Source organism: Sylvia atricapilla, chromosome 3 (genome assembly GCF_009819655.1).
Source record: "Sylvia atricapilla isolate bSylAtr1 chromosome 3, bSylAtr1.pri, whole genome shotgun sequence".
Lineage (NCBI taxonomy): Eukaryota > Metazoa > Chordata > Aves > Passeriformes > Sylviidae > Sylvia > Sylvia atricapilla.
In genome coordinates this window covers 9,014,370-9,302,727 of record NC_089142.1, presented here as the reverse complement: position 1 = coordinate 9,302,727, position 288,358 = coordinate 9,014,370, and the positions used below count along the sequence as shown (strand labels likewise).

The following is a 288,358-nucleotide window of genomic DNA, read 5'->3' as shown; positions in this document are numbered from 1 at the left end:
TCTTTTTTGCAAAAAATTTGCTAATAACTTGTCTCCGTCACATGTTTTGATCTAGTACTAACACTCCCCAAATCCAAGTTTACTGTTCTTTGTCAGTTTTAGAGACACTGACTCACATTTGAGTCAAAGCTCTCTCAGTTTACCCTGACCTTGTGTAAAACCTGGGGTCTAACCTCCACTGGAATTTCCTGTTATTTCCCTGGTGGGGTCTGACTGATGGAGGGATCTGCACCTTAGAGGCGCTTTCCTGGCAGACTTTTCTTGCCATGTTTTTCCCATCTACATCCCTGTGCTTTCAGGCTCATTGTGCTTTGTGACTGATACAACCTCCTACAGACACTGGTGGTTCACTTAATTCAAAATCAAAGGTTCAAACCAGAAGTGTTGCTTTCCAGAGGGGCCTGTCTCACCCCACTGTCTGAAGCTGCTTGGAATGGTACACTCACACTTATGTGTGTGTACCTCTGAGGTGCCTGGTACAAAGAAACCTGCATCTTAGCATGTGCATTTCTAGAAAGAGTTAACAAAATGGAGCTAATATTCAGAAGAAATTTTAAAAATTACTTTGTAGACCTGGAAAAATATGTTAAAAGATTTAAAGTGATCAGTTTGATTTATGAAGAAAAAGAAGATTTAGTGGTGACTCAAGTTACAGTCAATAAAAAGGCTGCAATGTCAAACAGCTTTTTAAATCTAATGGAGAAGGACATGACAAGAAACGGTGGCTGGAAGCTGAAGCCAGACAAATTCAAGTGCAGTCTCATAAACTGTAACTCCCATAAAGCACTGTGCAACCAAGGGGAAATGAAGTTTAATGATGATCTTGACTCAAAGCAGATCATTGCTGGGAGGTGACAGCTGTGTCACCACCTGCAACAAATTTTTAAGCATTGGGACTATCTGGATGTTGTGATGAGACTCACATGGCTGATGTGTGATCTGAGCAACCACAGTTGAAACCTGGGATCCTTGTGCCATTTGAGGAGTTCTGGGAAGTCTGAGATATTCAAACAGGACTGACCAGACATGCCACAAGATCTACAGAAGACCCTTTTGTAGTTGAAGCTAGAAACTAGAATGGATACATCAATGAATCTGCAAGGATGCTGGACTATGGCCAGGAGGATGGCTGAGCCTAGTCCCAGTTGCCCAGAATCCTCTTACAGACAGTGGAGAGCTTTAAGTAGGCTACTCAGAAATGGGGTTCTGAAATAAATCTGATGAACCATGCCACGAAAACAGCTATTTGTCTCTGTGCACTGAGAGCACAGAGAGAAAATGAGAGCAGGGAATTTGGCCATGGTAATGATATCTTGCTGTAGGCATCTAAAGCTGTGAGACGAATACAGCACTCAGTGATTAAATGAAATGCTCTGAAACTATAGCAATGTTTTGAGATATGTTGGATTCTAAATTGCAATATTTAAACTTTTAAATCTGAATTTTGGATAGTAGCAAACAACAAACATCCAGAAATTCAATGTTTTACCTTAGGCCAAACTAAAAAAAGTAAGATAGAGTATGTTATTCCAGTGCTCTTAATGAAAAAAAAAAACCCAAAACATTCACCCATTGAAATCAGAAATTCTCTTTTCTCTTCCAGAAACATCCCAGGCCAACTTGTGAAGTTTGATGAATATATAACTACTGATGTGATATGTATTGCTACTGCCCAGAAATCCCTTTGCTTGAATACAGAATCCCAACAGTTTGATGACAACCCCATGCCATGTGTATGTTTTTGTTGTGCAATGTCCAAGCATAAGATTGAATGTTGCTCAGTAATACACAATGAAGCAATCAGGGAAGAAAAGGAGAGGAAGAAATAACCAAACCCACAGTAAGGGAAAGATCAGAAGATGGTTTGCTCCAGTGGCTTTTGACATCCAGTTGCTGCTGTACCTAAGGCAACATAAATTTTTCCAAGCCCTCTGCTTGGGCTCTCCAGCTGGAATAGACCATTGTCCCATTTGGATGACTGCACTTTCCACCACCCCTGCACAAGATTAGGTGTGTAGTCCAGGTCTGAATTGTGAAGGAAAGTGCAGGGAAGTGGCAAAAACAAATGCTGTGACCAGGATTGGCAGAGGTGTGGGACACTGAAGCTAGCTGCGTGCAGAGGAGCAGCACTTTGCCCAGTGCACACCCAGTGTTGCTGGAGAGGCACGTGGTACCACACCCTGCAAACACAGAGCTGCCACTGAGCAGAGGCACACAGAGCTCAGGATTATTTTTAGAGACATAAAATTAATAGTCTTCTTTCCTGAGTCATTGGAAAAACATTGTTTGGGATAGTTCCTGCTAGGAAATGCACACCACCTTTAAAGGTGTGTTTACCTACTCAACACCTTTAAATGTTTGTTTACCTGCTGTACATATGGGTTGGACTTCGGAGGGAAGACATATTCAAAGAAAAGGCAATCTCTCAATCAATCACAAGCAGGACTTTTAGGATAAGCAGATTATCACATTAAATTGTTCAACAAGTGCTGGAATCACATGCCAAGATGTCCCTATAGTCCCTAAAGGAAAGTGAGCCATGGTCTGTGCCATGCCATGGCATCTCTTCTTGAAGAAGTGGTTCTTAAGGTGTCAGCAAAGCCTGTCATTGTTTTAGCAGGTGTTGCCTGCAACTCCCCTCACTGGCTTCTCCTAAACTGACTATTTAAAAAAATCTTGTCTGCAGCAATATTTTAGTGCAATTCATTGTAACTCCAGGAGTACCTCTGGAAATTGAAATGGCTCCCATTTAGCAAAAGATGCTTTCCTGGTCCTGGCCTCACAGGGGATAGAGGGACAGTCAGAGGTGACTCAAGACACACCCTCAGGGTGATACAGTGTGGACTTTAGTCCTTGGAGCACACAGCCTCGGTCTCCAAGAGCTTCTGCACATGCTGTTCTCGAGCTGAGCTCTGCCAGCTCTTCATGGAGGCAGTACAGCTCTTGGATTTGATTGCTGAGTGCTCAGGGTGCTTGAGAAATTTTGTGACATCCATGTCTTGAGCGAGCCAAGCACATGGATGTGTAACTCCTGCCTTAACCCCAGGGGCCTGGGGCTTCATGAAATCTCTCATACTTTGGGGCTAAAGTAGGACTTACACATTCATCTGCTTAACTCCATCATGAACAGAGCACTGGGCCCGCTCCCACATAAATGCTGCAGAAACTCAGAAGCTAGAACACAAGGCACTGGTGGGGCTTAGATGTCCTAGGGCAAGGCAGCACTGCAGGCTGAAGTTCTGGATATAAAAATTCCCCACTTTTGGGGAAGTTTGGGTTGCATCTGCCCTTCTTAGGGTCAGTGCACTGCAGAGTGTCCTTCAGCTCATGCTACAACACGTCATCATGCCAAAGTCCTCACATGAGCCCTGTGGCCAAGTCCTTTGCCCTGTGATGATGGGAAGGTTGATGGCTGGATCCTGTCCAGATAAGGATGGAGATCCTGGATGGGGCACATGCTGAAGCACGGGGAAGAGCAACATCTCTCACTGGCTCTCATCCAGACTTTCAAAGCAGCAGAGCCAAGGGAATCATGTGAAACCTAAGCACAGTCAGCACTTCAAGGGCTTCAGCACTTAAATCGTTGGCAGTCACTGTTTAAAGTAAAAACTTAATTGACCTTTCTGATACCTACCTGATGCACTCCACTAAAGTTTTTTTTCTGTTTGTTTGGTTTTTTTGTTTTTGTTTTTGTTGGTGTTGTGTTTTTGTGGTTTGTTGTTGTTGTTGTTTGTGGGCTACATTACCTTCTTAGGTAAAAAATTTAGGAAGAAAATGTCCATTATCACAGTTGAATGAAATCGCAATTACTGGATAGTCAGACAGCATGGAGCCTGTACTTTTTATGCAATTAATTCTCTCCTGGCTTAATAAATTTATTACACTAGTGTAGTCAAGACTGAAGTTGAAGAAGCACAATTTTGAGGGTTCCTTTGTTCTGAAATACATAAGCATTGAGATCTTTAAAAGGAAATTTTGCTTACTCTGAGACCTTGACTGCTGCATTATTGCAATAAGGCATTTACAAATACGTGGATTTTTGGCAAGATTTTTTTTCTTTGCATACGCTTTACAAAATTGGACTGATTTTTTTAATGTAAATGAAATTACCAGATTTTTTGTATCCTAAAATCCTTTGAAAACAAAAAGGAATTCTGCTTTGCTATGCTCCTGTGTGTCAGAAGAGCAGGACTTTTGCAGGTGTTCACCACTTCTTAAAGGAATGCAGAAGACACTTGTATCTGTTGGAGAAACCTGCTCCCCTTTTTCCATACAGGCTGACATGGCAAGAGGTTCAGAGGAGATAGCAGGAGGTTTAGGTGGGAATTGCCCAAATCCCAAAAACTTAGTCAACATTAAGTTACAGTCTTTATCAAAGCATGGCAGGCAATTCTAACCTTCCTTCCCCAGGCTCAGGTTCCTCATTCCCATCAGGCTTCCTGTGGCATTTTAAGGCTCATGCAGTTTTCAGGAAACAGATCTGATCTCAGGGGAAAAGAAAAAATTGTCTTCTGGTGGATCTGTTCCCTGGACTGAGTTGGTGCACATTTTTTTACTTTTATATTCCACTGACACGAGCCATCTTCTTCTGATGGCATTAGTCAATGCTGCATGGGCTTCTCTTCATTAGGCAGTGCTAGTAAATGATTGCTCCTTTTGCTCTGAGTCTCTTAGGAGTACCAAGGCAGAGAGGCAGAGTGACTTTTCAGAGCCTGTAAGGACCAGTTCGTGTTTCTCAGCCTGGTGCTGGGTATGAAAACATGGCTTACTCCTAAGGAATATGAAAGGACTTTGCAGAGCAAGCTGTTTAGAATCCTCCTTGTCCACGCAGCCACAGACTAATGCAATTTCTGCAAAAATGATAAAAGCCTCCTAAATCCTGGCTTCCCATGGCTTAGGCACAATCCCAGATGCCTCAGTGCCCATTTTAATTTGTTAGCTCTGAACAGCTAACGAGCAAGGTGAGGGCTGTGCCAGCAGTGACAGCCAGCAGGTCCTCACAGCCACCGTGTTTGTGACCCACATGCTGAGGGTATTTATTCACACCTGCTGCCCTGGTGAGTGTGCAGGACGTGTGCTGCTTCCTGAGGGTCGTGACAACTCTGAACAGCATCATCCCGCAGACACCTCGTGCTTCAAGGACCGATCCCCAAATGGAGCATTGCCATTTATCAGGACTTAGCTGAGGTCTAATATGCATTTTAGTCACTGCACTTGAGGAAGGATAAGCTGGAAAAGCTTCAGAGGGGAGCAGCATGAATGATTTAAGGTCCAGAAAATAAGATTTGTGGATTCAAAGGACGTGGGGAACATCAGTCTGGGCGACAGGTGACTCCCAGGAAAAGATAAATAAAGATAAATGTTTGAAACAAGGTAAAAATGTCCTAAGAAAGGATATTTCTGTGCCTGGAAAAGGGTCAGGAATCATGGATTTCAACTATGGCAAAAAGACTTCAGTTAGAAATTATGAGAAACTTTCTCAATAAAATATTGAAGCATGGAGCTGGATGCCCAAGGGAAGCTCTGAAATCTTCACACCAGTCTTTTTTTTTTTTTTTTTTTTTTTTAAGGACAGATTAGAGAAGCACCTACAACCATTAGTTTCAGTACTGTCAAACTTGTCTTGGAGCAAGAGATCTGCATGGTGACCTCAGATTCTCTTTCAGGCTGGTTTTCTCTGATGATATTAACCTGTGAAACTTTGTCACAGAAAGTAGTTTCTCTGCAACAAGTGAGATGCAGCTACGTGCTATTTCTGGATGTGCTGTGGCAGCTTTGCAGCTGAGCATGGCTGTACTGCAGAGCTGCTCAAAGCAGGAGTACAGAGCCCAGGGACACAGCCCAGGAATGCCAAACTGAAATGTGAATGAGAGACTAATTAATGGTGCAGCTCTTGAGAGGGGTGTCCTGCAATTCTGCAAATAGTCAAGACCTCAATCAAAGATCTGAAAGGGACTGGTATTGATTTCTCTAGAGAATCAGGTTAGGTGTGAGTTGTGCTTTCCCCCTGAAACTCAAAGCTATTGCAGACTCCCAAAAGACCATAAACTGTCTGCCTTGACGATTTATTTCTGTACAGAGGAGACTTGCTCCTTTACAAGCCAGTGCTACAGGAGTTTGGAATTCTAAAGCCAAATGTATCATTTGCAAAAGGGTTCCTCTTATTCGGATGCCACAGAAATGCATACTCTTTGTTGAGATCCTGCATGTCATTTGCCATCTCTAGAGCAATAGATCCTGCCTAGGTAGTTGGAAAAGAGCATGTCAGGAGTTTCTTCATTATAAATACATTATGACCTGATATAAATCCTGGACAAGCCAAGCTCACAGCAGATGTAACATAATACAAACAATGAAAAGTTTTCTAGTTCCACAGAGGAAGTGGAGCTGTCTCTTCTATTCATATGTGGGGATATATATCTCTACAGGTATACAGAGAAAATGAGAGTCGTTGCTGGTAATACCTTTTCCAATTGTGAAGCAGTCACAAGCATGGCAGCCAGTCTGAAAGTGTGCTTCTTGCATGTGATGTGTCTGTACAAGGAAAGCTGGAATCAGCAGAAGACCTGACAGGAGAGCGAGGTTCTGAAGGAGGGATGCAGACACAGAGCAGGAGGTGGGAGAAGAGTTTGTGCTGTACCCATGTGACTCACATGAACTCCAAGCACAGGATCCATCACGGGACGTGCAGCCCATGGGTAATTTACTTCAGCATCTCAAAGCATCCTGAGGCTGTGAGGAGCAGAAGCCAAGCATGCTGTGGCTGTGTGGGCATTTTGGCACAAAAACCCTACTGACTGCATATAGATCATTTTAGTTTGGGATCATCCCAGTGCAAACATGGTCTGGGTTTATATGTACATTTTTCAAGGGGCACTAACATGGCCAGAAAAAAGGGACATATCACAACCCTCGACTCTCAAAGTCTCACCAGCTGCTTTCCCTCTGTGCTCAGGGATGCACTGCCAGCCTCCCTGCATTCCCATCCTGAGAGCCACAGCTAATCCTACACATACAGCTGCTGCTACAGGCTCCATGTTTCAACCAGCCCTTGATTCTCAGTGCAGCTAGAAAGAAGCCTTGAGTGAGCCTGGGTATTTTGGGGCACCTCTGTGAATCAAAGGTAATAAATCTTTCTTTTACATCATCTGTCATGCTGCTTGAGTTAAAGTTAGTAATTGGTATGAGCATTTGCCACAAAGAGTTCCTACTAAGAGAACTACCCAACCCCTGTGGCACTATCAGCAAATAATATTCACTAATATTTCTCTGGTTTTGAGACAGTAAGAAAATATGTGATCTAGCAAAAAGCTGTGGAAAGAAAGACCATATTTCTGACCAGCCAAGGCTTACATCATCATCTCCAGGAATTTCTTCTCTGCAGGGAACACAGAGCAGCCCTTCTCTAGAAGGTCAACAGGGTTACTTAAACTTGGGTCATTTTACACAGCTGGGCAAATGAATCCTGAGAAACCAAGGTGGCAGAAGTCTCTGTCAGAGAGACTGGAAAGGATGAGAGACCAGGATGACTGTCTGGAGCTACAAATCACTGCTAATAGACTGTTCCCAGTTTAAATAGCTGGTCTGATGGTATCTTTTCCAACAAAGACATCTGCAGCCTTCATCACCCATCACTTTTTCTGGGATGGAAGCATGAACCTGACCAAGAGGCTACCCAAACCCAGTGCCTCTTCTATTTGCTCCACACATTGGAGAATAACACTGGGAAAGTCTTGGGAACCATTTCTGGACTGCAGCATGCCACAGGAGCTGCTCCAGTTAGCCAAGGTGACCCCAGAGTGAAGGATGCTGAGCAGAGAGTGGTGCTGTGGGAGAACTGTGCCCACTGTGGGAGCAGGGTCTGGTTGCACATTCCTCAGCCCTGAGTCACACAGGACTGCCTGCTGACCCCTAACCCCACTCCAGCTCCAGGCACAATTTTCCTGCCTCAATTCTGAGGGAGAGAGTGTCTTCTCAAAGAGGAGTGATGAAAAGCAATCACTGAATTGTATAAAATACTGCCCCTCTGGGCCCACACTGTGCCAGGAGGGCTCAGTTGGAGATGGCTCACAAAGGGGCTTTTCTCCTTTTACTCCTGGCCTGAGGGGGTGGAGGGGAACCCAAAAAGCTTGTTAATTTTGCAAAATATGTGAATGGCATGATGCAGCAATGGCACAGATCTGCAAGCATGCAAATGAGAGGTTTCAATCTTTGTAGTTTAGCAGAGGTTAATGAATGATCAATAGATGATCATTAGCCAGATGTTCTGTTAGCTGGTGTTTTGGTGTTTGCTACAAGCCCAGAAACCCTCATTAAAACGTTCCAAGCCAAAGCTTCTATAGGTAGAAACTGAAGCACAATGTTGACAGTAGCTCCACACCAGCTCAATCCATGTCTGATGTGATCATGACTTGCTGGTTGCAGACACAGAGTGCACAGAAACAGTAGTTTCTAGTCTCAACAAGGTGGCAGAGCAAAGGCCAAAACTCAAGTTCTGTCTGCAAATCCTGCTGATTTTTTCTATCTTCCACCTAAGTTTAGTGTTGTGACCTCCCCTGCAAAGTGGAAGCCATCAGAAGGGGCTGGTCTAAACAGTTGTGTACATTGAGCTGTGTGGGATTTGCCTGACATTCAGCAGACAGAGCTGCACTTCCCAGGGATGCTAGAGGGTTTGGAGCTCTTGGAGCCTTCTCCCACCACCCCAGTAGTCACAGCAGATGCTACAGCACAGCAACACTAAAGGTCAGGAGGGGAGGGGTGCATTTCATCTATATCTTGATGCCTGCTTCATCCGGACTAGGAACTATAAAATCCCTCTCTGGTTATTACATAGAAAAAGACACTTCTGGAATTTGGTTCATTTTCAAAAAGAAGTATAAAATGAGAGAAAATAATTTCTCTCCCATATCCCTGTCCCTGACCCCCATGAGCAGAACAGACTCACGGAACCTTCCTGTATTTTCCTAGCTCTCATCTGAAGAACTCCTTGTGTTGGCTATTTTCCTTTAAAACAAATAATAATAATAATAATAGTAATAAAATCTGTATTCTTGCTTAAACAAATATTAAATGAAGTAAAAAGAGCTGAAAATTACCAGGTTTGCTGCCCTGCTGCAGGTACATGAGTAGTTAGTCTTGTGTAAAAGGAGCAGATGTTGCTTTTTTCCAAATGGCTCTGCCTGCGCTTAGGGTGCAAATATAACATTGTGCAGTGATGGTGACAGGGAGGTGATACCAGTGGGTCTGTACATGTGCATGGCAGTTAAATACCTGCTTAAATGTTCCAGCAGCCTGCAATCCCAACGGACAGGTGAATGAATTGGAGTAGAAGAGAAGAAAACATAGATTGTGTTTTTCCAAAGAAGGGGAGCTTTAGGCTTCATCCTTCCCTTACCAGCCTAAAAGGATATAATTGTCTTAGAAGACAAGCAAACCATATTCCAGATGTCCAGACTATTTGAAAAAGGATGTTTATTAATGACCTGTGAACTGAAGATAAACAGGCAGCACAAAAATAACCCCTGAGATACAATGGTGGACTTAACCTCTGCATGCCGGAGGTCTGGGTAGCCTGGGGAGGGAGCAGAGAGGGCTGCACAGGCTGTGGAGATGGCTTCAGGCACAGCTCAGAGCTTCTACTTACAGGTAGTAACAAATTGCAGAGGATGAATACAGATCTGCTGGAGAAGTGTTTTCTCCTATTGTCTGCTTACATGATCAATTATAACAAGAGAAAGTCCTGGCCTCATCGCTCATGTCAAAAAGAGCAGCCAATCCATCTTCCTGTAGCGAACACTGCTTGAGAACAAAGGGAGGTTTTACCAGTCCTTCCTTTTGGATACACATAATTTATAAACCTACAGCAATATTTTTCCCAGAACAACATCCATGCAAAAGCAACAACCAGGATAAAAGAAATCCTCTTTACTTAGCTTTGCATCCCCCCCACCTAGCACATAAAAACTGCCTGCTCAAGGACAATAATGTATGTTCTGAGCAGGGTGAGATCCATCTTCCCCCTTCTGCACATGAATATTCCCATAGGGAAAGACCAAGAGACTCAGATTCCTCTTCTGAACTACATTACATGCCCTGAAACTCAGTGAATCTGAGCTCTGTGATAACTTTAGAGGAGAGATACTCATGTCAAGGACACGCTGCTAAATGGCCTTCCCGTCAGCCCAAATTAAGCAGTGTCAGCTCTAGCTGATTGCACTTATCACAGGCCTGTGCAGGAAAAGCTCTGCTCCCTCCATCCACCTGCCCTTTGGGGTGGATTTACCCCACCTGTTTAATGGCTCATTTGGTACCCAGTGTGAAGGGATAGAGCAGTAAATTGCCGGTATTTAAAAAATTGCTTCTGCCTTAAGAAAGTTTATGTAAATAAATACATAAACTTGCCTATAATCTATAAACCAAATAATTAAATAGAAAATTAATAATATATAATTTTAAAATTAAAACAATTATGTGTATAAATAATGCTTAAAGAAACTCACAACCACAAAGATGTGGGTTTATATTAGCTGGGGATGAAGCTTACAGTTGGCTCCTTTCACTGAGATATGCCTGGCTTTAGTAAAAGTCTGTGCTACTCTGGACTATGTGCAAGGCCCTGTGATGGATGCAGGCTCAAGACTGGAGGCTCTCCAACTCCTCTTCTATCACTTTCGAGGAGCTCCCATCCTATCCAAGCTACTCCCTGTATCTCTCTTATCCCAGACCATTTCTCCTTTCAGCCTCAATCTCAACAGCTCAGGTCCTCATTTGTTCTGTTTTTGTACACTGGCTTCTGACAATGCCCCTGCCCTATCCATTATTCACACTCAGCAACTGATATTTTGGATTTTTCGATCAAGGCTGGAAGACTTCTTGCTTGACCTTGCCTAAGCCATTGAATTTCTTTGTATCAACTTATAAGCTGCAAAACTGGGCCATATTTCCTGTGTCAAACTGTGTATCATCTACTGAGGCTTCAGGGGAGGTCTTTAAATCTCGCTGGTATGTAACTTCAGAATTGAGTTTCCAAATATTGTGGAAGACTTGAGTCAAAGCTCTTTTGAGACTATGTGATTTCTTACTACATATAGATGTACAAAGCTTTGAGGTATGTCTAAATTTTGTGAACCTTGGTCTTAGGTGAGACCTATGCTAAGCACTGATAATGTTTGTGCAAACTAGGAATCCCACGAAGATGTGTCAAAACATTCACTCTGCCCACCCACAAGGAGCTTCTCTGGCCTATTCCCAGGCTCTTCTGGTAGAAAATGGTTCATATGACCTCTATGTTCCAGCCACAATGAGACCAAGATTTAAGACTTTTCAATATATAGAAGAAAACAAAGGTCAGGTAAAAATAAACTGATGAAAATGCCTGCTACATGGCAAAGTTCAATGGAATGACCCACTTGGGAAAACTGCATATTTGACCTCTTCAAAAAGATATGAAAAATACTTCCCTGACTCATCACCTATTTGCCTCATTTACCTGCTGTGTGCAGTCTTCCCAGACTAACCGGAGTCAGCTGGAATTCGGCTGCCTTTGCAAAGCTGGTGCTGACAACTAACCTAATAACTCATCATTTCTGCCAGTGCCTTTATCTTCTAACTCATCATTTCTACCAGTGCCTTTATCTCATCCAGGAAAAACAATTTCACATGTGGCTGTAGTAAGGGCCTGTTGATTTAGGATTTCCCCAGGCTGTTTGTGCACTGCCGACTGATGGTCCCCTCAGCAAACATGCCACAGTGTCTGCAGTCTGTGTGCTGTTTACCCAGCCCTCTTCTAGGGCGGTCCCCAGAGGAAGCACCAGGCATTATCATCAGTTGACACTAGTTAACTCTTCAACTTAATGCATTCCCACAAGAGATATTGCAAACACACGTATATCAGCTGCCATTAAGCTGGAAAATAACTCGGGCCTCCATTACAAGCCGTGTCCAGTTGTATTCATGCTTTACTGCAGTTCTTACCTTGAGGTCAAAAGTTGAAATAAAAACTTCTTGTTAGTACTGTATTTATAATGTTCTTATTGGCAATGAACTGAGCTGGCTGGAACATTGAACTAATCCTTGTATTCACTGAGTAGAAACTTCAAAATATTGACAAAGTGCTGCTATTTAATCTCCAGGAATGCTTTTTGTTCTAAACCAGAGGCGTCTAAGACTTTACAAATGATACCAAGAGGCCTCAAGTTTATCACAGTATCCTGATGTTTGGAAGAGGGAAGATCTAAAATGGAACTGCTTGAGAATTTTTCAACTCCCATTTTTCAACCACTGCACATCAGGTTTTTGAAATTGAAGTTTTTAATAGAAGGATATTAGTCCTGGTGAAATACAGAGTTGTAGCCTCATGGTTGCCTTAGTGTTTGTCACTCCTGGATGAATACACTGCTCACTCAGAAAATTAGAGATTGGCTTCAGACCTCTGCTTCTGTTATTCAGAGCAAAGATTACTCTGGAAATGCCATGGTTCATGCAAGTGTTCCATTAACTATTGTTATGGGCTATTTTGATCTGCCTTTTTCTTTTAAAATCTCAAAAAAATATCACAAAACTGGAAATTATCCTTTTCTCCATACACCTGCATTCCAAATGAACCTCAGATGAGAGAACAGATTCCCTCTTTCTATCTGAGGTGTCACTCAAGAACAAGTTCCCATTGCCCTGTGAGGTGGCTCAGCAGGCTCCTCTCAGAGGGCTGTCTCCTGCCTGGGAGTGCTGAAGAGGATGGCTGAAGAGGAAGGCCTAAATACTGAATCATCAGAGGAGCAGTCTGGAGTGAGTCCATCCTGTCAGCAGGGAAACAATGTGCTTGGTTTTTCAGTGGCTACCAACATCACTCCCCACTCCAAGCCACCAAGCAGTCAAGTGAGAGTTACCATTTCCTTATTGTCAGAACTTGGGTGAGGTAGCACTGCATGGAAGAGGTCAAGCCACCATCATCTCCTCCAGCTTCACCAGCAACACATTTCTGATGGGATACACTATCCTAATACTACTGTGGCAAAAACAGTGTTTTGTGGGATCCTGATCAAGGGCTGAGGTGTCAAGAGGGGGTAGTGCTGGGACAAATCTTGTTGTGCCATTTCTAAGAAATACTCAAGAACCTGGCTGAGAGCCCAAGCTCAGTGGTAAGAGAGAAGCCGCAGATCCATGACCACTCTGTCCCTGCCTTTGCTGAAAATTCAAATTTTCAGCCAGAGAAATTCAAATTTGGGGATTTTAAGTTCCTTATGGGCTTCCATTTTCCCCTCTTGTACTGAGTGTTTTGTGGAACCAAGTATTGTTGTTTTGAGGAGCCTGTAAATCTGCCACTGGGGAGCTGGTTGTCCTTGGAAACAGATTGCAATCTCAACATGTTTCCAAATGAACAAGAAATATCTGGAAATTGAACTGAATTTGTGGGACAGAAAGAAAAGCCATCAACCCTGTGCTTTAAAGCTGCCAGGGAAGATTCAGTTTCATGAGGAGGTTAACAAAATAAACCCCAAAAAACCAGCCAAGAACACTTTCAACATCCCCAAAAGAAGATGAGCTTCTTTGTAATTCAGTCCTTCCAGGATGCTTATATATGTGCAAAGTGAGAGGGTCCCTGGCATGACAGTAGCAATGCATTTTGTTTGGCAAAATACCATTTTCAGAGTATTTCAGCTCATAAGTGATTGTTTTCCCTGCAGGCAGCTTTGAGCCTTGATATAGCAACCCCCAGCACACAGGAAATAAGACCACCTTTCCTCTGAGCAGATTAGCAGCAGTTAGGAAGGAAACACAATGATCTGGTTGAACAAATTCTTTCAGCTCATGGCTGGTTTCTGAAACCTAAACAGTCTTTTGGAAGGGGAGCACAGCAAGGCTGGTTGTGTTTACACTCCAGATTTGAATATACTGACATACTGCCAGGTTTGGAGCTGTGTATCAGGCGAAGGTCAGTGAAAACTCAAACTCCTTCTGACAGGTTATTTTGTGCTTAAATAAATTCAGATAAACTGTACAATGAGTTTATCTGTAGCTTTCAAAAGACTGACGTGCACCATAGCAAGGCTGCAGGCTGTCAGCCAGCTGGTGTAGGCAGTGGCCAGCATGGCCCTGGACACAGCTGGCTTATTGGGGTACAAGTACCTGGAATGAGTATCTTTCCCAAAGAGAGGAAGCCTCATAATAATGAAAAATGCTGGAATACTGATATTATTTATACTTGTAACATAAGATGTGCTAGTGCTGCCAAGTTATGTCCCAAGTAGCCCAAATATGAGTGTATTTTCTCAGATGGTTTTCTGTCAGTGGCTGGTGGAGGCTGCAGAGAAAACAGTGTTCTACTCAGCCTCTGCTGACGATGATCAGACCCGTTCAGCCCCAGCATCCTGTGCCTGCTCCTTCTGACTTCCAACACACTCTGCCTTTTTCAAAGCCCATGCACAGATCTTGGCTGCACAGCTCGGTTGTTTTCCTGGTTTTAGTTAAAAAAATGGTAGGACTTGATATATCAAACCTGCTCCCTGATAGCATTGTGCATTTTCAATAGCACTAAATTGGCATGTGTTCAGTTTAGAGTTGTTTATGTTTTGGCCAACAACCAGAGCCCCTCTCCCCCCAAAACAGACATGCAAGGAGCACAAGTTTACAAGAAATTCATTAAATATGGTTATGCATTATCAGTTTTATTAATTGAGATGACTACTCCAGTGTAGCAAATTACAACATTAATTATTCATCCTTTAATAGCCCTCCTCCCTGCTTTTTCCATTTTAACCTATTTCTTTCTTTGTTTCCTCAACTGCTTCAAGACCAGCAACATAATCTTCTCCCTGTTTTGCAATCCTTTGTAATTACAGTTTGGCCAGTGTGACCTCATGAAAATCCTTTCACTGTGAGCAAAAGGAATCAGGGTTGAATATTAGGAGAAAATTGTCATTTACTTGTGTCTTGAGAAAGACACTCATCAGAATATAGGCAAATATCAAAACTTATTTATCAGAACCGAACTTCTATTTAAGGGAAGCAATTATAAGGGAAGCATAGGAGTAAAGTGGAGAAAAATCTTGCAGGGATCACACAGCATTTGTCTCAGTAGAAGACAGTGAGTTGTGTCAATGATGTTCAGCTTGCTCGCCTTTAATTTCTCCTCATTGATTTATCAGAATTCATTTATACTGCCATTAATCAGGAATAAGCTGCTGCCCTACAATTGTATGGCAGGATGATTATTTCTTCTGGGAATCAAAGACTGCATCTGCCTGTGCTGCAGGATAGTCTTTGGTAAAATACCTGGGAAGCTGGGCTGGAAGACAAGGTGCAGTGTCCAGCTGCATTAAATCTGCATTTTGAGTCATAGAATCACAGAACTGCTAAGTTTGGAAAAGGTCTCTAAGATCATCAAGTCCAACCATTAGCCTAGCATCACCATGTTCACCAAACAATACCCCCAAGTGCCACATACACACAAATACATCCACCCACACACACACACAGAGACCCACACTCCTTTTGAACAATTTCAGGGATGATTTCACCCTTTTCCTGGACAGCCTGTTCCAAGGCTCAACCATTCCTTCACTGATTAAATTTTTCCTAATATCTAATCCAAACTTCCTCTGGTGCAACTTGAGTCTGTTTCCCCCCATCCTGTCAAAACTTGTGTCTGTGGTTGGGACACAAGTTTTCCCATGTGGAGAGGGAGGCTGAGGTAGGAAATCAGCCCACACACCTCCTTGGACATTGCTGCCTCCTGGGGAGTATGTCCCACTCTTCTGCAAATGCCAGCATTGGCAAAGCAACTGCATTCCTCAAACCCACCTGCTTTTCCAGGTACTGGCAGAGGTAGTTGCAATGAAAGCTGTCTCTCTTTGGAGGACATACTTTGGTGTGGATGGGTGTAGTGTGGATTTTCTCCATCCCATGTAGTTCTCACCTGGTTAAGCCAGGTTAAGGCATGTGTCACTCAACACCAGGAAATGAGATGGGGAAGGGAGGGCCCAGCCTTCTGGGAACAGTGTGACAACATTCAATCTTTTCCTCTGACTGACTCAGAAAAATATCCCAAAGTTCACTGTGGGATTGAAGAGCTTTGACCAGACAGTCCTGGTCTTACCCGTGAGCAATCAGGTTTGCTCAAAGGCAACCAGCCTTCCAGAGGGGAAAACAGACATCTGCTGGCACTCAGATCTGACATCCACATCCACAGGCATTTTCCACTAGGACAAAGAAATTATTCCAGAACAGTTCTAACAATCAGGGCTTTCTATACATGTTGACATTTTGTACCAGTGGAGTCAAAAACTGAGAGGGAATGTCCTTCTGAAGGTGAGATATAAGACAGGATAACCCAAACACCAGGCCCCATCATGAGGTTTTTATTGACACAGCACTGTCTGTTTACGTCAAGTATGTTTCAGTTCACAGTGCTAATAACAAATTACATTTATGTTTAAAACCATACCAGTATGTAATTACTCCGTCATCCCTTGTGGATAAGTTCTCCCCATGACTTTTTATGAGTCATCCATAAATACTAAATGATCTAACCAAGTTACCACCATGTTGTAAACTTGGTCACATGGAACTGTTGATGAGGGACATCTATAAATCTTAATTATGCCATTGATTCTTGCTGAAATATTAACTTGAAGCTGGCTATAGGGTACTCCAGCCACTTGAAATCAAATGAAATTATAAAATGTCCTGTACTTTAAAGATGTGCAGCATGTACTTTTCAAGTAGTGATCTACAGGGAAAACTTTTCATTGCCTGCTATAAAGATAACCTCTTGTATTAGGATTTAATGTGAAAGTTATAAAAATCAGAGCCAAAAAGGATCTATTAATTCACCTCCTGATTCTCTGCCAGCTTAAGTTTGTTCCAAAAAAATGTATTATTGAGTGTCATTGGTATAGCAAAGCTTTCAAAAGGGCCAGCTAATGGGAATTCCGTAACTCTCTTTGGATGTTGTCCCCCAGGCTAATAGACCTTGGCTTTGGAAAAAGCAGCTCTGACATTTAATCTGCAGTTTCTCTTTTTCAGCTTCACCTCACTGCTTCCAGCTGTACCTGCTTGAATCAGCTTGAATTTTGGCTCTCCAACCCTGGTGTTACACAACCTCTAACACAGAGCCTTTCTACTGTTCTCTGAACAGCCTGGATGCTTGGATCAGTTTTTCAAAGTAGGCTCAAGGATCCAGACACAGCTGTAAAAAGAAAACCAGGAACAGACCAGAAGATCCAGGCATATAAATTTCACTTATTTTTGTGGGACTCATGTACTTGCTGACCAAAATTTTCTTTGAAAACCTCACCTGTCTGGTTCTTTCTGTCATGCCAGAGTGGATATCTGTTCCAGCCTCCAACCTGATTTTCCTAAGGCTCTTAAGTTTTAATAGTATCTAGATATTTCTTTAACATCACTCCCAATGAAATGACTAGGCCAACTTCCACATCACTGAATTTTGACTCCTAATGTATTATGCAGTGGCCATAAGTACTTGTATGCACAGAAATATATGTGCATACAAATCCATACAGTTACTGGCACAAACCCATGGGGTTGATCTTATCTGCATCTACAAGCATGCTAAATTTATTTGGACTAATATTTTAGGGGGCTGGGGTCTGTTCAGTTCCACAAAAGGATTTTTTTCATCTGCAGAGTGCAGCAGACATTTAGCAGGCTGTAAGGCCAACAACACTGAAGTGGTGATATATCTGCCTGGTTTGCTTATGACAAATGCCCACAAAGCCAGACTGGCCATTGCTCCTGGAAGCAGATCATCTTTGCTTCTTTTGTTATTATTCCCCTTTAATATCAGTCTCTCCTCATCTGATTTGGAAGAACCATGGCTCTTCCTTCCCGCTAGTGAAGGAAACACCTTGGTTGGAGGAACCCACATGATGATGAGCAGTACTCAGATGCTGACTCAAGTCTCACCTTGTCCAGATGAAAGAGCCTTGTTTTTCAGCACTCAAGACTCAAATATTTTGGAAAGCAGCAGAATAGTCATCAAGAGCAAACAAATCTCTAACACATGGAAATTTTTTTAATGGCTCATGGGTTTACCTCTATGCATCCAAACAGTAATACATTAAATTGCAGATTAGTGTTCCTCTACCAACCGTGAGAGGAGTCATGTGGAGTGAAGTAACCTCCAGAGGCAGTTCAAAGCAGCCTGAACTCAGAGATGAACTTAGTCATCTGAACAGAAGTAATTTATGAGGTAGTAAAAACAAGGTCATAAGCTGTCATTTCTACTTTCTCTTTCGTAAGACCATCTGAGTTTGGTCACTGAGGAACTTAGCACATCCCAGGCAGCTGAACAGGCAGGCAGCTGTGGCTCAGAGGTGATACACACGAGATCCATAGAGGTAAGAGCCACAGTGAGCAACAAGGCAAAATATGGAATTCGGTGCTCCTGAAGATTTATTGGGTGTGATATGTCAATGAAATGCAGTTATAATAATGTTGCCATTGACAATAACAGCACATCCCTGTTGTTGGGATATTCAAATGCTTCAGTAAAACATCATAGGTCTAATTCTGATCTGTTTAGACTTGTATTTTTGAGTTCACCTCAAGGCCTTGATATTGCACCTGCAATGATTTCCAGCAAGCAGAGAAGATGCACTGCAAACATGAGCTGTTTGAATAAGCCCTCAGCAGGTCCAATTTTAATGACTTATTCATGAAAATAAATTGGCAGATGACAGGCCACCGTCTCTGGAAGAGAAAGGTTACAGCTTTAATTAAACTTTTAATTGGCATGGCCATCTCCTCCCACCCAGAGCAGACACCGAATAAACATAGAATGTCACTGCATCCTTCTTATGAACAGATATGGAGCCATTTCAGAAAATCAATGGCAATGATTAAGAGAGCTTTCATCCCTTGCTCCTACCTACATTTTGCTTTCCACACCAAATGCATCGACTAAATGTCTCCTCCCAGAAGGTTATGTGTACAGGCTTTCAGCAGACAGCACCAGCAAAATTTCTTGTTAGAGGCAGGCAATATTGCTCAAATTCCTAGCAAGCATCTTCCTTATCTTTTGCAGTAAAAGTCCTGTGGGGTCTGGGCACTGTGTGAGCCTGGCAAGAGATATGCTGTCCTCAGAGATCTTCTGGCCCCTAGGACAGACTAAAAGTGGTCAGGGATGAAGAAGTGATGCGAATTTTTCCTGCATGGGGAGCCAGGTGGTAGAAAAGGGCATATGGCTCCTGGTTGAGGACAGAAGCCCCATCTAAGAGTCTCCTTTCATTATCCTGTAAGCAGAAAACTCCCTCCTCTGAGAGGTCAGGCCAGCTGCTGTACCATCCCACAGCTCAGCTAATTCAGGAGGTCTTTGCTGTGGTGTCTGAAATGCAGCTGTAAGAACACCACATCCAAACGTGTAGAATTCTTGAGAACTGATGTGCTTGTTGGGCCAGCCTTACCCATCTACTCTGCAGCTCTGGTGATGTTCAGGTCTGGGCTTGAGTCTCAATGTGATACAAAGCAGATGGAGCTCAGTGACAAGCCTGGCTCCCAGATAATCACACTGCTACAGAGCAACCTTCTTGAAGAGATGTTTCCTGTTTTGCTTAAAATCAGCAGCCAATCCAGATTAGGAGCTTTTACCATAAGCAACAGTATTTTGTACATATTGCAATATTACTCAAAGTTTTAAAATATATCTTAAAACTTTTATTTATTCATCAAAGTTTGATAGATAATTTACCACACAAAGGCTTAGGGAGAAGCATCACAAGAAGTACTGGTGAAATATGCTCTAGCAGCTCCAGCAAGGATCAGAACAGGCCTGTATCGTTTTTCCTTACATGAGTTTGATTCTATATCAAGGTCAATTTAAACAAACCTGCACCTCCTCTCCTCATAGCTCCAGTGAACACAGATTGCTGTAGTCGAATCTATACAAGCAAGGCTCAGAGCCTGCTCAGCTAGTGACAACCCAGCCTATTACTGCCAGTTTATACATGCCAGCTGAGCTGTGGTGGCTGTGCTGCTGCTGGCCAGATTTACCCTTCCAGACCATCTCTGGAGCAGAGAGTGCTGGAGTACCTTTCAGCCCATCAGCTGAGAAGTAAAGTGACCAATCTTAGACCTCAATAAAAGAGGTTTACACTGTGTTGCATATGAAGATTCTGTAGATGAGTGCCTGAGCTTCCCTGGCATCAGCTGATGGATGGTAATTCATTGAGTGTCTGCAGCTCAGCTATGTATCCAAGCACTGAGGTGTTGAATATATGGATGTAGGAGAAGGGAATACAGGTGACCTAAATCCTGATAATAACAGCTCTCTTAATTTCCCAATACAGCCTCACTCCTGATGAGTCACAGCTATATCCAATAAAGATAAGTGTGATAAAAGGGAGTGGGTTAGCTAGTGAGAATGATCATGAAGGAGGAGGAACCTTGAGGAAGAGGGAAGAAGAGAGTAATGAAGAAGAAGGATGCTGAGGAGAGAGAATCACTGTTGGGTCTGCAGTTAGAGCCTGCTGTTGGAACCTGCAGTCACAGTCTAGCTAGGTAAAAGCCTGCAGTCAGAGTCTGCAAACTAATACATGCAGTCATAGTTTAGAGGAAATAATCAGCAGTCAGAGGCTTCAAGGGAAACCTACAGTAGGAGCTTGCTGCAGCCAGAGTCAGTAAACAGTTGGATTAAGGATGGCTGAGCTGTAAAGAGGAATAAACCAGGGCCCCTTTCATGCTGTGAGAAACAAGAAGTCTGTGTCTCAACTCATTTCTGCCCTCTAACAAGAGGGCTGCCGCAGCATATGTATATATATATATATACACACACATATATTTATATATGATGTAAATATAAGTGTGTGGAAGTATCTATCACAAAGTCACAGAGGAGCTGAGGTTGAAAAGGATATCTGGAGATCATCTAGTCCAAACTCCTGCTCAAATCAAGGTCAGCTCCAGCAGGTGATTCAGGGTCATCTCCAGAGAGGTTTAGAGTGTCTCCTAAGGCTGAGGCTCCACAGCTTCTCTGGGCATTGAACTGTGGTGGCAAAGCATAAAAGCAAGGGTTTTAATGCAAACTTCATGGCCTCTGCAATCCATTCTACTGCTGTGGATGGCCAGAACAATGTATCGCCTGTCTTCTGTCCTCCAGTGAAGGGGGCAACTTCTGTGGTATAGATATACTGCTGAAGAAATCTGCACATATATGAACATACATGCAAGTTCTCACCTCTAGAGATATCAAAGTATTTAGGAGTCTTTATGCTTTTGAAATCCATCATGCCTAAAAGACCTTCATAATTGTGGAGCCTATTTGTAAGGCTTCAATCTTTGTAGCCTAAATGTCTTGTGTTCTTAAAACCATTTTTCCTTATAGTGGCCCAGGATATAGAAAAAAGAATTTAAACTATTTGTCCCTGTCAGAGACACATCAGTGGCAAGGACAGCAACTTGCTTCATCTGAGTCCCAGACCTGAAACCTTGGTTTGTCTTCCCTTGGTTCATCTACTCCAGTAGCAATGTTACAAATTGGCATCTTTAGAGAGAGGGAAGTTGGAACATGTACAGAGCTTCAAACTGCAAGTATTAGAAATGGATTCAAGCTGTTGGATCTAAATAACCCTGGATCTTTAAGCAAACTTTGCAGCTGATGCCTAAGAAGTGGGAAGGATTTGTAAATTGTGTCTCAGGAGACATCTCAGAGCTACTGATTCTCTTACTGGAGGATTTGAATAGTGCTGCTGATTTTGTCATCAGGTCATGACTAAGTAACAGATAAAAACTAAACTATGCAAAGTTATGACTATTGCATGTGGGGGCTGAATGACTTGGCCGAAAGGCAAGTGTCCGAAGGAGCGCTGAAACAGAGCAGCTGCTGTATTGCTGCCTTTCCTCCTCCTCCTCATTCACCTCCTCCTCCTCTTGCTGCCTCTGCAACAGTTGGAGCTTTTCAACTGCTCCCCAAATCCCTGAGAAGCTGTGAGAGCACAGGAGGTACTGTGAGACAAAATATTTCAGTTTTTCTGCCTTTTGACATGCAGAGGCCCTTCTCCAAGTTCTCTCACATGGATATGTATTTTGCATCCATCTGCAGGCTTTGTGTGCTGCATATAAATGGAATCATAGAATCACATAATAGTTTGGGTTGAAAGGGACCTTTTAACCCTTCTGCAATGAGCAGGGACATGTTGTTTTGTGGAAATACTGAGGGTGGGCCCTGTGCCTGTGGGCTACATTAGAGAGGATATACCCATGATGTATCCATAGAGGCTGGATGACAGTCTGATTGTGCTGGACAAAGTGTAAATGTTCAGACAAGGTTTGGGGACAGCGGAGCTCTGAGGGTTAGGGATTTGAACTGCTCTGCAACAGAGACTTTCTGTCTAGCAAATTTAGGGCTCCCATCACAGATTTCCTTTTCTTAATTAATTTTTCACAACTGCTTCCAAACAGCCCAGAAACCTTCCAGGACCTGCAGTTGAAAAGCCCTGGTTTAATAAACAAAATACTACTAACAGTTGAGACAAGCAAGCATGGAAAAGCAGAAAGAAGTAAATTGGCTCTGTAGAGTTATTAGCCAGAGCAATTACCACAATTTCTTTCCTTCTAAACCATCCTCAGGCTGCAGTTCATACACGTGCTGTGGAACCCTTTATTTTAATTTACTTTTTTCTTTTTCCATGCTTTAATTTCTAACAATGTGTGTGAGGCCAAGTCTCTCAGGAAGCCACATGCTTACACAGCAATCCAGGGAAAAGCACAGCAATTGGCACTTGTTTCCTTGAGCAGCTGGGCCTCATCTGATGTGCACAGGGCTGTGGTCAGTGTGGTCAATAGAAGAGCTCAGTGGAGGGTGGGAACTATTAGGCTAAGCATCACTTCTGGTGGTCATTATTGCCAGACTTTCCTCTGAATTATTTAAGAAGGGAAGAACCTAGACTGGGGGTCCTTGTGGGTCAGTGAGGCCAGTCTGCTGTCCCAAGCCACCGCGTCACACATATCCCCAGATGGGCAGCCATCACCTCCTAAACCAAGATTCACTCCTGCCTCCAGTGCTCTTCCTGTTCCTCCTGTTGTATCTGAAATACTCTCCTCCAGTGATTAGAACTACTTTTAATTTCAAGTCTAAAGTTACCTGCAGCTAGCTGATACTCATTTGTACTGGTGCCAACAGTGGCTTTAGCTTACATGGTTTTTCTCATCCTCTGGTGTCTATCTGCTTGATGTATTAATAGACAGCACAAGTTAATTGCTTCTTGGTTTTTTGTTTTGTCAGACTAAACTGGCCAAACTCACTCAATTTCTTCTCACTGGATAAGTTTGCTGTCCCCCCCAATATTTCTTCCTTGCACGCCATCCATTTGGGATGACTCTGGGCTGGAGGAGGCCATGAGAAACCTTTTTTTTTTTTTCCCCCTTTCAGAAAATATTGTTAAAGAGCAAAAGGATGCTGATGCAAGCTGTGACTGTATTTGCTGTCTGGTTCACATTTTGTGTTTTATCAGCACACTCTACAGTAAAACACTTTAATTTCTTAGGCCACATTTATAGCAAGCCAGTGCAGTGAGGCAGGGCCTGATGGCGTGGCATGGCTCACATCCATGACTCTCTTAATCTCCAAACCAGAGTGACCTCATCCCTACAGCCCCTTGGAAGCTGTCCCTGGCCGGTGCTAATCCCCAAACCATGCCTGGGCATTGTCTAGCAGGGAATTGCTCAGCCCCGTCAAACAGTGCCAGGAAGCACATAAACATTTATCCTTGCTGATGATCACGGGGCAGTTCATAAACCTGCCCTGGCTCAGTTTAATTAATTAGTGTAGAGGGAGCCTTAGTGCATGCCAGGGACTTTGAACTCTTCACTCCTGGTCTGCTGATACAGCTCTCAAATGCAGTGTTTTTCCTTTCTGCTATTCCCAATTCACCGATGCCTCCCAACTGTGTATTGTCTGCAAATATCATTAGCTCTTTCTTATTTTTTGTTCCAGAAGAGAACTATCTAAAACTGGCTCCAAGTATTTTCACCCATTATGTCCCCCTGGTCCTATCATTTTCCTTTCAGAAGAACCTGGTTTGTTTGTTCTTGGCTGTTTCCTGACAGACCTTCAGCTCAAATACCAGTCCCCATTTCTTCCAACACAAACAATAATTTCCCATGTGGCTCTTTTATCAGAAGTGTTGCTGAAGTCCAGACAGATTAGATCTAAAGCATTTCCCTTGTCTAAAAAAGCCCATGGAGAACTTTGTTTGCTCTTTTTTGTTGTTGTTGTTTTCTTATCAAGTTAGTCTGACTCAAGTGACCTTGGTAAATCCTGGATTTATTTTTATTATATTGTGCCTTCAGGTGTTCCTTCAAAATTAGTTTGCATGTTATCCAAACAACATATCTATCCCTTTTTCTCTGAATTCATGTAAATTCAGTCCCTAAGTAGTCTGTGTCACTTAGATATCACAGCCTCAGGAGGTCTCAAGTTCTCCCTGCTGTGTAAGCACCCTCAAGAAATGGGGCTGTTTTAAGATGATGGGCAGGAAAGAAACTCAGGTCTAGAGCTACCTCAGTGTAGTGTGGGAACACCCAGCCTCACTTGTGCCAAGCTAAATAATCCAGCCGAGGCAGAAAAAAATCACTTGCATACTAATCCCCTTCATAATTAGCATTTAGGCCAACGCCCCCTTGTTTCTCCATGGGGGTTTTGCAGCACATCCTGAGTCCCCAGCTCCGTGCCTGCCCTGCTGACCAGTCTGTCCATGCTTCACTGCCCCAGTCCTCACACACCTGAGTTTGCAAAGACAGATATACAAGCACCTTCAGGGCCAACACTGACACTGCATAGCACAAGGCCCATTTGATGTGAATTTTCTGGAACACTTATCTCAGAATACAATTTGGTCAGGACCTCTGGCCCCTTTTAAGGGATTTTTAAGGGATGCCCGGTGGCCATGACAAGTGCTGCAAGTGCTCCTGCTGCATTTATTTCAAGTCTCTTTTACTCGGGTTATACCTTTTTCCTGGCAAACCTGTCCCTCAGTCAGTACCTTTCCACAGCCTCCTCTATGTATATAAATATACATATATAAAAATAAAGTATATAAATGTATGTGCATGTTTATCTACGCATATAAAATCAACATATTTCAAACAATTCCCTGTCTCCTTTTTTGCCCAATCTAATGCACACAGAACAATAATGCAGGAGAGTCCCAGCAGCTGCAGACAAGCTTCTTCCCCAGTCTCCATCAGGCTCTGATCCAAAAGTCTGCTGGTCTTAATCTGGGACAAAGGAGCTCTTTCCCTATTTAGCTGGAGGGTAGCTATGGCAACATGGCACAAAGACATCTCAATAGCTGGCTAAGGCCAGACCAGCCCCCTGTCTAGCAGACAGACACTGCTTGCTGGCACTTTAATTCTGCCTTTTTTTTTTTTTTTTTTTTTTTTTTTTCTTGACAAAGGAAATGTTTATTACCAAAAACTGGGCCCCTGGCTCAGAATGTCCAGTATCTGAAAGTGAAAGCAAGCACTGAAACTCCTTCGACAAATGGGACATTTCAGGGGATGTCCATGAATAGGTCTTGTAGTGGGTAATGAAAGAAGCAGTGGAGAGGGAGGAGAGGAAACGAATGAGCAGAGACTGCAGCAGCTAAAGGGAAGCTCGATGCAGGAGACGGGAAAGGGTGCTCTGATTTATGACTTGTCTGTCTGGGAAAGTTGGACTGATAGAGCTTTCCTTTTTGTCTCAAATGTGCTGCCTTGTGGCCACACACAAATTGTCTCGCATCCTTTTGTCCCGCCTTTCAATGGAAATGCTGCGTTCTTTTCGTGCAAAGGCTGTTTCCCTCCTTTGTGTTGTCAAGACAAGCATGCAGCCAAAGCAAATCACTCTGTGTGTACCCACCATCCTGCCCATGTGGCCATCACTGGCCTTGGAGCTTACCAGAGGCATGTTTGGAAAAGCTTTGGGGGAAAATGGCCTATAAACACCTCATATTTAGCAGCGTACACAAAAATCTTTTGGGGAGCACCAGCAAAGCCACAAAGGAGCTGCACTTCCACATCCCCACATAAAACTCCACTCTTGCACTAACCCCCCATGACATTTTAATTTTTTCTCCTATTTCTAACTTCTGTATTTGGGGCATGACCCTGGCAAAATTAGACATTGTTTCAGCCTCTAGGCAGCGGCAGCTCAGAGTTCACTAGAGCCCTCTCTGCTCTTGCCATTGCTCTGCCCAGAGTGATCCCAAACACACGAGTCCTGAAGACCCAAGGCAAAGGGCAGTGCAGATGCCTAAGCATCACTTTCTTTCTCCTTCTAGCCACTGGCAGCGTTCCTCCCTCCAAAATCCTGCTGTGTCCTGGACTGCAAAGCTGCCCAGGTGCCACAGGTGGGCCTGGCTGTGCAGTGTGGGGACACAGCCATGGTACACGGGCCCTGTGGCCCTGAGCTCACCCAGCACGTACCTCAAGCAATGCCACGCATTTATTAGGGAAAGCTTGGGGAATCTCCCGCTCCATCCTGCCCCTCGGTGTTTCCAGCAGTGGCAGAGCCGGGAGGTGCTGTCCCTTTGACCACTCCACCACCCAGGCAGGCTCATTTCTGCAGCATTCGTGCCGGCTGACGGCTTCAGGGCTGTGGTGTCACTGCTGGCACAGGCAGGCGCATTTATCACCTATCAGGTTCCTTAAAAGCGCCACGGAGGCCGCAGAGCCACCAGCCCCAGCTCAGGGCCATTTGTGTGGCACTCCCGGCCCTGTCACCTCGCGGTGACAAATACCAGTCACAGCAGTCGCTGCGCTGCCAGCGGGGCCTGGGCGCTCCCAGCTCCGCCGGCTCCCGCCGCCACACGCCTTAATCCGGGCGCTGAGCGGGGCTGTGCCGGCCTCACCGACAGCGCCCGGCCCAGCCACAGGCTGGAGGCAGCAGGCGGGGAGTCCAGGAGCTGCCTCATGGCCCTCTGTGCCCTGCCGAGGCAGGCAGCGCCACATGGCTTCCAGCCTTTGCTGGCTTTGTCACTGACACGTCCAGGGCGTGCAGAACCCTCTCTGCTCACTCGCAGGGCAACTGGAGGCACTCAGAGGGTGGCTGTCACCTCACAAGACCACCAATTTAACTCAGCCTCGTGCGGGTGTGGAGGTGATCCACGGCTTGCTCCGGAACAAAAGTGCAGGAGGCTCAAAAAAACATGAACATGATGTTAGCAAACAGCTCATGTTTTGTGTTTGCTGCTGAGGAAGGCTGATGTAGCAGCAAGCTGTTTGCAAGGCAATGATCAGTCTTCACTCAAAAATATGCTAATATATTAGACTGGGTAGTTTATATTTCATCTGTGCTCCTCTGTATTTCCATAAGTAACCTCCCTCCTGCTACTGAGTCTTACAGACTTCAGTCTTACCTGAAGCAAGGAATCAATTCAACTCATTTAAAGGGGAGAGTTGACTGCTGCCAAAAGTCTAACGCTTTTTTAGTTCCTCTTGGAAAGCAGCACAGTTTTTGGGACCAGTGGGGATGTTTGTGTATACATCCATGAGATGGATGTATACACAATACACTTTGGGTACCCTCCTACTTCTCACACTTGCTGTGGTGCTCTCTTTAATTACTAGTTCTTTGGGCCTGCCTTCTGCTCTGCCTCAATAGCTCAGCACCATCTTCTGCAGTAGACTCACACTCCAGCTTTCACCACAGTCTGCCTGAACCATTTTGGAGTGCTCATGCCATTGCAAGCTACTTATTTGCTTTTCTGGATGAGAGTCCTGAGCAGTCTGCTGTGCTCTAGAGCTGGGGTGAAGGGAAGCAGAGGAAAGGGAGAAGGACGCTCAAGACCTGGGCGCCAGCATTGACATCATCTCTCCTGGCTCCTCAAATTGCTGCTTTGCCCAAGGCACATTCCTGTCTGCCATACAGGTCAGGATAATTTTTCCTGGACAGCATCAATATACCTGCTATAATTTTTCTCTTCCTGTAGGACAAGGACCCACCTTTTCTGAGACCTTTGCCCAGCAGCTTCAGCCAAATTTGATGCAGAGGCGCTGAAGGTGCTAACTTTCAACAAATTCCATGACTGCAAACCAGCAGAAGAGAGAGAGAGAGAAACCCTCTGGAGAGGGAGAATCCATGGCTGTTTCAGGTTGCAGGCATACCAGAAGGCAGGCTGGGGTCTGGGACACAGACACCCACAGAATAGGTGTGTATGTGTCCCTCCTGCCATCCAGCAGGGTCCTACGGCCATGCTAGGTGGAGTAGGATATGTGTCATCACTCCAGGGTCTGGTCCCTGGGAATGCCAGGAGGGATGTCCACAAGGATTGTCCCAGGTGCCCATGGAGATGGCAGAGAGACACTGACATGCTGCTTTTTGAGTGATGAGATGTGTTTCCCCCCTACTCCTGGCAGATAGGGAGGCATCCAGCAGCCTGGAATGCCTCAGCTGAGCCCCCTGGGGTGACCAGGAACAGCAGACACTCGCATTTTTTAGCTTTATACATCAGACACCCAAGGAAATGACATCATATGACTTTGTCCAGGCAGGGTGGAGGCTGGATTTCGCCCCCACAGCACTGCTGGTGAAGAAGCACTGCTCACTGGGAAAGGGAAGCTGGAAGCTGCAGCTTACTCCCAGTTTGGGCATGTCTTGAGTGCAGACCTTTTCCCTTCCCATGGCCTGAAGCAGGGAAGACTGCTCTTATCTAAAGGTCAGCAAGGAGACAGCTGACAAATGCCTCTGTCTTCAGCAGTCACTGTGCACATCACACAGATGCTGAAATAATCTGCCTGGGGGTCTGCTGGGGGGGGTTGGAGGGATTCTGATTAGTTCTAGAATAAGATGCATTACCTTGTGCTAAATGCTGTGCTAAAGGCTGTGTTACAGTCTTTTTTTTTCTGCTGGTTAGATGAAAGGGGAGGGGAGAAGGAGGTCTGGAAGTTGTAGCCCCAAATAACTTAATAGTCATGATCTGTACTTTGAAGCAAGATAATAAAAGATGTCTTTTTATGCTATTCATTTCAGGAGCCTTTGCTCTTCAGCCAGGATTTTTCTCCCCGATGGGAACGGCGTGATGGAAAAAGTTTTAAAACTTTCAGAAATCCCATCTGAGCCTTTTACTTTGTTCTTTACCTCTGAGGTTTATGTAGGACTTCTATGGCCTTATGCATCAGACAGGACAATAAACATCAAGAAACTTCAGGTCACACATGGACCAAATTGCCAACTGAAGCTCAGCTGATCTCTCATAAGTACCAGATGCTGCACCAGAGCAGTTTAAACAACACAGAGCTCTGGAAAGCTATGGAGAATTCATCTCTTAGGCTCTGCCTGACTCCTGGAGGTGCTAAAACCCAGTAGAGATGACCAAATTAGCATCCAACAACAGGCCTTGATGATGGGTTGTTCGTCACTGCTGCCACATGCTGCAACATCTGATTTTGAGTTCTGGAAGAGATTTAAGGAGCTTACACATACATGTGAGAGCTGAGCCTTAAACTGGGGTTTTGAAATAGTATGCATGCCCAAGAGACACCAAAATGAGGCATTGCCAGGAATTATCTTTGAGGTATCAAAGATGGGCAGCGTGATCATGAGGCAAATGTCAGCTACAGCATCAGCTCCCAGCACCCTGAGGCAGCCAGGGAGGGCAGGGTCACATGAGCAGGTTTGGGTATCAGGTGGACTGAACCCAGCTAAGCTGATGTATCCAGGCACTACATGAAGAAGTTCTGATTCTTCAGAAAATTTGTGGTAAAATCCTGAGTTGCCTGTGCAATGCAGGAACCTCCACAGACAGGCAGCAGCTGTGGAGATGTCTGCAGAGCTAGAGGTCAAAGCTAAGCTAGGTCTGAAATGCCAAATCTGGACTTCTACACATTTTTTCATGGTTTTCCTCTATTTCTCTAGTCAGTTGGAGGTTAATGCAGAGCATCTTAGCTCTCTTCCAGACATATCACTATAATAAGCTGTTCAATTTTTAATGAAGCCAAGAGACTGCTTTTCTAAAGACCTTCTGAAATCAATAGAGCTCTTTACAGTGATGCTACTTTACAATAGTAGGTCAATAAGGAAGGAAAATGCAAAGCCTTTGGGGGCAAGGCTAACTTCCTACCTGAAATGATGAATTTTATGTGACAAAGTTCAGTTAGACACATGAATGATTTGAGGATGTATCACCACCACGTCACTTGTTCTTTAGAGTTATAAAATTGGTTGTTGGCAACAATTAATTAGTCAGAGGTCAGAGATGGTTTAGTATTTTAGAATTTTAGTAAAATATCATTACTGGTCTGAATTTCTTACAGCACTTTCTATACCAGTAGTGTGTTTTATTATTATTACTCTGCATAAAAGAAAAACGCAATTGGCAAATAGGAATACTAGGTTACCTTTAGGTAACCTCTTTTTAAACCTGGCCATCTATATTCAGACTTGTCATGTCAGAATAACTGATCATCTGGAAAAAAAAAAAGTGGAACTGTGTGTTAAATCCACATTAGTAATAAATCTCTTTGTTGATCAGTTCAGAAATGCTTTGATTAAAAAGTCGACAACTAAACTAATCTGGATCAAATTTGGGAATTTATATTAAACTCTTATTATATGTGTCTTTTTCTTTGACTTCAATGAGATTGAAAGAAATGCCCAGGGTTTTTCCCAAATTTGGAAATTTCCTAAGCTGAAGTCTGCTAGGAGCAAAATGAAAAAGCAGAGAAGAGAAGCATATTCCTGCCAACATTTGTACATCTCTGCTAGAAGTGATTTACTGGTGTTCCTTACACCTTTAATAGGGAGAGGTAGGAGCTGCTGAGCAAGGGTGCAGGAAGCCTGGATCTGCCTTCTTGTAGCAACCAGCCTCCCTTCTGAAGCCCTTCCCAACATTCTGCAAACTTTGGGATTTTCTCCACTGCTGCTATTGAACAGTCTTGGCAGCTGCTGGTGCCTTTGAGTCATCTGTGTTTACTTGGTCTGCCCCCGGTGTGGGGGGACGTGTGACCTTGGAAAAAAAACATGTGCTGGACTTCTGTCCATCCCACCCCCGCTTCCCTTTGCACCCTTGGGCGGATGTTGTCTGCACTTAATGCCTTGTCAATACCAAGAGGCTCAAAGCCTTCACAAGCTATTTTAAGATTTATCTTACAGACTTCCTGATTTTCCTGTGTTTCTCTCTCTAAATATCCTACCACCATTTTAGGTAAAAGTCTGTCCTTCTGAGCTTTGAAAACAATGGCTCAATATCTCTGTTTCATTTTTTATTACATTTTTTTTTTCAGTTTATGCTTTCCCCTATATCATTTCTTCAAGGAAAAATCACTTCTCCTAGTGACATTATTCATAATTTTCCATATATTTTTGGTTAATCCTGCTATCCAGGGACACTGTGTCCTATTTTGTAATTTTTCTTCTTCTGCATTTTGTAACTTTGTTGAAGTTTTATTCCCCTTTCACTGTGCTCCAAAGTTTTTAGGTGAGAATAGGTGTCGCACATTTATGGGTCACCCTGGAAACTGAAATGACAAGACATTAGAAGTTGAATTGAAGGATAACATTGGATTTGGGTGCTTTGGATTTTAACCCAGTTCTGGCAGAGTGGGATCGATAGCCAGGAGCAAATCACACAATAAATCCATCTAGTTTCAACTGTCTTTGAAATGGGAAAAATTTTTCCCAGTCTCTTATAGCAGCTCATTTCAAACATAACACCTTGGTCAGTCTTGGGTGAAGGGCACTGGAGAGGTCTCAGATAAAATTGTAGCTGGGCCCAGGTAAAACACTGTGCAGGGAAGAGACAATGAGACAGGAAATTCTCTCCTAATATAGCTCATGGACACCAGTGTGGCAGATACACCATAAGTGCTCACAGGGGAAATAATATGAAGAACAAAAGGAAAGTAAAAATGAAACTTCTGCAGCACATTTGTTTTACACCAAAATTGTCAGGTCATTGCTTAGTGACATTAATATGGGATTTCCTTACTTTAACACGAAATCCAGTTTCAATGCCAAAATAGCTGACAATTCAGCTGGTATCTGTTTCCACACTGAACTTCAAAAAAAGCAACATTTTCTTTACAAAGATCCTTGGGGTGTTTTGTTTTGTTTTGTTTTGTTGGTTTTTTTGGGTTTGGTTTGGTTTTGGGGGATTTGGGGGGGGGGTTGGTTTGGTTTCCTTTGTTTTTGTTTTTGTTTTATTTTTTCACTGAGCTTGAGATGAGGTTCCTGGAGATAAAATACTCTGTGGATGTGCAGCCACATCTGAGACAGGGATTAAGCATTGCAAGCCTTCTTACAGCACTATAGTAGGGCATAAAGATAAAGGATTCTATATCCAGGAGAAGTCACATTTATCTTGAAGTGACAAGTAAGAGTGAGAACAATGTTCTTTATTTTATCCCTCCTCATCTCCTTTGCAAAATACTTTCAGTGGCCAACTGGGCTATGTCTTGGAAAACCATATTAGAGGTTAATTAGTGATGGATTTCTAACAATGGTGTAGAAGATATGCACAAGAGAGAAAGATCTGGCCGTTCAATTGAATTATTATATTTCCATAGGTTTTCAGACTGACTACTTTATGCTTTGGATTAAATTATTATAATTTATGTGCTTTACAAGTAGCAATCTTCTCTGAGAGATTACTTTCTCTTGACCCATCTCCATATAGAATTATTTCCATGGTAACAGTTTGAGTGATTTGAGAAACAAAATTATGAACTTCCATTACTATTGGGTTAAAAACCCAAGTATTTTAAAACAAAAATACAGCAGATTTGCACTTTTTAAATTATGAAGAGTAGCATCTGAAGGAGTTACAGTTATATAAGAGGAAATTGAAATTTGATCTTTCATTATTTCTTTGCAACAAAACTGTTATCTTCCAAACAGGGTTATAAACTGTTATCATTAGAGCAAATAAATCTAATGTTTATCTGGATTTGAATGTACCTTTGAAAGTATGGGGCTTAAAACAGCCATTATTTCTCCTGAGTCAGCAGACTGATAAATCAATGTATAACTGTTTAATATTTTCTAGGAATTTCCTCAGTGCTGAAATGTTTAAATCAGTTAAATGTTTTAAATGTAAGGCATAAATTAGAGAAATTAGATAAGCCATCAGAGGCAGACGACTATCAGCCAAGAGTCAGTGAGGGATCAGCTGAAGCACTCCTTGAAACATTAACAATCATCTTTGAGTGCAAAATGAGGGTGGGAGATCCCAACAGGCCAGAGAAGAACAAACAACAGAAGGAAAAGGAGAAGGTTGTGGCTGGAGAGAAGCCAGACCAGTCAGACTTGCTTTGGTACCTAGCAGGATTCTGTGAATTATTTACAACTTTATAAGCACCAGCAGGATAAAATGCAAATATAACAGCAGTAGATTTTTTGGGAACAAGTCACATGAGTCCAGCCTGACTCCTTTCTTTGTCAGGATAACAGGTCCTGAGAACAGGGTAATAGGAGCTGCTATGTTGTATCATGACTTCAGAAATGCTTTTGTCCTGGCAAGATGATGTTCTTACATACAATCCAGGAGAATATGAAAGACATTAAATCATAACAAGGTGGCTGCTTGGCATATGGCACAACAAATAAAACCAAATCTCACCCCAAACATCCCCAAGCACAAGTCTTTATTAGATAGAAAATGAAATGTGAAATAAAAGGGAAATTAATTAAATAAAATGGAAAATGCATTTTGAGTTGTATTGGTAAGAGTATCACAATCTGTAGTTTTGCTCTGCTCTTTGTTGATGAATCTTGGGTTCATGCACAAAGTCCAGTTTAAGATAACTTGACTACTGTCCAGAATAGGCAGCTGTGGGAGAGGTTTAAGAAATACGAGTCAGGAGGACTGGCAGACAATTTCCTCTGGAAAAGAGAGGAGTCAGAGGAGAGGAGCATGCAGCAGTCTCTGAATGTGGGATGAAGGATAGCAAGAGACTTTTTCTGTCTGTCTGGTAGCACTTGGCAAAATATATTTGATGGAACTGCCATAAACAATATTTGTATGTGTGTAGGGAAGTATTTTTCCTGTAAAGTGCTGAAGCTGTGGATTGAGAGTCCTGGAGAGTTCCTGAACATCTTGTACCGGGGATCATACACTCCAGGTTAGATGAGCCTTCACCAGAGAGGGTCTAAATATGTTTGTCCCTGCCTTGGAACTGGCTAAGAAGAGGTAAGTGCTGTTACTGTCACTTGTGTTAGATGGTGCCTCCATGGGAGGTCACCATAGGAAGATGCAGCTGATGTTCTCCCTTTCTGTTTGAAAGTTCTCTTCAAGCCCAATGGAAGAATTCTTTTCCAGCACTCAAATATCAGCAAAAGAGATCTGGAAGCAGGAGATGCACCTGGAGCATGTTTTAAATCCCAGGTTCACAGTCCTGCCCTGGTGAAATCCTCTTGATGCAAACTCCCTGACTTCACTATGGAAGAGCCCCTTACAGCTCAGTTCCTACACCCACAGGACATTGTCTATCCTGGGCACCAGCCAGACTCATACCTCAGAAAGGCAGAAAAGACCCTTTTGATTTACAGGGCTGTCATTACCTACCTGCTTTGGGTATATATTTATGTACCTGCTTACTTTGCTGAACAGAGCCCAAAAGAAGAGTAGTACCAGGGACAAATTTGCCTGAAGGCTTCACGAGGCACTTGCAAGATTTACCAGGAGTTTCATTACCAAAAAACAACTCCTTCACTTAGGCAGACTGTAAGACTAATCTGATCCCATCAATAAAAGACCAGTTCAGATATCAAGAATCCTGTATCATGGAAGCTGAAAATGCTTCGTCTTAGGCATTTTTACACATGCCCTGTGCCCCCTGGCAGAGCAACTGCGGGGAGAGCAGGCTTTCCTGCTGAAAGGTAATCAAGGCTTATGCCAAGGGCTGTGCTGGCAGCATGCACGCTGTGTAATCCCTGACATTAAGCGACAGAAAACAGAACTTCCTGCACAGCCCACTTAATCCAGATAGATGAAATTCATTTTGGATGGTTTCTCTTTCTCAAATCATAATGGATAAAGGAAGAAGCATTTTATCAGGCTGTGTTGAACATCACTTTCTTCTACAAGTTTTAGTAACAGATGCTGCCACATTCACAATTGATCTTTTCTTCTTCTCCTTCTTGTAATATGTTTCTTCCCCTTTTTTGTGAATTTTCAGGCTTGTCTAGGGACTCTTTTTAAATTTTAATCCTCTAATCTCAGTGTGATAAAGTCTCTCTTAAGAGGCAGCATTAGAAGTGCTCTTAAAAGTTGCTTGGAATGCACACAGGCTTTCAGAAGAAAAAAAACTCATGCTTGTGTCTTCTTGATAATTTAGATCATGTTCTTTGTGCAAGGAGGCTTTAGCCAGGATAGCTAAAAGTGAATCAGGGAAGCTTATTCTAAGCACTGCTAAATTTTCCTGTCTTGTGGTAATAGGAAACTAAATATTTTTTGGGGAAAATGTTGGCTATGGGGAAGAAATAGATCAGATTGGTTTTAAGAAGACCTTGTGTTCATACATTATTTTGCACTTTTCAGGGTGCAGAAAATCCATTAATAGTTTAATTTGCCTTGCCAGCAGGATGAACTTCTTGTCCCATCAAATTTTGGTACTGGTTGAGTTCAACCAAAGCTCAATGGCTTTGAAAACACTAAAAAATCTTCTCCAGGGACTGCTGTCCTGCCTGCTGCCTGCTCTGGGTCAGCATGTTCTACTCCTTCCCACAGGGAGTCATCAGGGACAATGCTCTCTGCCAGCATCTTGGGGAACAGGACACCTCCCACTCCGGGCTGCTCAAACACGTAACTTCATACCCAGCTGTCTTCCTGCCTAAGGAGACTAAGTATGCTAAAAAGGCTTCTGGGAAGCAATGGGTGCATGTCACTGGGACACACAGGCACTGGGATGGTTGCTGTTGGGGGTCCAGGCATTGCTCACAGACCAGAGGTGTCAGTGGGCTTTGGTGCCAGGGCCAGGCACTTCCCATCTGGCAGGGCACTTGCCACCCCAGCCTGCCACTGGGGATTGATCATTTCATGAAAAGCCCATTTTCATTAAATAAAAAGAGCCTACTTCATTTCAGGCTTATTTTTTGACTCTCGATGATGGTTTTACTTCCATTTGATTAATATCACAGCACAAAGCCTTGGATCTAGTTTTGATAAATGAACATTTTCACTGGTCAGAAAACCAAGTTCCAGGTGAAGCAGCCTATCCTGAGCCTGCAACTGAAGGACCAGAGTGAAAACCAGAGAACATCTATCTCTCCAGTCCCTTCTGCAGTACTTTTAAAAATAAACTAGTTGCAGGCATCAGGTACCACTGCAAATAAGCAGGCATGTGTTACTCTCTAATATTAGCCTCTGGGCCATTAGTGGGACTTGCTCCTGCCCAGGGTTGCAGTGCAAAGGCAGGTGAGAGCCCAGTGCTCTCCCTGTTCCAGCCATCCCGTGTTCCTGTCCCTGTAAGCACAGATGCCTTGGGGAGACTGTAAATCACAACTGCTCTTAGCACTGGAGCAGGAAGACCCCTGCATCTCTGCTCCATCCACACTTGGCAAATTTGTCCAGTTCCTACTCTCCTTTTGTTCTCTCTTACTACAAGGCTTGGCCATTTTAAGGGCCAAAGGATCTACAGGTCCTTAAATACCTCTGACTGAGGTACTTTTAGGCTTTAAAGTTCAGTGGTGATCCTTACCTCCTCCTCATGTCTGAGTTTTGTCCTGTTGAGATATGAGGGAGAGTTTGTCCTTCCTTCAGTTTTGGTCATCACATGCTCATTTTTGAGGATAACAGTCTCTTAAACAACATAGACACTTATGTTTCAATTTCACAGGGAAGCTTAGTTTTTGTGCTTAGTTTTTGTGCAACACCTGAAGACTGAAGGCAGAAGAGGTCTACAATCAATTCATCAATTTGGAAATGCCTTTACCCATCTTCCCTTTGTTTGCAATACTTAGTTAGGCATATTAATAAGTGAATAGAAATCAAACAGTTCTCAGACAGGCTGGGCCATTAGTTCAATAAGAATAAAGTATTTCATTACAAATAGCTCAGTAAGATGTTCTCAAAGAGAACACTTCACACTGATTTAGAAGAAAATATTGGCAAGAAACCACTATCCATGCCAATTGCAAACCAAAACAAATCAGAGTTTGCAGAGATACTGCTATAATCACTAACTGAAAGGACTACTGTTCTGCAAATCTTGAGGCAGGAGCAGTGTTGCTGTTATGGGATCCAGTCCAGTTCCACCACCACAAGTCCCACTCCCAGCATGCTCTTGTGAGCAAAGGGAGCACGGGGCTTCTTCTTGGCATGAGAAGTGTCACACCTTCCTTCTGTGCCTCCCTGAGCCCAGAAAATAAAATACTCATCTTCATGGGCAATTTAGCAGGGTGAGAGGCAGCTCTGCCATCTGCATTCATTAGCACTGTGGATAGTGCACCCCATTCTGGGGACAAACACGTTCCTGTGTGCCACATTTTTGGAGGATGCTTTGAGTTGAGAGGCCTTTTCCATAAATAGTCATGGCCAATTCAGCCCTGCCAGACCATTTCTGGTAAATGGGACACTGGGTTTCACATATTCTGAGGGAGTAACTGGAGCGTCACATGGGAAAATGCCAGGCACCCGTGTGTCTTTGTGCCACTTGTGTTGGCTTCAGCAGCGTCTATCTGGATTTAAATGGGAGCCTTTCAAAGCCAGAATTTAAATGGAGCATTTATGGCTGCTTTGTCCTGGAATAGTAAATGTCAGGAACTGTAGGTCCATTGCAGCAGCCTAGCTCGGCTGACAGGTCTTTTTGTGCAACCTAGATTTATGTGACCTTGTGTCCTGAGATCGTCTATCGGTAGCAAATATTTGTGTGTCCCCTGGGACATGGCAAGGCAAGACTGCAATGACTCTGTGCAGCCAGAGGTGGCAGCTGGCTCTTGGAGAGCTCTGACAGTTGTGAGCTTGGTCACTGATTTTGCTTCTATGCTGTACGAAACCACCTGTTGTGAGAGACACAAAGCTGCCGGAAGCACATCCCTGTGCAGTAATTAAATAGGTAAGAAAGGCTGTCCTCTTGGGACACATTCCATTTTTGCCTGAGGGTAAACTGCAAACTGCCTTACCAGAAGAGACATCCCTGTTGTTGGCCAGTCCATCCTTATCCCCATGGATCACACAGGGACAGCACAACCTCCTACTAAGGTGACAGGGAAAGGCTCTTACCCCTCAGCCCTGACAATGCCAGTGTATTCTCATTTTCCTCCCCTCCAACCTCCGTGGGTTGAAGACCTCCATCACCCACAAGCCTCCCAAGTCCCCCAGCCTTAAAACCCCATGGGAGTCGTGGGGAGGTTTTTCACCTGAAATAACCTCCTACTGTTGAGGGTTAGAGCATTCCTGCATACAGAAGTGGTGGGGGCAAGTTCTGTAGAGTAGGGGACAAAGGAAGTAGAGAAAATAGGATTTTTCCCCAAGTGAAAGCTCTGACTACTCTCACGCAGAGAATGAATATCAGCTCGGCTTGTCTGTTCCTGAGCACAGACTCTGCACAGTAATGAATGCTGCTGACAGCTACACATTTGTGTCAGGCATGTATGTGTGTGTGGCTGCTGCTGAGGCCTTGGATGCAGGGGGACATGGAGCAGTGTCAGCAGCAGGTATTAAGTTTCACCTCCAAAAGTTGTCTGGGTCCCACAACTGTTTATTTTATGAATTTAAGCCCAAAACTCAGTGTAAACTACACTTTAGTTGACATTAATTAGATTTATTTATTTATTTATGACATTTTGCTTATGCCACTTCCCAAAGATCTCACTTTTCCAAACTGGAAATTATATTTTCAGATATTAAAACACCTGTTGATATGCCTTCCCTTGGTGTAAATTACCTGTGAAATGAGGTTATTTAACTGGTGTAGAATAATGCTGGCTGTGTGCTTACATCTCAGGAGACAAGAAGTCTGCAACAGCAAGGATAACAGTAGTTTTTTCATCAGGTGTTGGCACTTCTGAAAATGGTTGGCAGTGTTTGCTCAGAAATTGGGAAGGGATCAAACGATCCAGAACTAATCTAATTTGCATGGATATTTTACCTTAAATGCCACCTTGAATAAAACTACAATTCTGCAGAAGTTTTTAGGAAGGTAGATAAGACTGAGAAAATGAAGGCAAACAGAAAATAATACATATCTTAAGAAGGTTGAATTATCCTCTGAGAGTTCTGGTCTCTAGTTGTGGATTCTACAGAGAACTTGGCAGTACTCAGGTAACCAGCTGTGCCTGTATACTTTTTAGCAGCCAGTGTGTCAGGACTGCTGCTTTCTGAGCACGAGTGGCAATCGCTCCTCACTCTCGTGAATCCAACATCTGATGGTGATGTGCTGACATCGAGGCTGTCCCTTAGTGTGATGTTAATAAGGCTTGGCTTAACAAGTCCCTCCTGAAAGTTCAAACAGTTCAAGAAGAGGAAATGAGACCCATTTGAAGGCAGATAACATATTTAAAAAGTCACAGCAACAGCAGAAACTTACAGGAGGTGAAAAGGAAACAAAATGGAGGATAAAGCATGTTGAAGTAGAGGGTAAATCAAGGTGAAGGCAGTCAAACTGCAGTCTGCCTGATGAAAAGGGAATTCAGTGCCTCTTAGAAAAAAAAGGATTAGAGAAGAGTTAATCCTCTCACTGCTTTTTGGGTTACAAAATAAGGTCTTATTTGCTTTCAGGTAGTAATGGGACTTGGCTGTATTCCTGAGGAGAAACAGAAGGGATGGAGCAGAAAAGAGGGAATATTGCAGCTTTACTGAGCCTCTTAGGGCTACCAGGCATGAAGGTGACTGCAAATGCATGTCTGCTGCATATCTGCTTCACATTGTCTTCAGAGAGGTGATGCCTCAGTCCTGCAGGATGTGGTGTTTCAAAAAGGGCTGTGTGACCAAACTGCTCCTTCAGCTCCTGAGCTCGGCTCCATGCAGCTCTTCTGCAAATGCTGGGGAAGCCCAGTCCCCTCCCTGGCCTCAGCAATTCCCTGAGTGGGGTCTGATGATGCAGAGAGGGAGGAAGGTTTCAGCCCCCTTCTTCTCTGCAGATTCTCCATCCAGACTGGCTGTCAAGTAAAGGTAATGATGAAGAGATCATGAGAGAGCTTTGACATCCCTCAAGCACTGCTGGTGAGTCCAGCCACAGCACGCAGCAGTACTTGGTGGTACCAGAATCTCTCATACACCTCATTTTCTTTTTGTGGGGAGGAGTAGGAGGAGTAAGGTGTTCAGTATCATCAGAATTACCAGTATTAGTCCTCACTGCTGTGGGTGCAGGAATGCAGGAGGAGAATAGCAGCTAAGACCTGTGGAGGTGGGCGGAGAGACAGCAATAATCAAAGAATCATAGAACAGCTTGGGCTGGAAGGGGCCTTAAAGACCATCCAGTTCCAGCCCCCATGTCATGGACAGGGACACCTTCCAGCAGACCAGGTTGCTCAGAGCTCCATCCAGCCTGGCCTTGGACACTTGGCAGGGGCTGTGTCCTCACAGCTGCTCCTTTGATGGCCAGCAGAGGTTCTTGCTGAAGCAGGATGCTCTGCCCTGGAATGTGGTCAAGGAACTTGAATAATGCCCTGTTTGCAAGGCAAGTGGTGGACTGGGGGAGGGAGGTGAGGGGAAGTGAGAGGGGAGCTCTTACTCCTACTACTTTTGGTTTTCAGTTACAGCTAAACCTAGTCTGACTCATTCTGATAATGAGGTAAAAATGTGGCAGATATGGTAAGGCATCCTTATCTAAAAATGCTAATTTGACACAGCTAACCTGAAGACACATGGCTGACAATCAGTCACTCTGGAGGCACAACAGAGCAGGGCTCGAATGACTCCACTGCTCTATCACATCTTCCAAATCCCACTTGGAAGAGAAAGGAGCAGGCAGAACCTCGGGAGGGTGTGGGGGGAGCTCCGGGCAGCACAGGACCTGCATCACCTCTTTCCAAAAGGGGAAATAGGCTGTGTTTGTAGTAAAAAAGTTCAGTCTCGCTTTCAAACAGGCAGGTTCTTCTAATATATTCCCCCTTGGAGTTTGTGGAGATTACTCCCCTGGGTTTTGGGGATGGCCACCAAGGATAGCTTCTCGAGGTTAAGAGAAAGAAGCTTGCCCAAGAGTGTTGATATTGGTGAGTTACATCAATCTCTATTTAAAAATTGTTCCTTTTTGCTAGCTTTTATATAATTGCTTTAGCGTAGTACACTGCATTATATTGTACAGTACCAGGAGTTTTAGCATTCATATTGTGTAGTAAATTATTTTGATTAAGATCTTTTGCCTAATCATTTGTCATAATAAATAACAAATTTTACATTAATATAGCTGATCTGCCATATTTCAGTTCTGCTGGAAAACTTGCTTAAAACGTTGACAAACTCTGAGGCTGAGATTGAATCCAGCCACTCCTAAGTTTCTCCCTGAGAAGGAGTTTAGAAGGCAGGGGAGTCCTCTCTGTGCCTCTTTGCTCTGCAGCAGTTTGTTCTTCAATAAACTTTGTCTGAAGCTCATAGTCCAGCTATAATAATTTGGCGTAGTCTTGCCAGGATGGTAAATAACTGAGAAACAGACAAAAGGTTTAATAGGATATTTATGGAGGCAGCGTATACACGGTGATGCTGACTACCCCTGGCCAGCGGACAACTGGTATGAGTGGGAAAAGATACAAGAGAAATTAGATAAAAAATGGGGATCACAGAAGGACAAAAAAGGAAAAGGTATTACCTGTCATGCACTGAGATTATGCTTAAAGGCTGCATGGCAATGGAGAAAACAAATGCTAAAAGAAACTAATGATCTTAGAGAAGAAATAGAAGAAAGAAAACTTGTAGAACTTTCTCTAAAGTATCAAAATGACCGATTGAAAAAACAGTTAAAAGAATCTAAAGGAAAAGACAGAAAACTTGGAACGATAATTATAATTTATATTATTAAAACTAACAAATCCTATTGTTGTTAAAATTTACAGGAACTGATAGTTTCACCTGAGAATGAGTGTAGTGATAATTGGGAAAGCCCTGATGAAAATACTAATGAAGATTTTTCCCACAATGGGATTCCTCTGGAAAAATTAAACCCCCACCTGTCAGAGAGGAAGGGATTCCAGAGTTAAAAAGGAGTCCCATAACTAAACCCAAAGTTGTCTGAAGGATCTCAAGGAACTCAAAGGAGGAGCAGTGCCAGAGCTACTCCATGGGATCTCCTGCAATGGATAAATGTACAGACAAAATACAAAAGAAAACCAGGGGAGTGAGAAACAGAGTACTGATGGAGAGTGAGTCTCTCTGGGGGAGATGGAATTTTGCTGGATGGGTTTGAGAGCTCTGGGTTCTGGGGTACAAGAGTTCCAGAAAAAAACCTGGGACCAGAGGCTGCCAATGAACCTCATTTAATAACCAGCAGGGTTGCATATTGGGCAGGAAGAATAGATATTCCAGACAGAGGAGAGCCAGTTTTCATACCCATAAGGTCAGTTGATGAAATGTTTCCCGCTGTTGCAAAGGCAGCTGTGCCTGCAGGCAATGCACAGACGAGCACACGCAGACATTCCAATCTCCGCAGAGGTGGACTCCGGGTTATTAAGACCCCTGTTAAAAGGAGCCCAAACAATATTGAAAATGTACTTAGTGAAGTGACGAGATGGAATCAGAAAGGATGTAATGCATCATGAAGATTTAAAAGAGCCACAAGCCCCAAGGAGAGTTATCCCTACGTGGGCAGATCTCTTACTTGACATGGTGAACTATGCAAGAGAAGTGGGCTCAAAAAATCATTCTGGAGAGCAAACTCGGGCTACTGAAGGAACCCCAAAGTCTGGAATGCGGGGACCTCCTGAAAGAGGGGTAAGAACTTTTAAACAGAAACCATCCGGAAGTAAAGAAAAAGCAAAGCCTCCTGCTTGCTGGTGAGACCAGCAAAATGAGCTTTGGAGGACTGCAGTGACTTTGGGAATTCCCATGTCTCCCCAAGGGGACAGCCCAACGCAGGAGAGCGGATTTAGTCAAGGCGATACAGAGCAAGAGGGAAACGGATACCAAAAGCCTCCACAGGAAAAACACACCCACAACCCTTTTGAAACACAAAAGGAAAACCTCTAAGAGCTGGGTGAACTTTGGGCATTAACACTCTGGACATTAATTTCTTCCAATGGTCCAATAAGAGTGGTCCCGGTATCTACTTACCAGTAGCACCTAGAAAAAAAACTTTAAATTTTAATTGACATAGGAGGTCAGCTATCTCTGATCATCCCCAGAGATGCTAAAAAAATTGAACTTGAGTTTTAAAAGAAAGAATATAGCTATGAAGAAGAGGATTCAATGAACAAATTGCTATATGTTATGCTGCCGAAGTCTGTTTATGGTTATCTGAGGAAAAACAAATGACCTCACAAACATTTGCAATTGCAGATCATGAAGAAAACATTTTAGGATATGATACCCTTAAAGGAAAAGTTTAGCAATTGCTCAATGGGAATGTCTGGTCACAAAAATTCCATATAGTAAACTTTCTGGAAAAAAAAAAGAAAAATTAATCTATTAAAATTTTTCCAGTTTTACCTCCTTCTGCTGTGACTAATACCAAGCAGTACTCTATTCCTCCTGCAGCCAAAGAAAGTGTAAATGAATTAATTAAGAATTTAGAACAAAAGGGTAATATATTTAGGACACATTCCCCATAAAATAATTCTGCTTGGCTGGTAGGAGAACCAGATGGGAGCTGGCGCTTAACAACTGATCAACAACTTAATGCTAACAGGGAAACACTCACTGCAGCTGTCCCAAATACTGCAAATCTCACTGCTGCCCTGCAAGCAGCTGCACATAAATGGATGGCAGTTTTTAATATAAAAGACGTGTTCTTCATGGTTCCAGCTCAGGAAGAAGACAAACCCAAATTTGCATTCACTTGGGAGGGAACACAATACAACTTTAATTGCCTGCCCCAAGGGTATAAGTATCCACCTACCATAGCACACAATGCTTTAGCTGAACTCCTTCAACAAATGAAAATCCTAGAAGGCTTACAAATCTATCAGTACACAAATGATGTGTTGATAGAAGGTGAAGAAGATGCAGTAAGAGCAACAGCACAGATTATATGGAATAAACGAAACAATAAGGGAATAGAAGTGCCCCTACTAAATAATGAAGCCCTTCTAAAGAGGTGAAATTCCCTGCAACCTGGTGGGTTACTGGTCAGGCTGCAATCCCATATGTAACATTTACAAAATTGGATGCTATACCAAATCCTACTACTAAAAAGGAACTTCAAAAGATCATGGGTACTTTAGGATACTGGAGAAATGTTTCTGGATTTTTTCTAATAGAAAGACCATTGCACACATTAATGAGGAAAAAACAGACCTGGGAGTGACTTGATAATCATAAACAGGTTTTGCAAACACTGATAAAAGAGTTAAAAACACATTGAGTACTAGGTCCTGTTCATCTCAGTGATCCTATAGTAGTTAAATGGGGTTTTGCTGGACATGGGACTTATTGTAATATGTTCCAGAAAAGTCCACGTGGGCCCGAACAACCATTAAGGTTGATTTCCACAGCATTGAAGGATACTGATAAGAGACATTGATTGGGAAAAGGGATTATTATCTCTTACCTGAGCTCTTAAACAAGTAGAAAAACTCAACAGCATCAACCTGTGCAAGTTCAAAGATCTTTTAACCTGTCAGTCAGTATTAAGAAGAACAGTGCTTCACCAGATGGGATTGCACAAAGACCAAGAGTACACAAATGGTTTGTGTGTCTCAGGACTCAAGGATCAGATGGATATAACTGAAGGGGCAACAAAACAAAATGCAAAATTACATATAAATAAATATATGTCAATAAATGTGACCCCAAATATACTAGTTTTGCAACAGCCATATAGACCTAGTCCAGTACTTGATGTTCCTGCCTCTACATCAGACTTTGAAGTTAAAGATGTCTGGTTTGTTGTGTCAGCCAAACACATTGATGGTAAATAGAAATACAGAGCAGTTGCTTTTAACATTCAGACAGGAATGGAAGTAGTAGAAGAAAGAATGGGAAGTGCACAGGTGAGAATGTTAAAAGCTATGTTGCTGGCAGTAAGAGAGAAAGCAAAGACAGTATTGTTGATTCTTTTGCAATCTGGGCTGGTGCCAGTGGCTGTGTCAATAGAAAACATTAGTTTGGCAAGTAGGTGGAAAAGAGGTGTGGTAGAAGGAAGATTGGAAATGATTATTTGTACAGGCTCAAACCCAACCAATCCACATAGGATGGATCAAAGCTCATGCCAGTGGTCAGGCCTTCCAGGACAACCTTAAGTTGTTACAACCCATCAAGGTCAAACTACTTCAACTGGAATTGTACCTATGGCTGTAATGGACACTCAAGGACCGTTAGCCTGGGTAGCTACAGACTCTAATGGCCACCAACACAGAACCAGTTCATGGATAACTTAGTTCCACATTCTGAACTAAGGAAATTAACCTACCCCATCGGCACAGTTGCCAGTATATATATACTGTTTTATTTTACAGATCAATGGCTGCTCCTGGTCATCATCCTAATGGTAACACCTGGAACACTACAATGGATGTAATATCTTTCAAACAGCTTCGAGGCTGCTGAAGTGTGGACTTGCAAACACACCAGATCTCATGGGCCAATATGTACCTGCCTACAAGGATCCTTCTACAACTTGAAAGTGGTGTTGTCATTCATCAGCACCTATGGGAATTAATGTTACCCTGGTTAAAAACTGTTGGAACATCCTCATCTACACAAACTGTGATACAACTGGAAAACGATAATTGAAAAAATTTATCTTGATGTAGAAAAATACACTGTTGTCCTAGAGAGAGTGAAAAGGGATAGAGAATGTCACTGTATGATGACTTGTTTGGATGATCCTCAGCCACAATGGACATTCTGAATTTATTTTTACACCCTGTTATTATAACATTATTATTATTCCAAGTCTGATTTCTGTAAGTAATCATTTTATATATATTTTATAAGTAACTGTGGTACCTAATTCAACAAATGAGGATACCAACGATTCCAGAAGTATATAAATTAAAATAATAAGTATTTCTTGCCAGAATCAATAGCTAATGTTATAGTATGATCCATTTAATGTTATTAACTAAACTCTGACTGGTTTTTTAAATAATTTTGTATGTAAAAGTATAAAGTATTTTTATAATATAGCTAACACTATTTTAAACTAAGTTAGGATAAAAGAGTAAAACCTAGGAAATAAATGTATCTCAACATATTTAACAATAATGTACATATAGGCAGTGGACACTTTTATAGCATGGAGGCAAGACATACCTGCATTACCACTTCATGAGGTAAAGATGACTAACTGCAGTCGTGGGGTGGAGTGTAGCAGGATGCTCTGCCCTGGAATATGGTCAAGCAACATGAACAATGCCCTATTAGCAAGGCTGCCAGAGGTGGACTGTGAGGGAGCTGCTTTGGTGTTGAATTATGCTAAAACCACTCTGACTCACCCTGATGCTGAAGTAAAAATGTGGCAGATATGGTAAAGTATCTTTATCTAAAAATGCCAACCTGGCACAGATGACCTGTAATATGACTGGCAGTTAATCACTTTATACTATAAAAGTCCGTCCCATTTGGAAACAAGGAGGTTCTTCTAATGTAATCCTCCTTCGAGTGTGTGGAGATTCCTCCCTCGGGTTTTGAGGATGCCCAGCAAGGATTTTCCTCAAGGTTAAGAGAAAGAGACCTCTCTGTGAGTGTTGATATTGGTGAGTTACATCAATCTCTACTTATTTTTTATGTAGTTTCTTATTGTCAGCTTTAATATAATTCCTTTAATATGGTCCATATATTATACTATACACTACTAGTACTTTCAGCTTTTATACTGTGTAGTAAATAATCCCAGTTAAGATCTTTTTTCTAATCATTTTTCATAATAAATAATTCATTTTATGCAAATATATCTGATTGGATATCTTTCAGTGGGGGGGAGGGGAAGTTATTTAAACTCTTGACAAACTGAGAGGCTGAGATTGGATGCAGCTGACCCCAGACTCCTCTCTGAGAAGGAGTTAAGAAGGCAGGAGGCAGGGGAGTTGTCTCTGCACCTCATGGCTCAGCATGGTATTGTGGTGAGAGCAGCACAGTCCCCCCAAACTGGCTATAGGTGGGTATCAAGATGGGCCTTTTGGGTGGCCTGGGTTCAGGATTTTCCCATTCTACCACACCAAATATCACCTCCAGCTCACAGCTGACTCTGGGCTGTAATATGGGCACAGGATGAGGAGCCAGAGGACAGCTGTGCATTTGTTCAAATTGCAGTGTGGATTCTGGTGCTGAGTAGCATCTAGCATTTAAATTGTTGGTCTCAGTATTTCAGAAAGAGTTCATTGTTGTGCTTCTTCCTTTTCCTAATTTAGGTGGCTGAAGGGTGCTAAAGAGCAGCTCACTGGTGTCCCCCCCTGTCCAGCTTCCTTAGCTTTTGAGCTTCAGGCACTGGGATGGGTGCAAGATCTATCAATCACCACAGTGCTGCAGAAAACAATGGAGATCTCAGCACAGCAGGAGCCAAAGATACCTGAAAAACAATTGCTCCTTGTTCCAACATGCAGGCTTCATCCATGCAAGGAGTCAGACCAGCCAAGAAGAGAGTTTTGATAAAGGGACAGGATCTGCGTTAATCTTTATCTGATTGTGAGAGTTCCTGCTTTCTTACAAACTCAAATTCAGCTTTAATTAAATTGCTCGCCTTCTTCCACAGAAATAAGTACACTGATACACAGCAAGGGATTTGAGTTTGAGCTGACTGGCCATGGTGGCTTGGGTAAGAGGTGGAGAGGCCTGTGATGACAAACAGCCTTTGCATGCAGGATGAAAACCTGGGAAATGCTGGTGAGCCACAATGGCCAAAATTATGTGTAAAACCACAGGTTCCATCCTGCCGTCAGTCCTCTTGGCTTCCACAGAAATACTTCACTACTGGTGGGCACCAAGTCTTGTGGGAATTCACTGCTCTTCTTCCAGCTCTGAAGCTGGGTTGATAAGAGATTACCTTCACTAGAGAAAATACCTCAGTATGCGACTGTTCCACCACCATGGGCTAAGAGTGGAGACACCATAACCTCCCTGGGCAACTTGTGTCCATGCTCAGTCAACCTCACAGTAAAAAATTGTTTCCTAATATTCAGAGGGAACCTCCTGTATTTCAGTTTGTCCCCATTGCCTCTCGTGCTGTCACTGGAAACCACTAAAAAGAGCCTGGCTCTAACTTCTTTGCATCCTCCCTTCAGGTATTTATGTGCATTGATCAAATTACCTTTGAGCCTTCTCTCCACACTGAAAAGTCCCAGCCCTTCCTCCCAGGAGAGATTCTCCAACCCTTAATCTTTTTCAAGACTCTTTTTCCAGAGTCTTTTGAGTATGTCCATGTCTCTCTTGTACTGGAAAGCCCACAACTGGACCCAACACTCCAGCTGTGACCTCACAAGTGCTGAGTAGAGTGGAAGGAGCTTCACCTGCTGGCAATTCTTTGTCCAGTGCAGCCCATGGTGCCATTTTCCTTTTTTGCCACAAAGGCACACTCCTGGCTCATGTTCAGCTTGGTGTCCAGCAGGACCCCTAGATCCTTTTCTGACAAGGTGCTTCCCAATGGGATGGCCCCCAGCATGTTCTGCTGCATGGGGCTGTCCCTCCTCCTTCAGTCCTTCACACTTGCCCTTGCTGAGCTTCATGAGGCTACTGTTGGTCCATTTCTCCCACCTGTTGAGGTCTCTGGATGGCAGTGTGGCCCTGTGGTGTCAGCCTCTCCTCACAGTTTGGTATCATCTGCAGACTGGCTAAGGGTACATGCTTCCTCCTCATCCAGACCATCAATGAAGGTGTCAAACAGGACTGGACCCAGTATAGACCCTATACTCCCAGTCACTGGCTTCCATCTAACTTTGTTACCACCCTCTGGGCCCAGCCATTCAGCCAGTTTTCAATCCCCCTTACTGTCTGCTCAACTCACCCACACATCAACAGCTTGTCTATGGGCATCTAATGTAAGACAGTGCTGAAGTACTTGGAAACATCCAGGTAGAAACTTTCCACTCCTCACATGTCCAGGCCAGTAATTTCTTCTTCATAGGAGTTTGTAAAATTGGTCAAGCATGGCTTCCCCTCACTGAAACTGTACCCACTGCTCCTGGTGGCTTTCCTGTCATGTATGTACCTGGAAATGATTTCCAGGGATAAAGTTGAGGCTCTCCACCTTGTAGTTCTTTGTGTTATCCTTATTGTCCTTCCTAAAGATAGGAGCAACATTTATTTCCTCCAGGCTTTGGGCACTTACTCCTCTTATTTTATGGGAAAACGTGTCAGTCCTTAAAAGACCTGGTAAAGCAGCATCTTCACTGAAAAGACTGCATGTGAGAGACTTTTCCTGGCCTGGCTGTGCTGGCAAATACTTCAGAGATAAAGAGTGCCTAGGAAACCAGAGGATTATTTTTGATGCTAACCTGTGTTTCAACTCCTTCCATGGATTCACAAATAACATCTGGCATGCCTCTGCTTAGGTGATCTTGTGGGCTATAACAAATTTGTGAGTGCAAAGACAGGAAAAAAGAAGTTCAAGTCCCTGTGGGCATCTCTTCCTAACAATGCACTCCTGACATGACATGGAGCTTGCGGCACTCTGCATGGCTGATCTGTGCTCAAGAGTCCCAGCTCTGCAGTGAACTGTGCAAACCATTCCCTAAATGGCAGAGGAAATGCCTCAATACTAATCTGTATGGTAAAGGAAGTAAGAACAGCATCAACACAAAGATAATTAGGGAAAGATATCCAATAGAGATGCAAATTAACCTTCCTCCACAAAGCCCTTTATAAATCCTGGGATTTTGTGCACTTATTACTTCTATTAAATGTGACATATTTAAAGCTTCCCTTTGCCAAAAGTGCTCTTTCACTCTTTCTCTCTGACCTCACTTAGCTAGTTCATGAAGAAAAAATTAAAGGGGAGATAAATATGATTTATTAAACACTTGGGACCACTGGAAAAAATGCCATGTATAAAACCTTCATGAAACACAAAGTATTAAACATTTTATTTTGCTGAACGTTTTGAACTATTAATTACCAGTAACATTCCAAAGTTCAGTGTTTCTCTACCAGCCATTCCCTTGCTTGCTAGCCAACTTAACCAGCTCCCTCCTCAGCACCCCTGCAGCTTCTCTTGTTTCTTCTTTGCATCCAAGCTTGTAGCAACCACTGATCTAGGTGGGAAAAAAACCCACTAAATGTACCTTGGCTCTAGGTTACAGCTCAACAAAAAAAAGGCTTTTCTTTTTAAATTGGACAAGGTGTTTGCCTAATGTGGAAAGTCCCTGGCAGGTCAGCACACAGCCAGTGCAGATTTTTTGGTGTACAACACCAAGATGTAAGCTGAGGCTCTGGGTGGAGGTCATCTGGGGCTGGGTCAGCCTACTGGGAAACAGGTATTGCAAAATCAAAATGATGGGCTGAGTCCACAGCAGCTGATTTCTGACTGACTTCAAACAGGGGTGCAACCTCTCCCCTTCTGCCCCTCTGTGGCTTTTTTTCATTTCCAAAAGTTGTTATTTGCTGCTGCAGGGCACCTGGGTTTCAGCAGGAACATCTTGTCCTTATTCACAGCTGGGGTTGGCTGAAGATTTTGGTGGTGGAGATCTCTGGGGAGGCAGTGGCACCACATGGTGCACGTCCAACAGGTGCACAGCAATCCCACGTGCCACCCCATGTGTCAAACAGCTCTGATGGCTGCAGGCCAACATCCTCAGCAGGTGTGGAATTACTGACACAGCTGAATGGCAAGAGACCTTGGTGATCACTGGCCAGCACAAGGCTCCAGCTCTTGGTGTATCCACGGCAGGACACGGAGCTTGGCTGGATCCAGCACTGCTGTATGTAACTGGAGACAACATCCTAAAATAGCCAGGGGCAATCATGGAAAGCGTATTCTACACAGAAGACAGTCAGACACGTTTCCTCCCACGTGCAGTGGGAGTAGTGCTGGCTGTCTGGACCAACATTTCAGCCTTCAGGAGGCATGAGGCAATCTGGTACAGCTGTATCCTCTTTCACTGTGAGCTGCATGATGTCACACCCAACCTCTGCTGCCAGATTCTCACATCACACTTGGGCACTTGCAGCTGCTGAGGAGATGTGTGATAACCTGCCAATCTGCAGTCATGTGTTAGAGTGTCTTAATGAGTGCAGATTGGGAGCAACTCCATAAAAGTTCATTACACTGGTGGAAAAAATGGGCAGTGAGCCTTCTGTGCACTTATCAGTGAGGCTGGACCTATTAGTCATGATTTACTCAAAACAGTTCAGAGAAAAACAAATGCCTGGTTGGCACTATTGAAGTAACTGATTCAAGTTAACATTTATGGTAAATAGTCTGTGTAATGGGAAACAGCTCTTTCCTTCTGAGCTCACATGCTCACTAAAGAGTTTACTATGTTCTGCATGTCCTCACCAGTCATCTTTTGTTATGTTAAGAATGTACTGATTTTATTAACATCCTTTGTGAAGTTAAGGTTACTTTGGGAATTAATTTATTTCAAAAGCATCCTCCTTTAGGCTGAATATGTTCAAAAACTCACATTGCATAGCAAGAAAACAGGGAGTTCTGAGAACAGCCATGCTCTTTGCTCATGTTGAGACTTCCAGCAAATGCCCCAGCAAAGCTGCAGTCCCCAAGATTGGCTCAGACCTTTGGGGAAAGTCATTCTTCACCAGCCTGGGGTGCCAGGCACCAGAAGGACTTTTCTGTGATGCTGTTATGGTCCTTTTTGGTAGATCCCTTGGGGTGGATTATGAATGACTGGTATTTGCATATCTATATTTTAGGTTTATTTTAGAACAATTCTGTTACAATGGAAAGGAGATGTGTTGCCATTTTTGTATTCTCTATAGAAATATAACAGTACAAAAGTATAAAAGCATCACTTAAGAAAATATTTAAGGAAAAGTAAGAGAAAAAAGGAGAAGAATAGACAGTGGAGAGGAAGGCTATCATCCGTGGATCCAGCAATGAGACTTGATGCAAAGCGATGGTTGCAGTCTTGAGAGGTGGATCTGCTTCTTATCAGCCTTTTCTCTTATCTGGCTCAAAAATCAGGGAGTTGGAGGTTGGTTTGTCGTGGTCATCCTCCAGAGGTGGGTGTGGACCCCCCTTCATCTGGGCTGTGCTTGTGCAGATCAGAGGTTTCAGCACCACACACCCAGCAGGTCTCCTCCCCTTTAGCTGGGGATGCAAACCTGGGCTCAGCAAAGCACACCCTGCTGCTTTTGGAAATGGTCAGTTTGAGTCATTAACCCTTAACATTTTAGTATCTCACAGATGCCAAGGTGGTTGATGGTCCCTGGAACAGATATCTGGCCCTGATAGTGTCCCCTGGTCTGAGGGCCACTCCACTCCAACAGCAGTGTGATCTCTTTGTGCCAACTGGTCTCAGTGCTGGGGGTCCTGCAGGGAATAGGTACCAGTAGGGTAGTCAGGTGCTTTTTAATAAACACCTGAGCATGTCCTGGGCCAGCAGAGAAAGGATGTGAGTAGTCTGTGGCAGGAAGACATTAGGCAGCACTGCTGGGGGCTGAGAAGGATCATTCCTCTCATGGCAGGAGGTGCCTTTCACACCATGTCTGAGCCTTACAGTGCTGTGTCACGTTTCCTCGACTGAGGCTTAGATTTCACCATCCCAGGTGGGAGTTCTGGGGAATGTAGTGTTGGGATGATGTTCCCCAGGAGAGGGCAACCAGACCTGCTGAAGAACATGGCCATGAAAAAGGGGCAGCAAGCAGGAGTCACAGGAGGGATCTTGAAGGAGAAAACATTTGTTAGGTGGTGATTATGTGGTGTCACCCTCTGTGGCAGCATCTCTGCTGGGGCACCCACTGCCATGGTCCCCAGGACACAGCAGCACTGACATTTGCTGTCCCAGGGATATGCTGATGCACCCTGGCTGTTCAGTGCTCCCCAGCTCTGGGCTGATGTGTGGTTCAGTCATGGAGCTGAGGGTTTTGTTAGCATCAGGAGAGACCACATTCATCTCAGCCTGACCTTTTCTCTTTTAAATCCTGGCAGTGGAGGAGTTACTCCGTTTAGGAACTAAATTGGCAGAGTGCAGCAAAGGTTTTTGCAAGGTTTCATTATCAACAGAAATTTCAGCTTATTGAAGCAATTTCTTGAGTCTTTTAACCTAACTAAACCCAGCAGTTTTATCCTGAAGAGCAGGGAAACATTTGGAAACCTATTAGACTCTCTACTGTTAGCTGTTCCTGTGGGAAAATGGAAGTTGGCTATGGGAGCAAATGAACAATAGTAATACCCGGCAAGTCACTCCTTGCCATTTTTACTGTACAACAGTACAGATCACACAAGTATTGTGTCAGCACCTGAACTCTAGTGCTCCTCCAGCTCCTTCTAATGAGAAATATCTCAACACTCCCAAACACTTCAATTAAATTAAATGCCAGTCCTTCCTACACAACATGAAGGCAATGCCAAATAATCACTTGGGGTCCATAAGCCCCAGGGTAGTAATCCCTTTAAGATCAAAATATCTGTGAAAATTTTTGTTTAAACCAGGCACAAGGTTCAAGTTCCCTTGATGCTTCTGCTCCCATTTGCTGAATTTATTTCACTGGGGTGTCAGAGAGGCAGTAGTCAAGTATTGATGTGGCAGCTCACATGTTGAACTTGAGAGGGCAAGAAGGTTCTGCTGCCCACAGCCCAGCCCTGCCCAGCCCAGCACCACATGGGCACAGGAGCAGCTCCTTATTGCTGGTCAGTGGACAAGCTGTCTTTAAAACATGTCTGGGGAGAATGTGTCCAGGGCTGGGGTTTATGCTCCAGGTCAGCATGAAGCAGCTGCTGGGTGAAATGTGGACAGCTGTGCCTCCCTTAGGGAAGACAGACCTGTGTCTCCCTCTTAATGGGTAGATGCTCTAAGTGTCCACCCCAACACTTCTGTAGCTCTCCCAGGGTTAACATTTATGAAGTAATTTTTAAAGGCTCCCTGTGAAAATGTACTTTTGTCACAAGGCCAGCACCTGGCAGAGAGGGACAGACCTCTGCTCCACAGGAGATGAAGCTTCATGGCTTGAGAGGAGCCAAGTCCCCACTCTCTCTCCATTTTCCCCCATGTACCCACTGCCAGTGCTTGCTTTGGCTGGCTCTTGTGTTAACAAATGACCCCGAGCACACGTGCAGAAACAGGGCCAAAATAATGCTCATGGCACATTCCAGCTGATGAGTCCCAGCCTGGAATAGCCTCCCAACAGCTGGCTGTCTCCTCCACTTACAGCCCAGGGACACCCAGCATGACCTTGGGAGGAAGGGTCTTGGCAGGATCCTTTTCCCCTAGGTTTAGATGCTCCCAGCCTGCAGCTGAGCAAGCTGGCCATGGTCCTTTGGAGAGGAGATCAGGCACTTCTAGAGGGTATGTCACCTCACCCTGGGTTAGATGAAGGTCAGATGAGGCAGCCTGGAAACACCACTTCTTTCATAGACTATAAAAGCGTTCTCAGCTGCCAGCTCTGGGATGGGATACACCGTCCTTGAGGTTTGGTTCCTCTGCCTAAGCACAGATATCTAATATCTGCTTGACCTGCACCTGCTGGCCCCCAGATCTTTCTTGTCCCCATATCCAGGCTGATTACCACATGCCACAGCCCCTCCAGAGCAGGGACCAAGAGTGCTGCAGGTGGCCAAGAGTTGTGCAGGTCTTGTTCAGCATCATCCTGCACTGGGCTATTGGAGGAGAGATGTGCCCACTGACAAGCTGCAGATGGGTGCTGCCAGGGGCGGCCACATTAAAAAATGTACTGGCAGTCTATACAGTGGGTTTCTTTCCTATTTATTTATTTACTTCATTTTATTTATTTCATCATACACACAAATTTCAGAAGATGTAGGTTTTGTCTGCTTCTAATTGTTAAACCAAAAGGAACAATTCTGACATCCAAGTGATTCCTATGCTGATTCCCAAACCATCCTTTCAAGCTTTGAGACCATAAAGCCTTCTCACTCATGGTTTTAAGAAAAAAATATAAGAAGTAGAAGAACTTTTTACAACTACTTCATATGAATACTCATTAGCTGCTTGAGTTGAAGCACTCTTAATATCTCAATTCTTAATATCTCAACTGGAGCCAAATAATGGGGCATGTGAAATGTTATCCTGAACAGTTAACACCTGGCAAAGTTTAAGGAAATAAAAACAGGAAAGAAAAACATAAAGTAAATGGCTAGATGTATTCATCTGCATCAGGAATCACTTGCCATTAATACTAATAAGGACCACGTTCATATTGGTTTAGCCAGGTGCCAAATGGGATTATTGTCTCATTTGTGGCATGTAATCAATAGGGAAATAATAGCAGGAGGCCTCCAGTGATTAGAAACAACTCAGATCCCAGGAAACGACGCTTCTGTTCCTCCTGCAAGGCCTCATTTGTCGCTCTGCCAGCCGGCCCCGTGTCCCTCCCACACAAGGTGCGCTGACGGCACAAACGCCACTCGCCACCAGTGACCCGAAAGCTGCCGGGCTCAGCCTCTGACTTTCGCTTCTGGAGAAGTGCTCCGTCACCGTGGCCCGGCTGGTTAGTCAGCGTTCCCTGGCGCTCCGGGCACTCGCTCCCGCCCGTGTTTCCCAGAAGGAAGGCTGCGGTCACCGCCGGGCTGCCGGGGGCAGCGTTGCCTCGCTCGGCTGGGGCCGGTTCATTTCGGGCACGGCCGCGCCTGGGACACTGCCAAAGCCCAGAAAAGGGCCGAGCACGCATCTGTACACAATTCCTACTGTCTCAGGGTTCTTACTAGTGCTTTATCCTGGGGAAAACCACATAGGCAGCTTTAATGTCTGTGCCTCTCAAGGCGTCTCTGGGTTTTGCTGTCATAAGCTGACTGAGTTCAAAAAAGAGTTTCTCTAAAAAGTTTTGTCTTCCGGTGTTCTGACACCGATCCAGTAAAAGTTTTATTGTTCTTGATTCTGAGCAGGCTGTGGTGACTGAACAGTGACTGGTTCAGTGACTGGAGACTGATAGGGGAAAGAAGTGTTTTTAAATGGAATTTAAAGTTTGGACTTGTTTTTCTGACATAATAAAGAAAACACTTAAGCTTTTCCTCTTTCATTTCTAAAGGTCAGTCATTTCCTTCTTATATTTTATTAGGAAAAAATAGGAGGAAACCCAGATTCTCACACCCTTAGTGCCGGGAAAATTCATTTGCAATCCTAACAAACATTATTTTTCTCACAAATATTCTTACATATTTTAAAATGAAATAGAAAATCAGCTGGAAAAGAAATTAAAACCTGCAATACCAAAACAAATAGTTTTCCCTCCTTTCATCCGTTACAATGTGACCAATTCAATGTCTGACCAGTAGATAAAGCCTATTCCCGAATTTCTAACAAAATAGAGAAAAGGCACATTTTTTTTTCAGAGGGTGAATATTTCAGGTCATCCTTATGTACATCACAGAAATGTGAAAATAAATCAGAAAATCCCTTAACCCACAGGACTGTTTGCTTTATATTTTTAGTTTAGCCTTGAGATTCATGGCCAAGATATGAAACCAGACAAATCTTTTGCTGGCTCTGCTACAGAGTCCTTTAACTGTGGGAAGGTTAATGAGCCTCTCTGATTTTTCCATGTTCTTATATGTACTATATACATGCATATTTTCAGACAGAGAGGAACACAGGGTCTATAAATTACTCCGGAGTCTTAAATCCCAGTCTCTACCGAAGTGTTGAAAATAACTGAGTTGTTTTCATGAAAGCGCTGTTATTAAAATAACCACAGGAAAAGGAAAGGGGGTAGCAGGTCTCTGACTGCTACGGTGGATACGTAGTCACACGGGTGGATACTCCAACCCCAGGGCAGGGACACGGGGCTGTCACCTTCCCCAGCACCCTTTGAAGTGTCACTACCATCAGCAGAGTGTTCCCAGCAAGGTGAGACAGCAGACAGCAGTGGTACCTGTCATCTCCCAGGATCTCTTATTGGATTCTAATGCTGCCCTGCGTGGATCTCTGGTAGAATTACATGGAATTCATTATTCAAACATGGCTCTAGGGAAACTTTTCTTTTTTCCACTAAAATCCCAATTTTTTTCTTTCTCCTCTTATCCTCTGGCTGAACAAAAGAAACCCCGTGATTTTCTTTTACAAAAATCTGCCGGTCAAGTGTAAAAAAAGAAAAAATAAGAAAAAATGAAAATAAAGAAACAGCAATAGAAATGACAAAAAAAAAAAAAAAAAAAAAAAAAAAAAAAAAAAAAAGCTGTGGTAAATGAAGACATTACAGATTTCACCTGCAGTAATTTAGGGGCGGGGCCACTGCAGGTCAGTACCTCGAAGGGGAAGGCAGTCAATCTGGTAATTACTGCATTAAATGGAAATGGGTTAGCTCATAGGTACTCTACAAACCCCAGTCGTCCTGCACACACTTGAAAATTTTGGAAAACTGGAGCTGGCACCTCAGGAACTGCAGCACTATTTAGAACACGCTTTGCTTGTCAGCCTCAGCTGAAAAACCTCTGGGCAGAGCACAGCGAGCCCCTGCCAGCCCATTCAGCCTGTGCCAGGCCAGCCTGGGAATGGGAGAAAGCAACAGCATCTCATAGTGACCCCCAGTGACCAGTTTTTAACCTAGACCTGGGATTGAGTCTCCTGTCTTGTTGCTTAAGGAAATTTTTATTTCTTCTTTCCCGGGTGCACTGCCCGCTCACCCAGGAGGGCAGACATGCAGGCCTTTTGCCTTTCTGAGCTGCAGGGACTTCTGATCCTCCCTTTTCCATTTCTCCAGCAAACAAGAATCAAGGCAGTGCCAGAATCATGCATTATCTTCCCAGCTGAAAATGGAGAGAAACAGGATTCCTAGAAGAAGAAACAGGGATTTTATAGCAAGTAGGTTATCTACTAGAGAGCAGAAGATGTGGGAGTTTGTTTTCTCTCATGACATCCCTGCACAATACAATTTTTTCCTTTAGTTGAGCCAATGTTTGCTTAATGCAAAACTCACAAACAGGCTGGACAGCAGAGACAGATGAACAGAGACCAAGCTGTTACAGAAGGGGACAAGGCTGGGTGTTGTGAAACCCACTCCAGCACCTGCAGACCATGGAACACCTGAACCTCCCTATGACTTTGCCTCTTCCCCCCTCAGTACAATCCCTGCTGCAGAGGTGGAATGGAACTGGCTGAGTGCAGGTGGACTTGGGGCTCAGTTTGCCCCCAAACATGAGCTGATGACACCAGCAAGTGCAGCAGCACAACGGAAGCAGATCTGCTGAGTGAAACAGCTGGTGGTGGGTGCCCACTGCACACATCTGGGGAAGGTTATTTCTACTTCTGGGTGGATCCTCTGGACCCAAGTGAGTGGTTTGCTGCCATGGCAGCTCTGTGATGGGAAGCAGGGTATGGTTAGGTGAGCCAGCCAGATGTACTATGAAAATGCTCCCTTGAGCTAAACTAAACCACTGATGAAGACAGCCTCAGTTTTCTTTTATCATTACCCATGAAAAAGATGAATTTTCCACACAATTCCATGTAAATTAGTTTTGTTTGTTGGTTATTGGGGTTTTTAGGTAGGCATTGCAGCTATAATTAGAATGTGGTTTTGAACATAAAATATTCCTTTTGGGGACTGTACATGAGATTAAATAAGCTATGAAAGGCTGAGACAGGGGAAGGCATAAACAGGAAAACAAATCATAGTAGCCTGCAGATTTGATTGCTTAAGATGGGAGAGAAACACTAGGTAGTTTTGATTCTCAGCATTCAATGTAAATAAGTGATTTTTTTTCACAGTAAGAACTTGTTAACATACCCAGACATTACCAAATGGACTGTTTCATTAAGCTCTTCTGAAGTACAATCAGTATCATTAAATCATTATTGCCACAGAAATAATCTGAGAAGTTTGTGATCATTAGACAAAAATATCAGGATGGACTTAAAAAGCAGATAGATTAGCAGAGAAGAAAAATGTTCAGTAAATACCCTAGGAATTTTATTATTTTGTTTTATGTTCATTGAAAAACCAATGAGTGCCTCTCACCAGAGAATCACTAAATTAATTGCTGATTCCAGCCCTACAGCTGTGATATTTCAGGGGAATTGAATGGCTCTGGAGCTCTGTGTATAAATCAGGCAGATGCCTTCTTTCATTCTGCCCTGTCTCTCCTGTTTCTCAGTGGTGCCCTCCAAGCCTATCAGGCTTGTCAGTAGTGTCACATCCTATTCCTTTACCTCCTCTCTCCAGCATCAGCACAACCAGGCTTCCACTGATCTGCACATGGTTTTGACAGCTTAGATTGAGAGCATGACCCTCACAGAAGTCACAGGAAGCAAACTTTTGATGACATTAGTGGTACAGAAACGTTGCCTTTGGTAGAAAATAGCTAAATTGCATTCTGAGAGTATTTAATGAGTTCAAGGAGAGACTGGTGTGCATTTCTTACACCAAAACCTAATCAAATGGTAAGTTTTTGTACACTGTTAGGATTTCTGAGTGACTGAAGGACCACAGGGAAGATGCCACACTGACCGTAATGCTTCCCCCTGGCTTTAACAGCTCCACACTTCCAATTTAATACTGTGATTCCTTGGTACTTGATAATAACAATATACCCGAGGGTAAGAAAACATGGTAGCTGTTAATGCAGCAGGGGCCAGTGGGCTGTGAGTTCTTTTTGTGTTTGCTGATGACATCAGACTCTGAGGTTCCTGAGCACCTCACTGGAAAAGATCATAATGTAACATCAGGTGCTCTGTTTAGTGGGTATTCCACTGCTATTTGATGGTGGTGTGGTGATGCCCATTTATTGCCAGGTTACACTGGCAAACCTCCTGTATCTGACATCCTAAGCAAACTGAAATATATACTAACCTTCCCATCCAGGATTGAATCATAGAAGAGTCTGGTTAGAGGGGACCTTAAAGATCATCCAGTTCCAGCCCCCCTGCCATGGGCAGGGACACCTTTCACTAGACCAGGTTGCTCAGGGCTCCATCCAAGTGTTGGTCTTGGACACTTCCAGGGACATCCACAGCTTCTCTGGGGAACCTGTTCCAGTGTCTGAGCACCACTACAGTAAATAATATCTTCCTAATATCTAATCTAACACTACCTCAACTTTTGAAGCTACTTGCCTTGTCCTGTCGCTACAGTTCCTGAAGAAGATTCCTGCTCCATCTTCCCTGCAGCCCCCTTTAGATATTGGAAGGCTGCTAAGAGGCCCCAACCCAACCTTCTCTTCTCTGGGCTGAACAGCCCCAGCTCTCTCAGCCTGTCTTCACAGGGCAGGTGCTCCAGTCCCCTCACCAACTTCATGGCATCCTCTGGACTTGCCCTTATATCAGGGCACCAGAACTGTGTTGTATTCCAGGTGGGGAATCCTCACTGGAGCAGAGGATCTGGATTTGGAAGAGCATTCAAGAACCACTGAAATCTTCCACTGATACCATCTGGACTTTTACTGCTCACTAAATGTCAAAAGTGGCTTTTGAAAATGTATATACTGCAAATCAGAATTTCCACTGACTCCAGGAATTTCTCCTAAGTAAATAGGAGAACCTGCTTTGTTGTTTTAAGGCCAGTGGAGGGATCTTATGGAGGATGCTGGGAAGCAGGGTGATAAAGCACTGAGTATGTTCTGTTCTCTCAGTCACCAAATCCTCCCTGAGTGACTCATTCCATGTGAGTTTTGCATTAGCCCAGAGTACTATTCCTTACAACAACCAAAAGCAAATCACTCTAGGGAAGTATGACAATATTTGGCTGTTGAGTATTCTCCTTGTTTCCAGTAACTTGTAGCTCAAGGACTTTCCAAGCCCTGAGTGGCATAACCATCAACTGATTTCTCTTCCATGAATCTAACTGGTGTCTCCTTGACCCGATATAAATTTTAAGCATCCATAACATCTTGGTATGAATAAAACTTAGTCTCTAAATATCCAGAACTAATCAATCGTCTAAGCAGCTTTATTGACTTCTGAACTCTCACAGCAGCACTTAATTTGACAATTAATTTAATTTACCACCTTCCCATGTGAGTATCTTTTCTCAAACTAGTGCACAAGATTTTCCCATCACTTGAATTCTTCATTAGGTTCAACACATGACATGAAATAACAATATGCAGGAGGGTTTAAAGGAAGATGAGTGATATGGTGAAGGCTGAAAAAAAATGGATCAGGAGGGTTTAAAGATGAATTAAGGAAGAAATGGGCACAATACAGAAAGCGAGTGACTTAATTTACTCCAGTTGTTGATGTTGTGATGAAAAGTGTGAATATAGATACAAAAATATAGATAAAACTTCACAGTAAAAGCCTTCTCTCTTCTTGACCCACACATGTTTAAACTGTCACAATGTGTGATCACTTCAGTTGAGATGAAATGTGGTTGATGCATACACACAAAAAGATTCAAGAATCCTTGATGAATTTGTGACAGTCCCATTTTTAAGTGAAACATCAGTGCTTTCTGTTCCTCAGTATTAAATCTAACAACCTCAGGGATTGCTCCTTTACAGTAGGCAATGCCTTAGTGGCCCATGAGCATGCTGGATTTTCATGACTTGTATTCTGCTGTAGCCAGCTCAGCTTCTTTTCAGAAGCTGACATCTGGGCAAAAATTAGCAGAAGTATCAGTTTCAAGTAATATATTGTTTTACAACTCAACCCAAATTATCACTGACAGAACTAGACCTTAGGTGCTACATGGGAATCAGCTTTCCTAAAAATTCACCAACTGAGCAGATGACCCACAACTCATCTGTGAAATACTCAGCTTGGTGAAATAATTTGTTTAACTGTGACCAAATAATGAAGTATACAGTGTTAGTTGTCAATTAGTGCTGTACCACAGAGCAAGCAGAAGGTTATGCAATACAAGAAGCTGCTTATAAGGCAATAAGGATACCTATTATGAATTCTAACTAACCTCCCCATCTTTTTTAAGGATTTAAATATAACTCTTCCTTGTCAAATCTCTTGATGAACTCTATTACTGATGTTGGAAGGTGATGACTGTCAGCCAAAAACTACATTAGAGTCCATAATTGAATTTCAAGAGTTGTCAAGAGCAGGCTAATCAAATAGCTGCTACTAGAAATAAAATACGAAAGAAAGAAAAAAAAAAAAAAAAAAAGAAAGTTCTCTTCTGGCAGGATGCAAAGTATGTTGTATAGTTTCCCTATGTCATTTCTAATAGTATGTTCAATTTTTTCTGGGCTACCTTTGTCTGACATTCTGCTCTTGTGTAATAATGATTCATTATATGTAATGTATTCAATGACTGTAACTCACCTCTTAGTGCCCAAAAATATGACTGCAGTTAGACATTTGCATTGTAAAACAAAAGCATAACACCAGGGTTTATGAAGAATCCTTTTGTATTAGTTTCTTGACAGGAGATTTCTTTTTCTGAAGTAAAATACTGACCTCAAAATAATCTTAAAAATCTAGCACAGGAAACAATTAACAGCTCTTCCTTCCCTGTGCTTAGGTAATTTGACAATTTTAGGGACAGCTGGGGGGCAAAATATTCCTTGGCCATTTAAGGAGGGTGAAGAACTGCACTCACTCCACTACTGATCATTAAATCCATGGCCTGCAGTTTTGAAGTTTTAGCAGTGTTCAGGCTGTGTGATGGGCTGTGGTCCAAAAATACAGAAATGCAAGCAGTGTCCCCAAACAGGGCTGAGTAAAATGGAGATGATGCTCTCTGAGCCCTCAGTTAAATATAGTGGTTAGGGTTAGGGAGTGCAACAGGAAGACTGCTCTGAATTAATTTTTCCTGCCTGCTATTCCCTGCATGTTCTTGGGCAAGGCATTTATTTTCTCCTCACTGCTTTTATTCACCTTTTTATTCCTATAATTGCACCAGGACACTGAGGGGACAGACAGGATGAGGTAGTACCTTTGGTTCTGCTTTTAGCTGCTCTCAAAGGAAATATGAGCACAGCTACATTTCTGGTTTCATAGTTATTTACACTTTAACACCATATAGCACTCCTCCTCAGCTAGATGGAATTGATTCTTTGCTGCTACTGTACAACCTAGAGAACAACAGCAAGAACAAGAACACCTGGGGGTTAGCAAAATGTTTTATTACAGCAAAACATAACATTATATTTTATCTGTCCCATCAAAGCAAAATACCTTTATAGTATTTCCCACTGACTTAAAAAGGAAATGCTAATAGAAATAATTTCATTATTAAAAATATATAATGCTTTCTATTTATTTTGTTCTATATTAGAAAGGCAAATAGTGAGATGATGATATGGCTTAAATATATTAAAATTTTCCCTCTAGGGAGCTTGTCTTCATCTCTAGCTAGGCCACACATGGAATGAATTCAGGAATCTCTCCATGACAGCAGGTATCAACCCACATTAGGTGTAAATTTGGTATCTTCAACCAGAGTGTCTGAGTTTGGCAAGAGGAGGGAAAGTCTTGGATACCTATTCTACAACGTTTTTCTTTTCCTGCCTATTAAAATTTCTTCAGTGTATTTTCTCCCTGTTTTTTCCCTCTAGATAATGCAAAGTTTGTCTTCCCTTATTTTAACCACTGCATGGTAAAGAACAGACCACCATCTTATCACACAAACTCCATCTAGCTTAGTGGCTAGTTCCAAACTCCACGGCTGGTTCTTGAAAATTCTGGGAGAAGTGAAGGAATAAGAGAGAAAGAGTGACTCCAGAGAGCAATTCAGACTTCCTCCATTGATACACCTGCACTGAATGGAGAAACTGATACACCTGCACCTGACCTCCTGAAGAAATCTCTCTCTCCACTAACTACAGTGGAAGCCCAGCAAGACTTGGCTGGAAAAAAATTAGCTCTTGTGAAAGTGGAGTTCACAGGAGTCCTACACATCCAAATCTCCTAAGCACTGCAGCAACCTCCATCTGTGTCTGGAGAGTGTTCTTAGCCACCCTCAGTCCTCTGCTATTCTTCCCAGGAATCAGAAATGTATAGTGTGGTCTTTGCAGGCCTGAAGTTCTCTTACAAGTTGGCATTTGTGCAGTAATTAAGGCAGCAGATTGTCAGGCTTAGCTGGGATTTCAGTGTTCCACAGAAAGACAGAGGAACTGTTAACTATGTTTAGCAGTTCCTGTTAAAAAATACCAAAATACCAGTCAGGGAGGAAAGGGCAGATACAAAAAACACACTGGGTAAAAGGAAAATGGCCTTTCCACTGAGCTGAAAAACACTAAGGATGACAAGAACAGCATCCTCTCCTGCTTCAGACCATTTGTTGGACATTATTCACAGTTGCCATGTGTACAACATCCTCACCATTTTCAATTACTTGCCAAAACTGTATGATGTTGATACTAAAATAGCAGTAGACAATCTGTAGTGCTAAATCCTTGTCCACATTTCCAGCAAAACCCTGAAAATCTAAGGCAACATTACATCACAGCTGCACTGTTTAAAAAACCTCACAGGGAGGTTCTGCTGCTCAAACTTGTTGCTCTCTGTATCCTGGTACATAAATGAGCATTGTGACAGCAGAAACACCTGGTCAATTCTTTTCACTTGAGCTCACTGTGAGGTGGGGCCAAGAAGGCACCATCAGGTTTTAAAAATACATACGTTCAAAAAAGACTGGTATCCTGGTTGTTGATAGATTCATTTTCCTGGATATACTGGAGAATGTCCACTTCAGTCATTGTCTGAATCCTGTTCTCCTTTTGCTTTTCCACTGAAGGCGAATTAGTGCTTCTGGGGGAAACTGCTGGTTTCTGAGGCAGAGGTGGTTTTGGTGGGACCTTAGGTTTTGGTTTGGAGGTAACCTCTAAGAGTTTCTCAAAATCATCTTCAACTCTGGAATGAAAAGAAAACATCAGTAACATCCTGGGAAATTTCTGAATTGCTTTTTGTTTAGTAAGAAAATGCCATCTTTCAAAACAAAATTTCCTGCAGGAAAGGACCTACTCTGATAAATTTCTCTCTCCATAGAACTTTCCATAAGAACCATCTTTTTTATAATGTGGCCTTTCAGTTCTCACAAGTTAACTCATACAAGTTAATTTTACAGCATGTTTTCAAATGTCTCAATTAAAGGCCAAAACCACCAAACTTTATTTTAGTTTGGGAAACAAATGTTTTTGATTTGTGACAGGATGCTTTGCTTCCCCATAAATTTTCATGGGAAAGCAAAATTATCCACATTTAACTCTGTTTTCTCTTCATCCCTATCACCCAAACCTGAGACTGAGCATCCCCATGCTCAATCATGAGAAACTGTAAACACTAATGGATTTAAAAATTTTGTGTTCATATTTGGTTCCAGGACACTGGAGAAGTTTTTCAGTCTGTGACCATATACAACAACTCTTTTTGGTGATAATTTGCTTCTGATTCCTACTGAAATAACCCAGAACACCTCGAACAGTTCAGGGTATATTCTACCTGCATTATTGACCTTATCAGATACGCAGCAGACTGTGTGCCCCCAACTCTGTTCCCACATGAGCTGTTAAAAGATTTTAAGAGAGCCCTTATCAGAGGTTATCTTGTGACTCCAAGAGCTGTGTGCCTTTGGAAAGTCAAAATACAGAGTAACTAAAGAGAAGGATGTTTTCCAGCGGCTCTACTCACTAGAACAGGGTATGGTAGTGGAGTCTGAGGAAGATACCTTTTTAGTTTCTTCTCCATTACCCGTAGGTAGGCAGTCCCTGGAGCATGAATCAATCATTTCATGTCATGTATTTTTTGGTTCTTCCTCTCATTTGCCTTTTGTAGTTAGAGTAATGGGATCATTGAATACCCTGAGCTGGAAGGGTCCCATCAGGATCATCAAGTCCAACTCCTGGTCCTGCACAGGACATCCCAAGTGTCACACCACGTGCCTGAGAGCATTGTCCAAATGCTCCTTGAGCTCTGTCAGGCTGGTGCTGTGACGACTGCCCTGGGGAGCTGTTCCAGTGCCCAAACACCCTCTGGGTGAAAAATCTTTTCCTAATATCCAGCTTATATCCTCCTCAATACGAGGAAATGAGGCATCTTGTGGGGTTACCCAGACCACTGTGAAACCCCTGGGATAATTTCTGTTTCCTAGATGTGACAGTGATTCCTCCCTTTCTCTCTTAGTTCACCAGTTGCCTTAGGAGAGGTACTGTAAATGCCTCTACCACACAGCAGTACAACTGGTGGGGCTTTCTGCAGTAAAAAGTAAAGCTGAGCTTTTCCATAATTTGGGAAGCAACTGATAAGGCATCTGTCCAGGACGACCAAGAATATGATCAAAGAACCAACATCTCTGAGACATTCCTCCATCCCCAGTGAATATTAAAATGTTAATCTAAATGTTAAAACCACAGGTATTTTAAAGAGCTACAGCCTCCTCAAGCTAAGGATCCCACTACTACTAAGATAAACTGCATGATTTCAAGGGTTTCTTTTTTGTGTTCACCCTTATTAAAACCTGTGAGTACAACAGTACTGCCCAGGCTGATACAAACTACACCCACCATGAACTGGCCATGAAGTCAATAAGGATTAGCCTAAATTTTCTGATGTAGAGACAGTTGGAACTCTTTAAGGTAAAACCATTCCTGAAGTCAGACAGATCTTCCTGTGACTCCCAAATGGAAACTAAAAAGAATCACTTTTAACCAAGGCTACTCTTGTGAAATCAATGGCATGAACATTGATATCTAAAACTAGGGGACACCTGAACCAACTGATGGACAGAGCCATTCACTGCCTCAGAGTTCTGCACCTTGAACTCTACCTGTGGTATTCCAACAGGCAGAGCATCAACTTTTATCCTCAAAGTAAATCTGAAGATTATATTCCCTAATTTAGATAACATTTCTGACGTCTTTTATTTTCCATGATTCCTTGTGCGTGACATATCCTACTTAACTTACAAAACACACTCAGTGTATTTCTGAATTCCTAGTCTACAAAGAAATTTATTTAATTTAAGTCCAGGCCTTTCATTTGTTGTAAACTCTGATATCCAAGAGGTATCACACCTGTGATCACATTGCCAAGACATGTTCTTGTTCTCTTTGCTGGGTAATAAACAAAACTTGTTAGGGCTGGTATTTCTGAAGCCTCCCTTCTCGGCACAAACAAAGAGTGAATGAATCAGTGTCCATGCCATAAAGTTTTAGTCTTAAATAACAGGAAACATAATAAGCAGAGGAACAATACACAAAATACATGGAGATCATATGGAGGAAGCAGGATTTTGAACTAGGTGCACTACCCAGAAAAGGCCAGCAGTAAATACAGCTTACTAAACTGGTATGATGGTACAACTTCCTCAGTTCTCTGCTCCAGCTTCTGTGCTAATCACAGCAACAAAACCACTCATCACAACCAAAAAAATACCCCCAAAAGATCCAGTCCAGTAGGCTGTGGGAGTCTTTAGGGGGTGGAGATTTGTTGTTCTGTTCTTAAGCCAAAGAATCTGCAGAAGTCTAGAAGCTGATGATGTAATTTCCTTTTTCTGTCCTGGATTTTTTCAAGACCTTGGTTAGACAGAAGCTTCAAAGAGAGAACAGAGCAGATAATATGTGGTCTTTGTCTCAAAACCTGCTTTTCAGTGCTACAGTGCTAGGCAAGCTGTTTGATCCACTGCCGTTTGATCATGTGAGACACAACTGTCTTTGCAAAACTAAAGAGGTAAAATGCAAAACGCCTCAGGCAGAGATAGAAACAAGGACTTCTATTTCTTGAAAGCAAATGAATTGTTACAGTGTGTAACTACCACCATATTTAACTCCAGGCTAGGAGGAGGAAGAAAAAATCAAGCAACTATTCTGAAACAAGATTAAAGGAAGAACCTTCCTACCCCATCTTTTTACAGACAATAAGGCACAGAATCCATGTAATTAATCATTCTTTAATTAGTCTCTTTCTTTTTCTGTAAAAGAAAAGCAGCTCCACAATGTTTAAAATTCCTGCCATATTGTTGTGCTGATTCACAGACTCTATTGGTGGAAATTTTCTCTGACAGACAGAGCAATCAAGGCCCTTACTGAAGAAAGGCTGTCACAAAGCCCTTCATGACTGCTGGCATGTGGACTTCCAGACAGTAAACGAGTTCTGACTCAGAGACAGATGCAGCTGCCACAAGAGCATCAACATTTTAAATGCCATTTCTCTGGTCTTTATCCCTTCGATCTGGATCAGATCTTTGGGACAGGAAGACTGTCTGCATGTACAACATGATGGGAACAGTGACCTCAGCTTGCTGGGAATACTTTAATGAGGAGAATTTGTAATGAAAGCAAGAGAAAAAGACTCCCATAATTTGCTGAAGTATCCAAAAGGCTCATGCTTAAAGCTCAGTTGTGCAACTAACTGCAGTTCTTGCAGAACAGACTTTCATCCTTTGCTATCTTAGTATCTTCATTTTGTCTGGTGTTAATTCCAAGTACGAGAGATACCTTAGTGAACCCTTGGGGAATGCTGTAACATCACATCTATAACCTGGGAAAAGAGTTGTGCCCAAAAATGGGCACAAGACTTCAAAGTATCTGTTACCCATCACATCTGCTATGGTCAGGAGGGACAGTGTGATGTCCGGCAAGGCCAAGGGGAGGATTCCTGGAGTTAACCCCAGGAATGCCAAGCACTGGGGGCCATGAAGGAAGTCTCTCTTCGCCTGTTTCAGCTTTCCTCTGCATTCCATTACAGGTAAATTCACAGCAGTATTTTAAACAGGGCCAGGAAATATGTCTGGACACTGGAATGTGACAGTCTGTATCATTTAAATGCTACAAGAACCACTGGCATGGCTTTGGTCTGGGACAGATTAGCCCTCCTCCAAAAAACAGCCCAAGTCGTAGCTGGTGTGGGACAGGGACCATTCCCTGGAGGCAACTGCACACAGGCCCCTTGTTCTTCAGCTGCAGAGTCCAACAGCAGGGATGCAGCCCAGGGTGCTGCCTGGCCAAGTGCCAGGGAACAGGCTCATTAGTGCAGGTAAGTGCCACAAGAAGCCCTCTGAGGAAATCAGCCTGCTGGTTACATCGCCCACCTAGGAAATGAAAAAAGTCAATTTTCCAAGCTGAAAAAGCTGAGACCTCTCTCTCCTGCCTCTCTAGGAAGTTCCCCAGTCACCAGCCAAAGGCACAGCTGGGGCAGGGGAGAGCAGGCAGCCTCTGCCCCTTGGGCTGACGATGTCTGTCAAAAATGCAAACAACTTGGGGCAAGATGGTTGAAATCTGGTGGGTCTCAAGCCCAGCAAAAGCATTTCTTGCTACTAGGACTCCACATCACCTCTGTACATTATTTTACACAACTTGTTTATGTTCCTAGAGGTGGGGCAAGGATTAATGTTTCTGGTCTAGCAAAAAAGTTTTGTTTTGTTGGCAAGTTTACTTTATAACTTTTCTAATGCCTGTAAGTAGCACCCTGATACATCGTAAGAATTAAATAAATAAATTCTTGAAAACTGTCACAGAAGAATTTGTTTTTCTATAACCTACTGCAGTCAAATCAAAGATCTTTCCCCACAGTTCAGTCATAGCAAGCAAGAGAAACTGCCCTGGAGAGGTCAGGAAATTCCTGACTCAATTATCGCAAATTTCTCTTCCACCTGTATGTTGCCCGAATAACTCTCTCCCCAAAGGATCTACATCCAAACTCTCAGGAGATTCTCAAAGCTTTTTTTTTTCCAACTATAGTGCTGTTCTCATGCTCTTAGGACAGTGAGCATTGCTGCTGGAGATGCTGCTCCACATGACTCCTGGATAGGTTGAAGACGTGTTACCCTCTGAATTCAGCATCTGCTAATGCCTGCTGAAAGAAGAATACACAAACTTTTTCTGCTTCAAGGGTGGTAAGAGTTCCTTGACAAACCTGAAGCTGACAAACCTGCTCAATAAACTCCATGTACTGAATGGTGTCTGGGGTGCAGTTTCACAAATAGCCTCAGCCTAAAAAAGTATAATGCTCCTGGAAAGGGTTATCAGTGTAATCCTAAAAAGGAACACACCAGATCTGCCATCACAGGGCAGTAGAACTGGGATCCTGCTGGTGACACGTTTTTTCAGCACTGGAAAAAGACAAATGTGCTAACAGCTGCTTCCTTCCATCTCAGCTCCCTGTTCATTATCAAAGGTGAAGCTAATTAAATCTCTCCTAAAAGGCTGCTCAGACAGCTGTGATAATTTTTTCAGGCTAGGATGTGTAATTATTTATGTAATTCTGTGGGCACACAGAGCTGCTGCAACATTCACAGGATCAATTCCAGCATTGGTTTTCCACAAAAACCTGATCACACCAGGCAGGCATGATTGAGATTAATTAGGCAGAAGAGTGCATGCCTGCAGGGCTATGGTTTCATTGGCATCATGGAGACATGGTGGGATGGGTCCTGGGACTGGAGTGTTGAAATGGAAGGATACAGGCTCTTTAGTAAGGGGACAGGCAGGGGATGTAAGGAGGGACTGTCACTCTATGCCAATGACCAGCTGGAGGGCACAGAGCTCAGCCATGAGCCTCAGGTGAGAAGCCATCCAAGAACTCAAGGGTCAGGATTAAAGGGAAGGCAAGGACAAGTGACATTATAGTGGAGGTCTGCTACAAGCCACCTGACCAGGAAGAGTGAAAGGATAAGGCACTCTACAAACAGGAGCAGCTTCACATTCACAAACCTTGGTCCTCACAGAGGACTTCGACCACCCCAGTATCTGCTGGAAGGACAGCCAGCAGGGCTAAAGCAATCCAGGAGGTCCCTCGAATGCGTGGAGGCCAATTCACTTCTCCAAGTAACAAAGGAGCCAACAGGGAGAGATGCTGTGCAGGACCTTGTTCTCACTAGCAAGGGGGGACTGGTGGGCAGCTGGGCTGCAGTGACCATGAAATGGTGGAGTTTGAGTCTCTCATGGCAGTGAAGCGGGTGCTCAGCAAACCCAGTACCCTGGATTTCAGGAGAGCAGACTGGCCTCTTCAGGAATGTGCTTTGTAGAGTCCCATGGAATAGAGCCCATGAAATCTCCCATTGCACTTCCAATGCAACTGGCTCTTCACAATGCTCTGCATTTATTAATGTAAAGTTGGTGATTCTATTTAAAACAGTAATTCTCATTTCATATGAGCAAGTATCCACAGAGAGCACAGTCTTCAGTTTGCAATGAGAACGTTTATCAGATTCTCTTCTCCCTCATGTTGTGACAAGCACAGCCCACGCACATTTTGCAGACTCATTTGTCTCCTTAACAGCCTCTCTCTGCCTTAAGAGTTACAGCCACTGCTGAAGATTCACTGCTGTGCTGACACTGCTGTGGTGCTACTGCTGCTACAACCACTCAGTTACAATAAAGATCACAAAGGATTTGGTTGCTCCTGTGTTCTGCTCTGAACATTATCTCCTTCCCATTCTCCTTAAGGAAGAAGGTTCTGCCCTCCTCTGCCTCAGGCAGCTCTCTTCTAACTCTGCCCATGATTCACAGTGAGTCAGACATTTCTCAGATCTACCACACACATGTGAGCAGATCCTGAGGTACATGTGAATGTTCACTACACCAGTGAAGAGCTTCCACATCTGCATTATTCAGCTACTCCATTGGAGTGCAGTGAACACATCCAGGTTTCTGTATGTGTTTCTGTGCAGGTCTGTCTGCACACAGACCTGCTGGTGCATCATATCTCAGGACAGTCCTAGATCTTAACAAAATGTGTCCAGGCAAACTTTTGGTATAAACAACTATGCCGAAGAGACCGAGATGTTTCCATTTCCATTTCTAATAGTATATCCAGCTCTAGCCTGCTAAAGAAATGGGTTGTCACAGCTCCTCCTCTCATCTGAGTGCTGGGGAGAGATTTCTTCAGTCCTTTTGGTGAAGGAGAGTAATCGTCAAAACATACAGGGCAAAGGCAAGACTTATTCTTAGGCCTCAACATGAGCTCAAGCTCTCATGCCAGGGAGATTGCAGACTTCAGCTTATGCTGAACATTTTCTCACCACAAAGGGTCACTGCCTGGAAAAGAGACTGTGGTACTGCCCTGCAAGAACATTCAACACCAGTTTGGTGGGAATGGAAGGCGGGAGAGGATTCCAGTGCGCCTCTACATTTATGGGACCTGACTGTTCTGCTGAGGCTTCCAGCTGAACAGGAAACAAAGTGCACTTTGCCCTGCCACTGGAGAAAGGTCAGATATGGGATTTCAGGTGACTGCAGTGAATTTGCATAGAGGGAAGGTGAAGTGTTGCATTAGGTTAAAACAGCACTGCCACTCCTCCTCCCCTCTTGGACAGCAGCTTCTCCTTTACCCTCAGCTTCCTTGCCTTGAGTTCACCAGCCCTCTACAATGTGCAGGTTAACACCATGAACTGGGTTTACCAGGAGAATTTCAGAGTGTTAGGCACCTGAACAGATCAACAGATCCTGACCTATCTGCCTACAGCTCTTCCACAGCCATGAGTTGCCTCTGGATTCCCAAAGCAACTTTCCCACTGGACCATTTGGCAAGATTTTCTGCTCCATTACATGAATTCATTTCCAACTGGATCTGGATGACTTATCAACTATTGGAAGCATTGAGACAAATCAGGAATAAAGGAAAACTACTGGAATTTAAAAGAGATAAAATCTTTTCCCATGGGCTCCCATAACCATCTGGCTATGCTGCTGTTGTTGATAATCCCAAACTAGTCTGAAAGCATGGTCTATTGGTCTCAGAGCAGACCTCAGAGACCTTTCCCTAAACATATATAATCCAAAAGACATTAATACGACAGATGGAGAAGTTCTCTCCAGTGGATAAAATTGCAAGGACTGCACTGGGACAGGCCCTTCTCCTCTAGTTATATGAACAGGATCAAATACTGGACGCTGAGATCACTAGCAGACTAGAAAATATTGCAAGCACACGTGTGTTTGCTCCCAGTATACCACAGCATGAAATCAGGTCATGTCCTGCATGAAAAGCTTCTATAAATATCAGGTGGGCTGTCAGGGTGTAATGCAAGATGGCACCCAGCCCAATTTCATCTTTCTTTAAAGTCAGGTATTACTGCTAAGATAGCCAGCACTTTTCCATGTGTAGAAAGCAACAGCTGCAAAATTACCTGATTCAAGAGAGGTTTGAAACCACACACAGAGTCTCTCTCCTGGGTTTAGTACTGGCTGTGGAAATCATACATCCTAAGAGGAACTGGTTGACGCAAATTAGCACTGGAAGCAGGCTGGCCTCATCATTCAGATGCCAGCTTGAGACCCGGAAGGAATGAATTTGACTCATTACTGCAGCAGATTCCCTGTGTCTCTCCAAGCATTGGCTGTTCCCTGCTTGATCTCTTGAGGATTATCAGTGCAGGCAAACCAGCCCTGTGAGAAAGACGTCAGGGATAAATGCATTATGTGCTGATGTGTTCCAGGGCTACACTATCAAGGGAGAAGTGATATATTATACCCTCTGCAACTCTGAGCTTCAGCCCTCCTTCCCACTAGATTAAAAATTAAATGCAGAGTGATAAAGAGTCCTTTACAGCTGTGGAGGTATGCACAGGATCTCTCCTGGAAATATGCATGGAACTCTGTGAGCCATCAGCATGGAAATCATTTTCCTGTGGCAAGAGCTCCTGATTTCAGGTCCCTGAAGCTAACTGCTCTTTATCTCTAGGTTTTTTTCTCCACTTTTTTCCCTACAGTGGAGGTCAGGTTCCTTGTGGATTGTTTGCAGAAAGCAAAAGTGTCATGTTAGAAAATAAGAACAAGATAGCACACCTTGGGCCTTCAACACCCTTCCTTTGAAGTCACAGAATAATTCCTTGCACCTCACCTTTCCTAAAGGGTCTTCCTAATTTCCTATTTAATGTGTTTCATGTCCAAGCTCCATAACACACATCTTACATTTTACTTGTCAATACAAGTATTGATTCACAGTTTGTGTTCTGACTATTCAAGCTTTGTCCCCAAATTCATCTTTTTCAAGATCTAAGTAACATCTCAGACCACCTTCATCCCTCATTCCAAAGACAGATTTCAGATGATGAGTACCTGAGCAGTTCCTCAGTGTCCTCCTCAGGATCCCTGCTCAGCACATACTTGCTGTGCTCACAGGCAGCTGGCAGCAGCAGTGAGTCACCCAGCTTCACCACCCCACCGAGGTCTGGGTCTTCAAATAACTTCAGATCTAGAAAGGGGAATCAGAAGCTGCTGTATTTAAATCATGATAACACAATAAATCATGTAACACAATGCCTGCACTAACACTAATTAGTAAATCCAGCTAGTTTAGTTGAAAAAACAGATAATATAGACAAGTCTTGGTTTTTTCCAAAGATTTCCAGTCCATAAAGTGCAGTGATACTCTGCACTCTAAGGACTTGGTAAATCTGCTTTTTCCTTGCACTCAAAGTAGGTCACATTACTCTTGTTAGTGTGGCCTGAATGACTGTGGGACATCCAGCTCCCACAGAACTCAATATCCCAGTTCAAAATGTTTACAGAGAACAGCTGTGGGAGCTACACTTTCATTTGTTCTTTCTGAATGATTCTAGATGATTCTGCTAAGTTGAAGATTTGCCTTAACATTTCCAAGTCATTATTTAGCCTGTATACTATGCATCACTAGAATTTAAAGGCTCAGTTATACATATGCTTTAGACAAAACAATCTGTGTATATACAAATATTGAACAGATTTACTCTCTTTCATCTTTCTTCTGGGACTGATTGATAAGAAATCTTTTCCTGGGCCAAAGAGTCCTTCATTTGGATCCACCTCCTCTTCAAAAATGGTTAATTTGGGCTTCTCTTCCTTGGCAGGAGGAGCAGGTGCCTTCTTTGCTTTTTTAGTTCTAAAAGGTAAGAGAAAAGAAAGTTAGCTGCAACTCTTCATTTAACAAGCAAGATTTATGGCTAGAAAGTCTCATAAGCTGAAAATGGTGGGAGGCTAGGAAAGGTTTAGACAAAGGTACACAGGCATCTGTTAATTGCTGGCAGGAATGAGATACTGAGCTGGAGGGACTGTTGGTCTGGCATTCCCTAGCTGGACCCATGTTTTGTATTCTTAATATCTGTCAAGGACCCCAGTGGCAAAAGCAGAGCTAACAATGCTGTACTGTGCAAAGTACTACTCAGAAACATTTAAGCAGTTTTACTCCTCCCACACATAAAGCTTAAAAGAAGAAAGATCAGTTCCAGCAACACTGAGACAGACAGAAAAGGATGGCTTGAAATACAAAGTGCAAGGTTATCCACTGCACTGATCCCTTTGGCTCCATTTCCTTGCCAGTTCCTCTTCTTAAAGGTATAAGATATTAATATAATATAATATAATATAATATAATATAATATAATATAATATAATATAATATAATATGATATGATATATGATACAATATATATAATATAGTATATATAATATACTATATATAATATATATAAAGGTATTAGATAATTTCCTCATTTGCACACAGCTTAAACAAAGGGAGTTGACTCCCAAGAGCAGAGTGAAAAGCACCTGCCTCTTGCTGTCATACCCAGGATTCACATTCCACCAGCTGAAGCTAAAGGCAGCTTTCACAACAAGGCACCTTGAGGTATAAGGCAAACCAGATGGCACAGAAAAGAAAACTTACAGGATAAAAACCTTTGAGTGAAAAGTCCAATTCAAACTAGGCTGAAAGAGAAGCATTCCCTAGGACAGCATGCCCTTCCAAAATAATTGCCATATTTCAGAGATCTTTAATCTCAGCAGTCCTGGACCAGCAATTTCCAAGGTAGCCCCCTGAGTGCCTCTTCCAATGGAAGATCTGATGCTCTCCTCTGCAGAGAGCAGGTCAGGTTTCAGCCTAGAGCAAACTCAATTATCAGCACTTAACATGCCATAGTCATCAAAAACTAAGAACAAGGTCAAAAGATTAGACACACATTCCAACTACATTAAAGAGTCTTGTAAGATCCTCTTCCAATTACAGCTGCACACAAAAGCCGAGTTCAGTTACTTCCAGTTATTTTCACAAGTTTATTATCAACAAACTGGAACTCATGCATGGTATTACCTTGCTACCACCACGTTGTGGTAAATGCAGCCAAAGAGCAAGCCCCATGCAGAACTTAAATATTGTTTTATTTGGAAATATACTCTATTTCAAACTCTAAAGGTATCTGCAGGTGTCAGCAACTACTATTACGACAAACCCCTTAATTTTAAAGCAGAAGAAACGTTAATTAATTTCTCTTTTTTTGCATTCATATTCATTAGGGATACTTGAGTAACTTCTGAATTTGAGCTATTTTTGAAAGCGCAGCTCCAAGGAACTGCTTCCAACTGAAGGATTTGTAGAAGCATTCCAAAAGGAAGCATTCCCAAACCTGTCAAAATCTGAAGTTATAATATGTATAGGCAGCTTTCCCCAGGATATCTACACAAACTCAAATTCATTGCTTTATTAACTGTAGTAAGGGATCTATCACTCAAATGAGGCCAAGTATTAAACGAAAGGGTGAAACAAATAACAACAAAACCAGAAGAACAGTAGGACCTAGTCCTTCAGAGCTGACAAAATGATTAAAAAATTACTAAACACAAATTAATCTGATCTACTAGGGAAGAAGCAATCTTCATTTGCATAATTAACACCTCACTCAGTATTCTTTGAGAGGTGAATGACAATATAGGCGAGGATTTGCCAACCTACAGAATGCCTAAAGTCTTTGACAAGACCCTTTGTCCATTTAGAGAATTACAACAGCTGTCTTGATGCATAAGGGCCCATCATGGCAGAGGTAATTATATACAGAGCCAGTACACTGTCAAGCAACAGGTACCCACCTCAGTGAAGTTAGCAAGGACTTTACTCTTAGCTCATGTATTTGCAGTAAACAATACTAGAATGGTAGGAAACACCGATGAAAGGAAGAGAATCGTAAAAAGTGTCATAAGAATAGCATATAAAACAGAAATAATGGAACTGAAAGGTCCTGGTAACAACCTTCTGTGTAGTCTGGCCACCAAACCAGCCCAGTGACATGGGGTCACTTTCTGTTTGGCCAGGGGACTCCACTGGCAGCTACTGGCACGGGGCCAGACTCACTTGGTTTGACTGGTACCCGTAGCAACACGAGGAAGTTGTTTTTATACCTTCAAGTTGTTTCCCCTCACTACCCTTCTAAGGAAGCCACTGTTGGACTGCCAAGTAATTCCAGTATATCCATACAGGGACAGTGTTGAGATCAGTCCCTAAGTGGGAAACAGGATTCCCACAGTTCTGTATTTAGCTGTGCCAGTCCAGACTGCAGTGCTGAGCAGAGGGGGGGTGTGAGAAGTTTCAGAGACTGTCTGAAGTTCTGCAGCTGGCCTGAGTGTGCATCTGCCTGCCCACCCATCCCCTCTCTGTATATTGGTGCTACCTCCCCATAAGCAGGGCCCAGGGACTCTGCTGGAGCTGAGCTGATTGTGCAGCCCCAAGCTGGCAGGAACGCAGAGGAGAAGCTGCAAGGACAGCTAATTCGATGATCATGATGTACGAGGGGGCAGTAAACTCGTGTAGGAACGTAAAGTCTTTGGGGAAGACAGCAATGAAGGAACATTAAGTCTTCCAAAGTATTACTGTACTCAAACCCTGCACTTCATTAGCACCTTCTTCATACATCATGCTCACAATCTTGGCATCTGGCATTTTGAAACTACCAGCATCCAGCTGGCAGAAGATGACCCGTGTTATTGCTATTTCCCCATCTATGAAACAAGTGAACTTTTGGAACATCACTCTAGTGACTTTTAAAAACTTTAACAAAAACCAAACCAGCCCTAAAGATGAACGTATCGTTTGCTCAGCAGAAACTATTTACCCAGCTGAGCCTACTGACATATACACAGGAAGCACCGTGACAACTCAAATAACGCTCCTGTCTCCTGCTCTGACTAAAAAGGAGCTTCCTAAGTGACTGTACATAAAGACTGGCCCCATGTTAACTGACATGGAGACCAAAACTGGATGATCAAAATTAAGAATATATGAACCCACCTAGTCAGGCTGCTGGAACACTCAAAAGTCCAGCTGAGCCTCCTGCCTCTCACATGATCCTCAAATCATGCACGAAAATGTCAACAAAACCCTGTATGTGGACACTTTCAAACCTCATTCACTTTGTGAGAACAATTCTCCTGTTACTGTTCACTGATGCAATGTAGGTCACTCATCTGGCAGCCTCCAGGTCTCACTGGCACAGCAGCGATGCACAAGAGCTTTCTGGTCAGCTGTGGAAAACAGCAATGAGGACTAAGATACTCCAAAGTCAGATTTCCAGACCTGTGTGTGATAGCTGTCGGAACACTGGAACTACAGATCCAATGCTAGGTGACACTGGTTTAAATCAGAGGGTGTCTACTGTGCTTTATACAGAGAAGAGTCCTTGTCCTATGTTCACTGCTGGGTTAAAAGTGAGTGTTTTTATGAAGAGCATGTGTAACCTCTGCACACAAGCAGAAGTTTTCAGGTGTTATTCTGCAAATATGACCATCTCTTTTTTTATACAAATAAGATTATGCTTCAGAAAATAAGTGTTACAGTAATATTAAAAAAATACTTATCCAGAATATACATACTCAACTACTAGGAATCCATGGACTTTTACAAGGGAAGAGCTCACTAATATAAATGGACATCCCAACTCCCACAAATCTAAGTTCAGGCTTGAACAAAACAGCTATAGCTAGAATAGCAGCATTATCAGCACATCTTCTTGAAAACCACATCTGAAAAACAAAGATCCTATACACCAGTTTGTGCAGAAAACAAAATGTCATCTGCTGCTTTCTTTTCACTCAACAGTGCCCATTTTCCAGAGCTGCCTGATAATAACAGACATGACAAAAGGGCTCATTCTCAGTCCCTCTGGCCAAGGGATGGCCAATGGAAATTCAAAGCCCATCAGCTCACACAGCCTCATTCCTAAGCATTAAGCCACCATGACAAGTTCTGGCTGCAGTGATACTTTACCTCACACAGCAATCTTTTTTTTTTTTTCTTGTAGACATCATGCTATTTTCCAGTATTTTAAATGGCTTTGGCATGTCCCAAAGTAAGATAATGTGTGGAATGATAGAATAAATCTCCAATTAGAAATCATTTGAGACAAGAGTATTCAGTTGCGAAGTTTGTCTGCTGCAGTTCTGAGATTAGGTCAGCCTTGGATTATTGTTCCAGCAGAGCAACAGATGGAAAGAAAGCCTGAAGGAACACATTTTCACGAGTTCAGCTCCCATCCAGGGACCTGCTTTTGTGGAGAGATTTTTCTGAAGGGTACAGAACTCAAGAGTACCTGTTCTTCCTAAACAAAGGCAAGCTGTTTATAATCTGTCCTCAAGTTTTCTGATCATATCTTTTTCTAATGTAATTTGAAAGCAGATGAGAACACCACAGATGGACAACTTTTGTTTAGTACACAGATCATTAGCAATAATCATAATGCAGAAACATTTCCCAAAATATTTTCAACTAAATAACTAATAAAACACTCAAGCACTCATAAGCCTGGCAAGCGAACTAGGGTTACAGATTGCAAAGAAGGAAAATTACCATAAAGGAAATCTCTTTACAATTTTTCCTCTGATTTTCTAGACTAAACCAGAGTTAAGACTTGCTGAAACAAGTTAAGGACAACAAAAGACAAGTTTCAAAACATAATCATGACTAACTTAAACCAGAGTGGTCCAGAGCAAGAGAAGTATAATAAAGTTGTCAATAATGATGTAAGAAGCCAAAAATATTTACTAGTATTTTGGGTTTCATCTGTAAAGCAGCAAAATGGTACTTTTGGGGGCTCTGACAATAGTGAATTTTTTCTCATCCTAATACTCATGTTAATGATGAACATTTTCAGATATGCAGTACCAGGTAACATGCACTAAGCTGTTTTGGAAAAATATTGGCCAGGCATTTTCTGCACCCTGGATGTAACTACTCAACACATTTTAGAACTCCAGGGAGGTTACAGAGGGCTAAAAATAAAGCTATTTTAGAAATCAGAAAAGTTAAAAAAGTAGAACACAAGCATGGGCCAGTGAGCATTACTTTGACACTCAGTAGAATTATAGATAGGCAGATTATCAGATATAATCAGTCAGTAACTAAAAGAGCATTCATTACTAAAATCGGGCCAGAATCATGCCATTTTCTTTTCATGAATCTACAGCCTTGATTAATAATGGTATCTTACCCAAGGTGTGAACATAGCAATCCTGAAAATTCCCATCATTTCCTTCTAAAGCAGTGCAGGACAATGGGAGTTTCTCCCCTCCAGGTCCTGCAGGCAGTGATCTCACTGCACCATTGCAGGAACCTGCTTCCCTGTGGAGATCCTGAGCCATCCCTGCTTTAACTTGGACACTCAGATGCCTCAAGCAACAGGGGATAAAACCACAACACTCTTTTGGTAGGACATGGAGATGAGAATATTATGTCTATCTTTGAATTAGTACAAGAGCTACAAGGCAATCATCATGCAGCAACAGGGCTTGATGCGTACATCTTTTATCAGCCTTTAATTCTCTTTCTTTATTTGTATGTATGGCAGGAGTTGATTTTGTGAAAAACAAGGTTCACTTTCTGTGTAAACTTTAAGAAAAAGGTTTAACAGAAAATAAGACAATTAAGAGATAGAAAAAAAGCGAAGTACGGCTGGTCAGGTGACTTGGCACTCAGCCAAGTCCACAACCTGCTATTTCAGAGACTTTCTTTAAATACCCTTTCTATTGTATCAATCTGTTGAATATTCATATTTTTCCATAAACTAGTTTCCATATTCCAGGGACTGTTTTGCATGGCCCCTCCTTGGGTCTGCCTTTTTAGAGCTTGTGTGTTTTTTGGCTGTGTCTTCATTATCACCTCCAGCTTGGGCCTTGGTCCGTGCTTTCTTCAGATGGGAGATGCTGATAGTTGGTGTATCAATAGCAGAGTCTTCTTCACATGTTCACTGGATGTTATCCCGGCCAAAGAGACAGTTTAAGCATACTATATCACTACTACCACTATGCCTAATTTTCTTTACTAACAGCAGAAATAAAAACTTATATCCTTACCACAAAGTTATTAATCATATAGCACACATCTTGCGAGAAGCCAACTTTATAATATACACTTATAACAACTTCAAATTGATAAAAGGAGAGAAACATTGATTTTTGCTCTGCTTCCCTCTTCTGATGCACCTTTTATTTTCCGTATGTCCAGCCTTTATAATTTCTGCCCAATTCCATCCTTTTTCCCTTTTCCATCCCTCTTCATTTTCCCAATTTTCTGGCCACTATTAGACATTATCTTGCTCCACCTCCAGAATCTGCAGTGCTGCCTTCCCCTCCAGAATGACAATAAGACTTCCTTGTCATCTTAAACTCCCTTTTTCACATCATGCACCTCTTTCTCTCCACACCTCTGTTTCAGACTCTTTTTTTTCTGCTTTAATCCTAGCGATTGTTATCATTGGTCAAATTACGCTTTTGAAAAAGACCACAGGCAGTAACTGAAGGAGAAACAGGAAACTTCACTGGGAAAGTGGGAAACTGCAGATGAGAAAAGGGAAAAAAAAAAAAAAAAAAAAAAAAAAAAGGATAAAAGGTAACAGTAGGCAAAACAAGACCACAAAGGGGAGAAGTTGAAGCTGATCACAAATGATAACTAGCTGTAACTGTAGCCCCTAAAAATAAATGTTTACTAGTCAGTTTTCAATAAAAAGCAAAATTCCCGTCAAATTTTATATAAATACAAAGTCTTTCTGAAGAAACAAAGCTTTATCAGGAAATAAAATGTGGGAGATCAGTTTGGGCTTAAAAATTCTGCAAGACATTATCACTTGTTTTATTTCTTTTAAAGTAAAATTCAAGCTAAAGGAGTTACTTTCAGGAATAGTTACATTTCAGGAATTACTTCTCAGGAAACTTTATTTTAACCCTATAAAAATTACACTCTAAGAAAAAAATCCATTCTCTTACATTAATTAATGATTGCTACAGGTCTGTAGCTCCCAAACTAACAAATTCGTGAGTAACTACTCTGTTGCATGCCTATAAAATGATGTCCATATGCACTATGACTCAGAAATAAAATGTGCCACAAGAATTTAAAATTGACCACTGTAATGAAATCAACCTGTCAACACTGTCCCTTTATGAGATGTTCTTCACAAAACATCCTGAGAAGCTTCACAATCCAAGTCACCCAGGCTGAAACAGTGTGTAAACATGTTTTCTGCCACACTCTCAACAGATTTGGGAGCAAACACTCAAAAAGAAGGCCTCACAAAGAGGGAATTAAAGGTACTAAAAGTATGCAATGTCATGCTGAGAATTCTTACAAGTAGCAACTAAAAGTGACAAATGCAAACAGCAACCATTTTGGAGAAGTGATTGGTGTCTTCAACACTGAAATAGTGAAACCTGCTCCCCTCCTAACATCAAAATACAAGCTTCTTGTTAGATCTATTTTCTGAAAAAGCACTGAACATGTGAATAGCTGATTCCTCATTTTCAGACGTGCTGGGCACTCACATCTCATGGAACAGTAAAGTCACAAAATGGTTTGAGTTGGAAGGGACATTAACATCACCTATTCCAACTCTCCTGATATGTACAGGGACACCTTGGCACTAGGTTGCTCAGAGCCCCATCCAACCTGGCCTTGCACACTTTCAGGTGGGGCATCCACAGCTTCTCTGGGCCAGTGTCTCACCACCTTTATTGTACTTATACCTCATCTAAACCTACCCTTTTTCAGCTTAACACTACAAGTTTTAAAGTGTCATCTCACTACAGGCCTTGGCAAAGTCTAATCAGCAACTGTTTGGTGCCTCCTTCCAGTGACAGGTAGGCTGTTTGTAACTGCTACCTCTACTTAATAAAGCTTTAATTTTGGGTTATTTAATCTTTACTTCCTCACAGCAAATTGCTGTCCAGTCCCCTGCACTCACACTGTGCTCCTCAGGAGGAGATAATTTCCACTTTTCTGCTGCCTCACCTCAATTCCCTCCTCACCACATCCTAAACAGAAGGGGTACAAGAGCCCAGACTGCAGACACAACCCTAAATTCTCCCTGTCTGTGAACAGAAAAGCTTCAAGTAAGATAAAGGATGTTTGCATAAGAAACGTCTGGCTTCTCTAATCCTTGATGCTCCATATAAAACTCAGTCTGAAGGGTACCTTTCCTTTTCTTTGCCTGGCACCTGCACAGGCCAACCTACAGAAAACCTCTAGCAACCTGCACATGATGTTCCAGTCTAAAATTCTGTCTGACATGCCTGTCACACCTCATCTAAAGGGCTTACAAAAAGCTCGAGGGGGGCCAGTTACCAAGGCAGTGAGCAGATTCCAGCAGTAGCCAAGCAGGATTTGCATCAACTCGAGGAAGGATGATGGGGCTAAGCCTGCCCCACTGCCTTCCCTCCCCCACATCTTGCTGTTCACAGAGGTCACTTTTTCCTCTTGGCTGTGCCATGGGTAAAACAAACCTCTCACCACAACTCAGAGACAGCTCCACAGGAGCTGCAAGACAGAAGGACACAGTGAGACATTGTCAGAGCTAAACGACACTGCTGTTGCAGATACGGTGCCGTGCTCTGGCTGCTGCCTCTCCTGCTAATGACATCAAAACATCTTCCATAAAAACAGAACACTGCTTTCCTGCCTACAGGTTTCTTGTGGTTCTTTTTTTAATGGAGGTAAGATAAAATTGCTCTGGGTGAAATATTCCCTAGGCCATGGATATACCTAGTGTATGAAGCAATTCCACTGTGATGTTGCAGACACTGCTGGAGGTCAGACTGTAGGAACAGTCACACCAGGGAGCACCCCAGACACAATCACTCCCTCCTAAGCAAAATACTGAGGCTCTGCAGTGGTGGCGGCCTAGGGGCTGCTTTCTGCTGTAAGCAGAAAAACAGCTGATGAAATTCTGCATTTCTTAAATTGGATTCCTATTTAAGATTTTCTTGCTAACTAGCTTGATTTCTCAGCAGAGAAGCTTTTGCAAGGTCAGTAATTCCAGGGGCTGGGCACTGAGCTCAGTGTGTCCACAGCTGGCTGTCAGGCTGGAGGGGGCTCCAGTGGGGAAGCACCACAAACCCCTTGGGGAGCACAGCAGGGTGTGCACTGAATCACTTGGAACTTGCTAAGTGCCAGCACGCCACAACACGTGAGTGAAGGAAGAAGAAATGAGTAGTCTTCACAAGTGCTCTGGCTTATGCACATGATCCAACTCAGTTGCGGGTGTTATTTGGCAGCCATGACCGTATTCCAAAATCTTAACAAAATTCACTTCCCTCCTACTGGCAAAAAATCTCTGAGCTCAGCCCAGCCAGAGGGACACTTGCTATTCCCACAGCACTCTTCAGAGCTGGCAGATAGATCATCTCAGGCCTCCAGCTAGCATCTCACATGCCCAGAGGATTACACAAAAAACACGAGCCTGTAGATCCACACAATTGACTCCTTGCAGACCCCAATCCTTGCTCCTGCTCAGCCACCTGATGATCTGCTCCTGCCTGCCAGCCCCCTGAGATGGCTGCACTGAACACTGAAGATTCCTGTGCTGAAAGGGTGCAGCAGGGAAAATGGATCAGGGAAGATAGACTGTGGGTAGAAATACTGGTAAAACATCTCAGGCTCTCATACCCCAGAGGACATGAGATCTCAGGCTTGTGTGGGGAGAAAAAGCAACAGAGAGCCCCAACAGCCAAGGAGAGTTCTTTCCACGCTTAAATACTGGTCACTCACAGTGTGAGTATGAGCCAGGTTTAGCTACTGGTCACTCACTCGTGAGCTAACTCGATCCTTTGGGTCAGTTTGCTGACTCACAAATCCTAAATTCATTGAAAGAACATTAAAGGTCAACACTGTGAAGGATATTGTAGCATCTAGTAAGTTGGAGATGAGAGAAATTACCTGAGGTATGGTAAAGGAGGATCTTTGGTTGAATACAAAGAAGAAACACAAATTGTAACACTGATCTATGTCATTAAGAGGGACGACTGGAAAAATGCTGAAATTATGCTGATGAAAGCAGGGGAGTAGCAATTACAAGTAACTGCACAATATTTTGAGCTTTTACTCCCTCGTGTTACAGTGGCTATGGCAGTGTTGGAGGAAGAATGATCATTACAGACAGAAACCATAGACCCAGGGCACTTCAGGATTTGGGTCCACAAGCAGAATGCTATAGCAGACCTTTCACATGCTACACAGCCAAGACAGAGAACAAACACCACAGAGTCAGTGTGGTTATAAATGTACAGTACATCAGATATGGTCAAAATGCTGATTCACAGGGCTGAATTTTTCCTGAGAATCTACTGCAGAGCTTTCCCTGAAGCCCCTGGTGGGGCAGCTGTGCCCCTGCAGCTCATGGAGGGCCAGGGGGGAGCAGAGATCCACCTGCAGCCTGTGGTGGATCCCAACCCGGATCAGAGGGATGCCCTGTGAGGACCCCACACTGGAGCAGGCTCCTGGCAGGACCTGTGGACAGAGGAGCCCATGCTGGAGCAGGTTTGCTGGCAGGACTTGTGACACCAAGGGAGAAGGACGTGAGGAGTCCTCTCCCCAAGGAGAAGGAACAGAAGTGACGACAAGTGATGAAGTGACCCCAGCTCCCATGCCCTGCCCCCTGCACTGCTGGTGGGGAGGTAAAGAAAATCAGGAGCAAAGCTGAGTTCAGGAAGAAGGGAAGGGTGAGGGGAAGGCATTTTATAATTCAATTTTATTTCTCATTATCCTACTCTGACTTCACCGGTAATAAATTCAGTTCATTTCTCCAAGTGGAGCCTGCTTTGCCTATGACAGTCACTGGTGAACGATCTCTCCCTGTCCTTATCTCAACTCATGTGTCATAATTTCTCTCCCATGAACAGCTGAGGAGGGCAGTGGCAGAGTGGCTTTGGAAAGATTTTGACACTGAATTCCACAGCAGAGGTGCCATGAGCACAGGAGGCAGAACACACACCTACCCTGCTGAACAAGAGGGCTGGTGCAGGACTGTATCCGTATTTTACAACACTTGGCCTTGGTCTTCCCTTGCTCTCTGGGGCATCCTGGAATCAACGTTTATTCTGCATCTGTTTTTAAGTTCAAAGTGCTTGAAATGACACGAAGGTTGTGCTAGAGCTCTGCAAAGCCACAGCCTGAACTGATGCTAGTGACTGGCTTCGGGCACAGAACACAGGCTCATGGGGGTGTTTGAAGGAGCAAAGGCTGGTGTGACACTGCCAGAGGACTGTACAGAGAGGGAACCTTGGTGTCCATGTCACCTTCTAGACAGAGTCCTTGTGAGGGGTCCTGGGTGCCAGCCCCTTCCAGGAAGAAGTGATAAGCAGAGAGCAGAAAGGAGACTGCTGTCCTTTGCCATGTTGTCCATGTGGCTGTAGGGCTTAAGGACACCTCGGCATCCTTCATCACATCCACCAGCAGCACACAATGGCACCATGACCCTCCTGTAAGCAATGGTGCTGTGCTGCCAACAGCTGGAAAAGGACTGTCAGACCAAGGAAGTTCCTCCATGAGAATAAGGGATAACAGGCTGGGTAACATCTCCAGCACCACTTCCCAAGGGCAACTAAACCAATGCTTACAACAAAACACAATGTTTGGATAGCCCCAAAACACCTCACAACCTCTCAGAATTCACTCTCTCTGCACCTCTGCATGTCAGGGCATGCCAGCACTGTTCCTTTACAGATCAGGAGTGAAATGTGCTCTTGAAAACCAGAAGTGAGCTATCTGCTGCATAAACAGGATATCTTTGAAATGAAGACTTGAAATTATCCTGAGTCTTTGGTGCACAGTTCTAGACCATGTGTTTCCCCTTCCTGTTCCAGCATCCTGCATTGTGTGGCACTGCCCACATCTCCTGGCAGCATCACTGAACAAATAAAAACAACTCCAGTGAGGTCAGGGTTTGGTGTAACAGCCTCTGAGGGATGAAGTGAGGGTTAACACTCAGGAGTCTCTTGAGAATACATTTGTTTTCCATATTACAGGAACAACTGCAGCCATGGCTCTGTCACTCATACCCAAGAGGACAGGAAGACAGATGATTCAGGAATAAGTTTCCAGCACAAGACCGTTACACACAACAACAGCCTTTGCTGGCAGATAACCCACCACAGAGATGAAAAATGAGATGTCTGTTGCAGATGAGTCCAGATAATGTAGTAAGTTCTCATTAGCCATGCAGGAGCAGGGCGGGGCTTTCCTCTGGTGAGCAGATGGTGATTAAAAGAGGGCTCTAGGGAGCAACGCAAACAGGAGCAGGCAAAGGGCATGCCACAGCAGTTCAAGCAGGGAGGGTTGCAGGTTTCCTCCTGCTCGTGGGGTTTTTAGTTTCTTGTTTGTTGTGTTTTTGTTGGTTGCTTGGTTTTGGGCTTTTTGCTAGTAACGGTTTTTACATGATCAAAACCTGCAGTTAGTAAAAGTGTGTGTAGCCAAATAGAGCCCTCCAAAAAGGATGTGTCTGTCCAGGCCCCTTCCTGTGCTGAGTATTTGAGCTTATCAGTGGTACCAGGGAGTGTTGCAGAAGAAGCCCGCCTGTGCTGTGAACAGGTAAATGATCTCCTTTCACTTGTGGCTGAGCTTAGGGAGGAAGTAGAAAGACAAAGGAGTATTTAGGGAAAGTGAAGGGGAAATAGATTGGTGGAGTTCAGCCCTTCCATCCTTGATGGAGGTCCACCAGGAGTCAGAGGACTCCCATGCCTCCCACTGCCAGAAGGATATCTGGTGGATGAGGGGGAGTGGAAATGGGTCCCTACTCAGGGTGGGAATAAAAATTCCCCCTGAACCCCACAACCTGCCCAAGTGCCACTTCAGAATAGGTATGAGGCCCTGGATCTAGAGGGTCAGCCAGATGACTCAGAAGAAAATTATCTGCCCAGTGAGCATCCCAATTACCTGCTTCATCTGTCAGATGGATCACCACCTCTGACATTAAAAAGAAAAGAAAGGTAGTCATAGTGGGTGACTCCCTTCTGAAGGGAACAGAGGGCCCCAGATGTTGCCCAGACCAATCTCACAGGGAGGTCCGCTGCCTCCCTGGGGCCCAGGTATGGAATATCACCAGGGGACTCCCTGGGCTGATTATTACCCACTGCTGATACTCCAGGTTGGCAGTGATGAAATTGAAAAGAGGGTGTTGGGGTAATTAAATGGGATTTTAGGGCAAGTGGTTGATAGGGCAGGGGCACAGGTAGTTTTTTGCTCAGTCCTTTTGGTGGCAGAGAAAAACAATGAAAGGAGTTAGGAATGCCCACATTATCAACAAGTGGCTCAAGTGCTGGTGTCATCAGCAGAATTTTGGGTTCTTTGATCATGGGGCAACTTTTATAGCACCTGACCTGCTGAAACTGGATGAGTTCCATCTCTCTGTTAAGGGTAGAAGGATTTTAGCTCATGAACTGGTGGAACTCACGAAGAGGGCTTTAAACTAGGTTTGAAGGGGGAAGGGGATGCAGCTGGGCTGTCTGGAAACAGGCCCAAGGGTGGTAAGCCTGAGTTAGGGGTGAAATCAGTAGCCCAGCTGAGGTGCATGTACACCAGTGCATGCAGCATGGGTAACAAACAAGAGGAGCTGGAGGCCGTGGTACAGCAGCAAAGCTGTGATGGAGCTGCCATCACAGAAACATTGTGGAATGACTCACATAGCTGGAGCACTTGGAGCACTGCACTCAATGGCTACAAGCTCTTCTGAAGAGACAGGAAAGGGATAAGAGGTGGAGGGATGGCCCTTCATACTAGGGAGGCTTTTGATGCCATGGGTATTGAAACTAATGACAATGAAGTTGAATGTGTATGGGTAAGAATTAAGGGGAAGGCCAACAAGGCTGACATCTGTTATTGTCTACCCAACCAGGAGGAAGAGGTGGACAACTTACTCTATAAGCAGCTGGAGAATGCTTTAGGATCATCAGCCCTTGTTCTTGTAGGTAACTTTAACCTACCAGACATCTGCTGGGAACTTAATACAGCAGAAAAGAGGCAGTCCAGGAAGTTTTTAGAGTGTGTGGAGGGCAACTTTTTGTCACAGCTGGTGAGTGAGCCCACCAGGAGAGGGACTTTGTTAGACGTGTTGTTTGCAAATAGAGATGGGCTCATGGGAGATGTGGTGGTTGGAGACCACTTGGGGCACAGTGATAATGAAATTACAGAGTTCTTGATATTTGGTGAAATCAGGAGGAACATCAATAAGCCTCTTACAGTGGACTTCTGGAGGGCAGACTTTTGCCTATTTAGGAGACTTATTCAGAGGGTTGCTAGGGAAGCAGCCCTCAAAAACAAAGGAGTCCAGGAAAAGTAGGTGTGCTTCAAAACACAGACCTTGAGGGCACAGGAACAGACTGTCCTTGTGTGCTGAAAGATGAGTTGATGAGGCGAACGTCCAGTCTGGATGGGTAACGAGGTTTTGAAAGAATTTAGGAATAGGAAGAGAATGTATCATCTTTGGAAGGAGGGTCAGGTCTCTCAGGAAGTATTTAAGGGGGTTGCTAAGGTATGTAGGAAAAAAATAGGGAAGGCCAAAGCTCAGTTCGAACTTAATTTGGCAACTTTTGCAAAGGATAATAAAAAACGCTTTTACACATAGCTTAATGACAAAGGGAAGGGTAAGACCAACATTTGTTCTCTGTTGAATGTGGGAGGGAACTTAGTAACTGCAGATGAGGAGAAGGTTAACGCCTTCTTTGCCTCAGTCTTTAGTGGGAAGATGGCTTGTCCTCAGGACAAGTGCCCTCCTGGGTTAGTAGAGGGTGTCAGGGAGCAGAATGGTCCCTGTTATCCAGGAGGAAGCAGTCAGAGAACTGCTGAGCCACTTGGATGTTCATAAATCTATAGGACCAGATGGGATCCATCCCAGGGTGATGAGGGAGCTGGCAGATGAGCTTGTGAAGCTGCTGTCCAACAGCCCTGGTTCACTGGTGAGGTTCCAGATGACTGGAAGCTAGCCAATGTGACACCCATCCACAAAATGGGTGGGAAGGAGGATCCTGGTAACTACAGGCCAATCAGCCTGACCTCAGTACTCAGTAAGGTTATGGAACAGTTTATATTGAGTGTCACCATGCAGCACTTACAGGATGGCCAGGGTATCAGGCCCAGCCAGCAGGGGTTTAGGAGGGGTAGATCGTATTTGACCCGTCTCCTTTTATGACCAGGTGACCCTCCTGGTAGATGTGGGAAAGGCTGTGTATGTTGTCTATTTGGATGTCAGCAAGGCCTTTGACACTGCCTCCCACAGCACACTCCTGGAAAAGCTGGCAGCCTGGGACTTGCACAGGAGCACTCTTTGCTGGGTTAGGAACTGGCTGGATGGCTGGGCCCAGAGAGTGGTGGTGAACAGTGCTGCATCCAGCTGGGGCCAGGCACTAGTGGTGTTCCTCAGAGGTCTGTGCTGGGCCAGTTCTGTTAAATATTTTTACTGATGACATGGGTCTTTCATTAGTAAATTTGCAGATGACACTAAGCTGGGAGCATGTGTTGATCTGTTGGAAGGTAGGAGGGCTCTGCAGAGAGACCTGAAATGGTTGGATGGATATGTGGTGTCTAACAAGATGAACTTTAATAAGTCCAAGTGCTGAGTCCTCCCTTTTGGCCACAATAACCCCCTGCAATGTTATAGGCTGGGGACAGTGTGGCTGGACAGTGCCCAGGAGGAAAGGGACCTCAGGGTACTGGTGACAGCAGCTGAACATGAGCCAGCAGTGTGCCCAGGTGGCCGAGAAGGCCAATGCCATCCTGGCCTGGATCAGGAATGGTGTGGCCAGCAGGAGCAGGGAGGTCATTCTTCCCCTGTACTGGGCACTGGTGAGGCCACACCTCGAGTGCTGTGTCCAGCTCTGCCCCCTCAATTCAGGAAGGACGTTGAGACACTTGAACACATCCAGAGGAGGCAACGAGGCTGGTGAGGGGCTTGGAACACAAACCCTGTGAGGAATGACTGAGGGAGCTGGAGTTGTTTAGCCTGGAGAAAAGGAGACTCAAAGGTGACCTTATCACTCACTACAGCTTCTTGAAAGTTGGTTGTAGATAGCTGGGGGGTGGTCTCTTTCTCCAGGCAGCAACTGACAGAACAAGAGGACACATTCTTAAACTGCAGAAAGGGAAACAGATGTTGGATATTAGGAAAAAGTTTTTTATTGAAAGAGTGATTAAGTACTGTAATTGTCTGCCCAGGGAGGTGGTTGAGTCACCATCCCTGGATGTGTTTAAGGAAAGGCTGGATGTGGCACTTGACCCCATGGTTTAGTTTAGGTGTTAGGGCATGGGTTGGACTGGACGATCTCGAAGGTCTCTTACAAACCTAGTGATTCTGTAAGATGGTTTTGAGCACATGACACTGTTTTGTGTTTAATGCCATCAAGTATGCCTCAAATGTTATTACAGACTAAAAGCAATCAAGCAAGGAAGAGAGAACCTTAGAAGTCTTTCATTCAAGACACTGCAATCCATTTGAGCATCGTGACAAATAAAGAGCAGTTATTACAGAAAATTATGGTTCAGAGAACAGAACTCAGAAAATAACCTGTACTAGTGAAAATCAAAATCAAGACATTTTCCAAGCCACGTGATACACCACAGCTCACGTCCACAGGGCTGAATTCTGAACACCCAAAAGAGGCAGGCTGCACCTATCCAGCTCAGGCTAGTTCCTGAGCTGTGCCAGCACCCAACAGAGTGCCAGCTGAGCGGAGCCAGCAGCCAGACCCATCCTTGCTGCAAAAAGTCCCTGGGGATTTATGGCCAGGAGCATCCTCAGGTGCCTCACTGCTGCCTGCATCTCCTCACAGAGCCCAAACAGCTCCAATCCTGACTCCTTAAAAATGCACATTCCTCAGGCTGCCCACAGGGCAACAAAAGGCCAACAACAGCAAATAAATGTGGTGAGTGCATGGCCTGGGATAATGGTGCACAGTAACTGCCTTGTGAGGTTTTAGCATGCTCCTGGAGCATGAATTTGGCCCAGGCTAATTTTTGCTTTCCCAAATGATGCCTGGACAAAGTTTAGGGATCAGTACAAGCTTAGGGCCCTTCCTGTTTTGGATATGGCCAGCTTGCTCTGGGGAGTGGAAGGACTTAGCTGCTGGACAGAAGCTACTTTATTTGAGTTGGCAAAAGCAATACTACAGCTCCTGCTTTTATTTACTAGTTTAGCAACACTAAAACCACCTACCACAGCTGTGTATTTCACTGTCATAATAAATCTTATTCCCTCTATGATTTGGACATGACTGGGCATATCAGGCAATATGGAAAGAAAGGGTTTGACTCTTACCCAAAATGCACAAAAGGTAATGGAAAGCATTTCTTTTGCTTCAATGACAATGGTCATTAACAACTACCTGAATGGCACATTTCTGTCCAAAGGGAAACTTTTCTGCAGGCAGAACTATAAAATCAGTTTTATTCCTTTTACTAAAGGGATAATGGAGAAATCTAACTTTTAAGTACTGTGATATGACCCAAGAAATTCAAGTGCAGAATGAAGAGCTGCTGAGTCCCAAATGCATCTGTCCCTAGGGCTATTCCTTTTTAATTGACACTTCAGATGATTCCAAACCCGGTCAAATGCTGCAAGGGGCAGCAGTAAAAGATGTGATCCCCAGGTGTGTTAATTAGTACCAGCCTATAGTTATATAGCTAAGTCATGCATTTCTGGCAAAGTTTTACAGATTGCTTTCAAAAATGGCTTTCATTTGGAAAAAATGGAAAAAGCTGATTCTTTGATCCTTTGAAACAAAGACAGAAATGTCTGCAGCAGGTCCATGGGGAAAATGGAACAATGGTTTCATTAAGTGTGCTGAATTAGGAACCTGACAGCATCAGATGAAAGGAAAAACAAGTCTCCCATCTCGACTTAAACTGAGCACACATTCACCCCACAGACAGTTTCTTCAGTGAACAGTAAAGCAGTAGGGCAGCTCTGAATCCATCTCTCATTAGCAGTCTGTCTCATCTATGAGCAGTTCCCTGCATCTGTTGATTAAAGATTTCCCCTGCCTTGGTGAAAGGAGCAGGCTCATCGATGAGGTAATGCTTTTTTTATTCTAATTAAGGACCTGAGTCATCCTATTATTGTAAAGTCCATGAAACAAAACATGTTTAAATCTGCCCAATTACATCATGTTCAATCCTCTTCCAAAGGAGAAGTTAAAATAAAAAAAAATTCAAACAATACAAAACAAAACAAACCACCAACCACTTTTGATTCTGTGTAGTCATGAATTTCTCCTGTAGCCTCTCTAAAGGATTTCCTGCCTCCTACTCCTCTTTCTCAGTTAAGTAAGGACTTGCTGGATACGCCTGCAGAGCAGCTCACAGCACCTCCTGCACACCTTCAGTGCTGCCTAGCTCTGCTACATATGTCTGCACGTCCTGCCAAACAGGAGGGGAAACCAAAAGCCAAGAGTTCACTCAGAGGACTGTTGGAATTACTTGAAAGCTGGTGCCAGCTAGTGGCAATGGCATTTCATTCCAGTTCCCTGGTATTACTTGGCTCTACAGTTCTTCTGTATACAGAAAAATGCATGTTAAGTTTTTTTCCTTTGGTACATTGTAAACAATGAACAAGGTCTGTTAAAAATCCTGTGAAATCTTTCTTAAAAGGAGACAATCCACTTTAGTCTGGTCAAATTCCAAGCTGGGTATTTGCATTTATATGGGTGCAATTCTCTCTGCATTTCCAGTTGAATTAAGTGTTTTTCATTTATGGTGCTGCAATGAAGTGTTGCATGAAGCAATTAGGTCCTTGCTGCATTTTACCCCAGGTGAAGATACACTTGTGTTCTGCTTGGAAACACCACTGGATGGTACACACAGCTGTAACAGTACACAGACTAGAGAGCTATTTTCAGCCCTTTGGGCTTAGGATGACGGCATAAACACAAATCAACTATTTATAAAACCCATTAAAGTATATTCAGTGTTCTAATCAGAAAGAAAATGAAGCACATTAAAATAATTACTTAAACTCTTTCCCAAAGGATCCTCATATTCCAGCTGTGGATGTACTGGAATCACTCAAGCCAGTCATGACAGAAATTCACCACTGAACTTTAAGCCAGGCAATTGCTTAAAAACCTGGGGAAATAATGACTGCATAATCCCATGGGATCAAAAATCCAACACTAGACAGGGAAATATGAATGCAGATAAGGACAATGCTGGCACAGGGGGAACTCTCACAAGTTTTCCTTAGGTCAGGGAAATTACTATTTCCAAAATAAAAGAAAACACAGAGCAGCCAATTTTAGAGCTGTGACTTGTGTATCCACTCCAAACCTCTCTGACAGTGTGAGTGCCCTAGCTCTGATCCCAAGGTACAGTTCTTTCTGACTGCCAGGCGCAGACACAGCAGCAACCACCTGTGCAATACACTCTCCTGAAGGAGTGCTTATGGATAGAACGTGTGTCAACTCCAAGTCCAGGCGTACCCAATTGTGCTCAGTTTTCCTGAGCACAATTCCATTCAGTCTGCCCTCCCAAAGAAAAGGGAGAGAAGAGGGCCAAGTCCTTCACACATCCAACTCGATTTCCCTGGCTGGGAAGAGCAGCTAGGAAAGGGTCTCAGTTCCACCACCTGGAGCCACACAAGCCTTGGCAGAATTATCTCAAGAGAACAGGTTTCTACCACTCAGAAGACATAACACTGAATGAATATGGATGATTTTGTGAGATCCAGTAGCTAAACGTGTTTCCATTTTCCATTGTTTTCTTTCAATCACCCTCGACTTCCCATTTTTGGGGGCACAGCAAGATTTTTAGTAAGGAAATACACTGGAAGCCATTCTCAGGAGATGGGATTGGTGGCAAAAAAGAAAGGAAAGCCCTCTGCATGGGAAACACCACTCACAAAGCACCTATAAAAACAAAAATCCTCAGGAGACAAACTGGAGGGACTGAATTCTTGCAAGGAGAGCATCCCTGCCAACCTGCTTTACTCCCTAGGCACTCAGTTAAAGCAATTCCAAGGAGGGGCTACAAGGTTGCCCCTAAAAAAGGTTGAGACCAGATAATTTATAAAAAGTGAGGCAGGCTTATCCCCTAACTGGGAAGGTAATACAGAATTTTTGCTCCCTTTTCTTCCCCTTTGGTGGAGAAGAACACTATATCAGACTACTATATTTGGTTCTCAGAAAAAATTCATCTGTCAGTGAAAGACCAACGGGGTTGTTTACTGGGACACTGCAAGTTGTCAATCTGACAGCAGCTGGACTGGAATTGTGACAAATACTTGTGTCACTTGGCAAAGTGATGGTCAAACATGCCTTGCAACCTAAGCTTGTGACTCAACAACTGACAGAAAATAAAGATTTGCCTGTTTAAATCTCTGAAGGCTTCACAGCTGTGAGCACAGATACTCACACTGCTAGGAAAACAAAGCTCTATCTTCTCATTCATTGTTTTGACTATCCGTATTTTGTTAAAGAAAAAATAACCTGTATCTTCGCTCCTCTTTGATGTTTTGACACCTTCACTCTCTTCAGCTGACTGGGACACACAAGTTGTTTTTATGCTGTGTATAAATCCTACTGGATTCAGAGGGGAAGGCAAACACGTACCTGGCTGGACCAAAAGGCAGCTGTGAATTTGTGAGTGGCTGAGGAGCAGGATGCCTGAGGAGTGGCAGGAATACAACCCTGCCAGCCAAGGACCAGAAGGCACAGCAGCTGAATACACATTTTGACAAGTTTGCTCCAGACCATCTGTCCAGCAGAGAGCAGCTGTGCTAGGACACCATTCCAGACTGCAGAAATGTTCTTCCATGGAGGGAAAAATCCATAAGCAAGTACTCTACCCTCACCTACTACAGCTCTGGGCATTCCATCAGTAAAAGCTCTTGGGAAGATGCAAGATGCAGGATTTCCCTTAAGCTGATTTCTGCCTCTTCATCAGAGACTCTCACTGCCCAAGGTTTCTCACTCTCAGCTGCCCACGGCTTCTGGCAGAGGAAGGAAGATCAAATGTTGCCACTCATTTCTTCCCCAAAGACAAAAGGCTGAGGCCATTCTAGGCTCTTCTGCCACAACAGGGAAGAGGAAAGGAAAGGGAGCACTGTGATCAACAACTCCGGAGTCAAGCTCTAGCCTGACTGCCACTAAGGGGCTGGGAAACACGAAGGTGTAGCATGCAACCCAGAAACAACTGGTGACTTGTGTGCCAACCCACCTCCTCCTGCAGCCTGCCTGGCTCTGCAGGCTCTGTCAAGGCCAGGGCTGGCTCCTGGCTGCTCATTTCCTGCCAATCTGCTGCTCCAAGCCATCACCTACTTCATCTGCAGCCAGGAAAAGCACCGAGTGCCTTAATAATCTCCTTACCAACTAAACCCAGCAACAGCAAACCTCTAGCACTGGAGGTTCTTGAGCTTGACCCCAGCAATAACCAGCTACAAAGATTTAAAAAACCTCTGCCAGAAGGTGCCCAAAACATCAGCCCTCACCAGCCCCATCCCTTCCTAACTATTGTCAGGACTTAGCTGTATCTGTGTTTAAACAACAGATGAAAGCTTCCACCTACCCATGTCTGTGTTCCTCAGGAGAGGCACAAATTTGGATGAAGAGAAGCCACAAGGGGAAATCCTCTGGAACAGAGGCACAGAGTCAAGAAAGAAACTCTCCAGGACCCACTAGGAGATAGAAGAACTTTTGCCTAGGGAATACTCACCTTTGTGCTGTTTGCCAGGAATAGCCTATGCTTGGGGGAATATATGCTGTCACTGAAAGATTTAAGGAGGCAAAGGAGAAAGGACAGAAGGGAGGAACCCTGTGTGGAGGAGAAGCTCCCACAAGGGCTGCAGAGAGCTGAGGAAAACAGGAAAAAAAAGCACAGGAAAAGGTGCGTTCTCCCAAAGTGGTGAACGAATATTACCTCAGAAGGTAACTGCAGATGAAGGAAATGCATGCACTGAAACAGCTGCTGCACATTTTAACCCATGAGGCAGCCACACTCCTTTTGCAGAATTGCTGCTGCTTTGTTCAGAGGAGCTGGTTCACAGTCATTTTAATCAGCTGCTCTCTGAGGTTTTTTAGAATGAACCAAATACAAGTACTAAATTCAGTTGTTGTGGAGGAGTGGAGGAGAGGGATGCTGAAGCTCTTGGCTTCAACACATAAACAGTAAAATTCACTATTTCACACACAGAGGAAGAAGACAAAACCCAATTCAGTTACTGTGATGTGTTTTTTAACTTGCTGTAAGATGAAGATCTGGAAATGTGAACTTGATCTTGCTTAGATTAAGCAAAAACATCCCAAACTAAATGCCTGAATTCTCTACAGAAAGCCAAGCCCTAGGGTAGCTTGAGGGCAGAGTGGAGCAAAGATGGTAGCAGGCAGAAAGCTCTGTGGTAGAGGAACATGGGGCCATGCTGGTTTTTTGAGTAATTCCTTCACAGCCTGGGCCTGAGCACAGGAGCTCGATTCAAAAACTCAAGGCGTTAGAACAGTCCCTGGTACTCCCCTGGCATGGGACAACCTGCCTTCTCTTAAACCATCCCAATCACAGCCCAGGAGGCAGCCCAGGCCAGCAGCCACTTGCTGTGGGCACTCTGGACACAGCCCAGCTCACTGGGAAGACACCAGAATGTCATGGTACAGCCGTGGCACAGCTGAGTGCTCTGCCAAGGGGCCCTGGCACAGCCCAGCTGCCTGAGCACAGCTGCTGCCCTGGATCCCTGCTGCACACAGCTCCCCTCACCCCATGACAACCTCCCCTCAAAACACCTCACGCCTTCTTCCATTGCAAAATTTTCAACAGTACCATCAAGTTGAGGTGAATAGCTCATCCACCCTGTGTTTCTCTTCCATGCCTTGTCCTTCAGAGATTAGGCTCTTCAAGATCCATGCTCTTTCACTCCTAAAGGCATGCCAGTTGGAGAGCTCCCTGCAACTGAGACTAGCCACACAATACTGTTTTGCAATTTATGAGGAAAATTCTTTAAAACATTTAAAACACTGTTAAAAGATACTGCACCTTTAAAAACTCAGATACCAAAGCACCATGGTAGCCTACTAAGGATTTAAAAGTATGTATCTGCAAATGTTGAGCTCTATAGACTTAAGAAGAGTGATAAAGAGTGGAGGCAAAGCTAAGTCAATATACCTAATATTGTCCCTACAATAAGGAGTTAAATGTGTATCTGATTTCCTGCATATGATTTATAAGAGAATTCAAACATTTTAACAAAGGACTATTATAATGATTGTGCCTTAAGAGAAAAAAAATGAAAAAAACCCCAAAACTAAGAGATGCTAACTTAAAAAAAAAACAACGCTATGAGAGCCTTACAAGTCACTGTACACCTAAAGAGCTAGAAAACGTGAAATAGAGCTAAAAGTGTGCCACAAAAGTGTGTATACTGTGCTACAAAAGTGAGTATACTGGAATTTGTTACCTTATGCACAGCTGATATCAAAGGATCATCTTAGTCTGTATTAAGAGTGATTTTTCTTACAGGACCTGTATATTCTGTCCAAAACTGAAAATATTTCTACAAAATCTTTTCCTTTATCCAGGAAAACCTGCAGAGTTATTGGTGACAACACACAGGAATACCAATACTCCAAACTCCTGAGAAAAGCAGAGGATGAAGAGAAGAAAACATATTTCAATGAATTTCAACACTGCATTCCACAAATAGAAGTTAATTTTGAGCACCTTTTATTCTAGGAAGAACCAGGCTCCTGGGGGGAAAATAATAAAAAGGAGGAGGGGTGTTAAAAGATGAAAACTTAATCACAAATATGTATTGTTTTTGACATGCTCCTGATTTAGACAGCAAAACCCCAAGTCTTTCTGTTGTTAAGAATCCCAGAATCACCCTGCCAACACAGAGACAAAGCTTTGAGGCATAAGAACCATACAACAGGGAAACATCAAGTTTGGAGATCACCATTAATACCCACAAAAGATGAAGAGCTGAACTGGCAAGTGAGTTTGTCCACCTGACATCAAACAGCAACTCAGACACAGCCCTGACAGCAAGGCAGAGAATCTGCACCACTGGGATGTCTCTTCCAGGCAAAAGGAACCAGGCCATCATGAGCTTCCACCTGGATGATCACCAGCAATACAAAACCAGAAAAAAAAGGCCCTAGTTTAACATTTTACCCCTAAGGCCAGATATTTGACTGGATATTGGGTGGTTCAGCAGCACAGCAGTAGTGCTGGGCCAAATCCAATTCACAGCCTTCTGGCCCAGGAGGAGAAGTTGTTACCAAATGAAGCGTGCTGACAGCATATGGAGGCCTGTGCTACTGGAGCAGTTTCATCCTCATCCAGAAAGCAAAAAACCTGTAAGATTATGCCAAACACATGATTCAATTTAGGCTGGAGCTCTGCTGCTCTGGCCACCACTATTGCACAAAATGGACTGGCTCATTTCAGCGCTGACTGTACAGCTTTCCAAAGGTTTTTCAGAGAGGAAAGGAGCATGGTGGGGTTTTTTTCCCCTTTTTAACCTGAATTTACTAGTCACTAGAGGGAAATTTACTACTAAACACATTTATCTATCTGCTTCACCTCCTGTTTATCCATTCCCATGCCAAAGTAACTTCAAGCACATGTAAAGCACTAAAGCTGTGGGGCTTCAGCTCCCTCCTCAAAGCATGCATGCACCAAGCATTTTAACAGGCATAGAAGACACCCTAAAATGTTCCCCAAGAGCTGTCCATCCCCTGACCACTAAGCTCCTGCCTTTGGCCTCTCACCTAGATACCTTACTAGATGGCACAGAGCTGGGATACAGTGCTGATGTCCAATCTGATCTCCATTGATGTGAGCTGAAAATAACTTCCATGGAAGCAGGATGAGTTATAGGAGAAGAGACAATGAAAAATCCAACTCGAAATTCTTGTTTCTGCTTTTATGTTTCTGCCCCAACACTGTAAATATGAGAGTCACAAAAAATAATAAAGAGATATGGAGATTTATTTTATAGATAGGCAGCCACTCCTTTAGAGTGAAAAACATCTGACTGCATAACATGCATCCTGCAGCTCTGTCCCAGTGAAGACCATACTTCTTATATAAATGAAGTTATTTTGACTCAGTAAGAATTCTGTACTTGGAAGGAATGGAAGCAATAAACTAAATAGGATTAAACACCAGATCTTGTCATCCTTCAGTGCATTAGAAGACCAAAATAATCAAGATTTTCAAATGCTATGTCAAGCCGTGCAGAGGAGAAAAGCAAATTTCTTGCTTGTTTTGGCACAGCAAGTTCTTTACAGCTTCTATTTGTTGTAAGTTGGAAAATATAACATTGCATTTGCTAGCTCAACAGATCATTTTCCTACCCAAAAGAGGACAGCTGCTTTTGTAAACATACAAACTAAGGACCATTTTGTGGGAAGTATTGCTTTATCTAACTTCTCATTGTAAATAGTTATTTAAATTTTTAAACTCTCCTTAAACAAAAGAATAATTTTGATGCTGAGTAATTCAGCACACTTTGTCAAAAGATTAATAGTTAATGTTTTCTGGTGATCCTTTTCTGGTGAATCTTTTCTGATTTAAAGGATTCAATACTTCAAGTAAAAAGGAAAATATCTGGGCAGCCACAATTACACGTGACTATAATAGCAGGAGGAAAGTCCAAATAGTGCGTCCAGTATTAATCATGTCATTTGACCAAGCTTAGTGTAGGAGCCTGCAGCTTAGAGCCCAGAGTGAATGATCCCCTGGAAATGATTTAATGCCATTGTGAATTACCAAGAGAGGGGTCTGGCTTGTTACTCTCAGTTACTGCCTATTGCTATCCAGAAGCATTTTGAAAGCACAGTCTAGATCCAAGACAACATTCAGTAGTGGCTGGTGACTCCAGGTGCCTGAAACCATCCAGTTGGTTTGGTCAGTGTTTACTGAAGAACAGCTTCTTTACTTGGACATCTAACACCTGAGACACCCTAAAAAGTAGTTGATACTCAAGATTCCAGCCACAGAAAAAATAAATCTGCCTCCAAACTTTAGTAGTTAGAAATCGGTTTGGAATTCAGTGAGAAATTCCATCTTGAAGTGAAGAAAGTAACTGAAAATTACTGGACAGGTAAACAAACCCAGATACTAATATCAGGAAGCTGTGATCCAACTACTGTTTCTCAAGCTGTTACTGCTTATGCCTTAGTGGGATTTAGCATGTGACACCTTCAGACAAAGGAAAAAGGAAAGAAAAGCCACAAGTGAGCTCAAAGGCAGTCCCAGACACTGTAATCAGTGTCCTGTGTGCTCCAGAAGGCACATCCACTGGATGCTGGAGGGTTGATGCTTTGCGGTAGAACCCTGCAGTGCCCAGCAAAGCACCTACTGTAGCTGGGACTGTTGCCAAGGCATTCATGATGTCTCTGTCACTTTGATGTCCTGACAAATGCACTGAAAAGGCACTATAAAATCTCTTCCCTCTATCAAAGCACCTCATTCATGAACTGCAGAGGCTCCTCCTTCCCTATGAAATTTAGCTGTGTGGAGACAGTGACACACAACAGCCTTATTCAGAAAGGCTAAAATCTAAACACCTATTTTACAGGATTTTAGCCATACCTGATTATACCAAGAGGGTCTAAAATTTCCTCTTCTTCCTCATCTCCCTCTTCTTTTTTCTCCCCTTTTTTGACATTTTCCACTGATAAAAGCTGTGAGATTAAGTCAGGTGTCTTCTCCTCTTTGAAAAAATCCAATGCCTCATTTTCTTCGTCTTCTTTCTCCCTGTCATCAGGCACGTTTTTACCCTTCAAATCAATGGCACTGGAAGATTTTGCTCCTGCGAAACACAGTAATGGAGGCAAAATTGAGTATATGAGATAACAACTACAGTTTTTTTGTACCCTGCACTTGTCCCTGAGACAGTTTTGTTTGAGGAATGAAGGACATGATCAGCTTTTGTGAAACTCTTTCAAAACACTCCCACTGTTCCCTTTATTCACTATGTGTCATTATGTGTCTGATCTGTTTACTGATTTGAAGCAGTTAAGTAGAGAAAGATAGAGGAAATGAACTTTATCTGAGACACAGCAGCACATGTCAAATCTGCTTATTTATGTTCCTTCTGCAGTCAACAGAAAGAATAAAATTTCCACATGGTGATTCATCCCATCCAAACGAAGTCATGTGAGAAGTTTCTCTTTGAAGTGCCTATTTCTCTTCTACAGAGAGACTGTAAATACTCTGCTTAGATGTAGGTAGCTAACCTTCACATAGCTAGTAAAGATAAAATCCTCATTTTGATACTATTTAATTAACTTGGGCTAAAATTAGAGCATTGGACAGCATGTTTCTACAGCAGCTCTTCAGTTTACACTGAAAAATAAAGCCTGAAGTTCTAACACCTTTCAGTATGCAAGATGCATCCAGCTCAGGAAATTCAGCCAACTGAAACATAAAACTAAGCCTTCTCCCCATACCTGTAACATGCAAAGGCCAGCAGAATGGGGAGAAAATGGTTCCTTGTTGTCGAGTTTCTGGATGTCCAGGGAAGCAATTTAAAATAATGAAACCAGCTAAAAAAAAGGCTACTGAAAACTGTGATGGATAAAATTCATGGTTACACCATTTTTACTATTGAAGTAACATGGCATGAGAGAATCTTCTCACCCAGATTTTCATGTCTGCATTTGCCAAGTCAGGGTAAGGCTTACATTATTCTAAGGCAACTTTTGATTTCACATTACTTGCACCCAATCTGCCCACGGAATGCAGTCCAGCCTAGTTTAGCTGCATCATGGCTAGGTTAACCAGCCTGCAAAGATCAAGCAACCTGAATTCTGAATTCTCTGTGCAAGGAGTCTGCTTTCAAGAGAACACTTTTGTTGGGGAAAAAAAAAAACCCAAACAAAACCCTTACTATCTGGATCTTGCCACACATTAAGCAGCTTTTCCCGCTTTGACTTTAGGAAGCTGCCAATTTCACAGAAGGAATCTGGCCACACTTGACACTTGTGCAAAATGGGTTGTTTACACTTGCTAGCTTCTTGCAACTTCACTTACTTAAAAGTAACCCTCCATTAAGAATCCTGCACAGCACCAAGGTGGAGTATTCCCTGCTTAGCAGCCCTCAGCTAAACTAAAAGCAGAGAGCTCCTATGTTCCACTCACTCAATAACTCCCTCCTATGCCCAAGGGACATAAGAATAGAACTATACCAATCACTAGACAAGACAACGAGAGCTGGACATAAAGCTAAGGAAAACCAAGAAAAAAAAAAAAAAAGTAGCCAGAGAATGTGTTTAATAAGGAATCTGTCTTCAATTTAAATATTTCTCAAAGTCAATAATTTGCAGTAAAACCAGATAAAACATGGAAGAGTTACTCACTAATACCCTGCTCTGTCCCTTTAGGGTCCATCTCCTCACTGACAACATATAACTATTTAGCCTTCTAAACTTACATGTTCAGAAGCATAGCAGGAAATCAGAGACAGGATAGCACAGTGCTTGCTTTGAAGGTACCTATCAACATCTCTGAATGAGGCATGTGTCCACTGAGAGGAGGGAAAAACCCTACCAAACATAACTGTGCAGCACTGTGAATGCACATGAAGATATTTTCTGTGGCAGCCTTTATTCTGGCACTCTCGAGTTTTTGGCTACCCGAGTCAAGAACTTAACACTCCCATAAAGCACATTCATGAGAGAGGGGACACTCACATATTTTAGTTACCTAAAAATTCCAGTAACTCAGGACTCGTTGCTAGATCCTCATTTTTGGAGATGAATTTCATTATATCATTGAACATAGCTCTTCGTTCAGAGATGTCAGATTCCCCCACGAAGAGAACTTTTCTGGGCAGGAGCGGAAGAGAAACCTGTGGGTATCGTGCTGTCAGTCTCTGGTACAGCTCTTCAATCTCACTGTACTTCTTGGAAACCTGCAATGAAAATGTGCTGCCTGGGTTAATTTCTTTACAGGAGAGACAGGAGCAGCAAAGCAGCAGTTTAAGTGCTGTGAAACATTAACTGTGGTAGTGGAAAACTATATATTAGGAAGGAGCTTTACACACGGCCTAGCAAAAGCCTGTCATGTACCCGGTGAATCCTGAAGCATTGTTGCTGGTCTTCTAATTCTGTTATTAAAATCCACTGTTTAATGGAATTAAAGTTCATTGCCAGAATCCATTTGTCTGACTCATCAGCTAATGAAATACTGGGAAGGTCACTATTCCAGATACTTTTCTGAAGGCAGGAATCCTTGTCCACTCAAAGTCATGCCCAGTCCTGAGAGACAGCAGGGAAAAAAAGCCCTGCCTGGTACGTATATGGTGAAGAAAGCTACCTATGTCTTTGCATCACTGTCCCATTCCTCACTCCTGGTGGCTTCAATGCCTTTTGGCTGCTTAGGCCTAAAAAACTGCTACGTTTTTCTGCCCTGAAGAGCTCATGACACAAAAACCTAAGGGCAAAGACCTCAGCTGACCCCTGACTATTCAGTTCATCCATGAGAAAATAAAAATCAACAACTTGGCCATGGCCTAAAAGGTTCTCATACAGGGAGAAGATGCCAACAGTGAATGGAGTCATTCCTTCTGTGGACAAAGACAGGAAGCCTGAGGAGAAATAAGGCTCAAGATATTACAAGGAAAGCAATAGCTATGGGAATGTTGGTTTAAAAAGGTGTGGCTTCTATGCCACATTAAGTATTGAATTCAGTACCTTAAACCAATATACAAAACCCACACGCAAACAAAACAACACTTCTAAGTGACATTACAGATGCAAAAAGGGCGACTTCCCTGCTCTGTGGTGTTATACAGATAATATATTTGTCAAGGCCTTCCATGGACCTATAAACTACCAAACTCTTTCAATCAATACAAAGATTAAAAAAAACCCAAAAACTAGTGCTAGTGGAGTGCATAGGACACATATACTCTCTTACGGTCAAGCACTCATCCTCCTGTAACATGTGTTGCTGAACTCTAAAGGCGTGAATTAACACTGCAGTATGTGCAGTAGTGCATACACTGAGATGGATATAAAAGATGGAGAAGCTCAAGCACATCTTGAAATGGAGTAATGCAGAGTTTTCCCACCAACACAGCGACAAAGAAAGTCAATCTAACAAAAAGCACAGAAGTGAAATGAGTTATAGATCAATGCAGAATCCCTACATTGCATCTGTACAAGCAAACTAAACAGCATCAGGCGTATTCTCAGTCACTGGAACCTGAGAGCATCTACTAGAAACCTAATTTACAGTGTCTACTGGAACCTGACAATGTCTGGCATAGTTCCTACTCTCTGGGCAGCTGTCATGCCCCCAGGTAACTTTTCAGCCCAAGATCTGGCCTGGTGGAAAATCCTCTCAGCAGCCAGTTTGGGCACGGATGCACATTGCAGATGGTAAGGAAGCTGAATCCTGCACATGCAGCCAGAGCTGCCCTCCAGGCCAGGGAACTGCCCTGCAGGCCCTGACAATAACAGGCACACCTCAACCAGTTCACTGATTCAGACGCTGGCACAAAGAGCAATAACCACCTCAGCTTTCACGCTTCCCTGCCTTTCGCAGTAATTACCAAGCTAGCCAGATGATTTTGAAAAGCATTTGCATTTCAGCTGCACAGTGTTCACTGTGGGCTCAGTGTCCAGGCACTAAAGGCAAGCAGCTTTGTAACAAAGATTTGAAACACAACACCCAACCTGAGTCGACAGAGGAGTGAAAACCAAGAATTTCAGACTTGTAAAAGCAACAAAGGTTAAGTGTGAGTAACACTGTGCTCCACATGCGGGATCTGAAATGCCAACCAATTCAGCAACCAAGCACTGAAGTGAGGGCAATAGAGATGCTCCAGAACATCATAATCTTCCCTCTGAAAGACACTCCAAAAAGAGAAGGGAAAACAATTCCAGAGCTTATGAACTGCTGTACATTTTCATTTCACTAGGTCCCAGTGGCACTCCAAACAGAGTATGATGCCTGAGCCGCCCCCCAAAAATACTATATAAGCACAAATGTAAGGGCAAGTAAGGAATTCACTGGTGATCTTTCAAAAGAATAAATATCACTACCCTCCATCCAGGAAAAAAAATTAAGTCTGATTTGCGAAAAACATTTAGCATCTAATTAATTTCAATAACTACCAAATTAATTTCTAAAAGCACTACAAGACAGCAGCCAATCAAGATTATGCCAAAACAGTTTTTTTAAAATACCCTAACACTGAACTGAGATACACAAACTTATTTTTTTCCCCACTTAATTTTCATTCCTCTTCTATCAAAGTCTGTAAATTATTCATAAATCTCAATTTATGTCTAATTACACCACCGAACCTAAAGCAAACGCACACCCTCGCATCCCGTCGCTAATTGCGCCTTTGTGGATCTGCGTGGGCTTTGAACAACAACGCCGGGGAGGCACACGCGACACGGAATACCAAGTGCGACGGCACAGGCTCCAAAGCATACTAATGTGCTTCCCAGAGCCGGCCAACATCCAGCAGTGCCGGGATGCCCTCTGCTGGAGCTCCGGCCACAACCATTCCCCGCTGCCTGAGCCCAGTGTGGCCCTGCCAGCCGGGGCTCCTCACACACCGTGCACCCCTCTGCAGCCACGACACCCTGCCTCAGCTCCGCTGCCGCCTTTACCCTGGGCTTGGTGCTGGCAATGCAGGGCAAGGCCGGCGGAGCCCAACAGCCCCACACTGGTGCACTGAGAATCAACAAATGGCCTGCGTTGGAAGGGACCTTAAAGATCATCCAGTTCTATGGGCAAGGACAATTTCCACTAGACTTGGTTGCTCAGAGCACCCTCCCACCTGGCCTTGAACAATTCCAGGGATGGGACAGCCACAGCTTCTCTGGGCAACCTGTTTCAGTGCCTCAGCACCCTCACAGGCAAGAATTTTTTCCTTACATCTAATCTAAACCTTCTCTTCTTCAGCTTAAGGTCATTCCCCCATGTCATTTCCAGGTGCTTGTAACCAGTCCCTCTCCTGCTTTTTTTACAGCCCCTTTAGGTCACCCTGGAGCCTGCTCCAGGCTCTCTCAGTGTCCCCACAGGAAAGCTGTCCCAGTTCTGTGACCACTTTTGTACCCTTCCTCTGGATCTGTTCTAACAGGTCCATGTCTTCCCTGTACTTGGGACCCCAGAGCTGGATGCAGCAGCACAGAGGTTTTACAGAAGTGCCAGACAGGTTCCACGGAGTGCATTTTTACAAGTCAAATCCCAGACATGACCCAGAGCATTCTCACACCTTTCCAGTCAGAGAGCACTGTTCTGCCACGATTTTGGACCCTTTCAATTTGACATCTTCTGTCAATTTTCCAGGAGAAAGGTATATCAGCATGAAACAAAATTAAATCTTGCCTTTCCTGGTTATCCCTTACAGACCCTTGAAAACTGCTGATGAATCCTATGGCCAAAATGTCAGGGTAAAAAATAAGCACTGCTCTAAACCGCACTTTATCAATCCTATTAAGTAAACAAAGTTCCATTTGATTAATATTCAAATATTTTTCTTCTGCTGCCTGTAATTCCTCCAGGTCTTGATCCTGCAGTTATCCTCTCTCCCTCCATGCCTCTAACTGAACCCTGTGAACACTGTGGAGCTAAACCCCCACCACCTGTAAGTAAGCCTGAGCGCACACGCTTCAAGGAGTTCTGTCAAGTCACAATATCAAAGCCTCAATCTGCTTCACTTCAAAAGAGTTAATCATGCAAATACAGCAAAGCATGTGCACATTTGCCAGGTCAAGACCTTATTTGCCTGTAACAATTAACATCCAACGCAAAACTTAAAAGACAGACAGGGATGGGTTGAATGTCTTTTTTTTTTTTTTTTTTCCCACTGGGAACAAATAAATAAGTTGAATGTGATCAAGTATAGCTAGAAGGTTAAGAAAACCAACATGAAGTTCAAAGTGAAAGTCTGAAGTTTGCTGCTAATCCCTCAAATCTCATGCATGTGCCTTGCCCCCCTCTTCCCAAGGACCTCAGGCATGAAAGCACACACCGGAATGGCTGTAGGATACGAGCCTGCGACTCACAGTTGTGTGCTGAATTTGATCCCACTCAGTATTAATGCTATTTAATGCCTCCTTTCCCTTTAAAGCTCCTTTTACTGCCCCATTTCTGACCTTAAACTTGTCTTTATATATGCTTTATATCTATGCAAGTATTTCAACAAAATGGAGATCTTATGGAGATCTCCGAGCCCCTTTGCCTGCCAGGGCACACTAACAAAAGCACACTTGATTTTACAGTACTTCATGAAAACCAGGGCTACTGTGACTTTCCTCTTATAAAGCCCACTTCTTAACATTGTCCAAAAAGAGAGATCCAGCATCTCTGTCCTTTAAAACAACCACTAGCCTTAGGCACAGGAATCAAAAGCACTTCTTGGCCCAGGCAGCACAACCCAAGTTTTCACTTGGAAACTCTCAATTCAAGCCATACCAGAATTGATGTTGCTTGGTGACCCCGTGGGTAAGCATTATGGTAGATTTTAATTACATGACCACATGCTGTTCTCTTCATCTGTTTTGCCCAGCAGAAGAGCAAGAACTCTAATATTTCTTTTTAATCAACATGAATCCTTAGTGGCTCCTGAACCTACTGCTACACTGAGCATGAATATTTTCTCCCTCTCTCACGTAACAGAATCCATAAGGTGAAGGAATTTATCTTCACATACCTGTATGGTCAGAAAAAAGCAACTCCAATGCACAGATTTTTAAGCCCCCCCAAAAAAACCCCAAAAATACCCCACCAACCAACATATGCAAAAAGACAATGATGAAAACATAAATGAATACACGCCCACGTATTCATACACTCCCTCATTTTAAGAGAGGAAGACAGTTCTATAGTAAATGCCTCCCTAAATTGTGCTATGCCTGTAAAACATCAGTAGTTATTTGCTCAGCTTTGAAAAAGAAAAAACTTGACTAACAAGTAACTTGTACAGAAGAATCAAGCTGGATGCACATACAAAGAGAAAGCACTAAAGGCTGGGTGGATTTTTAATAAGGCTGGAAAGGGAGAAGTTAATTGCTAAAAAAGCTAAGGCGTGGTAAGAAGAAATGCCTTTAAGAAAAGCAAAGCCTTTTCTTTTTGCCACAGAAAATGGCAAATCTACAGGCATTAATTAAATATCACCTTAGTAGCAGTACCAAAGAGAAAATCAATTTCCCTTTTTTGATAGTACAAAATCCTGACCTTTGAAAGAAATGCAACTGACTTTTCCTTTAATTACCAAATATAACCTGAAGGTTATGCAGTTCTACAACCCATTTGCTCTATTTTACAATTAGCATTTCTTTAAATTAAAAAAAATCCCTCCAGCTTCTAAGAATTTACACCTGAATGTCATCACAGAAGTGAATTTCTTCTTCTGTTAATGATTCACAAACATTTATTTAGGGGTGCCATGATGCTGATTTTGCAAAGTCCTATTAAGGCTAGGGAATAGGGCACTCCAGATTGTTTAGACCCACAATAAAGGCTTCACAGGTGAGATCTGAAATCTCTTTTTGACGTTCATCTGGGTTTTGTCATATGGCCTTAACACATCTCTCAGTCTTGACAGGATGAGAGGACAGAGCCTCAAGCTGTACCAGGAGAGGTTCAGGTTGGGCATCAGAAGGAATTTCTCCATATAAATGGTCCTTAAACACTGGAATGGACTATCCAGGGAGGTGGCGGAGTTACCATCCCTGGAGGCGTTCCAAGAAACGTCTGGACATGGCACTTGGTGCTCTAGCATAGCTGACACGGTGATGATCTGTCAAAAGCTGGGTCAATGATCCTAAAGGCTGTTTCCCAGCCAAATGATCCTGTGATTCGATCCTGGAGACAGCTACCTCAGAGTCCTCTTCTGCCCTGCCCATCATCCTTTTCCAGGGAAAAGAGGAGCCACTGGTCCCCGCGGCCTGGCGCTCCCGGCGCTCGCTGCGGCTGCCGCGGTGCGGGCCCCAGGCTCCGAGCCTCAGGACAGCGACGGGGCGAGGAGCAGCCACAGAACACGGACCTGGCTCCCGGCTGGCCACAACACACACAGGCCAAAAATCGGTATCCAGAGACAAGGCAAGTCCTACCTTCTCTAAACTACGTGTCACCTCAGCGCTATGACACTGGCTGCCTCCTCCAATTCGGCAGTTTCAACAAAAGCAAAAAATCTTCCATTCTGTTCCAGAACAGGCACACAGTAGTTTCTTATTCCTCCTTCCTATGTCTCATCTCACTCTGCTTTGTGATACAAATCTGATGTGTTCGATCCGCTGCCCACTGCAGCCTTGTTCCTCCCTGCCGCTCCTCGGGCTCCTCTCACACTGCACCTGCCAACCCTCTGGGGAAGGTCACAGCTCTCGTTTGTGCTGCTCCAGCATCCAGAACAGGGCACTGCACACACACTCGGGGGCAACCCGCCGTCCCTGGCAGCCAGCAGGTTAAGCCATCTGCCTACACGCATGAGGTGTCTCAGCTCCCATGACAGTCATTGGTACAATGACATTTTGGTGAAATGCGACTGAAGCTCAACTCACGTGAACACAGGCAGACGGTGGCACCTTGGATGCTGCATTGTATTCTCCTTGCTGTTTAGGGCAGTGCCAATGCCTCTATGTCCTCTGTCACACCTGCCAGCCCTGTGCACACACCTATGGTAACTCAGGGTTTCTCAAATGGTACCAGACTTTTATGTTATGCAAAGTGGGTTCCCCCACCCCGCAGATGCTCAGCTACATCCTTTTCAACAGCAATGAATCAATGGGAATAGGAGTTTAGAAACCCAAATGCAGACATCTAATTATAGAGAGCAGACTCTTCTGCCCAGAAAAAGGCATCCTATGCCATCTGAGATGCTTTGGGCTATCTAAGGGGCTTATATGCAGCAGGCTAACACCACACAAGATCTATAGGAAACCCATACTGAAGGCCAGGTAGAAAATCCCAGGAACACCTTCGAGTGCACACAGTAATTTGTGTGCAACTCTACTGACCCTCAAGCATTTCAGCCAGGAGTTGAAGCCCCCCTCTGCAGCTGTCTAAAAGTAGATACTTTCCCTTTACAGTCAAAGAAGAGAGACATTTCTAGAGGATGAGTCACATCATTCCCCTTCTCCCCACTGACCATACAAGCACGGACAGACTCAGATTAAAATATCCAACTTACAGAGAGATAAGTTACGACAGGTGAATCCCTCTGTTCCTTCCAGTAATACACACAGACAAGACTCATCGGAACAAATCGATGGAAAGCATCCATCCTCAACCTCCCAGCTCATGGTTTTAAATTACTCTCACACAACAAACTATATAATATATCATATTTAGTCAGCTGAAAAAAATGTAACTGATGAGATAAATGCTACTCTCGTCAGGCTCCACCAGTTTTCTTCTTCACGAAGAATGAAATGTCAGGAGGCCTCACCAGAGGAGAAATCAGGAAGGTTCACTTCACCTGAGAAGAGCAACTGAGTGCTGAAAATCCTCCCAGAGAGACATGAGAACAGACAACTCTAGCAAGCAGAGGGGCTGCAGTACATAGCCTGTCTCTCCTCTTTATAGACAAGCTGATTTTATCAACTTATTCTTAAATGATGCAAAATGAAGCTAAATGATGACAGCTCAGTCTTAACACCTCAGGTGTCATCAGTTTTCTTCCACAGAGCTGTGTGGAAATATTACATAATATAAGCAGGCATTGATGCATGAAAAAAAGCAACTGCACATCCCGTTCTCTTACCTGCCCATGTCTGGCCTTCCCTGTCCTGAAAGAAACTTTAATGTGATTGTGCAATTCACAGGCTCAAGGAACAGGTGTAAATCAGTACTGAATAACAAGCTCCGAAATACTCATTTTTAGCCAAGGGCAGTTCCTCAGGTGACATTATGGAACAGCCACATGACACTGGCACACAAAAGGAAACACTGCAGGAGAACAAGCAGTCAGGGATGAGGAGGGAGAACAGAACAGACTCCTAATGCCAGCATTGCTGCTTTTACCATAGTTATATATAGCACAAAATGTGGAATAAATGCAGGCAATCTCATTTGTTGTAAAGTCTTTCTTTTCAACACTGACAGATGTTTATCTGCAAATCAGATTATTCAAATAGGCTTTTATCAACTATCTTCTATGAAGTGTGAGTTATGATACAGGTCATGGTCTACCAGGTAACCATATATTCACATCACTCTGACATTACAGTCATTGCCAAAAAATCTGAAAGAGCAGATGTTCACAGCATGCAACAGGGCATGTCCCTTTATGGTCAATGGACAGAGAAATGCACTTCTTGGGAGTGGTTCAGCAGGCAGCTGGAGATCAAATAGAAAATCTCAAATGTACCTTTTCCCATCAACTTGACAGAGAGTCCCAGGGGCAACAGCTTAAGTGCACATGGCATAGGTGAGATCACCTGTTTTAAGTTATGTGCTGCATTTTCAAACCTTTACTCTGCAGGTATAATGAAAAAGACAATCCAACTAAATAATGTTCTATATGGACGCTTCCTTGTAAACCTCTCTTACTAAGGATTTTAAAATCTGTATCTAGGTAATAGACCCATTCAAATAAGCTCCTATATATTTATTTCATGTTTCTGTACAAAATCTAGTACTGATACATATATTGGAGAAACTAATTTGTAGCAGAACTTACAGAAAGCTTAATTAGTTTCTACTTGTTGATCCATAATGAAAATTGCCTTAAAAGCAACAACAGTCATTGTCAATTCTGGCTCCTGGAATAAAAAGTTCAATTACTATGTGGATAATGGAATAGGAATGGCAGAAATGGTAGACTGTGTTGTCCTACCAAGGACCTTGACCTGGAGTGGCTGTGATTGATGATAAGGCATCTGCTACATCGTGACAGAAATAACCAAAGCTGATTAAGAAAGCGATCACTATCACAGGTCTGATTAAATATTTACCATAAATTGAACCACATCTTCAGGCTTGTGCTTTGCTGATTTGAAGGCAGCCAGTCGAGTAACGACGACAATGTGATACTCGACATGGCCAGACATCATCTTCCCATGGATCTCCTGGTATTCCGGCACTGACAAATCCAGCCCCGTGTGCGCATTCTGAATTTGCCTAGGGAAGAAAATACACAGAGTTCAGGCGCTGCCACAAAGACTTTTAACTGTCCCTCTCCCAGTTACAAGCCCAAGAAAATCAATGCAAAGGCTCTCACTGGAGCAAGACATCAGACAGACGCTGCCCTCAACACTTCCTACTCTGCAGTAAGACAAATCTGGAATTTTCCTTTTTCCTATATTCCATCCCAAAGCACCTGCCATAAGCCACTGCAGGCAACATGCCAGGAACACAGCATTTCTGTGAAGAGATGCTGTGTTCCTGCATTCATTCTGAACAGGACTTCACTCACAGGAACTAAAAGTGCTCTAAACCCAGCATGGCAGGTGAGAAGATCCCATGATCTCTCATCAGGTTTATTTTGAGACAAAGGTCTGTTCATAGTGACTCATGCCAAGCCCTATCCACCTCTCCTTTACCTAACAACATTCCCAGGAATGACAGAGACAATAGCTGAAAGGTGCCATAAAAGAAAGAAAGGAGGAGCTCCCTGGAGCACAGGAACAACTTGAGGTTTGTGAAGAGCCAAACAGAGAACTGGATTAAAGCCAAAATACAAAGGGAGCTGCTGGAGCAGACTGATGGGCCAATTGCAGTTTCCATTTGTGAAGGCCCTTGAGGAAAATTAGACAAACATCAGGATTGAGCAAGTTAAAGGACATGATCCCGCAGAGCTGCCTTCTGGTTTTGACTGTCTGATGCACAGTCTTGTTACCAAACAGCCTAACAGGCACACTAGCCAAAATATCTTGGCTTTACCATTGTAAATCCTACTGGAAACAGAACTACCTAACCATTCATACCCATTTAAAGTAGTCAACCACAGCATTAACTTCTGAGAGTTGCCAGCAGTCATAAGCACCCATGGCTCCTCTTGGAGGAAAATGCCAACAGGGGAGCTACTGCTGCAGTTTATTCGATGTATTTTTTTTCTTCCTGACCACTTCAGATGCACAGAACTGCGGTGCCACCTTCCCCCTGGATTGCCACCTGAAAATATTTATGACATTTTTGCAAGAGGAACGCTGGATCATATTAGAGTGTGCACACATCAGGAGTAAGACCAAGCAGTCACTGTTGGAGCATTGAACAGTATACTTAATGGAATAAACAGTCTGTTTCAATAGCCTGAAAAACAAAACTGATCAATGATCCTTTCCTCAGAGTTACCCTATGCCAAGCCACAGAAGACTCGCTGTCACTGGAAACAAATATTCTGGCAGAATCAGAAGTTTATCACCCAGAGGACTGAATACCCTCTGAACACATCTCTGAGTACATCCTTCCTATGTGTGAGTGAATGTTTTTTAGAGAAATCAGACGGGACCTTTAAAAGAAAACCAAACTAGGACCATTAAACATTGCTTCTGCCTTTTTAAACTTCAACCACAAGGATCAAGTTCCATCTTCCCTGGATTTCCTGCAGACTGCGGAATTCTTGCCTCTTCAAAAAGTTTATATTCATTAACACAGGTGCCCTTTCACCTGTGGATACACAATGTGTAGAACTTAATATACACTTTCAAGAGGCTTACACAATCTAGTTTCAAACAAAGATTCCTCTCATCGTGTCAAAATTTGACCAGTTCTTATGTAACTTGAGCTTCCCCAAGATGGCAACCTCCGAATCTCTAATTCAAAGCCTGAAAAAAAGCGTTTTAAAGAGAGAATCTTGAGACTTCTTAATAGGATAACAAAAAACAAGGACACAACAGACTCAGTTTTGTACCCAATCCTCTTTGCAAGCCATGTTTAAAGCACTAGGGCTTTAACAACATCTCTACCATCTCCAGTGTTTTGATGAAACTATTTTATCTGTTCTGATTCTCTTCTCATATCCTGCCAGTCAAGGACTCCACTTTACACATCCAGACAAAATTCTGTTCTCAGTTACACGTGGCTGGCTCCGAAACAGAACCAGTAGTGCCTGTGTGTGAATACAGAGGTGCCTGGCTTTCTCACAGCAGCCTCTGGGATCTGCAAGTAACAACCATCATCTGGAACTCTGCCTCCTTCAGTGGCAGCCAAAATGCTGACTCTAAGGGCACTTGCCAGTAAAATCAGCTGGATCTGGAGTTTTTTAGAACATACCTGCAGCAGAGGATATGCTCTTATAAGAGACTTAAGAGATCACAATAGCTCTAAGTACTGTTAAGATCACCAAAGGACTTTGCCCACTATGGCAGACAGCATAAAAAAGCAACTCCTCATCTGCAACCACCGACGCCTCCACCCCAAATGTGCCCCCGTGAATTCCCGGAAATATGGACAGTAAATTACGCCACCTGATGGGGACTTGAGATAAGATAAAGGTGGTACTATTGTCCAAGTTATCTCAAGCCTAAGGAGAGGTAAACAAGGCTGAGCAAGAAGAGTGTAACACTGCAAGGAGCCCATGGAGAAGGTGAGCACAGCAACTGTGCTGAAGGTCAGCTCTGACTGGAGGAGACCAGAGTCCACTGACTCAAAAGAAGAGATACACTGAGCACAGGACATTCACACTCACATGTAGGCCTCAGGGTATTTATCCCTTCTGGGGCATAACAATTACACACACATGAGAGGCAGCTGTGATGTCTTAGAAGGTATCATAAACCATCAAAGACACTCAGAGCACCCTCATATTTATTTCTGGGGCCTTCCATCAGAGGATTGCACGCGACTCACAGTGTAGCAAAAGACTGCAAAACTCTCCCCTGCAGGGAAGATGCTTGGGCATGCCCACATATACCTGAATGTACACTAACCCATTAAACTGTTTTGTGGGACCCTTACCACCAAAAAGGGTAAAGAAGTACCAACAGAACACTGCTGGATCTACAATGTTAGTAATTATCTTTCTACTTAATTGTTCTCTCTCTGCCTTCCCCCACCCTCTTTTCTATCTTTGTCTCTCTCTCACACATTTTACTAAATAAACTCTGCATTATTGACTTTGGCATATGATCTCATTTGCACGTTAATTTGGGTAGAAGCATCTCTCTCTAATAACCACAATAATCAGATCTTAACAGCTCTCCAGATGTGCAGTCACTCAGAAGTTGTGACTGCAGCTATGGCAGCAAAAAGTTCTGTCGCTTGTACTCAGGAATGATTTACTGAGCCAGGGAAGTGCGTGAGTTACCAGCCCTTGAAAGGATGTGTAGATGTGGCATCTGGGAACGGGTTTAGTGGTGGATGTGGCGGTGCTGGGTTAATGCTTGGACTTGATGATCTTAAATGTCTTTTCCATCTCAAATGAGTCTGTGATTCTACTTCTGTGAACACAGAGTATAAATGACTAATTAACCTGCTTTTCACCTCTAATATGAATAAAAAAGTAATGACCAGTGAATCATCCTCAAGTGGCCTTTAGCTGAGAACACCAACCATGTACAGATGTTCTGAGTTGACACAATGACAATTTCACTGTTAAGAGCTGCTGCATTAGAGAGTTCTGGAAGTGTCAGGAAGTTATTAAGTACCTTATCTATACTCAGGAATTTTCTTTTAAAGTTGTTCCAAGCCTGTGCTAAAATGTCATGGAAAATGATTAGAGGGAGGGGGAATAGCTACGTTTTTGTTTGTTTGCTTTAGGCCTTATGATCACTTACATTATCATCTCCTACAGGAAAACCAGCCCTATTATCTCTTCCATAGAAACAGAATTTCTTTTTAAATATAAAACTGATTCCAAACAAACAGAAATCAGGAGGGAGGCTGAGACAGACAGAGCGTACCCTAGTTCTTGTAATGCCTTCAAAACAAGCAGCCTTAGTGTTTTAATTAATTAAATACTGTATTGTTATTGAAACAGAACCAGCACCTTCAAGTCCCAAGACAGAATATAGTTTCACTGCATTTTGCACATAAAACACTATTATTTTTACACCTGTAGCTGAAAAAAAAAAAAAAAAGGGCAGCAAAAGGAGAAAACTGGTTTTTTAACTTGGACACACAGGTTTACTTTTTCTACTCTTTACTTGAATCTAGTTTATCCCCAGTTTACACTTCTGTCTACAAAACAGACAGTTCATCCGAGACCTGGGCACATGGTTAGGCTTCCTAACAGGAATCACTTCCCCCAATTACAAGGAGACCATTCACACCAGCAACACTGGTGTGAATCAGATCATTGCACAATCAGATCATGCAGGATTGGCCCAGAACAGAGGAAGTGCAGATTATAAAGGTCAGCTGAACTGACCAGCTTCCACAGTTCACGGAAGCTGGTTTTCACTCCTGGTTTTTTTATTTGCATATAGTAATTAATTTGTATTTTAATTAATCTGCTTTCTGTGCTGAAGGCCAACATGGGGGGTGGGTTATAGCCACCTCCAGAAAGCAAGTAAAATAAGAGATGCAAGTGTTGTGATCACAGAAACACTTATTCCAGCATCTGTGTGGCCAGGAGAGCAGTCTGTTCTTCCTGCCCTAATAAAGTCAGCCCTGCCAGCAGCACCCAACCCCATCAACCTCTCTCCACAGGGGACCAAACTGTGACATCCCTGGTCATAACAAAAGGAGAAAAAAATTATACAACTAGTTTTATTTATTAAGTGAAGGCAAAGTACTCATCAAATAATTTATTTCTCTGTATAGTCTAACTACAAGTATACAGATTTTACAGGCTCCCCAGAGAAGTGATCACAGCACCAAACCTGACAGGGTTGAAGAAATATTTGGACAATGCTCTCAGGCACATGGTGTGATCCTTGGGATGTTCTTAGCAGGGCCAAGAGTTGGACTCAATGATCCAACTCAGCATTTTCTATGATTCCATGATTTATATTACCACACCAGCTAGGAATCCTATTCCCGAAATGAGCATGTGGAAAAAAGAAGTGGAAAAGGTCACAACAATACAGCTATTTCACCTCAGAAGACAGAAAATACGTTCACTTGCTAAAGTCTTAATCCCACATGTACATATACATCAAATTTTATCACTAAAAGCATTCCAGTTTCAGTGGGACAATTTATAAGTGTGTCTTTTTCAGCCTAAAACCTGTAAAATTAATCAAGGTGTTCGGATTTTCATTTCCAAGGCTAAACTTGGGAAAAAAACAAAAATCGGTCCTACAAAACATGTTAGCTGTATCAGATGCATTTGAACATTTGAAGGTTCAAAGCTACTGCTTCGAGCAAAGTCCAGCCCTGATACAGCAAAATATTTAAGGATTAAAATAATGGCTTTGAAGTTAAAGTGACCGAATTAGTCATAATTTATGCCCTAGGAGGTAAGGACCTTGCTGAATCAACACTCCTGCCTCTCTTGTCTCTTCTGATAGGAAACTGCTTTCATGTGGTCTCAAATATCCCGTGGGAATTAAAAAGAGAGAGAGAGAGAGAGAAAGCTCTATCAATTTCCTATAAAAGACTACCATAAGCATTTTCTTCTTGAGGCGTTTCTCATGAGCATTCCTTTACCACATCTAGGAAAAAATCGGGAAATCGGGTATAAAAATTCAATGCAACGGAAGCCAGAAACCTCTACACCACTTCACAGCTTCGAGACGGTGAGAAAGCGGAATGAACTCTTTTTGCCCACCCCTGGGCTTCCAGCCAGAGTGGGCACGAGGAGGAGCACCGGGATGCAGGGCACGGCAGCGGGAATGGGCACCGGCCCAAGCACTGGGGACACCGCGCCTCTACGAGGCCGCTGCACACCCCAGGATAAATCCTGATTCCTGCCCACCCACCTCCAAACACCGGCAAGGAAAAGACGTCCCTGGAGGGGGACAGCGCACGCCGCTCCGGAGTGGACGGCAAACGAGTTATGACGAGAAGGCACAGGACGGGCCAGGGATGTGCCCGCGCTGAGAAATGCAGGAGAACTGGAGAACATCTGAAGTGCCCCGGGGCGAACCTACGCAGAATCACCCTGCTTCCCCTCAGCCTCCGCCGCCCCGCGCTCCTTCCTTTCCTTTCCTTTCCCTTCCCTTCTCCCGTTCCCCCGCTCCCTCGCCCGCGCTGCCGAGGCCGATGGGGCGCGGGGCCGCCGCACAGCCCCGTGGCCGGTACCTGCTGGTGACCAGCACGGCGGGCGCCGCGCCGCGCTGCTCCATGGCCGCGGGAGGAGGTCCCGCCTCTCTTCCCGGGGCTGGAGCGGCCGCCCTGCCGGATGTCAGGCGGCGGCGGCTCCGGTACAAAACGAGCGGGGAGAAGAAAAGGTCCGACGCGGGGAGGAAAAGAAGAGCGCGGCTCGTAGTCGGCAGGATTCGAACCTGCGCGGGGAGACCCCAATGGATTTCTAGTCCATCGCCTTAACCACTCGGCCACGACTACACCGACGAGCGGGAGTGCCGCCGTGTGAACCCCATTAACTCATCCGTGCGCCTCCTCTTCCTCCCGGGACCGAAACTTCCCTCGGGCCTCGGTGCATCCCTGGGCGCTTCTCTTCCTCCTCACGGGAAACAGACTGCACGTATCTCCCTGCCCCGAAACAATGAGCACGGCGCTGCTTACCCAACCCCATCCCGAGACAGCGCCAGCCGGGTGCAAGGCACGGCCACCCCCGCAGCCCTGGCCACAAACCTCGGAGCGGCTGCGTGTCCCGAAGTTTATTTTGGGAAAGAAGAGGGAAGCAGCTGGTCCCGCGGCCGGGCTGGCAGCCCTGTTTGTTTGCAGGCTGCTGGGCGTACCCGCGGCTTCGCTGGGCTGCAGGGCTCCTGCAGGAGAGTGCTTGGGGAAAAAGCTTCGCCCCGGGCACAGCTTTGTGGAATCACGGAATTACAGAGTCGTTAAGGTTGGTAAAGGCTTCTGAGATCATGGGATCCAATCGTTTACCCTTCCACCATGGTCACCACTATACCCTAACTCTAGGTTGCTACATCCACATGTTTTTTTGAACGCTTCCCAGAGACAGCAATTCCACAATTTCCCTGAGCAGCCTGTCCGAATGCCTGACCACCCCTTCAGAGAAGATTTTTTTCCGATTCCATAATATCCAATTTAAAGCTCTTTAGATGCAACTCGAGGCTGTCTTCATTTGTCAGTTGTTACTTGGGAGAAGAGACCAACCCCCACCTGGCTGCGCCCTCCTTTCAGGTGATTGTAGAGTCATAAGGTTCCCTCCTGACACTCCTCCAGATTAAACACCAGCAGCTCCCTCAGCTGCTCCTCATCACATTTGTCCTCCAGACCCTTCTCACCAGCTCTGTTGTCCTTCTCTGGACAGACAGAAACCACAGGTGATGCCAGGGAATATTTTAAAAGTGATAAAAGCAGATGCTGACACAGCATCAATGCAGCCGGCCTCCAAACAGGCTCAGCATCTCAAGTGGGTATGAAGCAGTATCCCCAGAGAGAAGCAGCCCTTGAAAGAGGGCCTACTGAGTGGATTAAGACCTTCCTAGAAAGGAACAGCTGGAGGAGTTTGGGATATAATGGAAATGTCAAAATCGAGAGAGATCCAAAGTGGCAGACACAGAACAGTCTTTTGATGTTTGTCATGAAACAAGAAATCTGGAACATGAAGCTCAAGAGTTCAAACAAAAAAAAAAAAAAAAGGAGACTTCATAGGTGGGGTTCCTTCCTAAACCCCCATTGTTTTCTAACATTGCCACTACAAACCTTTAGTTAAGCAGAGTGTAAACACCACCACCCAGTTGCAGCCTTTCTGGCACAGGAGTTGCAGGTTCCAGAAGTGCTGAAAGCCACCATAAAGTGCTTTTGGAATATGAATCATTTTCGTGTGGCCTCTGAAGGGTTAAAGAGCCCTGGGGTGGAGTTCCTGAAAGCATCTAATGAATAGTTTATGGCTAAACAAATTGCTTCTCTAATGGCATTTTTTATCGCCATTTGACTTCCTGGATAATGCAATTTATTCAGATAGCAACAAGGAGTAAGCAGATGGCAGTTCTCTGTCTGAAACAGCAAAAATAGAGCAGGACATGAGCCATGAGTCCCCACTGAAGCTTGTCGTGCTCACTGAGCAGTGTCCTTCCAGATGTTGCCAAGTGCCTGTTGAATGTGCTTCAAAAGCTCAGGATTTTCTCCCCAAACAGAAGTGTCTGCTTGCCCCTCTTTGTCCTGGAGAGGCTGTGTGTGCTATGTGCACTCATGAAGAAGTCCAAGCACTGCCTGTTCATCTGGTTTCCAAAAATGTTTTATCCTATATGCCATTTTTATAACTCCACAGCCCCTATAATCCTAATATATGAATAAAACAAGTGCCTCAGTGGTGCTAACCTCTGAAGTTGTGGAAATAACCAGCTGATTTTCCCATGAGGTTAGGGCAGGGTCTGTGTTCAGATGGTGACTGTGAAGAGTGAACTTCTTCATAAAAGGTGAACACAAATCAAACCTGTCAGGAGAAAACTAATATGCCAGTAGAGCTGTCTGCAGGAGTTAAGCCTCATCTTACCTCTTTGAGAAGCAACCTCCCAGAATACTTGAAGTTTGATTCCCATGTTACTTTGGATGCCACACAGAAAATTTCTTCCACTGAACCAATTTTTTGACTCAGTTATCCACTGGAAACCTTCAGGGTTCTCCCTATGGGAGAATGTGTAAAGAATCTGAGAACCAATACCAGTAACAGTCATCACATGTAAACTTACATTTTCCTACCTACTGCTTGGGTTACTCTTAGCTGTTCCTCTTTCTTTCATGGTCTCCTTTGCCTCAATGAAATTGCCTATGAGCAGAGGAAAGACAAATAAACTCTGAAGTTCCAGGACTATTTTCTTTGGGATTTATGGCTTTTTTCCCTGCCTCTTAACTCTGCAGTACTGACTGGTATGGTACATTGCTTGACTTATTTTTATCTGTTCTTTTTTTGGGGTTCTCCTTCTGTACCCTCAACAAACTGAATCAGCGTATTCATGCAGTCTGTATTTACTAGTCCAATTTATGCATAGCCTCTGTAGTAAAACTACTTATTAATTTGCATAGAATAACTGCCTAAATGCAAGCACTTGTTCTTTTACTGGAGGTATGTGTGGTACTGTACTAGACCCTTTGTGGTTTCTGCATAAATGAGGCAAGGCCAAAGATGACTGCTCCAAATGGGAGAAGATATTTGAAGAAAAGGGGGTCAGTCTGATTTCAGTCAAAAGCCTCTAGAAAGTGAAGGAAAACAATGAGTGGGAGACAAGTAATTAAGCTCAATAGGATGTTGAAGGAGTTTTATTTGTGTTCAGGATGTCTGAACATTGCAAAGTGTCTATGTAAGAGGAGCACATGCTGAAAAATCGTATCATCCAGGAAGGCTAAGATAATAACCCTCCCAACAGAGAGGTAATGCAGAAGCCAGGTTTAAAACAAAGAGTTTATGGAGAGATAAATAAAACCACTTTAACAAGAGGTGTAGCTGTTTCACGAGTCAAGTGGCTCTTTCTGGTTTTACTGCCACCATCATAAAAATCTTTTAGCTGTCATTTCACAGAAAAAAAGGAAAATTAGTTATTATTAGAATTCAAAACTCAGATGCCTTCTATAAGCAAACCCCAATTGCAATAAAAATGTCATGATTTTGGGACACCTTTTGACATTTGGGTTCTGTAGTATGGTTCTGCTGATCTGGGAGTACCTACTACATAACTACATAAATATTTTATGGCCTGTGTCCTAAGATGACTTCCTTAACCTTGTTTTTTACACTGACATAATCTAAGTTTCTACCTATTTACCCAGTGACTTATCACTTTGTGCTAATGTCCTGGGATGACTGTATGGTCCAGTATCCCCATAGTCTGTTGTTTTGTTTTGTTTTGTTGTCAGAAATGGATCCAGGGACCTTGGACAGCTGTGAAACAATATTTTCTCTCAGAGCTACTGTGTCTAGCACTGGCAGGACTGTCAGAGCAGAGGGCTCCAGGAGACTCAGCAACAGCTGGTAAATGAGTTGATATAATTTTTCCCCACTTCTTTCTTCCTTTCCATGACCAATGTTTCTACTCTCCGTCCTCAGTACCTCTCTGCTCTTCTAACCACTGACTGCATACAGGAGCAGGAATTGCAGGTGTTTTCCTCAACACAAGGAAGAGCACTGAAAAATAGTGTAAAGGGGTTGAGGTGGCTCTTGTGCTCCTGAGTCAGCTCTTACCAGGTGAGGTGGGCATCCCCTGCCACCCTGCACTGCTCTCTCATCAAACCTCTGCCCTGAAGTGTCACAGATCAGGGGGACCCGGCTTTGAGCCTCCCTCCCAAATCCTGCTCCCAGACACTCGGCACAGGCCCATGGTGTGTGGGCATTACAGGCTCAATGCCTCAGACACTGAGCTGAGAGTGACTCAGGCTCAGGTACAGGTCGTCAGTTTTGTTCGCTTCTGGATCTGTTTTCTGTCCACTAGAGAGCACTCAAATACCACCTATAGACGCAGAGTGGGCACTGGTGCTGGCTGCAATCCCCAGCTATGTCTTATCGTGCTGGTTTGAATGAGGTGGAGTTAATTTTCTTCATAGTATCTGGTAAACCATGACACACCCATTGGGAGCTCACTCCCCAGCTTGTCTGGCACCATTCACTCACACACACAATCCCACCAACTCCAGTGTAACCCTCAGCTCGTGCTCAAAACCTGACTCTGGGACCAGTTACACTGGGATTTTCTACAGAGTTGAAGTCAGTCAGTGATGCATTTGCAGTTAGGAGTGATGTTTGTATTTACTTTTGATACACAGTCTGCTCCCAATAGCTAACTTTCACTTACTTGTAGCCCAGAGGGTTTTTCTCAGCCACCTGCCTCAGCATGGATGTAGGGTACTGAGTGGTATGAAAAAAGGAGAAGAATCCACCACATGTGCTTGAGGACCACTCACCAGCCATCTCCAGCAGGCCCTGAGGTCCCACAAAGGGTTAAAGCAAGGAAGAAAAACCTCTCGGAGCCTGTTAAAATATTGAGTGATTTGTGGCTGTGGTCTGTTCGATGCAGACTGGAGCCCTACAGTTTAATCCCTCTGTCCTTCACAGGGGCACGGGGAGATGAGGGGTCTCCATCAGGGTCAAGGTGTGACCCCATGAACTCATCCCAGGGTCGTGTCTGTCTCTTGTACACTGAGCAGGGACCAGCTCTTGCAGCACTGCATCCCTGCCTGGGTGTGATTCTTGGCAGCTCATGGATTTGCTTTTCATCTCCCCCAAAGCAGCAGGAGAACAACAGTGAGTTTATAAGCCCAGAGGAAATTGTCCACCAAGTTTTGAGTCCCTGGCAGAGGACTATAGCTGTAATCATGGCAGGATGAGGGGAAATCAGAGCCCTGCTTAGGGTATAGTAAATAAAATGTGGGAGGAAAAAGCAAGGGCAGAGGAACATATTAAAAAAAAAATCAGCTATGGAAACACAGTTTAAAAGCTGAGCATGGAACTATTTTTCAGCCTTGATTTGAGAGAAGTACAATATAATTTCATTACTGAAAATGGCTGCACTAAGATTCCAGTCAGATGATCACTCACTTATCACTCCTAACACTGTTTGTTTTCAGATGACAATTACAAAACCCAGATGTGAACCACTAGGAGATTTTATATTAGGACTGGGCTTCTCAGTGAGTTTCAAAGGTAGCCAAAATGGTAGATTTTAAGTTCACTTTTGTTATATGATGTGGTAAGGTTGTTGATAGCCTGTCATGGCAGTCTTTTAATCTACACACCTCCTAAAATCAGTATAAATTTATTCTGGAGAGAAGGGAGCAGAGTTATAGAGCTGTTATTCATTATGCCTCGTGCTTTTCCTCCCTGCTTTAAACATTTAACCTGTAATACGATGAGCCACATGTCATGAATAATCTAGTAGAAACCATAGATAATCCCTGCTGAAAGATAAGCCTGGCTCTTGACCTGCTGCAGCCCTGGAATTAAAATTCCACCTCTCTTAAGTTTGGGTGTCCTAGGTGAATCATGGATAAGTTTCATGGTAGCCAGTGAGGAAGAAAATACGAAATTTTCTGGTTTGCCTCAGTTTAATAAAACCAAACCCTAAAATACAGAAAACTGTATATATTATTCAAAAACCACATCTACACTAGATAGATACAGTAATTTATTTCCCCCCCAAAGTAACCATGGGTTGTGGGTAGTTGAGTCTTTACATAGCAGCAATGGAAAGTATTTCCTCAGTCCAGGAAAAGTGAACAGTCAATAACTGCACAAGTTTCCACCTGAATATGTTGTCAAGTTTTTCAAGTCCATCTTCACCACAAACCTGATCAAAGCCGGTGCCCCAAGGATTTTACCATCACATCCCTCACTCCCACCAAAGAAGCTCTAGAGGTGTTTATGTTTGTGCTAAGTTATTTAGTTGGAGATGATCAAGAGCCCAAGGCCTGCTTGGCTTGGTGCTGGCTCCTGGTTGCTCATTACCTGTGTGAAAGTGTAGAAGTGGCTCCCTTTATGCAGATTCCTGACTGTAAATGTAAAGGCTGAGAGTGATGAAGACCAAGGCTTCTCTGCTGAAATACCCACCAGAGTACAGTGTGAACCATCCAGGTTAGAGCTGGCCAGGTTTTGTTCCTGAATTTCCTTTTAAAATTAGGAAACCTTTCAGGGTCATTGTTGGAACAATTCCTCCATTTTACGAGTGTTTCTGGACCTGACTGAAATTCTCCCAGAAGGAAAAAATTCAACTTTTGGAATTAGCAAGAGAAAGAGAAAGGGCTGGGAGATGAACGGGTATATGTTATTCTTCAGCACCTCTTCCTAAAAAAGCGTGTGCAATTGCTCTGTCTGTGGCTGCTCCCCACTGAAAAACACTGCAGTAACCTAATGACCCATTTTAACCAAACACAACATAGGAGGAAATGGCTGGACAACTTTCAGCTCCTCCAACCATTGTAAAAACCTGGCAGCTCAATAGGTGAGAGGCCAGGATTTGTGTCTCTCTAAGGTATAAACTGAGGTATAAAGTCAGCAGATACCTGTTTGATTTGGCTCACCAGTCGCTTCTCATATACCTCCAGTGTGTGATGGAAATAAAAGGCAAGTACTATGCAGGTTTTTTGGTCAACTGAGTCACATTGGTTCTGCTGCACTCTTTTCAATCCAAGATAACAAATTTGGCAGATGCCATGAGAGCCATTTCAATGGCTAAACCTTTTCTAGGTGACAGCAAGCCAAGATAGAGTGACCCAGTTGTCCAATGAGATCTGCAAGATGCCTCTGTCTCATGGCACAATCAATACAACCCGTCTCATCAACCAGTCATTCATGCACAGATACACAACTGTGGTAGAAAGGTGAACATCTTACCAGGTCATTGCTGTTTCTCTCAGGAGCTGAGTTAACTCACAAATTATTATTTTCTTTTTTTTTTTCTTACAATAAGCATTTTAAGTCAGTTGCTCTGACTCTTACCTAGAAAGTAGCTAACAGATTCTGAGTTTCACCAGGTCATGGGTAAATACATGTTTTTTAATGAAGATATTTGTGGCTGCAATTGTGACGGTGTTATGAAGCAGTAACTACTTGCCTATCCAGTGTTGCACAGTGAGATTATTCTTGCTTTAAATTAGATTTTCACCTGCTCAACATCTTGCTCTGTGCTGATTTGGTAGACTGGCTTTGTAGTCAATGAACAAAAGGAAAAATTCCAAAGAGTCCAAAGAATGGCACAGCTGATGTGTGTGTAACAAATCTCATGTTGTAGATCAAGTGAAACGAATCTACCCTAAATACTTCTTTATCATGCTTTTCCAAATAGTGAATACCAAAGTGGCATTATATGGGTGTTGGAGATTTTAGAGAAGTGAGTGATTGTGCTTCAGAAAAAGAGAGGAAAAAACATCCCCAGAGAGAGATGTAGCCATTGATGATGCAGTGGTGTAACAAACATTTTGGATATTTTTCTCATGAGTCAAGTTTTCAGCTTTCTGTAGTGCAAGAAGCAACCACCACCTGGTGAGAGAAACAATCAGCCTGAGGAGAACAGAAATTAAGCCTCCTTAGGAGACCACATTGTTCAAGCTGGTCCTACAACCAGCTGCATCCATTCCTGGTTCATATGACTGGAGCCTAAGCTGGAATCAGTCACTTGGGTATTCAAAGCTACAATTACAAAGCCAGAATGGTAATTGCTACCCAAGTGTTACACATTCAGGGGAAGTGGTCTGGGCAGTAAAAGGGGTAATGCAGAAATTGAGGAAAAGCTGGTTGCATGGAAGGTGCTCTTCTTTCCTGACACTCCACCAGGAACATCCATTCCAATCCTGTGTAGGGTTGTAAATACAACTTTAGTATTTCCTTAAGTCTTCTCCCAAGCTTTCCATAAGAGCAGTCAGGGACCTGTTGCAAGAGAGAGGGAAAAACTGAGATGGGAAGGAGTGTGGCAGTCCCAGCCAGCATAGACTGAGGTCCCTTTCCAAGGCAGTGTTCTTCATTGCTCTTACACATTGCTGCGCCAGCTTCTCAGCGCCCCACCAAATACTGAAGGCCCAGAGCTTTCTTCCAACAAGAAAAGTCACCGTTTCTTGGCTAGCTAAGGTTCATCACAGCTATACTGGAATAAGCTTTTGAAGGAATGAAGGCAAGGCCACAGACAATTCTGATAATGACCTAGGCTTTCTTCACACAAAACCATCAGGTACCCTGACCTGATCTCCAAGGCCTCCAATGTTTCATTTGCCCAGGTAAATTAAATAGTCCTGTGGGCACACAGTTTGTGATAATTGGGAATGGGGCTGCAGCCCAGCCTCATCCCTGATGGGCTACAACTGTGTTAGGACACGTGAGCAGTACTGAAGGCAAAGAAACATGGAGTGCTGATCAATCACAGGAGGGCAGAGGGCACACAGGTGTAATGCATGTAAGGTGAAGGGTATAAAAGGTTGTACTGAAGACTAGAATGCTTTGGTGTTAGTTATACCTTCTGTATCATAGTGCCAGGGAGGCAGGTCAGCATTGTCACAGAGTTAAAAGGGCTTTTTGGACTCATACCCTGATGGAGAGTTCTTGGGGCAGTTCAGTCATTAACACAGGCTGGGGACTTTTCTCAGCTGACAGCTTGTACATGACTGTGAGTCTTGGAGATGATGGGAGTTTATCCATGTGGACATGGGCTGATCCACAGCACCTGACCTTGGTACCAATGAGTGTTCCTACAAACACTTAATTTACATGTATAGATGTAGCCCAAATGGCTACTTCTACTTGCACAATTATGTTTACCTGAAGAGCTCATGAGTCTTTATATTTACAACCTGTCTTATAAATATTGTACCCACAAGCCATTACCATACAGAGGAAAAAGCTGTGGAGAAGATTCAGATCTGGGTTCATTTGCAGTTTCCACACTGCTAATTCATGAAGGCCCAGGACAACCTTTAACTGTCCCAGTGCCTTAGTCTCTTGTAAAAACTGTCAGCCGAGACTGAATCTGCATGCAGGGTGAGGCCCTACAGAAAGGACAGAGGCAGACTTTAGCACCTCTTTGTGCCAAGTGCGAAGTGCTGCTTAGCAAATCAGTAGCTTCCCTCCCAACAATCATTTCATTTCATTTCATTTCATTTCATTTCATTTCATACAGGACCCGGTCATATTAAGGCATTTTGAGCTGCACTTTTCTTCCAGACACAGATGGAGCCCAAAATGGCACATTTTGGCTAACTAACCTAGTGAGATCAATGTGTAAAACACAGAAATAGGCAGAGCTCCCTGTACACTGTTGAAACAACCCACACATAGTGCTGTGTTCTTCAAGGATTTCTTCAGTATCAGGAAGTCCCATCTTATTTTTTTCCTACTAAATTCTGATGATCTTCTCATAAGCTCATGTGCATAGATGCTAAAATAGGTACCTGGGGTTTCTCTGCAGGACACTCAGGACACCCCTGTAGACTCACAGAATCTTAGGTTGGAAAAGGTCTATGGACATCCTGCTGGTCAGTGAGGCAGAAGGTTAGAAGGCCCCCTCTTTTCAGAGGCAGCAGATGGAGATCTGGATGCCTCAGGTAGCACCATATATTCACATTAAGGAATCTAGTATTGTCTTAGGTGCCTGAACCTGTACGTAAGTGTGCTGGTGTGTAAGAACAGACTAGGCAAAGTGTATAGGTGGGCAAGGCAAAGCAAGCATGTTGCCTGCATTACATATAAATCATAGAATCATAAAAAGGCCTGGGTTGGAAGGGACTTTAAATATCATCTTGTTCTGCCCCCCCCCCCCCTCCTGTCATGGGCAGGCACATTTTCCACTAGATCGGGTTGCTCAGGGCCCCATCCAACCTGACCTTGTACACTTCCAGGGATAGGACATCCACAGTTTCTCTGGGCAACCTGTGGCTGTGCCTCATCACCCTCAGAATAAAGAATTTCTTCCTATCATCCAGTCTGAATGATTCCTCTTTAACACTACTCCCCCTTGTCCCGTTGCTGTCTACTGGTATAAAAAATTGCTCTGTTTCTTTTCTGTAAGCCCCCTTTTTTAAGTACTGTAAGACTGCAGTGAAGTCTCCCTGGAGCCTTCTCTTCTCCAGCCTGAACAGCCCCAGCCTTCTCAGCCTGTCTCCATAGGAGAGGCGCTCCACCCCTGGGATCATCTTTGTGTCTTACTATAAATAACAGGTCCATGCCTTTCTTGTTGAGGCAGAAACAGATGCTACCCAAATACTGATGTGAGTACAGCCCACAGCAGCTTGTCTGCAAGGAGCTGAGGTAGGCAGATGTGAACACGCACCACTATGATGTGTTAGGAAATCAAGGTCGTTCCTAATAGGGCACTTGACATCCTACACTGATGTGTGTCAGTGGCTCCATCCATGCAGCTGTCCCTGTCCAGAGGCATGCCTTTATATTTAGTAAGAGAACTAAATAAATGTGCAGGGGCTGCAGGATGTAATACATTGCATATATCTTCTTTTATTGCATTTTCCAATGGAAAAGTATATAGGCAGAAAGCTTGTTTTAAGTTACTCCTCAAAACTTTGCAAAGACCCTTCCTTAAGCAAGATGTGATTTGCTCTTTGTATTAACTCGATGTCTTTTTGAGACAGTCTCAAATCTGAAATAAGATGGAACTTCACCTGATACACCCGTAGTAAAAACTTTAACACCTGATCCTGAAACTCACACTCAAGTCTGTCTAATGCACAGTACAAAAAAAAAAAAAAAAAAAAAAAAAAAAAAAAAAAGGATGTGCCCACAAAGTGTGTTCCCATTTGCAGCCAGTTTTCCATCTCCCTCCTTTTTACACAGGACACACGTGTACTGAGTTGCTTTACGTCTATTTCACAGCCTACACGGAGAGAAACCAGAGTGGGTGCCGACCAAACTGCAAGTACCTTCCACATTCCGTCATTCCATCTGAAAACACCTTACACGGAGCCTCAGTGCTATAAATCCCTTCTCCAGGAGATGGTGCTCCTGCCCCGGGAGAGCCCTTCCCAGGGCTCGCACGCTCCCAGATGATGCTCGGTCCCACCGCAGCCGCCCGGTCCCTCTGCTGAGCTGGGACGGGGTGACTCTGTGGGATGGGGTTTTTCCAAGCTTCTCATGCTGCTCAGCAGCTGAAGGACAAAGAGCCCCACGGTATGATTTTTTGTTTACAAAGCAAAAAGTTAGAAAAGACAAGATGGAAAAGGAAGGCAGAAATTGTGGAGTTTAAATACAGAACTGGGTAGGAGACCAGAAGGTACCAGAGTAAGAATTACTTTGTGAACTGCTCAGTTTGCCCCATGGTGTGTGCTGGTTTCTGTGGGACCTTTCAGGTGAGGGTCATCTCTCCTGTGGGCCCAAGGCCCCCACATCTGTCACGGAAGGATAATGCTGCCCTGGCAGGGGCAGTTTTTGATGGAAGTGATACAGACCATGCAAAGCTGCAATCAAACACAATCTTGCACCACATCTTTTCCCCCCCACACACCCACCTTCCTCCATTCCTTCTCCTCCTCACAGCCCAGCACAGCAGCAGGCTCAGAGGAGTGAAGGGAGGAGTGCTGGGCTAGAGCTGAGGGGTGGCAGGTCTTCTCTGGCCACCTGCACACCTTAGCTAACCCCCAGGGCTTGTTGGTGTGCCCAGAATAACTGTCCAGGAAACCAAATTTACTGGAATTTAGTTCCATTTGTCAGGTCTGTGGCAGAAAATAGAAGCATGGGGTTAGAGCACTTAAGTGAATGAGAGAGAAAAGGTAACAACAATACCAAAGGATGGGAAGATAAAGAGGAAAAAAAAACCCCAAAAAACCCAAACACCTTCCTTCCATGTTCATAGTGGTGAACAGCTGCGTTCAGAAAGTTACGAATGAGATAGCTGGAGTTATTACCAAAATAATATACTAGAATTATTACCAAAAACTGGAGTTGCTGGTAAGATTTTGCATTATGATGGAAAGCAAAGGACTTGGTTTATGTATGGAGAAATTCTGTCTCCAGTGGCAGAGAAGTGCGCCTGACACAACAGTCATGAGCAGCATTGGCTGGGAAGGGATAGGGAGAGGGCAGAGAATGAATCTCCTAGGAGTAGTTGGGAATGGGAAAGATCAGGTGAGGTACTCTGTTCCTTTTCTGGTATTCCCTTGGGTATCTGCTGGCAAATACTCTCCCAGCCAGATCTCCCTGTTTCCTCCCTGATGCCCCCAAATCTGAGGAGCCTTCACAAAGGGCCTGGGAGCTGGGGGACAAGAAGTTGGGGAGGAACATAGTGATGTGGGAAACTGATGAGAGAAAAAAAGACTTGAGTGGACATCAAAGGATTTAGTACATGAGAATAAGGAATCATGGAACAGAGCTTAAGGAGAGTTGTAGGACAGTGCTTCCCTTTGTAACATCTCGCATGTTCATCCAGGGGTGGGGAAGAGACAGCTGATGGCTTTCTTGACCTCTGTGACAGCTGTCTCAGCTGGGCTCTGTGTTAATGCTGTAGGAACTGCTTTCTGGATGTATTGCTCTCCCTCCAGGAACTAGTAATGGGAAGAAGGTGGTTAGTTAGGCTGAAAAGGACCCCAGAATGAAGGGAAGTAAATCCCAGCCCTTCCAACTAGACACTGGCCTAGGTTACCACCATGAGGACACCTGGGGTGAGTCATCACCAAGATCCAGCATCTGTGCTTGGTGCATTGACAAATTACTTGCTGACTCTGCACTTTTCAAAAAGCAGAGTCAGCTTTTAATTTTTTTTTTTAAACTGACTGAACACTCAGTTGTGTTTTGACTCACTATTTTCAGGTGGCTTATGCCAAACCCTGTGGAGCAGATGCTGAACAGGACAATTTTCCCTGAGGGGATACTGGAAAGCCTTTTTCAAGACACTTTTTTGTTTCCAGAAGGATTGAACTCTGCGCAAAAAGCATTTCCTGTCCCCTAGCTAGAGCACAGTGCTCAAATAGAAAGTGATGCTTTCACAAGGACAGCTTGAGGCAGTCAGACTGGGCTGACATCAGGTCTCTGGGCCTGAAGCAAAGCAGCCTACAGGGTCCTTGAATCCATCTGATGTTTCATGCATGGGGTCTGTACCTTGATTTGTCTTATCTTCCCTGGCTATCCCTGTGCAATCAGAAAGAATTCAGCTTGGCTTCAGTTTAAGTAAGTTTTGGAAGGAGTTGCTGGAAGATTTGGAAAGAAAATGATGCTGTTGCTTAGCTACTTGCTGAGCTGGCCCTGCTGTCACTTGTAGCCATCTCACTAGAAGACATTTGTTAAGTGAAGCCCCAAGAGGCTTCTTGTGTGGTCACTACATGAAAACACACTCTTCCAAGTAGCCACTGGCATTAATAGTCTGATCACTGAACTTGCTCAAGACTTGAAAAACTGCTGGAGCCCCACTGGCTCAGCTGACAGAAACAGCTGCAAACACCCTCAGTTTTGAAGCATGGAGGGAGTTTGTCACTGCAGCTTATTTCTATTCCATCAGAAAGGGCTGATGACAGAAACGGTGAGGTGGAGGTGCAGAGCTCTGGGAATGTGGCTGAAACACGAGGCATATGGTTATTCCTTGAGGATTTCCCTTCTGCCTCAGTTTCCTACTTTGAGAAGTGGTCTTCCATTCATGGTGGGGTTCTAGTAAATCAATTTCATTCCTGTGTTTAAGAGCATCAGTAGGGCAGCCCATCTGCCAGACTGGGATCTTGCCCACAGCTGTACAAGAGGAGATAGCTACGGTAGGGTGATTCACCATGACCAGGACTCAACTCCTGTGGGTGGAAATGGTTCAGTGCTCCACACACAAAGGTCCCAAACTGCCATGGACAACGCAGGAGGGCAAGCCTGACAGTGCTGGGCACAAAAATAGGGAGCTCAGGAAGGGGGACTGCAACAGAGGGGACAAGCCCATGTGTCAGCCAGGCAGGAATGATTCCTTCCTGATCCTGAAGCAATCACTATCCAAAAAATGCTCCGAGTAAGCAAACTGGCTTAGTGAGAAGACTGTCCCCTTCTTTCCAGAAACCTGACCAGAAGGGTGTATCGGTAAAGGAAGGGAGAGACTCTAGTGGGACATGGTGCACGCTGTTTCAGGAGTCAGGATCCCTCCTGGGCATACAGCCATTGGCTTTGTGTTACTTGGGACTCGTTCTTAGGGAAAAATTAGAGGCAAATGTGTCCCTTTATCTTCATCTTAGGTTTTGGCACGTGTCCGATTTAATACTCAGTGAAGAGAGTGTCAGGACAGTCTCAAAACTGTGTTTTTCATCCCATAATAGAGATACCCAGAGGATTTTTAAGTGTAAGAGCAAAGAGAGATGGAGCAGGGCTGGAGCCAGGATCACCACGTTGGTTGAGGGGCCCCATGGGCAGGAGCACATGGCTGTGCCCACAGCAGAGGGGAGTGCCCTCAGGAGGAACTAGTCTATTTTCTGGTGAAGCTGAATGGACATAAAATCTCCCTCAGTTATGTGGGTGTTTTTTTCTGTATAAACTTGCTAATTGAGTTGTAAAATAAAACTGCAGCCTTTCCTCTCCAATTTCTGCTGCTGCAGCAGCGTGCTAATTTGGGTTTGGAAGGGGGCTGGTAGAAGGTGGCTTTTTGCCAGCATGAAATTATACACAAAAGTTTTGCAGTGGGAGAGAAGGGAACCCATCCCCAGCACAGGGAAGGACTGGGGGCAGGAGCTGCTGTGCTGCTGCACAGGGCTCGGGAGGCTTGGGAAGGTCCTGCAGCTGGGCTGGGCTGGGCTGATGGAAATTCAAGAAAGCCCAAAAGGGTTTAAATGAGGCTGCAATGGAGAACAGATGGGAAAGTCAGTGCTTGTGCATCTCGATAAACGCTGTGTGGTTGAGAGGATGAGCTGTGGGATTTCACATCTACCCTCTGACTTGGCTGGGTGGGATTTGCTGCTTGGGTTGGTGTACCTGTGTGTGTGTGCGTGTTCATGTGCCTTCTGGTGTGGGCATGTGTGCCTGGTGCTCACAGGTGTGTGTCCTGTCACTGGGGTTGTGGGGGGGTGTGTGTGCCTGTGTCTGGGTCTCCATACAGACAGTGAGCACAGGGATCTGGCTTTTGTTCCCCAGCAGCATAAGGCTCTGTCATGGGGACAGCTGCACACAGGGACAAGGATGGTGTGGTGTAAATTGTTGCACAGGAACCCATTGCTCAGCTCTGCCAGCTCACAGCAGGCAAGGATTTGGCCCTGGTGCCCACAGCTGAGGAGAGGACTGGTCTGTGGGCAAAAAAAGTTGTAGGGGAGGAACAAACAGAAGGCACAGCTGTCTGTTGCATCAATGTAACTTTAATTTTTGAAAGATACACATCAAAAATGCAGTGACAGTGATAGTTCCAGTCCCAGGGAATTTGGTGAAGCTTGGGGTTCCACATGTGTGGCAGGTGTGAACCCCAGCCTGCAGGAGGATGTACAGACTCGGGGGTCCGAGGCTAGGCCCACACTCATCGTTTTTGAACCTTTCACTGTTTCCCATAAAACTGATTGTGTGAAATTATTTCAGGCAGGATGCTCCAGAAACCACTGCAAGAAGCCCAGAGGTTTATGGATAGACTTGTCTGCCCATTCAACAGTCCTTCCCACCCCATCATCCTTCCATCTTTTTGCTGGCCCTTTTGATCCCTTCCTTGGCCAGTGCTAGGAAAGGGAGTGCTGCCATACACTGCAGTGGGAGCATCAGGAGCACAGCTGGGAGCCTGGGGCTGCCCTTTGAGGTGGGATTGAGCGGGACAGGACCAGACAGTGCCCTGAGCACTGAGCCCTGTTGCCATGTTCTGGTTCTGGGAGGGCTCCCCAGTGGAGTCTCAGCACCCTGGCCAGGGGGAGTGAGGCCTCAGGGCTGGGAGGTCCTGTCAGATGGTTTTTAAAAATGACCTTTAGTATCTGAACAGTGTCAACCTGGATTGAATAAGGAAATGGCAGAAGAATAACAATTAATGAAGCCTTCCTCTGCCAGCCCTTCCTCTGCCTCCTGCCTCAGTCAGATTAAGCTCCTGAGGGTCACTAACTGCTGGGGGATGGTGTGTGCAAGGCCCTGTGTGAGCACACTGAGTGTGCAAATGCCATGCAAGCCATGCCAACTCCATGTACAGGCTGTGCAAGCTTTATGTAAAGTCTGTGCAAAGTCTGCAAATGCTGTGCAAGGTGTGGAAATGGCTTCAGGCCTGGCCATCCAGCACTGCATGGGACAGGAATTTCTCGGGACAGGGTTTTCTTGGGATGGAGTCCTGGGAGCGGCATCCATGTCTCTGCGCAGTGTGTGTACATACCGAGCAAAGCCGCTGGTTGGCATTAGAAACCCGCTCGCGATACTGTGACAAGACACCTGTAAAATTACAGCAGAAACAAATCCAAGAGGCTGCAGTGACAAATGCTCATGAGAAGCAATTGTTTCGGGGGGGGGGGGGGGGGGGAGAATGAAAAAAAAAAAAGCCGTATTTGTTTTGGCGAAACACCTACATTCCTTCAAATAAATCATCGCAGCGCTTGTTTTTGTATTTGCGGAGAAATCGCAACAGACATAACCAGGGACTTAAGAGACTTGAAATAACATCCTAGTAAATACCCCACTTTGTTATTTTAATCGAGACCCAAGGAAACATCTGAATTTTACCAAGGAAACCCTCCGTGCGAGGGAAAACATCAGCCCGCAGCCCGGCTGGGTCTTTGTTTTGCTCCGGTGTCGGACTCCCGAGGTGGAATTACCGGGGCCGATGGAGGCTCGGGGCAGCCCGGGGCATCTCGGAGCGCTGCGGGGGGAGCCCGGGGCCGCCCCATAGCGGGATTGCTCCGGCTGCCCCGGCTGCTCCCGGCCCGGCCCTGCCGCCACCATCACCCCGCAGGCCAGTGTCGGGGAAAAGGGGTCTGCCCAAAACATGGGGTGTCGGTTCCTCCGGTCGAAACAGCGCCGGGACTGCCCCATCTCCAGTGTGGGACGGAGACCCCCGGCCCGGCACGGCGGGCATCGGTGACCCGCTCCAATACGGGGTGAAGTTTCCCGGTACAGTCTTCGGTGGGGGGTTCCCCGCTCTGAAATATGACCCCTGCAAACAGAGATGGCGATGCCCCCCCAACCTCCCGCCATTCCGAACTGGGGTCGCCTTCCAAATTCAAACACCATTCCGCCCCACAGGCTGGGGTGACGCCTTGGCACGGGGCTGTGGGACGCAGCTCCCCCCGTCAAATGCCGGGTGCGGGTGTCCCCAGCGGGTGGGGGCCCTTGAGGGATCTCTCACCTGCCGAGAGACCCAGGGCGGGACCCGAGGGAGGTCCGAGGGTCCCTCACCTGGCGGCCGAGGCGGGGCGAGGTCCGAAGTGGGTCAGGGGGCTCTCCCAGGCGGGACGATGCCCGAGGGGAGATCCGGGGGTCTCTCTCCCCTGCCGGGACAGGCGGGCGGAGCCCGAGGGCGGCCCGGGGCTCTCTCACCTGCCGGGGCGGGCGCGGGCGGCGCTCGGGCGGGGAGGGGCGGGCGGCCGGCAGGGGGCGCCCCCGGGCGGCGGGCGGCGGTGGCCGCGGCGGTGGCGGCGGCGGCGGCGGCGGGCGAAGACGATGTTCAAAAGCGGGCGGGGAGCGGCGGCGGCAGCAGCTCCGCGCCGAGCCCCGGGCCGCCGCCATGCGCCTCCGCGCCGCCGCCGCCATGCGCCTCCGCGCCGCCGCCGCCGCCCTCTGCCTCTGCCTGCTGGGCGCCTGCCGCCTCCGCCGCGGGCTGGAGGCCGCCGCCGTGCGCGGCCCGTCAGCGGCCGCTCCCCAGCGACCCTCGGCAGCCGCGCCTTCCTCCGCCTCCTCCTCCTCCGCCGCCGCCGCCTCCCCCTTCTCCTCCCCGCCGCGGAGGGACGGGGCTCTCCGCAACGGCACGGTGGTGCCGCATCATTACATGGTGGCCCTGTACCAGCGCCTGGCCGCCCGGCGCGCCCCCGGCCGCCGCGCCGACACCGTGACGGGCTTCGCGGAGCGGGCGCGCAGCGGTGAGTGCGGGACGCGCGTCCCCCGATCCGCGCAGCGCCCGCGGCTGGGCAAGGGAGCGCGCACCGACCGCCCCGCCGGGACCCCGCCGTCGGCCGGGAGAGAAGTCGATGCTTGGGCTTCGGAAGGGGCTTGGGGATAGGATGGGGCTTGGGGATGGAGACGGTGTTGTGCATGGGCGCGGGGATCGGGCTCCTGTGTGGATGTGAGCGTGGACACGCGGGGTTGTGCATCACTCTGAGCGTGAGTTTGGGCACACGGAGAGGACGCTCGTCTCTTGGTCCGAGCACGGGGCTGTGCCTGGGGTAGGATTATGCGTTGGTTTCCATACAGGGTGATTGCGGGGGATGGAGCTTCACGGGATAGGGGCTGCCCTTCCCGGTTGTTTAACGGGAATGAAGCCGTGCGCGAATCTGAGCATGGGAATGGGAGCGAGGACAGGGCTGGGAGTGGGGCTGTACGTGAGCCTACGGTCAGGAGGGTGGCGATGGGGACAGCTCAAGGTTTGAGCCTGGCATTGGTGAAGGGCTTTGCCGACGGAGATGAGCGCGGCGCTGAGCGGGCTCTAGGGTGGCGATGGGGTTGCACACGCAGTCGGTATCAAGGATGACGCTTGGGGATGCGGTTCGGGACGGGGTGCGAGGTGCAGCCGGCCAGGACGGGGTGAGCGGCGGTGCTGGCGGCTCTCGGGACCTCCCGCCACCTGATGCGGGGCCGGGGTGTGCGGCGCAGTTTGAGAGCAGCTTCTCCCCGTCCTGCCAGAGCCTTTGCAGCCCGAAAAACTCCGCGGGGCACCGCGACGGGCCGGGCCAGGGAGGGAGCGCAGCCACGGTGCCCCGGGGGGTGCTCGGCCCCGGGCGGCCGCAGCGCTCCGGAGCGGCTCCCGCTAACGCCGCCGGCTGAGCTCGGTCCCCTTTGCCCCCTTCGCCCTCTTTTGCCCTCTTCATACCCGCGAATCTAATAAAAAAATTAATAATCAAATGCATATATGCATCTAACGGTATACTTTTAACAAATACATGTATATATGTACTTCGCGCCCTGCCGGCCAAGTTTGCTCGGCTGAGGGAAAAACTAATACATTCCCGATCGAATAAAATGAAAACGCAAAGTGAAAAGCAGCGCCAGTCGCACCCTGTGCCTGTCACCGGCTGCCTCGTGGTGGGAGAGCCCCCCCAAGCCCATTCCCACACCCAGAAGGGGCCGTATCCTGCCGGCAGCCTTTGCGGGAGGAGGTTTACTGGAACGTGATGGAGAAACGTCGGGGGAGCGAGGCGGTACCGGGGGAAGGATGCTCCGGTGGGAGGGTGGGCAGTGTTCGGCTTGTGAGAGCTGGGCGAAAACTGCACACAGGTCCTGGGAAGTTTCAGCGCAAAACGAAACCAGATGAACTCTTCAAAGGGATCTCCTTATCTGCTCTTCTCTGCTTCTCATAGGAATTTTAGATCTGCTTTTCAAATAGTAATTTTAATAACTATAATGGATAATAATACTACTATTAATGATAATAATAATAGCAGCAGCAAATGACAGGGGGAAGAAGTCTCCCCCGCGGCGGGCGGTGCAGGCTGCACCCAGCGGGGGCGGGGGTGTCGGGCAGGGCTCGGCCGGCAGCGGGTCGGGGCGCTCCGGGCACGGTAGAGATGTTTGCAGCATGCCCAGGTCAGGTTTCTCGTTAACGAGGGAGAAAACAAAAAACAACCCTCCCAGAACTTAATTCATCTCTTCTTCCCAGCTCCGCCTCCTTTGGTGTGTCTTTTTCAATTCACATTGACTATATTTATTCAGAAACTGCACAAGTCCGTGTCACGTCTTTGGATCCACGAAAAAATAGTGATAAACTAGGCTCACTTTCAGCCACTGTGTGTGCCTCTATCAGACCTGTGTGCCTGTGCCTACCTGCGAGGGGCAAATGGAATTTTTAACAACGTGTATATGTGTGATGCTTGGGGCAGAAGAAATCGGTGACAACGTGCTGATTTGGGTTGATGATGTACTGCACTGGTTCAGATGTGGCTTCTGTCCCAAAACAGAATAGTGATGCATCTGATGTCACTGGAACACCTGGGAGGAGGCAGAGAAGCCTCCTCAAGGTGTGGAGAACAGTGCTGATGAGAAGCCACTTGTTTGAATGGATTCCTCCCTCCCTCTGCACCTTCTCCCATTTGTTTTTGATGTCCCCAGCCAGAGCGACCCTCCCGGATGCAGGACACACAGACTGTGTCCCGCTGGGATGCTCAGGGAGCCCTGCTGCACAGCGAGATCTCCCACATTAGCTCTGTGTCCCTTGCTCTCCCTAATGAGAGCTTGGCTTTGGCTTGCTGATATTTAATTTTCTCTCTCTCTCTCTCTCTCTTTTTTTTTTTTTTCTTTTTTTTCTTTTTTTTTCCTGTCTTATCTCTTCCAGATGCCTCCCCATCCGCCTTGGAGCAGCGGTACCTCTTTGACATCTCCAGCCTGCCTGAGGCAGAGGAGGTGACGGGGGCAGAGCTGCGGATCCTGCGCTCCCTCCCTGAAAACCGGAGCTTGGCGCTGTCCCCCGAGGGCACCTTCCACCACCTCCTCCTCGCCACCTGCCCCGGCCGGGACGGCGAGGAGCCCCGGCTGCTGGACTCCAGGGCCGCGGACATTTTGGACACGGGCTCCTCCAGATGGGAGGTGTTTGATGTCTGGGAGGCCTTGCGAGATCAGAGGGAGAGCTCGCTCTCGGGAAAGCTGCTGTGCTTCCTGCTGAGGATCGTGTCGGATCGGTCGCGGCAGCTCCTGCCGCCCCGGCAGCTGGGCTTCGGCAAACCGCGGCCGCAGCCCCACGAGCGAGCGCTGCTCGTGGCCTTCTCCCGCACCCACAGGAAGGAGAACCTCTTCAAGGAGATCCGGGATAAGATCAAGGCCCTGGGCAGCCCCCCGTTCCTGGAGCCCCCCGATCCCGGCCAGGAGGCGTATCCCAAGCGGAGGAAGAGGAGGACCACCATCGCCGCCCGCTCCGGGGGCAGAGGCCACGGGAAGAAGGCGAAGACTCGCTGCAGCAGGAAGCCCCTGCACGTGAACTTCAAGGAGCTGGGCTGGGACGACTGGATAATCGCCCCCCTGGATTACGAGGCTTATCACTGCGAGGGGGTCTGCGACTTCCCCCTGCGCTCCCACCTGGAGCCCACCAACCACGCCATTATCCAGACCCTGATGAACTCCATGGACCCGGAGTCCACCCCCCCGAGCTGCTGCGTGCCCTCCAAGCTCAGCCCCATCAGCATCCTCTACATAGACTCTGGGAACAATGTGGTTTACAAACAGTACGAGGACATGGTTGTGGAGACCTGTGGCTGCAGGTAGCAATTTCTGCAGCTCTCCCTATCCCTCCTGGCCTTGCTCAGCAACCCTGCCCATTTTATATATATATATATATATATATAAATATATATATATACATTTTGGTGTGTGCCTTTCCAAAAGCCAAGCTCAGAGAAGGAGTCCCCTGTCTTCCCTGGGCCAACCTGGCCACGAGCCCAAGAGGGATGGGGGATGCCCCTCTGAGGCTGCCACTATCTCTGTGCCTTGCCTGTTCCCCCCTGCCACATAGCTTGGCAGAGCCCCAAGGGAGTGTCTCCTCAACCTCTGAGCTCTGCTTGATACGCTTGGTTTGCCCAAGTGGAGCTCACAACTTCTTTCCCAAAGGTTTTGGAAAATGTCTAGCCAAAATTGTCGTGGTCAGAATGATGACCTGGGGTGGGAGGAGGTGGAATGGTGTCTGTGGCAGAGGGATTGGGTCAGCATCACCCTCTGGCTGTGGCAGTGGGGTGGAGGTGAGGTAAGAATGCTCTTTTCTTTGAGTTAAAGGAGTTTTTCTGGCAGTCTCCAAATTGCTGCACTGGGTTTCCTGGTGGAAAAAATAAGGGATCCCTGGGGGAGGGCAGGGAGTGGAGAATCTGTGGCTGGCGTGGGTTGTAATCACTGGGTCCAGGCCTGTTTGCAGTAGGGAGAGGTTTGTGAGTCTGCTGGCAGAGACAGGAAAGAGGGAGAACCAGAGGCTAAAAGAGTCAGGTCTGAAGCAGAGCTTGTGCTCTTAAAAAGATGGGAGTGGCCCTGGAGGCCTTAGCTGGAGATGCCTCCACTCCACGTGGTTGGGAGCGCTGGCCCTGGGGTCTGTGTCCTGCAGGAGGTACTGGTTGGTGAGTCCCCTCCCTTTCCTGCACAAAACTGTTTCCAAGGCGTACTGGGAACCCGGCATCGGGCCCACAAGTCACACAGCCATCCTGAGTGTGTCTGGAGAGAAACAAAGGTCCCAAGCTCCCTAGGGAAGAGCCATTTCACTCGAGTTCTTCTCTTTCCAAATAATCTCTATAAAAACAGTAAGCTCCACCCTTATCTTCCTTTGGCATCGATTTCCCAGAGAGCTGTCTCTCCCTGGAGTGCTGGCTGTTCCCTGCTCCATGAAGGGAGCTGGATTCTCCAGGAACAGACCTTTCCCATGCAGAGGGCTGAGTGCTACCCTCAGGGACTGCTATATGAAGTGGGGTGCTTTGATGTGTTCTGAAAGGGCTGCAGCGTTTTAGTAATTCAGGAGCTGAGTATAAATTACACCTTTAAATCAGAAAAACTCTTCATCCATGCCAGGGTGTGCTTTGGATACTGGGAGGCATTTCTGCTGCACCTCAATGGCTTTTGGTCCCAAACTTTGGCTTCTTGGGTGAGTTGGCTTAGACCAGGGATGTATTTGCACAGATTTTGTGTTTGATGGTTTGTTACTTTTCTTGTGGGAAGGGTGTTGGTGTGCAGGCACCAGTGCTTATTAGCGATGGTAGTTTGCTTTTGGAGGAGATAAATCCCTGCTGGGAAACATGGGATTTTTCCTACATAAATCCAGTTGTCCTCCATGGCAGGGGTGTTCTGCTGGGAGGGCTGAGCCTGGCCAGGGCAGAGAGAGGGTTGCCTCAAAGAGCTCTACTGAGACCCAAATGATCTCAAAGATCAGAAGAGCTTTGGTGAGGTTCAACAGCCCCTTCCCCCTTTGGTGAGGTTCAACAGCCCCTTCCCCCCAAGTGCATCAGTAGGAAGTAAATGTGTCCATTGAAAACTGACAAATCCACTGGGATAACACTCCCTGCCTCCCTCCATCCTCAGGCTGTGGCAGGTGGCAGCTCAGAGGAGCAATTGTGGTGCCCATAAGTCTCATGTACTCCCTTGACAGCTGCAGACCTCCTCTGGCTTTACATTCCTGCATCCGAGAAGAAAACCCATCTCCCTACCTCAGCATGAATTAGCATGTATTTATATGCTAATGATGTACCTGTCTCCAGGGGGATGCTCAGACATGGAGGTCAGGGAGCAGGATCAGGTCCATGCCACGGGTTTTCTCCCTGTCAGCCTTTGGAGAGGCTGAGGTTCCTGAGTGGGTGAGGAGGGGTCAGCACGAGGCTTTATGGATTTCCTCTGCCCTTTGGCTTTAGCACAGCTGCTGGGGGAAGGAGGTTGGCGCAGCAGTGCTGGAGCTGCCAGATTCCACATCAGTTATAAAGTTACCAAGCTTTGGAAGTACCTAATTTTTCAATTGCCTTTGCTTGTTTGATAGTTTTTCTCACTGCTGAGAAAATTTTTTAAAATGTTTTTGTTTCTTTTACCCCCTTCCCTTCCTCCAAATATTTGTGGTGAAGGTTCATGGGCAGTATAAATCCAAGCCAGATATATGTAGCTCCTGGCAGCCCCTGCTGGCTGGTGGCTCCTGTGAGCCTCCACCAAAAAGGTGTCCTGATACTTGCTTCTGTAGTACTGTATCCAAGGGGTGGTGATGCCAGTGACTCCCAGTTCCTGTGTTTTTTTTCAGCCAGAGTTGCAGGGAACAGACAGATGTCACCTGCCCCAGTCTGGAGGTGGCTGGTGGAGAGGAGGATGTCAGGCTGTGTCTTGCAATGCTTCACCCCAGCCCCAGTTCTGGGGCAGTGCCCACTGCTGGGGCTTCTGTCCTGACCTCCATGGTGGCTTTGCTGGTGCTGGGGACAAAAGCAGTGGTTCAGTTGCTGCAGTTCCATGGCCTGGATCACTATGATAAACAGGAGGGGAAGATTTGGGGGGAGTGCAGAGGCTGCTGCTGGCAGTGATGCTGTCCTTGGTTTCACCCATTTGGAAACCCGACCTGGCTCTCCCAGCTGTGGGTATCCCTGAACAGGGATGTTTGGTGGGGGAGCAAACCTCATCCCCCGAGAGGAGCCCAGCAGTGCTGGGGCCTGTGCCAAGTGCCAGCTGTTCCTTTCTTGGGCAGACAACCTCTGGAGGACAAACGGAGGGCAAAGGATGGAGCTGGATCCTCTTTCTGCTTCTCTAAGGAGTCAGGGGAGGCAGCTCCCTGCCTGGGGCTGCTCCAGGGGGATGTGTGTGAGCAGGGCAAGGCTGGAGGAGAGTGGAACTGGGGGGTTGGTGGGTAACTGTGCAGGGCTTGGCTGTCACATTGCTTGTTGCTCCCAGAGGAGTATTTCCAGAGCAAAAGCCACCACTGCTCCATTTATGAATCCCTGCATGACAACTGCAAGGGCTGCCCCTCCATCCCCAGGCAGATTTGGAGATTGCACCAAACAGTGGGATTAGTCTTGGGTAAAAGCCATCAGAGCCATTTAGAGGTTTAGATTAAATATTTGGGGAAAAAAGTCACAGAAAGAGTTGTAAAGCTCTGCCCAGGGAAGTGTAGAGTCACCATCCCTGGAAGTGTTCAAAAACCATGTGGGTATATGTGGCTGCAGGATGGTGGTAGCCCAGCCCAGCCCCCACCCCTGGAGCTGCTCCTCTGCAGAGCATCACCCTCTAATGCCAAAGGAAAGGCCCAAAAAAAAAGTATTCCTGATCAGTTGCCTCTTGCCTGAGCTGAATTTTAGGCACATGTAAACTTTATAAATATGAGACTAGAGGCTGAATATAGACAAATATTAATTCAGCAGTCTCAGAGTGATTTTAATGGATAATTATAGGTTCTCAATCTGCAGTATTTATACAACCTTTCCAGTTAAAAAAAAACCCGAACAGTTTCCATGCAGTGCATATTCTCCTGGAGGATTTGTTTGACCTTCAGCACCATTTTTATCTGCAGGATATAATTACAGTGAAACTAGAAATATTAAGCATTTGAAAAGGACTGAGTATCCATGCTTAACTGGCTCCCTCCTCTCTGACATGGGAATGTAATTACACAGGAGTAGGGAAACTTGCAGAATGATCTTATTTGACTTAGAAGCACTGGGGCTGGGATTTGGGGAAGCTTGCCCAGCTGAGACAGGGACTGACTGGTGTGTGTGCCCTGTCTGGGGGTTCTTTGAGCTTGTGCTCAAGCCACTGTCTTCAGGAACAGTCAGAAGCAAAATTACTGTATGCCCTGTTTAACCCTGGTCACCAGGGGTGCTTCTGGCCTAAAAATACTTCCCGAGAATCACAGATTTTATTTTTGTAAAGGAATAATTGCTTTTTAATTCTTTTAAAATAGAGGGCTTGTCTAACCATGTGCCCCCCCTCCCCTTTTTATTTTTGATTTTACATCATGCTTAAATCCAGTGATAGGAGGGAAATCAGTGTCCTCTGGCAGAGAGAAGGATTCATAGGGAAAAGGGCTTGATGTAGCTTCAACCTGACTGCATTGATCCCAGTGGCCTCACTTCTGATCAGCACTGGCAGATGGGGCCACATCCTCTTTGCCTGTTGGCTGATGGTTGGCATACCCATGAGGAAAAGGCTGCAAAGGCACCAGTTCTGATTAAAAGCAAACCCCAGGCCTTGACCCTTCTCGAGTTTGAGTGCCAGCAGCTCCTGTGCGTGTGTTTGCACCCTGTGGGTTTTAACCCAGTCCTTGACTGTGCAGCTCTCACTGGGTAGCACTGCTGTGATTTATCCACCACACTCCCCTTGCAAAACAAACAGCTCCTTTTACAGTTTCAAGCCTGTACCCCATGTGCAGGAAAGTGGTATTTAGGGACGGTCATCTGTGGTGGCCCCCACAGAACAGCAGACACACACACCCCCCACTGTTGACAGGGAAGAGACAAGAGAGGCTGGGACATCACTTAGGACCCCCTGGGAATGCAGGTCCCAAGGGCTCCATCTGGGCAAATGGAGCAGGGCACCTCAGGTGCTGAGGGGATGCCGTGGCTTTGCTCTCCAGCCTTAACAGGAGTTTTGCTCTGATTGTATCAGCAGCAGGGTTTGTTGTTACATCAAAACCCACAGGACCCATGTTAACGTGGCAGATACATCATAAATACCAGCCCGGCTCATACTTGTGTTGGACTAAAACTGGTGGGAAATGTCATGGTTTCCTGCTGAGCATGGAGTGAGCTCTGAAATCCAAGTGCCTTCTCTTTTGTCTGTGCTGGGGCAGCAGGGCCACGTGCCAGGGAGAAAAAAAAACCTCTGTGGAGCGATGGCAGTGAGAGCCTGGGTATTGCACAGAGGCTGTCGCCTCAAATGGGGCTGCGGGCCACTGTGCTTGACAGATAATCAGAACAAAGGGCCATCTCATGGACCTTGGGCAGTTCCGTCACCTCACTTGCTGTGTCCCCTGTCCTGGGTGCAGCTGGAGTTGTGGGGTGAGTTTTTCTCTCTTCACATCATGCTCTGGGTGGGTGAGTGGATGGGAAACTCTGTGTGGGAAAAACCAGACTTTGAGAGCAGTGTCATTCTTAAGTCCTCATGATCTCATCCAGCAGATCATGTGTGTCCCACTGACCTCAGAGCAGCTCCCTTGGCACCAGGGATCCCTTTGTGTGGGGAATGGAGATGCAGAGTGTAGCAATGTCCCCACTGTGGGAGCGTGTCCTCCATGAAAACCCAATGAGCAAAGGAGTTGGGAGTACCTGTTCTGTGGGTGGGGTGTTGCTGATGGCTGGGAGCCTATGACTGTGTGAGGGGAAGAGTTTCTTTCCTATCCTTGAATTAATGACTGGTAAAAGAGAAAGATGTTCCACCTTCAATTTTGTCATAAGCTGGTTTGTGTCTTCCAAGATAAAACCAGCTGCATTCAGTCCTTCTAAGCTCTTTGTTCCTAGAACAATGTGTTGTGAGGTACATAGAGATGCAAAGATATCTCTGAAAATCCCTTATGTTCATCAGCCAGTGATCTGGGCCTTCAGGAAATGACAAAAATTCGGAATTCATGCTGGTGTAACCCACTGACCAAGAAGCCCACCATATTAAAGGATGTTTTGCATCTTTGCACCTCAAGACACAAATAGCCCTGTGTCTGCTTTTCACTTTTACTGGCTGCAGTACTCGAACAACCCATGAATTTTCCATGTTGGAGAGGAGCCTGATATAGGTGGTGGTGGGAAGGAGCACTGGCAGGCTGATGGATGCACCATGCTTGGCTCTTGCTCAGTGGATGGACGAGGGTAGGAAGCTTGGGCAGCAGAGCGTTTGCATGGAACTGGTACTGAAAAATCTTAAACCAAAGCATGATCCATTCCATCCATTCCATGGCTGAAACCACAACTCCACACATTCTCAATGGTTTTTCAGCAGGTTTTACTTTCCATTTTTCTGTCATCACCACTTAATAGTTCAGTCCTACATTTTGTGAGCTCATTTTTCTGCTTTGATACTTGTGCTCATGCTTTGCGTTTTCAGGACGGGGAGTGGGGAGACTTGCTGTGGTGTTTGGTGGGGGAAGGAGGGTGAGGAAGGAAAGGAAGGCTGAGACTCAACAGCAGGAGGACGTGGTGCAGTCTCTGCCTTTGGACAGGGGACAGAGAGGGGACAGGTCAGGCAGGGTTGAAGCTGGTAGGAGGAGGGGAGCTGCTCACAATGGGTCACACACTCAAGTGCCTTTCTGATGGAAGGTGGAAGTGTTTGGGTCTTCCCTCCCCTTCTCTTGGCCACAATGTCAACCTGTGCTGGTGCCTCCCTGGTCTCCATTATCAGAGCAGTGAGACCCAGAGGCTGGGCCAAGCCCAGTCTCCCTGGGAGCTGTGGCATTGATCCCAGTTTTTGGGGAGATGGTAGCATTCCCTGTGGTGTTTCACTCATTTCCTCCATCCTGCCTTGGTGAAGAGAAGGGAGGAGAGGGAACAGTAGGGAATAAACAGGAGGCAAAGTTTAGGGCTGCTTTACACCAAAGCTGGTCATCCCAGGGAGCTGTGTGCCAGGAACTGCTGAGCACCAAGGGGCTCACAGGAGCTCAGCCAGCAGCAGCAGTGTGAAGAAGCATCCACAGACCAGAAAAAAGGAATGGTTACACAGACAGGTCCTTGAAGGTGCCAGAGTTAAGTGGGGAGGTAGGAAGTGATCAACTGGGATGGGGCATTTTGTAGCAGCTCATCCTCTCCTTGCCCAGGGAGGGGGGTGATCATCCTGCCTGCATCCATCCCACCTGCTGAGAATGATTCATCTTTTAAGGAAAGGTCTGAATTCTTGAGGTGCTGAAGGTCCAGAGCTCCCACATGCTTCAGCTGAAGCCACGTTTGTGCAGTGCTTTTGCAAATGGAGCTCTCACAGCCTGAGGAGTGGTCAGGGGCTGTGCCCACCTGGAGCCACCAGCTCTGTCTTGCTCTGCAGCTCCCACTGCAAAAGGTGGTGGAGATGCTGCTCAAAGGAAATGGACACTTGTCTGTGCAGCACAGACCTGCTGTGCTCCTGGTGTGCCCTGTCTCAGATGAAGCAGGGAGCAATGTTCATCCAGTTTGCTCAGTCCCTTTGTATCCCATCACTGTGTGCTCTGTTTCTGGAGCGAAGTCAACACTTTCTGGAGTTCCTTTGACAAAACGAGCCTCTCTGCTGGTCAGTCATGGTTTTATTTATATGTTCTTTTCTTTGATTAGGAAGGAAAATATAAAAAAAATGAAAAAGTTTCCAATAGCTGTATTTCTAGTAGCTATGACTTTTGAAGCAATACTCATATCCCTGTGTGTGCCTCTGAACTATCCATGTATTTGTTCAGCTTTTTCAGGTCTGGGTGTGTGAAATATCTCTAAAGAAGATAGCTCTGTACGTGATGGTGTAAATGCATTGTTTGTATGTGTCTAAAGTTTAAATAGATTGTACATATGGGATTGTAAATGAACTGTAAACAGCAATCTATATTTTCTTGAATATATTATATAGCAGTATATATTTGTTAAATAAATATTCTTGTATACTCTTCAATAATCTTTTTAATATTTTGTACAGATAAGTTTATTAAATATTTTATTGATAAATAGACCTCTGCAAAATTTTCTTTTGATGACTTGTGCCGGTGTCCTAAAACCAGATGTCAAGAGCAGCCTTTTTAAACCACCTTGATTCCCTGGGCTACCTAAGGTGTTAAACCAAAAATGAAACACCCATTCATTTTAAACTGCCTTCCAGGGCAGCCACAGGTATTTTCCAATAAATAAAGTCACAGAACAGTGAGTGTTTGTGATGGATTTATCATCAAAATGTATATCCTTTTTCCTCCCTGTGTTTCTGAGTAGTGCTCACCTGCCATGGTGAGTAGCTGCCCAGCTCCAGCCAGCCAAACGGGATTCCCTCCATTGACTCCATCAGCCTGGACAAGAGACGGCTCCATGGAGACCTCATTGTGGACTTCAGTGCTTAAAGAGGGGCTTATAAAAAAAGAGGGAGAGCAACTTTTTACACAGGCAGATAGTGATAGGACAAAGGGGAATGGTTTTAAACTAAAAGAGGAGAGATCTTGATTGTATATTAGGAGGAAATTCTTTCCTGCCAGGGTGGTGAGGCACTGGAACAGGTTGCCCAGAGAAGCTGTGGATGCCCCATCCCTGGAAGTGTTCAAGGACAGACTGGACTGAGAGAGAGGTGCTTTAGCAGGTGCTCCTGCAATGGACATCACCCAAGTGCCTTGGAGACAGAGAGTGAAGGTAATAAGGATTGTGACTCTCTCCTACATCCCTAAGCACACAGTACTGTGAACATGCAGGTCTGGATTAAGGCACATTTGGAGGCATTGGAGAAGTCCTCAAATCATCAGGTATGTGTTTTAGAGATAGAAAAGCAAACTCAGCTTTCAAGACCCAGAAAAAATGTGGAGAACTGAAGTGGAGCAAGGCATGGGAATTTCTATTCCCAGTGCACGCTGAGCAACAGACCAAGGAGGACCCATCCTTTGGTCAGTATTCTGTATCGCCACAGCCCATGTTGTGGTGACACTGGTGGAGGGGATCTTTTGGTAAAGGTTCTCTGGAGAGGGAGGCAAGATGGCATTTTGCCCCTTGCCCTCTGGCCCACTCTGAGCAGTTTTACAGGAATGTGCTGTTGTAACAAGCAATTTTCAACAGAATATTGAAGGATGAGAGCAAACGGTTATTCACAGGCATCACAAGACATCTTCATGAAAGCAGTGGGAGCGGTGGGTTTGTGTTCAATGGACATGGGGTTTTACTGTGCAGCTCTGCAGACTGCTCACATGATTGACAACATTAACCAGTCAGTTTATGACTGAAGAGAAATCAAAGGCACAGCAAGGACAGAGGAGATGTCCAAGGTCACACATGAATACAACAGAAGAAAATGCAAAGCATTGATAAAACAGGACATGATCTGAATTTGGGCTGGACCTCTCTGGATGCATAAAATCCCACAGGTTTTATTTCTTGTGGGTGAAAATACAAGTTCTTTCCTATAAGCACTAAGGAGCTGCAGTACCCCCTGCACAGTAAGAGCATGATAGCACTTCAAAACATTTATGTTCTGTAAATGGTATTCCTGTGTCCTACAACTTAGATTGGAACAGCTGAATACATATCAAATTTTAAGGGTGCCTGTTAGGGAAGAGGAGTAGATGAGTCTTGGCACTGGGAAAGCCTGTTTTTCCTAATTCTAAGTTATCTCATCTCATGGATTCCTCTAAATGTACAAAGCACAGTACTTCAGAGTCTGGGGGCTTTGCTGATGTTCACAAAGAGGGAAAGCAGGAAGCCTCCCCCACCATTTCCTCCTTCAGTGTGAATTGCTTCTAACAGGATGGAAAAGTTTCTGGGTGTATGACTGGCAAGCCCTGCAGTCAGGTACAGTCAGTCAGATATTTTTAAAAACACCCTGTATTTTATTAGCTGCTGCAAACGACTTTCCACAACACAGCTATTCTTCCTGCAAGCACATTCCTGCAACAGGCAAAACCGAGGCTGTTGACTATCAGCTCAAGCACTCTGAAAGTTTTTAATTAAATCCCTCCCTGCCTGTCCCATCAGAGCACGAATGTTAGCCTGTTCCATAACTTCTGCGTGATGCTACTGAGAGCAGCGATCGCTCCTGGCAGCTTCTTGTGCTGTTACTGCTGGACCTGCTGCTTGTGCTTAACCCCCATCAGCTGTTCCAGAAATGTAGGCTGTTTTAATAGTTCCTGGTCACAAATGCTCTCTGCATTCTTATTTTGTAAATGTGCCAGCAAAGAGAACATTTGCCTGCAAGTGAAGAGCCTCAGAAACTTACTGTAGTTGGGAGTCTGAGTCTGACCTGTGACACAGAGTAAAACAAGTCTCTTGGGTCTAGTGAGTTTATCCAAACCCAGTAATAGTCTGAGTGACTTTAAAATGATAACACTGAGCATCTTGTTTAAACTCTTTGCTGGCAATTAGCTAGACCAAAGAAAGGGATGGGGGTGGGTGGATGCACATATAAATCCATTTTCTGTAAAATAAATACATAAATTACCTCAGCTGCAGAGAAGAGATTATCTGCTGTGGCTCATGTATGCAGTCTGTCTCCGTGAGTCAAGAATCTGGTGTTTAGCTTGGAGTCCAACTCCAAATTCTTCACCATAAACACTGGGCAAGCACTCATCCAGCTTCCTGAAGGGACGAACCTCACTGATCCACACACTCTATAGCTCATTCAGAGCAGCTAACATGGAGCTGGAGGCAGCAAGGGGAAACTGATTGATTATTTTGGAGGGGCTCTGGATAAAAATGCTTAAGCGAGTCAGGTGCCTACCACCCACGGATTTTCTGTGCACTTGGCAGATGTCTGCACTGCATGTGAAATTTGGGGTTTGGCAAGTATTTTTGTAAATTTTGTATGCATGAAGTAATAAAGGAGCTGACCTAGGACTAAACAAGTTACCAAAACAAAGAATCAAGTTACATTTTTCCATAAATTTCTTTATTTTTGTTATTGGAGTTGTGTACTTTTAATAAAAGGTATTGATCTAGCAAATCACTTGCACATGAGTCAAAGTCACTGCACTAGCAGGGTTACTCCTGTGGTGAGAATCAAGCACAGATGTGAATGACAGTGAGTAGGTGCTACAGCTTACAGTCAATATATTTGTGACAGGTTTTCCAAGAATTCTTGAATAGTGTAAAATAGGCAAAACCACACTGTGTTTTCAAGGTAAATTGGCACATTTGGACCACGAGCACTTTTGACACTCTTTGCCTGGGGTGACAATGAACACCACGGGCTTCCGAGGAGCTGGATTCTCATTGTGTGGGATCTGCTCCTCTCAGGAAATACAGCTTGTGGGAACTAGGCCCATGTGTTTTAGCAATGAATAGAGTAGCAAATTTTCAGATCTTAGCCTTACAGTAACAGCTTCTAGGAGGAAGGTAGCAATTGAATCAATGTTTTTGATAATACTAGAGAAAATTCTTTTAAGAAAATTGTAAGGCATTCTTCTGCAGTAGATCTGGTCACCACTGACCAGACCTAATCTCAGTTTAGGTCTTAATGCAGTTAGGATTCAGTATAATGGATTAATTGTATAAAAGGCATACACAAGTCAAGTACAAGTATTGCTAAATTAATTCCTCATACAAAGTATACACATAATGCACTGTAAACAACTGCTTCTCATAGGTGCTTCAGTTTCCAGGCTGTAGTAGTTGCTTGTCATCTTTGGTTAATGCAAGATTCCGTCTGGTCCCAGGAGATCCACTAAAAAAACTGAACTCCCACAAACTGAGTCTGTCGATTCCCCTCCACATACTTCGAAGAACAAATGTTTTGTTCAACCAGATCAATGTGCAAACCAAAACAACCAAGTGAACTGTAGATTTTATGCTGAGGACATACAAACAGGTGCACATGTAGATATATATGTGTACACTAATATATCTCCAGGTATGTGCACATCCTCCCTGGCTCTGCCCCAGAGAGCACCTCAGCCAGCAGATGAGGGAGCACCTGGCACAAGGCCACCCAACTGGGATGATGCCAACACCCAGCGGCTATCACACAGACACATACAACTATGGATTTCCACAGTGAGCACAAGGATTGTTTTGATCATGACCTGTAGAAAGATGGAAAGTCCTGTGACTCTCCAATGAGCAGAATTGGTTGCATGGGCATAGTCCCCTCACTTTGAACATGTCTGGTTCCTCCCCATGCTGCTGAAACTGTGTTCCCAACATTCCTGCTCCACTCATCAGTACCATTTCATTACGTGGCAGTGTAATTGGAAAATCCACTGGCTACTCTCAAAAGCTAAACCAGTTTCTGATACAGAGAAGGTCACTTAAATCCAGTGTCAGTCTGCAGGTTTGAAAATTAGTCAAAAATAATCAGGAACTGAACTCTATTACAAGTTGTTCTAAATATTAGTGAAAGGTTCAAGGGGGGTTTAGAGAGCAGTGGAAGGGATGTGTATAATCATGTAAGAAAACTAAGCAATTAATTGATCTTTCTGCATCACAGAGAACATTCTCCAATACCATTCCCACGCGTATCAAAACTGGTAATAAATCATGTAAGTTAGATACTCAATGCATCATCTAAATTCATCTGTTTGCAAGGGCAGGACCTCTCCTGACTATACTCTGTAGTGTTTTGCTTATTTATAAATGTCTTTATGAACTCCACAGGGAGACTATTTCACAGGTTCATGGCTAGAAAGCTTTTTCTGATTACACTTGGCTCTGTTCCCCTTACTTGCATATTTTCATTTCTAGCTATTCACTGTAACTTCTTTTGTTATCACAACTGGTAGGATGCTTTTTTTCTATTTTTCCCCATCTGTAAAGGAAAGGGTTCACCAAATGTGAGGAACAGGGAACTTGTCAGCACCATGCAGGGGTCTGATTCTCAACACTAATGTTCATGCCATGTCATGGGTGCAGCCGTGGCCCAGTAACAGATGTTTTCTGATGGTGAACTTACCTAATTTGTGGCTTGGCTAAAAATTTCATACTTCAGTCCTCAGAGCAAAGAACTGAAATTTAGACATGCATCAGAACTGGTTTAATTCTTTAAAGTTGCTGAGCAAGCACTGTTCTCATGGACTCCATTAGAAGAGCCAGGCCACCTAGAAGTTGTAATACATGGGTTCTGCAATCCATTTTAACTTTTAAATATTGGCATTTTTGACCAGTTTACTTTCCCTTCTCTACAGTCATTTGAAAAATGAAACACTTGGCCACTTGTTCCAGGGAAGAGATCCTTATGTATTCCCTTGCTGTGCAGCCACAGATACCTTACAGCATTTCCAATACCCTGTGGAGTCCTGGCAGTGCCCCAAACCCATGGTGAGATTTGGAGAAACTGCACACCTGATATACTCATCTTCCCTGAACTCATCCTGAGCTCAGCCTGACCACCAACCCCCTCTGACCCAGAGGAGACAAGGTCAGGGCTGTCCAGGGCCTTGGGCTGTTCTGGCTGCCATGCACCTGGCTTTCAGGGACGGGTGAGACATGAGGAGAGGGCCAGGCCTTTCACAGCGTACCAGGATCCATTGCCAGGACCCACATCCCCACACTTCTCCAGCAGAGAGTGGGGTGGTAGTAGCTCAGATACAGATGTATCAGCATTGTCTAGAGCAGCAGCAGACAATAAATATTCCACCCTTTGCCAAGTCTTCCAGAGTCCTGAAGACTCAGGATGAAACTACATAAGCACTGAGTCAATAAAACTATACTTTGGACCAGCCAGTCTCTCTTTAACTTTCTCTAAAACATCTCAGTAGAAAACAAGCCATAATCTATAGTAAACAGAAAAAAATAAGACAGACTCTCTCACAAAAAAAAAAAAAAAAAAAAAGAAAAAAAAAAAAAAAGAAAAAGTACACGTTCACGAAATAATTACATCATTTTCTTGTTGATGACTGAATTAGTGTTTATAATTTGGTCAGATCGTCCTGCAGCCAGTCTGTGATCATGGCAGCCATCTCCTTGCTGGCATCCAGCACGAAGGCGTGGCGGAGCCCCTTCTCACAGAGCCGGATGTCCCCGTCTGGAAAATCCATTTTGATCTCATCGTAGTAGTGCTGTGGACACCAGCTGTCTCCAGTTCCATAGTAAAAAATCAGCTGCAAAGAAAAGCATATCAAATAATCAGTGTGGAAAGTTATTGATGGAGCAACAAATAAAATTGTTTGGAAATAAGTAATGCATCAGATCCTGAGATATACCGTGAGGAATAGCAGACTGGTACTTCTTGGTTGTTTCCAGGTCTGCAGGTATGATGAAGACAGTTAAATGCTCTGCAACTCAGTTTCCTCATCTGTAAAACTGTGAAACATAATAAAGGCTTAACTCTAAAATCAGAAATCTGCTGATGAAAGCCTGGCTGACTTAGTAAATTTCTTATTATGGCTCAGAACATTGAGTTGTCCATGGAGTCCACCCCCAAGTGCCCAGCCCCTGTGTTTTCCACAACTGTTAGTACCTTTCTGTGTTAGCTTTCCAACTATTTCAAAAAGTAATGACCAGGCATATCTTCACCTATATCAGGTTGCTCAAACTCCATCCAACCTGACTTAAATGTTTTCAGAGATGGGGTATCCACCACCTCTCTGGGCAACCTGTGCCTGTGTCTCACCACCCTCATTGTAAAAACACTTCCTCCTTATAGCTAGTCTGAATTTCTCCTCTTTCAGTTTAAAACTACTGTCCCTTGTCCTATTCCAAGAGGCCTTGCTAAAAATTTTGTCTTTTTTTTCTTACAGGCCCCCTTTAGGTACTGGAAGGTGCTCTAAGGTCTCCTTGAAGCCTTCCCTTTTCCAGGCTGAACTGTCCCAACTCTCTATCTTATCCTTGTGAAGTGCTGCCTGTGTGGAGTGCACACACCTCCCAGAGACCAACAAACCACTTTCTTCTGGGTTGTAGCATGGAACTGAAATTCTGCAGAAGTCCATTTTGTTTTGATCTTGCCCAAATAACCTTGGGCAATGACATATATGAAGCAGGTGCCACCTGCTCTAGACCCCACCTAAACATGAAAGTCATAAATTCTAGGAAAATACCATATTCAGGGAAGTGTCTTCTCTCTCTGTTAGAAGCACCGAATCTCACGTTTCCCCAAGTCATAATTTCTCCCCATTTTCATCTCGACTTTGCATGCTGTAGCTATGCTTTTCAATTTCTATAAAGTATATGAGGGGAAAGTAGTTTTCTGGGATAGAAAACCCATGGATTTCAGACTGTACAAGAACAAGATTAATGAGAAGCCCTCTTCATACTAAAATGTTTCAATGCAGGTACCAGAAGGATGCTGATTGCTCAACACATCACACACAGCTTGGCCCAATTCCATTATTCGCATTTGTTTCATATTTCATTTCTGTACTTCAGTGAATAATTGAGGAATGCTAACATAAATTGGAGACAAGAAGTTTTCCTTTCATCACAAATATCTTCAATTCCATCATTTTTGTAGCCATGTGGAATAGAAATAAATAGACCCACTGGGGCAGAGGTGGGCTAAGAGCCCAGACTACATTTCACAAAACTACTACGAAGTTTTGTCTAACTCACTTTTCTCCTGCTGAAGTTTGCCCAAATCTTGTACATTATTGACAATTGATTGTATCCAAAATATAGTATCTCAGTTGCACAGACACCAACGCTAGTTATACTTCTACTTATGTGCAAAACATAGAACATAAACCATCCCATGTTAACAAACATTATTGGTTTCCTTTGTCACTCACTACTTGCGAAAACAAGGTGAGTTGTTTGCTCTAGCAGAAAAATTTCTTTTGATCTTGCCTTCAATTCATCAATCACAAGATGTCACACTAGCAAAAGTTCTTCAGAAAAGCCAATGTAAAATGTCCAGATGGATTCAGGCCTTTTGGAAGCAAAACATCTGACCAAATTATGTTTAACCTGGGCTCTGTTACCAACAGATACAGAAATAAAGATCATGAAACTGAGGGGAAAAGAAAAAGCAATGGAGCAGCTCTAGTTTAACGAGTAGTCCTTGAAATGGTGAGATTTGAAAGTCAAGTCAGAGACTCATTGCATGATCACTTAGAAAAAGATGAAAAGCCATTTACACTTACAAAGTTGGATACTTGGCTTAGTCTGCATGGACTGTGAAATGGGCTGTTCTCCAGGTAGGGTTGTAAACTGGAGAACTCACAGATTTGAAACTGCCTAAATAGAAGATTTATGTGCATTCTTAGCTTGCTCCTGGTATATTTGCATTACAGTTTAATCTTTCACTGCATGATCCAAAGGACCCTTGGTTCACTCAATCCACTGACAGGATGACATTCAGCTGATGAGCTGCTCTTTGATAGTATTTTTCATTTCAAATTCTGTGTGCGGTCTGAGGATTTATTTACTACATATTTCATGGTTTACAGACTGGATTTATTTTCTTTATGCTCTGAATTCCTCTGGCATGCACTGCTACAGGATTCACATGCTCACATTTATTGATTTAGTTTTGCAACACCTTAGTGGTAGTTTTTATCTTCATTTTGCAGGTGGGGAGCACAGGAATTAATGTCAAACTACATTTATTAATTTGAAAGCATGTAGAGTGAAACACCTCGAGCTGCTTTTCTAGCATGTGTAGCATTACACAGTATTGACTATATTCGAAGGGCAGCAGTCCTGGACTGCACTTGCAGGTGTTCTGTAACACTGTTTATCTATAATATACATTTATATACATTAAGGTATTAAGTGAGAGATGCAGAAAAATGAGAACAAACTGTGGCTATGAAAAATATTGGTGACTTCACCAATAGCCATTCTCTTTAAACTTTACGTGCCTTTACCATGAACTTATTCACTTGTATTTCCATAGGCATTTTACCCCTTCTGCCACAGCTGAGGTAGGGGTTCTGTATCCTGCTGTCTCCTTCATTACACAGCTCTTTTGGTTAATGAAAGAATAAAAAGGAAAAGGGATGTTTTAATGAAAGATCAGCACTGAATACTTACACAAAAGGTGTCTGAATTGAGGTCAGTGCTCCCCAGCTGTGAAATGTTTGGTAATGCAATTGGTTTTAGCAGAACCTGTGTGTACAGTCTGCTGGGCTTTGAGGAGGTAAACCAAACCCCAGGTAATTCACATGTAGCACCTCTAAGTACTGCCAACAGTGTCAACACCTCTAGATTTGCTGCTTTAGGCCTCTGTTCCTTAAGGTCATGGTGTAAGTGAAAGAAGCAGCACTGTCAGCTTCTGGCTGGAGGAACATGGGACCTTTCTGCTGGTGTCACACTGGAGGCATCCAGCACAGAAATTAATGATTTAGTTTGAAAATCTATGGTGTGTTTTTGAAGCAAATGTCCAATTTGTCCATATTTTCCATACTTTGGTTACCACACTTTGGACCACATGGAGTCCTTCCAACTGAAACTAAAGCAAAGATGCTCTTCAGGATCACGCTTAAAAAGGTGCAGTCACCAATGGACATATAGTCCATGGGACAATGGTTGGCCAAAGTAATAACCCTCTCAAAGTAATAACGTACCTCCACTGGGAACACCAGGTCCTCACCACTTACTATCCATCTCTACAAATACCCTTCTATTGCTCTGCTTCTGTTCTTAAGGTAAACATAGTAAATGGCATCTGCTGAGAACAGGAACAATAAGATTTTGGAAATTTAGGTTCTATTCCAAGCAGGAAAGTGCCAAACTTTTACCAACTACTGGTCTTGTTGTCCAGTTATTTGTCCACTCTTTACAGGTATGACTTTTGTCTTGTCCCTTTCTGGTCTCATGACTGCCCTACACCCGCTTTGGTTCTTTATTTCAGTTCTATTCTCCGTATCTCATTATTTCCAATTCCTACTACTTCTGCTTCTTGTTCTAGACCCATGTTCTTGCCCTGCAAAGTCTAAATTTTAGTCTCCTGAGTCCTCCATCTCATTTTGAGTCCCAAATCCAACCCTAGTTGTTTTTTCTAGAGCCTCTACTCCCAGCACTGTTCCTCAAACATCTCTCAGAGTATCGGTTGTGCCTGTCACCAGGGCTGGGTTTGGTTCAGCATAAAAACATCTATGTACAGGGCATTGTATTGTGGTGTTTACATGTGTACCAGGCACCCCAATTTCCATCACACATTCAGGAAACATGGCCTTGCTTGGGTAGCTCCAATCCACCACTTCATAGACCACCAGAAGCCATCCTTTGGCCAAACAAACACAGCCTTTGGTTCTTCCTGTCTCCTCCTCCTCCTCTCTGTTTACTGCTCCCTCACTAGTTCCCTCTTTACTAGCTCAGCATGTGTCTCCTCTACACTGGAAAGAGAAGCTTCCCTCTCCAAGCTAGGAATTGCTACCATGAGAAAACAACACATTTTCCCCTGAGCTGTATTTGTAGACATTGTAGAATCCTTTGGATTGAAATAAAACCAGTCAAGGTAGGGCAGACACTTGTGCCATGTATGCAACTAAATAAGGTTTGGGTCTGTTATAATCAACTAGGAACAGTTTTCAAACAGAAGATTTGGGAAGCTTGATTTGATGCTGCAGTTATCTTGTCTGCTTATTTCATGTGCTGGTGTGTGCATTCTGCCCATCTGCCCAAGCCTGCACATCCAGAACTTTAACAGACATGTTTTTTAAATGCAGAATTGTTTTCAAAATGCTGCCTTACTACTGGATTATGAGAAACAGCAAGAATGCAAATCAAGGTGTAAATTTTCAGTGGTCCAGATGTTAGTATAGGGCCTAGGAAACCTGTCAGCTACATGATTGCCATTTGTGAAACTGAGGATCTCCTTTTGAATGACAAAATGTATCTGCTCTATGCCTGTGTCACACACAGACATGAAATATACAGACTTTAAAATGTTACCCTCTTTCCTAATACATTTAAACAGCATAATTTTAGATATATTTAAAGAAAAGTTTCCAGAATCCACCTTCCCAACTTAATTTTAACATCGGGAGCTTTGCTATTGCAGCAGGCAGGCAGGAATAATTAACAAACCATGTGTAACCAGAGGCACATGGGATCTCCATTAATGTAGGGAACACTGGCATGCACTGTATGGCCTGCATGGATCTGTAAAGTGCGTATTTTCCTGTGGATGGTGGATGGCTGTAAAGACATCCTGAGTCAGCACAACCACTGCACCAGCAATGGAAAGCTGCTGCCAATCTAAGCAGAAATGATGAGTCAGGCTCCTAAAATAATTACACTATCTTAAAAATAAACAGATTTGCAAAACAATAAATAGGAAGTTCTTTCTGGTTTTGCCGTGGGGTTGAATTTTCCAATATTTGCATTTTTTTAACTTTTCTGCCATGAGGGTAAGAGGATTATCTTTTATTCTTTTGCAATATTGAATGGTGAGACTTCCAGGTATTCCTGACTAAGAAGGGAAATAGCAGCTACTGCTGGACATGACAAAGACTTTATGATTCCTGATGCAATATCCTGCTTGCCATGAGTGACTAAAATATGTCCTTCTTCAGGATCTGCAGTTGAGGGCACAGCGAAGGGGACAAGGGCTGTCTTTGCCAGCCATTTCCATGCTGCATTTGAAATAGTTATGCAATTTCTAAACTTCAAATAGCTTTAAAATAACAGCAGTATTCTTAGATGATGATTTACCATTAAATGGCTCAGAAGTATTTTCAGCCTTAGCTTCTGTAAAATAAAACATAAGTCCAAATAGGGCTCTGTCAGCTCATACCCTGTAATATGGTATGTGTACTCTGACACTGCACAATGATGGCAGCTGCTAAGTAAACATCAAAAGAATCTGAGATTTGTATCAACAGGATGTTTACATTTTAAAGAGTTTCTAAGAAAATAATAAAGATTTCCTGCAGTTGACTCCACTGGCACTTGTTACAGTATATATGACAGTTCACAGAAGTACAAGTTGCTGAGAGATTTCTTTTCTGCCTCTTCTGTAACTGTCATAAACCAGCACTGAAAAACAAATAAAAGAAGTTAAAATATATTAATTGAATCTTTTCTATCTCTCTGGAATTCGGTACATATTATAATATCTTTAGGATCCTATTAAATGGGCAGGCATCATTCCAGCTGATGGCCAAGAGAGAAGGACTGATCTCTGTGGTGAACTCTATAAAGGAGTAGCACATGTGCAATACCAGGAGTGCACCAGTGTCCTTTCTGAAATCCTTGTCTCTGATACAGTCATATTTTATCAGCCTTACTATCACATGCATTCACTGGCTGCCCCAGCAGCTTCTCTCTGGGTGGCATCTCTTGACAGTAACCAGCCAGCAGTTTTATTTGTTCTTGGATGAAAACTAGTTTAAAAGGCATTATCCCAGAATTAATTTTACTTTCAACCAAGGTTTATAGAAATTGACTTAGCTTCTCTGGAATTACTGAAGTGTCTCCACCTTTCCCTGCCAAAAGAATAGGATAAACGACATGGGAAAAGACTACTTTGGGACATACTTTTTAAAAATTTGCTTCAGATGTATTTTGGCTTCTGGGAATTCAAAGAGTTGGCACTGCCCTAGGAAGCCCTAAATGCTTTGGGATATGGTTCTCTGAGATACCATCTCTTTCCCTCGTGATCCTGCCGTGGTTGAGATCAGCCAGTTTGATGGTAAGGTCCTGGGAACTTGCTTCTCAGCTTATTTTACCAGAACTGGGTTTTCTCAGCCTTCCAAGGGCAGTGTGAAACCAAGTGTTTCCAGTTGGACTGTTTTGAGAAGAGGCAGTTTACAATCTGGGGTCCACGATGCTCTTTTTAAATACCAACCAGGAGGACTTGTAGTGAAGGTGTAATGGGTAGTTCAAATGCTTGTGGTGAGTTTATTTAACATAATGGTGGCCAGTGTTGTTAAACCAGCATAAATAAGAAACAAAACCAGCTTCCCTGTCTGGAAGGGAGGAGGAGAAACATTTTTCTATCAGAAAAATTAGGATGCAATCCCTTAGATAGGGCCTGATGTAGTGGCTACTTTGCATGTGATTCCAGGTGCGTGAGTTCTCTCCCCAGTGTCAAGTACGGTGATCTACACAATTTTCATGCCTTTATCAGTGTTGAGACTTGGTAAATCAACAAAGGGAAAGAGCTTCTGTTTAACTCTGCTACAGTTTATTATCTGCTACCAGCTGCTCTGCACAAAGAACCATGGGATCAAGACAGACCACTTTTATTTCCACTTTCTCACAGATAATGATGGGTCAAACTCAATTAAAACTGTGCTTTTAAAAAGGATGCTCAAGATTTATCAACAAAACAGGGTGCTTAACATATTTATATTATCTATGTTACTTTTAAAGACTTAAAAGCATTTTGAGGGAATATATTTAGATGTGTCAGGAACATGAGTATTTCAGAAGTCAAATCTGTATAAACACCAAAATAAAAACAAACAGACCTGAGACCACTATTTAAGCAATACTACTACTGGGACAGATTCTTTCAACTGTATTTACAACAAACAGTTTTTCCTTCTGAGTATCAGCTTGACACTGTCTACATTCAGTGGGACTTTATGTAAGGTAAACCAAGTCAAGTCAAATCTCTCTTGCAACAGCAGGATTAGCATCTGGCTGTAAAAGGCAGTGTTTCCCAGTGGTGTGCACAGTAAGAGGTAAGAAATAAAGGGGTAATAAGGGGTTGATGGTAACTTTTAAATATTCTTCAGAAGGTTGGGGAAATATTGCTGTCTTTGCTCATTGTGTGCAGCACACACCCTATACCCACCCTAAAAATTTTGGAAATTCTTGTCATCACTTCTTTACTAGAATACCACACAGCATAAATGATGGTAACAGGCGCTCAGTTGCAGAATAAATGAAACATCACAGGTACATTGTATATTGTGGTACATTGACTTTAAAAAGCTCACTGGGATCCTTTTCCACCAAGGAGAGAAGCTGCTGATCCCTGATTAGGCATTCTGGGCACTTCAAAGAGAAGGTTGTTCTTATGGTTAAATGACACAGGCACCAAAATCCCTAAGCACATGTGCAACTTCCCTGGCTTCAATTCTGCACCTCCAGGGAGGGCAGGCCAAAAAGGATGTGAGACCAGCCAAAAAAAGAGGTGTTCTTGGCTAGAGAGAACACTTTGCACCTATTCAGAAAGAGTGTTTGGAAGGTTTTTCACAGATGTAGTCAAGCACCTCACTCAGGCTGTGGGCAGGCAAGTAATTGTAGCATTTTTTAAGCACGTATCTTCAGATCATGCTCTTGTCACTGGGAATAATTACTAACCCCCATGGATGTCTACAGGGACTCAACCAAAAACACTGGGTAACGTAAAAACAGCTGCCTCAGGGGTCAAAATAGTTCTTGGTTGCTTAGCTTTAAAAAATTTCTCTAGCAAGGGCAATTTTGCAAAAGAAAAGCCTAGTACTTCTCTGTGCAAAGATTCATTCTTCAGCCTTTTCTAAACCTCTGCATGTCACTGTTTAGTTGATACTCTTGGAGAACACAGTATCTATGGTACCACTGGTGTGATATAAACTTGCACTGCTTTAAATTCTAAATACACCATTGGAATAAGCATGAAGTAGTAAATATAGACTTCATTAATTCAATTTTTTCAAAACTGCAATTTTCCCCCACTTAACCACCTATACATGGGTGGTTATAAGCCACCTGAAATAAAAACTTCTACAGTTTGAGTGAAAATAGGTTAATAAGTCGATACATTTCCAGTTTAAAGCTTTCTTCTCAGACAAAAGGTCGGTTTTTTATCATCTTTGTATATCTGCTTCAGATGCTTCCTGTCTTTTTCCTTATGCAATCAAGGCAACTGCTACACCAGACCACTGGCAAAAAACTCAAGGAACATATAAATGTTTTTGGTTTAACATGCCAACCAAAAGAATTCTGATTTGCAGTTGGAGGAGATGGTTTATGATCTAGAAATTATGAACCACTACAAAAGCTCACTGATGCAAGAAATCCTGAAGCCTGTGGAAGGTCTTCAATAGATTTAAAAGGGCTTTGGAGAAGATCCTACATTTCAAAATATGACTATTGTGTATTACACATGGACTAATGAATCAGATATATCTCTCAATAAATACAAAATCTGAGGGGTGATTATTTTAAGAGAATTCCCTCTGTAAGCACCCTAGTTTTACCCTTTCATGCAACTATCTTCTTGATTTACATAAGGTTATATTTATTGTAACAGGTTGATAGACTTAGAAAAAGAGTCAATAAGGCTAAGTCTTAAAAGATAACAATGAACAAGGCATGAGGCAAAGTTAAAAAACTAAGTGCTGTAGAGAATCTCTGTAAGGAAATATCATTGTCCATTCCAGGCACGCTAGTGAATGCCCAACACATCCATTTTCCTGTGCCTTTTAATTTTTTTTTTAATTCTGTTTGTGAAAGCTCCATGATGCTCAGTGCTGATCCATCTTTTAGGAACGTGGAATTACACCCACTTCCTTTTGTGCAGGAATTACAATAAACTTCCTCTAGCTCAGCAGTATCTTTGCCTCCAGCTTCTGTTAGGAAAGGGAGTTGGTGTTATTACAGTGAAAGAACATAGGTAGCTCAGCTGCTTTAGACATGATCAGCTAATAATTAACCTCCAGAGCTGAGGAAATCTTTTATCAGTATCCCTTACCTTATTTGTTTGGATTTTCTGGTTTATCACAACCCCCCCATGTCACTGCAATATGAAGCTCAAATTCCTGTACATCCATGTACTGCTTGATCCGGACAAATAGTTTTACACAATATTTCAAAGGCTCTATCATATATTACTTTGTCAGAAGACAGTTCTCCATCCTCTTCATACAGTTTCACTGCAATTTAATGTGCACAACTCCTGACTTAAAAGTGAAAAAAACCTCACTTAATTATCCAAACAATATTCCAGCTCCCATTCTTTCAACATAAATCCAAGCAATTAACTTTGTTAGAATAAGAATCTGCAGTCTGGTGATAAAATTTCTCCTGGTCCCTGGCTAGTATCAATTATAGTTAAACCTGGACATGGAAAGATTGGAATAATTTTGTGTCTCTTCTTTCAGATCACAGAATGCAAATAAGATCCAGAAATAACTTTTCTATTCCACAGCAGCTGGCAAAGCCAGGTGTTAAGATTGGCTTTTACCATATGATCACAGCGACTACTAAACAGTATAAATTTTTTCAGCTTGCCAGTTCTATAGCAACTTGCACTATAGTTCCTGTTTTTATAAACTTCCAACCTTTATAAGTTAAGTCCATTTTTATTGTCAATACTCTTCAAATTTAACATGATGCCAACTGAAGATTTTTCCCTTAGTTCTTACATTCCCAGAAATTACTAGATGAAAAAAGAGAAGTATTTAGCTTCACTTTTAGACCTGCTTTTTCTTCAGTTTGCTAACTGTTATAAGCTTGCTTAAGCTTTTTGTTTTCTTGAGTATGTTTGCCACACACGTATGAGGACATAGAAGAATCAATAAAAGAAAGTTAACACAGTTTTAAAACAGCTCCTGCCTGCCAAGGCCATGCTTAGATTGACAGAGTAAACAAAAGCACAGATGGAGCAGGCTAGGACACCTGCAAACTCTTACTGTTGGCTATGGGCCTTCATTCAGTACAAGAAATCAGAATTTTTGTAATGTGAAGCATCTGATAGACCACCTGAAGTCCCTGGATCAGCAGCTGATTGTCACTACCATTGTCCCACCCAATGAAGCATTTTTGCTTAACTTCAAGCATGTGCGCTTGTGATTAGTATTTCTACAAGTACCTGGAGTTCTCTGCTCCTGCACTCTTCACTTTGTACCCTGCAGTCCCACCCTTCAGGGCACTGGCAGCCCTCACCAGCCTTGCCTGGCCCCCAGCCCACACTCCCTGTACAGGGCTTCAGGGTCTGCAGCTCTGTCCTTCTGCAGTCTCAGCCTCCCAAGCTACACTTTGGAGTGACTCCAGCCCTGGCCCCGTGTCCCAGACCAACATGATATCTACACTGAACACAGCCTGACACCTGGATGGCTCCCACCTTGCAGCTTCCCTTCCACCATGTCTTTGGCAATCCCTCCTGGATAGCCTTTGGACCCACGTTGTAGCCTTGTCTCCATTCCTGTCTCTGCCCCTGTCTCCTTTTGCTCCTGACTAGGTTTTCTGGAGGGAGGGATTTCTGGAGGGATGTATTTCATAGCTTTGCCTTGTCTGGGACAGTCAATAGACCCTGGTCCTGTGCTCTGCTCAGGTGCTATGGGATTGCATCCTGCTTGGAGAGGGCGCTGCCTGTGTGGGGTCAGCCTGGCTCAGGGTTCAGGGAACAGGCACTGAGTTCCCTGACACTCAGAGGGGTAATTCAGTCAATAAAATCAACCATTTTCCTTGAATTCACTGGGAATTTGATCAACCCATGGAATGTTTTGTTTAAGACAATGGGAGTATTTGCAGTCTGCGAGATGAGCCTTTCAGGCTCTTCACTGAGTTTCCCGACAAAGTGCAGAACTTTGAGGGCTGTGCAACAAAACTGAGAAAGCCCAGGCATGCCAGGTACAGTGCAGGGTTCTCTGATAATAATGTCTGCTACTTCAGCTACTTCAAAATATGAACATGCCTTTCAAAGTGCTGAGATAGCAAATGGGCTAAATAAAAAAATAAGTCTATTTTCAGCCGCAAAAAGAAAGACTGTTTTACGAAATGAACTTTATATCCTTTCTATTTAAAAGGCTCAGAGTAATTTTAGAGTGATCTAGGACCTCTGTCCTAGAAAACTCCATTCTCTAAGGAAAATCTCTTTCAGTGCAGTGCTAGAATCGTTCTTCCAGAAAAAAAACCCAGGGATGATACAAAAAAAATGGAGAAAAGGAAGGGGACACAGTAGAGTATGTTATACTGATTACCTACTCACACAGAGGCTATCTCAGTAGAAGTTTATTAAATGTGACAGTTTTCTGGCTCATAAGCCATCTGGAATTGTCTGACCATGGTCATACTATTAAATTATCTGAGCCTCCAAAACATGGTGACCACATGGTGACCACATCAGAACTCCAATTAGAACAGTTCCTGGCCTATGCCAACCCCTGAACTGTGACTGGGAAAATCCAGCTGGTCCAGATAAGGACTTTACAGAATGTCTTTCAACAATAAGTCCATACAGACAAGAAAGCTCACTGTTAGGTCTCTGAAATTAATTAATTCATCTGTAGAGCAGTAGCTCCAGCCTTTTAGGAACTTCTCTTACACTACAGTCCAATGGCTGAAACAGTGGAGACATAATTTTGCATGAAGCCATGGAAGACTGAGCCTGCAGAATCCCATGACAATAACTGAAACCCCACAGCCCAGAGACTAGATATTCTTCTTGACCTGTTCAGCAGCAAAGTCAGAGGATTCAGTCCATCAGTCCCTCATATCCTGGCTGGCCACCTGCCTGTGTGATCAGAACCCAGGTAACTACAGACCCCACTGGGAACCGCACTTCATGCCCAGTCAGAACACAGACTGCTTCTCCTCCAGCAAGGAAAACAAACCAGATGGGTTGGTACATCTGATAGCGATGAATGCTACATCTGCAAAGGTGTGGATCAACACATTTTAAGGATCAGTGACCCCTTTAATGGCTTATCCAAATTTAATGGAATGACACACATAAAAAAGCAGAATCAAGCCTGCTGAAATTTTGGTTTTGCACAAATACAACTAGGTGTAACATGTCATGCATGTGGGCTTCCTTTGAAAACTGAGGATTAAACAGTTACCTTCTTTAAATTTTGCTTTATGGTTGTACTGTCTCTCTCCACCACCTTAATCATTTCTTGGCTTGCCATGTACAAGATGTTGGCTGCAGAAAAAAAAAAAAGGCAATAATGTAAAAACATAGCAAAACTGTTAGAAAAAACAATACAGACACAACTCTGCAGAAAAGCAAAGCAACTACAGCAGTCATCATCTTGACAATCACATGGAAAAGAATGCCACTGACAGAAAGAGCAGAGTTCATCTCACTGAATGATTAAAAAGGCATACAGATTGAATTACCTCCTGTTAATTAATTCCATAATTAATAGAAAGGAAAAGGATCTTTGGATCGTTACTCTATTCATCTATCCTACAGACTTCTAGATCAGCCCATGGTGATGACTCTCTCTCTCTCTCTTCACCAGAGAAAGAACTCTAATAACTAGTTTTCACTACATGCTTTTAGAAAGGTAAAGTCAGTATGAAAATGCCCTATGGATGGTTCTCAAGACTGGGCTTTACATAAAAAACATATTTTACAAGGCATTATTAATCAGTAGATGATTAAATTATTGACATCTCAATATGCAAGTCCTTCAAACATTCAACACAACAAATAATAAAAACAATGGCAACTACAAATATGTGGCTGTCCTCCATAAAATTGATAGTACCTGCCCAGTCAGAACTGGATGGACCCCAAATGTCTAAGCCCTAGCTTTCTGAAAAGTAAAGTATTAAAAATAGCTTAGTGCAATTTTTTTTGAGTTGATCTTCAAGATACTGTCTCAGAGACGTAAATGATTGAGTCTAAAAGATTGATTTGGACACCTAATTAATTTTATGAAGTCTTGAGTTCTGGCATGTCCCTTGTATGTTAGACAGCAATGGGAACTAAGCACTTCTGGAAAGTGGGTTGGTTTGTCTGGATGCCTAAGTATTCACCAATTTAAACATTCTGACACAGAAGGATCACAATGTGTTCACTGAGGCTGACTTCTCATATAACAGAACCTACAGAAGCTCAATGTACAGTCCAAAACCTGGCTTTGAACAAGCACTGTGGATTGTGAATTCTGCTGCTAAAACAAACCTTATGTATTCAACTGCAGAATCAGGAGTTTATGTTTCCAGAATATGAGAGGATCTTCAAAGGATGTTTTAATAAGGACTATCCATTTCTGTCATCATCATGCTGTAGTGACGAAACATGAAGCTAGGCAAAGAATTAGCACTTCTTTTATCTTTTTTGGACCAGTTAGCTTAATGCGCTAACAAAATGGCCAAGCCTCTCCTGACCTCTAACCACAGAGACATTCATATACTTGGGAATAAATGATAATATTCTACTTTCTCACCAGTTTGTAAAACCCATGTGGCTAAATTATCCAAAAGGATTTCAATTTCGAGGTCTCAGAATGACTGAAAGTATTTTAAGATACTAAATCCTCTCCTGAAAAACAGGAGAAAATGGAAAGGTTCTGACAATTTTTAAAATCTGAACCAATGAAGTTTTGTGCACAAGTAGTTAATGACAGTGTTGGATCTAATAGTGCTTTGAGACAGGAGTAAAAGATTCTCACACTCTGGGACAGGGGAGGAAATGGCAATAACACAGGTTTTTGGTGGTGACCAAAACATGGAATTGGCTGAATTCCAGCAGTGCTCTAAAGAAACAGAATGCCACCAGAGAGATAAGTGATGGCATTGGAGAACAAATGTTAATAGACAAAGCCAGTGCTCTCAAATTAAAAAAAAAACCAACAAAACCAAAAAGCAACCTAGAAAGTAATATCTACTTCTAAGCCAGTCAAAGCAGATGCAATTCAGTTATAGGCCTGCTGAGCTCTGCCTTCTTCAATTAAACATTGAATGCAGCTCGTGCAAGTTCTTCCTTTCATTGACAAGATGAAAGGGTTGTCATACACAATCCAATGAATTTGGTGGTCCCACTCTACTCTGTTGGGAAAAGGGGTCTCCGTGCAGTTTCATGTCTAGCAACCTAGTCATCCAATCCCTGTGGTGCAGCTGGCAAAAGTCTGTGCACCTACTACATTGTTGAGTTCATATCCTGACACTGGTTGCTATCTTCTCAATTCAGCTCCAAACTGATGAATAACACACCTTGTTTTTAGAAGGACACACATCTTTGAATGCATCTTCAAAAGTCATCCATGAAAAACTTAAATAAGAGATAGGAAAGACAACTTGAATAAGTCCAGAGGAGAGTTACTAAATTGACCACAGGCCTGGAGCACCTCTCCTGTGAAGATGGGCAGAGAGAGTTGGGGCTGTTCAGCCTGGATGAGAGAAGAATCTGGGGAAGCTTTATAGAACTTTCCACTATCCAAAGGGGCTTCAACAGAGATGGGGAAAGAATTCTCACAAGGGCATGGAGTGACAGGACAATGGGGAATGGCCTTAAGCTCAAAAAGGGCAGGTTTAGATTGAGTATTAGGGAGAAATAAATTCTTTACTGTGAGAGTGGTGAGGCCCTGGCACAGGTTGCTCAGAGAAGCTGTGGTTGCCTCATCCCTGGAAGTGTTCAAGGCCAGGTTGGATGGGGCTTTGAACACCAAGTCTAGTGAAAGGTGTCCCTACCCATGGCAGGGGAGTTAGAACTGGATGATCTTTAAGGTCCTTTCCAATCCAAACTGTTCTGAGTCCATAATGAGGAATTCCATGGGTATGTAATTAATTTCTGATTGAGTTCTATTTCTAATGTGGTATCTCTATGACTTTAGTCTTCCGAACAATGACCTATAACTGAAGCTGTTTGCCAAAAGCCCTGCTCTGTGTCAGAAGGCAGGATGTGGAGAGCAGCCCTTGGTATTCTAAGTGCTGGTGCTTCAGGTGACCAAGGTGACCACTAAGGTATTTAGAAGAGTTCACAAAGCACCAAGTGCAAGAGCCTGGATTTGGCAGCCTATCTGTGGCAACAGAACTTGTACCAAACACCCTATATGAGATCTCAGTATGTCAAGACTTCTACTTTCCAGCCCAGAATGCAGTTCTTGTTAGCAGGCCACAGCAGATAGCACAAGGGCAGCCAGAGTTACCTTTCAGTACCTGCAGTGGATGGAGGCCAGGGATGACAATTCCAGCGGCCCTCAGTGCAGAACCTGACAGATTCAACACTACTGGGACTCAGCAGGAAGCTTTCCACCTCCAGTTCAGGCACACAGTGGGAACAGTGAGCACTGTCCTGTTCCCCATCTCCCATCTTTCTGGTTCCTCTGCCCTACCTCCTGTTGTCAGTGCAGTCTGCTCATACTTCTGGGTGGCTTGTGTGGTTTTTTCAGTAAATAAAAGGAATTGAAGTGGAATTCACACATGTAGTAAACTGAGATCAGTCACAGAGATACTAAAAGTAAAACGGTAAGACAGCAAAGGCCATAAGGGCACTACTTCAAAAGGAAATGTCTCTGCAGGCTTGGGTACTGGGCAAGAAAGGGAACCAGGAAGGCAGGATTAAGCTAAACCGGATGAACAGCAAGGTTCAAGAGTCTGTTTCAACCAAACAGGAATCCTTCAAATTTTGGAAACATGATCCTAGGGAAACCAATAAACAGGAACTTAAACTTCAGCAGGCGTTAAGTAAGAGGAAATTGCAAAGAGCAGAAGTAGGTTTCCAAGAACAAACATTAAAGGATTTAAAAATAAACAATAAAATATTCCTTAGGTATATCAGAAACAAGAGGCCTACAACAGAATTTGCACAGGCTAAGGGAGCAGCTAAAGAAGATAATGATGCTGATTAGAAGATAAATTACTTTCCTTTATGGCATCCAACTTTCTTGTTCAATACATTTAGGAGGTTTCTGCCCTCCATATTCTTTTTCTGGCAATAACAATTTCTCTTTGAATAGTCAGATATCAAGACGTAGCAAGAGAGGAGAGAGAACACAGAATACATCAGGGGTAGAAGGTGTATTCAAGGTTTTGAAAGAACTCTAAATAGAGAACTGCTCAGTTAATAACAATATTGCTAAACAAGAATCCCCTATAGGAGTTGAAAACACTATCTAATTGCTACTGATTTTACAAAGGAAAATAGGACTTTACTGATTTAAAATTCTTCAGTATGCATAACTAGATCACAAAAATTACAGATCTTTTAAAAACTCTCTCACTTATGACACAACAAACTTTGGCTGGAATTAAATATCTGTAAAATGAAAGGCTGTAATATGATAAGGAGTTTTGGAGCAAATAAAAAAGAACAGGCTTAGATAATATGGTCTTCATAACAATAAAGAAGGTCTAGAACCAACACAATTAAAAAATAATAAATTTATAATAGAAAATTAAATAATTAACACTGAAATAATGAAATTTGAAATGTTATTTTAAAATCTCTAAATAATCACTGAACACGTGGCAAATTGATCATTTCTGCTACGGATTAACTCACTTCTCAGCATGACTCTATTTTCAGTGATAAAACCTGTAGACCTTAATCTGAATTTAATTCCTAAATTGAGATGGAATGAATCCTGGCCTAAGATTCTAGTCTAGCTCGATATTAAAACAAATGGGTACCTTATTTCTTAATGATCTGGTAAATGGATAAGTACTTTATTGACATGATGTTAGTCAGTTTGAGGAACAGGTAGCAAGAATGTGAGAGATCCAATGAGAAGAGTGAAAACAATCAATGCACTAAGGAAGTTCAAATTAAAGAAATCAAGATATGTGCAGAAAAAAAACCCAGTCTTTTTTTCCATTACAAGCTTATACATCAATGCAAAGAATGTAAGCAGAATCCGGAGATCCCCAAGATGACTGGGGTTCACTATCTGCATTAACTCAGAAGTCCAATCAGACCATATACCAAGTTCTGTAAATAGCACGGAGGATGATACAGAATTCTGCATTACCACTACAGAAATCACACCATGTGACCACACCTGAAGAACCATATATTCTCTATGTTGACAGCCACAACCCCTGAGGGACACTGCAAAACTGAGAATGGCAGGGAAAACAATCTAAGAAGTACAATTCAAGATCTGTTGCCATTTGTGATAGTTCATGACACACTGGTTTTCCCTCTCTTAGAACGTAATACATTTAAATACAAAACAATAAAAGGAAATACTTTATAATGTCATATGCAATTAATTATGAATCTTGCTGCCACAGGAAACTGATCACACACATATTTGACGCATTCACTTTAAGTGTGTTGCCCTGAAATCCTCTAATTGTAAACACAGTTAATACAATTAATTTTAGGGCAAATCTCTACAAAGACCAGACACCTTATACCAGCATCAGCCTCACCTTTTAGGTACCATTCTCTATGTATGCTACTATTCTTTCTTGGTTTCCTGTGGATATGTCCAGTGGCTCATCTCTCTCTTGAATTTTACTGATGCAGAATTTCAGCTCATGCCAGTGTATCCTCCTGAAGAGCTGCACCACTTTCAGCCCTTGTACCTCTTCATATGTATGAGAATCATACCTCATTTTACAACACATTAACCCACATGAATTTGTGAGCCACAATATTCCCATGATATTTTCTTGTGGAACTATTCCTTAACCAGTAATTTACCATCCTTGTAAAAAATTTATGTACAGAACAACTTGGCTCTTTAAGGAATGACAGCATTCTCCTCTCCTTGCCCTCAGCATTTCTCTTAGCTTGTGAAGGTCACTTTGATCCTGTCCCTCTCCAGCACATCTGCAGCATATTCTAGCACAGTGCTTTCTGTAACTCATCAAACACACACTGTATTCTGCTGGTGACACCCCTGACAGGTACTGAATACTAAAGGAATCAAGATAAGACTGTTACAAAACCCTATTAGATACATCTTTACATCTTTCCAGTTTCAAAAATCTTCCTGAATCCCATTTTCCAGGCAGTCATACATCTGTATAGTAGGTGCTTTCAGGTATGTCGTATTTCCCAGACTTTGTTAGAAGAACATAATGGGAGACATGGTAAACATTTTTATTAAGGTCAAAATATCCTTAATCTACTGCTTCCCTCTAATCCACATTACTGTACTATGTTAAATGTCTGTGGAAAGCTATATTTAAAGATATACCATTATAAAGCAAGAACAGTAACCTTCTCTCTTGCTGCTATGGAATTTCAATCTGGGCTTCTTCAGAAAAGCTATTTTTCTCAAAAGCTAAGTCACAAGTTCAGGGAGAAATCTCTCTGCTATTTCCTAATGCTATACTATGCTAACCTTGGCATTTTTTGAATATTTAGTTCTTTCCCTTTCAAAAAACTTGTTTTGTTTCCTTATTTCACGAATACCAAGCGGCTTTTTCTAAGGAAATAACTCAGAACTTACTTCTTTTGTGTCCAATTAGAAAGCCATTTCAAAAGGCTCTCAAGGATTGTTACTTTGAGCTTTGCAGCAGCTCTGAAAATCAGGTTGTGAACTGGGCACAACCAGAAGCTGACATTTAAAAAATGAATGGCCTCTGAAATCTTTCACTAGGTTTGAAGAGGAAGGTTGTCCTGTGAGATCACCTTCTCAGTGTTTGCCACCTGGTGTTACAGTCTCTGGAAAGATTTCCAACCTGTGCCAATGCATGCCTTAGCAGGAAATTTCTCCCAGAGAAATCAGAGACTTCCAGAATCATTAAGAGTCTTGGAAAAAATATTTATTGGGTTTTATTGTCATGATTTCAAGTAGAATATAAGATGCAATCTAGAGCCCACATGTTGAACTTCCTGTGTGAAGCTGCTTCACCCAAATCTGCAGAACCAGTCACTGCACAAAATAAAGCACAGCCAGCAACCTGCAGGACTGTGGCTCAAAATGCAAATGTAGGAAATGCACATAATGGGCTGTATGGAAGCTCTGCTGGAGCTGTGACCTCAGTGTCCATGCTGGATTAGGGTGAGTCTGTAGCTTCAATCTCTTTGTCATCCACCACCATCTCACTACTCACTGAAGAGAGAAGTATCCAGGGTTCAGTAAAGGTAAAAGAAGACTGAAATTAGTGTTCTGAAAAATCATTACATGTGAAAGATAAGAATGTGAGACAAAAGGTCAAATGGCCTGAAATTTTTCTGAACTATCACTGAAATCCCCTAAGACCCTGTGCAAATTACAAAATCTCTACGTCTCAGTTTTCTCACTTTAAAAACATGCTTCAGGCTGCTATGACAATGAAGTGTGTTTTGTAGACTGTCTTAAAAATACTTGCAAGTGAAAAACATTGTGTAAAAATGTCTATTAATTAGTCCTTCAAAAATTTATTTCTTTATGAATAATGAAATTTACAGAGCCAAATTTATCATGTTCCCTTAGAACTGCCCACCACTGCCTTGAATGTTGCATTTTACAGTGATCAAGTAACAAAATCTTCACAGCTATCCGATGAAGAAAACCTCAAAACCAGAGCCAAGGGTTAGTCTGAAAGTACCCAAAGGCAAGAGAAAACTATGTTTGCTGAACTTTAAATCTTTCTCTGAAGTGGCTCAGTGAAGCCAACACAAGAGGCCTGGAGGACCTAATAAGGCAACCCACACACTTCTGCATATGATGTGCTGTCTCTGCTTTCAGCGGGAATATTTGAAGAGACACTGTTAAATATTTGAAGGATAAGAACTGTCCTGTAGTTTGAAACTGGTGTGTCTTCCATCAGTCCCCAACTGGTATTTAGTTCAACTGAAATAACCTGATCCTGCCATAAAATGAAGTATAATGAGAAGCTGTGCACTTGTAGAGCTTCCTCCCAAAAGCAAGCCAGTTCTACCCTGCTGAAGGAGGGACTTCCCCAGTGGTAAACCATGAGAACATTCAGTGTCTGAAGAACCCCACCATGGCACAGCTATGATGGGATGTGGAAATGATGAACACCATTTACATCTTTTGGTAACTTGGATATTCAGACCCTGAAATGAGGAGAGGGTTCTCATGGAAATGAGTGTAAGTGCTCCACAGCTCCAGTCACAGACACACACACTGCCTTGAAAGCTCTTTACTGGGCAAGGGTGGTTTGCAGCATCAAGGCTGGAGTGAAATCCTAAATCCTGTCTCACAGGGATGTGACTTATGAAGCCATCTCTCTACCCACGGAGGGTACATAAACTGCAGTTCTCTCCTGAAAAGACTTCAGAAGAAAGGAAAAAATATTTTCTTATCCTTTGCTGGAAGGCAAAGTCCAGTGCCCCTGCACTCTCAATTCCTACCTAGGAGACAAGCTCCTAACAATTTGGCTTTGAACCAGCTGAGGATTTCTAGAAGAACATATAGAAGCTCTTTAGCCCTTCCTGTAAACATATTTTCGCTTATTCAGTATATTGATCTGTTTAACAGTCTAAAACAAATTTGGGTTTGTTTCTTAGTTTTCATGGTATAATCCCATTCCTTCCAATCTGTATATGCAAATCTACTTTTTCATGCATCTACTGATGCATGATGAGTCAGCCTGAGTCACTGGGATAATCCAAAGCACGGGAAGTGAATCTTGTAACATTAATTTTTCTGGTATTATGGCCTTTGTAAATATTCCTTCATGTGGGTTTTATTTATCACAAAACAAGCAAAAAAAGTGGTTGCAAACCTACAGAAATTGGCTAAAGTACCTGGTGCAAGCTGTAGAACTCCAAAGTGTTTTTATTATTTTCTATTCCATCTGATATACCTTGTAATTCATAACCAGGTCACCAAGATTTAATAACAAAAAAAGCTAGTGTTAATTAACTATCAAAAACAATTAGGCCTTAGAGCTTAAAAGTGAAGCCAAGTTTAAACAGACGAATACCATGTTTATTCTGTTATTAACACATAAATACCTTCTTAAAATGCTGTGACTTTTTATATGCAGATCTTTTATATACACAGAATACCTTGAAAATGGAAGCTCTTTATTTATTCCCAGTTCAGGCTTATGAAATTTACTGCCAACTTAGCTTCTCCCCATGATCCTGCCAGTGACCTTTTTCCTGCCCTGGAAGGATCATTCCCTCTCCATGGATTAAAGGTGATTAAGGATCAGTGTCACTTCAGTCTCATACATTTGCTAAGCAAAGACGACAAACTGCGCCAAAATGTGTTTGATTTATTTGTGGGAGTTTTGTGATAGAGGAACCCTGATTGGACTCAAATCAAGGATCCAGAAAAGAATAGAGTGCTTTATATCACTGGTAGCTCTTTAACTCAAAGTGTCACAGCAAGGACTTAATATCCTTTAGCTAAATTATTAGTTTTCAGGAACAATAATGACTGAAATCAATCAATCTTTTCAGTGCTTTGGGTTATTTAATCACCAATTCAAGCAGCCAGATGTTAGATGAATACCTGTATCTACTGAGCTAAACTACAAACATTGATACAGCCACAATGTAGCCAAGCAAACAATGTGTGAAATAGAAAACTTTCTGATTTTTAAGAAATGCCTGCCTAGCACTATTATTATTATTTTCTAAAGATTTTGTAACTATATTCTAAACCAATTCTTGTCCATTGACTGAGTATCAAGAGATCTATGCTAGAACTTGGGAAGCTGTGCAAATTTCATGAAAGAAACACATTTCTAACTCAGGACAGATAAACTTTATACTTGATTCTTGAAGCAATACAGAGATTTCCTGTACTTGGACTGAAATATGTGTTTTTCCTCAAGTCTTTAAAATTCTTTCTTGATTATTGAATATTCAAAGATTTGCCTCCTTATTTGCAAGAAAAATATTAGGTTAGGGCTAAATTAATCAAAAATTCACACTAAAAACTGAGGGGTCACACCAATTTGTTCAAAATGATTTGGAACTCTGTCTTTATGGAAAGAACTCTTGAAAAAATTGCTTACACATGGTGCATATATGCATAAAATATAAAAGGTTATGTATTTCTGACTTAATCCTGATAAACTTTCTGAGATATACATGGCCTTGATTAATTTAAGAATAGCTCTGTGTTGGAGTGCTGTTACTAGAGCTCATTCTGTGTGGTTTGCTCTGTAGTCTGTGAATTAATTACATAAAAATGATACTGTGTTCTTTGCTGGGCTAAGGAAATGAATTTACTGTGATAGAAAGAATAGACAGTAAGAGATGCCATACAAATGTAACAAGGGACAATAACAAAGAAAAAAACCCTTTTCAACTTCATTGGCTAATGATTTTCAGGAAATCATCCAAATAGTTCCTTTTCCAACAAAAATGAGTGGTTGTGAAGATAGCCCCAATCTAGACAATTTAATTGATGCACACACACATTCTTTAATAGCTTGTTCATCAGACAAACATAAGACTACAAAGGGTTACCTGAGCTCACTTCATTTCCCCACTGCTGCTGGCTTTAGATTATATTGACTCTGTCAACAAGATTGTGGCTGTAGGCATGAATTTATTAAGTCCTACACATCAAAATATTGTTCTATTTTATAAATTAGTAGGAGCTATGCTCTGGAATGGATACAGGAAGAAACACAAAGCCAAATTTTTACTTCAAGGTCTAGATAGTACAGTTTCAGCAGCATTACCCTTGGAAGAACACATTGTAAGAGTTTCTAGAGTGGACAGTTTCAGAGGAACCGTTATTGCTTTTGCAGGTACAAATATAGGCTATATCTCCACCACTGCATGAAATGGAGCCAGGAACTATTCTGAGGCCCTGCGGCAAAGTGAAACAGAATGGCTTGTTTCCACAAAATTAGATTCTTCCCCTACCCAAACTGTTTATGGCAACGATGCATGGCAGTGCTAACAGAACTGAGCTGGAATACCAGGAGAATGCTAATTGGAGAAGGCTAAAACCATACCAAAATTCATTAATAATATAGCAGTATGGATTATCATACTTCAGTGCTACCATGAGTCCTATACTCAGCTGATTTCTAGAGGTAACTATCTATCTTTGCAGGTCCTTTCGTAACATTTTTGTATCCTATATTCACTCTGCAGAATGCAGATTCATTTGGACATTCAATCACACCACATTTTATGAACTTTCAGACTTGCTTTTAACTAATGTCTGACATTAGGCATGTTTTACCTGCATTTGGGTTTTCTCAATCATTCTATGTTGCATCTGTTCACCTGTTTTGCTTGGTTCGTCTATGGTAAACTGTCCCTCATTAAGGGTTCTGAAATTCTCAATGCTAATCTTGTATGTTTAATCAGCATGTATGACATTACAGGGCTGCAAGGGATCACCACTGGTCTCTTTCTCAAGGTGAATCAATAATACTATGTTATTTTCAGCAGATACTTATGCATCCTCTCATTAGGAAGCACACCGGATGAAAGTTCTATTATCTTCATAGGAAATCCCATCTAGAATTGTGCTCATATTGGTTAACTAAAATTTAATCTGGATCACTTTTGTTGCCATGTACTCCATTATATATTATCTCATCTACCATGGACATGTAAGTTAAATTAGTGACTGCCCTTTACTTGAAAACTCTTTCTATGTTCTTTAGTTGTCTCCTGTTCAGTCCAAACAACTTTATACCTTTCTTAGGATTCACCTGATTAAATGTGGGTATCTAAAGCTTAGTTTTTCTTTCTTCACAGTCAGAGGAAAGTACATGGTTCATCTCATCCTTAAGTACTGACCTAGATAGATTAGACAAGTATTACCTATTTCTCCACTGACTATGGCAGGATTTTAAGGGGATTAGTGAATGAATAGAGCTTTATTTTGTAAACAAGTGAAATATTTCTGTTCTAGCACAGGTGTTACCCTTTTGTGAAAATATACAGCCAATCTGCCTCTTGCTTTCAAATGCTTTGTTTCAAACTGCCATATATTCTCTGCCAATTGCTTTCTCTGCTCTATTATATATATTTTATATATTTATATACATGTATATAGTAATGCACTGTGAGAAGAAGCTGAACAGTCTATGTTGTGGATTCCCTCCTCTATGACCATCAAGTACATTACATACTGCACTTTGCATAACACCAAATTTTCTTGGAAGTACCTTAAATCCATCTGTCATGCTCTGGTGGACATAATATTCAACAGGTCTCCTGTCTTTAAAATGCAAAGACAAGCCCATCCATCCATCTCCTTTCTCCTTCCTTTTCTTTCCCAAGAGTGTTAGGTCCCTTCATATCAATATTTCAGCTCTGTCAGCTCTCTCACCTGTGTCTGTTAAGACAATTAACTAATAATTTTGATGTTTTTTAAAGGTTTGCAATGCTATTTTATTTTTCATACTTTAGAAATTTGCATGATCTGCACATCACCTGCCACATCTACCATCTTCCAGTAGTCCTTTTGTCCCTTATGATTTTCTTTCTCCACCATAATTTCAGATCATTTATGAGCACAAATTTGCTCACAGTGATACAGAGGGTTTTTTTACCTTTTCCCTTGAGTTTATCATCAAGCCTCTTTTACTAAATGTTTCAATGTTAATCACCTTTTTATGGCTAAGGAAGCCAAAACTCCCATGACACTGGTCTGATTGAAAGTGCTCCAACCTCTGTGCATACTTGAAAATATTCTTTCGAGGAAGCAGAGTAGTTTTAATAGCAAAGTCTTATGCCCTGTGAAAAACAAGCAACCTCATTACCCTGTCATTAGTCTCTCACTCTCTACAGTTTGTTTCCATACATCTTTCTTTCCCATATTGACACTGCATCTTCCCAGGACACTTCTGATGCTCTGCCTTACAAAACTATCATTTACTGTCAAATTTTTTCACAGAATGAATCTGCTATTTCACCATTTGCCATTTAATTTCTATTACTGCTGTTACTTCAGACTCTTGTTTGTGTTGGCTAAGGACCACAGCAGAGACTGGGGACATCTTTTGTCAGGTACTGATATAGAAAAGCCTGAAGTGATGCAGACAGATTTATTTTGTCACACAAGAGACTTCCACAAAATCTCCAAATTCTAAGTCTCTTTCTTCCAGAACATTTCAGCAATGTCTCCCTTAGCAAACCTGCCTCACAGCAGGGTAATTTCACAATAATGTGTCATCACAAAATGCTTCAGAAATATTTTTAAGTATGCAAAATCACATTGAATTCCCTCTCCTGGCCTCTGTAAAGGTAAACTGGACAATATAAAATTAAATTGATAATTTGCCAGTAATTGTAGCCAAAGGAAGGAGTCCTGAGTGCCTGTTTGGATCTCTTTTTTTTTTGCATCTAAGAAAGAGTTATACTGCATGGGAGTGCTAAAGGTTCCAGTCAAGTTGGCTTCAGTGTCTCAGAGGCTACTTAGGCTATCAGCAAAAATACCATTTCTGCTCCACAGATTTTACAGTTTATTTCTAGGTGCATTACTGCTGAACATCAAGTAGCAGATATGCACACAGAGTTTTGCTTTTCCTTCTGAGGGACTACAAACAGAGGGTACAAGAATAAAATAATTTGACTTCAATGGGATGATTATTGCCAAAGACTCTCCTATGAAGATAAGCTGAGAGAGTTGGGACTGTTCAGACTGGAGAAGAAAAGGCTCTGGGAGACCTTATGTCACCTTCCAATACCTAAAGGGGCTGAGAGGGACCTATACAAGGGCATGGAGTGGTAGGAGAAGATGGAATAGCTTTAAATCTAGAGACATCAAGTTTAAATTAGGTATTAGGAACAAATTCTTTACTGTGAGGGTGGTGCCACACTGGAACAAGTTGCCCAGGGAAGCTGTGGGTGCCCCATTCTTGGAATGGTTCAAGGACAGGTTGGATGGAGCTTTGAGCAGCCTTTTCTCATGGAAGGTGTCCCTGCCCATGGCAGGGGGTTTAGAACTGGATCATCTTTAAGGCCCTTTCCAAAACAAACCATTCTGTGAATCTGTGATTTTCATGCGCTGCAATCCAATTCTTTGAAAAGTCCTCTAAAGTCTAAAGCAAAGCTGCTTAAATTGCAAGGCAAAGAATAAATGCTGCATTTGTACCAAAATGACCTGCAAAAATTGACTGAATTTTTCAAAGTAAGTTTACCTCAAGAAATACACTACTATCTGATCACATTTTTCTCCTGGTAAGTTGCCTGTCTTACTGTAAGGTTCTTCAGTGAAGTGTAACATTAGTTTCGTTTCCAGTTTATCCATTGCTCTTGAGGAAGCAATCTCTCGTCATTCCTCTGAAGGAGTCAGAAAACAGTGGTAAGAACTAATAATACCAAACAGCACTGTAATTTCCTATGGGGAAAACATATTTTCTACCGGTAATTATTGCCAACAGCAATCTTGGAAATATCGTATAACTTATTGTTTAAAACATCAAACAGAAGGAACTGCTTTGTATCAAGGATGACTAATGCAGGAACATGTGCTTCCACACAAGCACAGACACATTAGATAAAATGCTGATGTTTAGAGGTTTACAAGATATAAACATTGACTTTGGGGTCTGCTTAAGTTTACACTTTAATTTAGAATGCAAACATAGCAGTTAATGTCTAACCATGATGGACACGAATAGGCAGAAACAGATGCAATTGTTACAGATGGGCTTCTCCAATCTGCTTGGTACTACAGTTGCAGGAAGATCAGAACTATACAAGAAAATCAGTCAGCTGTGCTTGAGAAAGCAGAGTAGAGGCTAAAGGCAAAAATAAAAAGTTATCCAATAATTATACCCAGGTGCTTTACAAACAATAGATGCTTTGTTGGGTAGTGTGAAAAACACTCATTTAGTCTGTGTGATGAAGCATGTGCAGATGAAGTGGTGTGTGTGATGGAAAACTGAAATCTTCACGGGCTTAATCCTGCCCGAAGTTACTTTGGAACAACTCCCACCATCTTCAAATGACAGAACTGTCCCTTAGGTAGAAAAATTCATCTCCAGCTTAAGCTCTTATATACCATGGCAGATAACTGTGATGCTGGGATTTCTGCCAGAGTCTGGTCATGGAAAGTGTCTGCTCTTACCCTGCTGGAGGGGCACAGAATGGTCTGCTGTAGGTGGTGCTCAGTCCATAGGGAATGGCCAGGATGGACACTGCCTGCAGCAATTCAGCATCTCCACCCTGTGGTTCCTGCCTGAGCTCTATGGGATTACCCTGCTAGGCTAAACAGGGGTCTAGCCTTTGAGTAGCTACATGGAGGTAAGTTTAAATGCCCTTCTGGACCAGGACCTGGCGCTGATTCTTTCTTGAGGAAGCCTCATGAAATTCTACATCTGGACCACTCATCCTTTGAAAAAGGTGAACCTTCTTTCAACTAGAGTGTCTCTGATTCATAAGATGGACTTTATATCACTTTATACTTCATAAACATAATCCACTACTTTTAAAGCTCATTTTAAATAGACCTGACCTTTGCACTAAGCAGCAAGCAATCACTTATGGCACTGGGTTTGCTTAACAAAAGTCAGCATTTCCTTCCCAGATCCATGAAGATTCTGTAGGAACCTTCTCCTTGTCAATGCCATCACATTAAAGAATTATTGAACACTGGTGGACATCTTCATGAAAAGGAGCAGCAGCAAAGTGGATATTGTTTTAGCTGATCATAGGAATTACATACAAACCAGTGTCCCCTTCAGTCACACGGAACAACAGGTACTGCATTAATTACCAGCTTTGTAAATGTTATTTTCAAAAAAACCCCATATTCCAAGACACAAACGTCTAGCATTTATCCATGGGTATGGATTTATCATGTGCATAAGTGCTTTGCTGGTACTGAATGATGAAGGAGTTCAATGAATCAAGCTAAATTTCTAACCACTAAACAAAAGTTATGACAGGGCCAGGAGTTCTAGTTCAGATATTCCCTGGGGGAATTTAAGCAGACACCTCTGATTCAAAAGGCATGAGCCTACTGCAGAAGGGAGTCCTTCCCCTGAATTCAGGGGGATTTGTATTGCCCAGGAAAAATGAAGTGCCAGTTTGCAGATGACTGTCTGGCATAGTTTAACACAAAGCAACTGTAGCTGGTAGCACTTGACTGGCACATACTTATTTTCAAAATCCTTTCTGCTTTGTTGATGTTACCTCTTCCTTTTTCATGCCATTTGCAACACATCATTAGACTCACTGCAAATTTGTGGGCGTAAATCATGTCCCTGGGGATGAAACCTCACCAGGGGTGAATAAACAGTCTCCCCTTCCCCAACCAAATCCCAACTGTGCCTCACATTTCATGGAAATGATCAGCAGTTCCACTATCAAAACATTCACGCCTTATGAGTAATATTTATGATGGGAGTTTTTTATGTTGGGTTTTCCCCCCAAGAAGAAAAAGAGGAATAATTAACAGAAATAGACCAAATGAGAAATTTCCACATTATTACCATTATTTTCATAAGGCTTTCACAGGAAAGGAAAAGCTTTTGCAAGTAATAAAAGTCCTCATTAAACATCTTTCTTTCTTTTGGAAATGGGGTAAATTATGAAGCAGATTGACTTCAACAAATAAATAGGACTATAAATACATAAAAGTCACTGCCTTCCTTCAGTAATTTAATATGAGCATCCTACTCTGAAGTAAGGAAAAGTTTATTCACTCACAGAAAGAATAGAGCAGATGTGAGGTTTTTCCATCAGCTTAAGTGCTGCCTTGGTTAAGGTGAGTTGTCCGACTACATTAAACAAACATTTTAGTCAGGCATCACACAGGAAAATAAACAGTAGCAAAGGAAACATGAAAATATTAAAGACTGTTATTCTTTGGCCCCTTTTCCTGCAAAGCAGGTGATAAAATATTACTGTGTTTCCACAGGTAAGGAAACACGCTCTTAAACACTTTGCAGAAATACATATTACGATCATCACTTAAAATGTCAGAAGTGGACAGGACTCAACTGTGACAGCACACAGGAGGCTGCTGAGAAAAGCTGCAGCACCGGAGGATTTCACATGCTGGGCCAGGCTGCTGAGCTACCTAAAGCAGCCTTCTGGCAGAGCAAGTTCAGAGAGGCAAAAAATACCTTGGAGGAGACAGCTGTGGAGTTACCTGATTTCAGGACAGACTTCTCCTGAAGCCTTAGTGAGAGGGAGAGGCTATCTGCTGTATAATTTTTGACCTCTTTCTGTCCCATTGAGCATCAAAGAATGCACATAGGAAGAGAGGAGACCTGCTGAGCTCCAGTGTTTCTGCCCACCTGTGATATACTGCACTACGTTGCACAGATGTAATGTGCTTTAGTTTATGCAGATGGAATTTATGTACCATATCAGTAATTTCTGTTCACCATGAAATTTTGTCTGGCTATCCATCATGTCTGAAAATCTATGCATATTTAAATATAAAATATCCTTGAAATGGTTTCTGCATTCTGTAGCCAGAAGTTACCTAAACGTACATTCATCAGAATAAACAAAGTAATCACTTTTTACTACCAAGGCTTGGATTTCCATCAGCCTGGAAAACCAACTTGAAAATGTTCTGGTCTGGGTTCAAAGATCTGCACAGTTACCCAGTGCCCAGAGTGTAGGAAAAGCTTTTTTTCTCTTGCCCAGAATGAAAGATATAGGTGTGAGATTGCATAGGTGCTACCTGAAATCCTTTAAGTTTCTCTATTTTAAAATGCACTGCATGCACCAGCCTATCTGGCCAGTGTGGTTTGGGGAAGCTGCTCATGACTAACATACAGATATATATTTTTTAGGTTAAACTAGTGGCTAGGCAGGTTCAGTAGATCAACTGCTGCCCTGGCATGAAGGTGTATGTCCAGTTCTGCTGCTGACCAGCTATGTGATGCTGGCCAATAACTCATCCCTTGTCTTGAACACTGAGTTCTTTTTCAAACATGCTAGTACAGCATTTGAAATAATAAAACCTAGATGAGTACAAAATGTGCATATCCCCCTTGGCTGTCCATGCCACAATGGACAGGTTTTGTTCCATTCAGCATAGAAGGCAGAGCTCTTTTGATTTTGTTCCATAAAATAAAATAAAAATCAAAAGAACTATGCCTTCTGTGCTTAATTTACATCTGCTCATCATAACTTCTGCTGCATTTTAATTTAAAAAGCAAAGCAAGAAAGAAAACTAAATTTTGGCTGTGCAATTATACAGCTTTAAAAAATATTTTTTCAGGGGCAAAACCTCTTATTTCACCATTTCATGTGAAGATTTTTATAAAGTGCTACCTAATACCTTGAACACTGTTTTTTATCTCTGAAAAATACAAGCAGAATATGTGGAGGTGCTACTGAGTTCCACGAACACAACATGATGCACTGTCCTTACCCAAATATTTTTGTTAGATGGGTATTTCCACAGCACTTCAGTCCCAGAAAAAGAACTCCAAAAAATTTCCCATCTTACTTGTCAGGAAATTGAGGTGGAAATGTAAAATGAGTTTTCAAAGAAGGCAGGAAACAAACAACAGGACTCTCACTAGAAATCAGCAGCTGTAAATTCTAATGCAGCCAAAGTATGAGGTGATCTGACTGTCCTAGCAGCAAGGACAAAAGCTGCATAGAAAATTTGGAACACATTGTTTTCTAATATCTGAGGCAAAAGGAACAGTCAGTATATTCTGAGTGGCATTTATCTCCTCTGCTTTTGGTTTCTAGTAGAGAGACCCTCCGTGATCAGTAAATTGCATCAGTCATTGCAGGGTGTGACTTGGCTTTCCTGCTTTAATGCCATCTACTCTGACAGAATGATATCCACAGTGATCATATGAAGGCCACTCATAATGTCACACTTAAATTCTCTGATAAATAAAAATAATTGGAGTAGAAACAGATCTCAAACCATGGTAGCTCCTAAGGCTTGGATAATTCAAACCCAGAATGCAGCCTCCTAGTTGGCTTCCTGGAGATAAACTTTTAAAATAACTTGAGTCAATGTAAAAGCTTCTGCTCCATTTTCCTAGCAACTGGAATCGTACATTTCACTGACTTTTGATGTAAATTTATCTCCCAGATGGTATTTGATAGTTGTGCAAAATTTATCCCACAATAAAACCTTTTACTTTCCGGCACCTCAGGGATTTAATTTTGTCATCCTGTACATCTGACAGGGAGAACCAGCTACTGCTGGGAGACAAGCCTCAATACCTGAGCTGGGACTCACTTCCTATACAGTACTGTGGAGTGCCTGAAACTGCCATAGCCCCTTTTTCCTCTGTAAAACAAGGGAAATGTAAACACTCCACATGAAATCTGAACGTCTCCACACTTGGAACAAGATAAAATTTGAATCACAGCTCTGGAGTTTTATCTTAATTCTTCATTTTACAATTTCTCTTGGATGCTTAAATTAACTAGTCATCTCTTGTTTCCAGTTTTCACTCATGTGACAGCCTAAATGAATCTGAAAGCCTTGTTTCAGGCTTCTGAGACCCCTCCTTTCCAACCTGCCCCAAGAGTACAAAGCAGACCTCCCCCTGCCCCGGGCTGCAGTGATCCCCTGCTCCCCGACCAGGTTAAACAAACAGGGAGATTCCTCCAGAGAAGTCACAGGTTCAAGATCACAAAGGACCCACCTCATCTGGGCCAGCTGAAGGTTTTTCTTGCTATTGTGCTTATCTGTATCTTCCCTGTCATCCAGACATTAACCTCTGACCTCTGAGCCCGCCTCTCGAAAAAGCTGTGCAGTGTTTACCCATTATGTAATGTCTGTGCTTTTGTGGAAATTTTACAGAAACAAATGGAGGAAGTTTGCCAGTCGAATGGCTGGACAATAAATCCTGTTCCATGTAGATACAATGGTTTACTGTCACCCTAAGTCTGCTACTGGCATCTGTCACCAAAAAAATGTTTGCAAATTTCAGGGCACTGGAGTGCCAAAGTATTCCAGCACTGCAGGGCTGTACATGATTTGTAGAACCATCACTGCTGTACTAGACAGGGGTAACCTTGTTTTGCTAGCCTGAATAAACAGAGTGACAATGTATCAGATAAGTCAGGGTCACTAATGTTCAATATTTCTGTCTATTCATCTCCTAAATTCATAAATACAAGTACCCAAAAGCTTGTTTGTTCATTGTAATGCTTTTTCTGCCCTAAGATACCTTTGCTAGAAGTTAACCCAGGTAAGCAAAGTCCCTTTAGCCCCTTTGGCTTATTTCTTATATGTCCTCTATTATTCATACACTGTATGTTCCCATTCTTCCTTACAATCCATCTTCTTTACAGTCCCTGCTGTCTCTTCTCCTTCTGTACTGTTTCCTCTTCAGGACAAGACATTCTATTATGTTCCCTTTCTGGACAGTGTCATCACAATTTCCCTTGCTGTGTAACTGGGGCTTCTATATATCATCAACTATGAAGTTGGGACAACAGAAAGATGTGTTTGGATAAGAAGCAGGAACAAACATAATTTGGAATGGTGGGACAGATAGGTAATGTAATTCTTCCTTCACTGATTGTTTCAGCCAGTCTGATCCTGCAGCAACTCAATGGAGCTTTTCACTCTTAGTGTCAATGAGAGAAGCCTCATTGACTTGGTCTTACAGTTCTGCTCTAATTAAGTTTTCAAATCTCATTTCCTTTCAGAGGAGAGAAAACATTGTTGTGACTAAGCTTTGGATGTGGTAACAAATCCCTGGCAGGTTCGTTTGTTTTAACGGACGTATTAGATTTAAGGAAACTTTTACCATCTTTTCTGCCCTTAATCACAGCTTTTATTACAATTACAGTAATGCAACAGAGGTACATGCCAAAGGCAATATGTATATTTTTAATGAGTTGACATGCAACCTTCCTGGAGAGAAGAAACAACTTCATTTGCTGAATGTTTGTGAACCACATCTAGCAATTTATTAAGGGAAATGTCCAGAAAAGCATCTACCACAAATTCAGAGGCTTCAGTAACTCACAGATGAGCATTCTCATAACACAGACTCAGTTGTTGTGCTAGATTTAGCAAATTTTTGCTGAATGGTAACATTTTCTATTGTCCTCAAACAATAAAAAGAGAAGGTTAACAGGCAATATCCGGATGCTCAAAGATTATTAATACACGCAGGTGGTCCTTAGTCACTGGGCTGTAAAATATCATCAGTTTCCAAAGATGCAAACCAAAGGGGAATTCTGCTTGAGAGAGATGCTATCACAAACCCAAAGGAACTAGTTGCATCAGTAAGGCCTATTTATGCAAGTTTTACAAGACGTTGGCTCCCAGGGGTTTTCCTTTGAGTAGAATTAATTCAGGCAATAAACTGAACATAGGCAGAGACCACATCCTATGAGTGAAGAGCCTTCAGCCTGGTTTCTTGCCTCAGTTTACCTTACAGCTAGGACACAGGTCAGACACTGGCACACACAGGAAATTACAACAGGCTGACAGACACACATCAACCAGGCTCATTCACCTGGGGACTAAAGAGCTTGGAGGGTCAGCCTCCAACAGCAGAACACAAAATCTGTTCTACTAAATTATTCCCGATGCTGCTGTGGCCTGGGCCAAACAACACATACAAACAATGGCTGGCCATGCTTTTTTGGAGGTTAACACAGGCCAAGGACCATTTCCAATACAACCCTGGCTGTGTATAACCTGTTTTTCAGAGGTGGAAGTTTATCTATGGGGACCAGAGAAGGATTCCTGGCTTGTGGAGACGTGACCTCACAGACCTCCACATACCTTTTTCTGAGACAAAACTATCAAAAAGGAAGACATCTGAACACCTCATGTAGGTATGATTGTGTGCTTGCTTTCTCCTTGGTCACCAGGAAACTGACATCAATTAATAGGAACTCAAGAAATAAACTGTAGGAGTTCAATCAGAAATGTGTATTATCAATCAGGAGCCTGATTTTGTCAAGCACAGGGCACTGCAAGGGAGTGGCTGTCATTATGTCCAGTTTGTACAACAGAAGTGGGGCTGTCCAGACTGGCAGCACAAACCCCCAGTGCCTGCCCTGCTTTTGGTGTGTGTGCAGTTCTACAGCGAGCCTCCCACGCAGAGCAACACACCCACAGATCCATGAAAGCTACAGCCCCTCACTGCAATCCCAGTTACTCTGGCACATCTGGTTGGATGATTAGTAAGTAAAACTTAACTGATAGAAGACAGAGCCCAACTGGAAATGTAGGAATGTGTTTTTACTACTATTAATGCAATCAAAACTTCCTTCTTGCTACTATTACTGTGTTAGCACGTCAATTCCATTCCAAATTGTTTAAAACTGTTAACTTACCAAAATACCTGGAGTATAGCACAGTTCACGTTCTGGTTTTCATTCTAAACTTAACATAATTTATCTGAAATTATTCTGCTTCTTAAAGTTGTTTCTCTTGCTAGAATGTGTAAAGTATGTGTACGATATGCACTGGAGGAACATTAATCTTTCTCTTTATGCCCAAAAAAGTGCTGAAATTCAGTGCATAAAGTAACTTCTATGTGTCTTTGCAGGCTGAAGGTCCTTTTCTGAATTTACCAATATTTCAATTCAGATGACAAAATCTATACTGCTGGCTAAAACAGCTTAAAAAAACCAGATGCAAAGAACCCTTTGTGAAACTGATTACTGATTTACATTCACCATCCAGTATGAATGAAATGCAAAAAGTAAGCAGACATAAGTCACATAAAGTAGATTGTAAAAAGAGTGTTTTAATCACATGAGAAATCACGTCAGTAGTGTAGGTCAGTTTGCTTAAGAAATATATATTCTTTGGGAAAATATTTTGTTATTTTACCTTTAAGATTTTCTTTTTTATTTACTAATATAAGATTTTCCTGTACCCGTGGTTGTAATTTTAGAAAAGACTAGACGTGCTATTCTTCAAAACTCATGCTTTAATATTAAGAACTAAATCAACATTTACTAAATGAGAAAAACACAGAAGATGGTTTAACACAGAAAACGTGCTCACCAATGCAGTCCACACTGAAGAGATTTATGGAGGTTGTTATTGAAGACTCGTCACAGGTCTTCATCCCCCGCAGCGCAAACCTCACCAGGGAGGCCTTGACCCCCTCGGGCAGGAAGGACAGCAGGTACACGGGCATGTACAGAGCGTAGCGGAGCTTGCACAGCAGCGGGGTCATGAGCTTCCCCTGCGGGGACTGAGCCATGCGCTCGATGGTGGGGAACAGCAGCACGGAGCGCAGGACCTGCCGGAGCATGACAACCACGGTCAGCAAGGCCACAGCACCACAGCCCAGCCCCCAGACAGCCCTTAAATGAGGCTCCATCACAACGAAATTGAGTTCCCAGGCACATCACCCATCAGACTGCGTGGTGCGCCCAGACTCAATTTTTTAAAATGTAAAGCAAGTAAGTACATGGAATTCTGTTTTAATGTAAGGCACAGAAGAACTCTGGAGGTGAGTGGCCTTTGGAGATCATGAAGAACCGGGACGCACCAGCAGGACTAACCCCAGCAGAGGGCAGCAGGCAGGAACCCTCCGCTCAGTCCCGGCGGGCTTTTAATGTCAGGAAGAGTACACCGCTTTTCATTTCACCTGGTAAGCTATTTTCTCTAAGTAAACCAACCAACCAACCAAATTTAAAAATATCAGCTGCTCTGACGGCAGCTTTAAAAATTGACAACACACAGGGTTTTCAATTTGCAGCTCAATAGAGATAAACTTGGTCAGAACAAGAAGAATACAGCCTCTTCACTACAGTGTGTACACTGGTAAAAAATTGCTTTTTTATCTTATAAAAAAATAGACATTCTGAAAGTGGTAATTATTTTATGTTATAATAATACACTATAGCCTTAAATTACAAAGAAATTAATTAAAATCACACCCACCCATACTAATCAAAAGTGAGTGAATGCACCTACTCTTAGTTATATTTCAATGCTAACATCAAGCAAATATTCTAAAAGAATAACTGCAACTTTTTTTCTGGAAGTAAAAATATATTGCAATTACTCATATAGGAATAACCCTCAAAGAGACACAGCCCTACCTAACAGAAGTATCAATCACAAAAAATTAAGAGAGGATCTGGATATTGCATTGGCAGATAATAAAGTATAAACAGCTGGGCTTTCTTGGTGTCTCAAAATCAATAAATGTAGTTACATGTCTGCTTAGTGCACATCATTCTACATGTTCTGAAAATTAGATTATTATTTTTGTGAAGTGTATTTTAAGAAAATTTTCTTTACTGCCAGATGAGACACAGCTAATGTATGCTACTACAACTGTGTGCAGCACTCCTGGTCCCAGCAGCCCTCCAATGGAAGGCAGGGAATGCCACCAAGAGATGCTTACAAAATCTGGGCGTTGTAACAGAACAAACAGCAAACATTCAGGAAACACAATAGAATCACAGAACCTTTTAGGATGGAGGTCTTTAAGACCACTGAGTCCAACTGTTAATCTAGCACTGCAACATTCACAAATAAACCATGTTCCCAGGTGCTACATCTACACATCATTTAAATACCTCCAGGGATGGTGAATCAACCACTTCCCTTAGGCACCCTATTCAGTGCTTGACTTTCTGTGAAGCATTTTTTCCTAATGTTCAATCTACACCTCCCCTGGCACAACTTCAAGCTGTTTCCTCTTGTCTTATTGCTTGTTCCTCAGAAGAAGAGACTGATCCCCACCTGGCTACAACCTTCTTCCAGGTAGTTCTACAGTAATATGGTCCCCCTGAAACTCCTTTTCTCCACTCTCCTTCAGCCACTCCTTATCAGACTTATCCTCCAGAGCCCTCCCCAGCTCTCTTGTCCTTCTCTGGACAAACTCCAAATGCCTCAATGTCTTTCTTGTCATGAGGGGCCCAGAAGGGAACACAGCACTTGAGGCATGGCCTCAACATTGCCCAGTACAAGGTGACAATCACTGCTCTCACCCTGCTGGCCACTGACAACTGTGTGTCAGTGCTGTGGAGCAGGTCACCAACCATTTCCCCTCAGATTATGGGGGCTTCATTCTGCTCCCTGTCCATGTCTGGATGACTCAGAGAACAACTGGTCAGAGTCAGGTATTGATCTGCTGGCTCTTCCTGTTTCTTCCCTCATCATTCCCTACAGCGGAAAAGACAGAGAATACCATCTCTGCTTTTGATTCCTCAATCAGTTATCCCAAGGCCCTGAAGTCTCTCTTTATTCTCCTTGGACTGCTTGTGGCAATTTCATTGTTGTCTACCTGAAGAATCAATAATGGATAAAAATCCAAGAGCTGTACCAGGGTGGGAAGATGGGAAGCTTTCTCTTCACATCTTTAACCCAGCTCAGGGAGGCAGTAGGCTTCTGTAAGAAGCGTGTCCTTCTGTTTCCTTCAGGAAGAGTCTCCTATGAAAATGACTCATTTTTTTTTTTTATGGAAGCAGTTTTTATGGAAGCAGGTTGTAGACTGACAACCTCAGCAACACCTCCAAGCCAGGTGAGCCATTGTTCTGGTTACTGTCCTTGCAGAGCCTCACACCTGTCATTCTGGGCCATGTGGAGAGGTGGAGAAGTCCCAGAGGAGACACAATGGCTGTGCCAGGCAGGAACTTGCCACCATTTCCCCCTGTCCCTTAAGTCACTGTGTTCAGGCAGACAGAGAGAGAGCAGGGAAACCTCTGTGTCACACATCCATCATCAGAAACTGTGCTTCTTACAGCATTTTAAAAGCAGACTTTGAAAGAGTTATTTATATAAAATACAGAACTATTTTAAGAAATCCTTCTACTTTCCAGCTGATACTACTTTGGTTTGAGACAAAGAAAAATACTTTCTCAGGGAAATCAATCCTGGGCCTCTTTTTATTAAAGGCAACCAGCAGCTGAAGTACAGGAATGCAAAACTTTTACTAAATTACATGGTAGTTTTGTGATATTTCAGCTAGGAGCTGAACCCAAACTGTTGTGATCTAAAGCAGATTTGACCTGCATTCCCAGGCACACTTTAATCCTTTGACATTGCAGTTTATAGATATAGGATTAGTTGCTTGGATGGCTGTTCTAACCACAGGGAAAGCTGCTAAACCTTGGCAGAAAAAGCACAAACCAAGAAAGCTGTTAGCCTGTCCTGTACATTCCTGCATTTTGTAATGGCCCACAAATTTAAAAGATGGAGGATAATTTTATGTAATTTCTTTTTTAAACCTTTTGCAGACAATAACAGAAAAATGTAAAATTCATATTTTTCAAACATTTATCCAGTATTTCTTAATTTACTGCTGGATTCCCAAACCAGGATCTTGAAATGTGCATTTGGCTGCAGAATTGGTTAAAAGATTTAGTTCAACTACTTTGAAACAGAAGTGTAGGTATGACACATATAATGATAAAAAAGTATGTCATATTTGTGTTTTGAAATAAGTGAAGTAGAAATATTCAGGTAAAATTAAAGAAATTAATAAGATTCAAATGCTCAGCATCAGCTGATTTTTTTTTTTTAAACTTTTCAAAAGCCTGGATCTTACCTATGCACAATTTACACTAGGTGAAATCAAGTAGATGGCACATAGTTATATTCAAGTTAAAATCTTCAGAATTATTATTAAACCAGTCATTCTGAATATGGAGGACATTGCCTGTCATAAGCATCATGTATTGTCATGACTATGAATGAAACATAAATATCATTAAATAATATGCAAAGGTTAATGATCTTATTTATGGACACCCTTCTCATAATTAATGATAACCATTAAAAACCATCAGTCAAAATACAAAAATTATTACAATACTTATATTTATTTATATAATAAAAAGTATATCCATACATAGATGTAAGTTTAGATATAATGCACAAATATTAAAAGTATTAGAGAATAAAATTCAGATTCACCTAGTTTAAACTATCCCCAATTCAAAATCCAGTAATATTTATCTGTTAAGCACATGGAAAAACAGGGAGCTGAGCAAGCAGAGACACTGGGAACAGTGACTCGAGTGGATCCAGGGACTACAGAAAGTTGGCTGGTGACTCCAATGAAGACAAACACACCTCATGTCCAGGAGTTGACTATCCTCGGCTCTGCTTTGGTCAATCCACTAAAAATAATACAAGTACTCTTAAATTATACTGGAATTGCCACTACTGATGATTGTGACAATCAACAGTATTTGTACCATGGTAGTCAATTTATTTACCAGTTGTTCACTTATTATGCTATTAAACTGGGAGATTTTAACACTCAGGACGGCACATACACTAAAGTTCCCAATTCAAGGCATAGATGCTCTTTTGGTTAGTCACCAAGGCAGCTGCTTCTATTGAATAACTATTTCATCATTAATTTTTAACTCTACATTTCACTGGGCTCAAGCCCTGAATGGTTCAAGGGCCTACAACCTGATGCAGTGTCTTTGAAGTTCCACATTTTGTTAAGAACCAAAGGCTAACATTATCTGCAAACTCTTCACATCACTTATGTGGGTGCCAAGGCAGCTCCTACTCCCTTGTCTCGCAGTGTATATATATCATAGAGAAAATGAAATGGTGCATGGCCTGAGCATGTGTCCAGAGAACAAACCAGCCCAGAATGTTCTGCCCTTGATTGTTTCAACACACACCACAGGAGGAAGGTGCAGGGACTTCAGGAGTTTCCCTTTTGACACTGTTTATATATTTTGGTATCTAGAGCAATCAGTCCATTAACTTCAGGAATGTTATGACCTGCACAGTAAATTTTAGAACACAGAGGGAAGATAAACTACTTATTTTACAGGAAAAGTGAGTTCTCAAAGTAAAGAATATTAAATAATCATTTTGTAAAAGCATGGTATTGACCAAGGTACTTTGTTTAGGAAGAATTCCCAATGAATATGATTCACTTTCCATGATCACTGGTCCATATAAATATAAAAGAATAAAGCTACCTATAGAGAACACATACATTCCTGTACATCCAGGCTTTTGATGGAGCTTTTATCACGTTAATCCAAAGCAAGATGACAAAATGACAACTGAGTACCTTCACAGCTTCACTGCATAATGGTTATGTCAACTTGGGTTTGGATTTGCAGTAAAAGTTAAAAGTTATTTTGATTAAAATGAGAACAGAGTACAAAGCCAAACCATTAAATTTACAATAAGTTGCTGTTTAACACTGCACAATTTAATAGACTCAACCACACCAGCAAAGGATTTTTGTAAAACCTTTAAATGGCTTCCTTATAAAAACACTACAAGTATGTAAATTGGATAAAGTTAAAAACACCCTCACAGTAATATTTTCCACTAGTGCCTTCTACTGAATGAATTGAAATATATTTTTCAGCTACAATTTGAAGTTTGAGTGGGTAATACTACTTTTTTAAGGGACTGGTAAATAACAGTGCTGAGGACACAAAATCACGCTTAAAATCTGGAAGCCACTTACAACCAGTATTCAAAGAAGTAACTCAATTTTCAGAGCAGTTAAGTCCTTTAATGCCAACAACAGGAGGTCAATGCTTTTGAAATCAGCCAGTTTTGATTACACAAGAAATGCTAGTTGCAGACTCAAGCTCTCAGGTGTATGTCTTCTGAGCTCACAGAGCCAAGGGTCTGGAGAGGGCTGTCACACCATGCCACCTGCTCTTAATACAGAGAGACATTTTGCTAAGAGAAATAAAATAGGAGGGAAAAGCAGTCAGGATGTGAAAAGGCAGACACTGACCAACAGAAAGGAGCAGGAGCCATTTCGAAGGTTTTTTTTCAGAGGAGACTCCAAGTAGGTGAATACAGTAATTACACCCAGGCTTTCTCATAATAGAAACACTCTGGTCCACTGAAGAAAATAGCAGAAAGTGAAACTTCCTCAGAAATAAACCACTGGTTCACTCTGCTTTATTGCCGAAGCAGTGGTTGCTGGAGTCTCTCACTGGCTTTTGAGCAGGGAAGTTTTTGGAAAGCACTTGCTCTTGCTGCACAACCTGTTCTTGATCACCAAGATGGCAGAAATGGTTAATACAATAACCACCACCAAAAAGACCACAAGGCACAGATCCCACACCAGTTATGCATTTCAGAGCCCATGGGGAACTCAGACTTCAAATCAGGGATCAGAAGCAATGAAACAATCCATGAACAAACATCAGAGCCATCACAGTGAATGGTGCTCAGCAATGGAGCACCCAAGCACAGCACTGCACCCACACACTCAGCTCTGGAAAGAAAACAAGTTAGGAAGTTTAATGTAAAAATCCTTCAAAAACCCTACAAAAAGCAAGAGCTGCTTCTCTGCTAAAAGCAGCACTTCTTTTGATACACATTAGGTCACCCCATGTATTAGTTTGTTATGCCCCTCTTGTGTTGGCAGAGGAAAAGCTATTATCTGTCAGGTGAAACCTAGTAAAATTCTCAAAGATAATATAATGATGCACTTAACAGTAATCTACAGTCTATCCTTGACATGAAATGCCACATTAATCACACAATTTCTTCTACTCAGTATGCAGAAACCTGCAGGCAAAACAACAAGGATCAGGGAAGTATTCTGTGCTTTATTGCCACAGCTGTGCAGAGCAGATTTCCAAGAAAACACACAGGACAAACCAGACAGTGTTGGCTTGGGCTGTCCTCTCCTCACAGCAGGACTTGCTGGGCTAGCCCATTCACTTTGCTCATTTAAGAATTACATATGATATGATATGCTATGATATGATATGTAAAATAGATGAATTACATATAATGTGATATATAAAATTATACGTAAAATACATATAATATGATATGTAAAAAAATTTAAAATATTGAATAATTTCTTCTTCATCTGTTTAAGATGTCATTTGTTTTTTGTACCAGCAAACTCTGTCATAGCTTGGTATCAACAAGTCCACGGAATTTTATGACAACATAAGAGCTAAAGAATGGACACAAGTGAGAAAACCCTGTTTTGCTCCTGTTGTGAAGTCAAAACATACTGTATGCATTTTCTTCTACTTCATCCTATGTATCACCTGTAATTCTAAACAAATGTTTGGCATAATTAAGAGGCAACAAAAGTAAATATAGTTAATAGAAAATCTTATAACTGTTAATTTCTAAGTGCTTTGTAAGAATTAAGACCCACAGAGAAGTCTTAGAATGCTTTTTATAAACAAATAAACTGAAATTTGTGAAGTCAGATGACTCCACATGAAAATATACATTGCAAAAGTAAGGATATTTTAACTGTACGGTAAATTACAATTATCTGCTCTAACTAAAGCTTATTTTTCTGGGTAACCAAACTGTTTCTGTAAAACAAAATGGTAAAAATTTGTGAATAACCAACATTTTGTAAAAACTGTTGTATTTTTTGTTACAATTAATGTCATGGTAGCTTAGTTCAATAGTGCCTGCTTAGTACAAGAGAATCTTCTGTTAACATCTTCTATGCATCCCTCCCAACCTACAGGGGCTATAGAACAGGGTAGAGACAAGTGCACTTGATTTCCAAGTTCCAGTTTAAATTTTCTACATTCCCTATTTCTTAGTGCCCAAATTTTCCCTTTGGCATCAGACACGTTCAATTTTTCTACTTTTTTCTTTCCAGACTTCTAATTTCATTACATTAAATCTGAGAGACTAAGTGACAAAAGGAAAGATTTAAAAAATTTCTACAAAAAGTCTTTTTCTACGAGGAGCAAAACATGCTCCCTGAAGAGCTGAATTTGTTTTCCAAACAAATGCAGTTTGTATATGCAACTCTGTGAACATGCTGGTAAAACTAAATAACACTCTTAAATTCTCTGACAGGCTGAAGGAATTCTTGCTGCATAGAAAAAACAGACTTTTTGAGCGCCACCAATAAGCATCATGTTCATGTTTGTCAGCTCAACTTCACTAACAGTATTTGAATTTTCATAGTTTGAGAACAAACTGAATAAAGGATTCAGGATTGATCACAGGACCTTCTGGCAGAATTTCCATAGGCATACTGAGGATCCAGCTAGGGATTGAGTCCATTAAGGGAATCAACACATTCAGGGCTATGAAGGCACATGGAGGATGCAGAGACACTCACACAGATAGAAATTCTTGCACAGTGTCTGAAGAAATTACTGTTCAGCAGAACTACCTGATACCATCTTTAAACACACAATGACCAAGTTAGTGTTTTCATGTAGATGAGAGCACAGCAGTGTAAATGCAACAGGACAACAGCAGAGAGCAATGATCCTAAGGATGAGCATGATTCACAAGGTCAGGATGCTATTTTCCTTTTATATAGACACATATGTACCCAAACAGCAGCGCCAAACATATGAAACGTAAGTATGTAAAATAAAATGCACTTTTAAGGACTGAGCATAAAAGCATGCAAGCAGTACATAGATCCATTGATCACATAAACTTTGGACTGAATTTTTGCTTGACAACTTCAGTGCTTTTACCTCTAAAGGCATTAGGCATAATGGGCATGTGCCAAGTCCAACACGTGCACACAGGCACACACACTCATGCACATACCCAGGTACATGCTTCTAATCCTTCACTGAATAAATACAGCAATACCTAGAGATCTCCATCCAGCACTCTGGTTACATGAATATTAATGACATCTTACACTAAAAGAGCAAATTCATAAATACAGTATGTAAATACGCACAGAGCTGAGCTGTGCCAGAACAGCAGTATGATAAACAGTTTTCTCTGTCAGTACAGCAATAACCTGAGTTTTACTGTAGCAGAGACACTCACTATTGACTATCTGACATGTTTCTTTCCCCTTATATGTCTTCTATAAATAGAAAGAGGTGAAACTAGTACAAAAAACATTATCTCCTAACATGTGATAAACCTCATGTTTTCCAGTCTGCATTGTAAACTCAGTACTGGTAAGTGAAACTGGGCTAGGGCCTAGGCTCCAGGACCAGCAGCTTTTAGTATGTTCTCTGGCAGGATTTTCACCAAAGCCAGCTGGACATCTGGGCACAGGTTAGAAAACAGTGTAGACCAGGAATTCTTCTAAATACAGGACATCTGTGACGCAATCAAGTTTGAGTCTTGGAAGCCTTCACGCCTGGAATCTAAACTGTATTTTGCCACTTGCTGTCAGGAGCCACAGGGTGGGCCCTGCTATGTTTTATACAAAAAAAGAACTGGAATACATTTCTTAGCATATTTACCTCAATCAATCAGAAATACCTTGACATATTCAGTGATATTTAATAATCAGTTTTGTCTACATGAGATTCTAAACACATTGTGGGTCCATCTTGGCAAGTATATACAGATCTCCCCTCTGTTATCAAGGGATCATTAATCAGATGCTCAGCAAGGAAAGAACAGCCTGACACTAACTCTGTATGTGTTTACATACATACATGTTGAAGGCATCTACTGAAATTGCACCATGAAATGGTAGGAAAATAACTGAGAAAAACCTTTGCTCTTTTCAGAGTCCATCTTGGCTCAGTGTTACCCAAGTTCACTACTGGTTCTAAACTGAGGTGCCTGAGTTAGGAGTTAAATCACCCAAGACTCCCAAATGAAGTCAGTCATGGACATCATCAAAAAATACTAAGTGATCTAAAACCACTTTCTAGTAGAATTATCTCCTTCCCACTGATTACAAAGGACTTTAACTTGGAGCTTCATCGTATGAACAAAATGAGACCCCCTCCTCCAGGGAGAAGCAGCAGGGAACACTTCTAAACAATATTTTGAGGGAAACAAATGCTACCTTTAAACAGTATCTGAGCAAGTGTGCTCCAAAGAGGCCCATCCACAGCAGTGTATGATCTCCAGCACCGAAAACACTGTAAATACACTACTGCCCCTTAACATGGCAATGTAAAAAGACCAGAATCTATTATTTACTTTCGTAAAAACTGAAAATATGTAATTATGGTAGTAGGTCAATGTTTGAAGATTTGATCTTCAAATTTCAGATAGGCAGTATAAGACAAGAAGCTAGAGGTATTTCATACTGACTGTCACTCCCTCTTTTGTAGCTAGACTGCAGTTTCCATGGACATGGTGCTTCAGTACATGCCAAACCACCTTTCTGAGATCCAACTTGAGTGTCTGCTTTATATTGTTTAAAGCAATTTTCCTAAGCAGAAGTTCAGAAAATACCTGCCCATCAACAAAACCCCCAAAGCAACACCCACCTTCACCCCACTCCTGAACTAGAAAGCGGTGGTATAATAATGAGGTTAAGTTAAATTTTGTATTTTAATTATTCAGCTCACAGAACAAACTCGAAAGCTACTACTATTTTTAAATATGCCAAGTAGAAGTAATTCAAAGCATGAATGAGTAGCAAAAATCCTGGCAAGTAGTACAGTGGTAAAGACACGTGGGAGATGCAAGTTTGCAATATGATATGGTGCAGAAAGCAAACAAGAGAGAAGCTCTGCAACTTCATGTTACAAACAGTGAGGAAACACATCACACATGCCAGAGGAAGCTCTGCCTCTGGGATACAATGCAGATTGCATCCTATGCTCTACATCCTAAATGGAAAGATTTCAACCAAGAGTGAGCCACAAATACAGCCTAAAATTAAGAAGGGGCTTGGATGATAAAATTTCTGGATCAAGTTTATACATGGAGAAAAAAACATGAATTGTGTGGCAAAATGGGAGCAGAAAGGTAATGCGGTGGAGAATACACAATTTTTTAAGGGTAAATAATATTCAGGGTGGAACAAGTAACATAAGTAAATGTGATGGAAAGAAATGAAAAATCTAAAATGCTAAAGCAAGTATCAAGAGTCTGTATTGACACCATTTTTTATGCTGCTCCAAGGTACAGGGTCCCAGCTGCAGAACTGTTACCAGCAGGAATGGTGCAAGAAAGAGAAATGCCCCCTTACATGGATGGACAGACAGCCTTGACTTCCCAAACCAAAACATTGTGTCAGAGAGCTGTAAAAAACTAGTTAACATAAAGCCTGATGATGTTACTTACATATTCAACTTTTCTCATGCAAGTACCTTGTCCTGGGACTGCATATTACAGATGTTGACTAAATGAATGATGAAAAGCAAATGCATTGACTTAAAATTTGAGGATTTTTTCCCCCACTATTCTTTTTTTTGTGTGACTGTTTAACACATTCAAAAATTTAAAAATTATTTATGTTTCAGTTATACAGCAATCTGGCAGAATATCTGCAGAGTGGTTATGTTCACGAAAGAAATACATCCTTTCAGAAGAAGAAAACCAATCTCCTATTATTCCCAAAGCCTTCACCCTTTCAAAAAAAAAAAAAATCAGAAGAAAAGTGAAGTTGAGAACACCATAGAAAAAATACTTGTAATTCAAAGTATTCTGTTAATAAGATGAACTTTTCAATACTCCAGCACAAGACTGATTGTTAAACCTAGTCCACAACCATTCTGCATTTCCTTCCCATCAAGCTGTAAGAAATCTTCCAGCACCCAGTGACAAATTTTATGATGCTTTGGAAAAAGATCCAAACTCCCAAAACTGATGATCCAGCACAGGATGAGAAGATGGCAGACTCACAACACTATCACTCTCATGGGCCCCATTTTCTGATATGGAACTCATTAAATCAAAGTATTTCTAAAAACCCAGGAAAGGATTTTTTTTTTCAGCCAACAGAAAATGCTACTGAAACAAAACACAGAGATCAGCGTTGATGGAGAACTCCTTTGTCATTTCAAGTATTTGATGAATTTTACTGTGACCACGTAAACAAGGTCTACAAGTGTTATGGGGAACATTTCATATACTCTCTACCTGTGGTAATTTTTTACTGTTTCCAAGGAAGGCAAATGGGGGCACAGAAGCTATACTTCACATTAGGAGAAAAAATATTTGCTGGACTATGGAAAAGTCCAGAAACAGGAGCTTAGGTATTATAAAAATAATTAAATTTCATAAACACATATATATATATATATGACATTTACAATAGTTACATGGTGCAAAAACTACAGCCACCATAACAGATGTACTCTCTTAGCTTTCTTTACCGCCCTTTCCATTAACTACTCACATCCTAAGCTCAGGCTGGCTGTGTGACAAGGGCTGTTTCCTGTCCAAGTGCTGTTTTCTATTTACCTTTGATGTCAAGGATGTCTCTGCCTCTTGGTGTCTGATGCGTTCTTCTTTTTCCTAGTTAACTTTATGTCTTGATAGTTAAAATTACTTATAGCATACTCTAACAGACTGAGATATTTAATTCAGTCTGAGGAGGAGATCACTCTTGTTTTTCTGTCATCATAGGCATAGCCCATGCAGAACCGTCTCACCTCTAAAAAACTTAATCACTATTACTGACCTTAAGGGAGCTGGTCAACTTAGACAGGTCTCCATCATTCTGATTTATAAAATAGAGAACTTCAGAGACTACAACAGGCTGGCTTCAGGACAACACAAATTCAAATAACAACATATCCCATCGTTTTAGCTATTCCTATCTGGACCTATGCAGCTGTATCATCTCTTCAGGAAACAGTGTACACAGATAGATACTTCCTGCAAGGTTTCCCTAAGAAACAACATACATATAAGTCTTCCTGACAACCTCAGAAATGTGTTGTTTCCAAACAGTTTAATAGCATTAGCTTCCTCCAAGATGAAAGATACAGGTAATGAAAGATACAGGGCACACTGAGACCCATCTTGTGAAGCTGGGCATAATTCTCACAACTTCACAATGTTCTGTAACAGTACAAACTGTTGCAAAATATAAGGTCATACTTGGATTTTTTTTAAGGCAATCAATTTGTATGGGCAATGCTGACCTCAGTGGTATCAGACAAAGTCACTACTTGTAAATGGCAAAAATATAAGCCAAGCAACAGTTGAGTAAATCTAAGGGAAACTTCTGTTTTGTGTAAGCTGGTTCATATTTCCTGACCGTAAGGGGTTTTTGTATCTTCCTTTTGAAGTGGTGAAATGTAATACAATGGATCACAACAAACTGATTTTTTATAAGTAAACTTTTTGTTTCTTACATTCAATATATCCAATATTATCATATAAATGATACCTCCCTTCAACATCAGAATTTGACCAACTATTTTCAAATACATATACTCCACACGTTTTTTCAAATGGATTAAAACTTTAGCTTACTTTTTTTTACTATTTTCTTTCAGCTTCTACCTGATGATATATACATAGCAGGCAAAATTTGCATCTATTTAAAGTACTCTACAGTGATCACACGGTTTTTCCATGTCCTGGCACCTTCTTTATTTAACATACATTATCCAATTTTATTTGAAGTACACCTATAAGACCCCAAGCCTCCAGTGATTCCTGGCAGTTCCACTTGGACGGAAACAAAATTCAAGGACCAGCATTTTTGTTAATGTATTTGTATTTCAAACTGTGATCTCCAGTGTAATGACAAATACAGTGCTGGCTACAATGATTACATCCTTAGGTATGTGGACCTGAGTGTCATTTGCACCAAGGTGAGGTGTGACTAAATTTATGTCTACTTTAAGGCCACTTTCCAGTGACTTAGCATAAATTTGATTCTGAGCTTTATACACTGGAGTCCTGCATGCAAACCCATTGGACTCTCCATTATGAGAAATCCTGTTAAAATATGAATCACCATCAGGCTTCTACAGTATTAATTTGTGCTGTATTATTAGGAGGATACTAGAAGTTGCTTTGCAAAGTTTAATTACAAAAGAACTGAAATGGGACAAAAGTAACTGAGGATAAGCAAGTGAGAGGCATGGAAATCTCAGCAGTATCCAGCTTCAACTGCTGAGAATAAGAAGTCATCTTTGGCAACAGTGATCACAAGCACAGTAACCAAAAAGGAAAAGCCCTAATGAGACTGTGTGCAATGTCCCTTTGGGTACTCCTGGTCCTCTATGATTGCACCTACTGTACAGGTGGGTGTGTGATCTTGCTCCTGTTGAAACTAGTGGCAAAATCTTCATGAAGTTAATATGTCTTAATCTGCCTTGTGAAAAAATTCTGATCAAAGGATCATTTCCCAGATATTAAATGTGACAGCCTACACTCCACATAGATATCACCAAAGACACAATATTCCCAGCTCTAGAAACCAAGACTATCTTATCTATTCTTGGATAGGACAGATGAAGACCATGGCTGCCATAAAACAGCCACAGTAGTTAAGAAACTAATCTCTTGGATTGACAAGCAAATTGAGACCTTTGACAATTTCCTTTGAAATCAATACACTTTCCATCACACCTTTCAGCAGGTGTCAGTATTTTCTGTGTACTTCACTTCCAATGCTGAAACCTGTTTAATAGCAATAGGAGAGGGACTTTGCATACCTCACCTTACAACTGGGTCATGGCACAGGAAAAAATTATCTGTTGTTTCACATTACTTGAAATATTTTCCAGTAAGAAGTACTCTCAGAATTTTTCCAGCTGAAGCCCAGAATTCTGCTAAATATACAAAAGTCTCAGAAGTGTTCTCTACAGACACTGCAAACTATTTTTCAACAGGTCAGCTCTACATACTGAACTATTTGCAAATTATTAAAAAATATAAAAAATATTAAACACACAGACTGTTCATTACATTTACAAGTCTCACAGGGCTGAAATGCAAATTACTCTGTACTACAAATATTTGGGTAGCTGAAAACTTGCCCAAAATGTTTGAATTAAAAAAAAAAAAAAAAAAAAGAAAAAAAAAAGGAAAAGTCTTTTTATGGGTTAAGGTAATAACGAGAAAACTGTTCTCCCAACAATCTGTATCTTATTGTTGGACTGAAAATAGTTTAATAGAGAAAATATTCATTGACAGGGCAGTATTTTACATAGAGAATTAAGGCCCATCAAAGTGGGCAACATCTACAAGGGAAGTGCCAAAGGAGACTGCCAAAATTTGCAACGGTGTGATAATACCAGCAGGGATGGATTTGTTGCTATTATGATTAAAGCATATAAACAGAAGAAGATTAGGAGGGGTGAGAGTGAAAAGAGAGGAAGAATAGTTTATTGGCTGGAAGAAGGGCAGGGAGAAGCTTATGTTGGAATGCAGTGTCACAGTTACACACCATAAAGCTTTCAGTTGCTCCCATTACATGAATGTCAGAATGCAGCTGCCACTTTCCAGCAGAAATTCTTTCCATTTTCATTTTGGAAGTACAGGGTGGGTTTTTTATTCAGCGTAGCACTCCCATGAGATCACCACATTGCATCTGCAGGTACCCTTATGGCACAGGGACTGGCAAATGTGAGCTTTGTACACATGCTCTGGAACATTTACCACTTACCACTCTGGGAAATTAAGCACCAATATGCCCTTAAAGTGGAGAGGCGGCTCATCCAAAAGAAAGCATTAAGAATGAGACTTTGTGTTGTCTTGAACCAACTGCTTTCACAGCCATCAATGTACAACCATACCTACCAATAAATCTCAAGGACAATCCATTCAGTTTAAGGAAATGGAGCTGCATAAAGTAACTGAGAAACCAGCTTTATAATTATAATCTCATTCTGCTGATGAAAAGGAAAGGCCATGACTTTACCTCAGTGCCTTGAGTTCCCTGGACTTCTATTTTTAAGAGCTCCACTCAAGACATTTGGAAGGGGTTTATTTTATCACTCATTTAAGTCAGCCCTCAAAAAGGCTTCCAGTCAAATCAGACTCATAGCCCTTCTCAGCTCAATGGGTTAGGAGTCAGACAAGCTAAGCCAGAATTGAACATTGCAAGGAGTTCAGGCTCCTATCATTTTAACTAATTAAAGTGGCTTAGTGGTTTAATGATGAACAATAAGGTTCTGCCTTGTGATATCAGTGAAAAACAGAATGAGTGAGTCAGGAAGTAAGAACTGCGCAGAACTTCATATTTTTGTCAGAGAATGAAAAGAAACAATTAATATTTGAGGTTTGAGAGAGAACTTATGTCCCAAATTCTTGTCAGGGTATCAGAGAAAGGGAGAAAGAGAGAGAAGGAGTTAGGAATTCTCTCCGTCAGCTTGTTTTTCCATCCTTGCTTTCATCTTTCCAGAACTGTAAGCATTTTAAATAGTAAGGGAAAAACAGAAAACTCCTTCCTTTGCAATACTACAGACTACTGCTGGGCATAATTATTATGACAAATTGAATATATGCAGGAATCTGCTAAGAGAGAAAATTATCATATCTAATTTATCACACAAATAAAACTGGTCATCAGGTAAGTAAGGGTTTTAGCGCAATGGACAACAAGAATTTGCAGAAAATCTTTTAATTGCCAATGTCAGGTGAAAAGTTTGAACTGTGCCAGCTGCCATTAAAGGTCGCAATTTAAATTATATTTATTGAGAACTGGGATTTGTGCCTTCCATCTCAGTAAAAAACTACTTGCAGTAGTCATACTACTGTTTTAAAATAGAGGAGCAGAAATTCAGTGTTTTCAAGAACAATTAAAACTCAGTGAATTTTGTTCCTTATAGAAAACTATGCTTTGTTTTGGAATTTGAAATGGAGTGGAATGTTCTAAAAATTTTCCAGTGACTAGAAATGTTGTAACAAAGTTATTAAAAGCATATTTTCATTAACATCAATTGAGCTTCCTTACAGGACTTCAAAGGTAGTAAGTTTGTTAAATACATTGTCCTTCATGGACTTCCCCTTAAATGTATACTTAACACTCAATTCCACATGACAGAGCAAACTCCAATGAGTTTTTTTCCCCAAAATGCTACAGTTAAGTAGACTTGCATCCAAACATCAGAAATCAAGTATTTCAAACACACATTGAAACAAACAGAAATGGAAGTGGACTTCTATTACATTTAATTTTGAAGATACCCTTAGTCACAAGAGTAGAGATGGGGATCCCTAAGAAGAAATCTAGGGCTTGATTTAGTCCCCTAAACACAGGCTTATAATCACTGAACACATCCTCAGGTATCTAAAAAGACCAATGATGGCATTGGCAAAAACTCTCCTAAAATAATCAGCAATCAAAGAAATACTAAAAAGATACAGAAAAAAATTATCCAGAATTTGCCTTAACTTAATTCAGCAGGATATTAGAAATTCCCTTCGTGCAGTGGATGTGCTATCTAAGCTCAGAGATTTCATAACTGTTTTGTATAAAGTTTGTGTCTTTGTCCTATTCCTTTCACTCCTGCAATGAACTCTTCAAACAGGACAAACCATTCTTGGGCAGAAACTAATGCAGCAGAAGCACCACTAGACTTCACCATGAATCATGTGGAATGAACAAGTGAACAATATGGTGGAGTAGGAAACAGCTGTAATTACAACCCTGTCCATCCTCAGTAATCTCTTGTATAAAGTTCCAAGCCAAGTCCTTCCTCACTGTGAGAGCAACTGTACCCCATATAACATGAGGCAAGAGCTGACAAAGTAGCTCAGCTTCTTTGCTGCAGGTTCTAGACTGGCAGCGAAATTTCATTTTAATACAGGGCTTCTAGGAACAGATATTGGTAGAGCTGAAGCCAAGCTTCAAGTGTAACTACGTTTGCAAAGTCTATGTTCAAAAACTCCACAATGTCCCTTCACCTGCTCCTTTCATGAACAACTCTTTAATGTCCTAAGTGGCTGTGTTCTGTTTCATCTACTATTAAAACAGCATGAGAACTGCTGGATTTTTGGCCCTGTTGTCTCCTGTAAAAGCACGTTAACTTCAGTATAAAAACATTAAAAAATTTCAAGCTACATGCAGCATATACTGAATTCCAATTGTTTGGTCCAATTCTCCAAAGAGATGACTCTCTGATTTCTCTCATCTGCAGAATTTCAAAAGATCTCACCTCCCAGCATAAAATGTTCCTTGGGAAACCTGGCTTGCAGAAGGGTGTTGAGTTCTTCTGAAAACATATGCCATAAATTCTGATTGTTTTTCAAACTTAATTCTTGCTTTTGATTCCCTCGTTTTTATACAACCACTTCAGTTAGTTATTACAATATGAATCTAAATTTCCGAGGATTCAAAATAACAAGATTTTATTAACAAGTTTGTAAAAATTCACAGTATTTAGTAAATCCTGTTATTCTGCCATTTACCATTATAACCATCTTTCTATATTCAGTCCTTCATTTCCGCCTCATTCTCATGTTTTACTTTGGATTCCTGATGAATGATTAGATTCCACTTTTCAGTTTATTTTTCTTTCTTTTTTGTTTGTACATTTGGCTACTTTACTGTCTTTTAACTTCCTAGAAAAAATAATTTTTATAGGTGCATTAGAATTTTGGCTAGGTACACTTGAAATCCGATGTTTCATTAGCAGTGAAATAAACACAATGTTATGAAAAAAACCAAGTCTCTTGAAATCAAAATGATTGTTCTTAAGTTTTACTTTTTTGAATCATCACAGATCAAAATCTTGCTTTTCCTATTGTTTCTATATTTAACTGAGCAGTAAATCAGTATATTAAACAAGGTGAGAGAAGTTGAAGTTTCAGTGAGCATTATGAACAAAACACAATTTTTGGAAAATTCTGGGAATTAAGCTTTTCCTCAGGCCTTCTGATCACAGGCTTATGATTCAAACAAGGAAATCTTAGGGCAATGCTGTTATTAACTCTGAATCCTCACTCCTAAAAATGTGATCAATGTTAAAAACAGAAGCTATTATTATCTGTTTGGTAATTACAAGCAGACACATACAGTGTTGCTGATCTTGTCAAGCCTGTCTTTTAATTGCAAATATTGTCACTCTACTATTTACCAATCTCATCTCATCTTCAACACTTTTGGACTGCAAATTTTCTTGATTCAGGAGAGTACCAAACTATATGTAGTCCATTATTCTCCACCAAGATCTAGGATTGAGCAGGTGATACCTACCTGCTTCACCCACTTCAAAACCCACACAAGGTACCCTATTGACACATGGCAAACTTCAAAATTTAAACTTCCCTCAGGCATGCCACATCTTAAGTTGCATCACCTTCAACAGGGTTTATCTCATTTCATTTTAAGTTTCCTGCCTTTTTTTTTTTTTTTTTTTTTTGCACTCTTGAGACATTTCATATTCTTTTGTTCACTGTATTACAAGGTGGGGTTGTTTGCCTGTGAAGTAATTTCTGGCAGACCCACATAGCTCATGGCAAAGGACAGTGCCTGTTCCTACTGACAAAGGCCGCATGCACTGAGGGTTATACTAAAGAGCCTGTCTGCCTGTTGACTGCCATGTTTTCTTAGAGTTTATGTTTTTTAAAGCTTTTTTTTGAAGGGGAAAGATACAAGAGAATATAACTGGATCCCTCAGGGTTAAGGTCTGTCATCAAGCCAGGGAAAATAATGGCTGCTAGCAGTCTCTTGGGTGAGCTGACACTTTCAACCTCATTCCGCAGTTATCGGTCTTTTGCTGATGGTGCTTTCAAGGTTTGTTGAAATTTTAAATCCAAGCCTTTTATGAATGTCTCAGTCAAAAGTTAGTGTTTCCCCTAAAAACCTTTGTTTGCCATAAAGACATCTCTAATTTGCAGCCTCCCACCTGAACAGAGAGGATATTTTATATTTGCCTTAAGTTTTCATGTGAAGGTTTTTTCATATTTTCTTTTTTAGGAAAAAAAGAGAAGTTTTTGTACAAATCTTTGCAGCAACTTCTTGGAAGCCTCAAAGATACAGTATCTTATGTATTTTATTTGGTTAGATTTAATAAATCACCTGCACTACTTCTCTCTTTTTTCCAGGTGAGAGAGCTGCAGAACGTTTGCATTTGCCCCACATTCCTATTGCTGCTTTACTGCCTGATCCATCACAATACTGACACTGCCTGAAGCACCATCCAGAGCTGTGAGGTGGATTTTGTAGACTCTGTAATGTGTAAGCTGTCAACTAAAGAAAAATTTATTCCAATTGCTGTCTCAGACCACCTGGACTTCCTTGTACATGCTTCCAAAGACTTGATAAACCAAGAACTGATAGAACGGCCAAATCTCTCTCTCTCAATCATAAAAATAATCCAATTCAGAGACCAACTTAAAACATCCATAAAGTTAAATTAACACACTTATCTCACTGAAGGCAGCTGAACTTAGATTCATGTTTAAATCTGTGCAAAATTGTGTCAAGAGTACATCTTTTCTTGCTTCCTCAACACGTAAAGGGGGATGAAGGTGGGTGTTTGCCCAGTGCTGTTTGCTTGTTCTTTTAATACGTATTTCATTTATATGGATGGATGGACTGAAGAAGAAAACTACACCAGGCTCAGTTTTATATCATAGCCTAGAAATTCATAGCTGTCTTCACAAGATACACATTTATCTGAAATGTTCACCAATTCCCTTGTGAAGTCTGCTAAGCATAGTCATCTGTTTTTCTCCCTGCATAATAATTTTACAGATATTGTCACTGAGTTTCTGTTACTGTAAGTCTTTTACCCATTTTAATTTTTATGCTGATTTTTTGCATTTTTTTCATTTGAGCCTGCAACTAACAAGAAATTAATATATTTATTATTCCCTCTATCTCTCTCAATATGTCTTTCTATATTTCTCTATTTTGTGCAGGCTCACTGTACTTTTCAAGGTATCTGAGATAAGCTTATTTTAAAAGGAAGCATTCAAGGTGGTTAAAAATATGCTTTGCTAAGCGTATTTTATAATGGACAGTGAGACTATCAGAAGTTAATTTACCTAGAAAACAGCTACATAAACTGACTTCTTTTAAAGTACCATGACATCTAATTTACATAATCAACATTGGAATTAGATGCTATCATATCAAATGAAATTTCCAAATATGGAATAAAAATTTATATTCCTTTTTATCTCATGAGTGGTTATATTTTCATGTTTTCTCTCTTTCCAAAAAGCACTAGAACTTCTAGTCAGAACCTGCTATATTGCCACCCTTTCAGAAGATATTTTCTGAAATGCTTCCACCATGAGTATTGGATTACATATTTAGGTTCTAATCTCCACAAAATAGAAGCTGAATGAGTGTCACTGCTTTCATATATTCTTTCCCTCTTCCTTTAATCCTGCTGGAAAGATTCCCTATTATCTCAGACATCCTTAATAGTTCCTGTACTGTTAAAAAAAATCTCTCTTTTAATCTCACAGTCTCACAGATCCTGTGGATTTCCAGTAGTTCCAGAGTAAAGAACTTTGTTTTCTTGTAGAAATACCTATATTTAAAAACAGGGAAGTTTTCTCTTTCCGAACATCACAAAAGCGCTTCCTATCCTCACAATCAAGTGTTCAGCAACTGAAACTAAATAATCAGTATGTGCACAGAAATGATGTCTCTGAGTTTCCAAGTTAGGAATGTGTTTTATGCACAACTATTTCAAGTTCTGTGCTTTTAGGTATCTTTTATGAAATCAACAAATTCCAGCAATACCCAATATTCCTTCACACCACTGAGACATAGTAGCAATGCATGGGTTTGATTTACATATTACAGAAATTTAATTTGGTTAAACTGACATTACTCAGATGTTTTAAACTCTTCCTCTTCAATAAGTTTTACAGGAAGAACAATACTTACGTTGTACTCATTAACAAGAGTTAATTTATTTACTACCCCAAAGGTGCTACCATTTCAAAAGTATCACTGCAAACGAAAGACTAATGCTGTAAGAGATTGAATTTCACTAGCAAGGAAACTTGTCAATCTTTGATTAAATTAATGATCAAATGGAGTGTTTTAGGAAACACTCAATAGTGTCGCCAGTAAAGTACAAGGAAATCCTCCAAGTAAGGATTTGCATTTTAGAAGAGAATGCCTGGAGGATGTAGCATATTTATGAGTCAGATGCATGTTCCAACAACTGAGAAAATAATTTTGTCACTGAGCCTCGTTTTTCAGTCCTGTTGCCTGAATAAAGAGCGAAGAAGATTATGAGGTTAAGAGCAAGTAACAAGGAAGCTGTACATTATTGCAGTTTTCCATCTTCACAAAGTGAGGCTGATTTTTTTTTCCTTCCCAGTGCCAAAATTTTTTAGCAGTCTGGCAAAATCTGGATGCTCTACTTCTCACCAAGAGGTAAATGTCGTTAAGACTTGAAGCCCACCACGACGACTGGAAAGTGTGGTTACTCATGAGCCAGAAAAAAGATCAGCCAGGAATTATTCCGTAGCTGTGTCACTTAACAGGAGGGCATGGGATGACATGCTCATGTGGATGAACAGGATGTCAGCATCCAAATTACTGGGAATGGTCCTGGACCTCAGCCAACTCCAGAACCACGCAAGGGTGTTGCTGCTGGCTCCTTTGGGTCAAAAAGTCACTTAAAGTCAAGTTTAAAAACATCACTGTCTCAGTGCTAAAGTCTGTGCCTAAGCTCTACTTAGTATAGATGCAACCTGTGTGTCAATCAGACTTGGTTAAAGGCATCAAGATAAGACTAACTTTGTGTTAATGAGTCCCCTGAAGGAACCCTCAACAGAAGCCTCACTGAGAGTCAATGGGAAAACAAGGATGGGCTCCAAAACCGAATTCATGCTGGAATAAACTGGCAATTCCTGTTTCATTTCTCTTAATTTAAGAGGAAACCATTATCTCACACAAATTTAAGAAAAAAATTAAGTATCTCATTTACTTGCAGAGATAGCAGCAGAATTTGGGTCCAAGGAAGGACAATAAAGCTGATAAAGGGTTTAGATAATAAGTCTTATGGGAAGTGGCTAAGGGAGCTGGGGTTTCTTAGTCTGGAGAGGAGGAGGCTCAGGGGAGACCTCCACAACTGAAAGGATGCTGCAGTGATGTGGGGGTCAGTCTCTCTTGCCCTGTCTCAAGTGAAAACATAAGAGGAAATGGCCTTAAATTGCACCAAGGGAGATTCAGATTAGACTATTAGAAATCCTTTTTTTCACTGAATGAGTGGTCATGTATTGAAATAAGTTGCCCTGGGAGTTGGTGGAGGCACTGTCTATGGAACTGTTGAAAAGACACACTGGATTAAGGCACCTGGGGATACGGGTTAGGCGTGAATATGGTGGTATCAGGTTGATTGACTGGAATTGATGATCTTGAAGGTCTCTTCTAACTTCGATGATTCTGTGATTCCGTGAAAGCTGACAGCCAAAGAGGAACCAATAAGGAGAGAGAAGGGGATCTACTTCCTCCTTTTCATGCATGCTAAGGGAAGGACAATCTAATCTGTATGTGGTTGGACTACAGAAGAGCTTTAAATTGTGAAACAAAAATTTCTTCAGTGAAACAGGGGCAGGCATTGGAACAGACTGCATGAGTGGCTGAATCACCATCCCTGGAAGTGCTCAAGAAACATGTGGATGTGGCACTGTGGGGACATGGTTCAGTGCTGAACACAGCAGTGCTGCATTAACAACTGGACTCAATGACCTTAGAGATCTCTCCCAAACTTATTGATTCTATGACTCTGTGATTATAAAAATCAAATCTGCTAAACATACATTCCAAATATAAATGTTTACTGGATTATTCGAATAAAAAATACAACCAATTAACCTCTAGCTCAGCATAATAAACTGTAAACAATGAAAGGATCTTAAAGTAGAAAATTTGAAGACCAAACCCAAAGTTTGTATAATGAAAAAATATCACCAAAAACTACACAAATATAAAATCAAATGATCTAGCTACTAAAATACACATATGTGCTCAAAATCTTGTGGGAATCAAATATTCCAGTAAAAATAAAGAGAGAGATGGAAACACAAGTTTCTTATTATCACACTTCATATGTTATAAAACCTAAGAGTTAACTTATTTTTGGCAAAGGGACAAAGATTGCACAATACCCTGGCTTACACAAATATTTTCTATTGTTGAATGCATCTTAAATGTAGCTTGTCATATATTAACTTTACGTGCACAGTGCACCATGAGGTCTAAGAGTGCCCCAAAGATCCCTAAATTTCAAAATACTGACAAAAAGCTGCCAGTATCCAGTGAGCCAGGTGTAAAAATGTTACTCAACAATTTATAGTTAAAATGAACGCAGATAAAAGCATTTGAGCAATAAAGACAACAGATTTTGTCCCCAAAAAAGTTGGCACTTTTGGACAAATTAAAGCACATATTTTCTAGAATGCTCCTTTTTGAAAATAGGTAAGATTTCCCTCAGAAAAACGTTCTTGTTTATAATCACAAAGTGAAATATGCCTGCAGAAATAAATCACGTTGTCCTCAAGTTACACATATTTAGTTCCCTTTTCCTCTAAAGAAGGAAAAAGTTAAATGTGAAGTGAAAATGGTTTTGAAGCACTGGATATGCATATATTAATCCCATAGATTACATTTATTAACCACGTGCATATATTAACCCCAGACTTCCTGTCACTGCTAACATGGCACTTCCTTCCACTGAAGATTTTACAAAGTAAAAGAAGAAACAATGATTTAGCAAGGGTAAATGTTCAAGAATAAAAATTCCCTATTCTCCATTTATCGGCCACTAACAGACTCAGTTATTACGAGCAGTTTGCCATTTACAGAGGGCAAAGATATGGTCCTGTCGCAGCCTCACTTCACTGTGACAAAGAAAAATGTTCAGACATACAGAACATGCAGTGTAACAGCTCTCACTGAGTTACACAAACCAAAACTGAGTTGCAGAAGCAGTGGTAGTTGTATTAAATTTTAAAATTAATGTCTTTCATTGTAGTACTCCTCACAATTTAAATTACTGTTCATTCCCATACATTTTCCCATGTCTAACCAGCAATCTGTTCACCTCAAGATAAGAAACCACTATTAAAATCACAACCAGTCTTAACTTTTGGTGTAATACATAATGCAATTGCCAAATATCTAGTGATTTGCTTATAAATTATTTAAAGATGAGGACGAGGAAGTAATAAAAATATTTCTCAACATTATTAATTATTTATATTCCAAGGGCATTAAAGATCCAAATTCAGACTCAGAATTACATCAGTCTGCTTTATTATATGTTACCAGGATCAAGCCATTTTTTTTTTTGTTTGTGCATAACAGAATAGAGTTTCCACGGGAAATACATGGCATTACCCATAGGCTGAGCACATGCACTGCTTTGCAAATAAAGCAACTCTGAAGAAGGTTCATGTACCTGAAGTTCTGACGCTCGTTTCATCATCTCCAAGGTGATGTAGCAACCGATAGAATGAGCAATCAGTACCAGCTTTATATCTTTCGATACATTCTTTCTGAGGAAGTTCAGCTTATGCTCTACTTGTCCATTAAGTCCAAAAACATCCTCTAGCTCCTTAATATCTGTGTCTGAAACATAAAAGAAAAGAAGTCCTTTGGTTCAGTGAAAAAAATTTCAGGCATGCCTTTTTTTTTCCCCCACTTCTTTGTAGAACACTGAAATAAAAACATGTATTAATTTTAAAAAACCCAAATAAACCAAACACCAAAAAACCCCTCACCACACTTAAAAAATTAATTTTCAGTTACCACCCCTGGAAAATACTGACTGATAAATCGCATGCACAGGATATAAAGACTTATGTGTAGCTTGGGAACCAGCACAGGATATGTAAAAACATGGAGATTTCACAGCACATCATTCACTACTTTGATCTCCTTCACTCAGAACAAGACCAAACTCAGGGCATTGGATCAGCTTAAATCAATCCAACTTTACATAGAGAGATCAGAACACACAACAGCAATACTGTCCAGGAATGAGTCCCTCCTCACAGAAGACAAGCTACCATACATGTGCTAGCAGCCTTTGGATATTCAAAATCTCCTATCTTAAAGATGCACAAAAATATCCCATGGAATGAGGAAAAATAGGAAATGCCTATGTAACACAGAACACTAGCACCTGCATAAAATATCCCTGTTAATGGAGGCTCTTACCATTGTAAATGCAGCTGCAAAGAGGAGAATTATGTTAAGAGCTCCATGGTTACTGTACAATTTCATTCTTGTTTTGCCAGGGACTTTCTAAAGAGCTTGGGCAATCCCTCATGATGAGGACCTGGATCCTTGCTCCCTGGCCAGACAACAAGACAAAACTGAACCGGTGTCTGTAAGAATATATGGCAATTCAGGCATCTTTAACTTCCTTATTACAAGGGTGACATGTATCCGAAGTTCCCTAGTGTAAGGGGGTTCACAGCTCTTTCATCTGCTACAAAAGTGCTTTACCAACTCAACTCAACTGAACACTAAGTTAAGGATATACCACTCCAATTTATGCTGGACTACTCCACTGACATGATTGTAAGAAGAAATACTAAAAAGTATAATAAAAGAAAGAATGAAGGAATGCATCCCCCCACCTTATCTAGATGAGATGGAGTAGTACTAACATAATTTAATCTCTTAAATTTGTGGTATTACCTCAGGGTTCAGTTTCATGCTACAGATTAAGCCTCTGATCATTTATGCTCCTTACAGGCTGACTTGCAGTGCAGTTTTAGCCTGAAGTAAGCTAAATCTCCTGGCAGCACAGTTTGGCACAAAATGGGGACCAGCTCTTAACTGAGCCATGGTCCTACAGATGGCTTCTAGGTTCCTAGCAAAAGCCACTCACCTCTAACAACTCAGGAGCAGCAAACACAGTGAACACACAGCCCTAACTGGCCCAGTAAGGTGTTTAACTTCTCACTTGGTGTCTTTTGATGAGCTCTGCAAGTGTTCCCTGTGTGAAAAATAATGTGGAAGAAGGTGTCCATCAGGCAAAGACACCGTAAAGACAAATATATTAAAAAGACTGAAATGCATTGAAAAACTACTGTATGAGAAAGTCAGAATTGTAGTTCTGTTTCAGATTGTTCTGCACCTGTTTGAGGAAAGAGGTAATTATGAGTTGACTGCATATGACTGTAAATAGCATTTATCAAATTATGGCTGTCAGTGCTTTAATTCATACACAGTATATTTTGTGGCAACTGGACAACAACCTCAAATACTAAAGATTACTAACACTGCTGTAGTGAAGTTGATAGTCACAGGACCAATTGTTAGCCCAAGTAGGCTGGTACTAGATCACCTTTTTGATCATCTGTATGAAACCTAAACTTTAGAAGCAAAACAATTGCTCAAGATGGATCTTTTCTGAGTTTAAATAATTGCCATCGAAGTCCCAAAAAAATTGTTTTTCAGTTAAACCAGTATTTCTGCTAAAACTACCAATGATCCTATCCCAGCATTATTTAGAGCAATTTACGCAAAATGAAAAAGGGCTTACCAAAACACACCCAAGGAACGCAAAATTAGATGAGAAGTGATACTGTGTTAATTAGGCTTTCTACATGTAATGGAAAACAAAGAGTTTTTTCTATTTTCCAAAACCCTAAATAAAAGCTTAGGGCAAAAACATTGTTTTTAAATTTAGTTTCTATCTTTAGCAAAAGCTGCCTTTCCTAGATTAAATTACACAGCAGCTCAGCCTCATGTAGAAATAGGTTCCCAAGTCTAATTATAGGTATATGAAACACAAAAACTGCCAGTATAATAGGAATATGATGGCCCACTGGATACAGCAACAAGTGAAAGAGTAAGTTATATTGATTATATATGTATTACAACATATATTATAATATATATGTGTTGGTAGCATATATAGTGTTGAGTCAGTCAATTGTCCCTTGTAAACATTTCCTGTAATTTCTGTACTGTTTTACTCAGGCACTGTCATTTTGGTAGTTTATCAGCACATCTTTTAATGTTTTACATTTCATTTCAATTCTTGAAAATAAGTGTTTTCAGCTTATTTTCCAGTTAGAGCAAAGGAAAATAAGTCAAAGTAGGTGTATAAATCTTCTAGTGAACTTTTCATGGTTCACAAGACCCCAGAAACCAAGCAGGAAACAAGACAAATTTTTATTTGTATTATTCAGTCTCATGAGGTTAATGGCTTTTCCATACATGAATTTACCATCTGCTAAAAGAGCTGCCATGAAATTAATAAATAGCACAGCAGAGACAATCTAGGCCCATCTCGATATTTTACAAGTTTAGATAACTATGTTAGACAAATACAGTTAATTAGTCAAGACATTACATACCTAATTTAATGATTATTTACCTAATAAATAGCAGTGTAGACATTCTGGCCAACGTACTCAAAGCTATTGACTTCAATAGGAATGTGCCTGTTCAGAACCAGCTGTACTGCCAGAGTAAGAACCCTGAGGAAGGACGTGGCTGGGGATTGAGAATAAAGTGAAAACAATGGCTTTTTCCCCTTGCATTTTGGCCAGACTTGAGAACACTCAACTGCAGCCTGTGCACCAGTGTTTCCTTAAGGGAGCCAGGGAGAGTTGAGCCTGCAGAAGTGATTTTTAATTGGATGAGTCAGTTGTGATTGATGATGATCATGGACAGTTGTTCTGCTGTGGGCCAAATCAGCCTCAGTGCAGCCCTGCTCACACATTCCGAGCAAGGATGCTCTGATTCCCTCAGCTATTGATCTGTGTTGCACACACACAGAACCTCTCTGAGGCTGCAAGTAAGTCCTGACAGCCAGTGCTGACCCCAGAGAATTGTTTCAGCTGTTTAGTACAACTTTTCCTTTTCTTCTGAAATAGTGGTTTATTGCCAAAGCCGATCACTTTGGCACTATTCCTAGAGAAGCCACACCGGGGAATGAACATGCCGTGTGAGCTCTGGTAATCCCCATGCAAAACTCTCATCATGGACCAACCCCACACTCCTCAGGGTGAAGCTCCAGTGTCACGTAACCCTGTACTGAAATAGGGATCCTATTTGACATCTGGACAAATATAAAATTGCCCACGCCTCGTGTCACTTCATGTTTCCCCAACACAAATGCTACACTTCTAATAGTCGAAAATGTGCAAGAGCTGGGCTGCATCACAAGTCTGAAAGATTTATTTATTTATTTTAGAGACTAAAATCACCCAGGGATTATCCAAAATCAACACAAATTTCTTGGGTGGAGAAGTTTAAATGGGTTCTTTGTATAAGCAAACAGACTTGCACAAACACACTGGCAGTTAGCACTCCAATGGCTCTACATCAAAGAAGAGACCAGAGTGACTTCACCTCAGGTGTGGAATACATGCCACGGCTGAAGGAGAGCTCATTTAAGCAGTTTTCAGATAGTAGAAATTATATGACTTGTACCTTTTGCTAGAAACTCCCCATCCAAGACATGATTTTAAGACTTTATTTAACTGGTATTTCTTTATTTTTTTGGCAAAACATTAATTTTCTGACGTGCTTTCGGAAAAACAAATGTGCCATCATTTTAATGAATCTCTTTTTCTAACCTCTACTAAAACTACAGGCATAAAACAATGACAGACCAAAAAAAAGTGTTTGCTCTAAGATTAGTCGACAAGTTAATCTTGCTAGGAAAGACGACTTTGGTTTTCAGGGAAATAACAGAGAATTGTGTTTGTTTGTTTTTCTGCTGTGTATGCAAGGGAAATTCTTATGCAGAAAAAAAGCATAGCAGTTATATGAGCAGACTTTAGCTTGCCAATTCATAAAAGTTATCCTTTCATTAAACAGTCTGCTAAATCATAGACTTCTTTTTACTGGAAGATTCAAAAAGATACCAGAGGCCTGATTTCTAACAGGACCTTCAAATTTCTGCACACCTTTGTATTTCCCAAATTTCACAGCTTTACACGTCCAAACTCTGAACTGCCCTGGTCACAACAGGTGACTGAGTATTTGAGCTCAGTACATATGAACACTTGTCCATTTGTCATGGAGTGATTTTGAAGTATGTCCCAAGATCAGCTCATAAACAAGGCTTCTGAATTACTCATGAACAAGCAAGGAACCATGAGGAAAGGTGACCTGCAGTTACATACGATGAAGGAAAACCACTGGTCTACCCACATTTTATCTTCCTTTTCCATGGACCACTGACTGTAAGATGTGGTAGCAGGATATCTAAGGACAAACTTCAGTCCATCCCTTCCATAAACTCGTGTGGTCAAGAATTTTCAGAACTGGACCTTTCGCAGGATAAGGACAAGTAAGTGTCCGGAGACTGAACAAGTGCGATAGCTCAGGGACATATAAATTCCTCTGCATCTCCACCAAATAGCCCAAGTAAAACCAACAGATTGAGTCAAGTGTTTTAGACTTTACATATCACCTCCTTTTTCCACCACAAACACAGACATAGGTGGGAGGTGCAGTAGTTTTGACTGATTAACTTGTGTTTAGATGATGCAACACCTGGAAAGTTTTTATCTTTTCCCTCATGTAGTGACAAGTAGATATTACAACTGAATTACTTAGATTAGCTGTTAAAATGGTGTGCATAATATGAAGTCTAATTCTGGATATTAAATAAGTAATATGATTGCTTTTATTTCTCATAGTAAAAGACAATAATTCCTGAAAACTGAACCATGCCATTTCAAACTGTTAAAATACAACTGTAAGCTTAAAATTGAGACTTAAGGTTTATGGGTCTAGTATGGGCATCCCCCAAAGACATATTGCTCAAAGCCTGAATGTTTCACTCAATCTTTCATTTGATTAGTGAAACACGGATAATTTGTATCAGCAAGCAATAAAATGCCAAAGAAACAGAATGGAAACCCTGAAAGAATCTTAACTAAATACTGAAGAACTCCTCCTGACACCAAGAACCAGATCTTAAGGCATTGTGTTTTAGATTAACCCTTAGACCTTAGTCTGGCCCTAGCACCCTCAGGAACTGTTCATGCAACTTTTAAGATAAACATAGCACTCATTAGCGTTTATTGGAGCAATTACTTTTTGTAAAGGTATCTTCCACAAATAAATTACCATTTACTCAAGATACTGAAGTGGTCATATGTATTATTTTCTTTACTATAAAAATAACAAGGCCTTATTTTACAAGCTGAACTACTGATTTCCTTTGCTTTCTACACACCTATTGCTGGGACACTTGTTTAACACCTAATATGTTTTTCAAAGGAAGCTGTATTATAATTCAATTAGTACAAGTGTAGTCTGACAGAATGAACTAATAAACATGACAAACACTAAACCCCAGATTCTTATTAAAGACATACAGGAGCACTGTGAACTTTTAAAATTATCTCTTAAAAACTTATTTTATTTTACATTTCCAGTCTTGCTTCTCTCTGTTCAGAGTAACTATTATCAAGTAATTATGAAATAACAGTACAAACTTTGAAGCAGAATTTTGTTGCTTGTCTCCTATTTTGGCAAGGCAAACACCATTAAAAAAGTGTTTTATTATGCAGTTCTACCCCAATCAACGTCTCCATTCCAAGCACTTTAATGGGCATAGAGGAAATGTTATATGGATGTTTTACATAATGTATATGGCAAAGTTTTCTGTATTTGAATGACCCCATTTTGCAGTCAGTAAGCTGAATAACTGCAGAAGTGCAATCTGTAGGTATTCTCAGCATCATATTATAAAGAGAGAAAACAAACATTAAAACCAACTTAAGAAAAAAAGCCCACACTTTGCAGCATACAGACAAGAGACCCATCACTGTATAGGAGCAGATGTGAATTTCCATAAAATTACCTCAATGAGCAAAAAGCAAAGAGGTCTGAGCCCATGGGAAGGTGATTGTCCATGCTATGTTTCTTGTTTCTGGACACACTGAAGCCAAGTGCAAGGCTGTGTCAATGCCCCCCTACTTGTCCACACAAACAAAACTGCTCACTTCAACAAAACTTGCTTTTATGCAGAATAACAGCAGAAGAAAACCAGAATAATGATGTTCTGCACTTCACTGAGAACAGGCAGATGCAGCATAGATGGTAAGGAAAGGACAGCAGAAATTGTGTGAGTGGACAGCAGAAATTGTGTGAGTATTGAAGGGAACAAAAATAGATGAATATCACTTCACAGGCAGTGACTCCATTGGTTATGACAAATGAGGTGCTGCACCACAGTAGGTAAGTCCAACAGTCACACCTATTGAAAACAGCACTTCAAAACTTTGGGAAATTAAACAGATACAAATAGAAAAAGAAGGGCTGAGAGCAAACAAGGGAGAGCCAGCCGGAGCTTGGAGCAGGGTAATACAGCTGGCCAAGCAAGACAACCCGTGTTATTTCACAGACAGGAAATAAAAAGAATTATTTTCAAAGTAAGAGAAAATGAGAAGGTGCACACCATGATGTTAAGAGAAGGGAAAAAGCAGGGAGTTGAGAGGGGCAGTTATACAACAGTCCAAGTTACAATACAGAATCTGTACTTCAGAGTGACTGGACAGGTTAATGGGTGACATTTTCTGAAGTGTTTGATGCTTATACTGAATTCAAGCCGTAACTTTTAATTTGCTAAGACAGTCCCAATTTTTCTTGAGAATCCATCCCAAAATTTTATTCAGCACTGTGATATCAACCAAGTGATATCTAACTTAACTGACATGTTCAATTAAGTATGACTCTTCAGAGTAATACCAAAGTAACTGTAATGCACTTCCTGTTTCACCATGTCCTATAATGGGCATTAGGATGGCATTCAGTAAACTTAATCCTTTTTATCTGCCCTTGTGTACATTCATCTATGATGATACTGTTTCAATAAAAGTATAAAGACAAATGTAGGTTTCTCTGTTAACAAAAATGTTAAATTTAATAGCCAGATCTAAATTATGTAACAACAGCATCCTTTTTAAAGGAGTAAACAATCCACTTAGGCAAGTATAACATTTTTCCATCTTTCATCTGTATCCCTCAAAACTGATGGATCATAAGAAGCCTTCAAATTATTATCCTCTATTCCCTGCAGCTGTAAACTGGTGGTACAGGACTGACTGCTAAGAGCTACATCAGTTTATGCCAGCAGAGAACACAACTGCCTGCTAGCAGTGCTGAGGGCTGTAGCACAGCGTGTCTGCAAAATATTCTGCAATGCAGAGCTACCTCATAGGACTCAGTGGACACTCCCAGTGCTACCTGCCTTGAAAAGCCTTGTAATCTCTGCCTGGGCTCCTCTTTACTCAAGGAGTGTGACCTGACAGCAAAGGGAACCAGGCACGGCTCAGTGACTCCCAGCACTGATCCCCACTGGCAAAAGAGAAACGGACAGAACAGCACTTGCAAAAGTCTGAATTTATGAAAATCAAAGGCAAAACTGAGGAGAGCAAATAGAATTTCACCTTGTACTTTGCATAAATGTAGCAGGTTTCTTTATCAGTTGCTGATGCTTAAAATAACCATTTGCATATGCTGTGCAGTGCAAATTTTGTATCTTTGGGAAGGAAACACATTTTTGTGAAATGACTACTTTAAATTCTGATTTATATCTTTTCTTCTCCAGTGTTCTGTTACACTGTTTAAAAATTAATTCTCTGTTACCAAGATAGCAGTTTCCTTTTTAACCTTCCTGAGGAAAATGCTGAAGGTTTCTTTCTTAGCCATCCACCTGAACTACCCAGCACGTAACTACGGCAGCCTGCCCAAGGTACTATTGTGATGGCTTTCTTCTACTTGGAATTTTACTTGATAGGTGAAATAAATGTTGAAGTGCCACCAGTACAAAACTGAGTACTTAAAGGGGCCACAAGCAAGCTGGAGAGGGACTTTTACAAGGGCATGGAGTGATAAGACAAAGAGAAATGGCTTTAAACTGGAAGAAGGCAGGTTTAGTTTAGGTATAAGGAAGAAATTCTTTACTGTGAGGGTGGTGAGACACTGAAACAAGTGTCTCATCCACCCAAGAAGGTGTGGATGCCCCATCCCTCAAGGACAGGCTGGACTGAACTTTGAGCAGCCTTATCTCATGGAAAGTGTCTCTGCCCATGGCAGGGGAAGAAAAAGGGATGTTTTGGTCTTCATTCTGCACATGTGAGAGCTCCTACATGGAAAGTAAATCAGTTCACCACATGCAGTTCTAGAGTCATGGTTGCAAAAAGTTTGGTTTCCTCAGTCATTTACATCAGCAGACATTGAAACCACAGCTCAATATAAACATTTTGAAACTGCCTGAGGCTTTACAGTATAATTTATATAAAAAGACATCAACTGAGTTTTACCTGCATTCTAGACATAAACAGCTCCAAATATGATCAAGTAGTTTCACACTGAAGTGTATTCAGGACTGCTGATATTGCTCTCTTTGTGATTAACTGAAAAATCCCCCAAATCATGTAAACCATAGCATGGAAGTCAGTGGAGTCTCTGACAGCAAACTCCGCAGTAATATGCTTGAAGCCATAGTTCTGTTCTGAAAAAAGGTACACTACAATGGAAATCCTCAAGAAATTTAATTATATGCTACAATGTTTAACTCAATGGGGAATTATTTGGCAATTAAGTAGTCATCTGACCACACCAGTAATACAATAACTGTAGTAAATTAGATTATTTTAATATATGTATTAATCAACAAAAAGTCAAATTCAGCCTTTAGAAAGGTAAGAATATGTCTATCTTAAAGAAAGACAGTAGTGCCATTTGGTATCAAAACTAGAAAAAAGAAAAACTTCATCCAGCAAGCAGCAATGAGACTCCCTCATTCATATTGAATCTACAGTACCAGATTCATTTTGTTCTTTATCATTTTCCCAAGCACTCTGCCTCTACTGAGATCTTACAGATTTAAGATACACTAGAGATAACAGTAATTCATTACTGATTATTTAAGAATTAGGCCATTTGCAGGTACTTCTTCTGCACACTCTGCCTTAAAGTTTCCTGTATTTCCTTGAAATTCCTCAAAAGAAGGGAAATTCCTAAAACTGAAACAAAAGCAGAAAGGGTCCATGTTCTAAACCTGATTATTTTCAGAATCTGGAATGATGTGCATTACAGATGGTTTCTCACTCTTTCTCACTCACAGCTATACATCACTATCAATTAAAAATAAAAATGTCATTCAACACTGGACTGCTCCCATATGGATCTGCAGCATTTGTTTCAAGTTTTGTGGGTATCAAAATTAAATCAAAGATCCCTATTATAAATTAGAATTGCTAAATGAAACTATGGATCAGTTTTCCTTCCTGCAGCCAACCTGTGTAGTAAATAAACTTTTTGACTCAATTATAAAAGCAAATCCAGACCTCTTACACCTTCAGGCATGATGATTATTCCCTGTTGTGGGGTTACTTCACTGTTGTTTTGTTAGCAGAAGCAAGAATATTTTTCAAATTGAGTTGTGTTCAAAGATTCCTAAGTATTCTCCCTGGGGAAAATAACTTGATCATGCCAGTACTGTGTTTATTAAATTACATTAGGTTTTTACTTTCCCTTTACTAGTATGGTAAACATTTAAACAAGCTATTCTGAAACATCATAGAACTGCTCATCCCAGGGAACTGTGACCTGCCTTCAAACAGACACCAGAAGATGTAACTGCTACCTTTTCATCAGGTTCAAATTCATGAACACTTTTTTCCCCCCACTAAAAGTCACCTGCATCTAAACAGAAAAGGTGGTATCAGTTGGAGAACATACCTACGTCATGGGATGAAATATAGAAAATAATCCATAAACAATTTCAAAACCTACATCCAAAGTTTCCTGGAATGCAGTAAAGACATTGTGCTCTCCAATGGGTGAATTCTTGCCCCATTTTTTTTTTTTTTTTTTTTTAATTAACCATCTTGTTTTCTGGATAAAGAACCAGAAGATTGTATCAGTTTTCAAAAATCCTTAAAAACAGAAATATATTACTCTTATTTATAGGTATGGATGAAAAATTCTGTTTCTTTTAACCAAGGAGTTAGTTGGAATAAAGTACTAGAATAGATTAAAAAGCTCTCAATATGGATGTTTTTAATAACATTCCAGTAGATATTATGTCAACAGAATTAGTGGAAGATCTTCAAAAAAACAGAGAATGCAGAGAGCCTATTTTTCATATAGCCATAAGAAATGTAAAGACAAAGTCCTATTCCTTGTAATGTCAGCAAAAATTACTCACTACTCCATCAAACTCAGTGGGATATAGAGATAGATTAAGTGGTACCAAAACGAGCTTAATAGTGTTTAAGTGATCTTTACAAATAAATACATGGCTGCTAAGGTATGATAGCATAAACACTTAAAATTGTTAACATTTTGAATGGCCAGAAAAGAAAACAACAGAGCAACTTAGAAATGCTTCACATATGGCAAAACTCTATTTTTCTTAGTTTTGCTTTAGAATGGAACAAGACTTTTAAACACATGCTTAAAATTAAGCAGGACTGATAAAGTCAATGCCGAATGCCAAGATTTCACTCTAAGGATGTATTTGCATAATTATGGGCATGATTACGGGACCTCCATGAATAATTAACTGAATGTGGTTTAAAGGAAAGAAGTAAATGGAGTACTGCAGCATCCCTAGGGCTGCTTACTTTTCACACATCTAGATTTCAAGCATTCCAGTGGGTTCATAACATGAAATGACCATTTGTTTCCTTAAAATAGATCCTTAGCATTAAAGCCATACAGTAAAATTTAGATCTTACCAGGCTGAGACAAAAACCTCAACATTTAAATGGCTCATAATAACTTTTACACATGCACACATGCTTCCTTCCTTAGGTTGCCTTTTCCAAGACAAGGATGGAATAAGGCTTCTGGGCAACAGCAGTTGCTGGATCACAAGGGGCAGCAGGACTGCACTGCAGTGAGCTGACAGTTCCTGTCCCATCCTGTGAAAACAGCCAGTCCCTTTGTGCACATCCTGACCTGGGATCCCTCACTGCTGACAAACACCATGCAAGGAGCTCCATGAGATTAATCAGTGCCAAGGCCAGCTCTGCAAACAGGAACCTTCCCTTCTCCATACATTGAAAAAACTACACTTGGTACGAAATAGTTGTGAAACCAGCATAATTCTACCAGGATGGCATGCTCAAAACTTGGAGTTTTTTACTGTATCTACAGTGTGATACCACTAGACTGGGAGACATTGTGTCATATAAATCTGCATTAAAGTTAAGCAGAATCTTAATGTGTTCTGTGCCATAAACATGATTACTCTGGGTCTGTAATATAGAAATATAATTGACTAAACCTCAAAGTAACTTATATTTAAGATAATTCATCTTTCAATGACTCCCAGATATTTCAATTTATATGCCTATGCCTAGGAAGCAGAAAATGTTGTTGAAATAGAAATGAATGTGAATTAAATGTGTGCAACATGAATTGAATGTGTATATGCATAAACCTAAAGTATGCATGTGAGATGCCAGCCCAGCTGCCTTCCTAATGCTTTTCTCCCTATGTATATATAAATATGCAAGACATAAATGCTTTTTAAACACAGCTATCACTGGATACCTCAGTGTGGTCACATATCTGCAGTTATGACCAATCATACAGGGCTGAAGTACAGATAAGGATTTGCTGGTCAAAAAACTTCTGAGTACGACAGAGATTAATTCTGAGGTGTTTCTGTACTGACCAAAGAGACTGCCAGTATCTCTGATTCAGCAATGTAGATATTTTCCATCATCAGCAATTGCTAAAAAAATCTATTCTACTTAAAATTAGTCACAAGCCAGCAAAAACTACCGAATTCATACAGAGTCCCTGTGCCTGTGTAATTCCTGTCCCTGGAAATGTTTAAGGCCAAGCTGGATGGAGCTGGTGAGCAAAATGGTCTAGCGGAAGGTGTCTGTGTCCAGGCCAGAGGGGCTGGAACTAAAGGATATTTAAGCTTCCTTCCAACCCATGGCACTCTATAATTCTGGGATACACAACAAGGACAAATCCTTATTTTTAGGAACCCAGTTCTTCACCCACCCACCTTCCATGACCTCCTCCTCTCCTGTTTGCAGCATGCAGACCACAATCCCACTCCCTGCCAGCACCACACATTCATGGTGGCACAACATCTCTAAGGGCACTGCAGTAAAAGCTTACACAGAAGTGTTACTGGAAGAGTATTCTTAGTTACTATTCATTCCATTTAGCAAGTGGAAAGCAGCAAGAGTGCCAACTGCATCTGATCAGCCAGATCAGAGTTTGGGAATCACTGTCCTAAATAACTTGTAACCCTTCTATTATAGAACACCACACTCTTTGTCTTGTTCAGGCTACTATTTTAGGCTCTTTCCTGCTAGCACAGCATATCATGATGGGAAAAACTTATGGCTCATATCTGCTAATCATGCCCACACTTCTATCTGTCATTTGGTGGACAACAACCCAGCAATTAACAAGATTATTAACTTGCTGAAGCATAAATTCAATTTTACCCTAACAATTTCAGTTATTTTTGCTGGATTTATATCACTTGAGCTAGAGGCAGACTCTCACTCATAGCCAATTCTGAAGTTTCATTACAAGCCAGAGGGCTGCAAAAGCAAACTCCATTCAGATGAATTGTAACAACAGCCAAGAAGCAATATATCAAGTAAATTTAAGCTCCACACTACTTCCAAATTTTCCTGTAACGCCAAAATTTATTTTTTTTTATGCACAGCTTCATTTCAGTTCAAAACTTCACACTGATGGTACATTAACATTTCGGGTTCACATAATCAGTGTTTTCACAGATAATTTATTATTCCTTCACCACTTCTCTGCTTTTCCCATACTGTTTCTTAGGATGTAATTTAGTTTCAAAATGGTCTAAAGGCCCTACTCCCCCTGTGTGAAGGGAAAGCAATGCAAACACTCTTTTGATGGACTAGAAATCAATCATTATCTATCTTTTTTCACCAAGAACCAGGCTATGGCTGGTTTAGCAGATTTTAAGGACACGGACACACTATTATCTTCTACAATCCATTGAACATAAAAGATCAAACTAGAAATTTATTTTGTAAATTGGCTATTAAGAATGCCACTCAAAATTTCCTGTCATTCAGAAGGAAAAACATGCCTTGCTGCTTTGACTGTGCATAGTTCAATACTCATCCATACCGTTTATAAATTTCTAGAGATTTATCTTGAGTGTAATTTATCATTTGGCCAAATATTGTATCATTAAGTCATGGATGCTAACTAGCTACTTACTATGTATATGATATTTTAATACATCAATTGTGTCTTTTTAGCTAATTAAGATATGAATCACAGGATTCCATATTTCTGTAGAATTGGCAAACACAGACTATTAGGACAAATAAATTAATAATTTAGTTCTGATTTCATTTTTCTTTACTCTCAGTACTACTTTGCTACCAAAAGCAGTTTATTGGCAGCCGCAAGGACAAACAAAAGCAAGCCTTCAATCTTTCTGAAGGACATGGAGGCATTGGAGTGTGTCCAGAGGAAAGCAGTGAGCTGGGGAAGGATCAGGAGCACAAGTCTGATGAGGAGCAGCTTAGGGAGCTGGGGTTGTCCAGCCTGGAAAAAAGAAGCTCAGGGAGAACCTCACTGCTCTCTACAACTACCTGAAAAGAGGCTGTAGCCAGGCAGGGGCTGGTCTCTTCCAGGTAACAAGAGAGATAACAAGGGAAAACGACCTCAAATTGTGCCAAGAAAGGCTCAGGTTGGACTCTAGGAAACACTTCTTCACTGAGAGTGGTTAAGCATTGGAACAGGCTGCCCAGGGAAGTGGTGGAGTCACCATTCTTGAAAGTGCTCAAAAAACAAGCAACTATGGCACATGATATGGTTTAGTGGGTATGGTGGTATTTGGTTGCCTTGGACTTGATCTTGGTGGTCTTTTTCAAATGCAGTGATTCCATGATTCTACACTTATTTCTGTCCGAGATGTTCTACTTCTTATTTCTCATCAAGCAGATGCTCACAGAATTAAACCACTTTACAACAAGTCTATGTATGCACACCTGCTGTCAATGCATATATTTTATGCTAATTTTAAACAAAGTAAGAGAGAACTAGAAAACCGCTCTCCTTCTTGTAATTTTTCCTATACCGAAGGACGGATGTTGGCTTGCCTTACCTTCACAGCAGTGTTCAGAACAAATGTCTATTTAAAAACTGAGGAGGAGGATAAGTACACTGAAATTCACGTGCAACTTTTGTATTGTATTCACTGAGTAAAACTAAGTTTCAAATAGTTTTGCACAGTGGATTGACTGCTGGAAGCACAGTTACAGCAGTGAAGTGTTCAATTAATGGTGTGTGTCTCTGTGGAGCAGAGATTGCAGGAGTTCTCTGAATAGAAGGGTATCATACAGAAGTAGAAATGAAGGGTGTAGCTTTGTTCAGTTTCCAAATTGCTCAGTTATATCCCTCCAGTCAATTAGGAAGTAGTCTGTGATTGATGGTTGCTGTTGGAAAACTTGCTTTAGTCTTTATGAGATTTTCAAAATCTACTTGAACTAAATGTAATCAGGCCTATTATTCCTATGTAGCTCGCTACATTTTAGACTCCTTTACGGGCAGCATCCTTCCTAAGTCAAGTGCACAATTTAAATGTTTGCACACTCTACATCAGTGGTCTCCAAAGTGAGGTGTTTGCACAGTGTGATATAGGAAGAAAATAAAAAAAACGCTTATTTACTTCTACATCACTGCAGCTTGACCAAGTCCAGAGGACTTCCAACATTAATCAGCTTTCAGGACAGGATTCACTGCTGGTTCCTCTCCATCTAACAATATTGGGAGCACCATCTCGTGTTGGAGATACACACATCAAAAGGCTCTTAAGAGAATCCCAAGCAACCTTTCCCCTGCAAACATCCCATAGCCTAGTCTCAGAAAGATGTATTTGCTTCCAGGAAATTCACTGATTTAGTACAGCTATTTTTAAATTCAAAGATAATTAAATCTCTCCTAATGTACTCAATCTCTGAATTGGACATTTAATTTAAAAATGTACTTTTCTAATCTGCTCTTCTCAACCTAAACACATCCTAGAACTTCTGCACTGTAACATGTCTCTTAACAACGGCCAACAGTAAACTCTTATTCTCTTAACAGCACATATTTGTCTGGCAAATCTAATTTACCTAAAATACTTCACTAACTTCTCATCTCATACAGCTGTGAAAATTGTTCTGTGGGAATAGAATGGAGACATTTAAAACTCACGTCAATCTGTTTTCAATAGGCACAAGTTTTGCCATTGAAACCAGAAGGGTACAAACAATTTTATACACAAGTTACAGTACCGTACCTTCTATCATTTCCATCCCACTCGGAGGTTTACAGTGTCCAGCATGGCTCACAACCCAGACAGGATACTGCTGGTTCAGTCCACAATAAAGGGCCTGTATAAAGGTCCTATAATAACCTGCCAGTCCAGGGTTACCTGCCAAAAAAACACAACATACAAGCACAGTTAATATTAACCTTCCAACAGCAAGCAATCTGCTTCAAAATGCACTAAACAGCATTACACAGCAATTTGTTAATTTATTTTCTCTAGTACATTTCCAGTTTTTATTTCCCCAATGTCACAGGCTATGCTATTGTTCAATTCCACTGACCAATGGCACTCATGGGAAACATTTTACAGTATTACTTCAAAATTGCAAAACCTAAAATTGAAGTCCAACACAAGTGAAAACATCTTCTTCCATCAGAGGTCAACTAGCTTGCTTATCTATCCCATCGAGTTACAGAAATGTGAATTTGAAACACCACGAAGTCTACAGCATGTATCACCTGATCCAGATGTCTCCTCTCTAAATATCTCAGTGTTACCCCTTCAAAATAGGTATGTGACATTCTTACTATACAAAAAGTCTGTTCTGACCCTAAAAAACAAAGATGATTTTATTTTAAACACATTGGACCAAACAAATCTTCTCCTGCTTGCAATTTCATTTTCTCTGTCCAGTGGAGAAACTCTTTCCTTTTCAACTCTTGTGCTCTAGAACCATGGGAGAATCTGTCCTCCCTCCTTGTGTCCCAGCAGCTTTTGAGGACTTCTCAGAAAAGGCTAGTGTCTGAATGGACATGGCTTGCTCTGAGAATTCAGACAACCCTGTACCATTGCTGAAGTGGAAACTGAAATGCTGTCCCAAAGATAAAAGTACATCTCTGAAAGAGATCTCTGGATTGCCAAATAAAATGCTATACTCTGCTCCTCCTTTTTTCTTCCTGTTTTGGTTACCACTAGTGATATAAATTGGAGGGGAAATCCATATGAAGATGAAGCAGAACTTCCCTAACTTTCATACGATCCATAAAAATTCCACACAGACATAAGAACATATTATTCATATTTACTTACTGACTTTCCAGAATAGCTACACTGATTTTTTTAATATCATTTAGACACCAGCAAAGCTCATCATCGTGGTTGGGATTGCTCAGTTTTGTGTTTTTCAACTCCCACATCAGGCAATTCTTAGTTTGGACATCATCAACAGAAAAAGTCAGCAGTATTGTGTAAAAAGGCTGTCATTTTTTAAGACAAAGACATTCCAAAATAACACCCGTGTATTAAAAGACAAAAAAAGTCTTCATCCAAATTTTGTCAACTCCTCTGTATCAGTCTGATTGTAATAACAGAGGCTGAGCTGTCTAAGTATTGATAGTGACAGAGAAGAATTGGAGCTATAATCAAATCAATACCTGTGAAAATGGTGCACGTGAGATATTTTGTGGGATTAATTAATGGAAAAATGTGATATAAAATAATTTTGCATGTAAGAAATAAAGATGTTCAGGAAACTGCTGCCTCTGCCAGGAACAAGGGAAGCAACCCATTTGCAACAGAAAGAAGGATGGCTCCAAAAAGAGATGGGTCCTCTCCAAAAGATGGTATTGCCAACGACCCAGTGATCCACACCTGGTGGAAATTTTATCTACATCGGCCTGGATCCCAATACCAGTTCCCGTAAATGTAATCAAGAAAACCATTCATCGGACCAGGAGACAGGAAGAAAAGAAGCATGAATATGCAACAGCGCCCAGATGGACAAAAGGATGAGGCAACCTACTTTCTAGTTGAAAAACTGTATAAAAACTGGCCCTGAAAAGACGGACTTCGTGAACGGGGGTGGATACGGCACAATAGAGGCCGGACCTGAGGTTCAGCCAGTACCGATACCGGGCTTAGTGCTGACCTTTGCTTGTGGCTTTTTCAGATTTTTATTGGGAAACTTTTTTAAATAAAATTATTTATTGATGAAATTGGCTGATCACCTACTACAGGAATAAACCCGAGAGTTACTCTACCTCTCCTCTTTCTGTAGTAGGTATTTTCATATTTTCTTTTTTTACTTTCACCCTTTTGCTCTTCATGAGCACAGGAAGGGAGCCTTTCCCTCCAAGAATGATCTCACACACTTCACCTCTCACTTACATGTAATAAGTGTCTCCATATTAAATCTCAATAAAACTAATGATCACAGAAAAACATTACTTTTACTATACTAAAAAGATGGGGGGGAAATCCCCTAATCTAAAACAACACTATCAGTTATTATGTATTTCTAAGCATCTCTTTGTAAGCTTCCCATTAAAGGAAACTTTAAAAAAAAGAAACTGTTGTTTTGTAAAAACTCCAGAACACATGACCAAATTTGTGCAAGTTGATTTGCAGGAAAACAATTTAAAATTCACAAGGGTCACACATCCATACAATTGCATCACGGTTTCATACATCAAAATTATCTAACATAAAAGGCCCCAGAGACAATAAAACATAATCTTGACATGATCTGTCAAATTCCTTGGATTGATGTTACACAGAGGAAATCTGTCTTTCAGCAAGGCTGAAGCAAAAAGTAGCAGCAATCCAAAATCGATTGTGTCTGTTGTAGTACAAATGATTATAATGTCTTGCATAGTGTTTAATCCTGGAATGTAATAACATTAGGGTTTTTGAGATCAAGGAATCAGAGAATTAATCTCAATCACAGCATTTTTTTTTTTCACTTTTCACTCCTTTAGAATGTAGAACAAGTGGGGGAGAAATGACAACAGCTTAGACATTTTGGTGCACTTTCCCATCATTAGCCAGGTGAACCTAACACGCAAAATCTGCTCAGGATTTGGTCACCAGCTGAAGATCAGTCAGGTAAGAACCGCTTAAGAACAGCAAGGCTTGGCATTAAATATTATACAAAGCCTAAGAAACTCTTAATACTTCTTTCAGGGGAAGGAGGCTCTTATCCTATTATATATGTGGTGTGTATTTTAGGCAGGAAAAAGAGAAAATCCATAAATGCAAAAGAAACCTCACTTCCCCAGAACTGCTACTGGCATTTCAAAATGCCTTGAAGGGGTATGAATGAGAACTGCTGGCACACCGGGGAACGAAAATCAACAAGAATTTAACAGCAAAAATTTCTGCAGAGAAATCACCACGTGTAAAGCAGCTATAAATTTATTCTTTATTGAACTTGCAATTCCAGTGGAGTTATTCCAGATTTGTACTGACCTAAGTAAATGCAGATTAATAGTCTCTGCCCTTGAAAGCTGGCATTTACAATATTTATGAGTGAAGAATGTTTATCTCACATGTCCTCAAGGTAATTTTTTATGTTTTTAGTTGAGCTGCTATCTGTCAAAATACTTTATGGGGAGGAAACAAAAAAACCCTGGACTGATTAAGATTTTTTTCATACAACAGAGTAGTAGTAATACCTAACAGAAATAACTGGGACTTAGTAAGTACAGCAGTCTGTGATCAATAATGTTTTAGGCTGATCTTTGCAACAGAAATGTGTTCAATTAAATTATTATTATATTTTATAGATAAAGACCTCTAAGTTAATCACAAGGGCACCCAGGCAACACAGTGCTCAATTGTGCTTTTTAAGGATTTCCCAGTACAGTAAACCAGAACTGCCTACCCTCTATCACTCAGCAACTAAGTGTCAAAAAATGGAAACCATAAGTAAATGCAGTGTTAACCTCCATGATTTGAAGGTTACTCCAGTTATTTGAATACCACATCAATCCTTAGACACCTCAGGGCAGCTGAATCATTCATGTATGCCAACAAATCTCAAATTGCAGTCATCTGAACCATGAAGCACATCTTAAGCAGTTACTCTCAACTGTGCTTAATTTTCAACAGCATTTATGTTGTTTCAGAAGTCTTTTAAACAATAGCTGTAAATGGTGACCATAACAGAAAAAGACACAAGACTGTAATACACTACAGATTTGTCTAATTTGCAGAATATTTCTAAGTATTTCATGGAAAGAGTGTGTCAAATGCACAATTTGTACAGTGAATGAGAACACTTTATCTGATGTACTCATAAGATGTTATAACCAAAGGACTCCGGCCACACTCCCTGTTTTTCTCTGTAACACATGACATTTCATCCAGCTATTCCACATTAAGCTCAAAGTCTTTCCATTTTTAATTTGAAGATGGGAATCCACTGCTTCCTTTTCCGATCCGTTCCACCCACAGCTCACACAGAACGGTACAGAACAACCTGGAGTGCAGAGGTGGAGCTTGGAGCTATTTTAGGAGGTAAATACTCTCTGCTTCTATATACTGCAGACTGAGGGTTCCAAGAACTAGAACTACTACTCTTTAGTCATCCATATAAGTAGAAATATGGACATTACCTATAAAGATGTATTCGCCTACCTGTCACTTTCAAACATTTTCCTGCTAATGCTTTTTCCATCAAACTAAGATTTTAAATGCCATCTGCTTCCTCAGTAAGACACTTAAGCAGTGTCATATAAACAGAGTATTTACCACAGGATATCACTGCTAAAGAATAACCTTCATCTTGATTTCACATGATTTCCTATACAATGCATCATAAAGTCAAACTTGGCCTGCCTGAAAATGAAATACTAATATTTGAGATGCTACACTTCCATACAAGAAATTATTCAGACTTGATAAATTTGAATTTATATACAGCACACCATCGGCAAAACTAAATCAGTTTAATTATGAATGGAAAACAACAAACACATCATGCTCACTTAAAAAGTCACAGACCATAGCCATTCCTCACAACTAATGACAGTTTTTATGGCTTACAAATTGGCAAACATTTCAAATTCTTCAGCAACAGAACACATTCACGTCAAATGGAAACCATAATTAAGAGAACCACCAGCATTAGATAAACCCATGCAAAAAATATTCCGGGTTAGAAATGAAGATATTCAACAAAACATGAAAAAAGTCTTCTGTCCTGAAAAATATAAGTCAAAACAATTATACATCTTGCTCAAAAGAAATTGAGACTAAAACATAAAACTAGATAATTTTTAGCAGTTTTGGAAGGGATAGCTGAATTGAGAAAGATTTATTTTAGCAGTAGATAGCAAAAGCCAGGAGTGGTGGGGATTGAATAAAAAACTGACGTGTAACTAAGTCATCCCAAACAATGACAAGGTTTCTTGCACCTTGCTTTGAAACAAGCATTTGGCTTCCATGCACTGTCCTGTGAGACATTCCCCAGAGTCTCCAGTTGTGTCTCCAGGAGCCTGACCATCCGTGGGAGCAGTAGCTGGCACTGAGCCGCGGTGCTTTATGCACTTCTCCAGCAGTTGCTTTTTGCTTGCTCTGGGACCTCAGCAGGACTATAAAGAATAAAGGCATGAATACAAGGGAAGGGAAGGAGGAAAATACATAGCCAGCAGTGGGTTTACAGAGAACTTTGAGGAACTGAAAAATATGCCAGCAATTACCATAAGTGTAATTTTAGAAATAATCGACAGAATTAAATGTATGCCACAGTATTTACATTATAGTCTCCTGCAAGAAAAAACAAATGCAGCTTCTAAAAATAAAAAAAAAAAATAAAAAGAGCAGCCATAAATCAAATTTGAAATCCAGGGGTGCACAGCAGGACACATAAAAACCATTTTTGTGGCAATGATTCTCACTGCCTCTTCACAGAGCTGCCAAAGATCCCAGCTCCAGCTCGAAGAGCCTCAGTGGCAAGCTCCTTGCTCAAGGAAACTTAATCTGCCTCTGGCGTCTGACCAGCCACCATGGAAGAAGATGCAACTCCCCTATGTTAATGAATGGAAAGCAGCCCACGCAGATGTCAGAAGAATTTAAATGGTGCATGCAAAAAACACAATAATGTTCTCACACTTGGGAGAAAACTGCAGAATCTGACACCATGGCTGGTGATCAGGCCTTAAAAGGCAACACACAGGTCTCTCTGACATGCAAGGTCAAGGGATTTCACATAAAACATGTCAAAGAACATTTGAGTGGCCATCATAAACTCACGTCAATGAAGCTTTCACCTGTTTGCACATCTCAGGGACTGGCATTCTTTGCCCTGCATCCCTTTATAGTCCCAACTCTAGGGGAACAGCATCAGCCAAGGAGCAAAACATTACAAGGACATTATGGAGAAACACATGTGAAAACTCTGTTTGATCCTCTCTAACTCTGGAATCATGAATTTGGCTGGAAAGCACCTTAAGATATTTGCTTGGGTTGTGAAAATAAGGAATCTCAGAAGGATTCAGCCAGGTGTCTGTAACACAGCTTATTAGAGAGGTTTTTCAAGAACATTTCACATTTTTTCCCTATATATAGATACACACATACACTGTTATTAGTTTGACATAGCTATAAAATTTACATATAGGATTTTATAACACACATTCTTAATATATATTCTGCAAAGCCAATAATCTTGTCTGTTGTTCCCTAACGTTGTTTCACCTTTAGGATAAATGTAGGTTTATTCACCTCTAAAGGAACCCCACAGACAGTCCGATAAACCTGAATTAGCCTAACACAGCTGTTTTTCCCCATGTGACAGGAGTGCCTGAAGTCTGTGAATTAAAATTACTGGCTAAAAATTGTGACAGTATATGCCAGTTTTCCCATGGGAATAATTAACAGTATCTATCCAAGTAGATAAGATACGAAGTTTAAAATGCTGATTTCATCCACTGCATACCTACTGGACTTTGCAATTAAGCAATATTGCAAGGGTTATAAAGTTCACAGATATATTTCAGTAATTACTTCTGCTATCTCAACCAAAAGAGGTACACAAACACAAAAGAAGCTTTGATTTTAATTTTTAAAAACATTTCTGTAAGCAAATGTTGCTTGAATTGAGTTAAAATTAAGACATAAAACTGAAATAATTGAGTTTCCAATGGAATATCCAATTTTTCACACTTTCCAATGGTAGAACCCAGGATTTCCTAGTGCTTACAACTAAATAATTGTTGTGCCATTTTCCCTATGGTAAATGAAAAATTAAAACAATTAATGAGATCTCTTAGTACACACCTACACATACACAGTCTCTTAAGCAGATGAAAAGAGATTAACTACTTTTAACATCCCAGAGCTGGTTGATCTGATCCAATCCATCCTACAACCAAGGCTACTGCGAGTTCTGTGCTGCGTCTAGAATTGCCAGTGGGAATTTTTCAGCCAGCTTCGTGGTCTGAAGCAGCACTGGACCAGAAGAAAATTAAAATCTCCAGAAATTAAGAGGGAGAACAAAGGAAGTGCATGAAGAGGAAAAAGAGACTTGATGTCAAATGGGTTCACAAGAAAGCCTAAGAAATGTCTGAATAACACAACCCTGATGAGAAAACAGCAGCAGGAAAAAGACAAAGACAGGAAAATAAGTAATTCAAATCCAAGATAACCACAAATTGTTTTATGCAGATACACAGCTCTGAAAATCTGATCACTCTTGAATAATATACAAGGAGAAAGCAAACAATACACTCAAAAGGCACCAGAAAGAATATTTTCAAATCTGTATCATATTTTCCTATGTTGTACCACTGGTAAGAATTAAAAAAAGGAAGAAGAAAAAGCACAGGTTTGGGTGCTTTCAGGTTATTAGGTTTGGCTATTGCTTATTTTGCTTTATCAAGGTAGTAACAGGAAATAAATAGCAACAGAGAACATCAAGACAGGTAATTTCAGATAAAAAGGCTGAAAATGTGTTTCTGCAATTTTTGTGTATTGAAACCTCAAGAATGTCATATTTGAAACCACCAGTCTAAGCTGATTTTGTAAATGAATTTTGTATTTGCATCTGCCTTGCATGTTCAGAAATGCAAGATAAAAGAACAGACTGTTCTGAACATGGACAAACAAAAATTTACCAATTCACATCCTTAGGGAAAGGCTCTTTGCATTGACACCACTGTATTCCTGACCGAGGAAAAAGGCCTTGTTGTTGGGGTGTTAACACTGGTCCTAAGTAGATGCTCCATGAAGACTTCAACTGAAACACCTTTTTCAGGAAAACACAAAACACAAGTCACTTCACAAGCACATTTATTTACCCATTCAAGATCTATTGTGAAGAGTTTCTGCCTCTTAAGAAGCTGTGATAAAGTTTTAGATATTTTATATCCATTAAGATAGAAGGTAGTATTTATTATCACTATGTATTTACTTATTCCTATGAGAGTTTTTTAATCTAACAAGGCTAATCAAGGTTTGTTTCCAAAACTGAAAATCAGGACAACGATCAAATTCTTCCATCATGCCTGTAAATAGGAAAACAAGAGCAGGAGTTATGACTGAGTTTCTGGTCATACTGTTTTCCATAATTAGGATATTGAACATAATGGGTCATATTTATTTATATTACAGATTCAGTGATCCATAGGAGTTACCATCATATAGAAATAAGGCCATGTGTTAACTAGAATCTGAAAGAGGATTTTTATTTTTCATTCTTTTCAGATACAACCAAGTCAAAATGTTAAATAACAAGGCAAATTCATAGTAAATCAGGTATTTCTGGTATGAGCCCCCAGAAAGGAAGTACATTATACACTGCTGTAGCTTTAAACATTTTAAATACTTTATTTGTATGTGACGCATATGGAAACACTGGATTCCCATCATAGGTAGGTCTTTCACTAAGCAGTTTCTTCTTCCCTCCCATCTCAAATATCCCATGAAAAGAAACAGATCCTTTTCAAAATTATCAAATCAAGCGAAATACCCTAGAACACAACTTTTCCGTAACTCTGGCCAACTCAAGCCACTGCATGCTGCAGGAGAGGGATCACTTCCTCCCCTGGTGCTGCTCACACAACCAGGCAGGAAGGATCCATGCTGAAAATGCCTCATTAGTGGGGAGAGGACACCAAAAGATGACTGTGGATTGAGAAATTTCAGTAAGTCACTTCAGTAAGCCACATCTGCCACCCAGATTTAGTGCAGGGAAATACTGTCAAGCACAGTTGGATGTTCAGCCATCCTGTCATTACTCTGCCTTCTCAAACTTAACAAGCTCAACTGTGCCAAGCCCCCATCAGAAGAACTTCTGGAGCACTGGGAAGTTCAACAAAAATGGCATATTTCAAGCCTAGATCTGACATACAGGCTCCTCTCTGCATGAGGAAGTTTTTATTCTTAATGAAAGACTACACTTTTTTCTGTTCTAAAGACAATGGAAACTCGTGGGTTGACCCAGTAAACAAAGCTGAACTGTCAGCATATTTTAAAATATTAGTCACAAACAAGTAGTCCATAAGCAGCAAAAATAATGGCGAACCATGTCCTAAGAATTGAATTTTTTAATATATAATGTGGGATAGAACACACACTTTTCCTTCAGGGGGTACTCTACTAGCATGCATGCCTTCTAGCCAAACCTTTATTTTGGAATTCTTTGGCATCCACTGTGTCTCAGAAAAAACCTGGGGAAAATTCACCAACATGTTCAACGTTTTATGTTCAAAGTTCAAAGTTTTATTGAAAATAAAAATCAAATAGGTACAGACAAATTAGTATTATCTGCTACAAATAATGCCCTCAGGAAGTCAAACTATTTACCCCAGTAAGTAAAGGGCAGGGTCATTTGATATTTATTCACACACAAACTAAATAATCAGTGGCTAGTAATACTTTAATGTTCATGCACAAAGAACTCTAGCTTACAGTACCTTACATGCATAACCATCTGAGGAAACAAGGCTGATCTTCTAATTAAGTCATGAATATTTGTACTAGAGATAAAGAAATGGCTGGAAAAGTTAGGAGGAGTGGCTTTGGAAATATCAGGAAGATATTTGGGTGTTTGTTTCTTGGTTTGTGTGTATGCTTTTGCTCCTGTTCAAAGTGCAAATGCACAAAATATAGTGACACACATCCCATATAAGCATAAGAATAAAAACTGTTTTGCAGTGTTTATGTCTTGCTGAAATAGAAAACTGTGCTGTTACTTCCTTACCTGCTGATAAAAAGACCAGTCATAGGGAAAGGGAAAAACATTTTATGTTACTCTTTGTATTTCTGCCTGGATTGTTATGCTGCACAAACTCTTTAACGCTACAGCGTAGTAGTCTATTCTCAGTCATGACTTTTATATCCCACATACCAGTTACTGGAGAGTAGGAAAGCCTTTTCTTTTAATTTAGAAAAAATTCATCGCAATGTAAAATACAAATTCTCCAAGTCAAAATCTGAGAACTCAGGGTCAAACGCAAAGAGTTGGCAGCTTCAGCTGGAGCTGCAGTGGAAACAAAAGCAGAAGCCTCAAGGGAGAGGCATTCTCAGTGAATCACTACCACCTGGAGAGGCTGGTGGGGCACCAGCTCCTGCCAAAGAAGTCTCCAGGCAGAGCATGTGAACTCATGTTCGTGCTGAGTGCTGGGGACTGACACCATAATTTATCAACACAAAGTTCTATGGCAAATCCAGCTGAAGGAATTCCCACCTTCCCCCTTGACTATCATTCCCACCCTCCTACCATGGCTCACCAGCCCCTGAATTACACTGGCACAACTCTGTGGGGGCCCAGCTGTGAACCCAAACAGTGAATTGTTCCATCTGTAAAAAGACCCCAGAAATAAATGTATTTATTTAATTCACAGCACGTTCTCTCAAAGTATTGTTCTGGCAGAACTGAGGGGTGGACTGGCACAGCATGGTGGGAAAAGAAATACCTTACGCCAGTACTGTTGACAAACATTTTGAATTGCGAAATAATGGCCTTAGGAAGTTTTTTAAGTGCTCCAAGCACTATCTCTTTGATTTCCATTGTCTGGTGGGTCAAAATGAACACTCTACAGTTTCTAACTTCCACACTACTTTACACTCAGAACATTTGCTTTGTACCTAACTTTATTTTTCTAACAGTTGTGTGAAGGCAAAAGCTCTATGAATGGCCCAGTCTCCTCAGTGGCTGCCCACATCCAAAGAGAGGTGCAATTACTTAGGTGTTAACTGCAAATAAAAGCAGGTAATGGTAGAGACTTTCAGGAAAAACTCTGATTATGTTATGCTGATTACATAAGATCATAACAGAGAGAGGTGGCATAGAGGGAAAGACACTCTTGAAAATTTAGGAACACCAGGTAAGTTTTCTCTGAGCCAGTATGATGAGCAGCCCAGCAGGCAAATAATCCATTCAAAGATCAAGTGGTCACTTCAATCCCTATGATGCAGGTGAGGCCATGAGAACAGAGCACAGCATTTCTCTTCCTCTCTGCAGGAAAGGGCTGCAGATTCACAGCCATTCTCTCCACACAGAAAAGAACCATGTTTTATAGTAAATAATCCAGTCAAGTATAGTATCTGCAAAAGTAAGTGTAATTTCAAGCACTGCAAATATCACAGAATGGATGAATGCTGCTGCTAAAATAAAATGTAAAAGAGAAGTAATTCCTAAATAAATAAAGTATCTGTGCACACACAAAGAATTCTCCTCAGCTGTTTGGATATGAACAGCATATAATCAGGACACAAATCAGACGCAAAATTCAGGCTTTTTTTGTTTCCTGCTGTTTAGCCACATGTGACTCAAGTGTGCCAGCTGGACTAGATGCCATTCTGAGCTCCATAAACCTCCACATGCCTTGTCAAAGAGAGCCAAGACTCCAATCAACCAAGATTTTTAAGCTGAATCTCTAGACCAGATGTGTCTTCACTTTCAAACATCTAAATTTTCCTTATTCTCTGCTCCATTGCTTCAGCTGAGGATGGACAACAGAAGCACTGCTCTCCTTATGATGGTATGATCAAAATAAGCAAAGGCAGTAGGACTCATGAAACCTTGTATCTTATACTAGTAGAGGTAGGTGAAGATAAACACACAAAGCACAATGTTATGGAAAACATCCACACAGGAAACAACCCTGGCTGTGGGTCGCCCGAACTATGTGACACAGGATTAAGAAAAGTAAAGTGTAGGTCAGTGTATGAACAGGGGACCATTGTAGCTTTTTTCAATGTAAGTACTAGTGTAGTTACACTTTCAGAATTTCTCCTAAAAATTTTCATTGCATGCAGAAGCATGACTTAATTCAACCCTCCAAATCCAAAGTTAAATGAATGATTCCTTTAAAGAAGACCTGTGAAGAGTTATTTTCCCAATGTCTTTTGGGTATTTAGTGTAATATATTGGAAGGTGATACCTGCCCTGGCACAAGAATTTTTCAGTGAGCAAGAGTAGAGCTGCCCATGGAGTGGGTCAATGATTTAAACATTCCAGGAGATGAAGTATTTATTGTCCCACTCTATGCAGCTGTGCTCCCATGTTAATTTATTTACTTGGTGTTAGCTCATTGTAAGTGAATGCTAGCTAAGCAGCTTAGGTTATTGTATAATTACAAATACTGTAAGCGTGAATGAAGATTTGTTTGGTGCCTTGGGACACAAGGAGGATGATTTGCCATCTACTGAGAAGCAACTCAATGGAAAGGTGGGAACAGAAGCTCCAGCATTCCCCATCTTATATTCTCTGCTCTAATTTGACTTGCTTTATTTCATTCCTCCAAGTGCAAATAAAAGGCATTTTTATGACCCTCAACAACCACTGTAACTGGTTAATCACTGTCACATGGTCTTATAAAACTACTCATTTTTTTTTTTCTGATAAGAATACAGCAGAGAATGAGTCAATGCTTACCTTACCTCTGCATTCAGAGGAGAGCCTGAAGCCTGTAGTGTGGTATATCTGGCTATTGTAGCAATAACTTTGCCAAAACACACTAATTTTTTTCTAATCTTTAGAACAGCTCCCTCTTCTGGCATACTCTGTTTATACTGTATTTAAGTAGCATGCTTCATTCCTCATAAATTTTTAATTCTATTTGGTTCTCAACACTTAAAAAAACCAGTTTCATTGTTAAGGCTCCCACTGTTCAGTACAGCTGTGAAGAAACACTACAGCTTTTGAAAAGACAATTAATTCTTATCAAGTATTTATCCAAGATTATCCATAGACTTCACTACCATTTGAAAGTATCCCATTATCAATCAAGAATAGAATCCACACATAGACTAGGAGCCTGGATGGCCAGTTCAGGGGTCACATTTGCAAGATCACTGAATTTGGAAGGGATCATCTGAGATCTCTGAGCCCAGTCCCTCCCTGTCCATGCAGAGTTAGAGCAGGCTGCACACACAGTCAAGTTTTAATTACCTCCACAGCTGGAGATTTCACATGCCAACCTAATCCCTCAGTGGGCAGAAATGCTCATGGTAGTGCCATCCCTACCGACTGGTTCTACACACTACCCAGAAATTTATGCTCCTTCCCTCAGCATCTAAATTAGTTGTTTAATATCAAGCTGGATGAAATTGGGATATAGAGTGCCTTTATGAAGCAGGTGCCACATCATGGACTCAGCCTGACCAGCCCCCACTTTCAACCTCCAACCCCCATCCCCTGCCAAAAATAAACTACCAAGCAAAGAGCAAACAAACAAAACCAAAATTCATAAGACCTCTCATAATCCTGCTGATAGTGACAAAACTGCAAAGACCAGGAGGACAAACTTTTTTCCTGCATGATTCTCTGGTAGTATTCTTTCAAAAACAAAACCAAAACAAACAACCCCCCCTCCCCAAAAAAAAACCACCACAAAAACAAACAAAAAAACCCCCACAAAAAACAAAACAAAATGAAAACAAACAAAACCAAAACAATCAAACAAAAAAACCCCCACACAACCAAAAAAACCAACCAACCAAACAAAAAACACCAACCAAAAAAACAACCACAAACAAACAAAAAACAAACCAACAAAGACCCCCAAAAAACCAAAGGAAGCCAAAAACCCAAATAAAATCCAACAATAAAACTAGAAAGGAAAGACCAATCTAATCATTCAAACAGAACAAGTTCTCAGCTTCGTTCACAGAATTCGGTCCTGGAGCTCATTCAGTGACTTTAGGCACAAAACATACATGACCCAGAACTCAGAATGCCCCTTGTCCAGGAGGTAAGAAATCTGTTTTCCCCTCAGTATCTCTGTCCATTGCCAGCAACATTCCCTTTCCTCCAGTTGCATTTCAAAGGCAAATGGTGAACACTGCTATGTCCTGGCGGAGGAGGTCCTGGCTGCTGACTTGGAAAGTAGTGTCTGAGAAGATAAAGTACCTTCCCTAAGTAATTCAATGATCTTGACTCCAAAATCAGATTTTGCTTTATATAACCAGTTCTGACCCATCCACATGAGGCGCCAAGATTCTACAGAGGATTCCAGATTATGTCCTGGTTCAGGCTGCCAAAAGCTACACACTGCAAGCTCATCTGCTGATACTGAGAGTCCTTACTAGATCCAATTCAGTTGTTGCAGACCGAGTTATAACAAAAAGATTTTGTAGCAACAAGGGGATTTAGTCACATAAATTTTGTATAAATCAACGCTCATTCAACCAAACTGAAGAGAATTAAACATGCTTTACACAGTTTGCTGAATGAGGAAATAAGATTCTTTTACCCCTCAGTCTCAGTGGTGACAGCAGACCCTCTGAAGAACAATTCATTCCAGAAACTGCTGAGCAGAGTGAAAGATTAGTAACTTTCAAAAAGCTGTTTCAGTGGGAGCCAAAGAAACGAAATACAAAGAAACTAAGCTTCAGGGCAATACAATTAGTATTATTGTGAAGTATTATAACACAGTGATTCTTATTATAACTTTCCTTATGGAAGTGTTGAGGGTGATGACTGTTAAGTAAAACAGCAGGTGAAGACAAAAGCCAGATAACGTACAGAAAGCTTTTTGTAGCCCTTATGTTACAGTCAAAAATAGAACTTTAAAGATTTTAAAACTAACAGGAACTCTCATCTCAAGAGAGAATACACTAAAAACTTGTCATAATCCAGGCAAATTGTTTTCACTGCTGAAAAATAGTTCAGTAGTCTTCAACTGAAATAAGGCTATTGATGTAAGTATATCTAACTACTCCTAGGAGAAGATGAGACTCCAAGTCCACAATTTCTGTTGTGCATAAGCAATTCTTGACTCAGAGAATCAGCTCAAAAGAAAGATCTTTGTACTTGAAAAAAGTGTTTCTTTAAGTCCTCATAGCCCTTAAACATCACCAAGTGACAGCATGAGTTGGTAAAACAATAAGATGATCCAAAAACCCAGCAGTGATCCAACTGCCAACAAGCAGATTAAGAAACTTGGTAAAGCATAGGGAGTACTCTGCATGCAGGCTAGAGAACCAGATTCTGAAATTATTTTTGTATATTAATGAATTAAACATGAATTACCACAAAAAAAGGTTATTTACATTATATATGCTTCCCAAGCACAAGATTGTAAATAGCAAAATTGCCTTGTTTACAGCAATGGTAACACAAATTAGGAAACCTGGAACAAAGGTATCCCAACATACTCCTGCAATGAAATGCAAGAAAAGCTTTGAGGAAAAGCAAAATGTCATGAGCTAAGCGGCACAGTGGTTTTAAAATTTGTATTTATTTACAAGACTAAATGTTTCATAAATATACAGGCACAAATAGACAGATATTATTATAACAGAAAAAAAATTCCATTACACTGTGGATTCTGGTTTTCAATGAACACAAGCAATGTTAAATATTGCTGTAGTAGATTTTGTACTTCATTGCTAATTTTACACTAAACAAACACTGTAAAAGGGAAAACAGTACTTTAGGACACCAGAGGAAAAACAGTAATTCCTGTCCTTTCCATTACACCTACATTTCGAGAAAATCATGGACCTGATCATTCAGCTGTACATATTTGATGTTATTCTCATGAGTAATCAATCAATTTTAATAGAAAAGAATTCCTATTAAGAAAGTCAAATAAGTATATGCATATATTCTGGACTGAGGGAAAATTGGACCTTCTATATAGTAATTACTTTACTAACACATTGTTACTCCTATGCAGAGGTTTGGTGGACACAAAGAATTTCATGAAACAAAAAGTGTGTATTAAACATTCCAACTAATACAGTAAAGCTTTATTAAAATTATAAGTTCACACACACTGCCCCTAATATAAAAAGATGGCTCACAGTTAAATGAGACTGAAGTCTGCCACATGTTCTGTTTTTCAACTGCTTCAAGCACAGTGAGCTATCAGTTCTCAGGAGGCAGAATTCTGTCTCATTTCAAGTCAGTGGGAATTTTGCCATTGATTTCAGAGTAGGAGAATGTTTTGGAGTTTGTTTATTTCTTTTTTAAACTGAGGAGAGGGAAAAGGCTAAGTTGGACAAGAGAGGAATCCTCCCTGTTTTGAAGCAACATGATTAAAATACAAAATGAAAATAAATATACAGAATTTATTCTCAAATTTCATGCAACAATTTGCAGCAGAAGCTGAGAATTTTGTCATCTTCCTCAATATCCACCCACCCAAACTCTGTTTGGTTCAACTACATGTTAACAAAATCACATGCCTGAATTTCATTAGGATTGGAAAAGTATGTACCAGAGCAGTTTATTACACAGAACAGAGTAACACATGGAGCAGGACTAACGATCCTCAGTTCAGATCACTCAACACTTGGCTGTGCATACTCTTTTTTTTAAAGCCAGAGCTGCCCTTGTCTGGCTATTGCTTTCCTTGACTTGCGTACCAAGCAGTCCTTTTGCCCCTCATTCTATAAAGAATCTCAACCAGGAATCCATGCCTTTCAAGTGTGAAAATTGCTGGACTCCAGAAGGGCTCCACATTTCATACTCAGGAAGTTACAAAAGCACAAGAGGAATTGTAATCCTGACTGTTTAGGTACACAAACATGTTGCCAGATGATCCAAATGTCTGGATCTCTCCTAAGGCTGTGTTTTTTGCACTGGGAGATAAGCCTTCCCTTGAAGGCTAAAATGAGGCATGTAACAGTAGCAAAAACCCCCACCATTTGTTCTACCAGATGCAAAACTGCACTTTGTTATGTCAGGTCCCACTAAGCTCCCTGCCAGCCACAGCTTGAGTAACTTAATTCACTACTGAATTTGGGCACCTAAAGTGAGGATAGCATCCTAGTGGTTGCGGAGGTTTGAAATTGTTTTCGTGGTGAGAGAACTTCCAGTTTGTTACCAACATAATTCTGAAATAAGAGCAAAACCATAAATCAGCTGCTTGCATAAGCCTGAAGACCATGACAGAAGGACAGTGACTATTTCATTGATGTCTATTTCTGAACATTTATCTAGTTAAGATGAACTAGAGTTCTTGAGTCTCCACAGAACTGTTCTGCAGGAAATCAGCTCCATGTAGCCCTGCCACTATATTTTCTTGCATTAAAAGTTTCCTATGATGAATATGGAGACCATGCAATGTATGTGACTTGGCACATTTTGAACAGAGTAACTTACACACCTTGTAGAGGTAACATGCCTTGGATGTTGATGCTTGACTTTTGTGCCTTTCCCCTACATATCTTTCTACTGATATAATCTAGCTTTACAGATTTATCCTTGTTACAGCCTCTCCTATCACCCCGAACAGAAGGTAGCAGCCTGAAGACAGGTGAAAGTTCCACAAGATGGGAGAAAAAGAAACTCTGAACTCAGCTGTTCTGTTAAACCTTCCACAAATGCCTTGTACCTCCAGAGAGGTACTAAAGAGGTACTGTATAGTGTATTTGGTTTAAAAGGTTATTCCCCACAACCCAGGAACAAGATGCACTCAATAGAAGCCTTTTTTTTTCAGTTAAGGAAAGAATTTAAACTCCACTGTCACTGGCTTTAAAAGTTAGTATTCAACTCCTGGAGGCAAAGGCATAAAACCATTGTGTCCAAGGAAACTAACATAAAATATTCCATGGACCTTCCAAAACACTGAAATAAAAACCCCTGAAAAACTGCACCTGTGTTCTCTTTCACCACTAAGTAAAGACCAAGCCCACACACAGTCTCATAAACAGCAATTAGGTACACTAACAGTGAACCAAAGTTGTGGATACTCAGAAAAGTCATTATCTGCACCACTCATTCTGGGGGAAATAATAATAGTATCCAGTGCATTCAAATAAACTACAGAAAGCATTTGAAATCTGCAAACTGGAAGGCAGTGAAGGAGTCACAGTATCTGTGCTGGAGTGGGCTCACGCTCTACTTTTGCTGAAGACAGAACTCCTACAGTTCATTGGTAGACTTTAATGAAATTAGGACTTCTCCATTAATTTTAACATACGCCAAATGCAAGTTCAGAGATCTCATTTTAAGACAGCCACATTTAAATATAATGAAGAACTGTACAATTCTTACTGATTTCAAGAGGGTCACCATAAAAATTCATGTGCAAAAATCTAAGTTAAAAAACTTTTACTATTAAAAAAAACAACTTAAAGAAACAACTGAATCTAGAATTTCTCCTCAAGTATTGTAACTTTCATCTGACAGTTGGCATACAGTTGACACTGCAGTAAGCGCTCCAAGGTCAAGAGATAAATGGAAGAAGAGCTATGAAAACAAACAAAAATCCACAATGCTCTCAGTACACTACCACCAGGAAGAAAATTATTAAGATATCCTAATTTCTAAGTACTGCCTTCTGGCACTGTTAAAAATAAAGGCACCAGTAGCAATTAAATGTAACAAAGAAATTTCACAACTGCTATTTATTGATCTTTTGGCCATGGGCACAAGCCAAAATCTACCACTTACATGGAGATCTTTGAAAGTGAAACTGGACATAGCCCTTTCAATCAACAAACTTCTAGACTTAAAACAAAAAAAGACCCTTACCAGGAATAATCATGAACAAGAGCCTGGGTAGATTTTTACTTTCATCTTTTGAGAGGTCTCTCCAGGGCCCACACTTTAAGACATGGGTAGCAGCTCCACAACAGTAGATAAATTCTTCATGTAAGGGGACCTGCTCTTCAGACCCCGACCGCATGTTTGCTGTTAACAGAATAAGATACTGTTACAACAGGTCAATACTTACAGAGTTGTCTCTTTGCTATTATGCTTCCCCCAGAATAATTGCAAAAAAACCCCAGCCAAACCAAACCCCACTCCCCCAACAAATGTCATAGACAGTAATCTCAGGCCCAGTTCAGTATGTGAGGTCTGAAGGAACTGTGGAAGCTGACACATGTTACTACTACATGAGAGAAAGCATCTTTCAGTTTCTGTCACAGAAATACACAATGACAAACTGATCAATAAGCTCTATTCTACCTTAAAGGCAAATAACTTTAAATTTCTTGTTCATACTGTCCACTGAAAAGATTCATCTGAAACCTGTTTGAAGGCAAACAAATGAAAAAAATACCAAACAAACAGAACTAGTGCATGAATGTCTTTGCAAGTTCCTTGTGCCTCCTAATAAAACTGCATATTGCAGCATAACACCATGACCTTTAACCATTAAAAGCATAGTTAAAAATAACATTAGGCCCGTCAATTATTTTTGCTTAGTGACAAAGGACCATTCATTTTTGTACAAGAACAAAAATTCTATTTCCTAATCAGTTTGTGAAATTTCAGGCACGTAAACCAAAGCCTGAAATATCGACAAGGTCTGCTGCACTATTAAGTGGGGGCACTACCCTCACTAATAGTCACTAGAAAATTTCTCAGTGCTACACAACTTAAAAGGAACAGATCTGACTGAAATTTTAAATAATGACATTAGACAACATTAGAAAAGTACACTTGAAGAAACATTTCCTTACTTCCCCCAGTTTTAATCAGGGGTTTTAAAAGGTTTAATGTAAAGAACAACCAAGGCAGAAAAGACAGAAATTGTTTTGTTTTGAACTAACAAGTACCACCTTGAAAAAAACTGAATATAGTACAAATGGAAAACACTTCTGCAGGGAAGGGAGAAGTATTCTTTAATTCTGTCAATTACAGCACAATTCTCTGACTGAAATCTTGTACCCCCATTTGCCAATTTCACCCCAGCACCTCTAAAAAGATCTTTTAATGATAATGCAGACAAATTCACTACTTTATTGCTTGCCATGTTATTATCTATTTTATTTCTTTATCATTTAAAGCAGAAAGAAGCAAAGAGCAGTTTCAACAAAGAAATCCAGTTACGTCGACAACCACAGTAAACACAAGTTGTCATCCCTTTACTGAGGTGTTTACAATCCAAGAAGCAAAACTAACAAGTTCTTATCCAGGAAAGTAGGTTTTGGACAAAGTTTCTGATCATGAACCAGTAAAATCTGTTACATATTTTCATTCTGAATTGATTTCACACAACAAATCTAAATGGAAATACCACTGACAACCCTTCAATTCAAAAGAAGTATTTGCAATGTTAAAGTCAGAAGTTAAGCAATGACAACAGAAAACTCAGCAATACATTTTGGACTGGCGTGGGAGGATTTTCAGGTTCACACAGACTGTTGTTATAGCTTTGGTCCAGTCTTTAAGTTAACGTCTAATTTCAAAAACACACAGTGTTGCAATACCTGAAAGGAAGACTTGCACACTAGAGAAGAAATATCTGAAAAACTGCCTGAGACAATCCCAAATGGCTTCTTTGTACAAGCTCTATGTAATATCTGAGCTCTATGTAATATCTGAGTTTTTAATTTGCAACTTTATGACCTTTGGCAATAAAAATGGACCAAAGAGAAAAACAGGGAGTGGATATACTCCCAGAATACTATTCAGACCTGTTTCAAGATGAAATCAGTAATAGCCAAAAATACCTCTGGATCTCTTTCCTTCTTCCTAAATGAAGCTTTAAGAACAGTATTTCTACTACAGGCATCTAACTTTGGCACAATTTGACTGCATTTCCTCTAGAAATATCTTAAGCTGGTCTAAAAATTTCCAAATATTTAACAGAAAGAGAAAGGTTCCTACAGGTTCTATCAGCCCACAGAGAGCACAGTTTGTGCCACAGCAGCTCCAAGAATGCTGAGACAGAAGGACAAACATTCCTGTTGGGAGTTTCACGAGTTATCATGGAGAAAGTTAAAAAGACTCAAAGAGATGCAATTACCTAAGAAATCAGACCTTATTACATCCCAAGCCATATTTTCTTCCTTTTCTTCAACCCCTGCACATAAATCCTAACAATGTGCATCTAAAGTGTTACAAGAAATTCAGTTTCTGTCAAGAGTGATTAAACTAGTATCAAAATTTCTGTTAGAATACCAAAATACAGGTTTCAATTCACAGGGCTTTAGCTCTAGATTAACACACCCTTCATGTAGGTGTCTACCAGAAAACAAACTCCTGTTACAGGATACAAAGCCTCTGGTGCCAATACATGAACTGATAAGGGGAATAATCATGTGACCGACTTCTTGGTTGCCACCTCAGGATTAGAAAAATCCTTTCCTGGTTAGCAAAACCTATAGTAAAAACATATGAAGACATACACTTGCACTTGCAAACCAGCACGTATATCAAGCTGTCTCACTACTGATCCAGCAGCCACCTACAGTAATTTTTTCTGACAGGAAAATCCGGAAACAGAGTTATCCACAAAGGGCAGATTACCTCTGCCACAGGACCAATTCTTCTCATCTTTGGTTCAACTGAGCCCAAAGTAAAAGGCTGATAGTAAAGCTAAGTGAACTTTGCAAACACAGGGCTAATTATTTATGCATCTTTCCTGATAGCATATTTTAATTGCTCCATCCTACACTATTAATTGGACTTGATATTTTATTTCAAAGATAACTAGGAAATAACAGAATTGAATCTACACTTAAAGAATACAATGAAACAGTTATCACAAACTCAGACTAGCACCACATAACATAATCAGAGTAAGTAAATTGATATCTGGCATATAAACTATCTGATCACCAGATGAGACAAACAGGTTGGTGCACCTATTCTGAAGCACGATGGTGCAGTGAAAGATGCAATGGTAACCACAAGGGCAAAGGTAAGTTTCATAAAATAATGGTGAAACCAAAATAAAGGAGAAAGGACCACTGCAGCAGATTGACATACAAGGTTCCACAAAGTCATAAGAGACACACTCCAAGGTGTCCATGGCCAAAGCTACTGTGAGGCCACTCTCTATCCTTCCTGGTAAGTCACAATAACCTTGGAAAAAGCTACCCATGAGAGTGGTGGAAAAGTTCAAACAATGGGCAGATGTGGCCCTTGGGTACATGGCTTACTGATGAACATGGAAGTGCTGGGTTAACAGTCAGACTCAATGCTGTCAGAGCTCTTTTTTAACAATTCTATGATTGGGAAACATGTCTGGAAACTGCAATAAAAAGCGACCATGCCCACGTTAGAGTGTCCAGGGACCTCTAGGCCAGTCAACCTCATCTCAGTTCACAGAAAGATAAAAAAAATCCTGCTCAAAGTTGTAACTAAGAACATGAAACCACCATTAACACACCAGCGATTCCCTTCAAGGATCACTATTGGGCAATAATGTTCAATGCCTCCACCGAACACCCGCACAGAGGACAGGAGCTGCTCTCAGAAGGTTGTGCAAAGTGTGAGGGGGAGGAAGACAAACCAGCTGCAACACTGGAGGGCAAGGCTGCTATCCAAAGGGACCCTGACTGGAGGCTGGAGAGGTGGGAACTACATGAAAGCTAAGGGCAAATGGAAAAGTCCTGCACCAACAGTTCAGCAACCCAATGCAGCAAACACAGGCTGGGGGCTCAAAAGCTAGCTGTCAAAAAAGACACAAATTTCACAAGCTGAAAGTGAGTCAGTAATGTGCCCCTGTAACCATCAAGCTCAAGTGTTCACAAGGCTACAAAAGAAACAGCCTGCAATCTTGGAACATGTTTATTTTCTGCTGCTTGGCATTGGAAAGACTTCATCTGGAAAACTGTGTCCAGTTCTGGACTCCTCGGACAAGCAAGACGTCAATATACTGGAGAAAGCCAATTAGATGATATGGGTGCTGAAGCATGTGATGTATGTCCAAAGAACAAGGAAAAACAGCAAAAAGACGTAATGAAGGAAATTCCAATAACAAAGGTTTCCTCCACACGTACAATTAAGACTATCAAATAATGAAAGATGCCCTGAAAGGCAGGACATTCTCCAACTGGACCACGTTTTCAGCAACCTGACCTGCTTTCACTTTTTTGGGAAAGGACCTGGACTACATCTTAAGGATAACCTACAAAGTTGGATGAATGTAAATTCATGAGACTGGACTATATACACCATAACGTGCTAATTGCAAGGATGCTGTTTATCAAAAAACACTGTAAATCAGTGGAGGTATTGATGGTTAAGGATAACAAGGTATTTAAAATCAGAGCCATTTTCTTTCAGAAAAGACAAGAAAGAGCACCCAAGGCATTATAGGCAGATCTGGCTCAGCTGAGACCACAGGAAAATTCACAGGAATAAGTATTGTGTAAGTTCCTCTAATCAAATAAAGGGAAAGATCTTAATTCAGAATAAGAGACCAGTCTGCCAAGAGCAAACCATGGTCAAGCAATGCAATAGCCCTCGATTGTAAAATACCTGGCTACAAGAATGATAGAAAATATGAAAATGTAATGCACACTGCCTTATTAAGAATTCTGGCACTGTCTCCCACTGCATCCTTCTTTCTAGGCCAAGGAAATGCAGGTTGAATAAACTGACTTACATAGTTTGAAAAGTAACTGAACAAACTTAAAAGATAATCAACTACTGTCTGCCAGCTGACAAGTAATCTTGGGTCAATATTGGAGCCTATAAAACTCAGGATTTTCATCAGAAACATACCTGCAACACTGAGACCAGCTCTGTTCAACCCCACCACGTCAAGAACACAAGGAAACTTGGGAGGGTCAAGTAAATAACTAGGCTAGAGGAAAAGCTTTATGAACTGTGCTTTTTCACTCTCCCATGCTGTAATCAAAGAGCAGCCTAGAGCCATTTGAAGGAGGCCTGCAAAAGCAGCACAGCCAAACCTTTCTCTGCAGTGGAAGATGGTAAAACAAGAGGCAACAGCCATGAGTTGTGTCTTGACACTCCAAGGCATCATAAAAACCAGTTGCTAAGAAGGCAACAGATGATCACTAGGAAGGTGGTGGAACCTCTCCTGAAGGTTTTTAAGACTCAGCTGGACAAAACAGGAATTCTAATCTCAACAGAAGGATGGACTAAGTTTTCTCCAGAGTTTTCCACAAATCAACAATTCATAGTTCTTATGGCCCTAAAACAGCAGAAAAAATAAAGCCAGAGGTACGACAAGGATCTTAAACAAGTTTTCTAGTACCTTAGTAAATGCAAAGTCTCATGAACTCAGTACATGGCCATAACTAAGTATTTAGGTCAGAGAAAAGGAATCTAAACTAGACCAGTCCCCCAAAAATATAGAAAACTCCAGTAGATGTATTCTATTGATTAGCTGTACCAGCTTAAAGAAAAAAGAAACCCTGCCCCAATAGGTGATTTTATGTGACAGAATTCAACACTAGAATGAAAAAGAATACCTGAGAAAATAGCAAGATTCCTTCAGCTGCCTTCTACACTAAGGCTCTGACAATTTCTACAACATTATTCTCACAGGAGAATCATCCAGACCTGACATAAGCTCTTTGATCTGCAGACTGGAACTTACATGCTCATAGCTAAGAATTAGAAAGGGACAGACTGACCGACCTGGTAAGAAAACTGCAGAGGAACAACAGAAGGGGGGATTACATGATGTGAGAGATGAGGTAGGACATGACACACAGTGCTCAGATCTCATAAAAATTTATCTGGACAAATAACAAACAATGGATGTCAGATTTTCTCAAGGAAAACAATAAATACAGGCCAAAGTCTTTGCAAGCTGTTGTGACATCGGTCACAAATCTTGACCAATTCTGTGTAAGAAAAGAAGCAGCAGCAGCCAGCAGCACATAAAAATGAAACATTTCGTCAATATACTTTCCAGTACAATTCTCTGTCAAAGTCATATACGAGTCCCTTTCACACTAGCTCTGAGTTAGTAAATAAAATCTGTTAGGCATTGTTTGTAAAAATGAACAAAGTTAAAAAATTAACACTATGGACACATCAGACGAAGCAATGTAGTTCTACAAAATAACAACTGCTTTCCTTTAAAACCAGTGAAGTAATTAGGAGGCCTTGTTTGTAGTGATCACTTGATGAGCTAGCAAATATATACCTTCAATTGGTTTTGTTCCTGTGTCATTCCTCCCCATGCCCTTCCCTCAAAAACAGCTGGGAGAATTTCACTGATGACTATAAAAATATCAGTGACACATGTGGAAACGGGGTACAGCTCACTCATGTTTAGGGTTATAATGATAAAAAGCTGAAGTGCAGAATGAAAAATGCAATCACTCCTCAGGTCTGAACCTTGTTCAGAGATAATACATGGGGGACTGTGCAAAGACCTAAGGAGAGAAAAGCCCAGTTTTAAGAACTGGACCTACCTGCAAAATCTTTTAACGTCCTAATACCATTAATAATCTTGCAGCAATGACTAAGAAAGTATGCACCTGATATTAGAGATGTAGGGAAATCAACTACTGAGTATCCATTTTGCACCAGATAAGTGGTCCCTTGTCACTGTCAAACATTATAAAAGCAATTATTGGGACAGCTATTTATCAAAGTAGGACAGGACCCACAAATCAAAAAATTGTTAGATTGGAAAGCTCCATTTGAGGTCTAAAATCAGGAACAGATGGATTCCCCACCAACCTTATTCTAAAAAAGTGTTTTGCTCTGACATGAGTAATTTGAAAGATTTTTGGAGTTTGGGAATCAAGAAATCAGAAAAACATTTTCAGATCTCACAATGATACATTGGTCTGGCACAAAAATATTCAACAGATAGGATGATCAAAACCCTGGGAAAATAGATTAGGAAGGCCCACCATAACTTTTAACTAATCTTTGTATGTGAGTTTTAGCTTTGAGAAGTTCAGCAGGTACTGATGACTAAAAAAACAATAAACTTCTTTTAATTATCATAATGGAACTACTACAGTACCCTGGCCTTGACTTCCCCACTACCCTCAAGAAAGTGAAAAAGCAAATGAAATACTTCCATGGAGATCAGGCACACTGGCAGCCCTTTATGAAAGCAGTCACACCTCTGAAAGCATCAGCTGTTGGTCGACAGCATTTAACAGCCAGCAAAGGGATCTGACGTTTCACTGTAGCTCTGGCAACAAAACTCCAAGTTTGATGCCTGGTCTCCTTCCCCTTTGGCACAGACCTCCATTTTAACAAAGGTCACAAACCCCATCACGCTTGCCCAGTGCCCCAAGAGCAGAATCCATGTCCTTTGTTACCAGCTAGACCAAAGCTCCTTCATTTGCTGTCACAGTTTAACACTTAGTTAGAAACACAGAGCACTGGAGTGAAAGCAAACATAAAGGAAACCCTGAGAAGTTACCCTGGTGTGGCCGAGGGTCCCTGAGACTTCGCACAATATCAGCCACTACGCATGCATCCAAAAGAATAAAGACATGATGTTCTAAAAGTGGAGTATGCTTTATCTAACACATTTCAGGATACAGTGGAAGAGGTCCTACATATCACATTCTGCCATTCTATTTAATCACACTGAGATGGTATCTCTCACTTCTTCAAAAGTGAACTGTTCATGAATTGTTGAGAGCTACTGACATGAAAATGACCCCAAACAGTACAAGTTATTTGTCTTGGTTTGTTTTTTCTTTAAGTAACTTCATAAGCACAATTAAGGTTGAGAATCCCACACATTACAAGAAAGTGGTATCTATTCTCCCAGCAAATTCCCAATTTCCTAGTCAATACACAGGACTAATGATAAAGCTAAGACTATCCATGACCTAAAATGAAATGGACAAGAAAGTTGTTGCTTAAAGAAACAAATCTGCTCAAGGAAATAATGATGGTTTCATTTGCATGAAAGCAAATAGGATGGCTTAATTTAGTGTAATATGAAGCATTTTCAGAACAGAACAGAAAGTGGGATTTTGGGAAATCTTTTAGTCTCAAAGGAAGAAAAAGTTGTTCATCTGTACACACTACTGAAATTTACTGGTGAAGGTAACTTTCAAAGACAGCTCTCCCTCCAAATACTGCATTCAAGTATTGGATGCAGAGAAAAAAAACAGGGTTTTTAAAACTGAAATCTCACAGGGGAATAAACAGAAGGTGGTAGGCATGAATAACATGTGGGTATAATAAATATACTTTATATTCTGAGACTAAACTGCAATGTTAGCAAAACCTCAATCAAATAGAGTACGTATGTGAAAGAACATAAAAAGTTGCTGCTGAAGTACAATGTCTACATGGTAAGAAAGGTTTCCAGGGAAAAAAAAAAAACCAAAAAAAACTATGCCAGGTCTCTTCTGACCAACAAATTTCAAAGACATAGCATACTCATGTCAAGAGAATCTTGAAAATAAACTCTCCCAGCTGCCCACTGCATTAGAAAGTCAAAGGGAGAATAAATCACTTTGGAATGGGTAGCATGAGAAAATTGCCAAAAGTACAGTAAAGTTTGTAAAGTATGCAATTTGTTTTTTTAATTATGCTGAACATCAGTATTTTGGGAGGCACTGGGCAAAAACTGAAATGTAACACCACAATTACAGACTGGGTTAAAACTATAGTTTTAGTTTTAAACTATAGTTAGAGGTGAGAATATTATACTTCATGAACAAGAATCCATCATGCTTGTGTTTGGATACAGAGAGAAGAAACACCTCTGGTCTCTAAACTTCAGCACAAATCACCACACAAACCAAAGCATGTCCAAAAGCGAACAGTTATGTGAATTATGGGGGAGAAGACATGGCCTTTCAGAGAGTATTGCTTTAAAGGAGAGAAATATCAAAATGTACTGAAAAAAGAAAAAAAAAGTGAAGGAACAGGTTATCAAGGGCACATGGACAAGAAGAAACTTACAATAACATTGAGAGAGAGGAAACATATGCAAATAAGCCTGCTTGTGGTCTCAGTTCAGGGAAAAAACCCACTTGCTCACTAAACAAAGGTGATGCTTCTTTACCAAGCAGTTCCTCCTATCCCTCAGGAAAATGATACATTTTCAAAACAAAAAAAAAAATTGCCAAAAAACTATTTGGCTCTTCAACCATATGTTCTATACTCTTATTTTTTCTTCTACATCAAAAGAACTATAGGTCCCACATTTCTGTTGGGTAGCTGTTTAAGCAATACAGGTAATCTGCCCAACAGTCATTGAAACCCAAAAATGCAACAATTTAAAGGAACAGCAACCAACAATTTCCCTTAAACCACAGCTCCCAGAAGTCAAGCATTTGAAGAAACGTCCATCTCTCAGCAGCAATAACAACAGGCAAAAGCAGAAAAAAGCAAATCCATTTCACCTTATGCTTGATAACTCCTTTTCCACCTCCTATCAGAATAAGATTAGCTACTTCATGGAGAGCACTGTTCATTCTTTTGTCTTGTCTTGTAATGCAAACTTCAAAGAGCATAATGAATACTAGCAAGAAGCAGGTATCAAATAAAAAAAAAAAAAAAACAAAAACAAAAACAAAAAAAAACACCTCCACAAGTACAATTAGCATCACACTGCTCTTGATTTGGCTTTCCCCATCCTTTCCTATGCTGTTCAGCATCAATCTCCCTACAGAACTTTCCCTTATTTCTTTGCTTCTTCCCTATTTCCATGTTGGTTATTCTCCTTTAAACTAAAATACGCTCCAAATTCAAAACACCTTCTTCTTCTCACTTTCTTATTTCCACTTGCATATGTTCTTACATCAACTGTTTATCCCACCTTAGGCTTAGCTCTCCAGCTGCTGCTGGTTTTCTTGCTTTCTAATGAGGACATAAAAGAGTTAGTCAAATTCCCATCTACTCACAGTAGACCAACCTACAGCTACATTCTCCAGTAACCCCTCAACCTGTGCTTGCTGCTTAGCACCTGCTCCTTATGTTTCCTGCAGCAGCTGGACCTTCTGATACTCATCCACTCACCTGAACAGGTTAGAAAGGCACTGCACGCAGAGATGAAAACAAACTGAAGCCTGTATGGAGCTCTTTGCAAAGGACAAAGAAGTCAAACAGAAGAATCAATGAACAGGAGACATGAGCCAGGTAGCATCAGATTCCTTTCTGAGCCACTACAGCAATTGTCTGTACTACTGATATGAGGCCTGGAGTCCAAATAAGAAACACTGGCTCTGCTCATCAGGAGACAGGGAACTGAACAGCCAGGCTGGACACTGTGGTGCAGGAGCCAGAAGGTTTCTCCAGATGCAGTGCTGCAGGAAGGCTGCACATGCCAGTGCCCTGCCATACAGACCTACAGTTCTACTTACAAGAGGATCTAAAGACAATTCACCATGCTGGGAGAACTGCAGCTTGTTCCTTACCACAGCAGTAACTCCTGAAGTTACCACACCAGTAATCCCTGAAGTTACTCTGTTACAGCATTTTGCACAAGGGCCCAGCTCCTCCCATCAAGATAACTCTGCTAAATCCTGACTGTGTACATGTACATAAATCATGACTGTGTACAAATTCATACAGGAACAAAGCCTGTGCTCATCACAGGTTCAAATAAGAACCCAGTTATCATGTGATACTCATTCCCAATTGGTGCTACAATTTCTTTCAGGAGGTAAAATTTGAGGAGTCAGACTTCTGCAAAAACACTTGTATCACAAGTCATTTGGGTTCTTTTAAAACTAAAGATTTGAACAAAGAATTGGTCTAAAGAAAGGATAATGGGAACAAAATCTAAACAGAAGCTGGAGATGAGACGAGAAAAGGAAATAACCAAGAGACTAGCATGGTAGCAGCAGGAAGAAGCAAAGATACTGAAGAAAAACAAAAGGACAATGATGAAAGAAACCCTGCCAAACTTGAAGTTGTAGCATCGCTGGTTAGACACTGTTCTGGCACATCAGGATTACCTAACGTAGGTAACAAGGCACTGTCACACTCCAGGACAAGGTTGTGCAACCTCAGCGAGATAAACAAGCACTTCTCATCCATTTCACCAGTGACTATGTAGTCAGGCTTGTATTCAGGGTGAAAATTTTGATTTGTTTTACACTTAATTGTTCTTTAAGCCCAGATATTTCATATCACACTTTTTTTTTCCTATAATGAAAATTCTTTTAAATTATGAATAACTTACTTCCCCCAGTAGAACCTGTTTACAAGCCTCCCCAGACATCTTAAATCCATCATTCAGTATGTCAGCTGGAATCCAGCATTGTCAACCATTTCACTGGGAATTCAGTGTCTACACAGCAGTTTGTCAGGAGCAGAAAAAAGTCACATTGCTATTAAAAGCATGCCTGATTTAAGTAAGTGAAAATTAGCTGTCCTTCATATCCTGCAAATATGTTTTCTGTACAAATGCATACACAGCATGCTCAAAAGCTGAAACCTTGAAATTCTGATTCTAACACTCAGTAAAAATAACCTAGACATCATTCAAAGTCAGGACTACCCCTTCTTCCAGACAAGGTGCCCTCATTATAACCAACCATAAGAATGGAAAAATAAAGCTTTATTTAAAAGAAATCAAAGCTACCGATTAAAAACAAACCAATAAATAAATAAAACCCAGCATTGAAAACCATACAATTAAGAAGCTTTAGAGTAAATCTTGTCAAAATTAATAGTAAGTACTTTGGCTTGGCAGTCATATTGGAAATTTTGTTTTACCATTACCCATACACAATTTATTTTAATTGTCCTTGTGAATCAAACAAAGCAGATAATACTACGTAGACGTAGCAGAAAGTATGTCGAAAACCAACACACATTAGTGAGTCAGTGGATTTTGGACCCACAGAACAACTTGAGGCTGGATGTTTGGAAAACTAGAGCTACCTATGGGTCAAAGGCAAGGATGAGTCGATGGAGAAATCCACAGCGGATCTTTAAGACCTCAGCACATCTGTTCCAAAAAGTTCCTAGACTGCACTTTTTTGCAAGCAGAGTGGATACTTACAGAGTGGGATTAGGTATAGTAGAAGCACACATGCTTGCCTTTTTCACAGGCATCTGCTTAGGGAACTGTCCAAGATTCATTAAAAACCACTGACTTAGACTACTTTGATATAAACTTCGCAGTAATTCCATGATGGAAAGTATAAAGTCTTAATGTCGTTGCTTATCCCGGTCTGTAAATGTGTGACCGCTTCCTTTATTGACATCATAAGCAAATGTCACAAGAAAATAGGAACCTGCAATAATCACAATTAGTAATTGAAGGCTTTTAGTCTCTGAAACACACAGAATACTGATTCATATCCAAATTCTGACACAGGCCCATGTGGATAGACTCTCAGACCTTAACTGGGCATCACAGAGTCCCAGAGGGCCACGAGTATACAACACCTAAAAAAATAAGAGTCTGCATCATTCAAGGCTTTAATATTATAGCTAAGTTGCAAGAAAATAAGCTGTTTCTTCATTTTGCAACACAACAAAAGCTTAACACTAAGAAAGCTCTCAACAACTGTCATGCCTCAAATAGCCCTTCATCATAACCCTTATTTCTTTCACTGCACATTTCCACGCCAACATTTACTTGCTTCCTGAACCTGCTGCTCACCCCGTCTGGCACAGGCACAGGAGTCTTCTCTTGTGTCGTAAATACAGGCGTGAAGGTGGGTGCTGACAGTGATGATGCCCTGGAAGCAGCAGGGACAGCAAACCCGACAGACAGCAGGGTTCCCGAAGGAGGGTGTGAGCCTGCAGGACTCCCTGCCTTTCCAAACACGCCTCTTTCTACTTAAAAACCTCTCATCTCACTTGCAACTTTTAAGAATTCATAATCTTACTTTTCTCTCTTCCTATTTATAGGCCCTTCAGGTCACAGCTTTTTCCTTCGTTTCTTGTTTTATAACATGCCAAGATAACGCGCATCACTCAGCTGCGAGAGATGCTTCACAGGAACAAGCGCTAACACACAGAAAAAAACCACAACAAATAGCATCACCTCAGTTATTTTCTAGAAAAGGAGACACCACTTAGGACTTGTTTCATGAAATCTCCTACACGACAAAACAAGTCAAGGGAGCACGTACGAAGTGCTTCGTCCTGCCTGGGATGTGTCAGTCCATCCCCAGCCGGCCGCCTAGGGACCACCAGCGTTAGTCGGCGGAACAGGTTTCTTACAGACCTGACCCCCAACACAGCCGGGCTGGCGGTACCTCCCCGCTGGGCGAGGCTCCGGGCCAGCCCCGCACGGCGGCGGGGGGTGACCGAGGGGGGCCCGGGGCGGCTCTCGGACCCGGCACAGGGACAGGGGAGGTAGGGGAGGACAGGGCAGGGCCGCTGCGACACGTACCTTCCCCGCTGGCAGGCTCCCGGCTCCCGGCACGGCGGCGGCCGGCGCTGTCTCTGCCGACAGCGGGCGGAAGCAGCCGGCGAGGAGGGGCGGGGGCGGCCGGGCCGCTCCTTCCGCCGGGGCCGCGGGGCGCGCTGAGGGCGGGCCCGCCGCGCCCGCGCCGTGAGGGCGGCGGCTCCGACCCCCGTGAGGGAGGGGAGCGTCCTTCCTGCCCGGCCCTGCTGCCCGGCCCTGCTACCCAGCCCTCCTACCCGGCCCTCCTGCCGGCCCTTCCCGCCCAGCCCTCCTACCCAGCCCTCCTACCCAGCCCTCCTACCCAGCCCTGCCCTGCCCTGGCCAGCCCTCCTACCCGGCCCTCCTGCCCGGCCCTGCCGTGCCCATCGGCCGTCGGGAGCCCGCCACCTATTTGGGAGTGGCTGGAACAGGGGAGGGCGGGGGATCATCCCGGGACGCGCGTTTTGGGGTTTCCTTCTGCCTGTCGTTGCTTTTTCTAACCTCACCGGTTCTTTGGGAATTCTGGCAAAGGAGCACGTCGTTTTGAAAGAGGAAAACGGGCTGGGTTGCCTTAAAAACGGCAGAGAACGGAGTAGCGAAGTGCAGGCTTATCCTTCAACATGTTTAAAGGCTGGAAGTGTAGAATCACCAAGGTTGAATCATCCGGTCCAGCCATCAGCCCAGCGCTGCAACCCCAAAACCGCTAAACCACATCAACCCGGCACCAGATCCAGACACCTCTTAAACACCTCCAGCGACGATCACTCCACCGCTTCCTGGACAGCCTAATCCAATGCCTGACCACTCTAACAGTGAAAACTTTTTTCTAGTATCTAATCTGACTCTCCCCAGTCTGTTAAGGCCATTTCCTTTGGTGCTCTCACTGTAAACACGGTAGAAGAGACCACCCCCTTCCTCACTACCATCTCCTGTCAGGTAGTTTTAGAGAGCAAAGTGGTTCCCTATGAGCCGTCTGGAGACTAAAGGAGCCCAGCTCCCTGAGCTGTTCCTCAGAAGGCATACCTCATAATGTTTTCAGAACCTTTCAGGAGCCTTGTTGCTCTTCACTGAAAACGCTCCACAATGTCAATGACCTTTCTAAACTGAGGGGCCCAAAACTGAGCACAGTAGTGGAGCTGCAGCCTCACCAGGGCCTAGTACTGCTGGCAACATTATTCTTGAGATGGGCTAAGATGCCATTGGCTTGCTTGGCCACCTGAGTATGTTCCTGGCTCATCAGGAACCGGGATGTCATCCAGCATCCCCAAGGATGAGACAGCTGTTACCTAGCACCCCCAAGGATGTTTCCCTCAACTGCACCTGAATGAGGAAACTGGACCAAGAGCACCTGGACTGTAGCAACACACTAAAGCACACACATTCCTCCCCCCTCCAAAAAATAAAAGTAAACTTTTGAGGATCAACTTGCAAAAGAATGCCATGCAGCTAGCAACAGGAAAGGAGAATATAGGCCTAAGCTGTGCCAGAGGAAGTTTAGGTTGGACATTAGGAAGAAATTCTTCACAGAAAGAATGATTAGACCTTTGAATGGACTGCCCAGGGAGGTGATGGAGCCACCATCTCTGGAGGTGTTTAAGAAAAGACTGGATATGGCACTCTCTGCCATGGCCTAGTTGACATACTGCTGTTAGGTCATAGGTTGGACTCAATGATCTCAAAGGTCTTTTCCAACCTATTTGATTCCGTGATATTCCATGAAGATAAAAAAAGTAACAGTAAATTTTTTTCCCTAAGCACCAGGAACCTGACAGAGTCTGCCTGCCTGTTAGGTAAGGTGTGAAAGGAACTCAGGGAAGATTAAATGCGTAAACTAAACCCGTCTTATCAGAGAGAAGCTCAGGGAGGTTTTAATGTAAAATGCTGCTTTTTGGATGGGAGCATTGGAAGAGATGTTTCCAGTTGAAGCCAAAGTAGCAGGTAAAAAGAAATAAATTGAATAGTAGGAAACTGGCAAGAATGGATAGTGTTTATTCAGGAGGTACACAGAGATTTGGGCATGAAGCAGCTGGACTCTGTAATCACATGCTAGAGGAGATGCTGGAGTACTGGGGAGTACTGCCTCTAACCAAAACCTGAGCAGCTTTAAAAGGAGTCCCTAAGGTTGATCAAATCAGTGGGAAAAAACAAACATAAGAGGAAGTGGAATAGGAATAGATATTATGTACTTGAGAACCATCAGCTTTATTTTCTGTGGAGGATGTGGTGCATCAGAAATCTGTGGGACTCTTTGGAGGAGCAAAGTGACCTCATCTATCAAGGCAAACCAGGCCAATGAACAGAGAATCATAGAATCATAGAATACCCTGAGTTGGAAGGGACAGATCTCTATCATCACATCCAATTCCTGGCCCTGGACAGGACACTCCAAAAATCCCACCGTGTGCCTTAGAGCGTTGTCCAAACAATTCCTCAACTGTGTCAGGCTTGGTGCTGTGAGCACTGCCTTGGGGAGCCTGTTCCAGTGCCCAATTCTCTGGGTGAAGAACCTTTTCCTAACATACAACCTAAACCTCCTATGATGCAGCTTCCTGCCATTCCCTCAGGTCCTGTCATGGGTCACAAGAGAAAGAAAGATTGGTGCCTGCCCCTTGGCTTCCCTTCATGATGATGTTGAAGACTGAAATGAAGTCTCCTCTCAGTCTCTTCTCTGGTCTGAACAAGCCCAGTGACCTCAGTTGCTCTCATATGACTTTCCCTCAAGAACTTCACCATATTGTAGCTCTCCTTTGGGTGCTTTCTAATACATTTATAACTTTTTTTATATTGTGGTATCCAAAGCTGCACACAGGACTCAAGATGAGGCCATACCAGTGCAGAGCAGCACGGGACAATCACCTCCCTTGACCATACTTGTGGTGCACCAGACATGGTTGGCCATCCTGGTTTGGGCAAGAATTTTGGGCAAGAATTTAAGCAGTTGCATTGTGAATGTTACGTGCTTGGCTAATCTGTTGTTTTAAGGAAAAGGGAAGACAATCCCAAGATGAATGAGATGTCTGCATGACAGCCACCAGGAGTGAAATCAGCAGGACTGAGCGGTAACTGAGAGAAAGGTAAGTCCAGCAGTAGACGATCATGACCATTGACTCATTGACCACCTACTCTAAACAGACCTCTAGCTCAAATGGAGGAAAGAACTGAGCATGTGGACTAATTATCATGAGAAATGAGATTTATAACTAGCATATAGGGGATTTGAGCACTAGTTAATGAAAAAAATTGTGTAATGCTGACGGCATTGTTGGCTAAAACATACAAACAGTGTAAAGTTTTGATGACTGGGGAGCCAGCCTTTTGTGTCTTAGCACCAAGCTCCCTCTTTGCTCAAACTTGAAACAAAAATTGGAATATTTTATCTCAGTGTATGAATTGGTAGTGTGCACTGGTGACCAAGCTCAATGAGATAAACATTACAACCCTCAGATGAGTGGATACTTGGTAGAAGGATAAAGTAGAAAAAGGTTAGGAATTTATTATCATCTTTTACAATGGACAGTGTAACAGGTAGGACTTGAAAGGAATTTGTCTGAAGGTCAGCACTGTTCAACACAGGCATAAATAGTCTGGAAAAGGGGCAGACATTGGAGTAATAAAATCTGTTGTTCACACTGAGTTATTTAGGTTTAAGAAAAATTGTCAGGTTGCAGAAGGACCTCTTGATTCCTACTGAAAAATAAAATGATGGACATGTTGACATGTGAGATAAAGCTGAGTATTTACTTGGAATATAAGGCCTTCTGCTTCCAAATCAGGTAATATTTAGGAGCCATTTGGAAGTGAATGGCATGATTCTTACTCTGTGTGATGGTGATGTGCTCTCTGCTTGGATGGGGACTACAGTTCCTGTCTCTCAGAAAGGGTACAGTAAATCTACAAAAGATACAGAAAATGTGACAAAATTTTCCACAGATCTGAAATTCCTCCACATAGTAAAATAAAATAGAAAGTAAAATGCAAGTTGGAAGACAAGCTAATGAGGAAAGTAGCTTGGAGAAATAATGACAATGGTTTGTGAAACCAAGTTGAATGGACAGTGGTTCCTCATTGTAATTTCTAATACAAAACCTTTGGAAAACAAATTAAGCTAATAGGCAGCAGTTTCAAAACAAAAAGTATTTTAAGTAGTCTTAAGCTTCATTGGAAATATCACAAATTCTATAATTTCATAGGAGTTTGCAAAAAGATAAGGCACATTTATGGAAAGAAAATCTGTCACAGACTGTTAAACATGAGAATACTGCATGAAGGCTCAGGTGGCCCTGGGTGCTGTCACTCTGCCAGAGCTTATACCAGGGAAGTAGTGCTTGCCCTTTGCTTGCCCCTTCCTTGGCACAACTGTCAGAGGCTATCAAGGACGGAATGGACTTTTGACCTGATTTGATACAGTTTTCATACTCCTATTTGCAACTAACATTGCTTTTTTTCTGAGATTCACATCAAATCCTTCAAGTAATTTCTTATTCCAGAACTCAGCTTGTCTAATGTGCGCTGAATATATAGAAAAACCACCTAAGTGCTTGATGTACTGTTGATCAGAGTACATTTTATTAAACTGTTTATAAAATTGGTTTGTCAGCGGCAGGTTTGCTCATGTGCGATATTAAAATAATGAATGCATGCATTTTATTTGATATGAACTGGAGTTGGTAAGTTACTGTAGGGAAGTCACAAAAAGCTCTTTCCCTTTGTAGGAGACACACTTTGCCCTGGTCTGTGGGCAAAGGGAAACTTGAAGTAGGAAGATTTCATTATTCCACATCTCCTTAGAAAAAAATGAACTTGACGCAGTGTTTGTTGATGGTCTCATAGTGCCCTATTGTGTGAGTATATGAAGTCCTTATGACTTTGAGTTATGTTTCTACCATAAATGGTAACAATAACATTTTAGTGGATGTTTCTGTATTATAAGACTAAAAAAGACAACTTTAAGGTTTTGGAATCGGAACAGAAGTTGGTTGGAGGTTGTATATTTTATGTATCTCATATATATATATATATATATATATGTATGTAGTATTGCTCTCCTGTGCTTCTTTTTTTAAATATGAAAAGCCACAGTACAGCAAATTCAAAACTTTGAGCATGTGATGATCTAACACAGAGCACTGGTCCCAGAGTTTCTACACAAACATAGGCTTGCTTAAACAAACAGCATCCTGGAAAACAGTGAACTTGAAGTGGCTCATGTGCATAAAAATTTTTCTAGATCAGATACAATAAATACATTTAAGGGCTAATTTAATTCAGGCATAGGGAAAAAATTAAATTGATGTTATGAAAGCTTGGGGTAGTGCTTTATAAGGTCATATTTTCATGAGTATTTGGCATTAGGTCCCTTGGTTATGTGTTTACTTCTACATGAAACAGGACCAGTGAGTGTTCTTCAGTGCTGGTTGTTCAGATTGGTCAAGCATTGCCCTGTTCTGGGGCTGTGAACACTCTGCTGAACGGTCCTGGGTGCATTCCAGGGCATGGACTTGCACCAGAAGTTGTGCTCAGTAGTCAGGATGAAAAAGCCTCCACCAAACATGATGGTCTCCATTTCGTGGGGTCTTGCAGAGCTGTCCTGACAGCCTTTGCTCTCTCACCCAGCCCATACCATCACACTGCATTCAGCCTACGTTTTGTGAAACGGAAAAGTCACCCTGGAGGGCTGCAGTACAGTCTTTGTGTTTTTTCAGGGGCTTATGACTGAAAAAACTCCTACACAATGTAAGTTTTGTCTAATGGCCACAGTGGTACCCCCCAGTTCCAAAAGGAGAACTGAGCCAAGTACTAACAAGTGTGGATGTGGCCAGGCTGCACCCTTTGGCTGGCTACTTCATTTAACAGCAGGGGCATGACTTCTGACAAAGCCCAAGTAAGAACATTTTATATAGCCAGGTACCAGGAAGGCCTTGAGGAATATTGGTGTTGAAACATGTAAGTCTGGAATATTTATGCTGGCATCAAATGAGAGGCACAATGGCATTCAAGCAGGTTTGAGAAGTTAGTTGGTAGTATCTCTAAGCACCAAATAAATCTGCAGGAGATAGGTTCTTCTGGCCAGAGCCCTGGAGGCCATCTGCTGCAGACTTGTAGTAATATAAATAACACAATAATTGCTATGACCTATATACTTAAGGCTATTTCATAGTTCAGTTTAAAATGCTTAATCCAAAGAAAGCACAATTAATGTCCAATCAAAATAGAAAATGCCCTTTACATGTCAACAGTTACAGGATAGCAAATCCTGTTGAGGAACAGATGGAAGTGTCTCTGTTAGTGTTGCCCCACAGACGAGTGGAAATTAGTTTTAAGGCAGCAGAGACAGAAAAAAGTGCATGTATGTGGAAAGTACATACAGAACATACAGAATTCACTGAAACTGCATAAGCACATGAAGAAAAGTTGGTGGTAAAACTTCCTGAAGAGACATTTGGTTCTTGAAAATACCCACTAGTGTAAAATGTGTTTGTAGCTAGCTGTTAATGCAGCTGTGTGTACTGGAACAGCTCACACAGCAACTGCCTCATATTTAATAGCTGCAAACTGTAAATGAAATACAACATTGAATTTCAAGAAAATAAATTCCATTTATAAGTACATTTGAGAACTAGTTGAATAATTTGTGGTTCTTTTTTCTCTTGCCTTCCCCTGTTGCTATCTAAAACTGACCATGAGAACTGTTAGTCATGAGTCACAGCTGTGTTTGGGTAAGAATCTTCATCAGAGGTTTTCTGGTGTTTCTGAGAGTGCAGGCAGAAAGCAAGCAATGTTAGCTCAGGTACAGAACTTAGTCTCTTGTAAAAAGTCTGTTCTAGCCCTAACTTTAACCTCAGCAACATGAATTGCATTTTTGCTTAGCTTTTGCAGAATATTGAATTTTATTCTGAGCTGTTATTTATGATTACTTGAATGTGGTCTCCCTTTAAGCAATCATAGACCCATATGCAAAGTTAAAGGGCAACAATGAAATACAAACCACTAGAAAGTGGTGAACTTTCCAAACACCTTTCTACACTATTTCCTTCTTATTAGTGATGAGACCAACTACTTTGCCCTTGAGGTCAATATGCAACAAAAACCTGCTGTGGTAATGTTTTGGTTTTAGTCCCAGTGCAGATAGTAAAATAAAAATTTTTCTGCTTCAGCCATTTTTAATGTATCAAATTATTCTTTGTTACAGCGGCTTTTGCATAAGTTTAGCTACATTAAATCCCCTAAAATGTCATGTGCATTTTGTCTGTATCTTTGATAATAAAGCAATATTCTTTATACGCTAAAACTGTATTTTTGGTGAAGTAAAATCTGTGACTGAATTTTAATTGAAAGATGTATTATAATTTTCATTTAATTTATGTCAGTATTACATGAAAGAAAGTTTTAATGTTTTAGAACCCTTGTTCTCCTTTCCCTGCCACCATTATATTGTTATAGTACTTTATAGGGTGGAGTAGGTGACTTTGATTTTCTATTCCCTTGTTTAATTTTAGAAAGAGATGTAGTTCCAACACAAACATGAGGTTTAGACCTCAAATGAAAGAGAGGTCAATCTCTCTGCTCCTGAGTCTAGCACAAATGATGAATGGAGTACATGGACAAGTGTAACTACGCAGTTATAATTTCACTCTAGAAGTTAAGCATAGGAAATACAAACCAAAATGTTATTTTTCTGCTTTTTCATCTGCCCTTTTAAACCACACTTACTGATACACTGACTCACAGGAAGGAAAACAGGAAGGGACTCTGGAGATTTTCTAGATCAATTCCCCTGCTCAGAGCACTGCTGGCTGCAGCAGGTTGCTCAGAGCTCTGACCATTTGAGTTTGAATCTCCCCAGCAATAGACTTCACAAGTTTTCTGGGCAACCTCTTCCATAAGAAAGATGGTTTGCAGTATTTTAATTTTAAGTTTTATTTCCTGTATTTCTGTTTGTGCCCAGTTCTTGTCATGTCACTGGCTCCCACTTCTTCCCTATGTCAGGTGTCTTTACTCCTCTAAACATTGGTAGGAGGTCCTTGAGATTTCTTCAGGTTGAACAGGCCCAGCTGTCTAAGCCTTCTCTTGCTTCTATCCCTCAGTCATCTTTGTGGCCCTTTGCTATGTGAATCCATGTCTCTCTTTCATTGGGATCCCATGACTGGACACAGCACTCTGGATGAGGCCTTACCACTGCTGAATGGAAGACAAGGATCACTGCTGTCAGCCTTCTAGGAATGCTTCTCCTCCCATGGCCCCAGGATACTGTTTGCCTTCCTTGTTGCAAGAATTCATTGCTGGCTTACAGTAAAGCTGTTGTCCACCAGGAACCCCAGGACCAGCTCTTCTCTGCAGAGCTGTTTTCCAGCTAGTTGGTCCCCAGCCTGCTTGGGTGTGTGGGATTATTCCTTTCCCTGGTGCAGTGCTTCATACTTTCCTTTGTGGGGCTGTGTGATGTTCCTCTATGGCCATCTCTGCAGCCCACCGAGGTTACTCTGCATGGCAGTACCTTCACCCCACTCCTCCCAGTTTTGCTGAGGGTCTGCCCCATTGTCCAGGTCATGAATGCAGAGGTTAGACTGTACTGGTCCCACTATCGACCCCTGGCTCTGCTGTTAGTGAGTGGCCTTCAACTGAGCTTGGGGCCACTGATTACATCCCTTTGAACCCAGTAGTTGTTGACATTTTGCCATGATTTCTGGCAGTTTCCCAATTTGCAGCACATCAGATTTTCTTACATTTTCTGTGAAAGCACCTATAATGGCTCATCCATTATTCTCTGATAAATTCTTCTGCCTTTTCATCTTGTGCTTGTGTTTCTGACTTCACAGGACATAATTTTCCCCTGCACAGGAGAAGAGAAACTCATTCTGGCTTATTATATTTTCAATCAGTTAACAGTAGTGAAGAACCTTTTCCTGTGTGCCTCTCTCTGGAATGCTGCATGGGTACAGATTGTACAGAAAGTCTCCTTCTTCCTATAACATTACCCCATTTTTTTCTCTGCAGTCTCCTAAATGATGGCAGATTTTTCTTCTGGATTATAGACAGACACATCCCTCCAGTTTCTAGTGGTTGTATCATTAAGTTCCAAGGCAGGTTCAATTATTAGATAATTAGGGGAAAGGGTGAGGAGGAGGCAGAGGTAGTGGTCTTTGTCTGTTGCTCTGAAATACTTACCTGTTTAAAATATATAAAAATATATCAATGACAGAAATACTAGACTGTGGCTTGCTGGCACATGAGAAAAAACAAGAGGGTAGATTACATTTAAGTACAAATTTATTGGTGAGCTTAGTGAAACACTTGAACAGATTGCTGAAAGAGGTGCCGGATGTCCCATCCTTGGAAACATTCTAGGTCAGGGTGGACGGGGGTCTGAGCAACCTGATCTAGTTGAAAGTGTTCCTGCGCATTGCAGAGGGGTTGGACTAGATGACCTTTAGAGGAACTTTCAACCTACACTACTCTAGGATTCAGTGATTCTATGACTGACAACAAACTCCTGATAACTTACAAGGTAAAATAATAAACTCAGACAATTCCATTTGACAAATACTCTGTAATGTTCTATGGCTATTTTTCATTACAGTCTATGGGAACCTGTTATTTTAGGATTTTGGTTTTCTTGGGATTTCTTTTTTGGAGGGTAACATTTCAAGTAGTTATTTTCCATACAATTATTTTTTAATAGCACAGAGGTGGGATTAGGCTGTTACTGGAGTTACAGAGCTCAAGCTGTTTCACTGTTGTGGCCAGTTTTGCTGTTCACTCTACTTAGAAAGCCATTGGAAACTGGATTCAGCTGCCTATGTGTAGCAGTCTAGTGCTATTTGACAAGTTCTTGTGCACCTAAGACATATGTAGGGCTCTGGCACAGGAGAGACAGGACCTATCAGGCATTTTCTGATCTGGCAGCTAGTGTCTGAACACCTCAGGACACAGCAACATTCCGCTAGAACAACTTGGCTGGGACTTTCAGGTGTTTGTGCAACCCAATCCTGTCCTGGCAGTCAGCCATCATAGAGCGAATTCCAGTGAGCAGCATCACCGTACCAACTGTATTTCAAAAGCTTCTGAAATTAGCAACATTTCCAAGTTTACCAGTAAATTCATAGTCACTGTGCCTGAAAGAGAGCAGAAGAAGCACGTATGCATACGATAACTGTAAATGTGGAATGTGATTGCATATGCAGTGGGTTGATAGGAAGACTATAAAAAGGTCTTAAATAAAATTATGTATTATCCAGATACAAAATAAAAATTATAGAGTATTTAATTAAGAAAATAATTCCATTTGCAAACTGGGGAACATGCACGCTTAGAGAAGTATTGATGTATTTTTAGAAGTTCTTAACACTCTGTGTTACAAAGGTGACATTCTTGCACTGAGTTTGAAAGTGTTAACTGGCCTTAGTATAAATGTGCATTAAAGCTGCTCTTGTTTCACATGAACTGGAGCTGGGGGCATTGTACTCATGTAAGTTCTGAACTTTCTTCACTAGTTCCTGGGCAGGAGCCCTGTAACCCTCTAGGAAGGTGTTTTGACAGTCCTTTTCATTGCTGAAAGCGGTGCTGAAAGGAATTTCCTGCCTTAGATTTCAGAGGTCTATTGGAATTGCTTTACTGGGGAGACTGACTCTGCAGCAGGCAGGAGGGAGGTGACTATGGTAGGGCAAGGCTTGCTCCATAAAACTTGGCCTCGCTACGCCTTCCAAGAAAAAGAATGGAAATTGGTCACTTTTTCTTCAGACTCAGAAGTCAGCAGCTTGAGATCCCATAGCATTTTTGAACCTTCTCCTCTTCTTTTTTTGTGCTGTCTGTATGATTTAAGTAGAACAAGTGTGTTCAAGAATTTGCTATCGGCTTTTTCTAGGTCATATTTCTGAAGACCTCACAAGCATCACACTGCCATTTGCCGAAAAATTAACATAAGGTAAAGTGAAATTCCAGCATATGGTTGGAAGAAATCCAAGTGAATCCAACATGTAAATAATCAGACTTTCAGCTTCTGCCCTTTACTAAAGGTGTTTCCTTTGTTACAATCAGTTCTTTATTATTTGAATATGTCATACCATTCTTTTAATCGCCAAATTCTCTTTTATTCCTAATTTCTTCCTTTCTCAAATAAAATTAAAAGAAATACATATGTTTTGCTAAAACATTCTGCATTTATTTTAGAATTTTTTTCATAGTGTTGGAGTATCATAATCTTGGAGTATCTTTCTATTTTAAATCTTATATTGCTAAAAAATGGCAAATAAAAAGTAACACTTTTGTTGACTGCTGAAATTCAGATTCAACTAAATATAAACCTTTTTTCCCTTGAAAGTGAGATCATAAGCAGACAGCCAAATCATTCCCAACTTCAACAGACTAAATCTAGTTGAAGATTTATTTTAAGCACATAATGCCATTGCTGATGAATCTTTTATATGTTAATCTTCACAATATCCCTTTGAATGTAGGAATTGCTGTTGTCTCTCCGTAGAAAACAAACACATCAGTTACATACAGATATTAAAACGATTTAAAATCTAGCCTAACTAGAATGAGATTTTCATGTGTGACAGGCTTCTTGCATGAGTTTTCAGATATGTATTTGAATTATTTTTTAAAGTCAAAATTCTAGGATATTCATAGATAAAAAACAAAGTCTCTGAGTTCACATTGTTATGCAGTAGTTAATTGCTTCATCTGAAGCAATACAATGGTGTGATACAATTCTTTTCCTGTAGCACTGTAGGGAAGTTCTCAGAATAAAGTTTTCCCTGGTTTGGGGGACATATTCCTGTGAACCTGAGAAGGGTTCTCTCTTCTCAAGCAATCATGTTCTCTGGATACTCAAGACGGATACAACTACCTCTGATTTCTTTTCCTATCTGTACTGGTCTGGCAGATGATGAGCCCCTGCAAACTGGGCACCTGCAGTCCCACCTTTGGTCAGTTAACCCCTGTCCTGCCACGTATCAGTTGCAGGAGCAAACGGGTGGGATGTACATGGGGTTTATTGTAGCTCACAGATAGTGAGTATCAGCAAGTTTTGAATCAGCACCACAAGCCTCCCCTTGCTTGTGGTAAAATTGCTCACTTTGGATGCTGAGAACATAAATTAGCAAAATGAGGTTTCAGATGGTTTGGGGGAGTTTTCTGTTTCAGAGGTTGCTTTTTCTTTCTGTGCTTTTTAAAAAAAATTAATTAAGCTTTAATATTCTGGGTACATTTTTTAAAAGTATAGTCTATGTTTATATTATTTGTCTAATACTATTTGTATGAAGTGGCCACCACCTGCATTTAATTTGTCTTGTGACAGGTCTTTCCGGCCTTGATCTAAAATTCTTTAGAACACAGAAGAAGTAACTATTTTCTGCTTGGACTTTACTGGCTAGCTCCAATTTGATTGTTGTGGGCCTCTTCGAGCCTAAACAGATAACATACATCCAGCACACGGGTTTTTAACTAATTACTAATGTTCTTAAAGCACTTTGAAGAGTAAAAGCACAATACATGTGTTAATTATTATTAAGAACTTAGCTTTGAACATCGTGTTCTGATATGAAAAATGTTTAGTGAGTCCTCACCAAATTGTAGCATTATAAATGTATTTCATTAAGAGGTCATTAAGACATTAAAAGGCATCATTACTAATCTATACATGATCTAAGCTTGGCAAACCTCTGTAATCCAGACTCATTATATTAGCATGAGTGCCTTTCCGGCCAAAAAAGTGCTGAGATTTTGCATGGTAGCGTTTCCATTTTTCAACGATATTATAGATGAAATAAAAACTCTGATTTTTGGAAAATCTCCCTTTCTAGTCCCATTACTTTTTCCTGGGCTTGATATGGTGCAGTTGTTGTTTCTGGCATTAATGCCTCTTAGGTTCAGCATTGCACACATTATTTGAATTGAGTAGTCTTATACATTAAGTGCAAAAGATCTTCAGCAGGCTCTGTCCAGGGGGTTCTTGGATGTGCATCAGTGGATTTTGTGGGAGAAAAAAATCTTTCTGGTACATAAGAGCTATACGTGTTCTTTGATAATGTGTTCTAGAGAAACTGTTAATTTTTCAAAATTACCAATTGTGGTGTGTAGCACAATAAATAGACTGTTGAAAATCATGCTGAATTTTCTTTAAAGTATGCATGAGGAAAAATCAGATTAAGTGATGAACTTCCATAATGAAAAAATCCACAAAGAAATCTGCTAAGAAAAATCCGATAAACCCAGAGGTCTGCCTTTTCAGTTTTCCTGCAAGCTTTTATCTGTCCCTTATAAGTGCACAGTTGTTTCTTAATTAGAGCTTTTCTGCCTTGAAAACTAAATTGTGGCCAGCCATTGAAATGTGAAGAAGAATCCCAGTTTTCTTCTTATTGCAGTGTACATCTCTAAAATATGATAAGAAAAGTTAATTTTTTTTCTTAAAATATGAAACCAATTTTTCAAAATATATTTGATGCTTTGAAATATGAACATGTCTTCTCTGGGATAATTTAATATACTATAAGAAAGTGTTAATAATTTTATAAACATGTTAAATCAATCTAAGGATAAATGTGACAATTTAAAATAATGGCTAAGATCCACAAACCCTGTTTTGCATGTAATTGCAATATTGTAATGGTAAAGTGCAATCATCATGTCAGTATTATTGCTTATAAATTCTGTAGTATTTTACCAAAACCATCTACAGTGGCCAATGTATTTACTTTACTGTAAAATTCATTTTATTCAGAAGAATGAGAAGATTTTTGAAGTCCTGTGCTTGCAATTGCTCACATATCAGGTAATTAATGGTCACTTAATACACTGAAGTGCATAGATATGCAACACTGGAATTTGCAAAGTTTCTAAATGTCTAGTTCTATGTATATAGTTTAAAAACAGGGATTTTACCCCTGACTACCTTTAAGCTTTCTGTAAAAGAATTCTGGTCAATATGCTGACTTGGAAAATACTTTCTTTCCAGTTATGGAAATTTATGCTCAATACTAGATGCCAGGTCAAAACTCTTTGGAATTTAGATTCAGATTCAGATGTAGGCCTCTAAATTGGGTTGTCTACAGTACAGCCATCTATGAATTACCTAGATAAATGAACAAACTATATGGCCTTGATCCAATTGTCCACACTTGAGTCTCTGCTGCCACCTGAGATGCCCCTGGACTTTTGGGGCAGCTGTGTCTGATGCAGATGTGATGGAAGGTCTGTGAGAGCTCCTTGTCCAGCTGGGGAGGTGGCACTGGTGAAGAGTCCTGCATGAAGGGAAATATATTGAGATCCTCAGGAGAGCATGTTGTGAAGACACCATTTAGCCTGTGGCATTAGACTGTTATACTGGAAACTGTGAAATTCCACTGTTTCTCCAGGAGAATAACAGGGCTCTCAGCCACAGAATTCTCTATCTGCACAACAGTTTTACAATGTAAAATAAATCCTGTAGAGGCTCTGGTGGCACCAGCCAAGTGAGTTTAATTCTATTTTCAATGGTGACGTATTACTTTTAGGTTGAGGGTTTTGCCATTGTTATACAGTGCCCTACTAGAGATTATTGAGTGTTTTCCAGACAAGCTGGCAGGCCAGTACAGCACAGCTCTTTTGACAGCTGATACCCAGGGTCTTGTGATTTTAGACAGACATGTTTTGAGAAATATTCTTGATTAAGGAAGAGTTAACAACCAGGAGAGGTAAATATTTTCTGAAAAATGCTATGCTAGAAGAGTACTAGTGATGCCTGCAAAACAGAAATTGGGAAATTGAATATTCTTTTTATTTTATTTTACTTTACTTTTTGTAGATAATATTAAGTACACTCTGCAAATATGACCAAAATAATACCCTTTAATAGTATTAGAACTGGTGCGCTGTTATGATGCACTGTTAACATTTTTTACCAGGACTTAAAAGTATTGTACAGAAGACCTGCATAGTATAAATAAGTTGAATATATAAGACCTGCACTTTTTCATCAGAAACTTGACTGATTGACTCCTTTATTCCAATCAGATCAGTCGAGTCATAGTTCAGTGTTACAGAGCACACTCTTAGGTTGAATATCAGATAGCAGCCTAATATACTAAGGATTACATTAATCTTTCTTGTTATCTTTTCCTCTCTACCCTTTCTTTCCTATTTTTTCTAGTTTTGATTCTGTGTTTGTTTTCATTGTTCCATAAGAAAGATTATCTTTATGGGACACAAACTATAATTATATATGCACATGCCTCCTATATCTCATTTACCTGTGACTGGTGTTTGAACTCTTAAATTCTTTGCTGGATTATATACACTTAGTAAAGAACAGTTTAAAAAAAAAAACCCAACCTTGACTGATTTATAAGCTTTTGTGCTTATCAGAACAAAGCTCAAGAGCACTTGGCTATGATATTAAACATGTAGTCATGGTTGAATAAAGACTTCCTTAGTTGACACACAGATTTTAATATCTTAAGCCTCTATGTATCAAACCATAGAGCAGCAGCAATGTCTTTCGTATAGAAGTTTCACAGTTTCATAGGTAAGATATGTACCTGACAAATAAGGTTGGGACTGAAAATTATCTCATAGTCTAAGAAAGTTTGCTAACCAAGAAACAATCTGTCAGCTGAAGTCAGAAAAAAAAAAAAGCAGTAAGATGGTTAGTACCTTACCTCTCTTGTTGAAGTTACAATGTTGTGAATCTACAAATAAGGAAGTAATGGTGTCTGGAAGGAGAGGAAGCACCAGGAACCCTGATTTTGAAGTTTACTCAGTTTTCACTGCTAACAGTATGGAAACTGGTTTTACATTGTGCAGTGACTAAGATAAACAACAATCTCAGTGTCAGCATCTATTATCCCAGCAGAGTGCTCTTTCCTCTTTGCTTTTCAGTTTCATTATCAATCTTTCTTGTTAGAGTGACTTCAGTTTTTAAGATGACTAAATGTTCTACTGCTGTAGTTTTTGAAAGACAGCTCTCCACATCCTAGATGGGTATTTCAATGACAGCAGTGAAGAGTCAGATTTCATAGTCCTCCATTCACAATGCAACTGTGGTTGCCAAAATTCTCAGGAGGTTCCTTAGTCAACTCCACCTGCTCTAAGTAGGGCGAATTAGAGAGAGCCACTTGCACTGAACTTTGTGTCAAGTTGGATTTTGAGCACCTCCCAGGACAGAGTGTCCACAACTGTTCCAGTGTTTGATTATGTTCTCAGTAAAAAAAAAAAAAAAAAAAAAAAAAAAAAAAGCTTTTTCTTTTTCTGAAATGGAATTTTTTGTCTTTCAATGCATCTCATCCTATCACCTGGTGACAATGTGAGGGGTGTGGCTCCATCTTTTTCATTCTTTCCCAATTGAATTCATTGAACTAGCAAATGCCAGAAGCTTTCAGTACTGTAGACTGTACTGCACACTTAGATAATATTTGATAAAAATATTGTAGTTCTGCTCAAATACAGTTATCTTTTCAAAAAGGCACAGCCAAAAGCTTTAGAAAAATCTTAAGCTTTTTTAAAAAAAATCTTTTTTACAAAAACTCATACCTTGTCTCAAAAGTGAGTAAAAAAAGATAAAGAATCCTAGAATAAAAAGTATCACTGAGAATGCCACACTATTAATGGACCTTAGTGTTTTAATCTGTATGCTCTAATGTCACATCATACAAATAAGCTGCATTTTTAGTGCACTGTAAAGAGAGGTGGTATCTATTAGTATTACATGACCAAATCACAGTGTTTTCTATCCAGAAGGCAATACCCTCAGTTCCTTTCAGAGACAAAAATAAACCTGAAGATCCAGGGGAAAAAAAATTGAAAGAATTTTCCCTTGAGTAAATGGACTCTCCAAAACAAAACATATTCATGAGTGCAGAAGAAATGTATGGATATTTCTGCTAAAATCCACTGACACAAAGATGGTAGGTATCCCTAGGGCAGGGAGAATCAGAGTCTTAGAAGAAAATGCTTGACTTGTTTGAAACACAATGTTTCAAGTTACATGTGTTTAGGGAAAAAAAGCACAATCTGAAACAGTCATGGTAATAAGATGAGGAGGTGATCAAGTGCCGGAGAATCTAAATAGGTAGATTAGAAAAGGGTGTTAGTGTTTTTTTCTATCTGTATTAAGAGAGTAATTACCAAAGAAGAAAAACAGTTAGTTAAACTAAAGAAAAATCCCTTTGAAAATGGTAGTCAATATAATATTATGTAGCAAATATAAAGCCTAACTCATTTTGCAACAGGACATTGTTATTTCTCCTCTCATAGTGTCATCTGAAAGTTTAATAGTCATGTTCTGTCTCCTATTATTTAGGTCATTAATGAAAGTGTACAGTGAGGTGCACAAGCTACTCATATGCTTAAAATTAATTGGACACATAAATGTTTTCAAGACAGATTCCTTTGTGGTGCATCAGTCACAGAGGTTTTGGCAATTTTATACTTTTTAAAGCAGTTAGTTGAAGCTTTTGCAGTTGTTTTTTGCTTTGGAGATTTGTTTTGATTTTTTTTTTCAATAAAGCCATAAATTGTAGAACAGGCTTTTTAAACTTTTCTGATATTCTCTTTTTCTGACCTATTTGAAAGTGTATATAAATCTTATCTGGAAAGTTTGGAATTTCCCATTAATAATAATGAAGGAAAAGAAAAGAACAATAAATTGTTTGAGAAGAGCCTGGAATTTTTCACTGAGAGTTATTCAATAGAGTAGAAAACTGAACAAAGATATAAACATCAAACAAATGAAATTTTGATTGTCATTTATGAGGAGAAAACATCTGTAATGGATAGAACAAGCAATCCTGAATCTTAATATTCAGACTTTAATGAGTAAACAGATATTTCATCATCTTGTAAAACAATAGTGTTATGAGCTCAGTCTGGTTAGAACTACTCGGGTGCTTAAAGACAGCCTTAAGTGTTTTTCTGGATCAGGCCAGAATGGTCAGCACCCTGCCAGATTAATTCTTGGAAGAGTTTACAAAAGATAGTGAGAAAACTTCTTGTTCATAGCAAGAAGTCCAAAACAGTGACTAAACAATGTGTATTGACAACAGGGTGAGCCAAGTTCTTGAAGAGAATGATCTGAGGTACAGGGTGTCAAAGAAAAAATGATTTTTTGTCTTTTTTTTTTTTTTTTTTTTTTTTTTTTTTACTGGAAAAATTTTATTCTCAGTGAAAGCTGAATGGATTCCAGGCCAAAGCAGAGTTCCAAAGGTTTTTCTCTGTAAAACACCAGGTTTGAAAACCCACTTCATTTGCCCAAGCGAGTGAGTGGGCTCACTTGCGGTTGGGTTTATGGGAAATCCTAAAGTAAAGAAAATCACCACTTTCTCTCATAAAACAGTGCAAAAAGCAAGGACTGTGCCTAGATGTATGTAAGCTGCTCAAAACTGGAAGAATTTTGAAATAATTTGTCTGTCTTCCTGGCTTGATAAAACCTTTTCATCAGAAGAAAGTATTTGCACATACTGTTCACATTGCAGTTTTTAGAAAATGCTTTAGCTGCCTTCTACTTCTTGCATTACATCCCCTTCTTTTCTCCCCACAGAACGGGTATTATGTTGGTTCTGTAATACTGCATGAGGATGAGATCGTCCACCTCATGAAACATTTTCCTTTCCCCTCTTCCCCCTTTGTGTGGGATCACTGAAACTCTTGCAAACTGTTCGAGGCCAGGTTGGATGGGACTCTGAGAGATCTGGTCTAGTGGAAGGTGTCCTTGCCTTGTCCTTGTCCTTGCTGGAACTGGGTGATCTTTAAGGTCCCTTCCAACACAAGCCTTTCTATGATTCTATGTGGTTTTAAGAACAATGGGATCCTTGGTCAAATACCTATTTGCTGGTCATCAGTGACTTTTACATACTTCTTCCATACACAATTCATCAACTCAATTATGCTTTAATTAGTCTTTATTATATGTTTACTATCCAACCACTCACACAAATTCTAAATTCCCTTTGGCTCTGCTTGAGAAGGAGTTAATTTTCATCACAGCAGCCTGTGTGGTGCTGTGCTTTGGATTTGTGGCTGAAACAGTGTAGGTAACATATTGGAGTTTTGGCTTTTGCTGAACAGTGCTTGCACACAGCATCAAGGTTTTTTCCCCCGTTGCCCTCTCTCCAAGGCTGGGAGAGGGCAAAATATTACAGGGAGACATATCTGGGACAGCAGATCCCTACTGACCAGAGTGATATCCCATATCCTATGTCATTGTGCTCAGAAATAAAAGCTGGCAGAAAGAAGAGGAATGGGAAGTTTCAGCATTTGTCTTGCCAAGTAACTATTCTGAGTTTAGGGCCCCTGCTGCCCAGGAAGAGGCTGGATATCTGCTGACCTATAGGAAGTAATGAATTCATTCTTTACTTTGTTTTTCTTGCACGTGCAACCTTTGTTTTCTTTGTTAAACTGTTATCAACTCAGTTTGTGAGTCTTCTCATTTTCCTTCTACTTTCTCGCTGTCCTAGGGAAGAGAGGAGTTGAGTGAGTGAGTAGTTGGGTGGGTATTTGGCAGCTAGCCAGCGCCAACCCACCATCATAGCTAATTAATTGCTTGAATTGAGTAGGAACCCTTTCATTGTATAATAATAATCTATGAAATGTATAATTTGGATTGATCCTAAAAATATAATTCTGTGTGTAAAAGTTGGAATTTTTTTTTCATTTTATCCATCTCTGTTCTATAATGTTTAAGTTTTTTATGTGTTTCCAAGTCTGTAGGAGAATATTTTGTTGGCAAAACCTCAGCAATTTTACAGGCTCCAACCTCAGACACATATTTCATGTTTTCAGAGTTCTTTCACTATGTACAGTACATCTGAAGGCCTTGTCAGTTTGTATCCAATTTTACACGTTTTTGCACTCTATGGGCAGACTTTGACCTATTTTACAAGCAAAGTTAGCTGATCTTGCCTTTGAAATCTGGAAGCACTGCTGCAGAGATTGGCTATTAAAGGAAAGAAGGCACGGTGCCTGCTGTAAGGGGATTTCAGTCCTCATTGATCTCTAACATTTCCAGAAAGCAAATAATCCTGATAACATGGCTGATCAGTTCAGGGTAGTCTTTAAAGCAGATCCATACTGATAAAAGCAGAGAGGTAAACTCACTGAATTGCGTATCTATTCTCTGTTTACTCAGCTCTGAATATTGCAGTGATTATTTGTGAGGTTAATGAATGCTGAGACATTTGATAAATATGCCTCCTACACCTAATTAGTGTTCCTTATAGGAACTTGAAGTCCATGTTAATTGAGAAGCCAGAAATAATGGGAATATCTGTAATTTTCTGACTTCTCTGTATTCAGTGGTCACCTGTAAAGCCAAATATTAGAACATTGTTGCATGGCATTTTATAGGGCAGTGGAATTGTGAATTTCTTTACATGGAGAAATAACTACTCTATATGCGATATGTTGATTGTTGCAGGCACCCATCAGTAATCAAGGAAACACTGATGTCAAGCCCTCATGATAGAGCAATAATTCTGATCCCAGCATGGTCAGTGATTTATTAATTTAAATAATTAAATAATATAAAATTTAATTTAAATTATTTTTTAAAATTAAACAATTCAAATATCATGAGATTAATTTAAGAGCATAACATGAGCAAGTCTTCCTTTTGGCTACCAGCTCTGGGTCAAACATAGCATTATTAATTCTTTGGTCAAGTATTCTGTGATGCAATGAAACATAAGTTTGTTCCCTGTACAAAAACCAGTGTAAATAAGAAAAGGTGATGGATTGCATAGTAGGTAATTGCCTTCTAGGAGGCACAGGAGCACTAGAGTGGTGTGCTGCTTACTGGGGGCTGGTATTGGGGATGTCACCAAGCCTTGTATAGTCCATGAAGCATAATCTGCTGCTGTTGTTTTATGTGGGAATCAGTGATACAGGCAGGAGCAGCTGAGGAGGATCAGGAGGGATTACAGAGCCCTAGGAGTAACAGTAAGGAATTTTGCAGAGGTGATTTTTTTTTCATTTAATTATATATTGTCTTTTCATAATAACTCCTCCCATTACTGTTGCGATCATGCAGTCCCTTCAGGATTTGATTTATTCAGCAAAACTTTCTCTCTGTTGCAGCAGAAAGTGGATGGGTTGCATTATTTTACCTTTTGATTGCTGACTCAATCTACTTGCTGTTGCTCATTGTGTGCTTGATAATCACCATAACAGCCATTAAGATAGTAGGTCTGTATTCTTAGGAAATTCCAATATGCAAGACTAAAGTCATAGAAAGAAGAATTTGCAACTTCTCAGTTTAGCAAGTACAGCTGTATGTAGTTCATGTACAGAAATTCAACAAGTTGCACTGGAAAACATGACATACTGCTTACCGTGCCAAGCTTTACTTGGAAAACTTTTTTTTTAGAAAAGACAATAGTGTAACTTCAAAAAATTCCCTTTAAGGTTATAATTCAGCTACATTCTCTGACTCCATGAATCTTGATAGTTTTTGCTCATTACATAATACAAAAGTACCCATAACCATCTTAAAATATAAGATCCATCATAGTGTGCCACCTCTGAGGAGGAATATAATCTTATGTTTAAATCTGTAATATCCTAAGACTTTTTTTCCTTTTTCACAAATATGGGAAGAGATTAGAAACTCAGGTATGGAAACAAAGCAGCTTTGTGCTGTTTCTAGCCTCCCTAAAGGAAGGGAAGTGCAGTAACAACCTTTGCTGAGTAGGAGCAAGTAGCAATAACTCCTCACTGCACATTCTGCTTTTGATTTTGTAGGTATCTATAACATATTACTTTTTACTTTCTTAAAATATATTTTGTAAAGATTCTGCTCTGAATCATTAATTTTTCCCAATATATTTAATATCCTTCTAATAGTCTGCAGCTTCCTTAATGGAGACCAAATGCTTACCTGCTGTAAAAAAAAGTTATGAAGAAGATCCTTATGGGTACTATGGGTATTTTTAAAATATTGATGTTTGACATAAATGTTACAGAGTTTTGTGAAATAACAAAATACAAAAAATATTTAAAGAAGCCATAGATGCTTCTAGCTGAGTGCTGGGGCATCCTGACCGCAGATCTGGAACTACAAAAAACAAGTCATAAACCTCTGGACCTTGGAATTAGGAAATCTGGCTCAAAAAGGCAAAACCTATCTGTTCATCCATAGTTAACAGTTACGCCTTTTTCACAATTGTATATACAGAAGAAAAGCACTTTCTTTGAATAAATTCTGTTTATCTCAAGCAAAAACAACTGATGCTATTGGAAGGACATTGAGGAATAGAATGATCATCAAACTTGAGACAAATGCAGAAGAGACAAAAAAGAAATGCAGAAAAGAAATGTGTAGGAGACATCCAGACCTCTGGTGCTTTCCTTGGCTGACTTTGTTTCATTTGTTGCCTTTTTTCATGCTCTCCAATGCCAATGTGTGTGTACAACAGAAACTGAGGTACAGTGGAGAACATGGGGAAAAAAAGACAAGAAAGGGAAAAGAAAAAGAGAAATTAGACAAAATTGGACATGAAGTGAAAGAAAATGGTATAGATAGCAGTAATAGGAAAAGAAGACAAGAAGGAATCAGGAGGGAAATAAGATGATTCACACGAAATTGTGTGTAAGGGTAAGGAAGATGGTGGAAAGTGGAGAGAATCTGCCAAAGGGAAAGGTGAAACTAGTTACTGATAAAATGGGCAAGTTTTAATTTTCTAGGGTGTAAGGGAGAAAAAAAACAACACAAAACATAAAGGGAAAAGTATGTAGGGCACCATTAAAAAGGAAATAGAAACGCAAAATAGACAAGAGTAAAGAATAATTGAGCAAAAGCACTTGAAGACCTGCAAGTAGGTGGAAATTGAATAGACGATTGTATCAAATTTCCAAAGTATCTGCAGGGGACCATGCTTGCTAATTATCAGCTCCTTCTGATGATGCAATCTTCCTTGCTCTTAAACAAGAGATGTATTTTGTGTAAATGAGGTTTCCAATGTACCACCTTGCAATTCTTCCTCCTCATCACTTTATTCAAGTTATTTGCCTTTTTATTGTCATGCCAATAAGACAGTCAGGTTTCTGTAAACCTGCCAACTCTTTCTCAAATTCTCTGTGTTTAAGGCAGAGAGTTGATGAATTGGGGAAGACTAATAAAAAAGGGAAAAAATATGGCAGTTTTATTTTCATTGCATAAACTTCCCACGTCACCTCCTAGGAGGCTGGCTTAGATCTGAAATGTGATGTTGAGGCCTTGTTGGTGTTTTATGCCAAAAAAAAAGAGTAGTAATTAATATCAGGCTGCACTAGGCAAATGGTAAAACCGATCAGTAGGTAGAAAGAGCAAAACTCAATTCTAGTGTGGAAAGCAATTCCTCTAAACAGGAAATCCTGTGGAGAGAAGTACCATTGTTCATAAATTGTTTCTCTTTCTTAGCAAATTAAATGCCAGCTTTTGTAGTGTGGTTAGGCCTCAGCTGGCTAGGATACAAAATCCAGTCATGTGAGGTTTAATGAATTAAAGTCACAGTTTTCTTAAAGTCTATTTGGCTTGCAAAATGTTCCCCATGTTTCTCTTATGACAAAGAAAAAAAGAAAAAAAAAGCTTGTTTTTTTTGTAATATTTTGTTTTACATTGATAGCAGTGAAATGCTATGGTGAGTCTCTATGCTGTCTTTTATCACTGATTCCAGCCAATAAACTATATATGACTTCAGCAGATGTTTCTTCTGCTGTGGACAGTAAGATGTTTTGAAGTCCTCAGAAGCAAATTAAAGTAAGAAGGAGAAGTTGTATGGAAATACGAGACATTTTTTCCATGAAGATTAAAAAAAATAACCTTTGATGTCCTATTTAGGCCTAATAATAAAAAGCAGAAAGATGTTCAGGTAAAGACATAACTCTGCGTAGGAAGAAACATCTACAACATTTACAATTAGTCACAGTTAATGTTAAATCTGGACTTTAGATGCATCATGCCAGATTTTTCTTTCGTGTGACTGTAACTACTTCGACTTTGATAAAGCTGGATGGACTGTTTTATATCAGGTAGGATCTGCCCTTCTGAGTCATGTTGTGAGCAAGAAGAAAAGAAGGAACAAAACTTGAATAAGGATTAGAAGATGCCTGGTTTGTATCTCATTTAAATTCCTGTTGGTTTTCCAAAGCATCATGAAGGCATTTTTATTTTGTGATGCTGTATGCAGCTTTATTAAAAGTATCTGTAATGCAATTTTTCTTTAAATAGAAATTATTTTGATTCAAATCTTAGATACATATTCAGATGTAGAAAAAATACTCATATTATTTCCTTATCTTTTCCTCTCTGGGCTAAGCCCAAAGGTTTGCTATCTTTACCCATTTCTGTAACATTTTTAGGCTTGGACTGGTGCTTAATTTTCTTATATAAAAATGTTGAAGCCTTGGAAATGTCGGGAAAAGAACCACAAAATCAAATACTGGACTCAGTGTTTATGAGACTTAGAGAGGAAACTAGGCAAAATTAACGCATTTCTAGCAGCATTACTTATTAGATCTTGTCTGTAAGAGGACAATATTGCAGAATGTCGTCTAATGAGACTGATGTTCAGGAAAGCAGCAATACATGTGAAATGACCATCTCCATAATGATGGGGACAGTATTCTAGAAACAGGAATGACACCAGAGGGAGCACAGAGGATATGAAGGAGGAGGTGAAAAGGCTTCATTAGTATCTTTAGCAAATTCCCATACAGCTGAACTCCAACCAATAGCTTCTACTTTGGTAGAAACTTTGATCTATAGGATGGATTCCAGAGTAGGGGTGGAACAGTGGCAGTAGACTCTATAAATGAGATTAATGGTACACCATATGTGAGATCCCACCTGAATTTCAGTTGTTGAAAGGTGTGACTTTTCTGTAGGTTTTGTTTAATACCTGTCAGGAATTTCAGATATCTATAATGACATCTAAGATGGCTTCTGATGCCTGGATCTCACCAGAGGATCTTGGGTCATTTTCCTCCCAGCTGCTGGTGCTGCAGGGCATCCATGACTGTGTGGTTATCTCAGACACAACAAACCTAATGTGACACTAGACACATATGGGCAAATGGAGGAAATCCCAAAAGTGACCATTCAGCTTTATGACAGTCTTTATTTTTGATGAAGAGTAAAATTATAAAAGTAAAGTAAAGTAAAGTATATTACCTTCTGTAATATATATCTGTTTGGATATATCTGTTTGGATGGCATGAATGGATATTACGACCAGAGGACTCTCATGCTTTCCAATAGCAGCAAATACCTTTGTTTAAGTAACCCAATCCTACTGTAAGTGTGCCAGGTGAGTTGAATTGCTATTTCAGTACCACTGACTGTACTGCTTAAACTAGAAATTCAGATTATAATGGGAAATTTTGTTTCCTGACTGACTTCCAGCTGCTGGTCTAGAAAACTGTTGGTGGTACATCAGAGCCGCCAGTTCTGTGAGTCCCTTACAGTCCCTTATGTGTTCACCCCCTTCATCCAAGTATATGATATCTGAGTTTAGGTGGCTGAGACAACCTCTTAATATTCATTAGTATTAGAATTAGGTGAGAGAGATCATAGCCTAAATAAGTGTCTATACATAATTATTTAAAAACAAAAAGGTATTTAGATCACAGAACTTTTAGTATTTAGATACGTGCTTCTGATTCTTACATGGTAACACCGTGAATAATATTTGTATGAGATATGGTATTCAGTAACTGAAGGCACTACTGTTTCTTGGTTACTATGTTAATAACTATATTAGTATGTAATACTATAAAAAATAAATATGAAAGTGTTCATGGAGCTTATTTATTGATTTCTATATCTAATCATATTACAGGTGTAAG

At 41.8% G+C, this 288,358-nt stretch overlaps 3 protein-coding genes and 1 non-coding gene across 4 annotated transcripts; 1 reads left to right on the top strand and 3 right to left on the bottom strand.

Moving 5' to 3' along the window:
• Positions 1-63,078: 63,078 nt before the first annotated feature.
• Positions 63,079-119,052, bottom strand: HS1BP3 (HCLS1 binding protein 3). Its single transcript, XM_066314733.1, has 7 exons — positions 118,985-119,052; positions 112,813-112,978; positions 103,598-103,805; positions 101,483-101,702; positions 74,622-74,773; positions 73,972-74,107; positions 63,079-64,828 (listed from the first exon to the last, which is right to left on the bottom strand). The coding sequence occupies exons 1-7, from the start codon at positions 119,026-119,028 to the stop codon at positions 64,600-64,602; spliced, it is 1,155 nt and encodes a 384-aa protein (XP_066170830.1). The 5' UTR covers positions 119,029-119,052; the 3' UTR covers positions 63,079-64,599.
• A 114-nt stretch (positions 119,053-119,166) lies between these two features.
• Positions 119,167-119,248, bottom strand: TRNAS-AGA (transfer RNA serine (anticodon AGA)). Its single transcript has one exon. It is a non-coding gene; the product is annotated as a tRNA-Ser (tRNA).
• A 17,657-nt stretch (positions 119,249-136,905) lies between these two features.
• On the top strand, positions 136,906-140,727 carry GDF7 (growth differentiation factor 7). The gene is made up of 2 exons (XM_066314298.1): positions 136,906-137,233; positions 139,639-140,727. The coding sequence occupies exons 1-2, from the start codon at positions 136,906-136,908 to the stop codon at positions 140,559-140,561; spliced, it is 1,251 nt and encodes a 416-aa protein (XP_066170395.1). The 3' UTR covers positions 140,562-140,727.
• Positions 140,728-151,276: 10,549 nt separating this feature from the next.
• LDAH (lipid droplet associated hydrolase) lies at positions 151,277-262,682 on the bottom strand. Its single transcript, XM_066314732.1, has 7 exons — positions 262,577-262,682; positions 249,106-249,264; positions 230,421-230,555; positions 214,569-214,738; positions 189,652-189,892; positions 167,002-167,084; positions 151,277-154,443 (listed from the first exon to the last, which is right to left on the bottom strand). Exons 2-7 carry the CDS (start codon positions 249,257-249,259, stop codon positions 154,252-154,254), a joined length of 975 nt encoding a protein of 324 aa, XP_066170829.1. The 5' UTR covers positions 249,260-249,264; positions 262,577-262,682; the 3' UTR covers positions 151,277-154,251.
• Positions 262,683-288,358: the final 25,676 nt, after the last annotated feature.

Excerpts from the sequence above, each read along its gene's own strand:
- HS1BP3 (XM_066314733.1), bottom strand. The coding sequence starts at position 119,028 with ATGGAGCAGCGCGGCGCGGCGCCCGCCGTGCTGGTCACCAGCAG. Across the intron at positions 112,979-118,984 it reads GCCGTGCTGGTCACCAGCAG|GCAAATTCAGAATGCGCACA; the intron begins GTACCGGCCACG and ends TTTCTTCCCTAG. Across the intron at positions 74,774-101,482 it reads GACCCTCTTGGTATAATCAG|AACTAAAAAAGCAAAGAAGG; the intron begins GTATGGCTAAAA and ends CTTACCTTTTAG.
- GDF7 (XM_066314298.1), top strand. The coding sequence starts at position 136,906 with ATGCGCCTCCGCGCCGCCGCCGCCGCCCTCTGCCTCTGCCTGCTGGGC. Across the intron at positions 137,234-139,638 it reads CGCGGAGCGGGCGCGCAGCG|ATGCCTCCCCATCCGCCTTG; the intron begins GTGAGTGCGGGA and ends TATCTCTTCCAG.
- LDAH (XM_066314732.1), bottom strand. The coding sequence starts at position 249,259 with ATGCGGTCGGGGTCTGAAGAGCAGGTCCCCTTACATGAAGAATTTATC. Across the intron at positions 189,893-214,568 it reads AACGAGCGTCAGAACTTCAG|GTCCTGCGCTCCGTGCTGCT; the intron begins GTACATGAACCT and ends ATGCTCCGGCAG. Across the intron at positions 154,444-167,001 it reads TAAAGCAAAATTTAAAGAAG|CTGATTTTTTACTATGGAAC; the intron begins GTAACTGTTTAA and ends TTTTCTTTGCAG.